Source organism: Peromyscus californicus, unplaced genomic scaffold, assembly GCF_007827085.1.
Source record: "Peromyscus californicus insignis strain IS unplaced genomic scaffold, ASM782708v3 Scaffold_22__1_contigs__length_63687245, whole genome shotgun sequence".
Taxonomy (NCBI): domain Eukaryota; kingdom Metazoa; phylum Chordata; class Mammalia; order Rodentia; family Cricetidae; genus Peromyscus; species Peromyscus californicus.
Genome location: NW_026294525.1, coordinates 54,677,943 through 54,906,994, shown reverse-complemented (window position 1 = coordinate 54,906,994; position 229,052 = coordinate 54,677,943). Strand labels below are relative to the sequence as shown.

Here is a 229,052-nt window from a genome sequence, read left to right as displayed (position 1 = left end):
CTCATAATTCTGTTTCCTGTTGTGTTAAACATTTATTCCAATCACAGCTTGTCAGTGGCCAATAGAATTCTGAAACCACGAATGCAAAGAACAGGCTATTGTGGTCCTTTCCAGACCTAGGAACAGCTTGGGGGTGGCTGTTTCAGCAAAGGAAGCCTGGCTCCAGTGAAGACTAGCCTGCTCATTCTGCTGATGAATTAGCTGTATTATCATGCCAGAAACAAAACAACAATCTGGGGATGATTTCTATAAAACTTGATATTTCATCCAAATGTGATTAACAGAGCCAAGGATTTCTGCCCTTGCTACTGTGAAAGAACTCGGAGCCACAGGCTGAGTTAATCAGGGCTAATTTTTTGTTCGCCTTTGCCGAGCACTGCAATTGATTTTCCTTCCTTTCTGGATATCAGTGTTTGAGAGAATCATAAATAAGCCTCTTGTTTTTCCAGTCAGAAGATTTTTTTTTTTTTTTTTTTTTTTTTTTGGTGAGATTCAGATGATGGAGTCTGCCGGGGCAGAAGTTCATCTGGGGTTGCAGACTTCTCAGGAGAACTACCCAAACTTTTGTAATGAAATACAGATTAGATGGCTACTGATCTTCAAGCTGCCAGGTGACAGGCCAGGTGCAGTAAACACAAGCTCGTCTTTAAAGCCTGGGAATCCATGGAGAAGCGTGGCTAGACCTGCACAGGGCATCAGCATGAGCCTGGTTCAATGGTCTGCCTTTAGGTTGTGCTGGAGGCTATACCTAGTCACTAGAGACTGCCTGTATGTCAATTCCCCATCAAACAACCTCATAGCACAAAGTATGCTCAACAAATGATGGCCATTGCTACTAGCTGCTTACGTCTCAAATCCTTCAGATGGTAATGAAGACGATACACCCAATTGGGAGAAATGCTGAGAATTTATCTCATTTCAATTAGTGATAATTCAAACTGTTAGCACCCTGACCAGTTTTCTTCATAATTTAGACTGCCTTATTCATGCATACTTAGATTGAAAATGGTGAGACGGTGCAGTGGGTAAAGGTGCTTTTCACAAAGCCAGACAATCCAAGTTTGACCCCAGGAACCACATGGTGGAAGAGAAGAACTCACGCTTGCAACTCGTCCTCTGGCCTGGATGCATGTGCTGTGGCGCGCACACACACACACACACACACACACACACACACACACACACACACACACACACACAGGCAGTGTTTTTATAAAATAATTAAAAAATAAATAAAACCACATATTGCATCTGAGACAGCTGGTCTCCAGGAAGCTTTCTGAACGCGTGAGGATCCGGTGACAGGGCTGTGAGTCAGAAGATGGCGAACAACTCGGTGTTTGGGTACAGAGTATGATTTCTGTTTCAGACTCCCTAGGCATTCAGACCCCGGGTTCTTCACCAGCCAGGGTTTGAGATGCAAGGAGCAGGCACGGTCACTGACTGTCCTGACTCTCTGTTAGAGTCTGGTGGAGCCAGTATTAAAGACGGATTGAAAAGAGACAGTGGAGCCGGGGGAGGGAGAAGAGAGTCACGGGCGTGTGTGAATATGACCAAAGCACATTGTGCATATATGGAAAGGTCATAATAAAAACCACCCTTTTGTACAACTAAAATACGTTTAAAAAATGATGAGTCATTTAGATACCAAAATATAATCCAGGGCAGCAGCCACAGATGCGGGCTGTTTGAGCCCCTGAGTGGAATTCCACTGAATGGAGTGCCAAGAAACCCTGGAAATCAACCCTTCCCGCCTGGGCTTCTTTATGTGGGAGACAGAGACGGGAGCAGTAACTGCTCACAACGTCCTGGGAAGATCAATGTCTTTATAACAGGGGCCTGCTGACAGCCCTGCCCAGGCTATTAGGAGCAGCGGTGACTGCTGATACTTTGATGTGTGGGAAACAGTCTAGGTTTTGGTTGTTTGTCTCTTGTTTGTGATACATTTACTTTGTAAATTTGGTCCTAACAGGTCTGAGTAAGCACCTTTTATCTTTTTTTTTTTTAACTTTCCACTTCAAAGAGATTTCTAGAGAAGGAAAGAGGTATTTCTAAATCAAGACTATAAATATTAAATTATTTATCTTTGGGAGCAATGTATCCTGATTCACATAGCTTTTTTTTTTAACGAGTTCTAGAAAGAGTTTCATAAACCACTAAGATTGTAAGATTTAAAGTACACTCTTACCCAGGGGAATTGGTTCTGATCATGGATCTAAACTCAGCATCTAAGAGAAAAAATTAAAGATAGTTAAATTGCCCTGGAAAGTTACAGTTCAGGAGAGCTGTTTTCTATCAAGCCCACTAAAGCCACTTCCTCTCCTGCCTGGATATCCTATCTTGTCTAGTGAACACCCATTAAAGTCTCTGGTTTTCATTGGAGGACCTTTGTATAAAAAATAAATACGACATAAATCCAGCACTTAAAAAAAAAAAACAAAAAACAGACCCAGCATTTCACTTACTACCCACAATGGCCTTATTATGGGTTCTTGCTATCCACGAATGATGGGAACAAAGCAACAGAGTGTTGATCTCGGTTCTCTGGATGCCAAAGCCCTTATTTTCTCTTCACGTGTTTCCTCCACTTAGATCCACTATGACACAGCATTGAGGGACCCAGACTGCCCCTTGCCTGAGACTCTTCAGTGCCTCTCAGAGGAAAGTGAATTTAGAGTACCTCCCCTTCAATAAATGTGAAGGCATTGGAGACAGGCCAGTGAAGACCAAGAAGCCAGTTGAAGATGCCTGGGGGGAATATTTAGAGAGGGAGAGGACATTATTGCCTCTGCTGGAGCTTAAAGCCATAAATAAGTGATGGTGAGTAGTCCGGAAGAATCAGTCATCCTTAAAGATGGAGCTGGGCAGATGCCCTCGAGATACTTTATATCTTACAGTTCTAGGAACCCACCCTGCCATCACTAATGTGGCACAGTGAGAGACCTGCACCATCCGCAGATCCTCAGAATGCCTCTGTAAGGGGAAACAGCCATGACTGCTGGACTCAACTTAAGATGCGGAAAGGAAACTCAAGGAGATGATTCACAGGAAGTGACTGTCAATGAGTGGGCAGCTCCAGAGGACCAGCTTATATATCAGTTTCCCCTGTGTGACATCATCGGGAGAGGACACCACTTACTGTGTATGAAAACGCTCAAGTCTATCACCTGGCCAGAAGGAGGGCGATCACTTAGTGACTCCCAACTGGTAGGTTGGTGTGATCTGAGGGAAAGACTGTCCAGTGTGCTGATGGCTGGTGTCACCTACCTGTGGCAATCTGAGTAGCCTACCTCCTCTCTACAGAGAAGTTTCTCAGAGTAGCTGGTCCACACTAAAGACAAGGTCCTCTACTTACCTTGTTCTTGTTAAAGAGTCTTTGGTTTAGTTGCTTTTTAAAAATCACAGTGCAATATATAAAAGAGAAAATGCGAGATAAACATCATGTCTACTAAAAAAAATCATACGTTCATTATATATATTCTTTTAAAAATATATGTTTAAGGATTTTGTGGGATGTGTGAGTGTGTGTGTGGGGGGGATGCCTGCAGAGGCCAGAAGAGGTGTCAGATCCCTTGGAGTTGAGTCCCCTCATGTGGGTGCTAGGAACTAAGTTCTTCAGCAAGAGCAGCAAGCACTCTCCTCTCCTAAGCCATCTCTCCGGCCCATATATATATCACTACAAAATTCCCACATGTGTGAACCATAGTAACGATGATGATGGTGGCACAGCTTATGTCCCAGACACTGCAGGGACTTAATTTGCATCATGTCACTGAACAGTCGGAGAGAGAAACGCTATACCTTCAAGGAGTCACAGACTTTCTTCTCTTTCCTTTAAAAAACCTAAAACATGGAATGATACTTAACACCTAAATTATCTGAATTATATAGTCTCAGAGTTAGGGCTGACATTAAACCCTGTGGAAAAGTAGTGAAGATTAACTCTAGTGATCAGCCCCTAGTTTGCGCTAGTCTCAAAATTTGATAATGGAGGCCACACCAGGCCCAAGGTAGAATGGATAGCGCCATCACAGGACTAGTGAGAGCCTCGCCTTGGCTACTCCTGGTCTACTGACTCACAGTGAGAACTTCCTGGGGCAGCTCTGTGGCAGCAGGCTCCTGGTTATTAAAGATGATGCAGACACAAACACTTCACTGAGATTTTTGAAAGCATAATTTTTAAAAGGCGAACGTGTCTGAAAAATAAAAGTTTCTTTTAACTGCAGTTTTTAACAGAATTTTGTTTAAAATATAGTGTAATATTGAACAATAATCAATAAAAAATTGTGAAATCCATATGGAAAATCCATATGTTTCCATCTTCATGATTTCTCTTCACCTAATTGGTATATTTTTCAATTTTCTAGAAACTTTACATTTCTTGATTATCACTAACTTCCCATTAATTCTCCTCTCTGAACACAGATAATTTATGATTTAAAAGTCCTTCAAGGGTACTGAATTTACAAATGTACTTTCTATCAGAAACATTAGCAATAGTTCTTACTAAAAAGGCTTACTGTTATGAGCTATGTTTGCATATTTTTTTGTCTTCATTGTATCCCATTTCCAACTTCTCTGTAAGACAGAAAATGAGATATAGGGAGATTTTTCTGTCCCACCAGCCAGCTCCCAAATAACTACACAGAGACTTTTTATTAATTATGAAAGCTCAGCTGATAGCTTAGGCTTGTTTCTAATTAGCTCTTATAACTTAAACTAACCCATTTCTAGTAATTTATGTGCCGCCCCGAGGCTCATTCACCTCATCTGCATATTGTCCATGCTGACTGTTCTGTGTTCCAACATCTCCTTGCGACCTTGCCCTTCTTCTTCCCAGCATTCTCTCTGCCCCGAGAATCCTGCCTAGCTATTGTCCATTCAGCTTTTTCGTAAACCAATGTGAGTGACACATATTCACAGTGTCCAAAATGGTTATTCCACAACAATGAGACACTTTGTGTTCACTCTTCCCCTGTGTAGAAATAGCTGTATCGTCACTTAGGAATTGGGTTTGAATGTGTGAGATGTCCGATAGATCTAGGACTAATCTGCTCTCCTTCAAGTCCATTTTCCTTGCACTTGTGTTTTATGATGAGCTTCCAAACACGTGCTAGTAGAAGGCTAATGCAATGGCAGAGTGACACTCAGGGTTTGGGGGAAAGCACATTTTCCTGCGAGCCAAGGCAAGAGACCCCCAAATCTTCCCGGGTCTCACGAATAGTGGAGTCACCTCTCAGAGGGCCTCAGAGACAGCCTGTCGTTGAGGTTTTGCTGTGGAGCACAGGGAAGCCTCTTCACAAATACTGGCTGACTAGGATCTTTTATAGTGAGCCTCTGCATTTTTTTCTAAGAACTTCTTTGATGTAAGTTAAAGAAAAGCTTGTTCCATGGTAGTTCTTTCTCCACTTATTTTTTGTTTTCTGAAAGAACGATTAGTTAATATGGCATAAGCGTTAAGACTGTGTCCAAGTTGCAGCTACTTAGGTAATCCTCTTAATAAGATGGCACAAAGTGTGTTTTTCGGGTGGTTACAACACTATGTAAAAAGAGTTTAAGGGGCTGGTCAGAGTGCTCTGTGATTAAGAATACTTGTTGCTGTTGCAGAGGACCAGGGTTCGAACCCCAGCACCCATATGGCAGCTCACAACAAGCTATAATTCTAATTCCAGGGGATCCAATAACCTTTTCTGACCTCAATGCCCACCAGGCACACATGTGGTGCTCATATATACACGCAAGCAAACACTCAAACAAATAAAATAAATAAATCTACAAAAATTAAAATGTGTTTGAATGTGCACTCACAAAACATTTTCACACCACAGTTTAAATGCACCATCAGTGAACTTCTGAATAAATTTCTTTATGGTTATGCTTCACTCATAGTGTACTTTGTATTGACAATTAAAAGTTTCTTTATTTTACATCAATTTTATATTTGCTCAGGTAGAATAAGAACCTTTCATATTCAATTTTTGTTGGCATTCTCAAAGACTAGTGTTATCTGCCACCCATTCTCCCCACAATGATATTGTCTAGTGGTAACTATTTATATCAATCCATTGTATTTACCATTTTAAGAAAGAACTATTATTCAGCCGTATACTGAATTTCTTGAACTTTGGTCTCATTTAGCTCAAAATTTATGTAAAATGAATGATTGCATAATTGTGATGTAAAAATATAGGTATATGTGGGGATTTACCAGGCAACTCCACATAGTTAAAAAGGAGGTTTATTTTGGGATAACTTACACAGTAAAGGGGTTGGTTACAGGATCAGGGAGATGTGAGGTGCAGTCCAGCAGGGTTCTCTGGAGAACTTTGACTCCATCTGCCATCCAGCATCCAGGATCACCAGGAACCAAGAGACCTGGCACGTCCGGATCTCAGGTCTTAAGGGCTCCTGTCTCTGCTCCGCCCCAGCGGCAGGTCATAGGTAGGCATGGCAGTTACCAGAAGCCTCACTAGGGGTAGTACTTTCAGCTCAAATCCCCACATTACACATATACCTATATTTTTACATCACAATTATGCAATCATTCATTTTACATAAATTTTGAGCTAAATAAGACCAAAGTTCAAGAAATTCGGTATACAGCTGAATAATGGCACCCACTACACACGTGCTAGCTCAAGTTCTCTAACTTAAACCTGTTTCCACTTGCATCAGGTAGCATGAGGCTATAAGAAGGGATGAAGCGTGAATGAACATTCTGGAACTCACTGGGATGCTCCGAAGTTCTGGGTCCATCTTTCAGCAATCATCTTAAGATGGATGTTGAAAAGCAGTAAAATTCAAAACCAATCATAGGCACATAAAATCCCCTACAACCCTGAACTCTTCAATCTCCTATACATTTGAATGCCTCTACGATGCCCTAGCCAACTCCCAGCGCTGTGCCTGCTGTTAAAGGGAAAAGCTAAGGGCTGCGGGAGCGAGAGAGAGAGAGAGGAGAAGACGTCTTCCCTTGGGTGTGACTTCCCATGAGAGCTGGGAGTTCTCAGTCCTCTCAAAGGGCAGGATGAGATGAAACAATCTCAAAAAGCAGTGGGAGGCCCTGGAGAGATGGCTCAGTGGTTAACAGCACTGGCTGCTCTTCCAGAGGACAGGGGTTCAATTCCCAGCACCCACACGATAGCTCACAACCATCTGTAACTCAAATTCCAGGGTATCAGATACTGTCCCTGACCCCTGTCTACACCAGGAACAAATGCAGTGCACAGATATACATACAGGCATAGCATCCATAAAGACAAAAAATAATGAAGTGTTCTTAAAGGCAGTGGGAGACGAATGATGGGGAGGGGCAGCCAAAAGAACAGTGTAGAAACAAAACACAAAACATGCTTCAGAGAGCAGCAGGAATGACTGGGTTCCCAGCTGCTGCTGGGGACAGACAAGCAGGCCCCTGTCCTGCACTGCAATCCTGAGCTGGAGACAGGCAAGCAAGCCACTCTCCTGCACTGCAATCCTGAGCTGGAGACAGGCAAGCGGGCTGCTCTCCTGCCCTGCAATCCTGAGCTATCCTTGCCATGATGCTGCACTTGGTAGTATACTTGGCATTTACATGGAAAATGGTCAGCTTCTAAAACAAAAGTGAAAAATTAAGGGAAAGGACAAAGGTGTTGTGAAATATTATTTTAAGATGTGTTACACCTGCTTATACTGTGGAACATTTGTTTAATGCTGCAAAGATGGGTTGCATTCTTTTATGTTGCATTTGTTTAACTCTGTGAAGCTGTGTTACTTTGTCTAAAACACCTGATTGGTCTAATAAAGAGCTGAAAAGTTAATAGTGAGGCAGGAGAAAGGATAGGCAGGGCTGGCAGGCAGAAAGAATAACTAGAAGGAGAAGAAGAGAGAAGAGAGAGGAATGAGAAAAGGAGGAGGACTCCAGGAATGAGCCATCCAGCCACACAGCCAGCCACACAGCCAGCCACACAGCCAGCCACACAGCCAGCCACACAGCCAGCCACACAGCCAGCCACAGAAATAAGAGTGAAAGTAAGATTACAGAAGTAAGAAAAGGAATAAACTCAGAGGCAAAAGGTAGATGGGATAATTTAAGTTAGAAAAGCTGGCAAGAAACAAGGCAAGCTAAGGCTGGGCATTATTAAGAATAAGCCTCCATGTGTTTATTTGGGAGCTGGGTGGCAAGCCCCCCAAAAAACAAAGAGTAATGAGTAAAAACAACCAACAACACAAAGGATAGTGAGGTGAGCAAAAGTCAACCCTGAGGAGTATATTTGCCTAAGTACAAGATTCATAAACTGAAAACGATGGAACAATGCAGAAAGAAATTACAAATGACCCAAAGAAGCGGGAAGCCACCATGTTCGTTCTCGTGTTGGAAGACTCACTATCATGAAGGTGCCGTCCCTGGGTGGGCGGGTCTGGGCTGTATGAGAAAGCTAGCACAACGTGAGCCTGGGAGCAGCCAGAAGTAGTGTCTCTTCATGATCTCTGCTTCAGTTCCTGCCTTGGCTTCCCCAGATGACAGACTGTAACCTACTACCCAAATAAACCCTCCACCACCGACCACAAAAAAAAGATGACGACATTACCAAATCATAATCCAACAACATAATCAAAACCCAACAGCCATTTGGCAGAGATGAAAAACAAAAGAGAAAACACAGAATGGTGAGGCTCACAACCGTTGATTTCTAACATTACAAAACAAACAAAAACACCCGTAATCAAAACAGTGTGGTACTGCCGTAAAGATCCACATCTGGATCAACAGATGCAGTAAGACTGAACGTCCCGATTCATCACTGACTCCAATAAAAGTACCCGACAACTCGGGAAGAACAGGGTATTCAAACACAACACTGGGACCACTGAGTACGCCTTAGGAGAGTGAAAGTGGCTTGCGACCTCACAAAAACTGAGGAAAGAGGCGGGCTGTTGCTTACTTGTGGAGCACCTTCCAGTGTGTGCACGGCTCTCAGTTCAGTCCTTAGCACCATCAAAAACAAAATTAATGTAGACCAATACCTGAGCATAAAGGTTGAAACCACAAGCCTCCAAACTCTTAAAACAAAACATATGGGTAAGTCTTTATTACATTAGACTCTATAACAAATTCTTAGACATGACTCAAAAGAATAAAAGAAAAGAGCATGGAAAAAAACCTAGATAAATCAGATTCCAGTGAAATGTAAAACTTCCACGTATCTAACAACACTAAAGAAAATGAAAACATGACACAGAATGAAGAAAATACTTGAAAATAAAGATAACCTGGTGTCCAAACTATGTAAAGATATCTTCCCACCCTCCACGAGACCGGGTTTCCCTGTGTAGCCCTGGCTGTCCTGGAACTCACTCTGTAGACCAGGCTGGCCTCAAACTCAGAGATCTGCCTGCCTCCGCCTCTTGAGTGCAGGAATTGAAGGTGTGTGCCACCGCTGCCAGCACGTAAAGATAGATATCTTACAACCCAACAATAATAAACAACAAATGAAAATCCAGCAGAGGGCTTGAACAGTCATTTCTGCAGAGGAAACGTACAAAATCCCAATTTAGCATATGAAAGCTTATCATATAATGGTTAATTACAGAGATGCAAATCATAACACCACCCATTCATATCTGAGAGGACAGCTTTCATGCTTTTAAAGGAGACTATAATAAGTGAGGTCAGGGATGCAGACAAATTAGAACTCTGCGGGACTGCTGGTGGAGTGTGAAACGGTAAGCGGCGATAGAACAGACTGTGTGTCCAAAACAGTCAAGCATAGGTCTCCACTCCCACAACCATTCCCTTCCTAAGTATCTACTCCAAAGCACTGAACACTGGTATTCAATAAAAGTAGGTGTGTTCAAATGTTCACTAAGTGGACTAACAGAGTTTGAGCCACCTATGAAATGGAATGTTACTCAGCTATAATAAATGAGTGAGGTTTTAGAGGTTCATGACAGTGAAAGGAACCGATACACAGTGGCACATACCGTATGAGCCCTTTATATGAAATGTTCAGAAGATTAGTGGTTGCCAGGGTCCGGGAGAGGGGGAAATAGGGAAACGAAGGCTTCAGGGCACAAAATCCCCCTCTATGGAGATTGAAAGTCTCACCACTACATAGTGGTGGTGTTTGCACTAGTGGTTGTACCAATGTGTTATTCATGTCACAATCACCACGTGGTTTGGTCACCCGAACAAAATAAAAACTTCATAGGGGCAAAAATGCACGTGGCAATTACTTTTAAATGCATATTTGCCTATTGTTTGAGCTCATGTGGCATTTGTGTTTTAATTTTCTTTTATGATGATCTATATCCTTTATCTGTTTGTTTGTTTTTTAACCTTTTTACCCACGAATAAACACTGCCCTTTCTCTGTCCTGTACTCTTACATATCCCACTCCCCTCTGGTGATTTATCTTCTCTTTGGCGGGATGCAGCGTGGTGATAAGGTGAACAGTCGCTTTTCGTGCTGGTGCTCGGCTCCATCACTCTCTCTCTCTCTACCTCGGATGACCTGGCGTCTGGGCCGAAGGTCGGTACCCTGAGCGCGTCTTTGCCAACTTAGGGCCTCGCGAGTCCTCCACGCCGGTGGCGCCCGCTCTGCCCGCGTGCCTCGGAGCGCGCGCCCGAGCCCGTCCCCGCCGCTAGGAGCGGCTTCGATCGGCTGCGCCCCGCACGGGCAGGCGCGGGAGGACGCGTCCGGGACCCAGGCGCGGGCGGGCCGACCGGCAGCGAGGCGTGCCCGGGTCGGGCTCGGGCTTCGGGCCCTCAGGGCCGCCGGACCCTGCGCGCTCCGCCGGAAAGTTCTACGGGCGCCATCGGGAGCGGCGCGAGGCTGGGGAAGGTAAGCCGAGAGGTGGATTACGAGCGGCCGCCAGGCAACTTTGCGGGGCTGCGGGGAACGGGGAGAGGGAAAGATCCCCGGTGCGCGTCCCCTCTACGCGTGCCCTGGAGCCGGGTGCGCGCCCCGCAGCTCGCAGCTCCCGCCGGGGTCCGCAGGGGAGCGAGCGGTCCGCCCCTCAAGCCGCCAGCCCCGCGCTCCAGGTCACTCGCGGGGCCCTAGACACCTGGCGCCCAAAGACAGAGATTTCGGGGGGGAAAAGCCGATCCCGGGGTCCTGGCAGGCGAGGGTTTCATCGTGGGCGAGTCGTGGCCCGCCGCACTTGACTTTCCCCGGACTAAAGGCCCGACTGGAGTCTGTGCAGTTAGTGTCGGGGGCAGCTGGGCTCTGACCTGATCTCTGTACTTGAAGATCCCTTTGCCAGAGAAAGAAGGAAATTTATAAGCCCCAGATGTCCTTTCCAAGGTCGGTTACAGCGGCTTAGTTTTGAGAGACTTTATTTTAGGAAAAGAGCAAAGGCACTGTATCAAAATGCAGTGCAAGGATCGAGGAGGAAAGTTTTAGCCAGGTAACATTTGGAAAAAGTAAAAAAAAAAAAATCTTTTAGTAAGTACTGAGAAGATAAAATTTAATGAATTACTGAAAGTAGATGTAGAACCCTACGTTTAAAGGAATACTGAATCAAAACAAAACAAAACTACCCACTCCCGGGTGTTTCTTCTGTGTACTAAGTTCTTTTGAATTGCGCGCCTGCAGAGTTCAATTAAACTTCATGACAACCTTGAAAAACATTGGTGTTGGATTTAGTGGCTCTTTTGCTCCCTGTTCGTTTTTTAATTCTAAAGCCTGTCGCATGAAAACACTCATTCTGTGCCAGGACAGTAACTTGGCGCTGTCCTCTGTAGAAGCAACAAAAAAAAAAGCAAACCAGAGCTACAGAAGCAAGAAATTGGATCTCAGCTTCCCCATCTGCAAAATAAAGGGTTGATTAGTCGATTCCATCTCCCAAAAATCTGAGTGTGGTCTTCAAGAGTTTGGTAAACAAATCCAAATTGAAATCTACAGTAAGGTATTATTTGTTGTCAAAACTTTACAGTTAAATGAGAGGCATTTGCTAGTTAAACTTATTAATCCAATTAGTCTCTCAAAATAGCTGAATCATTGTGTGGCCTGTGCTTGAGAACTGTTTCAGCCTGTGCTACTGAATACAAAGAAGTCTCGAGAACCAGAGATCCCAGAGTGCACATTGCCAGACTAGCAAGGCAGACAACCACAGCGTCTGTGCCTGCTCCTTCTGAAAGCCGGCAGTGCAGACCAGGAGCGTTAGGAAGCGTTTGCCACAGTGCAGGACTAGTAAGCAACAAAGCAGGAAACTTCCAAACTGCTTTGGAAAATGTCTGTGATGGGTATGCAAGCCTGCAAACTGCAATTGAGGTAGCTTTTTTATAACTATACTGGTCAGCTAAGGGTTGTGAGTGATACAGAGTTTGACTTTACCTCTGGAATAAAGGAGCATATTGAGTCACTAATTACATTTTTTAAATGAAAGGGACTTCTTTTCCCCTTTTACAGAAAATGTATTAAAGTAAAAGTTATTATCAAGAGTTGACAGGTTAAATCACCCGCAATATAACTATGTCGGCTCCTCCCCCAGGGCGGAGATTCCAGGATTAATTCACACAGCCCTACAATGACTGCTGACTTCTCACTTTATGTTCTTCAAGGGGCTGTCACACTGCAAGTGGCCAGGATAGGACTACCAAGGAATGGGGTGTGATGAGTGACCCCCCCCCCCCCCCAGCGTATATACGAGAGTCCCTGGGACCTGTGTGCAGATACTCTGAAATCCAAACGGAAGAGTTAATTTTGTCAGGTTGACTGCAACGAGAAAGGGCAGGCAAAAGCTCACCTCTGCGCATGTCGGTGATGGCATGCTGGATGTCCCTGAGGCAGCTGGGTCTTGAGGCTCTGACCTGATGAATTGATGAGCTCATCCCTGGATGGGCTCACTGTTGGCATTATTGGGAGGTGGTGAATGGTAGGCCATGGGCCTAGTGGGAGGAAGCATCACTGGTGGTGTGTCCTTAGCGGCTGTGTCGTGTCCTGGCCTCTTCCTGTATTCTCCTTCCTTTGCACACTCCTCACCAGGACACAAACTGCTTTGCTGGGCCTCCCTCGTGGCCTAACACTTCTGAAACATGAACCTGATACATTGTTTCTCCTTCAGGTTGTTCTCTCAGGTTATTTCCGTCACAGCTACATAGAAGGGGCGGAAACACTTCTGAAATTTGAAATCCTTGTAGTCTTGAGCATTCTAGACAAGGGACCCCGGATTGTAGGAATACTTGGATGGTAGAACCGCTGCTGCTTGGGGAGGCTGCTGCTTGAGATCTGACACCCACACTCAGCAGGACAATCATCTGTCCCATGGCCTGTCTTCCTCTGAAGAAGGTGTTTGTCGCAGATGGAAGGAAATGCAGGCTAAATAATGAATTCAGTGTTGCTTTTTCACAACTTGGTTATGGAGATCTTGGTATTTGTTGCATCTGGGTAATGGCTATGTGGGGTCCTGGGTTTGATACATCTGTTTACTCTGTTTTCCCTTCCAGTGCTGGGAACCTAACCCAGGGCCTTTCACATTCTAGGCAAGCTCTCTACCACCTCAGCCCCTATTTTATCTGTATAAAATTATTCGTCCAGGAGCTGGAGCGTTAACTAGCTCAGTTAGTTGAGCTCCCGCCATGTACGGATGAGGACTTGAGCTCAGGTCCCCAGTCTGTGAAGGGACCGTCTGTAGCCCTACAGTGAGCACTAGTGGGGACAGGCAGGTCCCCGAGCTTCCTGGGCAGCCCAGGGTGAGCTCCAGGTCCAGTGTCAGATCATGTTTTAAAAGCTAGGGTGGAGAACCGTGGAGAAAGACAGCTGCTAAGGGACTCTGATCTCTACGTGCATACACACGTATGCACACTTAGAAAAACACATGCATATATACATACATACATTAAACACATAACACAAAACTTAAAAATTATTTATCAAAAAATTGAATTTGAAAAAATGAGGTATTTACTAACTGAGCATTTCATTTCAAATTATAAAGGGATTTAAAAATGTATTTCAGGTATTTGAATGTAGATTAGCATTCCTTATATACAGGGAATCTGCAGTCAGGGAAGGTATCAGAGTAAAAGCCCCTAGTGATCTTCAGTGTTTGTGGACTTAATGATGGAAAGATCTAAAGAAAATATGATAGCGTTGACTTTTTTTTTTCAGTTCTGATTGCTATGTTAATGCATTTTACTATCTTTAAAATCTTTTAAATTATTTTTATATTTCATATAGTGTATGAGTATTTCGCCTGCATGTATGTATGTGAACCACATGCAAGATTGGTGCCCATGGAGGTCAGAAAAGCACATCAGGTCCTCTGGAACTGAAGTTGTGAACCACCATGTGGGTGCTGCGAACCGAACCTGGGTCCTCTGAAAGAGCAGCAAGTGCTCTTAACTGCTGAGCCATCCCTTCAGGCCCTGAGTTTATTTTAATGTAAAATCACCTTACAGTTTTCTACATTATATAAAGAATAGAGAGTGCGGCTACTGCATCATAAAAGGGAAGGAAAGGTGTCCTGTCATGTGGGAGTCTGCATCGTTACATGGAGTGAAAGCTATCCTCTGAGTCTTTCTGTGCATTTATACAAATTGCATTCATAGAAGATAGAAACACTTTTAATTTAAAAAACAGTGTTTTTAAACAAACATGAGGCCACTAGTCTGATTCCTGATGCCATGCTTTGATTGTATTATAACAAACACAGCCTAACATCATAGTCAGTCAAATGGAAACCTAATTTACAAGAATGATTTCTGTAACAAATAGCCAGGTTTCAACCAGTCACAAGCAGCTGAGTTTCAGCCATCCATAGGCAGCCAGCTCACACCTCCATGAAAACGGCAGAGGCCTCACTGGAGCCAGGATGGAGAGTTTTTGTTTTGTTTCCCTGTTGGGCGTTTTAAAGGTTTATGGCTGAGTCTTGGCGGAGTCCTCTGAGTCCCTTCTGTTTTCAGTGCTGCCAGATTGACTGAGTCTCTGCCTTACCTCTGTCAACTTGTCTAAAATTATCCTTCTGGTAAGATAATAATAGAGGTGCTTTGAATGAAAATGGCCCCCATAGGTCCCTAGGGAGTGGCACTATTAGGAGGTGTGGCCTTGTTGGAGGAAGTGTGTCATTGGGGTGGGCTTTGAGATTTCAGCAGCTCAAACCAGGCCCAGTGTCTCTCTTTTCCTGCTGCCTGAAGATCCAGATGTAGAACTCTCAGCTTCTCTCCAACACCATGTCTGCCTGTGTGCTGCCATGCTCTCCACTGTGATAATGTACCAAACCTCTGAACTGTAAGCCAGCTCCAGTTAAATGTTTTCCTTTATAAGAGTTGTTGTGGTCGTGGTGTCTCTTCACAACAATAGAACACTAAGATATGCTTTTCTTAAAAGTGATATTTCAGCAGAAGAAAAGACTAGTATTTTAGAATTTGACATCAGTATTGAGGTGGGCATGGTTAGTTGTATATACCTATAATCGCAGGACCTAAGAGGCAGAAGAGGATCATGAATTTGAGGCCACATTGAGCTATAGAGCAAAGCAAAGGGGGTGAGGGAGAGGAGAAGAAAGCAGGAAAGGGAGATGGATGTTTCAATGTCCGGAGTGGTAACAGGTCCTTCCCAGTTGAAAAGAAAACACATCTCCAGAGCAGACTGTGTGTGTGGCTCCCTGCTATTAGAAAGCAAGTTATTATGTGCTGGAAGTCCAAAGTCAGCACCCCAGTTTCCCCCAATGCAACTGACCTGCCTTTTCCGCCTAGAGTCCTGGTGTTTCTTCTCTATTCTTGAGGTTGAGTAGTTCAGCTGGACTATGTCATGGTTAATACCTGTATTAGTTCCTCACGGAACTTGTTGTGTTCTCTTTATTGGAATAATTTACTGTTCTTAATCTTGGGTGGTCTTATCATTATTAATATATTTCCCTGCATTTTGTAATTCTTTACTTTAGACATCAGTAAGTCTTACAGTATCTTAACTTTGCCTTCCATATCAGTTACACTGTTTAATTTTTTCTTGTTCTCTTCTATGTTCACTATGATCGTCTGAATGATTTAAAAATGTAACTCATTAAGAAGTGAAAATGAAGCACGGCCGAAACAGTTGGTCTGGAGAGATGGTTCAGTGGGTAAAGCATATTGCCAAGCATGATGATCTGAGTTCGGTCCCAGGTATCAGGCCAGGGTTGGAAGGAGAGAACTGACTGCTCAGATTGTTCTCTGACCTCACACACTCCTGCAGCACGTGCATCAAACCCCAAACAAAGTGTAATGTAAAAGCTGCAACAATAGGTCATAAATGAGGATGTTAGGATGCTGACATGGCCAAGTCACTTCTTTGTTTGGTACCGCGGAAAACAGCTGCCTCTCCCTCTTTCCCACAGTGTTCTTACATCTGTGAAGACTCTGGCATAGAGTTCCTCATCTCAGATGTCAGTTGTATAGTCTCCACTCAGGAGAGGATGATGTAAAACTCAAGGTCCAATGTCTGTATGTTATGTTGTGTTGTTTATTATGTTTGTTATGTTGTGTTTGTTATGTTTGTTATGTTATGTTATATTATGTTATAATTGTTCTGGAAACCACACTATGTGAGTAATGGTGCCCTTCTTCTGTTACAAAAGGAAATTGGGTTTCTGTAGAAAAAGGAAATAAAATACTTTAAACCTTTTAGATTTTATCTTATAGAATCTAAGCTTTGTTTCTGTCCTTTGTGTTCATTTTAAAGTTGAAATGCAATCTTAGCAACTAACCACAGCATTAACTAGTGGGTCTGTCTTTGGCCAGTTCTTGGTCACATAGGGCAAGGAGGGGTTAGTATGAAAATTCCGATTTCTTTGTCAAAGTCATTCTTGCCAAAGAAATTCTTCTTGGGAAATAAGAAAGCTAATTATAAAAAGATGTAAATTTAGCCATTCTGGTCTGGACTCACCCGACCTGATAGGGCCCTGTGCAGCTCTGAGCTGTGAGGCGGTAGACTGGCCAAGTCTAGCCTTCGGCGTTACTCCTTTTCAGTATTATCTCTTGACAGGCTTTATAAAAATATCACTTCACTAGCATTTCAGTGTCAGTGGAGTTCTCACAGAGTCTGGATTTCTGGCTGCTTTTGATCAAACAGTGATATGCCAGCACTAGGTTCCCTCACAGCTGTCAGCTGGAGCTAAGGAGGGTGCCCTGTGGATGTGGTGTGTGCAGGCCAAGGGCTCTCCTCACATTCGCAGATTCACTCATGTACATTGGCTGTACAGTTGCTGAAGAAACCAGTGAGTATATCCCCTGATGAGTATACATATTAATCCTCATTTCTTTTTCTTTTTTTTTCCATTTTTCTTTATTAAGAAATTTTCTACTCACTCCACATACCACCCACAGACCCCCCCTCCTCCCTCCTCCCACCCCCCAGCCCTCTCTCCCAAGCCACACCACATCCCCATACTCCCAAATCAAGGTCTCCCATGGGGAGTCATCAGAGCCTGGCACACTGAGCCTAGGCAGGTCCAAGGCCCTTCCCACTGCACCAAGGCTGTGCAAGGCGTCACACCACAGGCACTGGATTCCCAGAAGCCTACCCATGCACAAAGGACAGATCCCGATCCCCCTGCCTGCATGCCCCCCAAACAGTTCGAGCCAAACAACCATCTTCCGTATCCATAGGGCCTGATCCAGTCCCATGAGGGCTCCACAGCCACCAGTCCACAGTTCATGGGTTTCCACTAGTGTGCCCGGTCATCTCTACACATCCTCCCATCATGATATCAATATCCGTTGCCTGCAGAATCCCTCCTCTCTCCTAGCAATTGGATTCCCAGAGCTCAGCCTGGTGCCTGGCCATGGATCTCTGCATCTACCTCCATCAGTCACTGGACAAAGGCTCTATGATGACAGCTAGATTATTGGCTAGACCTGTCACCAGAGTAGACCAGTCCAGGCACCCTCTGGACCACTGCCAGCAGACCAAGGTGGGGTCAAACTTGTGAATTCCTGAGAGCCTCCCCAGCACCCTGCCTCTTCCTATTCCTCATCTATCATGGTATCTTCCTCCCTGCCCTCCCACTCTGTCCCTGTTACAGCTCGACCCTCCCATTTCCCTATGTTCTCATCCCCTACTCCTTGCCCTCTGCCACCCCCCCACACCCAGTCCACTCATGTAGATATCATCTACTTCTCCTTGGCAGAGTCATCCATGTGTCTCTCCTAGGGTCTTTCCCTGTTAGCTAGCCTCTCTGGAGTTGTGGTTTGAAGTCTGGCCATCCCTCCCCTCACATCTAGTATCTACCTATGAGTGAGTACATACTATGTTTGTCCTTCTGAGTCTGGGTTACCTCACTCAAGATGATATTTTCTAGTAACATCCATTTGCCTGCAAATTTCATGATATCGTTGTTTTTTACTGCTGAGTAGTACTCCATTGTGTATATGTGCCATATTTTCTTTATCCATTCTTTTTTTTTTTCTTTTTTGGTTTTTCGAGACAGGGTTTCTCTGTGTAGCTTTGCGCCTTTCCTGGATCTCGCGCTGTAGACCAGGCTGGCCTCGAACTCACAGAGATCCGCCTGCCTCTGCCTCCTGAGTGCTGGGATTAAAGGCGTGCGCCACCACCGTCCGGCTATCCATTCTTCTGTTGAGGGGCATCTAGGTTGTTTCCAGGTTCTGGCTATTACAAATAATGCTGCTATGAGCATAGTTGAGCATGTGTCCTTGTGGTAAGATTGAGCTATATGCCCAAGAGTGGTATAGCTGGGTCTTGAGGAAGACTTATTCCCAATTTTCTGAGAAACCGCCATACTGATTTCCAGAGTGGCTATACAAATTTGCATTCCCACCAACAGTGGAAGAGTGTTCCCCTTTCTCCACATCCTCTCCAACGTAAGCTGTCTTCAGTGTTTTTGACCTTAACCATTCTGACAGGTGTTAAGATGGTATCTCAGAGTTGTTTTGATTTGCATTTCCCTGATGACTAAGGATGTTGAGCAATTCCTTAAATGCCTTTCAGCCATTTGAGATTCTTCTGTTGAGAATTCTCTGTTAAGCTCTGTAGCCCATTTTTTAATTGGATCGTTCAGTATTTCGAAGTCTAGCTTTTTGAGTTCTTTATACATTTTGGAGATCAGCCCTCTGTCAGATGTGGGGTTGGTGAAGATCTTTTCCCATTCTGTAGGCTGTCGTTTTGTCTTATTGACCATGTCCTTTGCTCTACAAAAGCTTCTCAGTTTCAGGTGGTCCCATTTATTAATTGTCGCTCACAGTGTCTGTGCTACTGGTGCTATATTTAGGAAGTGGTCTCCTGTGCCAATGCGTTCCAGATTACTTCCTACTTTCTGTTCTATCAAGTTCAGTGTAACTGGATTTATGTTGAGGTCTTTGATCCACTTGGACTTGAGTTTTGTGCATGGCGACAAATATGGATATATTTGCAATCCTCTGCATGTTGACATCCAGTTATGCCAGCACCATTTGTTGAAGATGCTTTCTTTTTTCCATGGTACAGTTTTGGCTTCTTTGTCGAAAATCCTATGTTCATAGGTGTGTGGATTAATTTCAGGGTCTTCAATTCGATTCCATTGGTTCACGTGTCAGTTTTTATGCCAGTACCAAGCTGTTTTTATTACAATAACTCTATGGTAGAGCTTGAGGTCAGGGATCATGATGCCTCCAGAGGTTGCTTTATTATACAGGATTCTTTTAGCTATCCTAGGTTTTTTGTTTTTCCATATAAAGTTAAATGTTGTTCTTTCCAAGTCTGTGAAGAATTGTGTTGGGATTTTGATGGAGATTGCATTGAATCTGTAGATTGCTTTTGGTAAGATTATCATTTTTACTATGCTAATCCTACCTATCCATGAGCATGGAAAGAACTCCCATGCTCATGGATAGGTAGAATCATTTCTTTTTTTCAATCATTTTTATTGAAAATAATTTTTCATATAATATATTCTGACCACTGTTTCCCTTACCCCATCCCCTTCCAGCTCCTCCCCACTTTCTCACCCACCCAAAGTCACACACCCATTTCTTTCTCTCTCTTATTAGAATACAAACAGGCATCTAAAATAATAATAATAAATCAAGATAAGGTAAAATAAAGACAAACCAGAATAGGACAAAATGAACAAACAGGAAAAAAAAAGAGCCAAAGAAAAAAAACACAAGAAACATATAAGGACATGGAGACACACAGTCACACACAGAAAACCCATAGAAATAAAATCAGAAGCCATGATATATAAGCAGAAGATCTGTAAGAACAAAATAAATGTCCAAACAAAGTATCATGAGACAAAGAAAACAACTCCAAAAATACCGAGTTCATGCTGGCCATATGCTGCTGAGCATGGGGTCCCTTAAGTGTGGGTTGTGTACCCTGTGAGACTGCACTCGGGAAAACTGACCAGTCCTCAATTCAAGGAGCCCACTGAGGCCCAGAGAAAAGACTTGACAGAGTGGGGGCTAGTGCCCAGGTCCTTTTGTATCTAGATCTCCTGTGCCCTGCTGCCCGCCGTTGATTACAACCTTAGACTCACTAAGAAAAAGGGAGAGGATGTAATTTTCATATAAATGTCAGCCAACACCAGGAATTGGTTTTTGTGTAACCAAAAAGTCTAATAAAAGAAATACTTGACTATTAAGTACTAATATTCATCTGAAATTTTGTGGAGGAGATGGGGTGATGGTTCGGGGGTAAACTGTTGTCACAACGTGAGAACCAATTTTAGATGCCCAGCACTCACAGAGAAAGCTGGGCTCAGTTATGTGTCTCTGCAATCCTGGTGCTGATGAACTGGAGAAGGGTGGATCACTGAATCCCAGTGACCAGCCAGTCAAGTTGAATTAGTGAGCTATAGGGCCAGTGAGAGACCCTGTCTCAAAAAATAAGGTGGGCCAGTGTGGTGTGCATGTCTTTAATTCTAGCACTCTGGAGAAAGAAGCAGGAAGATCTCTGAGTTTGAGGCCAGCCTGGTCTATAAGGGGAGTTCCAGGACACCCATGGGTACATAGTGAGGCTCCATCACAAACAAACAAAATAAAGGGGCTGGGAGATGGCTTAGCGGTTAAGAATACTTGTTCTCGCAGAGGTCCCAGACTGGATTCCTAACTCACGTGGCAGCTCGCAAGCACCCACAACTGCAGTTCCAGGGGACCCAACATCTTCCTGCCTCCTTGGGCACCAGGCACATGTGAGCAAAACACTCATACACGTAAAATAAAATGAATAGAAAGAAGGTGACGAGCAGTTGCAGAAGACCCCCAGTGTCAGCTCTGGCCTCATGTGCACATTCACACACACAAATACACATGAGCACATATAACATACATACTGTGCACACACATACACCAAGAGAAAAAGAGGAAAATCAACTCATTTGCTGACCCGTTATACGTCAGCAACATAAGTTTAAATTAATAGAAGATTTATGTTTTATTTATTCTGGCTGATATTTAACTAAGAAAAATACCCTTTCTAAGTTGGATGAGGTTCAGCAACAGTCACATTCATCTGGCCCAGAGTCTAACGCCCCTCAATAACTCTAATTTGAAAGTTAATTTCAGAAAATGTGGTAGAAGGACTGTGATTCTGTAAAATTGGGGAAGAGTTACAGGAATAAGGGTCATGTATTCCCCCTACCCATCATGCCCAACTGTTGGCTACTGATGAATTCCAGGAGGGGGGGTCACTGAGTTCCATTGTGTACCTCCTTGGGGACTTACCAGACTCCAATGATCCTTCCAAACAGGTGGCCTTGGTTAAACTCGGTAATCACAAAACCAAACCAAAAGTCATGAATGTTGGAAAGGGACTGGGGCGGAGGGGGGCATGCTAATAAGGATGAGAGGGAGATAAGAGAGTGTGGGGGAGAGAGTAAGCAGAATGCACTATATATACTGGATGATGTTGTCACAGAAGAAACAATTTAAAAGTTTGTTTTTAAATATTAAAAAAAGATTGTGGAACTGGGGCCTTAAAACATTGTTTAAACCTACAGATTTATCATAGAAAGTATTTTGAGTAGTCATTAAATATTCATCGTAATATGTGAGGCATTGTCAACATGGCGAGGAAGGTGGGCATGCTGCTGACATATTTTCATAGACCAGATTAATAAAAGGATAATAGTGCTGGTTATTGTTTAATTGTTTAATAAATACTTTAATGAAATAGTGAATTTTTCAGTTTTGTATAACTTGTCTCTAAACTTGAGTCTGTGAGCAAAGGAGAGTCTTTACGATAGTATTTCTCTCAGGCATAACTTACGTGGTTGCTGTGGAGGGGGAGCGGGGGAAGATGATGATGATGACACAGTGTGGTTTAGCCCTGCGAAGCTTACCTGCCTGTGCTGTGCACACATTGTATTCCTCCATCACAGGCCCTGTCTTTCTAAAGGCAGTGGTCACTTAAAAATCAGTATGTAAAGATTGACTCTAGAAGAGTCTCAAGGATTACTTGTACACATCTCATTTTAATTATGTAAATGGCCCTGTAATTTAGAAACTAGGTCTATATAGTGTCAACATTTGAATTTCAGCAAAATGCCAGCTTCCTGGGGGAAGGAATTTGAATTATTGCATATATCGATTTACTGGTTATTTGAGAGTTAATGCTAGGATGCCTGTTTTGAACATATGCCTTGTTCAAATACAACTGACATGTTAAGGAACAACTTGAGCACATTCAACCCTCCTGCTTCCTTGTGGATGATTTATTACACAAGAAAGTGCTGGTGAATGCATTAGGCAGTGACCGGGTGACCTCAGCTATGGAGGGACACACAAAACACCAACACACACATCAAATATGCACCAGCTGCTCTGACTTAGTCACACATGGCCCTCTGATGTCAGGGTTTGCTGTCCTTTCACATGTATGACGTTTCCTGTATGAAAACATGTTCACCTGACATTCCAAACATACCCAGACAGCTCAGTTGAAAAGTGGCAAATAGAGTTTGCTAATGGAAAGCCTTCGTATTGGAGAGAAGCTGGAAATAACGAAGCACTTTTGAAGAGTCCAGGTACTAGGTGGCATCCCTTGAGGAAAAAGGGAACGGATGAATAATGCACTTTGCCAGTCATCAGAGCGGCCCAGAGAAAAGTCTGTGGCGGGGTAAAATGCAAGTCAGATAAGAGGCTTAAAGAAGTCCAGGCGGAGAGAGCGTGGGGCACACGGTGAAGAGAGAGCACTAGCCATTTACAGACACCTTCAAAGGAGGCTGTTGCTTGCTACAGGGGCTCTCTGATCATTAGCCATGGCTGCTTTGAGGTTGCCAAATGCTGTTGGACCAAACCAAAAAGAATTCCCAGCCGGGACCTAGAAGTCAGTTGAGGAAAACTGCGCATTGGATCAAAAATGATGTCTGACGAGACAGGTACTAATCTAAATGTATGCTTCCCTGGCCTACATCTTAAAGCAAAAAAGATCCTTCCAGGACTCGTGGGAGATGGGAAATGGGTTCCTTCCAGCCGTCTTCCCTCAGTAACCCCTCCCGTGCATGCTACTTCCTGCCCCTCCAAGTATTTGTTTTTTATGCCATTTCTTTTAGAGTTTGGGGGCAGAGTGGTCTCACTACTTACTGGGCAGGTTGAAGGTCTTTTAACAGTTAAAGCCCTATTTGTGTATTTTTAGCCGTATTACATATATAAAATGGTGCCATTATTTTTATTAAATTCCTATCCTTTTACAAAGGCCTGGTGAAGGTTTGGGGTGTTGCATCTCTAACTCCATTCCCCTCCCATTGGTTCAGGTTGCAGTTTTGCATGGTACAATGATTTTTTTTTTTAGGATCACGTATGTTGTGTTGTAGCAGAACTGACTCTAGTTGGCTAAAAGTAGACTAGCAGTGTCTTGCCATTAGAGAAAGGTGACTCCTAGCATTTCCTATACTAAAGGAGTCCATTTATGACCAACGCCAAAAATGACTCCTCTGACCCAGGGGTATGATGTACATATTCAGCTAGAAAAAGAAAAGATTATAGCCAACCAGCTGATCTCCTCAAAGCTATCAAAAAAAGCAAATTCATCTGGTCTGTAGAGGTCACTGGGAGCAAGAAGAAATGTGTGTGTGTGGAGGAGAGAAATTTATAGTTTAGAAAATAGGCTGTCTAATGATCCAGCTTCTCTCCCTTCACCAGGAGTTGCCCTATGGCAAAACAGCTATGTGGCATGAGCAGGAAAGGGAAGCGTTCCCATCTGCAGGGTGTAGGGAGCCACAAGAGACAGCTGCTGTGAGTCAGGCACACAGCACAGTGAGGAAGGAGATCAAACCAAGTGGGCTTTTGTTGTGTTTTTTAGTTAATTAGTAGACTGAATAACCGAACTTTTTTTTAAATTACCAACTGTTTGGCCTATGGCTTAGACTCATTACTAACTAGCTCTTACAATGTAACTCAACCCATTCCTGTTAATCTATGTTTTGCCACATGGCTTCGTGGCCTTACCGATTCTCTCACATCTTGTGTCTCCTGGCGGCGTCTTGGAGTGTCTCCTCTGACCCTGCCTTTTTTCTCTCTCTGTCTCTCGAATAACTGAACTGTTGAGGTCCACCCTCTCATCCTTTGTGGCTCAAAAACCGTGGTTTCCTAACCAGACATTTAAAGGGCTCGAATCTAACCCTGAAGGGCACAAACAGTAATGCTTTGGATTTATCAAGACCAAGGACACAGAATGAGACGATCCATGGAGAGCTGTGTCGGGCAGGAGAAGAGACATCTGTGTAGGGTTGACTCAGGGCTCCATGGGTTGCACATCCTGAGGGAATCTGTTCACACTCTCACCTCAGCTTTCTCATATATGAAATGGTAACAACAAAACTATCTACTTCAAGAAATCTTTTAGAGATTAATTAGTATACTATTTTAAGATCCTTAAGTTCCTAACACACAGTGAGTGCTTAATAAATGAAACATGCTGTCAATAGCACATAAGGGCAGAGAAGGGCACTGGATCCTGCATTAATTTCTCATTGGTCATCTAGTTTCATAATAATCAATTGTTTGGAGTCATAAATGTTGAAGAATTACGGAGTTGTTTGTTTTGTATTCTGATAGGCCAGATTTTGAGTGTTGGTCTCTGAGTGTGTATTGAACATCAAGTATTTTTACCTTACCTAAATGGATGAGCTTTACAAAAAACTGACTGAACTGAAAGCCATTCAGGAATTCAAGTCTTGAGTGGTATATGCATATCACAAGGTTGGTAAATGTGTATATATATATATATATATATATATATATATATATATATATATATCTCAACTGTTCTGGAAGTTGCCTGAGTATTCAACAATGCAGGGGCCTTCTGGCTCTCTGAAAAGTGCTCTCTTTCATTTCTAGGGTCTCAGTGCCTCATTTTCCAGATGCTTTGGAGAAATATATATATATGTATGTGTGTATATGTATGTATGTATGTATGTATGTATGTGTATATACATCATGCTAGATTGTTTTCTATTAACTTGCCACAAGCTAGTCATCTAAGAGGAGGGAACTTTAATTAAAAAATGACTCCATAAGATTCAGCTGTAGGGCATTTTCTTAATTAGTTATTGATGAGGGAGGGCCCAGCCCATGGTGGGTGGTGCCATCCTTAGACTGGTGGCCCTGAGTTTTTATAAGAAAGCAGGATGGACAAGCCATGTGGAGCAAGCCAGTAAGCAGCACCCCTCCGTGGCCTCTGCATCAGCTCCTTTCTCCAGGTGCATGCCCTGCTAGAATTCCTGACTTCCTTTGATGATGAACTGTGATGTGGAAGTGTAAGCTGAATAAACCCTTTCCTCCCCAGCCTGGTGTGTGTGTGTGTGTGTGTGTGTGTGTGTGTGTGTGTGTGTGTGTGTGTGTGTGTACATACATATAAACAAAACCATAAGCTTACTGTCTTAAACACACACTTATTATCTCAGTTTCTGTGGGTCAGGAGTTCAGGATGCTCAGCCCATGGCCTCACAGATCTGCAGTTCATAGGGCAAACACATTTCATTTCTCATTTGCAGTTTGCAGTCTTTCAAACTGTCAAGTAATTGGAGGATTTTGTTTCTCAGTGACTATAGGACTAAGGTCTTAATTACCTTACATGTTGTCTTCTTGGTTCAGGTCTTCTTTTATCTCATAGAGACCACTTGTCTTAGGGTTTTTATTGCTGTGAAGAGACACCATGACCATCGCAACTCTTATAAGTAAAAACATTTAATTGAGATGGCTCACTTACAGTTTCAGAGGTTCAGTCCTTTAGCATCATGATGGGGAGCATGGCAGCATGCAGCCAGATGTGGTGCTGGAGCTGAGAGTCTTATACCTTGACTCAGAGGCAACAGGAAGTCCACTGGCTGTCACACCGAGGGAAGCTTGAGCAAAAGAGACCTCAGATCCCACCCCCACAGTGACACACTTCCTCCAACAAGGCCACACCTAATAGTGCCACTCCCTTAGGGGGCCATTTTCTTTCCAGCCACCACACCACTTGCAGTTCCTTTCCTTAGAGACTTCTCAGGTAGATCACAGCCTGGATGTTGCCTTTCTCTGGTTCTGCAGAAGCACAGCTCTGACCCGCACCCCCTCCTAAATCCTCTAATCACGTCCCATATAACTTAACAGTCACAAGAGTGACCGTTTCTCCATCATTTCCCATAGGATGTTGTCTAAGTATGGGACATTTATCTCATCCCATTCACTCTGCTTCTCAACCTCCACAAGTGGGAATTACATAGAAGATTTACATAGTGGACCTACATAGAGCACATGCAGGGATGGGGAGGCGGAATACTGAGGATTTATATAGTGGAGCTATATAGCGCACACACACAGGGATGGGGAGGCGGAATACTGAGGAATACCTCTGAAGTGTGTGATAAAATGCGAGGGCAGTCATGGCTCAGATACTCAGGGATGCTGCCAACTGTGACAAAGGGGTCAGAGAAGGTATGGTGTTCTCGAGGGTCCTCCACACTGTTTAGTAAGGAAGATCAAAGGCACAGTCCAGCCTGCAGAAGAGCAGGACTTAAAGAGTCTCCTCCATGCCCTAAGTGAGAGCCGTCACTGATGTGAACCCTCTGGAACTCAGAAGGGCACAGAGATGTCTGATTTCAGTATATTCATGCACTTGGTGAAGTATCATCAGAAGATGGGATGAAAGGATTAAGTCAAGTAATATAATTACTTGGACGACTGAAACTCTCCTAATATAAAAGGAAAAATTATGTTTCCCTAGGTAGATTAGAGGGCCTGTGGCTGCAGGGTTGGCCATTCCTGTGGGCAGAAACTAGATGGTGACATGAATTCTTTGAGTAGATTGCCTGTGGTGCATGAATATTGTAGCCAATATCTTCTACATTTGTGTCAACTCTCTGTTCACAATCTTGGATAATTCTTGCATATTTATATGCTAATGCATTCATTATACATATGCACTGTTCCCCAGCATCTTGCCAAGTCTATCTATCCCCTCTTCTTACTTGAGAGATTCCCTACCAACATTGTTCAAAAGAAATGCAAAGCAAGAAAAACCATCATACACATAAGATGAAAGAAATAAAAAATTTAAAGACCACAAAAAAGCCACAACTTAGAAATTGCCTGTCAGTTTACTTACTACAAAATCTCCACAAGTCTTAAGCTCTTTTAGAATGATCAGTGTGAGAAGAAAAAACAAAAAAAAACAAAAAAATCCCTCCTTTCCTAAGCAAAGAAGCGAAATGCAAACACTTGTGTTAGCTTTCTTTTACTGTGACAGGTATGTGTCCAACTTACAAAGAGGGGTCTTTATTCACCAGTATGGAGAGTTCAATCTAACCTTCTTTTTTATTTTTATTTATTTATTTTTTTTGATGGGGGAGGTGCTGGGTATGGTGGCTCATGCCTTTAATCTCGGCACTCCAGAGGCATAGGCAGGAAGAGCTATGTGAGTTTGAGGTCAGGCTGGTCTACACAGTCAGGTCAGGTCCAGGCCAGCCAGAACGACAAAATGAGACCCTGTCTTGTTTAAAAAAGATTTATTTTATTTATGTCTGTGCTCATGTGTGTGTGTGTGTGTGTGTGTGTATCTCTGTGAGTGTGTGGATGAACATGTGTGTGTCTGAAGGAGCACCTGTGAAGACCGAAAGAGCTTATGAGATCCCTCGATCTGCAGTTACAGGCATTTGCATGCTGCCCAATGTCTTAGGGTTTTTCTTGCTGTGAAGAGACACCATGACCATGGCAACTTTATAAAGAAAACATTTAATTGAGGTGGCTCGCTTACAGTTGCAGAAGTTCAGTCCATTATCCTCATGGAGGGGAGCATGTTGGCTTGCAGGTACATGTAGTGCTGGTTACATCTTGGCTTTTAGGCAACAGGAAGTCTACTGAGATACTGGGTGGTATTATGAGCATAGGAAACCTCAAAGCCCACAGTGACATACTTCCTCCAACAAGGCCATACCCACTCCAACAAAGCCACACCTCCTAATAGTGCCACTCCTTATGAGATTATGAGGGTCAATTACATTCAAACTACCACACCCAATGTAGGCTCCAGGATGTTAACCATGGGCCTGTGGTAGTTTGGATGAGAGTGGCCCCCATAGTCTTTTATGTTTGAAAACTTGGTCTCCAATTGGTGGAACTGTTGGGGAAGGATTAGGAAGTATGGCCTTGTTGGAGGAGGTGTATTTCAAAAGCTGTTCCAGTCACCTGTCTCTGCTTCCTGATGTGAACTCTCAGCTACTGCTCTAGCACCACACCTGCCTGCTTGCTGCTGTGCTCACCACCATGGCGGGCATGGACTCCAACCCTCAGGAAATGTGAGCCTGCCCCACGGTAAACATTTTCTTTTATGAGTTGCCTTGGCCATGGTGTGTTATCATGACAATAGAAAAGTAACCGACATAGCCCTCATGATTGAGTAACAAGCAGTCTGAACTGTTGAATCATCTCTTTAGCACCAGTCTGTTGCTGTTGGGTCTGTGGTGAAGCAGCATGGTAGGAGGTGTGTGCTAAAGCAAAGCAAAAAAAAAAAAAAGAAAGAAAGGAAGTGCCGGCATACTAATGTCTCTTTCTAGGGCATGCCCCCGATGACTGGGAACTTCTAAGTAGTCCCACCTCTTGAAGTTCCAACCACCACCCTAGCAGTACCAAGCTGGGGACTTGGCCTTTGTGAGGACATTTCAGCACCAAATTGTAGCAGCAGAGAGGGAGAGTATGTGCCTTGGTTTAAAATCCTAAGCTTGTTCTCTGAAGAATGTTCTGGTTCGATCTCCTTTCCCTTAGATTAACCGTAGATGTGTAATGTGTAAACAATTACACACCAAAAGTTTGTGAAAATAACCCTCAGCTGCAGCACACGACAGGCCTATTAACAGCCTTTGAAGTTGGCCCAAACCCAAACCTGGTGAGATCTTGAGTCTTGAGTCAGCTCTGCAAGTCAGCGCTACATTTTGACCAGTGTCTGGAATGATCTCATTACACATTACACCGAGTCACTTGTTTTAGATTACAGACTCATAATATGTTGCTCAATTCCTTGACTTATCAACGGAAAACAAGGTTAAAATCGCACAGTACTTCTGATGAGTGGAAATGTACACTGGCTAGCCCAGTCGCCATCCCCAGTAGTCCTCCCACAGAGACACAGCTAGGGGCCAGAGCGCAGCACCCAGTAGGCAACATGGTGGCGCAGCAAGTGTCCTCCTGGAGTGACCAAGCTGAGGTCATCCAGATAAGCAAGGGTAATTCAGATGTCAGTCATCAAACAGTAGGGGTCTAAGAATCACCTGGGGAGCTTGCTAGAAGGCAGTCTGTTGGCCAATGAGGGGACAGAGTCAGGCAGTTTAGCTGCCAAGGTGACTCTGATAGGAGTGATTTGGGAAGACTGCTAGGAAATACTGAACTAAGAGAGAAAACTGTTCCTGGCTTCCAGAGAGGGGCTCTCTGCCCGCTGGAAAGAAGGGTGGGTTAGCTGTGGGTCCACGGGATGAACGAGGGGCCAGAACACAGGGCAGACGGTAACAGCAAAGAGACCACCGTGGCAGAACCAACCAACTTTGCACTTATAATTAGAGATGGAGAGTAGACAATGTATTCCTGTCTTCAGTTGGAGTCCTCTAGGGAAAGATGGGTTTAGAAACTACACTAGTCCCAGTGGCCAAACTCTATAAAATACAAGCAATAAGTACAGTGGTGCTGTCTCTATATTATTTTAATTATAATATGTGTAGGGAAACAGATTTCTTCATTTGAACCATGTACTATTTATTTATTAACCATTTAAAACACTATGCACTGACGTGTATGTAATGTACTCTGACCATATGTGATGGTTTGAATAGGAATGGCCTCCTTTGACTCATGTGTTTGATTACTTGGTCCATAGGGAGTTGCACTATTAGGAGGTGTGGCCTTGTTGAAGGAAGTACGTCACTGTGGGCGTGGGCTTTGAGGTCTCATACATGCTCAAGCTACACCCAGTGTCACAGTTCTCTTCTTGTTGCCTGCGGATCAAGATACAGAACTCTCAGCTCCTTCTCCAGCACCATGCCTGCCTGTATGCCAACATGACAATAATGTACTAAACCTTGGAAACTGTAAGCCGGCCCCAATTAAATGTTTTCTTTTATAAGAGTTGCTGTGGTCATGGTGTCTCTTCACAGCAACAGAAACTCTAACAAGACACCATATTTATCCCCTACTACCCTTTCTTATCCTCCCATAGTGAACCCCTCCTTCCCAATAAGTTCTCTTGTGTTCATGTGTATGTCTCTGTGTATGTGCCTATGTGTGCGTGTGCGTGTGCATGTGTGTGTGTGTGTGTGTGTGTGTGTGTGTGTGTGTGTTTAATTGGGGTTGATTGTATATGGGTGGAGGGTTGTTTGCTATAACATAGACAGCTTAACTTACTAGTGGCTACATCACTGACAAAATGATCAGCTGCCAATGCTACTCACTTAGGAGTGGGCCCTCAAGAGTTGCGTTCCTAGCCCATGATGAAATGTTTACGGGCCCAGTTTTGTGCAGCTAACCACAGCTACAGTGATTTCATGAGAGCAAAGGCCATGCCTAGAAGACAAAATTTCTCAGCACTATTCTCCAGCTCTTACATTCCACAGTGTTCCATGAGCCTTGTGTGTATGGGGGGTGGGTGGGGGTGGCTAGGTGTCCCATTTAGGGCTGAGCACTCAACAGTCACTAATTCTCAGCACTCTGGTTCTCTTTGCATTAACCACTGCCCACTGTGAGAACAAGCTTCCTTGACCAAGGCTGAGAGCCTTAATCCATGGATATAAACATAATATTTAGAAGGCAGCTTGATAATATGTCCACTTAGTAAAGCAACAGTTGTAGGTTTTCTTCTAGGTTTGTGTGTTTGCAGAAACTGGGAAGCTAGACGGGGGTGCGGGGGCGGGGGGCGGGCTTGGTTTGGGCAACAGTAGAATACATGCAATGTGAAGGTAGACAAGAATACGAATGGCGGAAAGGTCTAAGTGGAGATAAGAGAGAGGGAGTTATATTATACTATCCCAGAGGGCCTAGAAGGGACACTACCAGTGGCACAGGAATGAATCTAGATACACTGAGTTCTTTAGTCCATTCACTTTATTCTTCTAAGCCAATTCTATCTACACAGTTTCAGTCCTGTCCTCACATTCAGCTCCTCTCTGTGCCCAGTTTTCCTGTCCTCATAGTTTTAGTAAACTCTTATGCTTGTAATCTGATCTTCCTCCTCTGTCCCTTTGTCCTCCATCTATATCCTTTCTGGCTCTTTACCCCTGGCCCTGATAAACTCTACAAGAGATCCTCTGTCTTCCTCTCCTCTCTCTGGTCTTGTGGTTCTGTGTCCGATTTTTCACTCCAGTCCTTAGTGCACCTGGGTATGTAAAATGCACTATTGTCCTCAGTCAGTCTCTCTGTCATGCCCCTAGGCATGGAGTAAGGGGATGGTCTGAGCTTCATTTACACAAGAAACAAAGCTATGCATCTCCAGCCAGCTTGTCTCCTAGGCTCAGCAGGGGAGTTAGTTACCTAGAAGTTCAGCAGGTCTGAGGAGCTTGTCTATTTGCCAAATGATCTGGGAATATTTGGGCACACAAGAATTTCATAGCAGAAGACAGCTGAAATATTAAAAGCTGGATAACACCAAGCATTCATAAGTGGCTTGCCTTTTGACAGACCCTTGGCCAGTCAAAGTATAGCTTTAATACACAGCTGAATCTCTATAATATATTCTTGCGGCCCACAAGAAGGGAGTGGGTGTAGGTCAGCCAAAACTAATGTATGAGAAAGAAATATAGAAACATAGTACTTTGTAGGCTAATGAAAATATATAATTTAAGAAAAGCAAGGGCTAGAGAAAAGACTCAGTGGGCAAAGCATTTATATGCAAGTATGAGGATTGAGTTTCTATCCCCAAAACTCAACTCATGCAAAGCCAGATGCGTCTGTGTGTATCTGTAAAGCCAAGGCTCCTACGGTGGAGTGGGAGGTAGAGACAGAATTCCCAGGAGCTCACAGGCCAGCTAGGGGAATGCTAGTGTATGCTTCAGAGAGCAACAATGGGACTCTGTTTCACACAAGGAAGTGAGGACCAAGCTCTGAGGTTGACCCTGACTTCCACACCTGTGCAGTGGTGCATACACACACACACATACACACACATGCACGCACACATACATACATGCACGCACACACACACATACACACACATACACACGCGCACGCACGTGCACACACACATACACACATGCACGAGTGTGCGCGAACACACACGCATACACACATGCACACATGTACGCACACACACATACACACACGCACTCACGTGCGCACACACATACACACATGCACAAGTGTGTGCGCACATACACACACACATGCACGCACACATACACACATGCGTGCACACACACATACACACACGCACGCATGTGCACACACACACATACACACATGCATGAGTGTGCACGAGCACACACGCACGCACGTGCACACACACACATACACACACGCACAATTGTGTGCGCACATACACACACACATGCACGCACACATACATACATGCACACACAAACACACACACACACACACAGTGAGAACAGAAATACCCTGCATGGGTGGATAATTCTGTTCCTGAAACTGCATGCTATTAAAGGAATATCCTAGAGCTATACGTGACCAATCTTTCTGAGTTGTTGACCAGGGAGCCCCCAGGAGCCCCCAAAACAATATGGGCTATTACCATTGCTCTAGGCTGTGCCCCAGGCCTCGATAACAAGACCCTCGTGCTGAAGATGCCATACACTGTTGTTTCCGAACACAGAAAACTTAAGCGAAACTGAGCTGGAAGCTTCCTCCCTGCCGGCTAGCTTTCATGCTGCTGGAAGGGACTATGCAGGCTGCCGGGGCAGAAGAGTCATCGGTTGTCTTAGCCAGTTGGCAACACTGCAAGGTCAATACTGACCTGCCAAGCCTAATGTGCCCACTGGTACAATAGTGGCCTTGCAGTCATGGGGGTAAGTGGCTGCTTTCTGATTAGATTTGAGATCTGCTTAATGGGAGGGAATTCATGCCTAGAACTGCAAACCAGGTCAAAAGCCCATGGGCCGGGAGGTCATAAACAGACCCTGGGGGCGGGGGAGGGCCTGCGGGGGGGGGGGGGGGCGGGTAGATACTACTGGTTGTTTATTGGCTATTTATTTTTTAGACCAGGTCCCACTGGGTAGGTAGCCTAGGTTAGGCTGGCCTCTAATTCAGCCTCCTGAGTGTTGGGATTTCTGGAGTGGCCACCTTACCCAGTTTCTGGTGCCACTTTAAGTAGAAAGAATAGGTGGTGTTTCCCCTGCTTGCTGGTGATTAAATGCTCCTAGGCTCCCATGGAGAACAGGAGGCAGAGTAAGAGCTGTGGCTTCTACGTCCCAGTGATGTGTGGTGGAAGCAGATTAGTGCAGCAGAGAATAAGGGTAACGTTTAAGCAGTTTGACCTTCAACAACTTATTTACCTTCTCTGAATTTCAAATTTCTCATCAGTAAACTTGACATAACATTACCTGCCTCACAGGGCTGTTCAGTGAGATAGTTTTTAAAATCTGCCTGGCACATAGGTACTCATCAGTAAGTATACCATCTCGAGGATAAGTAGGAAAAAAAAAAAAGCTCAAGAAAATGAGAACTTAGCATATGGAACCCATACTGAAGTTGGGATCTGATTTTAATTAATGAGTTGAATATTGGAATTTTTAACTTGTGGGTTGCTTGGCAACCCAAACTAACTCAATAGCCTGGCATCATACCAGTTGTTGTCTTAATCAAAGCAGTAATTAAATATTCTTAAGCTCAAGGTTGTAGGCCAAGGATTCCCCTGTGAATTTGGCGTTGGTCCAGCTGCTTTGGGAAAAAAGAAAAGATTCCCCAACTCCTCAGTGTATTTGTGCTGAAGTATCTCTGAGGTTGGGCTCTTTCCTGCGTCTGAGTCTCTAGAGCACCCAGAAGGTATTTCAACATCCCAGGTTAGGGAGGAATAGCCCAGCATATTCAACCAACACCCACTGAGTGCCAGGGCTCAGGAACACGGTAACATCCATCTCTTGCCCTCCTGCCCTTTAGAATTTCAGAGCCTAGGGGAAGAACCAGTCAGCGTTAAATAATACAGCAAATGGTTTCATGAGTGGCTGGCTGTGTCTCCAGAAGTAGACTGTTTTGAACTGAGCAGTACAAGCAGATAGAGAGGCTCTTAAACATCCATTGAGAGCTGTTTTTAGTTTCCTGGCAAACCTGTTGCCCAACATTTTCACATTACCTGATCCAAAGCTTTGAGTCCTGGCCAGAGTGAAACTGGGTAGAGGGGTACCTGGGCATCCATGCTGCAGGATGTGACTAACTACCCTTTCACCGGCAGCCAGGGACTTGAACAGCCTGTGCCCAGCTCCTCAGGGATTTCACCAAACTGTGAAATCCCTGCTCCCCAGGACTCCACCAGGCTGTGCCCAGCTCCCCATGACTCTACCAGGCAGTACCCAGCTTCCCATGTTTGGCATAATGACTTAGATTCTGCCTCCCTTGGGCAGTGAGATAATAAATGTGACTGCTCTAAGCAGCTAAGTACAGTTCTGGGCTAATCTTCATCAGTGTGCCACCAGAGGTGTGCTGCCTGCCTCTGAGTACGCTTTTATCATCTTATGCATCTTATTCCTTCATAATTCACAGTCTTAAAGATTTAGGAGGAAAACTGGATAAACTTGGAGTGCTGTGTTAGTTTGCTAGACTTTGTCTCCATTTGTAGCTCAGTGGGCAAGATCGGTTACTGCTGGGGGAAGATGTTCATGGTGCTGCATGGGCATCTCAGCAGATATTTACAAACAAAAATGCCAAGGCCTGAGGGTCTATGAGGCAGGCAGCTGGTGGATGAATCATGTTCAGCCCTCAGAGCGATCGTGACACATGGCAGAGGCCCTTTCCTGCCCATCACCTGCTCCTGTCAGTTCTTCCTCTTCTAATAAAGTACATCTGTTGTGGTGACTGAATACAAACACACCAAGCTGGGTGTGGAGTAATTCAATCAGGGCAAGTCCACATGCTTGGCGGTACTGTGTCCAGGATGGAGAGAAGACCTGGTAGCAACTTGAGTGTAACAGAAGTAGGCCGGAAGCACAGTTCCTCCTAAAACCGTCCTGGATCACACTTCTGGAGCATAGAGGCCCCAACATACCCTCCAAATCAAGCATTTTAAGGGGACGATTCCCCTGTGCTCCCTTCTGAATCATTGTAAACGTTTTATGTGGCCTTTCTCTTAGCAGTATCATCTTAACATTTCACTGAGGATTATAAATTTTTAAGGGAGTTCAAACCAAAGTTCAGAGACCTACTAGCAATTCTTTTCATATTGGTTTTTGTGGCTGTGTTGGGTATCCTGAAGAATTGATTGGTTAAAATGCCCCAGTTTTGAAAGTAAAACAGCAGGAGTGACATTTGCAGGCTGGTATTTGCAGTTCTCACTCATCCTTGCATTTTTAAGAGCCGTTCTTTGTTATGAGAGTCTAGTAGTATAGAATTTTGTGTGTTGTTTTTTTGAGAGCAGAAAGTGAGCATGCTCAGAATGCTAGTCTGCTTGAATTGTGTGTCTCACAGATTGACTGGAATTAGGGATCTGCAAGATGTTTGAAACGTCTTTTAAAACAAGTAAACATCACAGTAGCACTCTAAGTTGCATAACTAAGCCTTTTGTCCCTTCCCTCCTCTTCCCTTTCCTCTTTCTGATTCATCTGGCAGGGCTCTTATTACTTGAGAAAAGGTTCACGAATGAGGAGCCTTCATTTCAGTCTCTGCTTCTGTGAGTGATGACCTGTGCCTTCCCACTCAGTATGACATGTTCACTTCTGTGTGTGGAGTTTTATTTTTTTTTTTTGAGACACTGCTGTGATACATGGTACTTTAACAGGTGTCCTGGAAGACAGTAAATACAGCATCCACATTCAAGGTCTTTGCATGTTAGTGTTCTTTACATCTCAACCTAAAGAACACTTCACAGTGAAACCATTAGTGGTGAGGAAGTGGTGTGGGGAAAAATGTATTGACCCTGGACCTCTGCCATCATGCCCAGTTGTAGATCAATTTCTAAACAGTCTTATTAAATAAGAAACACAGGGCCAAATACAGAGGTAATAGCCAAAGAGATCAGAGAATTAGCAAAGAGCCATGACTACCTTATCTTACCACCTCGATGCTGTCACTTCCCCAGAGGAGTTTCTTCCTGTCTAACTTGTGTTTTTATTGCCTTCCTGTTCTGCCTTCTCATTGGCTCTAAGCCCAGCCACATGACTTCCTTGTCACTGCCTGTCTATACAGACCTCCAGGTCTCTATGGTTGATACTGGGATTAAAGGCTCGTGTCACCACGCTTGGCTGTGTCCTTGACCACACAGAGACTCTGCTTGCCATGTAATCAGATTAAGGGCGTGTGCTACCACTGCCTGATTCCTGTTTATGGCTGTGTGCCCTCTGATCTCCAGGCAAACTTTATTTATTAACATACAAATAAAATCACATTTCAGCACAATTAAAATATCATCACACCCAGCATTTTTACCACATTGTGGCAGGGTCCTGTGCTGTTGTATTCTTCGGGAGAGGCGGCCAAGTAGGCGCAGAGTCAACGTCACAGACTCTGGGAGAATTCTGAAACAACAAGCTCGGTTTATTCAGGAAAAGGCAAGCCTTATATACCCTCCACTTCATCCTGGGGGAAGGTCTGATGAATATGCATCTGCTGGTATGACATGGCTGCCTCTCATTGGTCCAACTCAGCTCCAGATTATGTCTCAGCTGCTGTTGCTGAGGCCCTTAGGCAGACCCAGGTTGGCTCTCAGAAAGTATCTTATTACTGGTTTGGGCCACCTGACCCTCAGGCCTGTTAGGGATGAGTCATCCCACACCACATGGTTGAAAGAGTAGAGAATATATGCGCAGAGGTGCAGAGCCAATAATATTGTTGACCATCTGGTAAATATTTAAGTAACAGGAATTAATAAGTATGTTTATTTATATGGATTTGATATTAACCTGAACCACTGATATAGAAAATTATGCTATACTATACTATATAATTTCTTAAATTATCTGAATCTAACTTATTAAACATTTTCACAGACTATTATGTATTACGTAAGATCTGTCTCCTGGCCATGTGTTTCCTGATTTATTTAAGGTCCTTATAAAGTCAAGTTTAAACCTTCTTCCATGAAAGACCATGTGACTGGATCCAGCACATGGGCACTGGTGCTGAAGCCCTGCTCTGCTTTGACCATTGTGTAGCTTGGGTATATTCCTGGCTCCTCTGAGCCCCCATTTTCATCTATAAAGTGTAAAAATACTGTAGCATCAGACAGTGTCCCTCAAGAGAGGAGGAGCTTGGAAGGTCCACGGGTTCATCATAATTACATGGAGAACTTGTTCAAAATACACATCCCTGGGAACTGCCCTTAGTGATCCTTATTTCATATATGTAATATGGGGACAGTCTGTGGCTCTCCATTCTTAGTCATCATGTCATGTGATTCTGAGTTACACTGTACCACTGCTGTAGAGACGAGCAGACTTTAAAGGATTCAGTTACCCTGTGTCCTGGTTTTCTCTCTGTTGCTGTGACTGAAACTAATTTGGGGACGAAAGGGTTGATTGCATCTTACAGATCAGTGTCTGTCATTGAGGGGAGTCAGGTCCGGAGCTCACGGCAGGAATCGGGAGGCAGGAGCTGAAGCAGAGACCATGGAGGAACGTGGTACTGACTTGCTCTCCATGACTTACTGAGTTTGCTTTCTCATATACCTTCAGACCAGCAGCCCAGGGCTGGCACCATCCACGGTGGGCGGGGCCCTTCTGCATCAATCATTAACCAAGAAAATGCCCCACAAATTTGCCTTCCACAGTCTGAGGGAGGCAGTTACTCAACTGAGGTTCCTTCTCAGGTGACTCTAGTTTGTGTCAAAAATTAACCTGCACACCCTGAAAAAGAAATAGCTAGCCAGGGCCGGAGAGGTGGCCCAGTGGTTAAGAGTACTGTCTGTTCAATTCTCAGTACCCACATGGGAGTTCACAACTGTCTGCAATTCCAGTCACATGGATATAGATGCAGGCAAAACACCAATGCACATGAAAGAAAAATACATGAATAAAAAAAGAAATAGCTAACTAATTCTAGTAAATATGCTTTTATTAGAATTTTAATTAATATTTGTGCCTGAAACATCCTGATTTCATAACAATAGGAAGTCAATTTGCATAAGCAGTGCTGTTGATTCATTAAGTAAAGCACAATTCATTCTTTTTGCTGAATTAGATCCTCTGTCCCTTTTCTCTTACACAGGAAATAGCACAGTCTTTGAGGACTCGGCCTAAATCGGGAGCCCAGATGAGCTTAAAGACACTGGTGCTGAATCTGTAGATTTTCGGCTCCATGCCCACTAAGCCCCTGGTCATGCCAGCTCCGGCGTGCCCTGGCCCGTGAGGAGTGAGCAGCAGTGGGTGATGGGAAAGTGAAGGACTCCGGTGCTGGCTTCAGTGCATCTAAAGTAGACTGATAAAGGAAGCTGATGGTCCAGCCATGGAAAAGAACTCAAGTTTGTGGAAGAGCCTGGTGGGTGAACACCCAGTCTGCACAGCCTGGAAGGAGGAGGCGGAAGGCGCCATCTACCAACTCGCCAGTATCTTGTTTGTAGTAGGTTTTATGGGCGGCAGTGGGTTCTTCGGGCTCCTGTACGTCTTCAGCTTGCTGGGTCTGGGGTTCCTGTGCTCCGCAGTCTGGGCATGGGTAGACGTCTGCGCTGCTGACATATTCTCCTGGAATTTTGTGCTGTTTGTCATCTGCTTCATGCAGTTTATTCACATTGCCTATCAAGTTCACAGCATCACGTTTGCCCGAGAGTTCCAGGTGCTGTACAGCTCCCTTTTCAAGCCCCTCGGGATCCCTGTGCCCGTCTTCAGAACAATCGCTCTGAGCTCTGAAGTGGTTTCTCTGGAAAAGGAGCACTGTTATGCCATGCAAGGCAAAACCTCCATTGACAGACTCTCCATGCTTGTGTCGGGAAGGTTTGTACCCTCGGCTGCCTGTCTCTCCCCTGAGGAGTTGTCCTTGTTTGTATTTTCCATCTTGGTGCAGCATAGGCCTGGGTGGCACTTAGCAGCCTGAGACTTGGAGAAATCTTTGAGACAGGAATCATAGGTGTGGACATTTAGAAGACAGGGTATTGTTTACTTGAATCAGGAAATAATCTGGAGTCTTACTCTTTCCTCTTAGAAAAAAAGTCCCCAGGTCTTAAAATGATGCATGAATTCAGTTCTGTGGATTCAGTACCTGCATTGTAGCTAGTCACTGGATGTCAAGGAGGAGGAGGCAGCTTGAATGGACACAACCTTCATTGGTACACAAAGGATTTTAGGTAGACTCTTCTGGCATTCTGTTTCATGCCTGGGAACTTCTAATTTTATATTATCAAATTTATTTAGTAAATTCTGTCATTTGCCCCCCTCGTGTGAAGTAGGAGTGAGGACTTCATGAGTATGTGTACGTATGTATAGACTCTAAACTTGGAGCAGTTTGAGGGGGCAAACACTAATATGTTTTTTATGGAATTGATAAGATTAAACCTGTAACTCACAGAGCTGCGTGTAGCAGATCTCCACCGTGCTCTTAAATGCCCTCCCACATAATCAGAAAATCTGACTGAGTATATTCAAGTCTTGTGCCAAAGCACAATATACACATGGACTGGACTCACCTCATCCATGTGTAACCTGATGACGTTTTGGCAAATTTCACTGACTGCTATTCCAGATGTTTAAGGGAGGAGTATCCGTGCACAAATCTCATAGGGTAACTAAGGTAGTACATGAATTCAATATTTTGTTCTTCAAAATTCAACAGGGAAGAAGTCACCAGAGGCCGGAAGGATATTCCCCCACAACACACCCCCAAATGTGTTCATACTTCCTTCTCCCTCACAGAAGATGTTCTTGTGTCTTGCTAGGATCAGAGTGACAGTTGATGGCGAATTCCTGCATTACATCCTCCCCTTTCAGTTCCTGGATTCTCCGGAGTGGGATTCACTGAGACCCACAGAGGAAGGCATTTTTCAGGTAAGGGCCAAACAGGCTGCATGGTTAACACCCCAGTCTTCTGAACAGATGAATCTCAGTCCTGAAGCAGCAGGCATACCAACAGAGCAGCACACAGTGCAGCTTTAATTTATATTTGACTTTGGGATGCAGTTTGTTTCATGCATGCTTCCCAGTTCTGAGTCCTGCTGACTGACGTTGCGGTCACAGAGAGAACAGGGCCAGACGTGGCAGGAAGGAGTCAGTGAATTCTCTCTGGACTTCCTGTGCTGAGCCTCCCATCTGGGGGTTAATATGGAATAACTAAGATCTGACTTTGAACACTGTTGGCGGGTGTGATAGTTTAGAAAACGCCAAGAGAAGAAACTGCACTTACTACAAAAGAAATGGATTTTGAAATTCAAGATGCCGATGGGCTTCAGTTTTCTCTAAACTTGCTGTCACTTCTGGCCGTCATGTAGAGGTGGTGTGAGACAGTCATTTCAGTTGGTTCCATTTATTATGCTATTCTGTTTTCTATAAGTCAAAACACACATGTGTATGCAAATTCATGTAAATGTGCAAAGGTGGTATTTGTAAATTCCATATTGTAGTAATTAAACCAAGTTAGGGTTAAATGCCCGCAATCTTCATATTTAGGTGTCTTTCTCTGCTATCAGCCAGCTTTACTCTTTCATTTTCTTTTTTTTTTCTACAATGTTCCGCCTGCCTGTATGCCTGCAGGCCAGAAGAGGGCACCAGACCTCATTACTGATGGTTGTGAGCCACCATGTGGTTGCTGGGAATTGAACTCAGGACCTCTGGAAGAGCAGCCAGTGCTCTTAACCTCTAAGCTATCTCTCCAGCCCCCTACTCTTTCATTTTAATATCAAGTAGCTTTGCAAAATGCAAGACATAATCAAGAGGAGCACTGAGATTAGATAAGTAAATTATGTTGTTTATTTTATTATTTAGTATCTTAAGCTTTTACAATATTTTTAACATAAGAGGATAACAAGAAATTCAGTTAAAATTTGGGGCAGAAGAATGTGATTGAAGGAGCTGGAGAGATGGCTCAGTGGTTAAGAGCACTGGCTGCTCTTGCAGAGACATGGGTTCAGTTCCCATGCCACCCACATGGCAGCTGGTACCACCTGTAACTCCAGTTCCAGGGTATCTGGCACCCTCTTCTGGCCTCTGTGGGCACTGCACACATGTGGTGTACATACATACATGGAGGCCAAACACTCAAACACACAAAAATAAATCTTTAATAACTGTGTTTGAATTTCTTGCTTCCTAGTTTGTTTTATGTGTCTTCGTGTTTTTAGGTGACCCTCACAGCAGAAACCGATTGTCGGTATGTGTCTTGGAGGAGAAAAAAATTGTACCTGCTCTTCGCGCAGCACCGCTACATCTCCCGCCTCTTTTCCATCTTGATTGGCAGTGACATTGCAGATAAACTCTATGCCTTGAACGACAGGGTATATACAGGGAAAAAACATCACTATGACATTCGGTTACCCAACTACTATCAAATGTCAAGTCCAGACTTGTCCAGATCACCCCTGACGGAACAGTTTCGGAATTCCAGACAACACTGTAACCAATGACATCACAACCTGAAGCTGTATGACGACTATGAAACAGACTTCATCATTCCCCGGACAAGTCAGCACACTGATATTTTTATAACTTAAATTCAGAGTCTAGATGCCATTGCCAGCTGTTTGATTCAATTTAACTTCTGCTTTGCAAATAAAACTCACAAATTTTCCTGTATTCCTTGCTGTTATGATGGGATAGGAAGATGAATAATGACAGGCAGCTTGCCCTTTTTCTGCATCAGAACTGGGAGAATGTAATTTCGCATTCTCCAGTATTTTCTCAAACATGCTGTCTTGTGCTGTTAGCCCAGGAGAAGCAGTTAGCAAATGATCTCAACATGCGAGCAGGTTGCTACCGTCCACAGACCCATTTCTAGAATCTGCTTTTTTTTTTTTTTTTTTGCGACAATCTTTGACAAATGTAAGTTCCACTGTTGGTGTGGGAAGCAGTTATTTCTTTTACATGTGAAGCTCTTTGATGTGACTAAAAAGTAGAATAAATATGAGAAATGATAACACGCCGATTTGAAGGCTGCTTTCTTGCTACAAACAAGTCCCGTGCTTACGCTTTACAGTGACCATTAAAAGAGGCGACTCTTAGAAAGCAAAATTGCACATGAGTCGCTGAGTGAAAAGAACACCCACAAACAGATGGCAGAGTGCATGTCCTTTGAGCTCCGTGTGCTCAGCTGCTGAGCCAGCCATTTGCCTTTGGGGGAGGCAGGGTGGGGCGGTCACAGTGAGTTCTCAGCTCTGGAAGAAGCGCTTGAGAAAGAGATCCTTAGGTGCAGATCGGATCCCTATCTTTGGAAAACTGGCTTTCTGAAGCTCGTATGCAGTGGTCCTCCATAGAAAGATCTGTTACAGATTTGACAAACAGTCCTTGTGCCTTGCTTGTGGCTCTGGGTTACAAGCTGGGCCCTAATGATAGCTGTATCCGGTGACAGAAGAGATTCATCCCTCACAGAGCTTATATCCTGGGGGCAAGAGAGAAGATAAACCAGAAAGCTTCTGGACACCTAGTGATGGGGTCGGGTCAGGGGAAACCAGAGGAAGCAGATGGGGGAGGGCTGCTATGTTAGGGTGGCAAGGGAAGGTCTCGCAGGAAGGCGATGCTTACTGAAGACCTGGAGGAGAGAGCCTTCTATTGCAGACGCCGAGGAAGGGTAGCACATGCAGGCTCCTAGGCAGAGCATGGCTGGCCAGGTCAGGGCCCGTGGGAAAGCCGGCATGGCTACAGCAGAATGAGCACAAAGAAGAGAAGGTAACTGTAGGAAGGGTGGGTGGGGACGATCAGTCATGGGTGTTGTTTGCGCTAAGGCACTGCTCCTTGTGGCTGGTCGCGGCCTGCGGCGGCCATGCCAGCGGAGGAGCGTGCTGATTGAAAGAATCACAGCCATGGTTACCTTTTTAGAGCTTTATTGGGGGGGCAGAGAGAGGGGGGGGAGAAGGGGGCCGACGGGAGGAAGGAGCGGGAAGGAGAGGGGCGCACAGAGGGCCCACCTGCTTTTTTAGGCTGGGACGCCATTGAAGGCTGACGACGTAATTAAGGACCGAATCCTTACATCCCAGACTTTCACTTATTATAAAAAAAAAACAACAAAAAAAAACAGGTAGATGAGACTAGGGGTGCCGTTCCTCACAAAAACTGCTTCCAGCTGACTTTTGGACGTTGGTTGGCTCTGGGGGGAATGGAGAAGGGGAGTTTTCCGAGGTAGACAGGCGTTGTGGGATGCTGCCTGTCATCCGTTTGCTCTGGAGACATGTGTCCCTCTTGGCTGTGGCTGGGAACTTTCTGTTTGACAAGATGCTGGTGACACAGAAAAAAAACTTAGAAAGATAAAATAATCATTATTATTTTTGGAGTTGGCATTTATCTGAGGTAGATCTGGCCTGTCCCTATGGATTTTGAAACATGTTAAGCTTTATCAGAGACAGATTATTTTAAAGCACCTGTTTCCTTTACTAGTTCAGCATCTAGGAGACAGGTGATCAATTGTTAAAAGCATCTTATAGTAATAGATGTTTATATTAAAGTCTTCTTGTAGTGCCCAGATGCTTTTGGGTCTGTTACAGTTTAGCTGTTACAGTTTCTTACTTGATGATCTTTGGACTCCAGTTCTGTCCTTACAATAGGGACTTGGACTTGTGTTCAGCAGTACTGTGGGGTTTGAAACAGAACAGTGATGTGTTCTGCTCTGTGATCACCTGATGGCCTGCTGAGGACAGGGAATATCAGGAGTGAGAGTCAGATGCCCCTGAACCCTGAATCTGAGTCTGAACTCAAGGGACCGGTCTTGGCTAGAGATACAGCTCTGAGATGCTTAGCAGTTGATGGTATCTGAACTCACCAGTAGGTGCCAAGTGAGAGTGGATCAGGACAAAAGTGGCGCCAGGATCTTACCTGTGAGGATTTCCTTAGTGAAGAGGGTAGGGACGTCAGCAGAGGGCATGGAGGAGCAGCTGGTGAAGCACCAAGGGAGCACGAAGTTCCAGAGCCAAGTGAAGACATTGGCCCACAGACCCATTTCTAGAATCCGTTTTTTTTGTTTGTGTGTGTGACAATCTCTGACAAATGTAAGTTCCATTGTTGGGTGTGGGAAGCAGTTATTTCTTTTACATGTGAAGCTCTTTGATGTGACTAAAAAGTAGAATAAATGTAAGAAATGATAACAAGCCAATTTGAAGGCTACTTTCTTGCTACAAACAAGTCCCGAGTTTTAATTTTAAAATTTCATCCCTGCTAATGTCTCACCTGGTGTTACATTGTCAGTTGGTCTTAACATCTGAAAGACACAGAGACCCGACTTCCCCCAGAGCCACTGTGAGGAAGGAACAATGAAGCGTCTTTAATGTGCTTGAGAGGTTGCACAGTAGGAGGTCTGGAATAAACCAGTGAACTGAGCAAGGAGGAAGGATGCTGAGGACTTCACCAGCAACACTGTGGTAGAGTGGTAACAGATAAGAGCTGCGTGAAAATGGACCAAAGAGGAGTGGGAGGCAAGACACAAGAAGAGCAGAAACAGACAGGCTCTCCAGGCACTTCTGATCTGAAGAGAAACTGAAATGGTCAGTCACCTGAGCAAGAAGTGGGGTTACCAAAGAGATGGTTATCGCTGATGAAGACATGAGAACACGGCACCTAATGGAAATGGCATGATCTCCAAGTGGGGTGTACTGCTTGAGTGCTGCTCTTGAGTGGGTGAGTGAGGAAGGGGTCCAGAGTCCTTAGACAGGACTGCAGCCGTCACAGACAGACACGAGGCAGAGTTGATGGAGCACAGCTACCGGCAAGCGGGATAGGTGGTACAGGCCTGACATTCTGCTCCCTCAGACACCTCCAACGTAAAGCCAGGACGGGGCTGGGGAGAAGTTCGCCAAGTGCATCTGCTGGAAACGGGATGGCAGAGCAAGGTCTGTGTCACCCGTGGGAATGAGCCGTTGGATAGTGCAAGTCCAGCATGAACTAAGGACAGCACAGGATGCTCTCCTCCCGGGCCACACGTGGCCACAGCAGTTCTTAAGCAAACAGACAGTCAGACACTGTGGCCGCCATCTTCTGAGGTAATCACACCTTCACCATAGCTCTGGGAGAAGTCCGGGTCTCTGTGTCCTTAAGACGTGGTTGCAGTTAAGCAACAAATTCCCGCCTTACATTAATCCCAGGTGATAATGTAATACCTTGGGTTACCCCAGGTAATAATTTAGCAGGAATTAACTATCAGCTAGCCTTCTAACTATGAAAGTCACTGAGAACAAAACCACAACGATCAGATCACACAGCAGGAAGAGAATGAGATAGCTTATAGATGAGTTTTCCAGAAATCTGTTTTTAAGAAAGGACACAAATGCAAGGGGATGGGGGGTCTTAGAGGGAGAGAGGGACAGTACAGGGACCCCCGCCACCTCCACTGTCACGGAGGGTTGTACCAACCCTTGTACTGACACATGTGCTGTGATCCAACACATTTGTTTGTTTACAGGTTTTCTAACCCGGTAAAAAGTAGAAGCAAAAGACTCCATGGTGACCCCTGTAGCTGGAGTTTTCTCCAGTCCTGCCCAGCACCACGGACCCCACAACCACTTACAAAACAATCACTCAGAAACTTATATTAAACTGCTCGGCCATTAGCTCAGGCCTACCATTGTCTAGCTCTTACACTTAACGCAGCCCATTTCTGTTAATCTATATGTCGCCACGTGTTCCGTGGCTTTACCTGTTGCCTTTACATGCTGCTCCCTGGACGGCAGCTGGTGTCTCCTCTTGCCTTCCACCTCCCAGCCTCTCTTCTCTGTTTGTCCCCCCTATCCCATACTTCCTGCCTGGCTACTGGCCAATCAGTGTTTTATTTATCAGTCAACCATAGCAACATATATTCACAACATACAGGACATCCCACAGCAACCCCCCTTGTAACTACACTGTGTGTCTAATAGGAAATGTCTAGAAAACAATATTGTACTATCTCAAAATATTCTGATCAGCGCAGATGTAAAGCAGAAATGGGATCTTAGAAACTAGAGAAGTCCCCATGAACTGCCGCCCTGTGGTGCACAGAGAATTTAATTTCTATTAAAACTGGGCGTATTTTCACCTCTGTCTCCCATTGCTTGCAGTGAGAGGAGAGACACAGGGTGTGCTCCTGGGTTAAAGAGCTGTGGGTAGAAGACCTGCGTGTTTGAAGATAAATGGAGCCCTTCTTCAAAAAGCAAGAAGAATTTCAAATCAACAGAGCGCACTAAACAAGTTCGGGGCTTGCAAGCTGGAGACCCTCTGTAGTCACCCATGTCACATGCTCAGAAAGCCGGTGCTTGCCAAGGGTTGAGCCCGACTTTAAAGAATTGGGGTGACTGCCTTAAGATTTTTCTGTCCTTCGTTTTGTGGCCAAGAGGGACTCTGAAGGGCAGTGAGAGGAAAAAGGAGAGCTGGTGACACTAATGGGCCCATAACCACCCACACCGCGCTCGCCAGTGGAGCTCCGAGGCTGCAGATCCATCTCACAGGCCTACTTCACTCCCATTCCCTCAGAGCTATTCCCTGGAACTGATCTGACCCTTGTGCCCCGACTCCATAGCCTTGGGAACTTGCTCCCAAGATTACTCTACTGTGAAGAACAGCAGCTGCATCTCTGAGCATTGGTGCATTGTAGAAATATTCTCCCCTCTTCAATGGTGGAGCGAAGGGAAGTTTGTGTGCTGTCCTCAGGATGAGCCCAGGGTGTGCCAGGCTTACATCGCACACACCCAGAAGGGCAGAACCGAAAAAGAAGCGCCCCTCATATGTCCCCCCTTTTCTCTCAATCTGTGTTGAACCTTCTCTTGTGGTGGCTTATTCCCATAATCCCAGCACTTGAGAAACCAAGGGAGAAGAAGTGTAAGCCTGAGGCCAGCCTGGGCTACATGGTGAATTTCAAGCTAGCCTGGGCTATGGAATGAGCTCTTGCCTACAAAACAACAACAACAACAACACACACACACACATCACACACATACACACACATATCACACACCCATACACACATACACACACACATATACACACACATCACACATACACGCACACATCACACATCTCACACACACACACATACACACATACACACACACACACACACACACACACACACACACACACACACACACACAGGGGTTGGAGAAAGAGCCAGCACTACTTGGGAATATAGCTCAGTGTTTGCCTAGCAAAGTCCTAAATTCAATCTCCGGTTCAAAACAAGCAAACAACAACAAGTCTCCTGGCTTAGCTAGAAAAGCCACAGGACAAACAAAACGCTACAAAAGAGGAGGGACATGAGGAGTTTGGTTTGACCAGGACATACATCGTCATGTGAGACTAGACAGTGTCTTCTAATGGGCTCCATGTTTCCACAGACTGTGAGTTGTTTAAAATATGAACCTTCAGGCGGGTATAGTGGTGCAGGCCCTTGTTTCCATCATTCAGGAAGCAGAGGCAGAGGCAGGCAGAGCTCCATGAGTTTGAGGCCAGCCTGGTCTACATAACAAGTTCCAGGCCAGCCAGGGCTACACAGAGAAACCCTGTTTAAAAAACAAAGACAACAACAACAAAAACCCTCCAGAGATGAAGTTCAAAATCAATACTGTTTTTATAAAAGATAGTTTTAGTATATTCTAAGTCCAATCGATTCTATTTTTCATTCTACTAAAATGTTATACATGTGTAAGCACAAATAAGTATAGAGTTAATGTGATAGACCAAAAGCACATAGTTATGAAACAATGCAGCAAGATTGAAGCATTAATAAATTTTTATCTTCTACCATACCACTACCATTTTAATGACAGCCTGCATATTTGTATATATATCATCACAATCCGAGGATAATTTGAAGTTTTATTACCACAGTAACTTTGATTACCTTAAAAGCCTACTATCTATATTAAAGACTGACAGAGAATATCAGCAAAAGTACATGTAATTCCATTTCCTTGCTCCTTAGAAGACTCCCATTTTATGTGTAGAGGTCAGAGGCTGCCTGTCGGCAAATGATAGCAGTCGAGCCTAGTTCTTCTAGGCCTCCACTCTCCACAGTTTCCCTGACTTAGAGAGCATCAAAATGTCCCCAATCTGAATTGAAGAAAAAGTCAATGCCAAAATGCTAATTACACATCTTCTGAATTTGTCAGTGATTGCCGAGGAACGTTAGTCAACCAGGCGCCTTTCTCCTAAATCAGCAGCCTGGCTAGCTCCAGCTCAAATCGGTCTGCAAGTAAAATGCATAATCACAGAGAACACTACAGAGTTGGCCAGAATGAAAGAGCATGGCCAAGTTCTGTAAATTTGGGTGGTCCGTTTTCACTTCAGATATTTCCACAGCTCATGTGCGGTGTGTTTTCTAAGAAACCTCCCTCTTCTCACACATCAGCCTTGCGTGCCACCCATCACTCCCCTCGTAGAGAAAAATTCATTCAGTGTTTCTCATGGTTCTCTTTCCTTCCTCTTCTCTGGAGTAACACTTCATGCTCAATACAATTTTGTATGCTGGAGCTTTTTCAAATAGAAGCTGGTGAGGGCTACAAGACACAGCAGGTATTTTCAGTGTGTCACAAGGGGTTTCCAAGGAACAGGATGTTACAGAGATGGAGCTGTTTCCCTTGAGGCAAAAGTTCAGCCAATGCACAGGCTTCACATCTGCTCCTGAGAAAGGAACCTCCCTTGATTTCCTCCCTGAGCCTCAGGGGAGCGGTACCTGGCACATGACAGCAGCTTTGCCAACTATCTGTCTCACAGAAGGAAAGCAATTGTACCTGCTCTTGCATCAAACCCTTCCCCAATCAGATCTCAACTAAGCAGTACCACCGGCAGCTTCATCATTAAGTAAAATGGAAGGCCCGTGAAAATGTCATTTACACACACCTTCCCCCTCACGAATACTGTTTGAACAATATTTATTCTGAATGCGGAGCCCTGAAGCAGTTCCTGCATTTCGAGGTAGAAAACCTGAATACTGATTTGCTAAGAGATGTTTTGTGCTGGAAATACTAAAAAATAAACGTAGGCACATTAAAATTTTTGAAGAGTATTTGAGCAACTCCAGACCATAAGCAGTCCAGCACTTCCCTGGGGTTGGGGCTGAGGGAGGTGGAAGAGACAAATGGAAAGAATACAGGATTTGAGTGGTAAGTCCCTACTAGCTGTCAGCTGGTGGTTTCTGGCTGCACTGTGTACAGTGGCCTTTGATTTGCCACTAAGGAACTCAGGATCCTGGCATGCTCTCTGCCTAATGGCCTCCCAATTAATGTCTTCAAACAGAAACAGGCAATGGAGAATTATGCAAATTCTTCTGTTTTAAATGATAATTAGTGTAATTGCTTGTTGTATTTTTCCCTAAAAAATAAACAGTTTAGGGAACTCCTCTGACTTCACATTAAACCAGTTTCTATGCTGTTTCACTTATAAGCAAATTGTTCTGGCAAAAACTTACCCCTAATCTCGTGTCTGGTACAGAACAAATGCTCACTAAATTCTTATTTTAAAAAGTGAACTGAGAAGACTCTAATCCAGCATGTGCCATGGGCAAGCGCCTTTCCCCTAACCTGCCAATGACCTCATTCCGCAGTGATCTCACACTCTCTCCCCAGTGAGGGCAGAAAACATTTTATCCTGTTACTTGAAAGAAGTTCCCAGCCAGGTGGTGGTGCATGCCTTTGATTCCAGCACTTGTGAGGCAGAGGTAGAGTGTCTAAGTTCGAGGTCAGCCTGGTCTACAAAGTGAGTTCCAGAATAGCCAGGACTACACAGAGAAACCCTGTCTCGAAAAACCAAAAAAGGAAAAAAGAAAGAAAGAAAAGAAGCATCCAATTTCAACAATCGTTCGTAAGGAATCCTGTTTTTGTTTTCTCCTTTGATGAAGGTGTTCAGGACTGTTTATCTGTCCCTAGTTCCCCTTGGATCTGGTTTCTGGTCATCTGGACTGGAGCCCTGGGAGTGTGGCATATGGCCCAGCTGTTGGCTCTGACATGCAGAGGTCTGCATTCTTCCTCCTCCGAGGACTGACCTTAGGCATTTCCTACCAAATGACCACTCTGGGTGAATTAATGAATTATGAATAAATGAATGGGTTCTGGAGGAATCTCGGGTTATCACCTTTATCCCTTCACTGTTCCTTCCTCCTTGCACACCTTTCTCAAATTGTTCCTGCTCTGCCATTAGTCACCTAGACTGGGGAGGGGGGGGTGGGGGGGGTGGGGGGGTGGGGGGGGGTGGGGGGGTGGGGGGGTGGGGGGGGGGTGGCGGCAAGGAAGGTGGAACTGGAGAATACATGGGTGGGCAGAGGACTGGGATGTCGCTGTCAACAGGCAGGCACCATAATTCTAATAAAATGACCCAATGTGGAAGGACATTAAATGCCATTCGTTATTTATTCCTTGTATCAGAAAATAGTATGACTGTATCATCAACAAGTTGAATGGAAGAACATAAAGAGGCCATTCCACCATCGTAAGCCTTTCTATTGACATATTGGGTTTTTTTTTCTATTTTTCTCATTCATAATAATTTAAGTTTTCAAACATAATTTTTTAAAAACTATGTGCTATTTCTTCAATGGAAAAATGTGTATTATTTCTCCTGTTGCAAGTACACTCAATTTTTCAACCGCCTGACATTGTCCCAATTGTATATGAACCACACACTGGGCACACTAGATCTGAAAGTTAAACTAGACATGGCCCCTGGCCTCCAGTAACTTACGGCTTAGAAGAGACACTGGAACCCAAATCTGTAAAAGTAGCGAGTGGTTGAGGCCATGAGACACAGACAAACTGTTCTGGGGCAACAAATATCGCAATGTCACATCCAAAAAGTTGAGAAACACTTTAGGATGTAGGCATAGGCAAGAACTTTTTGAAAAGGACTCCAATTATTCAAGAAATAATTCCAAGAACTGACCAATGGGACTTTGTGGATGAAAAGGCTTCTGCTCAGTAAAATGGAAAGACAGGGTATGGAATTAGGGATGGAGGTGTATTTACCATCTTCACATCGAATGGGATTAATATCTGGAATCATAAAGAACTCCAAAAATTAAACACCAAAAATAAAAATATTAATAAAGAGGAAAATGAACAGTCCTGAAAGGAAAATACAAATGACCAATAAACATCTGAACAATGTTCAATATCCCTAGGCGCTCGGGAGAGGCACATGGAGACGACGCTGATTCCATCTCACCCCAGTCTGACGGTGACAATCAATCAAGGAAACCATGACAACAAACGCTGAATGGGGCTGTGATACAGGACCGAGACACACTGCTGGCGGGAACCTGAACTGTGCACCCACGGAAGTCCCAGGACCGAGACTCACTGCTGGCAGGAACCTGAACTGTGCACCCACGGAAGTCCCGGGACCAAGACACACTGCTGGCGGGGATGTGAACTGTGCACCCACGGAAGTCCCGGGACCGAGACACACTGCTGGCGGGAACCTGAACTGTGCACCCCAAGGAAGTCCCAGGACCGAGACACACTGCTGGCAGGAACCTGAACTGTGCACCCACGGAAGTCCCAGGACCGAGACACACTGCTGGCGGGAACCTGAACTGTGCACCCACGGAAGTCCCAGGACCGAGACACACTGCTGGCAGGAACCTGAACTGTGCACCCACGGAAGTCCCGGGACCAAGACACACTGCTGGCGGGGATGTGAACTGTGCACCCACGGAAGTCCGTGTGGCGGGATTACCACATGATCCAGCTATACCACTCCTGGAATTGGAGTGCGCACAGCACAGAAATACTTACACATCCATGTTTACTGCTGCACTGTTCACAACAGCCGAGACACGGAACCAGCCAAGATGCTAATCAGTGCATGAATGGATAAAGAAAATGTAATTCATAGAGACAAAGGTATTTTATTCCACCACAAATAAGAATGAAACTATGTCACTTGTGGGAAAATGGGTAGAACTGGAGACCATCGTGTTAGTGGAGTGAGCCAGACCCAGAAAGACAAATGTTACAAAGTCTCACATATACACAATATAGATTCAAATTATAAGTGAGCCAGACCCAGAAAGACAAATGTTACAAAGTCTCACATATACACAATATAGATTCAAATATAAGTATATATATGAGGTGAAAAGGTGGGAGGGGCTATTGTGGGTGTTTTAGTTACTGCTGGATTGCTGTGAGGAGACACCATGATGAAGGCCACATAGAAGAACGCATTTAATTGAGGGCTGGCTTACACTTGCAGAGGGTGAGCCCATTATCATCACGGCAGGGAGCACGGCAGCGGACAGGGGCTGGAGCAGTAGCTGAGAGCTCATGTCGGATCTACAAGCAGCAGGCAGAGAGACAGAGACAGAGACTGGGCCAGGCACGGGCTTTTGAACCTCAGAGCCCACCCCACACCTCCTCCAGTCCTAATCCGTCCTAAACAGTCCACCAACCGGGAACAAAACACTCAAATACATGAGCCTATGGCGCCATTCCCATTGAAACCGCTGCAAAGGGGCAAGACGGGGTATAAAGTGAGGGGGACATGACGCTTTTTTCTTATTCATAATCTACATTCAAACACACATGTGTGTACCTGTATGACATGAAGGCAGAAGTGGGTCTGCCAGAGGGGAAGGGGAAGGGAAAGAAGGAGAAGGAGAGCATGGCTGGTAGAGAGGCACAAATATATGCACATGTGCATATGGAATTAAAATGTCATAAGGAAATCCATTTTGTATGTTAACTAAAAGTTCTAAGATGTTAAAATATTAAAAGGATAACAAGTGGAAGACACATGTCGACATGCTGAGTCATTAGTAACGTAAGCTCTGATGCCAAGTGGTTATCAGCCGTGTTTTCTACTGAGTTTTCCCATTCCCTAGCCCCATTTTCTAGGCATCCGAAGTGTTATTCATTAAACCAAGTCATTTAAAAACGTCAAAACATCTGTGGGATTTCCTGGCATATTTAAATGCTCTGCTGCTTTCAGATGCCAGTTTCTTAGCTCATAATGTATTCATACGCTTCTTGTGAGATAGAGTAAGTAGTGTAGCCGACAGAGAGAAGAGCTTTAAAACTCACACTCGCAAGTGCCCAAGAACAGCTTCGTTTGGGGTTAGAAACTTTCCCTATATTGCCTTCCCACACTCTAAACAGACTCAATCACTCTCAGAGTTCCCGTGCAAACATTTTTATTCTTCTGTGGAAGTGCATGAGCTTCTCTGTAGTTTTCAAGCAAAATGTCATCGTAACCATTTGTGCAGCTCTAAATTGGGCCAAATATGTTTGATCTGAGATTAAAGAAATGTTTCATCGTATTTGCCGTTTTTTAATGCTAAATGATAAAACTGCTGGTATGTGGCTCATAAATATTTTATCAGGCTTTATATATGCATTAGGCTTGAGAGGTGTCTTATTTTCATGAATTTATTACAACAATTTAAGTAGTAATAATAATAAAAATTTGCATTTAAATAATTCATTTCCCTCGGGAACTGCAGTGCTCCGGCCCATCAGTCAGTGCTGGATGGTAGCTCTGTCACCTCCACCATTTCCCATCCTTCCGATGTGCTGCTTTGGGATTTGTTTCTAGCCTTACGTCAATTACTTGGCTGGCTATTATCAGGCTTCACATTTGCCTCCAAAATCATCTTCTGGGATAATTAATTCATGAGACAGGATGATATTATACAATAGAAGCCATATGTTTCAAAGTCCTGCCTTCACCAGACACAGATTAAGTCCTGAGTGTGGGTTCACTTCCAATTAAATACTTACCAATCCATCAAGTAAAGAATTGTTACTAAGAATTTCAAAGAAGTATTTTTCTACAATTAACTATTTTCTTTATTTCTAACAACTAAATACCTCATGTTCTTCATGAACATAATGTTTAACTGTTGGGTAAGAACAGTATCCTTAAAAGTGTCCTCCTAAGGGATTAAATGATTGCTTAATCTCTGTTCTGAAAGTACAGGTGCTTGAGATTCATCAGATGGCCAAATGGCTTAAGGGTGTGTGTGTGCGTGTGCGTGTGCGTGTGCGTGTGCGTGTGCGTGTGCGTGTGCGTGTGCGTGTGCGTGTGCGTGTGCGTGTGTGTGTGTGTGTGTGTGTGTGTGTCCACGATTCCCTAGGACCCAGAGGAAGAGAATGAAAGACATAGAGGTTGTCACTGGTTTGTCTGGACCTTTGCACCTGTCCTTCTGGGAGTGTGTTAAGTGCCTGGCCCTCAGAGAAACTTTGTTTTTAAGATCTAACCCATCCCCCTGCCTCCGTGCCTTAGTCTTCTTTGGGAGTCGAATGCAGTTCATAGCCACTTCCCTGATCTTCCTTTTAAAACTTTAAAAAGGAGGGATTCTGTTCTGCCTGATTCCTTAGGATGAATTCCTTTCTTCTGAAATCACTTCCTAAAGGGTACGAAGTCCTATCCAATGCTTCAACAGTTTTTTTGCTATTGATATTTAAAACCAATAACTCACAACTATCCCTTCTGTTTTTGAAGGAAATGATGTGAGTACAGTGATAGGGATTATCATCCCTCTTATGACATTTTAGTTACTGTTACTGCCACACACCACAAGACGGTGAATTACTGTAACTCTGACCAGGTTCTAAAAATCTGTACCGTTGTATATTTTATGAGTTTGTCTTTGAGCCTGTATCTGATTTCTGGCTAATCCAAGGAAATCCCAAACCACTGGAAATTTTAGAATGCACCGAAGTCTTGCAGTTTGTAAGAAGTGTCGTTTGGCATATCTGTGTACCCTATATCCTGCCTGTCTAAGACAGGCACACAGGTGGAGGATGCAATGCCCAGCAGCTAGTTCATGTGTTCACTGGGCAGTTTAGTTCCTCAGACGAGGGAATTTTGACCACTGTGAAGTGGGCAGGAGAGGGATTGGATAGATCATTTGTCAAACAAAACCTAGATGTTAGGCATCTTAAAAAACAGTCTCTGAAGTTCAAATAATCTAGTTAATCATGTGCTCCTTCCCCCAGGTTTTCCAGACAACTGAAGTTCAAATTTTAAAATTATATTTTACTTATTAAATATAAAACCACTGCTCAAATCCAGCTGCTAATTTCAAAGCCCCAAATCTCAGTTGCCTTCATAATTCATCATCCTTTAAGTTTCTCAGATGCTTTTTAAACATTTAGTGTGTGCCATGTGTCTTCAGAGGTGACGTCTCTCAGCAAAGCTGTCTAACTCAGCTTTCTTACGGGGTTCTCCATGAATGTAATATTAGAAATATACTTGGCCATCAACTTGGCCATTTTTAGACTTTAGGGATTGGATCACAATAGCATGAACATTTATACCCTTTGCTTTAAGACGTTGTTTCCTGTCTCTATGCTATTTGGTCATGTTGAACAAATCCACCAAAGAGTCCATTTGAAAAGCAGAAGACACACTTATTGGATGGCTAAAATGCAAATGACAGGTGATAACAAACTAGCAAAGCAGTGAAGCAACATAAACAACCATTCCCTACCAGTGGGATAGCCAAGTGGTGCAGCCATTTTGGAAGACAGTTTGGCAGTTTCTTACCAAAGAATCTATGGTGTTACTCATATGGGCTTAAAACACATTCATATAAAAATTTACAAATGAAGCAGGGCATAGTGGTCCACGCCTTTAATTCCAACACTCGGGAGGCAGAGGCAGGAGGAGCTCTGTGAGTTTAGGGCAGCCTGATCTAGAGAGTGAGTTCCAGGACAGCAAGGGCTACATGGAGAGATAGAGAGACTCTGTCTCAAAGCCACCCCCTGAAGAAAAATTACACATGAATGTTTATCCATAGACACATCATCAAAAACAGGAAGAAACCAAAATGCCTTTAAAATGATGAGTAGATAAACAAGCTGTGGTTCAGTCACATGATGGAATATTATTCTGTGATAAAAAGAAGTGCACCATCAACACCCCTAAAACATGTGGACTATACAACCAGTACCACACAACTATAAAGTATCAAAAGAGACTACTATGAAAAATTATATACCGAAAACTGGATAGCAAAGGAAAACAAATTCCTAGAAACCAAGGCTGAAGGAACAGGAAACCTGAAGTGAGCACTGTGAGTAAGGAGACTGACTCAGTACCGAGACGGTGCCCAGCAGCAGCAAGAATGGCAGGAGGAAGCAGCATGGAGCCAGCGCCAAGCTGAGATGAGGAAGGGTACCCTAGGTTTCACCATTGAGGCCAGGACTGTGGCCTCTGCCCTGGCCCCTCCAGAGCCCTGCAGCTGGCAGGCTAGAGCCGGCCAATCAGAAAAGGGGCAGATCCTGCAAACGCTCCCACCTTCTCTCTTTTCTTGATACATCTCTGGGACATGTCCAAAGATGCCACGGCCAATCAAGTTTAAACTAATGTAACCATTGTTTGCTTAGCCAATCGTACTTGCGGGAGATGACCTAACTGTCCTTGGAATTCCCCTGGCTGGGCTTAAAAGGAGCCCGTGAGCTTCTCACAGGGTCACTGCCATTTTGTTGTGTGGCTGATCCCCACATGCTGGAATTTGTTCCTGAGAAATAAATGCTCCTGAGGATTGCATGTATGAGTGGTAGTCTTTGTGGAGTGATCTGTGGACCCTAGCATAACAATAACAATACTTCCATGCTCTTGATAAAATACTCTAAGTCAAGGACCTGCCGTCCTCTTGCAGCCTCTCTGATGGGTACCTCCACTTTTTTTTCTTCTTCAAGACAGGGTTTCTCTGTGTAGTTTGGGTGCCTGTCCTGGAACTCATTCTGTAGCCCAGGCTGGCCTCGAACTCACAGAGATCCGCTGGCTCTGCCTCCCGAGTGCTGGGATTAAAGGCGTGCGCCGCCGCCGCTGCCACCGCTGCCACCACCACATCCACTTTTTTTTTTTTAAGAAAGCATTTTTTTAAAGACTTATTTCATTATTATATATACAGTGTTCTGTCTGCATGCCAGAAGAGAGCACCAGATCTCATTACAGATGGTTGTGAGCCACCATGTGGTTGCTGGGAATTGAACTCAGGACCTCTGGAAGAGCAGCCAGTGCTCTTAACCTCTGAGCCATCTCTCCAGGCCCCCCCCACTTTGTTTTTTTTTTTAATGAAGTTCCTTTTCGCCACTTTGAAGAAGAAATCTTCCAATACAGAAAAGCAGAGGACAGATGACCTCCTTTGTGAAGTCTCTCAAATGCCTGAAGAATTTGCACCAATTCCTCTTGAACATTCCCTAAAAACTGAAGGGAGAACATTTCTAAACTCATCTTACAAGTTCTGTATCACCTAATACCAAAGCTAGATAAGAAAAAAAAACCTGGGCCTGGAGAGATGGGCCGTGTTGTCAGCACTTGCTGCTCTTGTAGCAACCTGGGTTCTGTTCCTAGCTCCCAAGCACCTACAACTCCAGGTCCAGGGAAGCTGGCCCTTTCCTCACCAATGTGAGCTCTTACACACACACACATATATAAAAATAAAATAAATGTTAACAAAGAGATTATTGACAACTATCTTTAGACATAGACCCGAGTAAAAAAAAAATTAGTTATACATTAAAATGATCATATACATGATCAAGTGAGAGTTGTCCTTGGAAGGCAGCAAGGATGGCATAATATGAAAATTGGCTAATGTGATATCCCACATTGACAGCAAAAAAACAAAACAAACAAAAACCATCATTTTAATAGATGTGGGAACAATTTGCTAAAATTTTGCATTCTTTCATGATCAATACTCAAAAAATTGAAAAAACTCAAAACTCAAAAATTTTTCAAGAAATTGAAAAAATGTATTCAATACAAAGGTCCATATACCACAAACTTATAGGTAATAACACAGCCAATGGTAAAATGCTGGATGCTTTTCTCCTAAGGTCAGAAATTAGACAAGAGTTCCCACTTTCAACACTGGAGAACTGGAACCAAGCAGAGGAATCAGATAGACAGACAGAAGAAAAGAAAGGATTCCAAATTAGAAAAAAAGGAGTAAAATTGTGTCTGTCTATAGAGGTCATGATCTTAGAGAAAACTTGAAAGATGCTATTAAAATGATTAAAATTAATAAAAATATTTAAGAGTTGCAGCATATAAAATGAACATATAAAAATCATCTGTATTTTGACATAATAGACCGCCTGAAAACTTAAAACAGCAAATTCATTTACAATAACATCAAATTTAATAGAACACTTTGCAATAAATTTAAATCAAGGAAACCCACATGCAATGGAAAGGTGTTCCACGTCCACAGACTGGAAGTGCCTCATTCAGTCACCACCAGGGAAGCTGCCTCCTGCAGGATGAGAACAAATACAGAGACCCACGGCCACATGTTATGTAGAGAACAAGAGATTTTGGAACACTTGGGCCAAAATGGGAGATCTCCATCAAATCCCTCCCCAAAGAACTCAGGGAACACCTGGGAAGAGGAGGCAAAAAGAGTGTAAGAGCCAGAGGGGATGGAGGACCCCAGGAGAACAAGGTCCTCTGTATCGACATGAGCAAATTCACGTGAACCCAGGGACCGAGGCAGCATGCTCAGGGCCTATGTGGGTCTCTACCAGGTCCTCTGTACGTACACTATGGCTTTAAGTTTAGTGTTTTGATGAGACTGCTGAGTGTGTGAAGGAGGGGGTCTCTGAGTCCTGCGCCTTCTCTTGTGCTCTTTTCCTTCTGTTGGTTTGCCTTGGCCAACTTAATGTGATGGTTTTTGTTTTATCCTATTATATTTTATTTTGCCATATTTTTTAAATGAATGAATGAAAACCTAGGCACTAGGGTAAAGGTTAACAACTGAACTGCCATTATACTCGCTGGGAGAGGGAAAATCAGTTTTCTCAATGGAGTGACGCTGAGTATATTAACCTAGGATGTCAGTCATATAATGGACTCCATAGGTTTCTGTGTGCTTTTGTTTGGTTATAGCTTGTTGGTGTTTTGCTTTGCTTTTTGGATGATGTTTTATTTTTTCTTGGTTTGGGCATTTTGTTGTTGTTTTGGGTTTTTGTTTTTTTGAGAAAGAATTTAAAATTGTGTGGGTAGGAAGAGGGAGAAGATCTGGAAGGACTTGGAGAAGAATATGATCTAAATAAATTTAAAGTTGTGTTAAATCATAAAAATATAAGAAGTCCATACTACCTGTTTTAGTTAGGGTTTCTATTGCTGTGAAGAGACACCAAGACCACAGCCATTCTTATAACGGAAACATTTAATTGAGGTGGCTTACAGTTAATAGACAGGTTTACTCCATTTTTGTCATGGCGGCATGCAGGCAGACATGGTGCTGGAGAAGGAGCTGAGAGTCAATACATTTTGATCTGTAGGTAAGAGGAAGTGATCTGTGTCACTGGGTGTAGCTTGAGCATAGGAGACCTCAAAGCCCAACCCCACAGTGATGCACTTCCTCCAACAAGACCACACCTCCTCCAACAAGGCCACACCTCCTCCAACAAGGCCACACCTCCTCCAACAAGACCACACCTCCTCCAACAAGGCCACACCTCCTCCAACAAGACCACACCTCCTCCAACAAGGCCACACCTCCTAATAGAAGTGCCACTCCCTATGAGCTTATGGGGCCAATTACATTCAAACTACCACCCTGCCCAAAGTATAGTATCAATTTAAATGAATTTATACCAGAATTCCAACAGCAGTTTTTACAGAAGTAGACAAAAACATTGAAAATGTGTAGAGAACCACAGAAATCCCCCAATAGTCCTGAGAAAGAATAAAGCCTCTTGCTTGAGGATTTCAAATTATGTTACAAAGCAACAGTACTCAAACCTATTTGACTAGCATAAAGCAGACATATAGACAGCCGAACACGACAGAACTTGTGTGTACACGGCCAGCTCACATCTGCCAATAGCATCAAAAATGGTAGGAGCTGGAGAGATGAGTCAGTGGTTAAGAGCACTGCCTGCTCTTGCAGAGGACCCAGCTCCCAGCACCTACATGGTAACACACAACTGTCTGTAACTCAGTTCCAGGAGATAGGATGCCTTCTTCTGGCCTCCAAGGATACCAGGCACACACATGGTGACTTGTCATACATGTACTCAAAACACCCACTTAAAATAATGATAAATAATAAAGAGGCAAATAACGTTTTAAAAGATATATATGATGGCAGACTGTGGTAGAGTGCACATGCCTATCAGCCTAGCACTGAGGAGCAAACAGGAGGGGCAGAAGTTCAAGGTCACCCTCAGCTGCCTAATGACTCCAAGGCCAACCTAGGCTACACGAGAGTGTGTTTTAAAAACATAAAACAAAAAAGAGAGGTGGAAGCCAAAAGTATTTCCACAGCCAGGGCTTTACATCTAAGTTCTTATTTTGAATTTTGTAGTTAGCATTTGTGTATCTTTAATTGAAATGCAGTAAGATAGGCTAAATTATGACTTAAATCCTGAGGTAGGTTGTCCTGAGGGGATGAGGTTTGTTTTGTTTTGTTTCAACCTTCTGTTTCTTAGAATGCAGAGTGAAAGCAGAGATTCCTGGAACTCGGGTCATGTCATCACAGTTCAGTGCTCTTCATAAAGTATGCAGTCCACATGAGCGGAACACTGAAGGACCCCATCGGATGGTACAAGTGAGTGGAACACTGAAGGACCCCTGTCCAATGGTACAAGTGAGTGGAACACTGAAGGACCCTTGTTCCATGGTACAAGTGAGCAGAACACTGAAGGGCCCCTATCCCCGTCCGACAGCACAAGTGAGTGGCCTGTCACAGGCGGTTCTCTGAGAACCACAAAAGCCATTACGTAGATCTTTTAATAATTTTCAATTATAAAAGCAGCACATGATTATTGTGGGAAATTTGGCAGAAGCAAATGCAGAACGAGGCGAGGCCTAGTCAGGAAAAGAGGCTGACAGGGAAACAGCACAGGGGAGGAGGGAGAAAACAACCCATCCATCAGCTCCCGCTCTGACCTGGGGAGCATGCCCGACACTGTCCTGACACATTGGCGCCACCTGCCCCTTTCCACTTCCTGCTTGACATCTTTGTGCAGGAGGCACTGTAGCTAAAGGGACGGAATGGTAGAAGTTGTGTCCAAGAGTACAGCTCTGGAATCGGACTGCCTGTCCCATCCTGGCTCAGCGTCTCTGAGATGTGTAACTGTAAGTAGTTCACTCAGCCTGTAACTGCAATTTCCTATCTATAAAAAAATAGATGTAAGAATAGAAAATTGCTTATTATAGTGACTGGCCCAAAGTATAGTCTGTATCAGGAGTCAGTGTACTTCTTCTGTAGAGTCAAATAATATCTAGGTCTTGTCACTACTGTTCAATACTGTTGTTAAAGTACAAAAAAGGCCATCAAAATTCACATGACCGTCTTCCAATAAAATTTTATATACTGAATTTGAATTTCATAGAATTTTCACAGATCATTAAATGTTTTCTGTCAGGGACCAAACATGAACCATGGAAAAGTACTAGCTAGGCCAGGGAACAAGCCACAGGCCCTAAACCAGATGCCCCCAAAGATAAAGAACAGGTCAGGTAGGTCAGGTAGCATAGCAACAGAACAATGGGCCTTGACCAGTGACCTTACCAAGTAGCACAACACCCTGCAGCATCACGACTTGCACGTCTCCCTTCACCTGCACGTATGGCACATCGTGCACCCCTTCCCTCCTTCCTGACCCCTCCCCCTCCCATGCTATATAAGCCTTGCTGAGGAGAATAAAATTTGCAGCTTGATCAGAACCCTGTCTTGCTGTCTTCTTTTGTGTCTCCCGTCCCTTTCATTCTCTCCCGTAGGTGGGTCGCCCCCGTTGACACCCTGTGACCGTCCAATAAAATTTTATATACTGAGTTTGAATTTCATAGAATTTTCACAGATCATTAAATGTTTTCAGATCCTTTTTCAACCTTTGAAAAACAACAACAAAATATATTAGCTTATAGGCCTTAAAAAAAATTGTGGGCTGGGCCTCTGGGCCATTGTCTGCTAACCACTGCCCTGTATATTCAGTAGGCATTACTATGATATCTGCAATGCCTGTCTGCACATGTTCATGCTTGTGTGGTATGCTCACTGATGTGCATGCACACACAAGGCAGTGAAGGCCTGAGGTTGATCTCAGGAATCTCCCTCGAAGCTAACACCCATTAGCCTCTGAGTGGAGGGTACCTGTATACACATGGTGCACACACCAAAACATGCATACACACACACACACACACACACACACACACACACACACACACACACACAGAGATAAAAATAATAAATCTTTTAAAATAGAGGGAGCAAACCCAGGGCTTCCCCCGTATGACTCGTCTCACTTGATGGCTTGCTCCGGAGAGCCCCATCTCTGTCTTCTGATGGTGGAATTGAGGGGGCACCTTCCTAGGATTGCCTGGGTTCTAGGGATCACAACTTGGGCTTTCTCACTTGCACAGCAAGCTCTTTAATGTCCAAGCCATCATTTCCCTGTAGCAGCCTTTCTTGGACCACTAGCCCCCAAATCACGACACGGAAACTTACAATTAATTATGAATGATCAGCCTTAGCTTAGGCTTGTTTCTAGCCTAATTTTGCTTTTCTTAACTTAAATTAATCCATTTCTATTCATCTATGTGCTGCCCTGAGGCACGTTTGCCTCATCTACGTACTGTCCCTCCTGCTTTTCCTGCTTCTTCTGTGTCTGGCTGGCTGGCTGGCTGGGCCCTGGCTGGCTCTGCTTTTCTCTCTGCCTGCCAGCCCTGCCTACTCCTCCTCTGCCTAGCTATTGGACATTCAGCTTTTTATTAGACCAATCAGGTGCCTTAGGCAGGCAAGGTGAAACAGCAACACATCTTTACATAGTTAAACAAATATTCTATTCCACAGCATTTCCCCCGTCCTATGGACTATTTTTAATAACCATCTAGAATAAGACTGGTTGTTCTAAATTTATTCACTCTTCTGTGGTTAGAATGTAGGCTATTTCCAGTTCTCACACCAGGAACCATCGTCCAACGAACAGCCATACAGTGAAGTAAGTCTTTGGACATGGAAGTTGACACCCATACCGTAATCGTATGTAACCGTGGCAGCCAAAATGGCACACACAACACCTAGAAGCTAACAGACTGAACAAGTAGCATCAAAAACTAATTTCAGACAACTTAAAGGAAATTCAACAGACAATACATATTCATATGCACAGAATTTACATTGGTAACATTCTAAGACCTTTGCAAGTGTGATGAAATTTAGTCCTCAGTACAACCCTGGAGACATGGTATACAGTTAGTAAAGTCCTAGCTGCATAAACTTGAGAACAGGAGTTCAACCCCTTAAACCCGTGTTAAAAAAAGCCCAGTGTCACCAGGCGGTGGTGGCACACGCCCCAGCATGTTGGAGACAGAAGCAGGCGGATCTCTACATAGCGAGTTCCAGGACAGCCAGGGCTACAGAGAGAAAACCTGTCTCAAAAAAAGGCGGGTGATGGTGACATCCGCCTTTAATCCCAGGACTGAGGAGGCAGAGAAAGGCGGATCTCTGAGTTCGAGGCCAGCCTGATCTACAGAGTGAGCTCCAGGGCAGCCAGGGCTACACAGAAAAACAAACAAACAACAACAACAACAACAAAAACAGAAACACCATAAACAAGCAAAACCCGCATGTGGTGGTGGCCCCAGGCAGGTTCCTTGAGGCTCAGTGGCCAGCCAGATTAGCCCAATAAGAGTCCTCCTGGCCAATGAAAGACCATGTATCAAAAGGCAAGGCTGATGGTCCCTAGGGAATGACGATATAGGGTTGACCTTCGGCCTCCACAGGCTCTGGCACATGCACTCATGGAGAGGAAGAGGGAAGAGAGTGGAAGGGTAGGAATGGGGATGAGGGGGTGAGGTTGGAGGTGAGGGGACCGGGAGAGGGAGAGATGACGGCCAGTTCAGCTTGCAGCTGGAGGAAGGAGGAAACCTCCCCTGCGGCCCTGCCTTCCACCTTGTTTGAGACCTAGTTTTCCTCTGGTGCTGCTGGGGATTCCCCCTGTCCCCATGGGAACGCCGGGATAACAGATTCCAGGCGATTTCATCCTGCTTTGCGGAACTGAAAACTCAGGCTGTCACGATGGTAAGCGCTTTACTCCTGAGCCATCTCTTCTTAAAAGTTCAGTAAGGCTGGGATCAAGCCAGGCCACCAACAGAGGCCCTTGGGGAACGCTCCAGAGCCATCTAGAGCAGACTTTACTCTGGAACAGCGGGCTGCACCTCTCAATTAGGGAACCCGGACAACGTGCACCTCGGGGTACTCTACAATGCACCTTCACACAGCGGTGGTCTGTTTTGTACTCTGATCACTCACGACCTCGTTCTCAAATAACCGGTGCGAATTCTGTCACACAGTGGACACGTGGTGGGAAACGGATGCCCATTTTAACCTTCCTATTCGTCCTAGAACCTCCACCCCACCGACTTTTCATTTACTGTCGTCTTTCTGCATTTCTTACCCAGAACCGTTGACCAGCATAAATACTGATCGGAGTATACGTCCATATCCCATTTTTTCCATTTCTGGTCTCAAATCTAAGGGGCACACTCAAACGCCGCTTGGCCCACGAGAGAGGCCCCGCCTCACCTCGGGCGTCTGCATTTCGGACAAGCAAGCACTTGAGCGCGCTTCTTTGATATCCAGCCCAGTGGCTGGAGGGGAGGTCCCTGGGGACCCCGCGTCCCGCTGGGCGGCCGGGTGCCGCGGCGCAACAGCTCTCCGAGCCTCGGGCGGCTCTCCGCGGGCGGGAACCAGGGTCTGCCCGCCCCACCCCGTCCCCTGCCCGCCCCTGCCGGGGGGCGATCCGCGGGCGCGCCTCCCGACTCATGCCCAAACAAGGCAGCGCGGGAGCCGGGCGCGCGCACGCGGCGGGCCGGGGCGGCGGGTCCGCGGGGCGCGGGGCTCCGCCCGCGGGGGCAACCTCCGGCGGGCGGCGGCGCGTGCGCCGTGCGCCCCAGCTGGCCGCCGCGATGCCTATTTTAGTCAAAGCGGCCGCGAGCGGGGAGCTGGCCGGGGCCCGCGCCGCCCGGGGACCCTCCGCGAGCCCGTCGAGCCGCCGCTCCCCGCCGCTCCCCGCCGCCGTCGCAAACTCGGCGCGCGCCGCCCGCGCCCGGCCCCGGGACACGCCAGGTAAGGGCGCCGAGCGCCGGCTCACCGCGGGCAAAGTTGAGCCCCGAGCGGCCGAGCAACTTGCCGCGCGCCGCACTCGGCGCCGGCGCCGTCCTTGCAGCCGCCCTTCGCCCGCCCGCGCCCGGGGGGCCCTCGGCGGGACAGCGCAGGGGCGCGGAGCTGGGGACGCTGACACTCTTCCGAGAGCGAGGTGAGCGGGTCCCCGGGTGGGGTGCCGAGGGCCGGGGGCCACGGGTCCTCGCCACCGGCCCGCACCCTCGTTCCCAAGCCGGACTGAGCCCGTAAACCCGAAGGGAAGACCCGGCCACGCCACGCCGCTGGCCGCCCGAGGTGCGCGGAGACTCGGTGACAGTCACAGTGAACTGTTTGCACGGCTCTTTACTCACTGCTGTTCACCGTCATTTTTGTGATTTGGTCAGGGTTTAAAGTTAGCTTTCTCATTTAGCATTTTAGAACCGCAGACGCCTATTTGAAAACCCAATAGATGGGCACGATTTTACTACAGTAAGGAACTAGACTCTAGGGATCTGATGAGAAAGATGATGTTTTGATTCAGTAACAATGAATCTGACAGTTCACCCATCTGACCTTCTTCATTCATTCCCTGTATAAGGGCAGACCAGTGTAGGCCATTTAAACCCATTACGTAGTGATTGAGCCCAAGCCCGTTGGATTAATCATTGAATATAAAAAACTAACTGATTTTTAAAGACAGTAAACACTTTTATGGCTGTATTTCATAAGAAGACACTTTTATATGTGTATTTATATACCTGCAGCTGCGTCTATAATTTGTATACCTTTAATAAAGTGTAGCACATCAAAATATGTTTTACAGTAATCCTACGTTTGAACCTGGCTGTTGGGCTGGTGAGGAAGCTCACCGGCCGGTAAGGCACTAGCAGGCAAGCCTGACCGCATGCCTTGTCTCCTCAGGACCCACGTGGTGAAGGGGAGATTCCAGCAAGCTGTCCTTTGGCTTGTACGCCCACCCACCCCCCAGAAATAATAAACACATGCAATACATTTTAATGGTTTTTAATATTGTCTGGCTTTGAGGCGGATTATAGTTTCCTCATCAATTTACTTTGGCCAGAAATGTAAACTAACGCCACTTTTAGAACTTCCAAGAGCCTGAAAGTGAACTAAGACCATGTAGTGCAGCGTCTCTGTTCCAAGGGAAAACAGGTTGAGGAGGGAGGCTCCCCGATGGCTTGTGGGACCGACTCTGACTCAGCCTCAGGAAAGTATGAGTGAAATGGTTTTTTGTCCGCGTTGTGTTTCAATCTTATCCCATTCAGGTCTTCCTCGGTGACAGTATCGATGGAGGCCTTGGAAGGGTATAGATCCATATGTACCACCCCTGCCTCCCACAGGCATTGTGTAGCTATAGCAAGCAGGAGGCACTCACACTTCCAGGTTCTTGGAACCAGTCCCCCATCGTAATAAGCTTAGATTTTTATTAAGACTGTTGGAAAGTAGTTGAATTCTCATTTTTTTTTTACAGAAAAATCAATATTTAAGTCAACTTATTATTTGTGAACTGTTTGGAGTGGGTATGTAACTCTCTTGTCATCATGTTTAAAGCAAATGTCACAAAAGTAAACTTCCACTTACTTACTTCATTCATATTTATAAATTTGTTTGTCATCTTACGATATACAGAATTTATCCTCATATACTTACTTGTCTAGCATTCTTTCAAGATGTCCAAACCACACCTATTATTATACCACTTAAAATCTTTACTATGTTAAAAATGTAAATTTCTCTATTTTGAAAGATGTATATATTTCTAAATTAAATTTAAAGATATTTTTGGTCTTCATTTAACTTTAAAAATGAAATAGATTAATTCATGTCTTCTGTAAACCTACATAGTTTTTGCCAAGGACCAAATTTGTGTAATTAATAATGAAGGGTGTTTTGTGTGTGTGTGTGTGTGTGTGTGTGTGTGTGTGTGTGTGTGTGTGTATGTGTGTGTGTGTGTGTGTGTGTACATGTGGAGCAGGGACCAAGAATAGATAATAATGGACAGAACAGAGTGATACTTTGTATTGTTTTATATAAGTGTGTGTAAAATGTATATTAGTTGAAATATAAATGTGCGTAAAATGTATATTACTTGAAATGGATTTGCTGTGGTGCTTAATATTAAATACCCAAATATATTCATGAACCTTCCTACATACAAATTGTACACTTACTACTTTCTAATTTGTGAGATGCTATCAACTAGAATTATTTGAGGAATGAAAATAGAGACTTAAGTTGGAGAATAAAAGAAACTTTGAATGCTATTTAAGTTCTTTATATGTGTGTATATGCTAGTAAAGTATATGATTATGTACTATGTGCACATATTATGATAGGTATGTGCAATGATTTAACAGCTTTTAAGTAATAAATATAAGGGTGTTCATTTTTAAAAGGTTTAGAAAACCAGGGTTTTTTTTTTTTTTTTTGGTTGTTGTTTTTGTTTTACAGTTTTTTTCCAGTGCTTGGATTCCGTCTCCAGTGTGAATGGTTTGAAGATTGTGCTAACCCGGTGTAAATGTTGTGACCTATGAATGTAGGTGTTAGTTTCTCATACTTGCTGATTCTTACCCTCTTCAAGTATGTGTGTGTTCATTTCTAAACACACTGAACTCTCTGAGATGTTTCATTTCAACATAAGGCAAACGGGAGATCATTATGACAGGCACAGAAAAGGTCATTCTTTGTGACAGGGCTGGAGTTTGAACCTATGTACTTGATAAGTATTGGAAAACTGTTGACTAGCATGTAATTTGTAAAAATAATTTTGGCATATTACCTGTCATAGGTATGATAAGATGAACTTTCCATTTATGACTGATTGTGTTTTTGTCTTTATAGGACTTTTCAACATGAATTACACAGAGTCCAGCCCATTGGCAGAATCAACTCTAGCAGGTTTTAACTCTGAGTTGGGAAGCGTCACACCTGTGCCTTCCAATGAGACCACTTGTGAGAACTGGAGAGAGGTCCATCATCTGGTGTTCCATGTAGCAAACATTTGTTTAGCAGTTGGTTTGGTGATTCCAACCACTCTTCGCCTCCACATGATCCTTCTTAGAGGGATGTTGTCTATAGGTGAGGCACCCTGGGCTCAGATAACACTGTGCAGCTGGTGTCGAGTAGACTTGGCATTGGGAGCTTAGAGTGTCCTTTCCAGGTGTATAGCGTAGAAGAACCGTAAGCCTGTGTTAACCGCTCAGCAGTCTGTCTCCCAGCTTAGCACATAGGTCTCCACACAGCCATCGTCTCCCTTCCTTAACTGTGTAAGTGGTGTACGCTTTTCTAGACTGTGCAGGTTCTGTATGTCAGAAAGTCTATTCATGTGCCAGCATGTGGCTGTCAGAGCCAGACCGTGTGATTCCAGCCCTAATTCCACACCTTGCTAACTGTGTAACTTGAGCAAATGATTTTAATTTACTGTCACTCCAGTTTCCCCTTGTATCAGAGAAAGATAAAAATAAAGCTACCTTCTGGGGTTACTGTGAGGATTGAGTAAACGTGTGTTAGCATAGTGCCTGGCACAGAGCGGCCATGTTGTCTCTGCCATTATGGTTTGAAGAGACACTTGCTGTAGCCAGTGAAGGGATATGAGAGCAAAATCAGTTCCCATTTACAATAAACCAAGTGTACCATTCATATAGCATGTATGTAATATGGACATTTTTGACCCTATTAACTGATTGGGTATGTTTATTCACATCAAAATATTGAAACAATAGTTACTGTTTTATCCAGTGATTATTGACAAATTCTGTGATTCCTCCCCTCGAGTCTCCATTTATTTACGTGTGTTTCTGACCCTTGTAATATATCAGACAGATTAAGGAAGGCAGTCTCCACCCTTGTGAAAACAGATGGGCAGTCACAGTGTGGGGTGTCAGCTGGGCACTGCAGGCCTGTACCCCGTTGCTCAGGGCAGACAGGAGACAGGCTCAGTGCTGATGCAAGGCAAGGTCCCGCATTATGGCACGATAGCTCTGGGGAAATGACCAGGTTTCTCTTAAGTGTGAGCATGGAGTAACCTGGTGAAGGGCACAGGAGAGGAGAAGTTATAGCATAGCACAAAGGAAGACTAGCTTTTTGTCCTGAATGTACAGTGACGATAAGAGACAGAAAGGCTAGCTAGGCATCAGCTTTTGGGATTTCTGGAGCTGTGTGGCGTTTGCTAAGGTAGGGACTGCAGAGGCAGGTTGTTGGATGGAGGGAACCCGTGATCCAAATTATAAATCTTTTTTTTTTTTTTTTTGGTTTTTCGAGACAGGGTTTCTCTGTGTAGCTTTGCGCCTTTCCTGGAACTCGCTTTGGAGACCAGGCTGGCCTCGAACTCACAGAGATCCGCCTGCCTCTGCCTCCCGAGTGCTGGGATTAAAGGCGTGCGCCACCACCGCCCGGCTCCAAATTATAAATCTTAAGACAGGGGTTCTGGAGGTACAGTGTACCAGAATGCGTCTTTTAGCCCGGCACTTTCATCTACACATAAGGAGACTGAGGAGGTAGAGGGAAGAGACTTATTCAGATGTTCCACTGTGATGAAGTCCAGCATTTGCACGTCTGATTCTAAATGTGAAAAATTAGCTCTCATATGCACGTGAATCTATAAATCCATATCTTAGTGATCATTTTAAACTAGAACTATATTATATGCTTACATTCCCCTATAAAATTAGAAAATAAGGATATTTTCTATAAGGAAGAAGACCATTTGATGAATGGATAATCACCAAGTAGAAATTCGGGTCACTAAAAAGTTTCAGGAAGGCGTTTGCTCTTGGCTGGGATTTCACTCATTTGGTACAGTATTACCTCGGCTACGTGAAGCCCTGGGTGAGGTCCCCAGCACCTCATCAACTAGGCACTGTAGAGCATGCTGCCACTCAGGAGGTTGGATCAGAAGCTCAGTGACAACCTCAGCCACACTAGGGCTCAGCGCTGGCCTGAGCTACATGAGACCTTGTCTCAAAACAGCAAAGTAAATAAAGTATTTGAGTTCACCACTGATCACGAAAAAAACAAAATAAAATGCAGTATGTAATTCCTTAACTGATAATGAGGTTTAAAAAAAAACCTGGGGGGTGGGAGGGAATAGAGTCTCGCTCTATAGACCAGGCTGGCCTTAAACTCACAAAAGGATGCACCTGCCTCTGCCTCCCAAGTACGGGATTAAAGGTGTGGGCCACTGTGCCTGGATAGGAGTTTCAGACTTTATAGTATTGAAAGTGCAGTACTGATGTTTCCAGCTCGTAGGTTTGCGAGTTTGTAGGAACCTTTTGGAACACGTTTCTTCAGTGGTATCCAAATGTGGCATTCATTCCCTTCCTCACCTTCAGCCCCAGCTTAAGTAAACAGCCACAAATGGAGAATTCTTTCATATATGAGGTTGCCTTTGTTATTTACCAAGAATTGTACCCTCAAATGGGCGTGGCGGTGCATGCCTGTAACCCCAGTGTATAGGGGGACTGAGGCAGAAAGATACAGAGTTAAGGATAGCCTGGTCTACAAAGGGAGACACTGTCTCAAATGAAAATCTAGGGCTGGGGGTGTACCCAGTTGATAGAGTACTGTCTCCAATTCCCACACTCCCGGGTGGGGTCCTGCAGAAAGAAATGGAGTGAAGGAACAATGGCACCCAAAGATGGTGTGTGTGTGTGTGTGTGTGTGTGTGTGTGTGTGTGTGTGTGTGTGTGGTGGTGGTGGATGGGTATGGTGTGGTCTGGTGTGTGAGGGGGGATGGATGGATGGGTGTGGTCTGGTGTGTGTGTGAGGGGGGGATGGATGGGTGTGGTGTGGTCTGGTGTGGGGGGGATGGATAGGTGTGGTGTGATCTGGTGTGTGTGTGGGGGGTATGGGTGTGGTGTGGTCTGGTGTGTGTGTGTGGGGGGGATGGATGGGTGTGGTGTGGTCTGGTGTGTGTGTGAGGGGGGAATGGATGGGTGTGATGTGGTCTGGTGTGTGTCGGGGGATGGATGGGTGTGGAGTGGTCTGGTGTGTGTGTGTGGATGGATGGGTGTGGAGTGGTCTGGTGTGTGTGGGGGGATGGATGGGTGTGATGTGGTCTGGTGTGTATGTGGGGGGATGGGTGTGGTGTGGTCGGGTGTGGGGGGGATGGATGGGTGTGGTGTGGTCTGGTGTGTGTGTGGATGGATGGGTGTGGAGTGGTCTGGTGTGTGTGGGGGGGATGGATGGGTGTGGTGTGGTCTGGTGTGTGTGTGTGGGGGGATGGATGTGGTGTGGTCGGGTATGGGGGGATAGATGGGTGTGGTATGGTCTGGTGTCTGTGTTGGGGGGGATGGATGGGTGTGGTGTGGTCGGGTGTGGGGGGAATCTTTTTAGTAATAAACCAGAATGGAAATGTGGTATTCAGCTTACTATTTCTAGATATATTTGGTTCTAGGCAGAGCAGGATTATAGTAAGCTCTTGACTGAATCTGTTTTAAGTGTCTAACACCTGCTTCTGTTACTCAACAGGGTGTACCCTTTATGTAGTCTGGGCCACTCTCTACCGATGTGCCTTGGATATAATGATCTGGAACTCGGTGTTCTTGGGTATCAATATTTTGCATCTTTCATATCTTTTGTACAAGAAAAGACCGGTAATTACTAAAATTTTTTAATGAGAAAGTAACTTTAAATATGAAAGCTTTTTAAAAGTACTTCATTTAGACTTGCAAGTGAGCATCTTAGTCCCTCTCAAATATTCTGACTATTGAGCTTTCTATGTAAATGCCTGAGAGAAACGCGTTTGAAATCTGTGAAATTTGTTTAACAAATGAATTTTCCGAACTTTGACTTGCTAGAGCATGAACACATGACTAATACTGTCTTTTTTTAGGCATATTATGTGATTATTTCCTGGTCTGCTGATACTCAGTTATCACTTGGAAATATCTTCGCTTAATTATAAAATTACTGATAAGCAACTTCCATTTCATACTAATGATTTGCAGATAGTTCATTCTATTTTCATAGTATAATGGCTATTATCTTTCTTGAGTTTAAAATATTCATGTGAAGAAATCAGCACTTTTGGTGGATATTCACCAGAATATCAATACTTAACATTTTTATTTTTAACACTGGCTTCTCTTACAACATCTTCTTAATACCTAAACCAAAAATAGAGCAAGCCTGCTCACACCCCTGTGATCCCAGCACTTATGGAGTAGGGGGAGTGACAGTTCAAGGCCAGCCTGCTCTACATAGTGAGTGACAGTTCAAGGCCAGCCTGCTCTACATAGTGAGTGACAGTTCAAGGCTAGCCTGCTCTACATAGTGAGTGACAGTTCAAGGCTAGCCTGCTCTACATAGTGAGTTTGAAGTTAGCTTGGAGCTGTGAATGAGGTTCCATCTTAAAAACAAAACAACATCAGCAACCAAACATAACCTCCAAGAACATAAAAAAAACAAAGTAGAAGGCAGCTGGGTTCACAGAAATCACTCCATACGTGGTCACTGACTGTCCTAAGGACAAGCATTCAGTCACCCAAGGCTGTAATGCTCATCTTAGCTCTGATTTTAATGTAGAAAACTATTAGAAAATAGGACATTTCACACAGAAATACAGGTGATATACATGTGGGTACTCCACTACTCCATAACCTCCTCACACACAGCCGCTCAGTTTGGGTTGCTTGTATGTATTGGTCTGTATTTTCCTGGGTTAGGCTGTGTGATGAATGAGATCTCAGTAATGCAGAACAGCAGTGGCCTTTCTTCTCACCCACCTTACCTGTTGACTGGCATCACTGAGTCTATCTTATGTTTCCGGGTCTCTGCTAAAGCAGCAAGTTCTTTTGGGACTGTGCATTCTTACGGCAGAGGGGACCATACAAAAGCTGGAAAACATCCATCTGCTCAAGGGTCTGGAAGTGGTGTGTGGCTCAGAGCACTGGATGCTCTTGCAGAGGACCTGGGTTTAGTTCCCAGCACCCACAACCATCTATAACTCAATTCCAAGGGACCTAATGCCCTCTTCTAGTCTTCATGGGCACTGATTGCACATATTGCAGACCAAATACCCATACATAAAATTAAAAATCAAAGCCGGGCGGTGGTGGCGCACACCTTTAATCCCAGCACTCGGGAGGCAGAGGCAGGCGAATCTCTGTGAGTTCGAGGCCAGCCTGGTCTACAGAGCGAGATCCAGGAAAGGCGCAAAGCTACACAGAGAAACCCTGTCTCGAAAAACCAAAAAAAAAAAAAAAAAAAAATTAAAAATCAAACAAAAAGCCATTTCTGTAAAAAAAAAAAAAAAAAATCTGTGTCTCTTCTGCTTACTGTTTCATTGGCCAAAGCCAGTGGCCTGGCCAAGCCTGCTGATGTTGGAATTAGGGCAAAGTAATTCTCTTACGGGACAGCAAACAATTGGAGGCAATAGTGTAGTGTAACACACTAACCGTTGTAGCCCTGTGTACACTGAAGATGCTCGGAGAAACTTTTGACAAACAGATGCTTCCAAAGAAGAGAATTCAGGCAGCCTCACGAAGAAACTGAGTCTTGAGCTGAGGTGTAGAGGAAAGACGGGGCATGGATGTGTGTGACTAGACTGTGACAGGTCCTGTGTTCATCACTGTGCCACAGTAGATATTGTGTGGGCTGGATGGGACAGATTTGTGAGGAAATCATGCTGGATGCTCACTACTAGAGCTGTGGAGTAGAGGAGGTAGAACTGTAATAATGAGGATGACAGTTCTCAGATATTAGAGCCTTTTCTGGAAACCCAAGTTCACAGTCCCTGAGTCACTGACGTGATTGAAGCACCAGAAAGAACATCTCACATCTAGGGCTGTTGTTTGGTTTGGTTTGGTTTTTTTCTCTGTCACTTAAATAAATAAAGATGATTCTTCATCAGAATGAAATGGGGACAGACCAGAGTGACATCAGGTAGAAGCAGCTTTTGTGCTCGGACTCTGTGGGTTTCATCGTGTTTCATTGAGCTTTCACTGAGACAGAGTTCATTCACAGTGCAGTACAATTTTCCATGCACCCAATTATGGTGGCTTCCAGACGCTGCATGCCCTGGGCCTGAGAGACTCTGAGAAGGGGTGATTACGACAGTCACCGAACTGCTGTCCGTAGCCAGTCTTAGTCATCAGAGGGATCTCAGTGCTACGAAGCTTAGGCTGGGATGAGACCACCATGCCAGAGCTCTACCCTTTTTTCTTCCTTTGCTTAGGAATATGTAAATATGAGGTAGTGATTGCAGCCATGAGTGTTGGCTTTCCTGCCTCGATGCATTAAATAATTACATGGAGATAAAATGCTTAATGCATATTTTGTGAATTTGTTTTTCCATTCTCACTGTCATAATTAAAAGTTAAGGTAATTTCTTCTTTTGAAACAAACGTGTTATGGACTGCTGCTAAGGTTAGGAAGGTATGTGTTTTGACAGAATCCAAAAACTCAGACGTTGCTTCAGGATCAGTAGAAAGGTGGACCATTAGAGTCCTCTCAGCCTTCCCGATAGAGTATAAATTACACCACTACTAACTCTCTAAGACCCCACTGACCGCATACAGCAAGCCACCGGTGTGTACCATAGATTTGTTTATTCTTATGTCTATATCCCGCCCTCAAGAGTCCAGGACCTCAACATCACTGTCTTTCAGGTCAAGATCGAAAAGGAGCTGGGTGGTGTCTACCACCGATTGTTTGAACCACTCCGTGTCCCTCCTGATTTATTCAGAAGGTTAACTGGACAGTTTTGTATGATCCAGACCTTGAAAAAGGGCCAGACGTACGCCACAGAGGATAAAACCTCAGTTGATGATCGTCTTAGTATTCTCCTAAAGGGGAGGTGAGTGTTACATGGAAATAGGAACCCCCAGGTTGCCTTCCATCTTTTATAACCTCTAGGAAGGAGTGCAACACGGAGATGTTGCCAGCCAATGGAGGAAGCAGTGGCTGTGTGTTGGTGAAAGTAATTTTGCAACTGAAATTTGGGCTGCTGTGGAAGTGTGTGCCAAAGCTAGGTAGACACCGTGGTCCTGAATCGTATTGATACCAAAATTTTCTACAGTGAATACTTTGCTAACCATGTTTACTTTTGCTTGAAGTTAATGAGTCAAAATTGAAGTAGGTTCAAATTAAATTCACGAAGCTTATGCATATGGCAGAGGTGGTCTGTTTTTTGAGTAGCACAGACTATATGGAGGATCTGAATGGAGAGTCTCGGATGTTGCATGGGTGTAATTGTTACTGTGCTCACTCGGTGGTGGTTTTGGGTGAGGTCTCAGACTCCTGGGCTCATGTGACTCTGTATCTTCAGCCTCCTAAGTTACTGGATCTGCGGACGTGTGTCACTGGGCCTGCCTTGAAACGTGTTGTTAACAGCCTCCCTTCCCCTCGGAAGTCTGTAATGTAGAAATTACATGTTCGTTCCCACTGCACGAGTGACTGTAATGGTAGCGTGGTCTGCACTAGTGATGTATGCTGGTGCTTTTCTCAGGTCGTTTTTAAATATATTTGTGCCTCTGGAAGTGCTTTAAGTTGTGTCCATTACTTGTAGAATATTTAAAATAGTGCAGATACACTACTGTACTGTTTCAGTGATAAAAAGAATGATTTTGCTTTTGTGAAGTGCTGTATGTTTGTTAACGTTTTGACTTGTGTTAACAGAATGAAGGTCTCCTATCGAGGACATTTTCTGCATAACATCTACCCCTGTGCCTTTATCGATTCCCCAGAATTCAGATCAACCCAGATGCACAAAGGGGAAAAGTTCCAGGTAGGATTTGGTTTCGAAGGTTAAAACTTTTTTGTATCTCACTCAAATCCAGTGAAATGGAAAAGTCACCATGATTTCTTTTTAAAAAAGGAGATGCCCACAGTAGTGTGCACAGTATAATTCAATAAAACAAAACAGCAACAGCTCCTACCTTTCAACGGTGTTTGTGCGCGCACAACTGGAGGTGGACAGTGCTTGTGTGCGCACACAGCTGGAGGTGGCCATTGCTTGTGAGAGCACAGCTGGAGGTGGACAGTGCTTGTGTGCGCACAACTGGAGGTGGGACAGTACTTGTGTGCACACAACTGTAAGAGGGACAGTGCTTGTGTGCGCACAACTGGAGGTGGGACAGTACTTGTGTGACACAACTGTAAGAGGGACAGTGCTTGTGAGAGCACAACTGGAGGTGGGACAGTGCTTGTGTGAGCACAACTGGAGGTGGGACAGTGCTTGTGTGCGCACAGCTGGAGGTGGGACAGTGCTTGTGTGAGCACAACTGGAGGTGGGACAGTGCTTGTGTGAGCACAGCTGGAGGTGGGACAGTGCTTGTGTGCACACAACTGGAGGTGGACAGTGCTTGTGTGCACACAACTGGAGGTGGACAGTGCTTGTGTGCACACAACTGGAGGTGGACAGTGCTTGTGAGAGCACAACTGGAGGTGGGACAGTGCTTGTGAGAGCACAGCTGGAGGTGGGACAGTGCTTGTGTGAGCACAACTGGAGGTGGACAGTGCTTGTGCGCACACAACTGGAGGTGGGACAGTGCTTGTGAGAGCACAACTGGAGGACAGTGCTTGTGTGCACACAACTGGAGGTGGACAGTGCTTGTGTGCACACAACTGGAGGTGGACAGTGCTTGTGTGCACACAATTGGAGGTGGACAGTGCTTGTGAGAGCACAACTGGAGGTGGGACAGTGCTTGTGAGAGCACAGCTGGAGGTGGGACAGTTCTTGTGTGCACACAACTGGAGGTGGACAGTGCTTGTGCGCACACAACTGGAGGTGGGACAGTGCTTGTGTGCGCACAGCTGGAGGTGGGACAGTGCTTGTGTGCACACAACTGGAGGTGGGACAGTGCTTGTGTGCACACAACTGGAGGTGGACAGTGCTTGTGTGCACACAACTGGAGGTGGGACAGTGCTTGTGTGCACACAATTGGAGGTGGACAGTGCTTGTGAGAGCACAACTGGAGGTGGGACAGTGCTTGTGTGAGCACAACTGGAGGTGGACAGTGCTTGTGCGCACACAACTGGAGGTGGGACAGTGCTTGTGTGTGCACAGCTGGAGGTGGGACAGTGCTTGTGTGCACACAACTGGAGGTGGGACAGTGCTTGTGTGCACACAACTGGAGGAGGACAGTGCTTGTGTGCACACAACTGGAGGTGGACAGTGCTTGTGAGAGCACAACTGGAGGTGGGACAGTGCTTGTGTGCACACAACTGGAGGTGGGACAGTGCTTGTGTGCACATAACTGGAAGTGGCCAGTGCTTGTGAGAGCACAACTGGAGGTGGGACAGTGGTTGTGTGCACACAACTGGAGGTGGGACAGTGCTTGTGTGCGCACAACTGGAGGTGGACAGTACTTGTGTGCACACAACTGGAGGTGGGACAGTGCTTGTGTGCACACAACTGGAGGTGGGACAGTGCTTGTGTGCACACAACTGGAGGAGGACAGTGCTTGTGTGAGCACAACTGGAGGTGGACAGTGCTTGTGAGAGCACAACTGGAGGTGGGACAGTGCTTGTGTGCACACAACTGGAGGTGGGACAGTGCTTGTGTGCGCACAACTGGAGGTGGACAGTACTTGTGTGCACACAACTGGAGGTGGGACAGTGCTTGTGTGCACACAACTGGAGGTGGGACAGTGCTTGTGTGCACACAACTGGAGGAGGACAGTGCTTGTGTGAGCACAACTGGAGGTGGACAGTGCTTGTGCGCACACAACTGGAGGTGGACAGTGCTTGTGAGAGCACAACTGGAGGTGGGACAGTGCTTGTGTGCACACAACTGGAGGTGGACAGTACTTGTGTGCGCACAACTGGAGATGGGACAGTGCTTGTACGCACACAACTGGAGGTGGACAGTGCTTGTGAGAGCACAACTGGAGGTGGACAGTGCTTGTGTGCACACAACTGGAGGTGGACAGTGCTTGTGTGCACACAACTGGAGGTGGAGGTCTGGAAAGCCGTGTCCTGATCTAGCCGTGACACTAACACCATTATTTCTGGGGTGTGAGTTTGCTTGCTGTTTCATTTTTCAAAACTGGTCACTTAAATTTCTTAATATTTCCACTAAAAACTTATTGTTTGGGGGTCTAGGTAAGAGTGCAGGCTGTTCTTCAAGAGGACCTGGGTTTGTTCCCAGCACCCACTGGCCACTCACAATCATCTGTGACTCCAGTCCCTGAGGGTCCACGCCCCCTTCTGGCATTTGTGAATTCACGTAAAATAACAATACATGCAGTCTTTTTAAAAAATCAGCTTTATTATGAGAATGATTATGTCATTTGTAGATAATTCATGTTCCTAAACACATCCTTGATTAACTCCATTAGTTAAACAGAAACCTGGCTTTACTCCCGAGAACTTACTGAAAAACACCCCTCCGATCACTTCATTCTTTTGCAGTTAGTGACCGTGTTTAAAGGCAAAGAGGAAATTCCTCTCAGGATCAGCAGTTCAGACGTTGACTACTCAGCTTAGTTCTTCTCCATTGTATGGCAGCTGTCCGGGTTGTTCCCAAGTCCCCGGGCCGTCTGTTGTATTTGCTGTTCTTAGGAGCGCAGCCAAGAACACAGCTCTCTGGGTAAATAGCAGTGAGGAGATATTCTGGGCACAGGGTTGCTTTGGTACAGTGCATATTGAATGAGAAATAGCACTGAAGAGGATGTCATCACCGAAGAAAGAGGACCTGCCACCGTCCCTTGCTGCAGAGTCTTCTGGGCTCGGTTTGGGGTGCCCTTCAACTCGAGCTGCCACAGGCTGGACGTGAAGGGAAAGTGCAGTTCCCTCTACCTCATTCGAATGTCAGCCCTGTCTTGCTGCCACTCTGCTCGCATAAAAGGCCTGGGTAACTGTGGAGTTTGTTAAAGTTGGGCACATTTGCCAGAAGTACTCGTTTAAGCTCACTGACTGTGGGGATTTCAGTGAGAATGGCTTGCATAGGTGCATGTGTTTGAATGCTTGGTCCCCACTTAGGGGAACTGTTTGGGAAGGATTGGGAGGTGTGGCTTGTTGGAGGTGTGTCACTAGGAGTGGGCTTTGAGGTCTCAGAAGCCCAGGCCAGGCCCAGAGTCTCTCTCTCTCTCTCTCTCTCTCTCTCTGCCTGCTGCTTGTGGATCAGGGTGTACAGCTCTCAGCTGCTGCTCCAGTCCCATGGCCTGTCTGCTCCCTGCCATGATGATAATGGACTAAGCCGCTGAAACTAAACAAGCCCCCAATTAAGTGCTCTCTAATATAAGAGTTGTCTTGGGCATGGCAATAGAACACTGACTTAAGACACTGATGATGCAGTTCTGTTCTGTGCTGGTCATGTTTGACATATAGGAAAAGAAAGCTGGTGTGTGTCCAGCTGTTCTGACCTTGGTACTGTGGGGGGTCGTCTGTGTCCCAGGGTGTCTGCTTCTATTTGAGCAGTGTGTTTAACCACCATCACCCGTGAGCCAGAACAGGATGGGCTCACAGGACCACGTCTGTCTCCTCTTTCTGCTGACCTCCTTATAGTTGCTTGGTCCACCGCGGTCTGTTACACTCTTTCCTCTCTGTGGGAGCAGGTGGTTTTATGTAACAACTCAGTCTCTTTATTATCCTGAAGAGAAGAGTCAGTTTGGGGTGGAAACTAAACTTTTGTTCCAGAAGGAGTAATCCCCAAGGACCAGGTGTAGAAGTATGTACTCACTTTCCGCTGGACTCTAAGTTACATTTGTAATTAAGCTAGCAAAAATGTTACCTCCACTGGCAACAGTTTCCCTTCTTCTTGGGGACTGAGTTTTAGAAGTTTAGAATTGTTCTTAACTGATGCGAAGATTCCAAGAACATGATGAAAACTGCAGTACCCTAGCTGGATGAAGGATGTGGATTCATCCTTGATCACTCCAGCCAGCTTTCTTTGGCACAGGGGATGGTATTTTGTGAGTTCGTGGTATTTTGCAATTGCCAGTGGACAAAAAAACGACACAACCGTCGAGTCTGTGCCAACCACAGAGCCAACTTCATCAGAATAAACCCAGGGAGATTGTGCTTTGACTGTTTACAAAGCATTTCTGTTGGCAGATACTCAGTGAAAAGTAGTTGTTTATGTGTGTTCTTGTAGCTGTACATCAGAGGGCCGTGAATATGGCCTCTTTCTGAAGCACATTCACATCCTTCCCTAGGAGGCATTCTGTTACGGACTTATATCCATTGGATTACCTTGTTTGTTTGAGTCAGGGTTTCGTGGAGCCCAGACTGGCCTTGAACTCTGTGTAGCCAAGGATCTCCATGGACTTTGGATCTTCCTGCCTCTACCTCTTGGGTGTTGGGATTATGCAGTGTGGGTATCAAACCCAGGCTTCTTGCATGTTAGGCAAGTACTCTCCCACAGAGCTACACCCTCAACCCTTTTTATTTTTTGTTTGTTTGTTGACACAGCATCTTACTATGTAGCCCAAGCTGGCCTTGAGCTCATTGTGTAGTCCAGGTTGGCTCCAACCAGTGATAGTCCTCTTGCCTCAGCATTGCAAGTGCTGGTATTCTAGGCATGTGCCACCACTCAGACTATTATTTCTGTAGATTCGTTCTGTGGTCAGGGTGCTGATTGAACAGTAGTAGAAAAGAGAAGACCGGCAAGGCAGCATAGATCATCACATGGTAAACACTGTCGTAATTGAAGGGCTACAGGCAGACTGGTGATGCCAGAATCGTCCCGAAACTCACTGTCCTTAGTGCCTGCTGTTGTGGGACTTGCAAATCAGGCTGTCACTTAACAGCCGTTGACAGGGTCTTCAGTGTCATTGTTATAAAAGTAGCAGTAGTGTTTTGTGTTTGGGTTTCTCTTTATTGAGTGATCATTTCTGATAAACATTTTTCTTTTGATTCTGTCTCGGGCTGCTGCTTCCCACGGTCAGTCACATGGCATGGTGCTGTGAAACCTGAAAGTCAGTCTGAGGGAGAGGTCTTAGAAGTGCATGTCCCTGCTCTTGTGAAATAAACGAGCATTAAATTTTAACCGGTATTTAAAGAAAACAGCACCTTCGGACTGGAGAGATGGCGCTGAGGTTAAAAGCAATTTCTAATACCCACATGGCAGCTCATGGTGGTCAGTAGCTCAAGTTCCATAGATCTGACACCCTCTCTGGCTTCCACGGCACCAGGCACAGTGGTGCGCAGACATACATACAGGCAAGACAGCCATATTCTTAAAATAAGGATCATGTGTGCAGGTGTGCATCTCTGTGTGTGTGTGCTTAGAGGCCCCATTGTGCACTTCTCTGCCATTCTGCCTTGTTCCTGGAGTTCAGGATCTCCCACTTAACCTGGAGCTAGCCTGGTGGCCAACAAGCCCCAATGATCCTCCTGTTTCTGCCCTCCATAGTGCTGGGGTTACCAGCATCTGGGGCCACACCCAGCTTTTTATGTGGACGTTGGGATTTGAACTCTGTTTTTAGGCTTACATGGCAAGCACTCCTACCACTGATCACTCCTCCACCTCCCCCATCTCCCTTTCTTAGATAGCATCTTACTGTGGATCTCAGCCTGGCCTGGCACTCACTGTATATGTAGCCCAGGCTGGCTCCAAACTTGCTATCCTGCTTTAGCTGCTTGAGTGCTAGGATTCCAGGCATAGGATACCATGCCTGGCCCCTCTTGGCTCTTGTCTTTTTAAGAGGTTTTTATGCGGGTATGGCTGTGTCTGTGTATGCACGTGCACAATGTGAGGACCCCTGGCGGTCAGGAGGGCATCACACACCCCAAAACTGAAGTCACAGATGCGGGTCATGGGAACTGAACCCAGGTCCTTTCGAAGCACAGCGGGCCTTCTTAAGCGTTAAGCCATCTCTTCAGCCCTGGATCTCGTCTTTCTTATTGGCTGTCCTACCTTCAGTGTCATGGGTGGTATTTGGCAGGAAGTGCGTTCGTCATAGTGTATACCGATGAAGAGTGTCACATGGTGTTTTGTGGACTCAAAATCTGCATTTCTTAAATCCAGATGTTCTTCGTTTTCACAAAGCCTCTTCTGATGTAATAAATGCAAACTTTATTTTTCTGGGAGCATTGGCCCACTTTTGGAAGTAACTAATTAATCTAATTTTCCAAAGCGCCAACTTCAGCCTGTTGGTATGAGGGAACCAGGAAGCTGGGGGTTTTCATTTTGGTTTTTTTTTTCTCTTGGTAGACATAAATCCTCCTTTGACTTCTGAAAAGGAAGCTCTTTTGGAACTATTTGTTCTGAGGCCCAGATAAGACTTCATGTCAGTTTAGCTAGCTTTTACCAATCTCCAGCTGGGACAAGCACTGGTCTAGTGCTGAGGATGTGAACTGGACTTTACTGACGCCAGTGTCTGCTTCTGCCAACTACTTCTTGTGAGTGTGGGCTGACCACCACTCTGTGATGAAGCCAGGCACTGGACCTGAAGACACCTGGTCTCTTCCGTCAGTGTGCTCCGGAGTCCGCACGTGTGTGTCGGGGATGAGTTGGGCCCTTAGGATATGAGTGTCATCATGAGGGAAGTGATAGCATTCTGAGTGTTGAAGGGCAGTTGCCTGGTAGGAGGGGCTTCTGGATTCTGAGCCCTGATAGCATGGAGAAGGGGATGGGAGGGTCGCTTGAGCTCTAGCGCTGTGACAGTGAGCACCCCTGAGGACAGAGAAGGGGATGGGAGAGTCGCTTGAGCTCTGGCGCCATGACAGTGAGCACCCCTGAGCACGGAGAAGGGGATGGGAGGGTCGCTTGAGCACTGGCGCCGTGACGGTGACCACCCCTGAGCACGGAGAAGGGGATGGGAGGGTCGCTTGAGCTCTAGCACTGTGATGGTGACCACCCCTGAGCACGGAGAAGGGGATGGGAGGGTCGCTTGAGCTCTGGCGCCGTGACGGTGACCACCCCTGCTTTCCCGTGCTGCACTGCTTACATGGGAGGGTGTGGTGTCTCAGCGCTGGGCTAGTCTGAGCTCCTAGCTCAGTAGGCTACCTTGGAACTAGCCTTGAAACCCACGGCAGAAGGTCGCTCACCAGCTGCCCTCATCAGCAGCTGACCCGAGCCTTTGAGTCTTTCTCAGTGTATGTGTATTTATGAGTCATCTGGGTGAAAGGTGTTCCTAGGAAATTTGCTTTACAGGTCTAATCTTAGGTGCTGGTGGTGTAGCTCAATGATGGGCAGCTCAGTGTAGAACATTTCCGGGTTTGAGTCCCAGAACCAGACACACATGCATTCACACACCCTCTCTTTCTCTCCTGAGTTCATTTGCATGAAGGTCTATCTTTAAACTTCATTGTAAACAACAATGGGTAAAGACATATTTTACCATAATTAGTATTTCCCATTGCAACATCCACAGCGGTATTGACATGGTGGCCGTTCTTTCTTCCTGAGACCACACAAACCAAAGCAGTAAAACTCAGAGAAGTTGCCTGGATTTAGTCTACTGATTTTGTGTCTTTAAAAATAATTCTATACAGTGTGTTAGGTTATAACTAATTTAATAAATATATCTATGATTGTGTCTGCTTCTTCCACAGGTCACCATTGTTGCAGATGATAACTGCAGGTTTTTATGCTGGTCAAGAGAAAGACTGACTTACTTTCTGGAGTCAGAGCCTTTTCTGTACGAAATTTTTAGATATCTTATAGGAAAAGACATAACAAATAAACTCTACTCACTGAATGATCCTACCTTAAATGATAAAGTAAGTGCCTTTCTGATTCTTTTGGTTAAATAGATATGTGTGTTTTCCTGAATTTTCGTTAAGTATTCAAAACTTCAGAGGGGATATTTGTAATAGAGAGACTCTTTAGCAAGTCCTTTCTTGAAGGCAAGGAAGTATGTTATAATTATTGCCATTGCCGTAGCTTGGCCTGACTGTTAAGGACCTCATTTATGGGATGGAGTACTGTCCTTCCCAGAAGTCTGTTGTGTGGATGAAGGAGGATGGGAGGGAGTGGGCATGGAGAAGGCGTGCCAAGGCAGGACTGTAAGAAGTCAGACTAAGAGTTGGCATTTGGCCTTGGTGCCCTCTGCGTCTCCCAGGAATCCAGAGACCAGCGAAGATGGACTTCCAGAGCTCTAGGCAGCATAGTTTTCTGCATTTGTTTAGAAGGAAATTAAAACAATTGCAGATGAGAACTTTTAAAACATTCTCCTGTGACCGGACTGCCTGCCGGGGGCACTGGATACGGTGTTCCTCTTAGGTTCCCCTGTCCAGGTACTTCCCACTGTAAGTTAGGCCTGGGGCAGAGGCAGAGCCAGAGAGTGCTTGCCTGTTATGCATGAGACCTTGGGTTTGATCCCTAACACTGCAAAAGAGAAACAGTTGTGCTTACTATTTCAGATTACTGAGTAGAGTATTCATATTTATAATTTTAGAATAATGTATTTAAAGGGACAGCTAGTAATAACCACAGCAGACATTTCTAGAGCACTTACTACCTTTTCGTTTTAGCACTAACTTAGATCCCCTTACAGGGGATGTCTGAGTCACCGCTGTAAACCTCAGGCATCTGCTAACTTTGCTTTGCAGAAAGTTAAGAAGCTGGAGCCGCAGATGAGCCTGTGCACACAGATCACCATGCTGGAGATGAGGAACAGCATCACCAGCTCCAGTGACGGCGAGGACGGCCTCCACCACTTTCTGCGGAGCTCCTCCAGCACGTCTTCTCTCCGTGAGTCCCCTCAACACTGATAGATGTCACCAGAAGCGGATACATTACTTTGCAAGTCACTACTTGGTAGCCTAGAGGAGTTACTGCCCCTGTGTTTGATGTAGTCCAAAGTCCAGCTTCAGCGCCCTTGTTTCTGCTTCTGGAACTGTTCACTTACATTCTGGCCCACTGGCATGGTGTGCAAGGGTCCGTGGGCTTGGGTGGCTGCTTGGCATTGTGGTTCTCATGGTTTGGGCTCTAGTGAAAGACAGATGTAGCAGTGTGGGAGTTTATGAGCAGCCAACTGCTGGCTGCTCATCCCAGTGTGCCCCTGAGACTTACAGAGTGAGCAGGCAGCAGGGTGTTCTTGAAGATGGCCACTCAGCACCCATGGGAGTTACGTCCACACACCACTAACAAGTAAGTTCTCAGGATTCTCCTGTGTGGTTTATACCATTATAAACGACATAAGTCACACAGATGTTCAAAGTTACTAAAATGAAAGAGACTAAATTATTTTTAAGAATTCATTGATTGAAATTGAAGAATCAGTTTGAAAGTAGGAGAGCTTTGGATGAGTTAATATGAAACTGCATAAAAGCAGGCGGATTTTACATGAGCTGGATTAACATTCTAAATATTGCACAGTGAGAAGAGGTTGAAATTTACAAGCCACAATAATTGGCATCTGGGAGAAGCAGAATTTCACCTCTTCCCTTCTAGGGTTTTCTTCTGGGTTGGCCTGAGAACAAAATTGACACCAGACAGATTAACAAGAAAAAACATGCACATGAATCATAGAAATGTCAGGTGGCATGGGAAGACCCAAAGAAGCAGGTAGATGCTTATATGTACCAATTGGAACAGAGACAGGGAGGGTGGTCAAGCAGCCGAGTCAGGGGAAGAGTTCAACATATTTACATGAGGTTTGCACAGAATCCTGACCCAACGTCCTGTCCTTGATAAAGACTGCTGCTTCCTTCTAATGTAGGGAGGGCCTCTTTTTCCTGAGACCTCCTCTGCTCGTCAGAAACGGGAGAAAACACAGAGGGAGCTGTTTAAGGTGTTCTTAACTCAAAACAGTCAGTATGCTATGCACACACAGCTTCGACTCCTTTAGATAGAAGCTTCCAAACCAAAGTCTAGATAGACATGTGCCGCAGACCTGAAGGGGACTTCAAGGGTAGCACACATGAGAAATTAAAGATGGCTGTGTTTTATTCCAGTGCAGCTTGATTTAGAGTGTCAAATGAGACTCTTGAGAGGCTGGGCGTTGCTGGTGCCAGGCCCTCCCTATGCCAGGACCTGGCCAGGGAGAGCACTTGTAGGGCAGGTGCCATGGCTGTGGCAGGGGGAAAACCTCAGTACCACAGGTACTCTGTGAGTCCTGAAGCTCCAGAGTGACAGGTGTGTGTCCCCGTGACAGGGGATCCCACTTAGCCTGTACCAACCCTGTTGGCAGGTCATAGCATCCTCCTGCTGTGCTGAAGGCCGGTGAGAGTGGGAGACCAGGTACTGTGACGGTGTCCTGATCTAGCTCAGTTAACTTTACAGATGCGGAAGTTGGCAGTGTTCAGTGCTTGGCTTGCCTTGGTTCCGTAGCCGTGGGTGCTGGGATCCAGATTTAGGGATCCACCCTAACTATAAAACCCACACTTGTTAGGTCAAACTGATCCTCAGCAAAGGGTACTACCCCATAGGCATAGAAGCTAATGGTTACAGCGCCAGGTCTTTGAAAAGATAAAGGGGATGGGATTTGTTGGAGGCCAACTGCCATGGAGACAGGACATAATCTCAGCTGTCGCCTGACTTGGCAAAGGGATTTAAGCAACTGGGCTAAGGCAAGATGGAGAGCTCGTGATCGTCACTCTAAGTCTTGATGGGATGGTTGGCCCATGGAGGCCAGGTCAGGTAAGCCTGCAGATTATTCAGAGTGTTGGCCAGGCCTTGAGTCTAACCAGAGTGAAGCCATGTTCCTCCCTCTCTGCTTCCCAGAAACTTGGTTCTGTTGGACTATCCTTGTCAGGTCTGTCCCAGTGTCCTGATAAATAGTGTGGATAGCTTTCAGAGACAGGGAAGTTGCCATTTTCAAACAGGCTCAGTTTGAAATGATTTCTTGTGCTTTGTGATTGGTGGATCTGAGCCAGCCAGAGCAGTTACTGTGCCCACCAACAGGTGTGTGTGTCTGGTCTCTTAGTTTGTGGGCTCCCTGCTCCGTCTCTGTTAAACATTTTTGTACTTACTGAATATTCATCCCTTTCTTACATTCTTTTTTGAGATGGGGTCTCAGGTATCCCAGGCTGGCCTTGAACCTCTTCCTCCTGCCTCTACCTCCCATGCCTTCCAAGTTCTGGTGTTATAGATGAGTGCCACCCCACCTGATTTTCTACAATGCTAGGGATAAACTCAGAGCTTCGTGGATGTCAGGGGAACCCAGTACCAACTACTTCCCAACCCTAGGTCACTGATTTTTAAATATTCCTGTGGACCACTTGGCATCATGGGACAGCTTCTGATACAGCAGTGCAGCTTGGGAGGTCACAGTTTAACACATTCCCAGGTGACACCTATGTGGTTATCCTGCAGACAGGTTGATGGAGAGGCTGTGGCCTCCCTGGGTTCTGGGATTCTGCTACTCCTGTCACGTGGGAGTAGTTGCGATGGTCTTGTAGGTCTTGTCTGATATAATACTTCGGGCAGCACTGTGGGGACATTCTTTCTAAAGGCCTTGCCAGGATGCTGTGGAACGCTGCAGCATCACACACCAGAAACTCAGTTCACAAAAAGGTGAAGAGAAACTCTGAGTGAACTGTGTGAATGAAATTACTGACGCTCTCACATCTTACCTGGTGCTCTCTACACACGTACATGTCACGATGCCAGATTCCCAGCAGGATCTGTACTCTGTCGCAAAGGTTCCGTATCCTGCTTCAGACCGTCACTTCAGGGGAAAAGGCGTTGCAATTGCCCGGGGAAGTTCAGTCCTGTGGTAGCTCATATGACTGTCCTGTTACCTCATTTGCCGTGTTTCAAGAGTTCATGTGTAATGGTGAGATGGAAGAGAGGGTCAAGCTAGCCGGCGTGTGTGAGTGGACGTAATGCGGTCACATCTGTGTGAACTGGCTCCCCTCCGCTGCCCGGTCAGCGTTGCTTCATCGTAAGGGGAGCTTGCCATCCTGTCTTCTCACTGCAGCTCCCTGACAGTGACGTCCGAGACGCTCCGTCTCTCTCTTGTCTCACAGGTTGATTGTATCTGGCAGTTCTGCCACTGGTAAGCATGGCCAAGCGTAGACATTGCCATGGCAACAAGAGAGTCCGTTATATCTCCTCGAAAGTTGCAGGATTTTGTTTTCACTTAATTGGGATTAAATAATAGTTGCTTGGTGTCTCTGCTTTTCAAGTCATGAGATAATTTGGATTAATATCATCAGTTGGGATTCATCTTTGAATGAGTTTGTCGGTTTAAACCATTTTTCCTGAAATAGGATTAATATTTATGGTGGTATTAGGATAGTTTGAAATAAGAGGTTTCTTACTGAGGAAAAGCCTTCACTCTGTGTCAGGGTGTTGCCACAGGCAGTGCAGTCCACGGGTGAGCTGTGCCGACGTGCTTGGTTCGCACTGGTTAGTATTCTAGTCTGCAGAGAGAGGCCACAGGCCAGTCACAGCAGGCTCCTCTCAGGTGGCTTGTGAATTTGTTACCTGGGCAGACACAAAGGCCAGTGTAGCATTCTCAGTTTCAAGGCTGGCTTCATGAAATAACCTGTTCAACTCAATTTGTTTCATGCCCACTAAGAACAAGAGCAGCCTTATAAACAGGGGCTTTGTGACTCACAGAGAAATAGCAGATGTGGCCAGACAGAGGCACCTGGAGGAAGAGCTGGATGGGCAGGTGTGGAGGAGCAGTGCCCCATTTTGTAGACAGGAAGGTGCAGCTTGGGGAGGGTGAGTCAGCTCACCATGGTCTCCTGTCGCGTCTCATCCCTCAGTCACCTGATCAGCCTGATTGCAAACTTCCGTGGGAGCCTCCACCTGCTGTATCAGCTGACATATTCTGACCATTTCTTTGTCCATCGCTGTTTGATCCCCACAGCACTCTGGGAAAGTGTGCATTGGCACTTTAGAATGGAGACATGTGATAGTTACCTCTCTGCTTGATTCTCAGCCAGCCCGGGCTGTGGTGAGCCCCATGGCCCTGTCCTCCTCAGTCCAGTGGCTGGCTACTGTCCCCACACAGGATTTTCTCTACTTGTGGGATGACAATAATAGGATTTCAGATGGCTAGGCACATTTATCTTTTTAATGAGAACGTTTAAAAGTGTGATGAGGAGATGTTTCCGTTGGTGAAATGCCTACGGTGCGGACATTAGGACCTGAGTTTGGACCTCAACACAAAAAAAAAAAAACCCTTGCATTGGCAACATGCATTAGTAACCCTGGAGAGGAAATCTTATGATAGAAAGTTGATCTCATTCAGTTTTATTTTAGCTCTCTACCCAAATGACAGTTGTTCAAAGTGCTCGATAACGTGCAGTTACTTATCGATTTATTCATTTAAACCCTCGTCTAGTGTAATCTGGCTCACTGCTAACTCCCCTTTCTCCTTCTGCTCAGCTCGGTAATGTCATTAATTTTTACTCTTTGGTGTTCATCTTTGGAACATCAAGTGATACATTCCAACTTCCCTTTCCTTCTTTCTCTACATGTTTAAAAACATGCAGACATTGGCATCTGTGCCTTTTGTGGTTTGAACATGAAATGTCTCCCAGAGGTTCAAGTGTTGGAGCACGTGGTCCCTAGCTGGTGCTCAGGTGTGGAAGTTTGCAGAACCTGTAAGACCTAGTACCTTACTGGAGGAGGTGTGAAGTTGGAGGTAAGCCCTGAGACTCTATACAGAACCTGTAAGAGCTAGTGCCTCACTGGAGGAGGTGTGAAGTTGGAGGTAGGCCCTGAGACTCTATACAGAACCTGTAAGAGCTAGTGCCTCACTGGAGGAGGTGTGAAGTTGGAGTGTAGCTGGAAGTTTTTCTGTGTCCCACCTGGTCCGCAGCCACTCAGACCCAAGTAAACACACAGAGGCTTATATTAATTAAAACAGCTCGGCCATTAGCTCAGGCTTACTACTGACTAGCTCTTCAATTTAAACTCAGTCCATTTCTGTTAATCTATATGTCACCACATGTTCCATGGCTTTACCTGTGTGCCGTTACATGCTGCTCCCTAGACGGTGGGCTGGCATCTCCTAACTCAGCCTTTCTCTTCCCAGAATTCTCCTTGTCTGCTTATCCTGCCTATACTTCCTGCCTGGCTACTGACCAGTCAGGGTTTTATTAAACCAGTGTATAAAAGCATTATACCACAGCATTTCCCCTTTTCTGTTTAATTAAAAAAGGAAGGTTTTAACTTTAACATAGTAAAATTACATATGACAAAATAGTTATCAAGCAAGAATTATAGTTATGATATTTAGTCTATTTGTATTTGGCAAAAATCAAAGAAGATATCCTATCTATCCTATATTTGTGAATCCAAGGTTTCATATCTACCTTATCTCCTATCAAAACCAAGGAAAACCATAATTATAACTATCTAGTCTTCAACTACATCAAAGTCCTCAGAAGGATACAATATTATCTGAGTAAACAGGAAGTGCATTGTAAGCAACTTCCAAAATTCTAGAATGATGGAGCAGCTGCCTGCCTGGACAGTCATCCAAAGTTCTTCTGCAGTGTTGGGGCATCCATCTTCAGCCCACAGGCCTAGAGTCTCTTAAGTCATTTCTCTCTGTGTCCTGTAGAATGTCTGGAAGTTTCTTCTGTGAAGCAGGAACCTGAAGGACCATTTTGCCTTGCAGAGTTCAGTGGTCACCTTCCTATGGTCTCACATGTCCAGTCAATACAACATTTTGTCAAGCAGTCCAGGCAAGAGCAGTTTCTTGCCCAAATGGCCGTTTTTGACAAGAAGAAGATAAACTCCATATAGAGTGTCTTCAATGCCCATTCTTCTCTTTGAAGTAAATCAGTGCTGCCAGGAGCAGACATGTCTCATTGTTCAGAAAGTATTGTTTTTAAAACATTTTAAATGCCATATTCTGTAGGTTTTTGAAGTGTTTGAAGATTACCTACCTAATTGAATTATATCTATACATCTATATCTATACATATATATCTAATTGAATTATATCTATGTATATCTAGAAAACTTAAGATGACTATAGGTTTTACTATCATATACTAATTATTAGTCTGTATTTTTTAATTATCCATTACAATTTAAATGAGCTGCATAAACATATCTTAAACAAGAGTAGAAATATGCATGCAGTATAACAAAATTAACTTTAATTTTAATTTAATTTAACTTTGTATCAATAAACTAAAATCTATACCAATGTAAAACATTTTAAACAAGTTGCTCTTTAAAAGTATGTTCAACAATCCACCCTTTTATCCTATCATATCTATATCCTATATTTCCATATCATATCCCCCTTTCTTCTTTTAGAAAGATATTGACTATGACCAATAACAATTCGTAACTAACAACCTAACCAAAGACATCCATAATCCATTTTTTGGGAATGTGGGTGTAGTTTTCTAGGCTATTTCCTGCTGATAAAGGGTGCTATATTCTTATGGGGATCCTGAGAAAATTAAGAATTATGGTCAAGTTCTGTCTGAAATAGTCTGTGAGGCTGCATTGTCTGTACCAGTTGCCTTGAAACCATTCTGGATCAGGCCCTCTGAATGGGTGAGACAGTTGTTTGGCTTGATCTGTTTGGGAGGCATCCAGGCAGTGGTACCGGGTCCTGTGCTCATTGCATGAGTTGGCTGTTTGAAACCTGGGGCCTATGCAGGATTGTTCGGCTCGGCCTGGGAGGAGGGGACTGGACCTACCTGGACTGAGTCTACCAGGTTGATCTCAGTCTGTGGGGAAGGCTTTGCCCTGGAGGAGATGGGAATGGGGGGGGCTGGGGGGAAGGTGAGGGGGACGGGAGGGGGGAGAACAAGGGAATCCGTGGCTGATATGTAGAACTGAATTGTATTGCAAAATAAAAATAAAATTAAAATACATGCAGATTGAAAATAGAAAAAAAAAAATCCCAAACAAAGAGAACACAATCCAGATTCTCTGTGTAATATGCAAGACTTTATTTTTTAAAACTATTTCTTTATGTAACGTCTGTTCCTTTTCCTTTCTCTTCCAAGCCTATGTACATTTTTTACACATACCATAAACCATTTAGGGGTTTATTTCATCTGAATCTGACTTACTGTGGATCTGTTGCTTTAAACTGTAGAATGACTAGGACTGAAATGGCAGATTTGGCTGCTGGCTCTGGCTCTGGCTCTGCCCACCTCAGCTTTCCAACATGGTGGAACTACATTTACAGCCAGCTCTGGGAACCAAGCTCACCACCGACTCTGGGAGGCAGTGGGTCCATGTCTCTATCAAAGCAGCGTGTAGCCCAGAAACCTCTTTTTTTTTTTTTTTCTTAAGTACCAAAATCTGTATCCACCACACACCGTGTTGCACAGGTTGCAGAAACCTCTGTGTAACTCGGCAGGAATCCATCATGCTGTAGCTCCAGCCCGCATGCTATGAACCCACCACAGCCAGGGGACACATCACTGTACCTAGGCCCACCATGAGTGACATGAACTAGGAAGGTGCTCTTAGCTACATTTATAATCCCTTCTTAAGCTCTCTCATATTTTAGGTGGAAACTCTTGCCACCATGTGTGGGTGCCATTTGGAGCTGGTAGTTTTCCTGTGTCCCGCCTGGTCCACAGCCGCTCAGACCCAAGTAAACACACAGAGGCTTACTACTGACTAGCTCTTACATTTAAACTCAGCCCATTTCTGTTAATCTATATGTCGCCACATGTTCCGTGGCTTTACCTGTGTGCTGTTACGTGCTGCTCCCTAGACAGTGGACTGGTGTCTCCTGACTCCGTGTCTCCTGACTCCAGCTTTCCTCTTCCCAGAATTCTCCTTGTCTGCTTATCCTGCCTGGCTACTGTCCAATCTACTGGTTTTATTAAACCAATGTACAAAAGCATTATCCCACAGCATTGGAGGTAGGCCCTGACACTCTACAGGACCTGTAAGAGCTAGCGCCTCACTGGAGGAGGTGTGGAGTTGGAGGTAGGCCCTGAGACTCTAGCTCAGTCCTTTTGTCTGTCTTCTCTCTGCTTCCTGACTTGGGAAGCAGCCGACCAGCAGTCTCATGTTCCTGCCACTGGGCCATCTGCTCCACAGTGGACTATGTCTCTTCTTAAGCAGGAGCCCAAACAAGTGTCTCCTCAGTTTGCTTTTGTTATGTGTTTCCTCATGGCTTTCCTCACTGCAACCCTTCCTGGTCCTCCAGGCAGGTGGGTGTGGTTCTCGCTTTACTGAGACTCTCACAGTAGTTGCATGTTCTCTTTGATAACGACATCCACCCCGCTTTGGAACATTGACAATATGACTGATGCAGAACCTGATACATTTATTACTTTGGAGTTTGGATCATGATTGTTAAAAGACACTGTTCCTAATATTAAATACAAATGTATTGTTTTCCTTTTGTACATAACATAAAAGTTATCCTATAAGCTTTAAAACATCTGGATTGTTTATTTGTTTTTTGTTTGTTTTTTGAGACATGGTTTTTATGTAGATGATGGAGTTGACCTCTTGATCTACCTCGACCTCTCAAGTGTTGACATTGCAGATGTGTGTTATCCAAGATTTATTTTTGATTGACATGTAACAGCTGTCCATGTTTATGGGCAGTGTGATGTTTTGATACATTTGTACAATGGGTAACAGCTTTTACCATAAGTCAGCAGTTCTCAACCTGTGGGTCACAACACGACCCCTCTGGGTTCATATCAGATATTCACATTATGATTCATAACAGTAGCAAAATTACAGTTATGAAGTAACAACGAAATAATGTTATGGTTGGGGGTCAGCACCACATAAGGAACTGCATTAAAGGGTCGCAGCATCAGGAAGGTTGAGAACACTGCCTTCAGTAGTTACCTTGTGTTTGTGTTAAGAACTTCAGAATCCTCTCTTCTGGCTACTTGGAAATATGCAGTATGTAGTAACTGTAGTTACTGTCCTGTGCAGGAGCATCAGAAGCTCGCTCTTCCTGCCTCTCTGCTCCTGCCATGCTCCAGCTCACACGGCACGTCGACTCTGAAGGAATTGTGTTGCTTTGCTTTCTGTGAGGGTGTTAGCAAGGATGTGAGGGTCAGAGCCTGAGCCCCGGAAGTAACAAGCTGGGCTCACATCCCTGTCCTCCAGGCCAGTTAGAGACAGTACTGAAAAGCAGAGAAGATGTCTTCAGTGTGGCCACACTGGGAAGAGGAGTGACGTGGGCAAGGACACACAGCCCTCAGAGCCGAGCCAGCTGATAGGACGTTTAGGGTTAAAGAGAGGCCAAGAAGTATGCATGGCTATCAGCCCAGGTCAGAGCGTGTCATAATCATCATCAGTGTTCACTCTAGTTCCTCCTGCAGGATGGTCTGACAAATTGTCAAATGTGCGAAATCTCCTTTTTCTGGCTAGCAGGCCACAGCCTTTTCCTTTTCCCAGCATGCAATCTCTGGGGAGAAGTCCACTTTCTCAGAGTCCGTTGTCTCCATGGTCTGTCAGCCAAAGGGAAGGGCACAAGTGTCTCTTGAGAAGCTCCTCCTCCAGCCTGACGGTGATAGAGGAAACGCACACGAGTCTCCGGTGCCTTTCAGCTTCTCCATCATCTGTCCTGTGGGAACTGCTTCTCGAAGCCTCTGGGAGGGAGTCGTGTCTGATGTGGCAGTTCTGTGACGTTTATCCTCATCCCCACCTTTTCCTCCTGTAATTCCCGCTCTCCTCAGTTAGCCAGCTCCTTGTCCTTTCTCTCAGAGACCGTGTCACAGAGCCTGTCTCCAGCTTCCTCTAGGCCAGGTTGTGTTTGGAGCTGTGACAGGGCTGCCATCCTCGAGCCTGTCTTCTCTGCCCTCCTGGATTGGCCTGTTGTCTCCTCCCCAGCTTTCTCCTCATAGGCAGAAAGAGGTTCTAGGATTCCTGCTGTTCACCCCAGGTGCCATGCAGCTGGGGACCTGACTGCCCATCCAGCTGGTCAGGGAATAACCTGAGAAGGACCCTTTGGGCCACAGGAAATTTTCCTGAGAGCCACCAGCCTGTAACTGTCCTAGCTACTACCCCCTAGTCTTGGCTTTAGTTCCCTGGTGTTGGTGTTGAATCGTTTTAGGGAGAATTGGGTGTAAAGGCAACAACCCCATTTAGGTATTATCGCCCAGAAAGCTTCAATTCAAACTCAGTTTCCTCAATCAAGAAAAATGAGGTCAGGCTGAGGATATACCTCAGTGGTAGAGCACTTGTCTAGCATCAGACCTTGGTTTTGATCCCCAGCCTAAGAAGGAAAGGAGAGAAGGAAGAGGGACAGAGAAGGTGGGGGAAGTGGAGGAGGAGAAAGAAAAAGAAGCAGTGCCTATAAATAATGGAGGCAGGAAATGGATGACAATTCTTACAAAAAAGACTTTAAGTCCCTCCTCATCACTATTCATCAAAAGTTGTATAATCTAATTAAAATCCTAACCCCTGTAAACTTTTCTAATTACTTGACTTGCTAAAGCAGTTAGCCAGATGGTTAGACATAATAATACTTTGAAAAGAACGGAGGAGGGGGGCGGGGGGAGTTGTGAGAGTCTACAGGGAAAGGAAAACAACCGAGAACGTCATCGGAGGGATGACGAAAACGTTGTGCCTTAAAATTGCTGTTTCTCAAGCCAGGAGAATTCACGAGACAGACTTCCCATCGCAGAGTGTAACGTGCTGGCAGCTCAGACTTAAGGCGGCTTCCTCAAGCCGGGCAGCAGGCATGACCTTCACTCTGGATCTAAAAACAGCTAATCATCTGTTTACCCTCGTCCTAGGAGAGGCCCTCAGGCCCTGGTGTAATTATAAGCTCACAGAAATAGAAATGAACTTAATAGGCACGGAGTTCTGACTAATGGAATTTCCCTCACTGACTATTCCCTCTGCGGTACATGAGTTTTGACGACCACATCTGATCCCTCCAGTCCATGGGTTAAAAGGCCCCCGTGGTTCTAACAGTAGACTTTTGGAAGACAGAAAAGGGTCTGTGGAGGGCCAAGCCTATCTCCACAGCATGTGTCTATTTGTAGAGCAGGCAAGGCCCTATAGGGACCCATTGGGACCTCACAGTGTGCTCTGATCCGTTGACAGGCAGTGGCCACAGTCTCAGCGGCTCTGCTGAGTGATGTTACGTCACTCTGATGTCTGGCACAAATGGAGGTTCCCCGGTTGCAGACAGGGTGTGACTGGGCCCCAGTCTTCCGAATTTGCTGCTGGAGTGCAGCCCAGTTCTCTCCTGTCGCCTGAGCATCTGGGAACCAGGGGTCCAGCTCCGAAGCAAGAGTGCTCCTCTAGCTACACCTGCTCATGAACTGGGTGTTTATGGGAAAGGCTGTGGAATTCTGGTGACAGGGATCTTTTGCCGCTGGGTGTAACGTGAAGGTAACTTCTTAACAGTTTTATGCCCTGTCTGGGATGCAGTTCAGTTGGAGACTATTTATTTTATAGACTTTTTATAAGAAACTGCTAACTAGTAGCGATAGCCTAGCAAATTAAATGGTAATTTTTGTTTGTTTGTTTGTTTGTTTTTCAAGACAGGGTTTCTCTGTGTAGCTTTGTGCCTTTCCTGGAACTCACTTGGTAGCCCAGGCTGGCCTCGAACTCACAGAGATCTGCCTGCCTCTCTGCCTCCCGAGTGCTGGGATTAAAGGCGTGTGCCACCACCGCCCGGCAAAAGGTAATTTTAACTAATAGTAAAAATAATAATAATAATAATGATCTCTTCCTGACCATAATACATAGTTAAGCTCTCTGTCTCCCAACTATGATTGTAGTTTAAATAAGAAAGTGCAAGGATCTGTTTTCTAGAAATTTAATGGCTATGGAAGAATTACTTGCCCTCCCCTACCCCAGTCCCCGATTTGGAATAGACAAGTATTGTAGAGATGTCCTGAACCTCAGAGTACCGTCCTTGAAGGATACAGATACTATAAAAAGCACTTGAGCGAGGATAAGCCCCATTTCTCCCTCAGCTCCTCATACTTTCACATGTATATAAGGCAGACAGGACTTCCGGGTAAATGCTTGGGGACGCTTCAGTGTGTAGGATTAATGCAGAACTGGGCAAGCTGGTAGGAGAATGTATTATGGCTCAACTTCCTTGAAATGTGTGATACTCCCTTACGTTTTTTGCCTGTACACCAAAGTGGTTCTAGATTCAAGGGGCAAGGAAATAATTTACAGCTGTGTGATAGTGGGATCGAGTCTTCCCCTAGCCTGGAGTTCTCCCAGTGGATCTGAGTCCATCTAGGGACCAGGTGACCTCCTTACTCTTCAAAGCCAGCCTTCTTGCAAGTGTTGACAGTGGTAGATTTTTAGGCCAGGCCAGGTGACCCCATCAGACTGCTGACTGTGACAGTCTTTGAGCCTCCGCAGCATGGGAAGCCTGGGCTAACTGGAATGGTTGCCAGGACTGGGTGTGGCTGTGATTCCTAGCCAAGAGTCAGGCAGCCAGGAGCCACTGGGCAGTTGCTGGCGGCAATAATTGGCTCGTTCCTCTCCTTTGCTTGTCTGCCCTGGAGGAGACAAAGACAGGGAAGCGGCATTGCTGGAGGGCTGAGCCACGAGAGCTCCCAAACCTGGCCACAAAACTCGGGGGACAAGTCCATCGCCGCTCTCAGCGCTGAACCCCGCCAGGCTGTCAGGGCGCCTCCTTGGTCCTCCTACGATGTCTGTCCAAAGGCTCCCTCCCTGGTGAGGAGTGGAGTCCTGAGCTGCTCCCCCTTGTGTCCGTCAGTTGTCTGAGGATGAGGTAGAAACTCTAGTGTGGTGATGTCCCATCATCCTGAAGGGTGGTTTGAGATCCTGAGGAACAGAGAAGTTCGATTCTCTGTGTGTGTGTATGGGGTCCGGTTGGCTGATCACATCCTCAGCACGTGTTCTAGGCTGACCTTGCACTGACTGCAATCCTCTGCCTCAGCCTCCCAGGTGCTGGAATTTCAGGCATGCATCACCCAACACCAACCCCGTCCAGGCACTTGTTTTGGGCTGAGAAGACAGGAGAGCTTTAATAGTTGATGGTACTAAGCAGACAGAGTTCTTGGCCATGTGCTGAGCAGTGTCCCATCAGTCTTCCCGCAGCCGTGGGGGTGAGGCCTAAGCACCCAGATGTGAGGGGGAGGCCTAAGCACCCAGATGTGATGGGCGAGGCCCTAAGCACCCAGCAGCGAGGGACAAGGTTCTAAGCACCCGGCTGCAAAGCTACACCCTGTTCCCTACCACCAGTACGACACAGGCTCCATATGTAGTGATCGAGACTGAAGACTTAAGAATGTTTTTAGAGCTGGGATGAGCTCGATCGAGTCCGGTTTCCCAGCACTGGACCCACTAATTTGGAGGAAGGCTCTGGTACCCCCCCACCGGGGCTGGCCTTGACTGGGAGTCAGTGTGGTGACCGTGTCTCCCACAGCTCCAGCCTGTCTTCTGACAGTTTCTGCGGAGCGCGGCAGGGCAGGGCACCGCCAGACACGTAAGTAATTGTGAGGTGGTGGGTGCAGCTCTCAGCATTGCTTGTTCTCCAGTGAGGAAGGGGCTCACATCACCCCAAGGTGTGATGCAGAACGGAGATGGACATGGTGGAAGGAATTGGGGGGATCCGACTGGTTAAGTTTCAAACAAACGCCTGAGGTGTCCGTTTAACACGTCACAACAGACCTGGCGGCCAGGTTCTCCCAGCATCCCCCAGTCCCTACAGTCACAGGGAATGGCTGGCATAGCCCGCCCCCTACTCTGAGCTCTCCATGGGGGTGGAGGTCTGGGCTGCCCTTCCCCAGCTGCCCCTTTTTATATAATCCAGACATTTCGGCTGCCCGGACCTTTGGGACCTTTGGCCTCCTGGCTGCTGTACGTGGTTCCCATCTCTCCACATGGCCCAGCTCAGTCTGGCCATGTCCACACTGGACTCTCCCAGACGTCCCTGTCCCCGCCTCTACCTATGCTGTCCCTTTTATCTACAATAAACTTTCTTCTCCATCATCCCTAGGAGCAGTCATGTCCCTTCCTTTCCTTTTTATTTCTTTTTTTCACTGAATACTGAGGAATTGTACAAAGAATGGGTAGAAATTTGACAGAGGTGGGCATTCCAGATAGAAAAGCAAGGAGAGAGAGAAAGGCCGGGCTGGATTTGGAAAGCAGTGAGTTCCCAGGGACTTAGGAACACCTGAGAGCCCCGGGTGTTGCCCACTCCTCATCCTTTTAATGCTACACAGTAAGTATTGCAACTGTTTTTTCCAGGAAGATACCATGGGGACAGACTAAAACTCTTTCCCAGAAGGGCTGAAAGTTCTTGGAAGGTGTTCCTTGACCATTCCCAGTTATATTGGAGCATTGGAAGTTACGTTTTTTTTTTCTGTCTAAAAAGATAACAGATACTGGGTTGAATAGTTGAGAGACTCATCCCATTTGGGCTCTAATGTAGAGCCCAGTCTCATGGACCAGAGACTATCATCCCTGGTTTGATAAATGGCCTTGAAAACTACAGATCAATTAGCCCCACTTCTTCTACCCAGATGAACTGGGTGTGTTTGTTACGCGCCTCTGCAGCCATGGCTGGACGTCGTGTGGTATTGATTGGGTAATGCTCTTAGGCATGCTGTCCTCAGGGTTTTATGAGATTGTGAATTCTCAGCCGGAGTGAATATTTTATGAGATTCAATCATAACTAGAGGCTATGATAGAAGCCACGGCCAAGGCAGTTGATATTGAGAAACACAATCTGCTGTTTGAGCACAAACCCCATTTCTGGTGAGGCGGTGATGGGTTTTGGTAATTGTTTTCCCTTAGACCACTGACCTCCAAAGGCTGAATCGATTAGTGTTCTCACAAACATGAACAAGGTGATTATTCTATTTCCCATACTGATCTAAGAACTTAGAAACTGCATACGCCTCCTAAGAGCTTACCAGGTAGGCACCATCCTTACTGGTCCTGTTTCACAGGGAAGGAAACAGGCAGGAAGACGTGAAGTGCCCTGCCCAGGCACACAGCCGGAGGGCAGCGCAGTGGGAACTCAGACCCTGGAAGTGTTTCCCCAGCTTGTCCAGTGTTGGCCATTGTATGCACGACCTCTGTCGTTTATGGAGCTGTCTGTTGTGACTGAGCGCAGAGCACCTTACTGCCCTCCACTCAGAGCAGCCTGAGGCACGCCTGCCATCCTCCTCCTCCTTCCTCACCCCAGCTGGGCGGCTTGCTGTTCCTGCCTCTCTGGTCAGCAAGTGTCAGTGACCTTGTGTAACTTCTGTGTGGCCAGTCTGCTTCACAGCTGAGATCGTCTGTGTGCCTTTGTTAACCAAGCATTCAGTGTTGTGTGTCGTCCATTGTTCTTCCCCAACACAGCTCAGCAGTAGCTGACTGAATGCCACCAGCGCTGTGGCTAGGCATAAAGGGATGCACAGGTGTAGGGGAGGGCGAGGCAGGTACCGACTCATTTACATACAGGCTAGATCTTGACCTTGAATGCAGTGATGAGAAGAAGGGATTTCAGGCTTATGTTGTTAAGGTGAACAGGTCATCACACATCTTAAAGTCTACTTTATAAAAACTCACTTTTAGGGCCAGCCAGATGTCTCAGCAGGTTAAGGCACTTTCTCCAATCTTGACAACCCGAGTCCAAAATCTAGGACCCATGGGAGGGTCCTAGGAGAGAGAACCAACTCTTGAAGGTTGTCCTCAGACTTCCACTCAAGCCATGGCACAAATGCACACACACACACACACACACACACACACACACACACACACACACACACACACGCACACACACCTACAAGCATACACAATACATGCTGTCCTTGTCAGGCACGAGGTCATTAGGGTGAGCGTACCGTGAGCTTTGGGTGAATGAGTGGGTGAACGAATTGTCTCTGGTCGGCTAGCATCTGCAGACCCTCAGATGCCCTCCCCCGCTGTATTTCCCCCACTTTGCTCTTCCAGTCCGAGCTTTCTCTCTCACTTCAGGCCTGGAAGTAGCTGGACCTGTGGTGGCAGGAAACGTACTTTTAGGTTCAAGTCTGTAGTTTGGAAACTGAACTTGTTCTTAGGGAAGGAAATATGAGTTAAAGCAACTTTCCAAGGCCAGTATTAATTAGATGGAGTCACATCAAGGATACTACTGTGGAGCATGTATGCGGAGGCAGACCTTGGAGCATTGCCCCGGGAAGTCTGCACATTTGTGAGGCTCATGTTGCTCAAACACATGCAGCAGGGTCTGTTCAGGTCTGTTCTCTGGACTGAGAGTCTCACTCTCGACTTAGCTGCTCAGTGGACCACTCCATTGAGACACGCAGGGTGCTGCGTTCCCAGAACGAGCGCTGCGTCCCCACGTGCTTTGGTCTCCAGGTGTGGGGCACCATGTGCATTCAGCAGTTTGCTCTTTGTGCTTCCTTACAGCTGTGTCCTCCCCGCAGCATCGAGCCTCTGCCAAGATGAAGCCGATAGAGGAAGGGGCAGAAGACGACGATGAGGTCTTTGTGCAGGTGTCCGCAGATACACTTAAATCCCATCGGTTGCACTGATGAGCATTTAAGTGACCAAGATGGGAGCTTCCTGAGGAGAAGTACCTCGCTCTGCTGTGACTTTGAGGTGGTTTGCTTCTGTCCTGCCAGATGGGAAGTGAGGAAGGGCCGTGGTCAGGAGGTGTGTGCTGCTTGTCCTGGCAGTCAGCTCCTTAAGTTAGCTGAGCCTTTCTGACTAGGCCGTGCTCTATTTTGAGATACGTATTTTCTCAGTAGATATATTAATATTCTTTTAACTAATCTTATAGCTGTCAACACAAATGCCTTTTCACTTATTTTTCTAAGTGTGGCTCTTTTTTTCTCACGTGCATTTTTTTCTCTGTCATGGTAATTTAGAACGAGTTGTTCTTTTGATCATTTTAACAATGTAAGTCGAAATTGAGGCTGACATGACATTAAAAATTTTACCTTTGGTTCAGTTGACTTTTTCATGACAAATTTTAGAGAAAGTTTGATTTGTCTGCTTCTGTTTCCTGCCCCGAGACCAGAAGTGCCCCCCACTAGGTAATCCTCCTTGTTGGGTTGCAGGTTGGTTGGTAGTGACCACCCTCATCCCTGCCATTGTCAGCGACTCTGAAGCCTGGACCTGCAGTGGTAGTGAATGTGAGCATTTCTGAGCTCAGGGCCGATGTGGAGCTAAACTCAGCTCTCTGCCTTGTAGTCTGGAGCCATCTTGACCACATGCTCAGCTGTGAGGACGGGAGGGAGATGGGCTGAGCAAGGGCTGGGGTTAGAGGAAGTGAGGGGGATAGGCTAGGGTCACTAAAAATCAGCTTTGCCCTTCAGTCTGTTTCTGTGACCCCATATTGCTCCTCTAGAAGCAGATGTACTGAGCCAGACACAGTGGCTCACACCTGCAATGCCAACACTTGGGAGGCTGAGGCAGGAGGACAGAGAATTTGAGGTCCCCTAGTGAGACTTTGTCTCAAAACAACAATATTTTTTAAGGGCCAAATAGTTCCAGAGCTGTGGTGCCCGACAACCAGGGGACACTTTCTCCATTAGCACATGAGAGATGTGATAGTGTGGATCTCAGTTTCCATGAAACTACTTAGCTGGCCCGCACATAAGGCTGGCTTACCGTCACTCCGGAAATGACACCCCCTGAGGAGACAGGACTATCAGGTTCCACTGTGGCCACAGTCTGCATGTGTGGTGACTCCACAGACTTTGCAACCCCAGATGGTAGAACAGGTAACCTCCACCGATCGGCTTGGATCTAGTTGAGGTGTCTGGAGTGCTGGCAGTGGAGCCGTTTGAAAAGCACACTGTTAAAAGTGGGTCATTTAGACTCATTTACTCTTCTCGTGAAAACGTGGGCGTATCAGTGTCACTGGTAACAAAGATCATAATCTCATGGTGAGGAATCTTCAGAGAGCCACTTAGTCTGAGTAAGAAACTTGAAACTATGTTTAAAGCCGTACCTCCAAGGAAGACAAAGAGCCTTGAGAACAGGAGCCCAAAGCCATTGAATAGCCCTCCCATGTAGGCTTGACTGCAGGGGAGCAGAGAAGAGAAGAGAAAAGGAGTTCTAAGTGTTAGGTCTGTGGACAACTTTAGATTCCTTTACACAGGTGAGCAAGTGTATTTTTGTACAAAGCATAAATTAATAGATTAAAGGATGTTTGTACCAGTCTCCAAAAAGATGCTTCCTCTGATGTTAGAATTCAGTCAGCTCTGAGATCAATGTTCAGAAAATGCTCTGCAGAAATTAGTCTTATCTATATCCCTGATCTATGTTTAAATGTTGTATGACCCTAATATAATATTTATACCAAAATGTATTTGTCATTTAGAATATTTTGAAAGCCCTCAAAACATTTATATTTATAAAACAGCACAGATATACTACAGATCTGCAGTTAAATTTCTCTATCTTATATTAGTCATAATGGGTGCTATGCTACCTTCTAGTGCTTTCTGAAGCCCTGATTCTCCCTGTCACCCTGTTACACGCTAACCGTTGGGCACCATTTGTCTTCGGCTACTCTCCCTGTGTCAGAGGCTCTCTGGGGTGACTACTCCCTGTGTGTCAGAGGCTCTCTGGTGTCTGAAGAGTTGGTGTTTTTTTGTTTTTTCTTTTTTTAACTCCAACATCAGTCTCTGCCTCCTGATCCCATTAGGGCCCTAAACACACATTTGGATACTGGAACCGTCTTTAGGAAAAGCTGGTGGGACCTGCATACTTCTGTGTTTCCAGTGTACTCAGGTTGAGGCACGCCCTCCAGGAAAGGTTCCGTGCTAGGTGGTGGCTCTCAGCCTCCCAGTCCGCCCTTAGGGCTTGGCCTCCCCACAGATCCCTGGGGTGCCGCTCCAAGGGTGCAGTTTTGATTTGAATCCATTTGTTTTCATTTCTACAACTGCTCTGTGGAGACCTTTGACCCTGCTGTGCTTGTTTCCTTTGCCTTCCCTGGTTCCCTACTTTCCTGTCACCAAACCAGAGTGATGGAGCTCCCCCCTCCTCCGCTCCATCTCCAGGGTCAACAGCTCTGTGCTTCAGCTCTCCACCCATAGGACAGCAGCCGGCAGCAGCCATGCTTTTATTATCACAGCCCCTCATAATACCTGGGGGATTACGACATAGTGTAGGTGTTGTAATGTAAGGAAACTGATGGTAAGTGCCATTTATGGGTTTTCTGTTAAACTTGCGAGCTAGTTTTGAGATGAAGCATTTCATGAATGCTTTATGCAGACATGTTACAGGAAGCTTCAGGTGCCATTTATTTTAACATTCATTTTATATTGAAGGTGTATGTCTGAGTATAGTGTTATTGTTCAAATTAACTTCATACATTGCCATTTGATCCAATAAATTTTTTTCTTAGAAAAAAATGTGTGTATTTTCTGTTCCATGCCTCTTATGCTCAAGAGCAGGGTTTGGCCTAGTTAACTCCTTAGCCCCTCTGCTAAGGAGCCCTGAGAGGTAGTGCTATTGGGTTGGTTTTGTTTTATGAAGTGACCCAGGTCTGCTGTCTTCACTCTGGCCAGGATAAGAGGATGTTGCAAGGCATGTCAACAGTTGACTGGATACAACCCCAAAGCCTTTGCACTTTCTCTTCCGGGACAGAGATTCACATCTGAGCATCCCTTCTAGTTTCAAAAGGTCTGACAGTTCAGAGGTCTCCTGAAAGAGTCAGAGGCCCCTGCACCTGCCCTGAGACTGAGGACATTTTGTTCTTAGAAACCCACAATTTATTTCACCATGTCTCCAAGGTTTTTTAAAAGTTGATTTTATTATATGAGTGTTGGTCTGCATGTGTGCACCATGTGCATGCCTGGTGCCCACAGAGGACAGAAAAGGGTATTAAATCCCCTGGAACTGAGTGAGTTACAGACAGTTCTGAACCCTGTGGATACAGAGAACTGGACCCGGGTCCTCTGCAAGAGCAGCCAGTGCTCTTAACTACTGGGTCATTTCTCCAGCCCCAGGTTTATTCTTAGCAAAATAATAAATATCTTAATTCTCTACTCTGCCATCTCCTGTATCAGAACAAGCCTAGGCTCATGCAGTTAACGTCAGTGCTGCTGTCAAAGTGTAGGGAGCAGATTAAGTACTGAGTGAATGTATATTGTTGACATTCACATAGTCTTGTCAGGAACCCCAGTGCTTCAGGCCCATGGAAATTTGCAAAGCTTTCCCTGGTGCAAGTACAAGTGTTTACAAAGGATTGACCAGTGTATATAGCAACTGTCAGCCACAGCTTCCTCCTGGATGACTGCAGCCTGACACTGTTTCCCTATAGACACCTCCTGAGGAGACTATAAAGCTGCCTCCTCCCTGTTCACTGTGTACCACAGACCTGCTCCCTGTTCACTGTGTACCACAGACCTGCTCCCTGTTCACTGTGTACCACAGACCTGCTCCCTGTTCACTGTGTACCGCAGACCTGCTCCCTGTTCCCTCTGTACCACAGACCTGCTCCCTGTTCACTGTGTACCGCAGACCTGCTCCCTGTTCACTATGTACCACAGACCTGCTCCTCGTTCAGCTGACTACAGTAAACCCACTTCCTTTATTCAAATATATAAAATAAACTAGCTAACCTCCAAGCTTGCTGCTGCTGTGTCTCCATCAGAGCACACGGGAAACACAACCCTCAGTTCCTCTGTCCATGTCTGTGTGTCTGTCCTTCATTGTCATCCAGTCAGGCCAGTCCCTGAGCCTTGCAGGTCCTGGCATCAAAGTAATTGGAAAATTTGCAAGCTGAGATAAAAACTGTTCTGATAGAGCCTGCAGAAAAAAGCTAATGGTTTCTTTTAATTATTTATTTTTGTGTGTACATGTACATACCTGGTGCCTGCAGAGAGGTCAGAAGAGGATGTCAGGTCCCCTGGGACTGGAATTACAGTTGTGAGCTGCCCATGTGCTTGCTGGGGATTGAACCCAGGTCCTCTGGGAAAGCAGTCAGTGCTTTTAACGTCAAGCCATCTTTCCAGTCAGTTACCCAAAGCTGATATTGTTAACACAGCCATCAAGGCCCTTCCTACATCTAGTTTCTTCTACCCTACGCCTAGGCCAGAGCACATTGGCCGTCCACTGTCCGCCATGCCTGCGTTTCCCCTCCAGTGGGCTCGTCACAGTAAGCAGTTACATCTCTGCCGCCATTTGTGTCCCCTGTGAAGTCCAGTGTGCTCTTGCTTGTTACCCTTTGCCGTCAGGGATTCACGCACACCATGACTGGTTGTAGTTGGCATCCGTGTCTATGGAGTAAGCCAATCTTGAATGTGGTGGTGCATGCCCTTAATCCTAATACTTGGGAGGCAGAGGCAAGTCTGATCTACAGTGGGTTCCCAAACCAAGCAGCTACATAGTGAGACCCTGTCTCAGTTTTTCTAAAGTGGAGGAAATTATGTCTCTATTGAACATGTGAAGGCTTTCCCATATTTCATCAGACCCCCGACACAGTGGAATGGCTTTTTACACAGCATTTGCTTTGTGCTAGGCATTCTAAGTCATATAATGCTGCGTAAAGTATGTGGCAGATTACAGAGTTTTGGTGGGTTTTTTTCCTGTTTTATGTAGGAACATTTTGAACATTTTCTGGGGTTCTAGAACAAAATTTTGCCAGATAATAAGGAGAAAATGTCATGGACAAGTTTATTAGTAATATGAAATATTTCTATATTCAAATGGTAGCTGAGGTGATATAAAGAATCACTTTGGAGAGTGTGGTAAGTGCGCCCTCTGCTGGTGGCACTGCGGTACAGCGTGGCCTCCGGTCAGAACGTGCATCTCCAGACACCCACTCTCCCTCCTTCCCTTTCTTTCTCTCTTTCCTTTTTCCCTCACCCCCACTCCCTTTCCTCCTACCCTCATCTTTTTCTTTTGAGACAGGTTTTGCTAGTCACCCCAGGCTGGCCTTCAGCCTCCTGCCTCAGCTTCCTGAGTGCTTGGATTTAAGGCATACACCACCACACACAGCCTTTCTACAGTTTCTTAAAAGTCAAAACTTTTTAGTTAAAAGAAATTATTATTATTATTATTATTATTATTATTATTATTTGATTTTTCGAGACAGGGTTTCTCTGTGTAGCTTTGCGCCTTTCCTGGAACTCACTTTGGAGACCAGGCTGACCTCGAACTCACAGGGATCCGCCTGCCTCTGCCTCCCGAGTGCTGGGATTAAAGGCGTGCGCCACCACCGCCCGGCAAAATAAATTATTTTAAAATGTACTTTTATCTGTATGATCTGTTGCACGTGTGCACTGTGTTAATATTTTAAATTATTTTTATAACAATTTTTATTTATTTTGTGTGCTGAGGAGTGCAACTGCCCACATGTGGAGGTCAGAGGACAACCTGTGTGAGTCAGTTCTCTTTCCACCATGTGAGGCCCGAGCTGAGCCATCTCATGGCCTGAGATATACAGCCTAAATGGTTACCTCCAGGCACCCTACTGTGGGACAGTGTAGCAGAATTCCTCATGCTATCTAAATACCACTGACCAACTTCTGTCCATCCCCCACTCCGCAGGCACTTTTACACTTCCAGAGACCTACTGTCAATGGACTGCATTGAGATACACTTTTCTGTGTGGCATGGTTTAGGTCATATACCATACTCCCTCCAGAAAAGCTTCATGCCGGATGGTAGTGGCTCACGCTTTTAATCCCAGCAATCAGGACAATCAGGAGGCACAGGCAGAGGTCAGCCTGGTCTACAAGAGTGAGTTCCAGGATAGCTAGGGCTAAGCAGAGAAACTGTGTCTCAAAAAACCAAATGAAGAAAAAAGAAAAAAGCTTCACGGGGAATGGGTTCCACTTGGGAATAATTACTAATTGCAAACAGTGTGGGTTACTAGTGTGTGCTTCTGAGAAACGGGATCTCTAAGGATTGTGAATGTGGCTCATAGGCTATTGCTTGTTTGCTTTTGTTCTATGGTGAGGCAGGGGACTGGAGGGAGGCTCTAGGAACTTGCAATGGATAATGTATCAAGCATATATGCTCAGGTTTCAGCCTTCAGATAGGCCTGGCTTCCTTGATTTCTGTTAGCGCTTGACGCGCGAGTCCATGTAGACTGACCGTTCGCACAGTGCACCAGAAGCGCAGAGCAGCACAGACTGTGAACACAGCCTCTGCGCTCACAGGACCCAGGCTTCTGGTCTTCCCGCTAGACAACCAACATTAATTACAGGAGCGTGTTGGCCTGCCCATTTTATCAAATTCTTCTGTCACATACACATCACATCATCGTATTTGCCCTAGAGTAGCTCCCCGGAGAGGACAGACAGGGTGGCCATGCTTTTCTACATCAGCTGAGAGGTGCCACAGTCTGGTCGCACATTTCTAATAAAAGTTCAGACTGTGCAGAGCACTTACTTTTTGGTCATGTCTGGAGAACTTCATTCAGACACCAGTTACTCATTTCTAGGAATCAACACACACAGATTCTGATAGTTCCCTCTGTCCGCCCTCCCACTCCACATGCTGGCTACTTCACCCAGAGGTGAGAAGCCCCTCCACCCTCCTGTGAAACTGGCCCCGTGTGACACAGCTGCTCTCGTGCCCTCCTGCCTTCCCTCACAGGCCTGCTGGGGACTGAGGCAGAAGGTCCTGACCTGTGAAAAGGAAGCAAAGGGCGTTTTCTCTTGCTGTGGGGCTGCCCTCTTTCTTTTGTTCTTAGAGCCACTGGAGTTCCAGTGCACAGTGAGGATTTGGAAGAGACATCCGTATTCAGGATAGCAAAGCACACAGGCCCAGTGAGCTTGTAGCCAACAGCTCAGCAACGAACGGCGAGGCAAACTGTGATGAGGAAACACATGGGATGCAGCAACTTACCGTTGCCACATTCAGTAGTTCTCTTTCATCTAATTTTCCCATAATGAAATAAAAGTGAAAAAAAAAGCAAGGCCAGAAGAGGGCCTGGGGTGCAGGTGGTTGTGAGCCTTGACGTGGTGCTGAGACTCGAACTTGAGTCCTCTTAAAGAGCAGCCCGCGATCTTAGCCACTGAACCATCTTTCCAGCCCCAATCTTGAAAACTCTCAATGCTTGTTTTCTAGTGATTCCATTGTATTTATTTTTCTTTGTACTCCCATTTCAAATAAACGCTTGTGCTGCTCTTCCAAGCTTCTGCTAGGTGGTTTCATGTACACTGCGCCGTTCAATTTTCCCTAGCATCCGGATCCATCCTACCGACCCATCTTCCTGTGCACTTAACCTTCTTGTTTCTAGCCTGTTAACCTCATCTGCTGAATGATCTTCAGACATTGTAAGTTTGGTATCATTTCTCTTGTGTTTATTCCTCAGTGTAATTCTTATTTATTTTAATGTATCCTATTCCTATTTATGTGTATGTAGGGGTGGTGCCTGCAGAGGCCAGAAAAGGCTATCGAATCCCTTGGAGCTAGAGTACAGATGGTTGTGAGTCACCTGACCTGGGTGCTGGAAACCAGAGTCCTCTGGAAAAGCAGCAAGTGCTCCTGACCGCTGGGCCATCTTTCCAGTTCTTCTAAGACTTTTTGTTTGCTGTTTGTTTGTTTGTTTGTTTGTTTGAGACAGGGTTTCTCTGTGTAACAGTCCTGGCTGTCTTGGAGCTCGCTTTGTAGACCAGGCTGGTCTTAAACTCACAGAGACTCACCTGCCTCTGCCTCCCAAATGCTGGGATTAAAGGCACATGCCACCACCACCTGGCTTAGTTCTTCTAAGTCTTAAGATTTAGTCACTGGCTTAAAAAAAACCATCTATACGGGATGAGGGAGATAGCTCAGAGGTGACCTGAGTGATGGGGAGAACAAACTCCTGTGCCTCCCATGTGTGTATCCTGGCACCCCCTCCCTGTATAATAAATGCAGTCATTTTAAAAAAGAATCGCTATGAAGATTTTGGGAGCTTTCTTCCCTAGAAGCCTCCTTCTCTGTGGTTTGTCTTTCAAATGTGCTCTTGTGGCAGGCAGCCCTGAATTCCTTATTCCTCTACTTCCTCTTCGGTCCGCTATTCCCAAAGCACCTGGAGAATAGGAAGTGCTCTGAGGGAGCTAACAAAGGGGGCGCTGGATCAGGAGATGTCCTCACGCCCCTGGTCACACCAGCTGCCTCCAGTGCAGGCACCCAGTGAGCCAGCCGCCAGGTACACAGTTGATTTTCTCACTCACTACCTAGATGTGAACTGCTCAACTGTGGTTTTGGTCTTTTTTACAATATTTCTTGTCTGGTATTCCCCTTCCTCCAAATGTACCTGACAGTGCTCAACTTCAAACGAAATGTACATTCATCAAAAGTGGTATTTCTGAACAATTTGTTTAAATTTTATGTGTATGGGTGTTTTGCCTGGTTGTGTGCCTGGTACCTGTAGAGGCCAAAAGAGATTAGGATGCACTGGAGCTGGAAATGGCTTAGTGGTTAAGAGCACTGGCTGCTCCTGTGGAAGACCTAGGTGTGGTTCCCAGCACCCATGTGGTGGCTCACAGCCCATCTAGAACTCCAGTTCCAGGGCATCCAGTGCCCTCTTATGTCTCCCGAGGGTGCCAGGCACAAACAAGGTAAGCATACATACTATAAGCAAAACACTCATACACATAAATAAAAACAGCATTTTTTAAAAGTATATATAAAATGGTTGTGAGACATCATGTGAATTCTGGGAATCAAACCCAGGTCCTCTGGAGAGTAGTCAGTGTTCTTCACTGTTGAGCCGTCCACCTCTCCAGTCCCTTGAACAAATTTTATCTGAACAACAAAACAAGGTATGACAAATGTTGAAGAAAAACTCCAAACTACATCTAATGCCAAGTAAATGTCAAATGTCAAGCTCCAAACTTTGTCTAATGTACGTATGTAGAACCCCAGAGGTGAGTATACGTGTACATCTGTAGATATGTAAAACCCCATGTGTGTGTATACATGCACATCTGTAGATATGTAGACCCTCATGTGTGTATACATGCACATCTGTAGATAAGTAGACCCTCATGTGTGTATACATGCACATCTGTAGATATGTAGACCCTCATGTGTGTGTACATGCACATCTGTAGATATGTAAAACCCCATGTGTGTGTATACATGCACATCTGTAGATATGTAGACCCTCATGTGTGTGTATACATGCACATCTGTAGATATGTAGACCCTCGTGTGTGTATACATGCACATCTGTAGATATGTAGACCCCCCATGTGTGTATACATGCACATCTGTAGATATGTAGACCCTCATGTGTGTATACATGCACATCTGTAGATATGTAGACCCTCGTGTGTGTATACATGCACACCTAACATAAGAAAATTAACAAAACTGTTAATTGGTTATTCTAGATCATAGAAGTTTTTCACATTTTAAAACCAATAAAAGTACTAATAGTTATTTGCATGTAATGGTATTATATATTTTATTTCATATTTTTCTTTTTTAATAATTATTTTTACGTAAGGTTGTTGTTGTTTTTTTTTTTCCTTCAGTATGTGTATGTGTACCTTGTTTGTACCTAGCACTCACAGAGGACCGAGGAGGGCACTTGATCCCCTGGAACTGGAGTTAACAGATGGTTGTAAGCCACCATGTAGGTGCTGGAAACTAAACTCAGGTCAGTGCTCTTAACTACTGAGCTGTCTTTCCATCACCTATATTCTTTTTCAAAAAACATTTTTCAGATTTTCTAAAATACAATACTACATTTTTAAACAAAAACCTTTGTACAACAGAAAGTTCTTCATGGCCTAAGAAGTGTTATTCTGTCCACTGATCATGAGCACAGGAGTGGCTTCAACTATGGAGCTTTAATAGTTACTTCCAATGGGTAAGGTTCAATTAATCAACAAAACAGAAAACCATGGGCGGAGGGCAGGTTCACTGGTCCTGAATGAGCCTGAGTACTGCTCCTGCAGAGAACCTGAGCTGTTGCCAGCATCCACGTCAGGAGGCTCACAACCCCTGTAACTCCAGCTCCAAGGGATCCAACGCCTCTGATCTCCATGCATACCCACAAACACATAATTTAAAAGATGTCTTTATAAATATAAATAATGCAGGGGTCATAGAACAACAATAAATCATAATAAAAGTCAACCATCCAGGAATCGAGTGGAAAATGAGTTTAATTGTGAGACTGGGCAGTGTACAGAACAGTTTCACCCATTGATTTTGACAGTGCATCACCACTGCACACATCTGGTCAATTGACACTAACACTGGAAATGTCTGGTTCTAGTTTCTTCCTTCCAAATCCTTCATAATTAGGAAAAACCTGTTAAGAAAATTTTAAAATGATTTTTCCAAAAGGTTTTTATAAGCTTCATGACATTCTTTCTGACCACACAAAGGATGTGTCTTAATTAACAAGTTTGTACAATCTCACTTGGCTTGATGATAATACTGGACAATCCTGATGAAGACAAGCTCCAAAAGAAAAACCTTCCATGTTACCACCACTAGCAGACCACGCTGAAACCTTTAACTCATTCCCACCTTGGCGTAAATACCTCCTAAAGGGCCTCTATCCATTTACTTAATTTCCCAATCATAGAAATCAACACAGAGTATCTTCAAACCCATCATAAATGCCAACATTGTATCTTTTATTTTCTATCATGTAATTTTAAACCTCAAGACATCGACAGCTAACAGAGTAAGACATTCAGCATGAAAAGACAGTACTATGCTCAAGTCTGCAGATGAGTTCATCGAGGTGAAGGAATGCAGTGTACCACTCTAATATCAACTCCTCTTTTGTTCTTTGTAACGACAGCTCAAGTGTATTTCTAAAATGTTTCACTTGTAAACAACAAGAATCAAAATGGACTATGAGGCAATCAACTACAAATAATTTTAAAATACTAGATAAAACACTGTATTAAAGACATATAGAAATCAGGGTTCACTTTGGTCTTTATATGGCTAGAGTTGTTAACACCACAAAACCACACACACACTAATTAAAGCCAGCTTGGTGGTAGGTGCCTGTGGCTGATAAACACTGACTGACGAGGTAGTCCACACCATCCTTTTCAAGCTGGGAACTGACAAGGGGTAAGCCACAGGCATATTAAATATTGGAATACTTTCTTACAGTACAGTACATTGCTCCAAGCATAAAGATCCACAATGAGCCATAGGTCACCCTATCACGCTAATGAACAACTAGGTCACAACTCACACAGGCACATCTTGAAGAGGCTGTTGACAGTATGTAAGACAGAACTGGATGCTTTCAACAAGTTGTTCTTTTTCTAAAACAAATAAATCTCATTAAGACATCTAGAAAAGTAAAGTCGGCACAGCTGCACTTGCACATAGTTTCCTGGATCTTATACCAAAGGTGAAATTACATATATATTTTAAGATAAACATTTCTTAGAGAGAACAGATAAATTAATTTAAATTAACTTTAAGACCTAATGAGATCCCCACATCCTGGCTAATTCATCTTACAGTGAATGTTACACAGTCTATTAACACTTGGGGGCTTCTATTCACACACTACATACAGCCAGCGGCAACTCAGGCCTGCACTGGTGCAGAATCAATCTGAGCCGGAGTACAAAAATAATTGGCAATAAAAACATCCTATATTTGGGAGGTGGACTGATGCTAATAATGTGATGTCTTTATCTTTTCCTTTAGATTGCACACTAAAATTTCCACGTTATAAGCAGATAAAAATCTTCCCAAATCTTTCATTTGTAAAAATACATCCAAAGAATAGAAATGCAAGTATAAAAATGTCTCCACTATGACCTGCTGTGTAGAGAATGAGTAGTTCACAGGCTAAAAGGCTGGTAGTGCACCATTTTTAGAAATTACATTTGTGTTGACATGACAGGGGGTCAAAAGGTGGCTCAATTCATAGACCATCGCTGCACTGTTAGGAACCCCTGAAAAAATGGTGCTCCCCAGACCCTTCCCTCCTGGCTGGCAGTGGCCCTGCCCTCTTCGTTCCCTCCACGGCAGCTGGTGCTGGTTGGTTATGTGCCTGGGGCTTGGAGGCTGCAGTGTGCTTCGCCACCAAGACAGCAAAGATACAAGTGGAGGGGGTAGGAGTCTTTATTCACTTGTCAGCAAATTACAAACACCACGTTTGCTTCTGTTAGCCCTCCTGCCCCCACCTCTGGGCAACAGAGCTATTGTCAAGATTATTTCTGTGTGGTTTTGCTTAGGATAAAGAGTGCCTATACTTCCTTAAACTCAATACATGATAACTTTAAGGAAATGCTTGGAGACTTTGCTATCTAACATGAGAAGTCCTATTATTCAAAGGCATTTTCCAGAAACATGCAGTTGTAAATGCCTATCTATGCTACAGATTAAAAGTGTCTGTACCAGAGAATTACCAGCAGCCTACAAGGCTGCAACAGCATCAAGGTGTGCTATGTAGGAGCTAGGAGGTAGCCATGTGCTGTAAACGGAATGTTTCACTCATGTGAATGAGCAAAGTGCTCATATCAGTGGATTCACATCTGCAAGGAGTGGAAGAGTTTTGCTTTACAAGGTTTTTCACATGAAATAAAAACAGGAGGACCAACATCTGATATTCAGAATTATGATCAATGTCAAACTCAGAGGTAGTTACCAACAAGTACATGTACGTACATAAAGACCTAATTTATTTGGCTTGTTTTGAGTAAGCAGGACTATAGACTAGTCTGTAAAAAAACAATAAAAACATTATATTGTAGGTTCCCTGAGCAAAATTCTTTGTCCTGAGCATGTAATAATGACAATATATTCATATAAAAAATAAACCCCAACTTTTAATCATAAGATAGGTTTGGTATGTGCTCTTAGTAATTCCGTCTGGTCAGATGCCGAAAAATGTCAACTGCACCCATAAGGTCCATAGTCAAGTGTTTCAGAATTTTCTATTTTCATTTTTAAAAATGATCTCAGCTCTGAATTTTTATATGTAAACAGAATGTCCAATTTTCAAGTCCATAGTTTCCTATTTCTATAGTCAAGGAACTTTGGTTTGAACTTTCAAAGTGACCTATCATATTTTGCTTGTACAACTGTTACTTTGTTCATTATATTTGGGTGACACTTTGATTTGTCTACATAATTTAAATAAGCTTGAAATCCTCACGTAAGGCAAGGCAGTACTTCTCTATGGCTACATCACATTCAATATCGTCAACAGTAAGCTCTGCATTACAGCACAATGATACATCAATAAAACACTATGGAAATTCTCATAAATACTGTCAAAAGAGTCAAGCTAACCTGGAAAAGACTGGCATACAGGAGGAAGGAATTCCTCAGTAGAATGCATCTCATTTGAGTCATGATGCTTTCTTGTTTGATTATCTGAGCTTATACCAACAGGCCCATATAAAACTATATTTATTGCCAAAATTATTCACTGCAATTCCTTGGTACCTTCTTGGAGATGTTTCAAAAGTTTGCTCTTCACATTTAGAACCAGGCTAACTCTATTTTTTTTTTAACATGATGGAAAACAGACCTATATTACGATCAGTCCCTAGCCAATCTGTTAGCAAACTGAGACTTCATCTGAGAAGATTACTAGTAGCCCTGAATGCTCATCCTGAATCCCTAACTTAGGTTACTTCATCTTCTACATTCAAGGTAACTGCCATCAGTGTTATAACATAAAGTATTCCTAGCCACATGGCAGGGAGGGATTTGGTAACTGCTCCCAGCTCATCATGCTAGCTGCCTGCCACCAAACACTGTTCTTTTAGTATCAATCCTGGGCTGTATCTGTTGGGCAATTGTGAGCATCTACTTACTTTTCACTCTAAGCCCCACTATTTTATTCATTTTTATGGTGCTATTGTTTGTTTTAGAAACATGTCTGAGGACTCTATGGGGGGAATAAAAACAGTCACCAAACTATACCCAAATATTTAGTTTTCCTCGAAGGCTTCAGTAGCAAGTAAGGAGACCTTCCCGTTCTAAGTGATGGTTCAGAAGCTGCTTAGTCAAAGAAGGCTTCTGTTGCCATGGTCCCTTAAACACCTCAGAAACATGTAAAAGAGCTGGTACCAAAACACCACTGAAAAGGATCATACCATGATATTTATACATTACCTTCCCCTTCATTTTTCTTAATAGGCATGTAAGTTACAATCAAAACAAAAAGCAGTGAAATATCAGCCCAGAAACTTCACATTCATTGTCTTTTCTGGAGTTGTTACGTAGCTAAAAATTAAAAGCTTACGGCAGTCAGAGGCATTAAAGTTAGGTTACCACCTTCGAACAGGAGAAGGCAGAAAATAACAATAGCAAAACACTCCATCAGCACCAGGACACAATGATGAATCCAGACTCTGGAGGCATCGAGTATCCCCAAAACCTTTAGTACCATTTGACTGGCAGTCTGGGATCTGAAACATGCTTTGGTTCACATGAAAGGTAACCATCAGGAGGTTATTTTTAGGTAATATAAAAGAAGTAGTATTTAGGAAAAATTCCAAGGGTTAATTCTGAAACCACCTCAAATGTTTCACATGGACTTTCAATGCTTGGAGATGCTCAATTATCTGAGGGAGAGTATGTGCTTATATCTCCATACATACATGTATAAAGACAGGCACATACATACATGTCTGTATGTGTATATGTATATATGTATATGCCTGCGTTCCTATGTGAAATCCTCACACACACGTACAGCCTCAAGTCTCCCCTCTCACTTGTGCACATACTATATGTAGTATCTCAGTTCTATAAAACATGACACCCTGCTTCAATGTCATTTGCTTAAGAGTGATTTGTCTGATTAAAAAATCCACAGTTCCTCAACAGTAGTTAAAATGGCGGTCAGCTGCTCTCTGGAATACTATTCCGTGTGCTTGCGTGAGGTAGACTTCCCAACCGGGTGAAGAAAACGCTGACAAGTATTAAGTTTTTTTCCGTTTTTGAATCGAAGGCCCCTTTTTGTTTTGCTCTTCTGGTGCCACAAAGGCCTTCGCAGAAGACGCTTCTTGGGGTGACCAGCCTGACAGCTCTGCCGTCTCTGACCTGGCCTCCTGAGCAAAGGGTGGTGTGCAGCCACGCCCTCCTCCCCCTTCCCTCGGTGAAGCAGAGGTGCACGGCTGGCACTCTGCCTCCTGTCTCCCCTGGGAACCGGGGGGCAGCTGGGCGACGATTCTGTGTGGGCAGTTGGCCACCATGTGCATGATGCTCTGACAGTAATGGCACTTCTTTGGCTGCGGAGGTAGACTACATTCTTTAGCATGATGGTCAAGGCCACCACAGTTGTAGCATCTGCAAAGAAATAGGAGAGAAACATCTTAAAAGTAGGTAGAGTGTATAACTAATGAAAAAAACCAGTGATTATTAAAACAATTTACAGAGATATCAATTTTAATTACAGAAGTTCAAAAGCTGTCAATGAGATCAGTTTATTTTAATGTGACTTCTTTATATGTACTATTTACACTGTTTATACTGATTGCTTCGAGGATTACCATCACCAAAATGCTCCAGCCACTTTATAAATTAGTTGTGTGAAACACAATAACCAGCAAAAAAAAAAAAAAAAAAAAAAAAGACACCCAAACACGGTATTTCCATAAAGAAATGAGTCACTCAAATGTCATGGGCTATCGTGAGAGAACAGTTTAACCCACTAGATGGCAGTCAACAATAAACCAAAACTCCACCAGCTGGCTTCAAAATTGAGTACAAAATATAGCTGTTCGTCATGGTAGGACTAAACTTGCTCAACATTTAGGAAAATTGTAGCCTGAATTGAGTTTTAGGACTTAAAGACTTCAGTGTTTATTAGTTTATCGACAGAAGCTAATAGAACTGAGATACATTTTTGCCGTTATATAAAATTTTGCAGGAAATTTGATACCTACGCTGTCTAATAAAATAAAAACAAATACAAAACTGGTATCTAATGAATCACTCAGTGTGAGGCAAGACAGTGAGAGTCCAAACCACAGCAATGCTGCAAAGAAGTCTCCGAGGATGGAGACCAAATCAGTTTGCTCTGATGCTGTTGGCGACTGGAAAAGTTGCCTTTTTCTCCTATAGAAAGTAGCTTTCCCTATGAGTAAACGTTCCTAACTTGAAGTAAGCATAAACCTCGTTCTTACTTGTTATTTGTATGTGAAAAATAAAAAGGAATTATCAAAAAATGGAGGCACTAAGGAAGCACTCGTATTTTAAAGTTTTGATCTAAGTCTTAAAGATAGAATTTGCTCATTGACTTGTTTCCAAATCAACTGTTTTGAGAAGTTTTTATATTAAATTACTTTCCAAGTACACTTATAATTCCATAATTCTCATTATAAAGCATATTATAAATCAGTGTTTTTTAAAAAATGAGAGCAAAATATGTGACAGACGTAAAAAGTAATTTAAGACCATATGACAACAAAAAATATAACTAATTATTTGTATGTTTGAGAACACCAAGCTTAGTAACTTATTTTACATTTCAAAGACAAATTAATTATTAGTAGCATAACAAGCACTGCATGTAGACACTAAGTATTTTATTTTCTAGAATCAGCTATAAATTAGCAGAAGGTTAACCATCCTCTGCTTCTCCATTTGTCAATTAGTGTTTGTTTGTTTGTTTAATGTATATGTATGCTATATAAGTATGTATGACTTTATGCCAGAAAAGGGCATCAGATCTCACTATAGATGGTTGTGAGCCACCATGTGGGTGCTGGGAATTGAACTTACGACCTCTGGAAGAGCAGCCAGTGCTCTTAACTGCTGAGCCAACTCTTCAACTACCTGTCAATATTATCTTACAGAACAGATAGGATGGGATTCTATTCTTTGTAGTAATCAATAGGCATTTATTTATCTTAATAAACTACCTCATATTTTCAAAAGTAAAGAGAAAAGTCAAGAAATAAAGTGTTCCAGTTACTTGCAGCTCAAAGTAATTTACACAACATAGTAAATTAGCAAGCACATTCAGATACAAGTACCCCACACATGACCTGAGAGGATAAAAGGAAATGATGAAAATTACCAGCCAAAGCCTGAAATTCAGGCCTCAAAACAGACTGGAAAATATCACCTATGAATATGACCACATCACTTACTCAACTGCTTTCCCACATACTTTTCTTCTATAATGAGTAGAAAAATTCTTAAATTAAAATTGTCTTTTGCCCACCTGTAAGATATCTTTTTTTTTTTCATTATATTCATGTCCTGAGGTCAAAGTACAGCTAGGAGTTCCTTTTCAAAGACAGAAAATAGAAGGCAGACTCCAGGAACAGAGCTGTTTCTCCTGCATGCACAGCAGCTTCAGTCATTGGATATGCACTTCCTTCTTCAATTCAGGGAGCCATTCTGCTCACTCACTGAACAAGGGCCTGGGTGTTTACAGATCTATGTTTACAGATGGAGTCTTAGATCATCATGTTTTGTGTGCCTGATTGTAAAAGATACTTTAAAGAAAGACACACAATTTTAGTTTCCCTGCATTTCAATGTGCATATTTACCTGTTGGACTTCTCAGGTATGTGTTAACATTAGACCCACTACCTTCCACACTGGATGATGAGCATGCACTGTTTGTGTGTGTAGCCTTAAAAGGGGGAAGCAGTATTTATTTCCCTCTTCTATTTAAGCAACAGCAATTGCTTTTACTAAGGACACAGATCACAGCCCATTATGAAACCCATCCATCCCAAGGGAATGACATAAAAATGTTAATGTTCAGCTGCATTTCAGCTCATAGATGATACCATAGCCACACATGTGAAACATGCTATACGTGGGTCTAGACCTCTTTGTTCACACTTTATACTTCTCCAGATCAGTTTGTTTTTGTTAATCAGAATGGATTTTATATTACGATGTGGGTATCAAAATAGTTAGTATATCACACACAGCTGCAGACCTAACACACACAGGACATAAAGTGTCATGATCAAGGACTACACAAAGAAAACTAGTCACACTGCTGCAGATTCCAACAGCCTGGTCTGAAAATTAAAACGATCTGTCTGTCTAGCATGCAGGAGACCTTGGAACAGATCCTCAGCAGTGTTTAAAAAAATAAACCAAATAAATCATCTCTGTTCAGTATGCTATAAAATGCTGAGCCAATGGCACCAAGTAGACTTTCTTATACACTAAAAACAAAGGTTAACAAAAAACGTCCAATTTAACTTTAGAACATTAAGTCCTTTGTGGAATCATTTGATAGATACTTTAACTCCAATGAGGCAGCACACATTCTATAAGTATTACTTACTATAATTTAGAAGATTTTAAAGATAGAAGATTAATAACAGTCAATATTTTTAAGACTACCAAATTAAGATTAAAATTTCTAATTGAGAATTCCATTAGGAGATGGAACAGAAGCCCTAAGATGGCTTAAACAAACAAAAATTTCACAGATCTCTTAAGCCTTTCAAAATATTTATTCCACTGCATTATGAAATAAGCAATTGTATATGTACATATATGTGTTGAAAGCATATCCAAACTTCTGTTATTTCTGTTTTTAAAAAATGAAAACTTTGATTTGGGAATCAGAATTTAGATGTAACTATTACTCTTAAGAAATTTATTTTAATCAAATAAATGAATAAGTAAATTGTATTTTTTTCTTTTAGAAAAGATTAATTTACCGGGCTGGAGAGAGAGGTCAGTGGTTAAGAGCATGTACTGCTCTTACAGAGGATACAAGTTCAGGTCCCCATGTTTGGGGGCTCACAACCTCTGTGACTCTAGCTCCAGAAGGATGGGACACTTGTGGCCTCTACTGGCAGCTGAACTCACTTGCATAGACACATACATACATACATACATACGTAAGTACACATATACATACATACATACATACCTAAAAATAAAATCTTCAAAAAGACTTGTATTTATGTGTATTTATGTGTGCCTGTATTAGTTTATGTGCACCATGTGTGTGTGCAGGTGCCCACAAAGGCCAAAGATGTTAGATCCACTGGAACCAGAGTTGCAGGCAGTCCTGAGCCACTTAATGTGAGTGCTGAGAACAAAACCCAGGTCCTCTAAAAGGTCAGCAAGTGATCTTAACTGCTAAGCCATCTCCAGCCCAATAAATTGTACTTCCAAGTATCAGGCATAATGATTAGAGCTGAGCTAAACTGGGAGTATTACATTAAAATGCTCTTTTGTAAACAACACTTCAATAACTATAAAGTCTTTGTTAGTTGTATGTTTTCCCTTGGCTCCAAAAGTGATTTTTTAAAAAATCAGGGAGTAGTTATACTATAGACACCCAGGTGACTGTCTAAGAATATTATGGAGAAACCATGTTGGAATGGCTCCCAGTGTTTGGAAATGATAAGGATTTACAAAGAAATTCAAATCCCTGTCTGAGCTGTTATCAGGGAGCACGGGCAGAGTGCAGCAGAAGAGGAAGGGCAAAGTCTGGAGAAAAAGAGGGATAGGAAAGGCATAATAAACTCCGAAAATGGAAGGTGAGAAGAAGCAATACAATCTCTAAACGAGAGGCCATGGGGACTTAAAGTCAGACTGGAAAGCACTGCAGAAAGCCCTCTAAAGGGCTTTACATTGTGCGATTTTGATTCCAGTTAATATAATAAGATCCAGAAACAGGGCAGAGGGTGAGCACACACAAGGTCCTGAATTCAATTCTCAACAAGCATGCACACGCACACACACACTCACACACACACACACACACACACACACACAGAGACAGAGACACAGAGAGAGATGGAGAGAGAGAGAGATGGAGAGAGAGAGATATGATACTAATATTTCAAAGATCAATAGTTTTCTGTCTAATACGTTGGAACATGATTCTGAATTCCATTATCAGTTAATCAAGCCAGCATGGTAGTGGTGAGGAATGGACGGGTTGAAGCATTTGTCAGAGAAGCCAAGAGAGCTGAGAAGTAAAAGCCTGGGGGGGAGCTTTTGTTGGGAGCACTTTCAGAAGCCCACCGTGTACCAACACCCTCTGGCTCCTAAGTTGCTGTCCAGGGGTTCACTTGTTCTCTACAGGATCTGTCTCCAAATGTTCAAAAAGAGTCATGAAATTTTAGTAAACTACACAACCAGAGAGGCCCTTTATCAGTACACTTATTTTCTAACTTCTCTCAAACAACCCGTAATAAAATTGCTTTTACATTTCATTAGTTTTTATATTCAAATTTCTTTTTAATTTTTCATTTTATGTATATGAGTGTTTTGCCTGCATACATGCCTATATCACATGTATGCTTGGTGTCCAAAGAGGCCAGAATAGAACATCAGATCCCCTGAAACTAGAGTTACAGATAGTTGACAGCCTCCATGTGGCTGCTAGAATCAGACCCAGGTCCTCTCAAAGACCAGCAAGCACTCAACGTGAGCCATCTCTCCAGTCCATATCCAAATTTCTAACACTGCATGCTAATTAAATAAAACATTCTGACAAAGTTCATTTTTAATTTCCAAAAATATCAGTGGTGGTAAAGCTTCCTAGAGAACAAATGCACATTTAATACCAGAAAAAATTTCATTAGTATCTTAGAAATACTGTTATCAGTATCCACCTCCTCTATTACTTATTTAATGTGTGTGTGTGTGTGTGTGTGTGTGTGTGTGTGTGTGTGTGTGTGTGTGTGTTTATATGTGCACAAATAACTGCAGAGGCAAGAAGAGCCTTTGGAGTCCGTGATGTTGATAAATGAACTTGAATTCTCCGCAAGAGTAACTGGTGCTCTAATCAGCTCAGTCATCTCTCCAGCCCTTCATCTATTATTTTAACACACACACACACACACACACACACACACACACACACACACACACACACACACGAACGCACACACGCACAAAGCCGGGTAGTGGTGGTGCACACCTTTAATCCCAGCACTTGGGAGACAGAGGTAGGCAGATCTCTATGAGTTCAAGGCCAGCCTGGTCTACAAAGCTAGTTCCAGGACAGCCAGATGGCTATACAGAGGAACTCTGTCTCAAAAAACCAAAAACATAAAAAAAAGAAGAAAAGTAAAAGAAAGACATAATTTGAGGCTGGTGTGTAGATGACTTGGCAGAGTGTTTGCCTCGTATGCACAAAGTCCTGGGTTCAGTCTCTAGCACCGAATAAAACCAACAAATTGAGTGTAGTGGTGACCACCTACAGTCCCAATACTCAGGAAGTAGAAGCAGGAGGATCAAGAATTCAAGGTCATCCTTGGCTATATAATCAATAGCCTGAGCCACAAAAGTCTCTGTCTACTGTCCTCCATACCCATGAAAAAGAAATCTACATAGAGCAGGGCTAACCACACTATTAACAGAATTAAAATGATCATAATAGATATATTAATGGTTATATTCTATATTGAGAACTTACTATGTTTCTGATATGGTACTAGAATTTTTTAAAATATTGTTTAATAAAACCTGATTTCCATAAATATTTATATTGCATTGAGAAAAATTAAGACTTATGAGTTTGCCTACAAGGAAATTTTAATTGAAAATAACAAATTTTACTTCACTTTTATTATATAAAAATGTTGATTCAAACCATATTGATTACTTATATTGAATTTGAAATACCAAATTGCACACATCACATCACACCACACATACACACACACACACACTATTTGAAGCTGACCTTCCCTGAGATATGGGCTTCTCACTATGCTACACACACAGACTCACAGACACACACCATTTGAAGCAGACCTTCCCGGGGATATGGGCTTCTCTCTATGCTTTTTTCTACAAAATGAAAGGCTAGGTTTCAGTCTAGCCCAGACTTTTCCCTAACAAGGGCAGGTTTTATTTCATATTTTAATATTCATATTTTGACAAATTTTGCCATTTGCAAGAGAGCTTTTCCATTCACTTTAATCACATATTTAAGACTGTACATCAAGTAGCAAGGCGTGATGGCTCACTCCTTTAATCCCAGCACTCCTGAGGCTGAGGCAGGTTGATCTCTGTGAGTTCGAGGCCAGCCTGGTCTACAGAGTGAGTTCCAGGACAGCCAGGGCTGTTACAGAGAAACCCTGTCTTGTGGCTAGTGGTTGGAGACTGTCAGTCAGTCAGAAGTCTAGGTGGATGGGCTATAACTGGGGCTGTTAGACTGACTCAGCAGTTCCGGTCAGAAGCAAGAAGTCAGACGTCATGGTGTGATGTCTGAAGGAGCTGCAACTAGACTCTGATGGCTAATGGGAATATAAATTGCTAGGACTGTTACACAGAGAAACCTTGTCTCAAAAAACAAAAACAAACAAATTGCATGCGAACCAATAAAATATACTCACCTTTATGGTTCAAAGACACTATATATGATTACATAATTTTATACATCTTTAAACGCACAGCAAAGCTGATGAAGGGTAAATGATTAGCAAATAGCAAGGCAGCGCTTCATTCCTCCATAAGACATTTTAGTTCCTTTTCAAAATAACCAAAGAATCAATATGCTATTTGTATAATGAAAAAAGCAATTATAATTATAGAGATTTATTTCTAATCTATAATACAGTAATGCTGTCATGCCACTGGGAATGATAGTGACAGTCAAATTATAGGCTATAGATAAACTTTCACTATTACTTCCAGTGTATGACAGTCTACTGTAGAAGAGTAGTCCTAAAATCTTGGAAGCACTTTTTAAAATATTAACTTCTGGGTACAGACAGATCAAGTCAGAATCTTTGCCCATCCAGGCATCAGTGCTCTGTGTCTCAAAGCTTTCCAGCAGTTACCTGAGTCCTAAGTCTCTACACCGGCAGTCTTAACAAGGGACACTGTTAATGAATGTCCAAGACACTGTTTCAACAGGTCACTGAGGCCTCATGAAGGAAAGGAGAGATGGGAGAAAAAGGAAAGGAAGAAAGGCAGGAATGAGAGAAGTACTTGTAACTTGTTTCTTTCATGGAACATGAAAATGACTCCGTTTCTTGTTGTGGTAGCTGAAAAGCTTTCGATTTCTCACCATCACAGATCTTGGCTTACTGGGGAAGGAAAATACTATATAAAACTCCTGAGTTTAACTTTAGAACTGGCTTTTCTGTTCTGAGGCCATTATGCCATTACAAGTACATGAATCAGTAACAGGTTCAAAGTGTGGGTACTTGTGTCATCAAAATGGAGAGAGCTTAACCTTCCTTAGTCAACCGCTGCTTCCCTGAACCTCACCTTCACTACAATGAGCATCTTCTGACCTTAGTAAGATTTCCCATAGCAACTCTTCACCTGCTATCCTCAGTTGCCTAAATACAATCTCGAAATGCATATACATTTGTTAGGTATATGTACTGGTCACTTTTTGTTGCTGTGATAAAACACCTTGACCAAAGTGATTTGTGGGAGGAAGAATTTACTTTGCTTTATGGTTCCAGAGGGAGAGTGTACAATGTTGAGGGAAACATGGCAGTAGGAGGCTCAATTAGGAAACGGAAGATCGCATTTCTCTCTATAGTATGTTAGCAGAGAGAATGAACTGGATGTGGGATAAGGCTATGAACTCTCAAAGTACACTCCCCACCTGCCCATAACATACCTCCTCTAGTAAGGTTGCAGCTCCTAAAGGTTCCATAAGCTCCACCAATAGTGCTAACACATTGAGGGTCAAGTGTCAAATTCCTGAGCTTATGGAGGTCATTGATCATTCATATCACTACAGTTTATAAATAGTATTGCAAATTTGGTTGGTTTTTAATAGAAAATTTATTTTCCATATTATTTAAAAAATGATCTTCCTCTAATATTTAAGCTGCATGTTTTCTAAAAAAAAGATTATCCTTAGGTAACAAAAACCTATTCTTAATTTCTCTTCTTAGGCCACTCGATTAGATTCTCGGCATTTTCAAAATACAAGTGAACCTCCAACAATATAACTGCCAATCAGCTCTTTTTAGTGCACAATAAAACACAGGTGTTTGGATGGATCTGTCTCCTAGTTCTGGATGGCAGGGACACAAAATGGAACTTGAAAATAAAACTTCTGGAAGAATAAATTAATTTGCTATTTTCTAATCTCCATTTCAGACTATTTAAACTAAGGTGGGGTTTGTAAGAAGTTCAAAGGGGAGTTTCTTACCTGTCAACTACTAAACTCTTTTATTAGTCGGTTATATGATGAGGAATTATCTCTACCTCTTACTGGTTAGTGGGTTCAACTATTTATAATACTCATTCAATCACTTCCTAAAAGAAAGAGTACTTAAAAATATACACTGTGTGCAAAACTTTACACTAGACTCCAATGACAGGCAGGTATGGTGATAATTAGCTGGATAATAAAATTCACATGTTTATGTTGTCACCTTATTTAATGTCTTCTATCTTTTGAACCGCCTCAGGTTTATTAGTGTTTTGGTTCTGATTAATGATGTGGTCTGGCTTGTAACAGCAACTAAAAATGTACCAAAGTACCTTGGAAGCCAGCTAAAACACACCCACAGCTCTTCTCAAAAGCCTTTCATCATCTTATAAAGACAACAGGATGAAGGAAAAAGAGGGACAGACAAGACAAATGGCAGTCAGGTCACTGCAAAGAAGAGATGGGAAATGTAGCAGGAGGTTTAAAAGAGAAGAGAAGGGGAGAGCCACCAGGGGGCGCGGGGTGCAGTGCTCAAGGGAGCCTTTTTGTGTCAGCATAATTCACGCAGGGAGTGTTATAAACCAGGTACTTTGGGGTTTATCTCATTAAATTGAAAAGCACTTGGTAGATTCTACAGCAACTGCTGTTCATTTGTTCAGAGTTATCTATTTTATATCATACTGGAAGAGGAAAACAATGAATTCTAGGTCACAAGTTACATCTTTATGTGAAATAAATGTTATCTTTCTTGGGTGAAAAACAGTATCTCAGACAACTACTCTGTTCCTGCTAATGGAAAAGGCTGGTATGTTTGGGTTTTTTTTACCCCTAAAGGAAAGATGTACTCAAACACAGATAACTTAACGCGTTCCACTTTCTTGGAAGTAAAAGCAGCTTGTTATGAAATAGGGCCAAGTCCCACCCACAGTGGCCCTGCTGCCAGTCCCAGACAATGAAGAAATGCAGAGGGAGTGTCCAGGTCACAAGTGGCTTCCGCTCACGCCCTCGCAGACGCCTTTCTGCAGCAGCAGTGGCACCACTACTCAAATGACAACCCCGCCCGCATTCTGGCGGGAGGCTTTTAGTTTGCCTTTTATTATTTGGTCACATGTATCTCTAGAAACAAAGTTTCTTATGTACGGGAAGAACATAGGCTTAACTTACCTCAAAATGGTTAGAATAGGAGGTAGATGCTTGGATAGATGAATATGAGAGTAATGTATAACTACTGATAATGTTTGCTCACTTATTTGTTTCGGTAGCTTGGCTGGAAATGTAAAATCTAGAAGTGCTTCTCATGGGACCATCCAAGTCTCCAGGGTCAGAGATGTGGTATGGCTCTGCTGAAAGGACACAGTTCCCCCAAAACTGTGCCAACTTTTATAATTGTTTCTCTTGCTTGTAAGTTTTGGTGTGACTACACTAAAATTTTCTCCAATGAGCAGTGAAATTTATTTTAATAGTAAGTACTGGCCTGGATGCCAATCACGAGAGCACATACATAGGATTGAGGAGGCAGAGGCAGGAGGATATATTCCATGAGTTCTAGGCCACTCTGGTCCAAATAGTGAGTTTTAGGCAAGCCAGGGCTACACAGTGAGAACCTGTTTCACAAAAGTTTACAAAATAAATAAATAAAAACAGTAGACTGGAGCACAAGAAATATTAAAAGTAGGAGTTTCATCATTACTTGATAAAGGAATAATTTATAATCTACCAAGTAGATGTAGACATTAAACAATGTATGGAAGAACTTAAATAACACAATAAAAATACCCTAAAACCATTAGGTATATAAAACAAGAATTTCAGAAGTGACCAGGTCACACACATGTACATGCCTCTTTGTTAAAACAGAAGCAGACAGCATGAAATTTCAGAGGAAAGAACACTATACAGAGGTCACAAGTCAAGTTTGGCGGTATGACTTCATTAACTATGCAGCTTGTCTGCAAGTCAATGGCCGAGCAGGCAAATGAAAAGCTGTCCTTCTGGGACCAGCCAATAGTGTATGCTGTGTTATGCAGAACTTTGGCATCACAATGATAGAGCTACTTTTTTTATACAAATAACAATGTTGATAGGAACTGAGTTTTTAAGAAAATAATATTAATGCTTCCTCCCTTATTGTTAAATTTTATTACTGAATTTGTAAGGACATTTATAAGTTCATTTTAACGTTTTTTTACATAAGCAAAATTCATATATAATAGAGGGTTAGCATTCTTAGGAGTATATTGTATGCTGTGATTTATCTAAAAATGTGCCCTTGGGAACAACTTATGTGTGAGACTAAAGAAACTTCTGCCAAACCATATCCTGTCTTAATAACTATGTTGGAATCAGAAGAGTTAAAAATTTGGGCTAGAGAGATGGCTCAAAGGTTAAGAATGCTTCCTGCTCTTCCAGAGTTCCTTAGTTTGGTTCCAAGCACCCCAAATCTGGCAGCTCTCAACTGCCTTTAACTCCAGCTTTAGAGGATCCAATATCTTTTGACCTCTGCTGGCATCTGCACTCACAGGGGCACCCCTCCATATACACATAAATAAAAAACAAACAAAAACAAACTCTTTGGAAAAAAGAAAAGACAAAAATTAAGACTGTTTGTGCTTAAATCACTAAGGATAGGCTTCTACTGATGAGTGAGTTTCATCTTCCACTCCAGTCCAGTTACTGCCTAAGAAAATGGCATGGAAGAGATGAGAAGAAAATAACCGGTCCTAGTTCTCTGGTCAAATTGGTTCTCTGTGACTGACTGATATTATCCCTTGCCAAGAATCAGCATTCTACAATTGCTCACCATGCAGGCAGGTGGAAATCAAGCAAGTTCACTTGCTGTAATGTTCAGATAACCTCTGGAAAATGGGATATTTTCTCCTATGTAGGTCTCATCTTGAAAATTAAGAGCTGAAGATGAAGTCATGAACCTTTCCTTGCCCACAGGACTTCTCTTTCTTGATTTTGCAGGGATGCTTTATACCAGGAAGGTATACATGGGACTAAGCTTGATAAAGCTAAACATCACTGCAATCTTTTCTTTGACTATTACTCACTTAAAGAAGTGGGTCTCAGGGCTTGAATACTGGCTCAGCAGGTAAGGACACTTGTTAGTCCAGTGGAAGACCTGGGTTCCATTCCCAGCACCTACACCAGGTGGCTCATAACACTTGTAACTCCAGTTCCACTGCTCTACCACCCTTTTCTGGCCTCTGCAGGCACTAGCATATGACGCACATACACACATGCAAGCACACACAAATAAACCTTTAAAGAACCATGTCTCACTATTTGATCCTGTGAAGAAATGGTCACGGATATAAGGAAAAATGGCTTTTTAATGAGGACAGTTCCCCAGAGATCAGAATGAGTTGAGTTTTGTTGTTGTTTTTGTTATTCTTAGTTTGTCTTTTTGTGTTTTGTTTTTAAGACAGAGTTTTTTTGTTTTGCTGTGCATTCCTGGCTGTCCTGGAACTTGCTTTGTAGACCAGGCTGACCTCGAACTCATAGAGATCTGCCTGCCCCTGCTGCCTCCGCCTCTTGAGCACTGGAATTAAAGGCATATGCCACCACACCCAGTTAGAATGAGGTTTTTGCTGCAATCATCTTATGGATTTTGCTGAAGGAAGAAACAAAGTCACTATATACATTTTGTTAATCTTGTAGTTGTAATAAAAGAAAGTAAACTTCTTAACATAATAAAAGTGATATTTATTTCATCTAACAAATAAAAATATGATAGCTATAATAGTTACAATACCTAGATTACAGAAGCAATATGGTTGTTCAAAAAGAGGTCATAGATAAAGAAAATGTATTATGTATACATGATGGCATTTTTTCAAACATGAAAATGGATGTAACTAAAAATAACCATAATCATATTAAGTGAGTTAAAACAGCCCCAGAAAAACTAATATTTTATGTTTTCTCTCATTAGTGGTTTTTGCATTTTACACGGATACAGAAAACCATGTATGTACATATGACAACAGAAGCAGAAGTGAGCGTGTTTAGGGATTAGTGGAGGGAGGAGGAAAAGTGGTAGGAGGATAATATGGGGACATCTGAACACTGTACAATGGACGCCTTCGTGGAAGTGGCCTCATGTAACACAGTATCACGTACTATTTACATACACAGTGAAATTTTTAAAAAACTGTGATAGCTAGAGTGTGATGATTGAAAAATAAATGCCCCCATGGTTTGAGCATTTGGACACTTGGTCTCTGGTTGGTGGTGCTATTTGGGGAAGTTTAGGGGGTTCAGCCTGGCTGGAGGATGCATGTCAACTGGGGGCAGGCTCTGAGGGTAAAATGTCTCTCCACTTTGTGCTTGTGGCCCAAAATGTGAGCCTCAGTTTCCCACCCCACCAGCGAGTCTGCCACCTGCTGTCCTGCCATCTCCACCGTCATGGACTCTAACCCTCTGGAACTCTAAGCCCACATCAACGCTTCCTTCTAGAAATCGTCTTGGTCATGGTGTCTTACCACATGTATTCAGGTGACTACAGAGGTTGAGACAGGAGGATGGATGGTGATTAAAACAAGATAAGGCACAAGTAACTTTACATACGAGCACAGTAAGAAACCAACCAACCAACCAACCTCAAATGGTAACGTGTCAATCCTTTACCACAATGAATGTGAACTTCTCTTCACACAGTTAAGTTTTATAATCTGAATGAATGTCATGTACAAGGGAAAAGCTGTGCTTCACTTGAAAGCTGGTCTAGTCTAGGTCTAAAGCACATACCTCTAGATTACCTGGTTCTGATTCCATAAAGTCTATCTTCTATCTCTTTATATGACTTGATAACTACCACAACATTGAACTGCTTCTCTATGCAGAGGCAAATTCTACCTTGGCAAGTGGGAGTTCAGTTGATTCCCCTTTCTTCCTGCTAGTGTTACATATTCACGTCAGTACTCCTAGTCCCCAATTGCAGCTTGTTTGGATTCTCCTTTGAACCAGTTATAACAACTGCCCAGGTCTCAATTAATTGGGTTAAATAAAATAATTAATTCTTACTCCTTTGGTATCTGTATAATTCATGCTACTACTGTTTTTAAATTATCTCTTACTATACAATAATCATGCACCATGGGAGCTACTAGAGAGAACAAACTCCCATACGTTGACTTCTAACCTCCACATGTGTATGCTGTAAATAAATGAATAAATAAATATATTTCTTTTAAAACGTGGAGGAGAAAAGAAAGACATGAATGTGTGTAAATTACAGTTTTATGGGCAAGGATTATATTTCCTCCTTTTTTGTCTTAACTTCTAGAATGCTTTATTATACTGGTTTTCTTTTCATCTCACTGATATTTTATTTTCCCAGATAGAAAACTTAAGTTTATCTATCGTCTCCCTTTTGAAAATTTACTACATCTCCTTCATACTACCTCTTGTAGAATCTTCAGGTCGACCACTGACAATTTCTTCACTTTCCCTCCACTTTTGATATAGTGCGTTTATTCAAGATCATCTGACCACCTCACTTTCAAATCTCTTTTTTCTAAACATTTCCTTTATGTACACGTGTACGTGTTTGTGTGGCTGTATGCCATGCATGAGAACATTCAGGGAGGCCAGAAAGGGCTTGGATCTCCTGGAGCTGGAGTTACAGAAGATTGTAAGTACCTGGCATGGTGTTTGGAACTGAACAGACCCTCTAAAGAGTAGGAAGTGCTATCAACTGCTAAGCCATCATATCTCTCTCTCTCTCTCTCTCTCTCTCTCTCTCTCTCTCTCTCTCTCTCTCTCTCTCTGTGTGTGTGTGCGTGTGTGTGTGTGTGTGTGTGTGTGTGTGTGTGTGTGTGTGTGTGTGTGTGTATGAGTGCATGTGTCTTCGGAAGCCAGAGGCCTTGAATTCCCCCCTGGAGCTGGAGCTACATGAGGTTGTCAGCTGCCTAACAGGTATGTTGGGAACCAAACTCTACAAGAGCAGTAAGTGCTCTTAACTGCTGAGACATCTCTCCAGCACCTCAAATCTCTTCTAGTATTAATTGATGTTCTTTAAAAGTTCATTTCTTCAATATTTCATTCATATTGTTTTCTAGTACAGTAACTGATTGGCTCAAGGAAAAAGGAAATGTATTATTAAAATATTTTCTATATGTCAGCCTTCAAAAATATAATGGGAATGCCTTGTTTACTCTAGGTCAACTCTTCTAGTCCAACAAGCAGCCTTCTCTGCTGTTTGTTCATCTGGATTCTGCTCTGGCCTTTATGTCATGTGGTGAAGTATATCTACCATCCCACCAGGTCTATTCAGTACACAATTACTGGTTAACACACTACTATTATTTTAGATAGTATAATTGAGGCAACTAAAAAATTACTTTCTAAATAAATCACTTTTCGGGGGCTGGAGAGATGGCTCAGAGGTTAAGAGCACTGACAGCTCTTCCAGAGGTCCTGAGTTCAATTCCCAGCAACCACATGGTGGCTCACAACCATCTGTAACGAGATCTGGTGCCCTCTTCTGGCCTGCAGTCATACATGCTGTATACTTAATAAATAAATAAACGTTAAAAAAATAAATAAATCACTTTTCATTTTTACTGTAACAACCACAAGAAAATAAGTGTGTGGTTGTGGAGATGGTTGGATAGCACGTGTCTGCTGCACAGGCATGGGGGCCTGAGCCTGGATCCCAGCATCCAGGTGACAGGCAGAGTTAAGAAATTAAAACTGAACCATAAATAGTGCAAACCATACACAGTATCAAAGTTACTCTCCAGAGTTCCAAAGAAAGAGAGACTAGGGCCGGGGACACAGCTCAGTCAATAAAGTACTCACCATGCAAGTATCAGCACCTAGGTTCAGTTCCCAGAAACCATATAAAAGGGCAGGCGAGGTGGTGTGTGCTTGAAGGCAGAGCCAGGGAGATCCCTAGGGACCACAGCTGGCCAGCCGACTTAGCCCACATGGCCAATCCTAGATCACTGAGAACACCTGACTCAGTAAGAAGGTGCTTGAGAGAGGGCACTTTAGAGTGACCTCTCACTTCCACACACATGCAGAAACACATGTACTCCCTAAACACCACACACACACACACACACACACACACACACACACACACACACACACACACACCACGCACACGAGCGAGGGGGCAGGGCATGAATAGGTAATTAATTCACAGAAAGAGAAAAAGGGCACAAGTATTTTTAAAGTATCTACCTACAATAATAAACATACAAATTAACAAAACAGTTGTGGGAAAAGAATAAGCAATGGATTAAATTTTCTTTAGAGTAAATAACATATTCTGAGCAACTACATCGCTGCAAGCAACTAGAAGTACTGGATAAAATACTTCCTCGTGATGCTGGTGATGCAGCAGACACATCAGGAAACAAGCAGACCCTGAGCTACAGAGCTGGACCTGTGATATCACCGGCAGTACAAGGACACCTGACAATGAGAGCTGCTGTGCAGAGAGAGATGGAAGAGAGGTCTTCTGTACCTAGTGCAGTGTGGGAGGAAAGCAGGTGACTCCTCTAGGAATGATGACCACAAGCCAGACTATGACAATGGTTCTCAACCTGGGGGCTGCAACCCCTTGGCAGTTCAATGATCCTTTCATAGAGGTGGCCTAAGACCATTGATACTTACATTATGATTCATAACAGTAGCAAAATTACAGTTATGAAGTAGCAATGAAATAACTTCAAGGTTTAGGGGTCACCACAACATGAGGAACTGTATTAAAGGGTTCCAGCACTAGGAAGGTTGAGAACTGCTGCTTATGGGGTCACAGCATCAGTGGGATTATGACTCGAGCTAAGTATTTCAGCATTGCTCCCAGTTAAGTGGGCTGCAGTACATGACAGAGTGAACACAAATTCTTCCCAGAGAAAATGTACTTTTAATCTAGGAGTTCTTTGTAGATAAATGTTGTAGAATCATGATTTTCTTATTTTTTTTAAAGATGAAAGAAAAGAAAATAGGAGTACTATGGACCTCAGCAGAATCAGACCCAAATACTTCAAATATTGTGTTAGTCATATTCAGTCTATATAACAAGTCACCTCTTGGTCTTTTGGCGAAAATCAAGCACAGACAACATAATAAATGTATTCTTATGTATTTACAGATATATTCTTAACATTATCAAACTAACATCTTCTTTTATAATGTGCTTATTCCTATCTGGAATTTAAAATAATATAGCCTATACAAATTTCCTGAAACATAAATTTCTGGTCATGCACCCATTTTCTCCAGGAAATTATTTTTTTACACTCACAGAACATTCACCAACTTTATTGTAGGTGAGAGCTCTGCTACAACTCTGGGAATAAAAAGTAAAATCACAACATAGGGCCTTGGCCCTGAAGGGGCCTGAGTTTTGGGAAGGAGAACACAGAGCCCTGATATCCCACAAAAGGTACAGAATGGTCTAGGCCTGATCACAGGCAGCTGCCACCACAGAGCAGAGACTGCTCTGGTACCATCTACACAACAGCCTGGCAAACAGCCATGCCACCCAAACAAGGGAAACACTGCAGCAGCAGGCAGGTCCACGGCATGGAGGAGGAGGCTAGGACTCCTCCCAGGACTTTCTTGTGCCAGCAGCAAAGAGTGCTGGAGTACGTGGGGGAGAAGGCTGGGTGAGGCTGGGGATCCTCCAGTGCTGCTTTCTGGAGCTGTAGCCCCCCCAGGCTGGGGTAGAAATGTTTTGGTTAGAGATGCAGCTGCCTGAGTCACCATGCTTTCAGTAACCTGACAGGTTTTCCAAGCAAGACTCCATTTCTTTGGTTTGTTGCAGTGTGCCATGGGGTATGAACAGATGTCTCCTTTGTGTCTCGGGAAAAGCAATGCACCAGATCTATTACCCCTAACATACAAAAAAAGCTTAGGTAATTTGTAGCAAAATAATGCCTATCAACTTCAAACGAGCTACACTTTGTATGTGTAGCATCCAAGTGATCACTATGTTGTCATGTGACAGATAAATGTGTCACACAGATTAAATTCCACCATATACTGACATATACTTGGTATCATGATATGAAAAGACCAGTAAGTCCATAATCTTTAATAGACAGCAAACAAATCAGAAAACAGATCCAGCAAAAGAAACAAAAACAAAACTCCAAGAGACTATATAGAAATTCTTTCAGGAAATGGAATCATAGCAATAATGAAAAGAACCTGAAGTCTAAAATAAATAATCTCTACATGTCATTATAAAATACAGGTTATATTTTTATATGACAAAAATTAAGGGGGGTTCCGTGGACTTCTGTTATAAACTTACTGTCACTAGACATATTCTCCTGTAGTATGTAACTCTGAACTGGAAAAGATATGGAAGGCAATTGTTCACAGTCACAGGACAGAGAAATGGGCAGCAAAGAGTTGGGATGCTTGATAGAATGGAATTATAGACCACTAGCTTCTGCCCAGGTAGCCTTTTGGACCAAGGAGCCTAAAAATGTAGCTCAAGTACCATAACCTTGGTGTCCCCGAGCTGAAGAGGCAGTGCAGTGGAGCAATTTCCTCTGTAGTGAGAACATTCTCTTCTGGAGGGAGGAGGGGACTCATAATACTCACTGGAACCCCCTCCCCAAAGCTATATAATCCGTAAACAATGAGTGGGGAGAAGAGACTGCCCGTCAAAGCTGCCTACAGCTGGGCAGGAAACCTGGGATACAGCTTTCCGGGGATATCAGCTATGTTGCTGTGAGCTTTTTGGTGATCTTACTGTCTGTGAGTGAACCATGCTCTGGGTAAATAATCCCTCATCCAAGTTCCCATAAGTGAACCCAATAAACTCTGGTCCATCAAGCTAAACTTGGGGTAGGACAGTATGCTTGATCTGCCATTGGTGCTCAATTAGGGATGGATGAATAGACATTTATTCACATCTCCTCAGGAAGAATCACACACAGGGTACAGACAGATTTGAACTCAGGGTTCCTGAAGCAGTAGAATTTATAAACCAGGTTCCTGGAGACAAGAGCTATATGCAAAGGCATCTCCCACCTCAATGTACACACACTTCTGATTGAGAGCTTTGCAAAGTATAGCAAGAAAGGCTTTATTATTCGTAGAGAGATAAACAAAGCTATCTGAGGTCAGACAATAGTGAGAAATACTGACTAGCCAGAGCATATAAAAACCACACTAAAATTTAAATCCAGAAACATGGAAAGTTATTTAATCATAGTAAACTTTCACCTTAGGGGAGAAGGACCATATTTTAAAGAAAGGAAGAAGTATTCTCCAGGACCCTGCAACATACCCAATATATATACTTTTGATGTAGGTTTATATATATATATTAACCTACATCAAAAGTAATGCCAGTAAAATAAAAATTCAGTAATACCACTGCATACAAAACAAAACTCAATACCCTATAAAGATAAAATAACTCATACAGTCTACAACCTATCAGTTCAACACTTTTCATAGAACCACAAATTACTAGGCATGAAAAGCATGAAAAAGAAACCCATATTCAAAGGAGGAAGGCATTCAAGACCTCAAATTTTGTAAAGAGAAAAAAAAAAACCCTCAAGACAGCTATTATGGGGTTAGGGAGAAACGTGGTGCTAGGGAAATTCCCAGAAATCCACAAGGATAGCCCCAGCTACAACTCCTAGCAATAGTGGAGAGGGTGCCTGAATGGGCCTTCCCTTGTAATCAGATTGGTAACTACCCCAACTGTCATCACAAAGCCTTCATCAAGTGACTGATGGAAGCAGATGCAGAGATCCACAGCTAGGCATGGGGCCAAGCACCTGGAATCAAATCGAAGAGAAGGAGCAGGGGGCTCAAGATCACAATGGGGAAACCCACAGAGACAGCTAACCCAAGCTAGTGGGAACTCTCAGACTCTGGATGAATGGCAGGGGACCGAACCAGGCCTTCTGAATGTGGGTAACAGCTGCATTGCTTGGTCTGCTTGTGGGGCTCCTGGCAGTGGGACTTGGAGTTATCCCTGGTACATGAACTGGCTTTTTGGAGCTCACTCCCTGTGGTGGGACACCATGCTCAGCCTTGATGCAGGGCGCCTCAACTTGATGTGCCAGACTTTGCTGAATCCCCATGGGAGGACTTACCCTCTCTGAGGGATGGGGGGTGGGAGGGAGGATTGGGGGGGAGAAAGAGAAGGGAAGGGGGGAACTATAGTTGGTATGTAAAATGAAAAAATTTTTTAAATAAAATTATATAAATAAATAAATAAATAAAATATTTGTGTCGGGAGCTGGAGAGATGGTGGCTCACAACCATCTGTAATGAGATCTGGTGCCCTCTTCTGGCCTGCAGTCATACATGCTGTATACATAATAAATAAGTAAGTAAGTAAGTAAATAAATAAATAAGTAAGTAAGTAAATAAATAAATAAAAATAATAAATCTTTAAAACAATAATTTATGGCACCTTTATTCAGTATAATACATTACTCAAAAGCATCAACAAACCAAATACCTATCAACAGATAAACTAAGATACAAATTCTTAAGGAACATTAAAATAAAAATTATCTACATAGCTTTTACTGCTACGACAAATATCTGAGAACAACTGAAGTGAAGAAAGACTTATTTCCCTCACCATTTAAGAGGCTTCAGGCTGTTATTGGATGGCTCCATTGCTCTTAGGCCCATGGTAAGGTAGGAACATCACGGGAACATGGGCATGATGGATAAAGTTGCTGGTCAATGACAACCACAAAGCAGAGAAGACAAGAATAATGTGGATAAAGACAGTCTTCAAAAGCACATTCTAGTGACCCACTTCCTCCAATTAGGTACCAGCTCCCTAAAGCCCATCAAGTCATGAAGGCATCTATGGATCACTCCACTGATGAATTTAGTGCCCTCCTGAGCCAGGAGCCCTGAAATGCACAATAGCTGGTGTGGGAGTCCACAAGTGACTCAGTTTCCCAGCTTGAATGTGAAGCCTATTTTGAGTCAATAGAGTTCAGGTTTGCTTGCTCCAGAGCTGTGAGAAAGTCCTGATTAGCCCAATGAGTCTCCCTGAAAGGCGGTGAGAAAGTCCTGATTAGCCCATGGGAAGGAACACACTATCTAGCTAGATGCAGGCTGCTGATGCCAGCGGGAGGTACATTGAGATAGAAAATGAAACTGCCTGCTCCTTGACTCAAGGACGGGATAGACAGTGGTTGAATGCCTGTGTTATGCATTGTTCTACTTCTGTCCTTCAAGACTGTATATAAGCTGGCTGCGAAATAAACTCGGGGCTGTCCAGAATTGACTGACAGTCTTCTCAACTCTTTTCTGTGTTCTTCATTGTCTCTACAACCCGCACACCTCCACCCAGATACCAGTCAACTGTTGGCAGGCTCCGACAAGCTGAGAACCAAGCAGTCCACATATGACCTCTGATGGGGGACATTTCATAAACAAACTGTAACAGATACAGAACTAATCTTAAATTAGAACTAAGACATGCACAACAGACTCAACATCCTACTCGACAAGTACTTGCTCAGCCATGTTCATTGCTGCTCCATTCACAATAGCTAGGAAATGGAAAAAAACCTAAACGTCCTTCAACTAAAGAATGGATAATGGAAAATGTGATACATATGTACTATGAAATAATATTCAGCTGCAAAGAAAAGTGAAATTATGAAATTTACAGGTAAACAGATGGAAAGGGAAAAGATCATATTGATTGAGATAATGCAGACCCAGAAAGACAAACATTTGATGTTTCCTCTTATTGGTGGTTCCTAGCTCTAAATCTTCAAATGTGATTATGTAACCTGGAATGACCAAAGAAACCAGGAAAGTAAAAGGAGAACATGGTGGGGGCAGCTCTAGAGAAGGGAATAACAGGATACAGGTAATAGAAAGTAGGAAATAAGAAAAGGAGGGGGCTTTCACTGTGGAGGGAAGGGTGTGAGTTCAATGTAGTATAAACACACACACACACACACACACACACACACACACACACACACACACACACACACACACACCACAAGTGAAGTTAAAGCACCTGACTGAAATACTGCTCTCAAGAACCATAGACTAGCTATTTAAAGCACCAGTATCACGAGTTCAAAACTCTCTTTTGAGCCACTGGCCAGGGGAGTCCAAGAGACTCCCCAAACAATATAGGCTATTGCTGTTGTCCAAGAGGTTGAAGGTAAGTCCCTTTTGCTAAAGACAACATGCACTTCTGGCACAGGCCTCAGAGGGTCTGAGCTGGACCTAACACAAGGGCACACAAGTTCATAAAAGAAACACTACTACAACAAAAATCACATATTGATGCTAATATAGTGGTGAGACAAAAACCAAACAGAGAAATGGTGGAACTAAATAATGTCATAAATCAAACACAACTAACAGACATCCACAGAACATTCCACCCAAGCACTAAAGAACATAATTCCTTCTTGGCAGCCCATTGAACATTCTCCAAAATTGACTATGTGTTAGGACATAGTTGCTCTATGTCTCAACAGACATTAAAAAAGAAAAAAGAAAGAAAAAAAAAGCCTACTATAGTAGAAGCTTCTTAAAATATATACATATGTCAAAGAAATCTATATCACTAAGTAACAGGTGAGATAAAGCCAAAACTAGACATCTATCGGTACCCAATGAAACCCCAGTGCCAGGAATGGCACACATCTAACTGAGCTGTTGACTGAAGGGGCCCCTTGAAAATCCCCCCAAAATCCAGGCTATTGTCAAAGCTATTGGTTGCTCTCTGGAAAATGATGGTAAGGCCTCTTGCTGAGGACACCACCTACACATCTCACTGAACACAGAGAAGTCAAGCTGGTGTCAAGTAGCCTATACGCCTACTGAGGAGTGTTCATGGTATCCTGCCTTAATCCATGGTTTTCTGACTGGATGCAGGGTGTTGTTCCATTCTGTATTTCTTTTTATTTTTTAATTTTTTAAATGCAAACGAAATAATTTTTGTAAATAAGAACACTATGGTGTAGTATAATCCCCACTAGCAAGGCATAATACAATCATTTTATTTAAATAGACACTGCTGAGAAATGGCTAAGGCAGAGAAAGGTCAACACTAGCCCAGCTACACACACTTTTATCTACAGAGATAATGTTCTTACAAGGAACACTGGTGCAACTGTGGCACAGAGTTGTGAGAGGAACCAACTCTCGGATTGGATTCACGGCCCACTCCATAAGACGGAACCCATGCCTGACACTGCTTGGGTGGCCAGGAACCTGAGACTCAATAAGTCATGAATCTAGGGGAAAACCAAATGCTACTCTGCTAAAGAAACACACAAAAAAAAAATCACCCCAATGATATATTGCCATGCCCATAGAACAGAGCATCACTCAACACTCAACAGAGAAGCTTCTTCTAGCAGGAGATGGTGATTAACAGAGAGATCTACAACTAGACAATATGCAGAGAAAGACTCTGGAACACTCAGCCCTAAATAGGATGTCATTATGAAACCCCTCCCCACAAGGCTCAGGGAACTGTACAGAAGAAGAGGAGTAAAGATTGTAAGAGCTAGAGGTCATGGATGACTTCAAGGAGGCAGTGTCTTCCAGACACAACAGGATTGATACACATATGAACCTAGAGACCATGACAGTACACACAAGACCTGCACACGTTCAAATCAGACAAAATCCCAGCACTGAGAAGAAGTAGACACAATTTCCCACCCCAGAAGCTTGTTGCAATAGATACTTGCTGGGAAAGGGAGATTCAGTTGTTTCCAATCAAGTGTCACACTAACCACACCCTAGGGCAGTTCCAGACCCAAGAGTAGTTGGCCAACACCAAATGAACTCCATGGTATGTTTTGTTGTGTGTATGCTACTTGTTTTGGCTTAATGGTTTTCTTTATTTTAGACTGTCAACTTTTATTTTCATTTTGGAGTATTTTTGCTGTTGTTTTCCCTGTTTCTTCCTCTCTCTCTCTCTCTCTCTCTCTCTCTCTCTCTCTCTCTCTCTCTCTTGTTGAGAGAAAGGAAGAGCATGAAGTTGAATGGGTAAGGAGGTGGTAAGGATCTGGAAGTAGTTGGAGGAAGGAAAAGAATATTAAAGTGTATATATAGTGTATAAAATTTTTAAATGAAAATTTAAGAGATTTTTAAAATGTAAGATGCAGCTGTAAGTTGTTTAAATGAGACACATAAAACATAAAGACATAAAAAAAAATCTGAAAAGAAAAACACAAGAAGTAATCATCAATTTGTGCTTCTCATACCAGGTTCATATGCTGAGTCCCAATCCTGGTGTGACTTCTTTGTAGAGAGGCCACTTAACACACATGTCTGATACAACAGTTACTTAAAGAACACTAAGGCTGTATGTGTTCAGAGAGAAGCATGAGAGACTATGAACAAAGCAGAGGGAAGCAAGTCATGGACCCACATCAAGGAGACTCAGCCTGCCTGGATGTCCAGTGTCCACAACTGCGAGAAAACAAACTTCTGTTGTAGAACAAGGACTAGGAGGAGACCAGCATTTTTCTTTTGATTAAATATTCTTGTATTATTTCTGTAATAATAAAGATATCTTTGGATAAACAAACTGAAAGAGAGAAAAGGAACCAAATAGTCTATTCCAATATATGAGAAAAAACAAATTTTAAGTCAATAAGTCAATTTTTATGTATACTTAAAAAAAAACTGTAATAATAAGAACTTGATGGTTCCCAAATTTCTATCTCCAGCCCTTTCCTGTACCTTGAACTTCAGAAAAGCTTAGTCAAATGCAGATTTGACATCTCTAACATCCCTTATGCCTCTGGACTTCATACTCTTTAACTAGAGTCCTTATGATTCTACAATCCTGACCACTTCCATCCAAATCTCAGTAGGTTGCACCATCTTTTACTCAAACTGCATTATAATAAATTGCACTACCTGGCTCATAATACACACACGGACATACAGACACACACAGACACAGACATACACACACACACACACACACACACACACACACACACACACACTCACACACATTAAAGTAAAATCTGAGAAAACAAAACAAAAATCCATGCATCTCCATGCAGACTGTGCTTGCTCTTCCAAAGAACAGGGGCGGTGTGCAGAGAGAGGCTGGCATCCTTTGCTCCTCTGTCCTGAAGATCTCCCTAAGCAGGTTATAGCTTCCTCACAGTGGCCTCACAATTGCAAAGAACAAATCTTCCAAATACAGCTCCAAATTCAGTCTCCAAGTTCCAAATACCGTCCCAGGAGAGCCAAAAGCCAGCTCTGCGTTCCTACTAACAATGGAAAAACAGGCTAGTGAGGTGGCTCAGCGGGAAGGACACTGACAACCTGAGTTCAATTCCCTGAACACACTTATTAGAGGGAGAGCTGACTCCTGCAAGTTGTTCTCTGGTCTCCATATACATGCCCTGGTACAGATGCCTACTCACATACACAGACTTAAAAATAATACCATCTTTTTAAATAGAAAGGACACAATGAAAAACCAATAATCCACAGAACAAGGTAAATCAGAGGGAGAATGCTGTGTGTTTTTAGAAAACATGGTTTCGATTGGCATAGAGAGAAGAAAGAAGACACAAACACCGTAAGGCAATTTCTAAAGGCACACTGAAGTGAGCGCACCCAACAGACAACACGATGAAGAAGAATGTGGAATGAAGGAAGTGGTGTGCTGACAAACCCCTGGGTATCTCCCATCTGGTGATAACCTGTGGGCTAGATTCTTTGAGAAGGCTGTTTATGTGTGTGATAAAAACCTACTCCAATCAATTCTGTCTTTTTGAGAATCATGCCTACTATGTTTTTGATGCTTAGGGTCTGCATGGGGCTACTGAGACTCTCCAGCATAGAGACAAGTGACTTATATTTAACAAACCGGAGCAGGAAATTGTAGTCTAGATCAATAAAAATCAATCCTGGGCTTCTGTGAGAACTGCTGGGAATTATATCCCTCTTAATGCTGTGATTGAGCACTCACATGCTCATGTGCCTGAGACCACTTTCATTCCTGGAATCACTAATTATTTGACTCAAAAGCTTCATCCTGCATTCTTAAATCAAGGGGTCCAATGTCAGTCTCTCAAAGTTATATGGAGAATTTGCTGGGAAACACCAAGGCCCCAGGGTAAGGCTGGGGAAGCCTGGGGATGTGCATTTCCCCTTTTCTCTCAAAAGATTTTATTCATTCTCTCTCTGTCTCTCTGTCTCTCTGTCTCTCTCTCCCCCCTTCCCCCTCTCCCGTGAATGTGAGTGAGTGTGTTTGTGTGTGTGTGTGTGCACGTGCAAGTGCAAGAGTACAAGTGCCTGAAGAGGTCAGAAGCATCATATAACCTAGAGATGAAGTTACAGGCAGATTATGAGTCAATGTGAGTACTAAACATAGAATTTAAGTCCTCTGGAAAAGAAATGCACTCTTAACCATGGAGCCTCCTCTACAGTGCTCCCCTTCTTTTTCTGAGACAAGGTTTCACTAGGTTTTCTAGACTGGCCTCAAATTCACAGTTCAGCTTCCCTAGTGCCGCACCAACAGCTCTCACAGGAGAATGGGCTTTCTACTAAGATTCTGAATGCTGCTGCTGCTCCATAAACCATACTTCCTCAGCATGTCAGATAAAGTTCTTCACTTCCCCTTATTTTCTAGCAATATTCATATTAGTACTGCTGAACTGTGTATCAGTTTCATTAAGGTTATTATCAGCACCTCTATTTCTCTCTTATGGATGGTTCCAGGTTAAAGCCAAGAGAAAACTTATGGAAGATTTAAAAGGGAAATTGCAGATGCTATTACTCTTAGAGGAATCACATGGTCAGGCGTGGAAACAGACTGACACATTTAATAGGTTCCAGCTGTTTTCTCTCTTTCTCTGGTATTCTGTGCATAGACGGTCTCCCAACTATTAGATCTGCTAGCCTACAGAGACCTGTGCAAGTCCTTATCAACCATCCCCAGAGGTGACAACCAGAGGCAGCGGTTTGCAGGATCTTTTCTAGGGACCACTGTCAGCTTCCCTCACTAGTGGGAAGTACTTCACTTTCTGGCTCCCAGAAAACTGAGTCTGTCTAGCACTTCACATCATCTCCAAGAAGAAACACCACCTTTTACATACACACTGTCTCAGTGGAAGAAACACCACCTTGTACATACACACTGTCTCAGTGTTTTGTTTGCCTTTTGGCTAGGCAACAAGTAATTACACGTACATACTTAATTTATCTTACTAGAATTTTGAAATTTTGAACAGAAAATTGAGCAGAATTACATTGAATTTATAATTATTGGGAAATTAGCTTCTTTAAAATATTGAGTTTTAAGAATACAACTCAGGGGTAAAATGCTTACCAAGATTCAATTCCCAGCACACACATAGACACAGATGCACGCAAGTACACACACACACACACACACACACACACACAAACACGAGAAAGAGAGAGAACAAAGAAAGAAGAGAAAAAGAAAAAATGAGTCTTGGGCAAGAAACATAGTTCATGGGTGGAGTCATTATTCACTATGGACCATATTTTGGTGTTCAATTTAATCCCAAGTACCAAAAAAATTATTTGTTCATTTTTTAAAAATAATAAAATAGAATAGAATAAAAAACAAAAACTAACACATCAGAACAGGACAGAACAAACAAACAGAAAGGAAAGAGCCCACGAAAAGGCACGACAGATGCAGAGATCAACTCATTTGCATGCTCAGAATTCCATAAAAACACAAAACTGGGAACTGCAATATACATGCAAAGGACCTGTAAGGTACAAAAAGAGAAAAAATATTTATATATTTATATTTTAATTTTATTTCTATTATGTTTTTATAAAATATATTTATATTTTGGTATATTTATATTATCTATATATTATATTATCTATGTTATAGGTCTACATACATAACAAAATAATGTTATAAAATGTTTTAAAAGCCCTGACATAACATTATAAGACAAGGCAGAGTGAGAGAGACTGTGGAACACTCAAAACTAAAGGGGACGGTACCATCGCACCCCTCCCCTCGGGCTTAGGGAACAGCAGAAGAGGAAACGGAAAGAACGTGAGTCAGAGGAGACGAGGACACTAGGAAAACAGGGTCCTCGAAACCAACATGGTTAAACATGAGCTTTAGCTCATGAACTCAGACACTGAGGCAGCATGCACAGGGCCTGTGTGGGTTGCACCACATGAGGTCCTAAAGCTGAAAGGAGAAGGGGACACATGTCACCAGGACTCAGGAGCTAGATCCAATTGATAACCACATGCAAATGAAAATGTACTTTCCACACGGGAGTCTCACTGAGGAAACAAACTACTCTTACGGGTTGTCTGCATGCCCAGCAGTAGACAACCAACAGAAAACTCACTCAACAGCATCATTTTACAGAGAAGGGGTGGAAAAACAACGAATCTTGGTGTTCAGGAACAAGGTCTGCTCCCATATCTAATGTACCTTTATCACTTTCTTCACAAAGTCCTTCAGTTCTATCAGATTCACTTTTTTAGGTACAGTTTGAATTCCAATTGCAAAATGGACCATTTTCCTAGGGGCGAGTAACTGAATCCAGGACCTCACACCTGTTACACGTTTATTTGACCCCTGAGCTATGTCCCAGGACCCTGAATGAACATTTTTGTTTTAAAGAAAGTAAGAATTCTAATAGTAAGTTCTTGGGATATGGAATATGCCCTTAAATTCCTTATATTAAGATGTTCTTAGTTTAATTTGTGTGTTGAATTTATAATAGAACAATCTTTCACAAAGATGGCTATGTAATTCAACTTTCCTCAGTATAATATTCTCAGAAAACAGACTTCAATTTCTATGGATTTCCAGCTGTGAAGGAGAGAAAGCAGGTTACAAATGTTGCAATGACTACATTTTTAGAGAACTTGTACAAAGACTTTTTTCTCATTTTTAGAGATCCTGAGCTGTGTGTATGTGTGTGCACATGTGCCACAGAGGACAACCTCTTGTGTCAGTCCCTGCCTTCCACCTTGCTTAAAACGGTAGTACCCAGGCTAGCTATCCTGAGGATTCTCAAGTCCCCACCTCTCTGTCTCACTGTAGGAGTACTGGAGCTCTACTGTGCAAGCATCATGTGGGTTCTACAGATCCAACCCTACCCACTAAGCCTTCTCCACAGCCCCCAATTCTAAGCATTTTTCTATATCCTAATGGTCTTTTGCTCTTAAAAGCAAGGTAGATGTCTGATTTTTTCCCCTTACTAACCCAGTTTAAAGTAACAACCAGTGAAGACTTAACAAAGAACTTCAAAATGAATATTCTTCAACTCTTCCTTGACTTTTTTGAGACTTAAGATGATCAGAAGAACATTTTTTTCTCTCTTGGATTTTTTTTCAGATTTAATATTTGTTCTTTGCTCACATTAACTGTACCAACAATTTATACATGCATCTGTATTCATGTGCAAGTGTGGAAAGATAGGAATGTGTGTTGAGGCCACCAGACAAGCATTTTTCTGTGTGTGCAGGTGTGCGTGTGTGCAGGGGCATGTGTACCACAGCACATGTGTGGAGGTCAGAGGACAACTTTGTGGGATTAGGTTTTCTCCTTCTACCACATGGTTCTGGCACTCAAACTCAGGCTGTCAGATTTGTCAGTAAGTACCGTTACTCACTGAGTCATGTTAACACCCCAGTGACAACTTGCAGAGCTGGTTTTTACCTGGTATCCTGTTGAATCAGGGTCTCTCCTGCTTCTGCTGCCACACTCTGTACTCCAGGACAACCATCTCTGCTATTCTCCTGTCTCTGCCTCCCAGGTGCTGGGATTACAGACGCACACCACAGCATCTGGCTTTTTACTTAAGTCCCAGAGATCAAACTCGAGCACGAGGCTTGCGTGGCCAGTGCTTTTTACCTGTTGCCTCAACTCTGCAGCCCCCACCTTGTTTTCAGGGTTTCTCACTAGTCTAGAACTCCCCAAGGAGGCCAGGACACCAGCTGGCTAGTGAGTCCTAGGCATTGATTTGCCTGTCTCTAACTCTCTGGAATTTTAAACACATAGCCACACACAATTTCATAGGTTAGTTCTGGGAATCAAACTCACGTCCTCAGATTTACAAGACGAGTGCTCTGCTGACTAAGCTTTCTGCCTAGCCCTCAAAGTACCAATATTTTAAAAATCTGACATGTAACAATGCATTTTTCTAAAAAAAGGAATTATGTGGAAATTTACTAATCATAAATCTGATTTTACAAAAAGCAGTCTGTTTTATCTAATTACTATTTCTGAAAAGTATATGAAGATATTTTATGTTTTGTGTTATATGTTATTAATTTAAAATTATCTTATTATAGCAACAAAAATAACATTTTCTTTGAGAGTAATTCATGTTCTTAATCTATTTAACCGAACTGAAAATGTTAAGTTCTAGTATAAATGAGGAAGAATCTTTGAGAGGACTTCAGTTTCATGAGAACAGAACTAGCTTTGTCTCTCATTAATGGAGCTTTAGCTATTCCCTTGTGTTTCTAGAAGTTAAAATATAAGACTACTATTTCAGTGGAGGGACTTAAGAGCATAAATATGGAAACTTTGTTAATTAATATTAAACTTGGCCACACATTATATTCTGTTCTCACAGGAACAAACTGAATACCACAATGATGAAATATGATATAAAAGAATTTATGATTAAATTGAAAACATTTAAACAATGTCATAATGCAATTTTAAAAACATATGTAAGGCTGGTCCAGTGGGAATAGGTTATCATCCGAGTGGTAAAAAAGTACATAATTAATATTAGAGGCTAACTAGATTTCCTTTTTTGCAAGGATCTCACAGTTTAAAATATCCATCTCTCACTAGACCTTTACCCTGAAATCATGCAGTCCATATTATACTTGCAATTAGAGTTGCTTTCAATTTTTTTCCCTTAAGAGACTTTATGCATTTATGACACTTGAAATAAACAATGATCAGAAAATGAACCCAAAATTCTTTTACTTGCCACTTGGCATCCAACCATTCCTGTTAGACATCTGGGGAGACCTACACAGCACCACGATGAAGCTCAGCCCCACACAGTGTCTGGCAGAGGGTGATGAGAATGGCACATTGTCTGCTTGGTCTGAACAGAGGTCACAGCAGGGAAAGCATCTGCTAAGATAATGTGAATGGAGGAAACAACTATAATTGCCTCATTAAAAGACCTCTGGCCAAATAATCACAAGAAGAAAGGACTAGGAAAACCACCCCAAAATTAGGTCTATAATACGGAAAATGGGGGAGGGGCAGAATTTTTAAAAGCGCAGAGAGAGAGAGAGGGGGGGGGGGGAGGGGCTTGGGTAAACTGTTGGTTTCACTAACTTCCTTAGGTGCTACCTACATAAATGAACAAAAACTTAGACGCAACAATTCAGTTCTCCGGAGAGCTGTAGTCCTTAGCAGTTGTTGGAAAGTAAGGATGCAGACTCACAACAACCCAGGACACAAACATGCACTGGAGTGCTGTGTGGCGCTTCCAACAAAGGGCCAACATGGGAACTGGAAAGGCATGCCTACTAGTCTAAATTCTGGAATTTCTGTATGAAAAGCGTGTAACTAGAAAGCTTAGGAAAGATTGCTTTAAGAAGCAGGATGTAAAACTTTAACCAGCAAAGTGTCAAAAAGACAAAGCAGAAGAAAAGACTCAACTGTCTCCACCTGGTCAATGCTTTTCTTCTTTCTATCTTCACCTTTTAAAAATTCTACTTTTCTTGCAATTCAACAGTGTGTACCTAGTGCTATAGTTTGATCACTTCAAATTAGGAGACAGTAGAAGCATTTGCATTTTATTCAACATTATTAATAAGTATTTCATAGTAAATATTAGGAAATGTTTTTTCAAAATAAATAAGTATCCAAACTGGTTCACAGATTAAAATGTAATGACACTGAGACAAATTATTTTGCATTTCCTGATATTTTGGGTTAAGCTGTATGAACGTAATCTATATCATACAATTAAAATGTATTAATGATATAACAGTACCCTAAAGTTAAACTTTTTTCTGAATCCAACAGACACAGTAAAATGAGCTTGTTACACCCCTAAGCCAGGTTTAAAATAAGCAAGCATGTGATGACTTTGATGCTCTGCACCCAAAATGTGCTGGCTAATTTTTCCATTCCATTTACCATTCCAATCTTTAAACTGCCTTAATCTCCTGCCCTCAGATGTTGATCTTGTAAGAATAGGGGTCATAGGTCAGGACAGACAGACCTCAAAGGCTCTGGCCTATCAATTCATGCCTGAAAGATTTCTCTGCCACAATAGGAACCTACTAAACAGCAAATTCCTAAATCTAATCACACAAGTATCAGGGTGAAACATTTATTGGAATTTGTCGATTTACATCTTTTCAAATACCTCTGGCACCTAAATAGCATTTTAATTTTCTTTTGGAAATAGGTTCTGAGATATAGTAAACATGAAAATAATACCACTTACAGACTTCTTAAAGTCAAACAACAAACTCTAAGCATGCCTTATTATTTTCAGGAATGCTATTAAGATTTCAAAAGACACATCACCAGATTTCCGGGGTAAGGGAAGGCCTACCAGTACCCAATTTGTAGCGCTCCTGTTCTAAGAGTGAACAAGGGCATCATGCAAATATTTTCCATGGGATAAATAGAACATACAACTCTTCATTAAGCAATGTCTGCCAATTTTTCTAACCCTGAATCTCTTCTAAAACTTTCTTACAAATTTAAAATAATTTGAGCCCACCAAATCACAGTTTTGTAAAAATTAACTATCATACATCTCATGTAAAAACCAGGGTCGTGTGTGTGTGTGTGTGTGTGTGTGTGTGTGTGTGACTCTGAGTTGAGTTTAAACCAGATACCATATAATTAGATTCTATTTATACTCACCCTGGTCTTCTTGACCATAAAGACAGCATATCACAATGTGTCATTTTAATACTGGACTACCAGGAATGCCAAACTCAGAATCAGTGTAAATAAAAACCATTTAATTGTACCAAATAAAGGAATTCCCTGAATTTCCACTCAAAAACAAAAACCCTTTGCAATTAATATTCTTTAGAAACAAAATACTACTTTAAGTTATATAGAAGATGAAAAAAGTACTAACATGCTGATATGGATTAAAAAATCAAATATTGAACCAAAATAATTGGAAGCACTGGAATATTCTCTCAGTTACTTTTAAAAATCTAAATTATTTCTTATGAATTCAAGGCACAGCTGTTAGAAAAGGCTTCCATTATCATCCAGTGTGTGGTGGGTCAGGAGATGGGAGAACAAAGACAACAGTCACTCCACTGGGTGGAGACAGAGCTACAAGAGGAAAGAGAGAAACTGTGAACAGAGAAGTCCTAGAACCAGACAGTATACCCCAGATCCATCTTCTGTATGTGAATTCACTACAGATGTCCTGAAAAGTTACATGTACTTCATTTACTAATTATTTAGTATCAAGTCATTTTATCTGTACAAAGATTTCTAGACCATTAGTCTCACGCAAGTCTGTTTAGTCATTCCAAACATCTGCAAGTATAAACTAAAATTTCATAATGAAATAGTTAATTCCACAATGTAATTTGACAATATTAATTCGTGTAAATATAATGGCAGTCAAAATTATCATTTTATTAGTTTACTACAAATTTAACTGTTAAAATTTACTTTTTGTTTTCATCGTAAACTGTGTTCTTTGGAGAAAGGTACCAAGACTAAGCTTTAAGAAAAAAATCATAAGGTCTCCAATTTCTCATTAGCCACCTTCATTTTTTTTTTTTTTTTGGTTTTTCGAGACAGGGTTTCTCTGTGTAGCTTTGCGCCTTTCCTGGAACTCACTTGGTAGTCCAGGCTGGCCTCGAACTCACAGAGATCCGCCTGGCTCTGCCTCCCGAGTGCTGGGATTAAAGGCGTGCGCCACCACCGCCCGGCCCACCTTCATTTTATAATGAGGAAAACTATAAGGGGTTTTGTCTCCTTACTCTTCTGAAGATGAACATAAAACAAACTAAACAGTAAAAACAAAATTATTTCATCTCAAATTGTAAGAAATCTTTTCTAACATGGAAGATTTAACCATACAGAATGAACATTCTTCATTTCAACAGACAATATTTCAACAGTTCATATGATTCATAAATTAAAATAAATCAATCTAAATGTTAAACTAACTATAAAGCTAACTCTAATTGGATCATTAAGTAAATGCAAAACATCTAACTATAATAAGAATTCTCTTTTTTATTTTGTTTTGTCGAGACAGGATTTTTTCATGTCACTCTGGCTATCCTGGAACTTTCTCCAGGCTGTAGACGAGGCTGGCTTCAAATTCAGAGATCACTTGTCTCTGCCTCCCACGTGCTGATTTTAGAGAGGGAGGCCACCATGTCCACCTTTTAAGCAAAGGATTCTTTTTTTTGTTTTGTTTTGTTTTTTTCGAGACAGGGTTTCTCCATGTAGTTTTGGTGCCTGTCCTGGATCTTGTTCTGTAGCCCAGGCTGGCCTTAAACTCACAGAGATCGACCTGGCTCTGCCTCCCGAGTGCTGGGATTAAAGGCGTGTGCCACCACCGCCCAGCAGCAAAGGATTCTTAAACATGACATCAAACAAAGGTTAGTTAAACTGTCCTCATCAAAATAAAAAGTTTTACACTACAAGATTATCTACAAGAGAGGAAAACAGACTATAGAATAAAAGAAAATATTTAGAAAAAGTTTATCTGGCAAATGTCCTGTATCATAATGTATATTAAAAGCTCTCAGAGTAACAAGAAAATAAACATCTCAGTTTAAAAAAAAAAAAGGCAAAGATAACCAGTTTGCCAGAGGATAAAGTCAGCAGCGTCAAAATGCCTTGGACAATGTTCAGCATCAGCAGCCATAACCACAACAATACACCCTAATTACAACCATGACCACCACATATACGGGCTTATGTTCAGTTGAAAACATCAATTACTGGCAAACATGCATAGCAGGTGGTTTGCACACTGCTGACAGAATTACAGAAGAATGTGACTCCTCTGCAAAACCAAGGTAAGCACGGACCCACAACCACAGTATATTACAGCTGTTCCACTCCAAAACCCAAGACTAATGTGCATAAAAACTCATACTTGAGTCTTTGTACAATCTGTTCATAACTGCCACAACTGGAAAATACCCAAATCCCTCAACAGATGAATTAGATAGACACTGCTATAGCCTAATAATGGAATATTACCCAACAATATAAAAGAATGAACTACTGACACATTCAACATTGCGGATAAATTTCAAAAGCATGATGATGGAAGAAAAATAAAACATTTCAAAAGGTTATGAAACAAATCTGATCATATGCCAGCCACAAAAGCAAAAACAGTCATAATATGAAAGCACACATTACTGGTCGCCAAGGTTATATAGACAGGAGCGGGTAGCTATAAAAGGCGGTGAGCAGCTATAAAAGGCGGTGAGCAGTTGTTTGTCGACTGTAATTGCCTGATCTGAATAAATCCTAATGGTGAGAGGAGCAATGTATGCATGTGAGCATTCACAGAACTGTGCATAAAAATATAAATTGTTATGACAGTTTGATAAATAAAATAAAATCAATATTCCAATCAAGCAAAACATACAAAAAGGTACCAGTGTTAATTTTTCTCTTAAAAAGAATTAACTGGAAGTCTGCCTTTTTCAAGCTTCAGTAAACCAAATCAACTACTGACTGTCATTTTTTAACTATCCAGCATTAAGACCAAGGCCTTGCACATAACAGGGCAAGAGCTTCCCCATGAACCCATATCCCCAGCCCTACCACCATTACTTTCCGTTTTGCAAACTCTAGGTTCAAAGGAGGCTCACACCAGTACAAATCTCCACATGTGCTCTCCTCCTGCTTGCACTGCTTGTACGCTAGGAGTTCTGTGCCAAGTCTTTGAAACTTCAATCTAACCACACTCTTTCTGTCTACCTTTACATCTAAAGGCACCAGAAGAATGAGAGGTATGAGTTTTGAAACACTGGGATGAATCTAGATTGTAGTCTGTATTTGTGTACTAGTCCCTTAAAGGTAGATTGAGGTTATTCATCTTCAGCAAGGCTGTCATGGGAGTCATATTGTGCAGTATTCTATCAGATGCCATATACTTTAAGTATTCCCATTACTGATCATTTTTATCTTTGACCATGTGACCAAGATGTTATCGGACAGACTTCTCTATTTATTTACTTTTGTAATTAGTAAGCATTTTGTTGGAAGAGATGCCTTAAGACTGTAAGTAATCCACTCCTCATCACACTGGAAAATTTTCATTTATTTCTATGTCAGAGCCATTGGTTTCCTCTCCAGGATTGATAATCTATAGAGCTGTTATTGACTTAAGTACTCAAATTTCCATCCTACCAACACCTCCTAGCCAGCTTCTACACCTGTTTGACAGGCCCCTATCATTTTTTAGATACTGCTCATCATCTAACTCCATTTTCATGTAGGCTAATTATAGTCAGACCTCAGAACTGTGCTTTCAATTTCATCTTTAACCCAAAGAGTCACTGCGGCCATGGCCTCCTCTCTCCTGCAGGCTGACTCCTCCTTTCCTATTAAACCACCTCCCATCAACACATACCCATTCTGTTATTTCTTTTTTTTTTTTTTTTTTTGGTTTTTCGAGACAGGGTTTCTCTGTGTAGCTTTGCGCCTTTCCTGGAACTCACTTGGTAGCCCAGGCTGGCCTCGAACTCACAGAGATCCGCCTGGCTCTGCCTCCCGAGTGCTGGGATTAAAGGCGTGCGCCACCACCGCCCGACTCATTCTGTTATTTCTTAACCTTTACAAAATGCCCCCATACTGCATTTGCTGCTTCTGCTTCCTCTCCTGTCCTTTTCTGCTGAACAAGACACACAAGCTTTCATTTCCACCAGTCTGCAGAGCTGTTCTTGTTATGTCCAGTAGTCACTTCTGTGTTGCTAAGCAGCTGGTGTCTCGGTGCTCATCATAATCATTATCATCAGCATCTCTGAACAGTCTTCCAAGACAAAACCCTTCTAGATGGTCTCCCACTCTCTTTAACTGCTCCTTCTAAGCACTAGAATGATCCAGGGCTCATTCCTCTTTCCACTATGGGTATAAATATCATTTCACTGAATACTGCTGAACTTTTACCTTCAGCCCTAGAACTCGTATCATGTACCTTTCCACTTAATTCGTAACCCTCCTGCATATTCATCATGCCCCAAGCCAAGCTGTCCATGTGTTGCTCCTTCTGCAGTTTTTCCCATCTTGGCAACTGGTCCCTCCATCTTTCTTGTTGCCCAGGCCAAACAAACCTTGGAATCATCCTGGACTCTTCTTCTCTCACAGTCCACATCTGATCCATCAGTAAATCCTGCCGTCTCCACCTTCAAAACATATAGGAATTTCGCTCACCATTTCTATGTCTACCACCCCAATCCAAACCACCACAGGAATAGCATCCCTTATTGATTTCTCAGCTTCCACTTTTGCTTCTTCAAATTAGCTGAAGTAACAGCTGTCAGAAGGTACTTTAAGGAATGTTACAACTTAGATCTAAATGCTCTGAAGAGCTTATGTTAAAGGCTTGGCCCCTGGGCAGCGGTGTTCAGAAGTAGGACCTTTGGGAAGTGGTTCACTTTAATAACATCAATGGGTTCACAGCTTAACAGGAAACTGGATTTAAGAAGATGGGGCTTAGTTGGCAAAAAGAGATTACTGAGGATGTACCTTTGAGGCCTCTGCCAACTCTCTCTCCTTTCCAATAGTCATGAAGTGAGCAAAATAAATTTCTCCTTTTTAAAGTTAATTTTCTCAAGTATTTTGTCATAGCAACAGAAAGTCAACTGGCATAAAAAGGTACACTAGATTATGAGATTATGTTGCTTTTTAAACTCATTCTAATGATGTTCCATTTTTCTTTTATAGTCAGAGTTCACACTGCTGCAGTCAAATGTTACAAAAGACAAAAGCCACTGAGGTCCGTAGCTGTGTAACTAAAAAGACTACATAATATTCAGAAAACTATCTCACTTTTGTTGTTATTCTCTGCTCTAGTTATTCTGGACAGCAGTTTAGAACCAGGTTCCAAAACCTTTCAGAACATAATCTTTGGTCCAGATTTTCAATAGTACATATTTATTCTAAAGATATAATCAGACAATATTTCAAAAATGTACACATAAGAATTGATAAAATGGTGCTGATTTCAAAGCACAGAAAACAGACTCAATAGCCCTAACAGCATTGCTTGTAAATTTTGGCAGATTCATATAGTGAGAATGTATGTAGCTATTAATTAATGACATATAAGAGATGGTTTAAAAAAACAACAAAAAGACAGTATATAGTTTATGACTTCTGCCTGCATTTGGGATTTCAAGTGACTTTCCCAGTTTTTTAATGTTTGAATTTTCAAAGTGTGAGTTGTCATTTTAAAAACAGACAAAGCAGTAAGCACACTCTCTTTGGAAAAAGCATGTGGTGAATCAGAAAACTGTACACAGAGAGAGGCATTTCTTCTGAGAGAACCTGAGCTCCTCCTCTGGTCTTCCAACAGGCTGGGGAATGGTAATCACAACACTGTCCCACACTTCATGCTAACTGGGCCTCAGCACTCTGAAGAGAGTCCAAACTGCAAGACAAGACTGTCTTCTTGACCCGGTCTCTTCAGCTACAGTGATGCCATTTTCTTTCGGCTAGGCTCCATAAAATCCATACACAAAACGGTAAGAAACTTTTACAAATATTTCCCAAATATAACACACTCACAAGTCAGCCGCACATTACCTGTCTCCCTTTGGTTTTCTCTTCTGCAGGGCCTTCCCTTTGGGTCTTCTTTCACTTCCTAAGCAGGGGCTCCCACCTGGTCCTGTTACCCGTATTGACTCAAGGCCTTTGGGGGATTTTTTAAATGTAAATTCCACTGGCTCTCCTTCTTTTAAGCTTCTAAATCCTTCCATGAATAGTTTGCTCTGTAAAGAGTAGGGGAAAGAGAGATATCATGATTATCACTGCTTTATAAGTTATCTGAATAATTTTAAGATTATCAAAGCAAGAAATTCTGTTACCCATTACAAATGTATAGGTTTTGTTTTATTTTATTGAAGTTTGATAAACCTTACAATGCTGGCAGTTAAAAGCCTATACCATTTGGTAAAAAGCAATTTAGTGATACAGAAATGTAAATGTACACATTCTTCTCCCATCCAGTCTACCACAAAGGTTCTAGTATAAAGCCAAAGCGATACCACCATCCTGACCTGAGATCAGGCCCCAGGACCATGTGCAAAAGGAGAGAACTGACTCCAAGCTGTCCTCTGACCTCCACATGAGCATCATAATCACACACACACACACACACACACACACACACACACACACACACACACGCAATAAATAAGTGCAATAACACTTTTAAAAAGAAGATCTTACTATATATAAACAGTATTTATTTTTTTAAGCAACTACAGCAGTGTCTGGTAAAAGAAATTATATCAGCCTTAAGAACATTTTAATCCCATTGATTAAACAAATTCTACTAGAACTATATAATATAATATTATCAAGATTATCTTTATTAAGATTTTTATTTAGCTCTGGACAGGTAGTTTTTCTGTTACTGCCTTACCCACTGCTCTCTTTGTAGTATGTTAAATAACGTCTTTTTTCCTTTAAAAAAATAAAGGTACTTAGTGCTACATGTATTGATGTAGGAAGACAAACATGTGATATTGTTGTGCCTAAAAAAGAATAAAGAACATGTGCCTACCATAATGCCATCAACAGTTTTTCTTTTATTTTTTGAGATTACACTCATTTCCCCTTCCCTTTCCTCCATCCCAGCCCTCTTTGTTATCCTTCAAATTCATGGCCTCTTTCTTCATTCATTGCTATTACAGTCAATAATGTTATATTTAGTGATACATATTTATACAAAAATCACTAATACAACCTGCCCAGTCTGTATAATGTTGCTCATATGAATATTTTCAGGGACAACCATTTGGTATTGGGTAGGAAATACAATTTTTAAAGACTCATATTTATTTCTGTAGCGATGGAGTACAGACAGAGCAAAACACTAAATCATAGAGTCATGAATCACTTTCTCTACTCTGTTGTAAGCACAAAGTTTTCTATGATACTTTATTGTGTTTCAGGAAGATTTTCTACTAGAACAATTGACTTTTATAACTTATAGCTATTATTTTAAAATTTTTTCTCAATGACAAAATCATAACCTGGATTTCAAACATTCCTTCACTCTTTTAATATTACTTTTTCTGTCAAGGTGAATATGCTGATTCAAAATGTACTAGGATAATTAAATCACTAGTTTTTTATTTACCTGTCTGGATTCCTTTTTGTGTATTTTGCAAATCCAACTTGGAAGACCTCATAGTTTGCAAGGATTTTTCTGATCTAATGTGGAAGATCTCAAAGTGTGTAAGGACTTTTCTGATCTAACATGGAAGACTCTGCCATTTGTAAACACTTTTCTGCATTGTATGGCAAAAGAAGAAGCAGTTACTGTCTTTTCTGATGATGTATAAACTCAGGCACTTTGTTCTTAGTAACAGCAGACCTGAAAAACAGATTGTGAATGAAGGGTTTGTGCTCCTGTGAATGTGTAAAATGTTGTTTCTCCTTGGAACAGCCACCTTATCATATTAGTATCAGAATCTTGGAACAGTCACCTTATCATATTATTATCAGAATCGTCCTCCCCTTCCCAACTCTCTCCAGGATAAAAATCTTAATGTTGCTTAATCCAGCAATGTCCTGATTTAGTTTATCAGAGGCCAGAAAACCATGACTTCAAGTTCACAACCCTAAAACCATCTATCTGCTAGGTTTTAGACCTGTTTTGCATCCTGCCCCCAGGAATTCACAGCTCCCAAGTTGGAAACCAGTGAGCAGTTGCTGGGGGCTGGGCCTGCTAGCAGGACCCCAGGTCAACTGGACTCAGGCTTTCTAGAGACTGTGAATTGCAGTCTCTCTGTATTCCCACCATGATGCTGTCTACCCACTAGACCTTTTCCGCAGGCAGAAACAGTGCCCCCAGTACCTGAGTACCTGACTTTGAACATCCTGAACTACGAACTACATAAGCCTCTTTTATGTATAAAATTTGTCTTCATTACAGTAACAGTAAACTGGCTGCTAGATACAGTAGTCCCCTAGTTTGCTTCCCACAGTTTCCATTACCAAAGGGAACAGTAGCTAGAAAATACTAAATGAAAACATTCAGAAATAAGTGATAAGCTTAAGATGTAAATCAATTTGAGTAGTGGGATGAAATTTCTGGCATCCCACCCTATTGCAAAGAGGATGAATCATCTCTTCAGTATCCTGTGTTCCTACTTCCTACTGATCATTAGTGAGCAGTCATAACGTTCATCAGATCCACCTGACCCCCCCAACTGAAATGGCCCCTAAGGAAAACAGTAATGTTGACGATGCAGTTATGCTGGAATGATGCTCTAGAGTACTTTAAGTTAAAAGGCGAAAGGCAATGACTTAATAAGGGAATAAGAATACCCACAAGCTGAGGTTGTAGAGAGTGACAATGAAGCAAATCTATCCACGGCACTGCTGAAAGGAAAGGGAATTCATTGTTCCTTCTCAAACTGCAGAAGTTAGGGCCACAAAGCATAGTGCTTAGTGAGGAAGAAAGGGACATTCGTAAATGACTTAAATAAGGAAACACAGTGTATAGAGGGTTTGGTCCAGTGTTTCCCCTGCATCCTCCTCCAGCACCCAATGGACATCTTAGAATATATATTCCACATAAAAAAAGGAAACTAATTATAAGTAGCCTAAATAATTACATGGGATGCATAATGATATTACTTCAAAATTTAGTACAAAGGGAGACTATTCATTGTGAAAATAACATGTACAATAAAAGAAAAAAAGACTGTTTCTGGTACAGGTCATGTGACAGTGAAATTTTTCAGGTTGAAGTCTGAATTTGACAGACCTTTTCTGCTGTCTGGTGGAACATGGGGAGGGAAAGAGATCATGACTAAATCATCTCTGTTAAAGCCATCTGAACAATTCTAGAGCAGCTTTTCTTTCCTCCCTTCCCCCTAAATCAAGCTCACTTACTGTAAATCAGGAGAAGTGGAGTTAAAAGTTGACTATCGACTACAGAACTAAGGAACAGCTGTTTAAGCCACAGCTCTCCTAAGTTCACACTTCGTTTCTGTAACAAGCGAAGTCTACAGTACATTGGTGTACTTTTACCAACTTAATGATTGTATTCTTCATTAAGATAGGCATAGTTTTCAGTTTACACTCAGGCCTAAGGATCCCCAGATCCAACCGGGTGGCAAGAGAGAAGAGACTGCCACCAAGCTGTCCTCTGAACACCATATGGCAGGCCCACATACTACACACACACACTATAAAATTCTAAAACAAAGTTTTTTTAATCACCATGTCTTTGTAATTAAAGAGAACTCTTAGCAAATATACTGTTTAAATATCAAAATAACTCAAATATAAATGGTAAAGATTTGCTGAAAGGGAGAACTATATTATTTTATGTCAAAATCAACCTTTAACCCTGATTTACTAATTTTTATGAATGGCTCCATTGTTTTAGATATATATTGTTACTGATCTTGTGCATATTTAAGTCATAACCTCTCTTTCATTTGTCACATCCATCTCACTGGATTGCCATTCCTCTTTCAGTCCCAGTATCTTCTACTAGAATAAGTATAATAGTTTCTTCAGAGCTCATGCAGCACTGAGTCCCCTCTCTGATGCCCTTGAATGCTGTCTCTCAATTAACTCCACCTTTTAGTCTCAACTCAGAGTTTTACTGCCTTCTTAGACTGTAGGTTAAGAGCACTTACTACTCCTGCAGAGGACCCAAATTCAGTTCCCAGCACCTATATAGCAGCTCACAACCCTCTGCAACTCCAGTCCTAGGGGATCCAACACCATTTGGTCAGCACTGCATGTACATGGTATACTTACATGCATGTGGCAAAACACCCATACACATAAAATAAAAGTAAATATTTATTATTTCAGATAAAAAGAGGGAAATGTGGAGATATATTGTGTACCCTAATAAACTTGCCAGAGGATCAAAGGACAGCGCTAGCCACTTGATAGAGGTCAGGCAGTGGTGGCACACACCCTTCCACTGGAAGTAATACGTAAACAATTTCCTCAGTCTATAGTTTATTATTACATGGATGACATTTTACTAGCTAATTCAAATGTAGATACTTTAGAAACAATATTTGAAGAAGTAAATAAAATTTTGCCTTGTTGGGGATTACAAATTGCTCCTGAAAAGATGCAAAGGAGATTCTATTAATTATTTGGGATATAAAATAGGTCTACAAAAAATTAGACCCCTAAAGGTCCAAATAAGGAGAGATCGATTATGGTGTCCAACTTTCAAAGATTATTAGGAAACATTTTCAATCTACTGACCACTATTGGGGCAAAAAACGATGAACTCAGTAATTTGTTCAAAACCTTAGAGGGTGACAAGGACTTTAATAGTCCAAGAGAATTATCAGCTGAAGCTGAGAGAGAATTGGCTTTGGTGGAAAAGAAAATACAGGATGTACATGTGGATTGTGTGGATCCAAAGATTGATTGCATTTTGGTTATTCTACCCTCTAAGCATTTTTCTACAGGAATTTTAATGCAGAGGGAAGATATTACATTGGGATGGATATTACTACCAAATAAACAAAATTAAAAAGTAAAAAATTAAAAACTTATGTGGAAAAGATCTGAGTAGATTTTAAAAGGAAAACTCAGACTTCATCAATTAGCAGGAATAGACCCAGCAGAAATTGTCATACCTTTAACTAATGATGAAATTGACAAATTATGGACAGTAAGTGAACCTTGGCAAAGATCTTGCAGTAAGTTTTTGGGAGAGATTAACAGCAAACAGCCCAAAAGCAATAGAATTGAACTTATAAAGAGAGCTGATTGGATCCTGCCTCAAATTGTACAGGAAACAGCAATATCTGGATTCCTTACATTTTATACAGATGCAAACCAAAAGGGAAAGTCAGGTTACAAATCAGAAAATTTAAATAAAGTGGTTCAAAGTCCTTATAATTCTGTCCAAAAATTGGAATTATATGCCATTCTGATGGTATTAATGGATTTTTCGGAAACTCTCAACATAGTTACTGACTCTCAGTATGCTGAAGAATGGTCTTACATATTGAGACTACAGAATTTATCCTTGAAGAGTGAGAATTAACTTCATTATTTATTCAATTACAAAAAATAATCAGGAATAGGAAGCATCCCTTATATATAACTCACATCTGATCCCATATGAGTCTGCCAGGTCCTCAAGCAAAAGATAATGATGAGATTGATAAAGAAATGTGCTGGAGGCCTCAGAATTTCATAAAACAAACAACAAACAAACATGTCAATAGCAAAGTTTTAAAAAAGGATTTTTCCATAACCTGGCAACAAGCCAAGGAAATTATATGGAAATGTCCTACTTGTTCTTTTTACAGTGCACTACCAGCAAGATGTAACCCAAAGGGTACTCAGAGGAAAAAAATCTAGCAGATGGATGTGTTTCACTTTGCAGAATTTGGAAAATTGAAATATGTACACCACACCATTGATACCTATTCAGGATTTCAATGGGCAACTGCTCTCAGTTCTGAAAATGCTGATTCTGTAATCACGCATTTGCCAGAAGTTATGGCCATCATGGGGATACCTGCAAAAATTAAAACTGACAATGCTCCATCATATGTCTCTGTTAAAATGAAACAGTTTTTTGCTTATTACAATATAAAGCATATTACAGGTATACCACATAATCCTACAGGTCAAGCAGTTATAGAAAGATCAAACAGAACTCTAAAGGATATGCTAAATAAACACAAAGGGATAACAAAAGCCCCCAGAAAGAGATTACATAATGCTCTATTAACTTTGAATTTTCTCAATGCTAATAAGAAAGGAACAACAGCTGCAGGGAGATGCTGGATAACAGAAAAAACTACAGAATTAAATCAGCCTGTATACTTTAAAGATGTGCTGACCTCAGAATGGAAAACAGGGTATGTATTATGCTGGGGACGAGATTTTGTTTCTACAGGGGAAGAAAAGCTATGGATACCATCAAAATTGATAAAAGTTCAATTTGAACAAGAAAGACTTCTAATTAGAAGAGGTGATAGTTCATCAACCAGCATGACCATTCAGTTTAAACTAACTTATACCACTAACAAATGCTTTTCATTTGATCAGATATAACTTGCCAAAAAAGAATCTCCCCAAAGTTAGGGTTAGGGAAGGTCTTTGTTTTTGTCTTTCAGGAGAATGAAGGCTAAGGTATCTGAAGAACACTGGACAAATAAGAAATATGAAGAAAAAGGATAAGTCATCCAGAAAAAATGTCCCAAGAAAAAGAGTAAATTGATCTATTGGTATATCACATATCTAACAGGGTAAAATTTCATAAGTCTTTCTAAATGTTTGCTTCTGCTCTTCTCTACAGACACATAATGCAAATGGTCTTCATGTAGTCCCAGTTCAATTAAAAATTAAAGCTGGCTTTGGAGTTGGAGCATGGCTCTCTCCTTCTCTAAACCTAAGCATGCTTGTTAAAAGGAAAATCCAAAATCTGTTTCATGTCAAAAGAGCCACCTGACATGGGACAGAAGAAAAATCAAAATTAAGGGACTATTCTATTGCCACTAATCTCATAATTCTTTGGTTTTCTTTTGACTCTTTAAAACTTTTCTTAAGGTATGAATTTTATATCAAAATTTATAATACACACACACACACACACACACACACACACACACACACACACATATATATATATATATATATATACTTTTAAGACTTTTGTCATATATTAATGGCCATATAGAGTACTAACTAATTCTAGAGAAAAGGCTTCATCCAGCATCCTGTACATGACTTTGGGTTTGAGTCTCTATCAGTTTTCTGCACTGAACCATGACCACGCCTAAAAACGACTTTGAAGTCTCCAAAAAGATGATGGGGCCCCACAATGACGATTTAATCAGGACGATGATAATACCACTGAGCTGACAAACACCACTCAAAGATTGGCTTTGGACTACAAACTGCTCAGGACAATTTCAAGAGATGGCTAGCTGAGATGATCCAGATTCACAGACCCCTCATTTAAGGACTTGAGACAAGCCCTGCATTTTCCCATTATGCAGAGACTGAACAACAAATGATACAGCTATCTCTTCCAGGATTTGACAATTAACCCCAAATTTTTCTTTTCAGGATCCCCTAAAAATGCATTTGTCCCCAGACAGCAGGAAGTAATTTTAAGAACACGACGCCCACATTCCCAAGAGGTGGGGTTGGTGATTTTTGGTCACTCAATGGATTATGGATAATTATCATTGTTTGGGATGGTTGGTTACAAGTTTTTATTGTTAATGGTCAGGATAAAGGCTAAGCAAAGGAGATTAGATTTAGGGTTCTTGTTTGAAAAAAAAGAAAATACAAGAAAAAAAGAGGACATAGATATGACAAAAGGTAGATTATTGAATCTACTCAGAAAAAAAGAGAATATGGATATGATAAGATAAAAAGGCAGATTATTGAATCTATTTTTAGGAAGCAACTAATAGTTTTAAATATTTTACATTAGATTGGATTCTTGTATATTATATACAATTTTTGTATATTGATACAAATTTGAGATTAATTTTGTTAGAAAATACTCTACATATATTTCTAATCTTGTTCAAGGTATTATACCTATACAGCTCACTTAACAATGTAATGCAAATTGCTAGTCCTTAAAAGTTATTATCAACTAATTAGGATATAAAGAAATGCAAATGGGGCTGGAGAGATGGCTCAGAGGTTAAGAGTGCTGACTGCCCTTCCAAAGGTCCTGAGTTCAATTCCCAGCAACCGCATGGTGGCTCACAGTCATCTGTAATGAGATCTGGTGCCCTCTTCTGGCCTGCAGTCATACATGCTGTATACATAATAAATAAATAAATCTTAAAAAAAAAGAAATGCAAGTTAGTATTTAGTCACCTATTACAATTGAACATGTAGTCAGGTTAGGTATGTTTTAAAGGTCAAACAGACATTTTAGATCGACAGGTCATCTTCAAACATTTCAGAGATCTACAGAATATGGCATCTAAGATATTTTAATAACATAGCCTCTTTTCTTTCATGAAAATGAGACATATCTGCTCCTGGTAACACCAATCTTCAGAGAAGATGATGGGCATTGAAGAAATTCCTTATAGTTTACTTTCTTTGTGGCAAAAGTTAGCCACTGGGCAAGAAAGTGCCCTTACATTGATTGTTGACAGTATGCTGTCCAAATGGACAAGCAAGACACAAAAAAAAGCATTGCCGAACTTTGCCAAGACAAGGTAGGAAAGCCCTTTAGAAAATCCTGCTTCACAGATGAGTCTGTCAGATATACTAGACCTGTAGGCCAAAGATGGATGCCCCAATATTGCAGAGGAACCTTGAGTGACTGTCCAGGCAGCCAGCTGTTTCTGTCATTTCTCACATTTTTTGGAAGTCACTTGTTTGCTTACTCAGTTAATATTATTTCCTTCTCAGTTCTCTGAGGGAGTTGAAGACTAGGTAGTAATAGTTTTCCTTGTTAAGAAAATCAGAAAAGAAACTTACTACAGAAGTGTAAAGTGTGCAAGTTTGAAAGACATCAAAAGATAGTTTTCAGTTGGTAATAAAAGTTATGATAGAGAGTGAATTAGGCATAACATTTTGTACTCACCAAAATAGAATAAACAATGGAGTATTTTTTCTGAATCTGTCAAATGTTAATGGACAGGACATTATTAATGTAATTCTTGGCATGTATTTATTGTACTTATTGGATATGGTTTTTCTTGTATTAGTTATAGCCTTCTTTTATTATTTTAGACAAAAGGGGGAAATGTGGTAATGTATTGTGTACCCTAATAAACTTGCCTGAGGATCAGCCACTAGATTAGACATAGAGGTCAGGCAGTGGTGGCACACATCTTTAATCCCAGCACTTGAGATCTCATGCCTTTGCTTGGGAAGCACACTCGCCTTTAATCCCAGGAAGTAATATGGCAGGGCAGAGAAAGGTATATAAGATGTGAGGAAATGGGAACTCTTTCTCTTTAGACTGAGGATTTTGTAGAGGTAAGAACTAGTGGCTGGCTGTTCTGCTTCTCTGATCTTTCAGCTTTCACCCTGATATCTGGCTCTGGGTTTTTTTTTTTTAAGTCCATCTAAGATATGAACAAATAAATCTTTATAAAAATATAGTGTAACAATTTTTAAATCTATACATAAGAGTTATATAAGGCAAAAGTTTTAGTGTTTGTGCTTACGTTTTCATCTATACCATTTCTTTGATAAAACAAAAAATACTTTATGTAAGAGAGAACCACAACTATTGAGTGAATAAATGAACAAAGGAATGAAGATAATTTAGAACAAAATGCTAACCTGCGTATAAGAAAAATTTCATGTGTACAAGGGGCACATTAACTGTCAGTTTGCATATCAGTTAGCCTAGCCTGCACCATTAATTTGCATTCCTTTTCTTCCAATCAAGGTTGTTGTTTTTCTTTTTCTCCTGCTTCTTTTGGTCCAATTTTTAATTTTTAAATTACATTTATTTATTTGTGTGTATGCATGTGTAAAATGTGGGCACATGCATAAAAGTTCTCATGACGCTGTTCAAGGACAACTTGCTTGTTGGAAATTGGTTCTCTCCTTCCACCATGTGGGTTCTGGGCATAGAGATCAAGTTATCAGGCTACATGGCAAGCACCTTTACCCACCTAGAATATGGGCTTCCAATTTATGCTTGCAATGGGCTCAATATATGCTTGAGACAGACGGGACAGAATCAGGCTGGTTGGAACAAAAGGAAAAAAAGGCAATAAAAACTAGAGGCATCTTTTTTTTCTCTTTGAGGAAAGACTTCAAGAGCCCCAAAGTTTGATATGATGAATGTCAGAACCCCAAAGTCTGATATGATGAATGTCAGAGTTCTTGTTAGAAACCAATAAAAACTAGAGGCATCTTTTTTTCTCTTTGAGGAAAGACTTCAAGAGCCCCAAAGTTTGATATGATGAATGTCAGAGTTCTTGTTAGAAGCACAGACAAATTTTTCTTGGGAAAAAAGGTTTACATGTATATACACACATTCTCCAAAGTGAAAGACAATTCTTGGAAAACTACCCTTCTGGCTTCCCATAAAGTAAGTTAATTCACGTTTACAGTTTAAGGATGCATATTGTGAATGAACCTGGTTTTAACTATGTTTCCATCAAGAGCAATTTCTCTCATTTGCCCCCACACAAGAATTTTACTAGCATAAGTATACTGAATATTTATTTTTCTACAATGGCTCTTTGAGGAACTATAAACCTAATAAAATAGACTGTTTTACCCACATAAAAACCAGTTTTCACCCCTTATAATATTACCTCACTTAGAATATGTGAACAATCAAAAAGGTGCAATAAAGAAAACAATGGAACAGAATGCTGACCCAAACTCTAATCCCAGCATTGGGAGGCTGAGGCAGGAGGATCCTAAGTTCAAAGCAAGCATAGGACACAGAATGAGTTCCAAGTCAACTTGAGCTACATAACAACAAGCCCAAAATAGAGCAAAATTAAACAAAAAAAAAAAAAAGGATGAATTAAAAAGGAATTTAATAAATACAGAATCCAGATAGTGGTGGTGTGCACTATCAATCCCAGTACTTGCAAAGTAGAAAAAGGAAGATCAGGAAGGAGTTCAAGGTCATCCTCAGAAACAATATATTCCAGGCCAGCCAGGACAAGTAAAATCAATTTATATATACTCACTTAATTTTCTGCTTACCCCATTTTGGGTTAACTTTTCCTTACATTCTGAAATAATTCAAGGGTTAGAGGGAAAAAGGCAGACAGATCAGAAGTTCAACATCTTCCTCATCAGCCTAGAATATATAAGACTGGAAAGAAAGAAAAATAGAAAGGAAAGGGAAAGAAAACACAAGCCACAAAAAATAGGAATCAAGGTGGGTTTATCACCACCAATCCTACATTAAAAAGTATAGCAAAACATGATGGATTTTTTTAAAAATACCAGTAAACTCAACAACTTAGAAGAAATGATCAGATCTTTGAAGAGTAAGACAATGTGACAAGGTTTTATGGTTTTCATCTATGGTCCCTGGCTCATGATCCCTATAGCCATTGTTATCTCCTGTGTGATCAGAATGATATTGGGGTGTTTGAGGCCTTAGAACCCCAAATCTCTTCCCCTCTGACCTTCTCCTGTGACCTGTTGCCTTATTTTCCACAGGGAAGATCAGAGAGATTTAAAACATTCTACTCTCTATTTGCCTTGGAGCTTCCAGCCATTAAGAAAGTCTCTGACCTATCATGTCTAGCAGTAGTTCACAGGATGTCCATCCAGAAATGGCCCTATCTCCCCAAAGGAGGGAAACTGTTAAGAATCTGAATTGGTAGGTTTTCTCATTGTAGTCTGGAAACTTTATTACATCCTTTGGTCCAGTAATATTCTGTACCATTGCCCATTATTCAATTATGTTTATGCAATACAGTCCTCATAAAAACTCAAAAGAATGGGCAGGGTTTGAAAGAGCTGAACACATGGAAACGTACAAAATGTTAAACAAGAACTGATGTTTTCGACTTTCTAAACTTAACACAAGATGAAACAGAAAATCAAAATTGAAGTACAGTTCAATAAAAACTACCAGCAACCTACAACAGAAGGAAACATCCCCAAGACACTAAAGGAACTCTCTGAAAACTCAACAGCGACTCAGACTTAAAAATGAAGGACCGCACACCTGTCTTGAGCGGGGATGAGGCAGCAGTGCCCACTCTCCCTTCTCTCTGCAGCCATGTGCTCTGACTTTACAACAACAACAAAAATGGCAGCAATATTAGAAAGGAAGGCAACTTGTCTCTATTTTATACATAATATGACTGTGTAGAATATCCCATGGAAGCTGCAAAGCAACTACTAAGAATTAATAAATAACTCAGCAGGTATGATGAATCAAGATAAATACACAAAAATCTACTGAAGTTTATACACTAACAAATTTAAATTTTTTTTCTTTTTTTAAATAAATTTCTAATACTATGTACACAGAAGAGGGTACCAGATCTCATTACAGATGGTTGTGAGCCACCATATGGGTGCTGGGAATTGAACTCAGGACCTCTGGAAGAACAGTCAGTGCTTTTAACCTCTGAGCCATCTCTCCAGTCCCAAATTTAAAATTTTTTAATGAGCCATTTCTATCAAAACTGCAAAATAATCTAGAAAGTATTATATCAAAGATGTCTTACAGTAAAAGAAATAATAATAACAGTGCTACAGCAGAACTAACAACTTAAGAAGATACACGGTAGAATGAATTAGAAACAGTATTATCATTTGCCAGGCATGGTGGCATATGCCTGTAATCTCAGCACTCAGGTAACTGAGCCAGGAAGGATGAAGTTAGAGGTCAGTCTGGCATACAAGTAAGTTACAGGGCAGCCAAGCCTACACAAGGAGACCCTTTCTCAAAACAACAACAACAAAATACTCTACCTAATGCTTGTTAATATATATATACAACAATATTAAGCTGTTAACTGTCATTAGTTTGAACTATAAAATACCAACTCAGAAGAAAAGAAAAAATTCCTAGATAGCTTACCAAAGAAATAGAAAACCTAACAGACCAATAACAAATAATGAAAATGATTCAACAATAAGAAGTCTCCCATTAGAGGAAACTTTAAAACCAAATGATTCCAATGCTACCTCTATCAAATATTTTAAAAAAGAAGAACCAATACCAATTTGTCTTAACATACTCTACAAAGTGTGGCTACCCTGATACCCAAACCAAACAAAAATACAATTTAAAAAGGATGCTACTAGCCAATATCCTTGATGAACACAGATGTAAAATCTGCAAACCAAACAAGCATACAATTTAAAAAAGGAGCCACTAGCCAATATCCTTAATGAATACAGATGTAAAAATCTGCAACAAAATTCTAGCAAAACAAACTGACCAACACATTATAAAGACTCACCACAATAAAGCAAAATTCAACACTGCTGTGGGATGTTCTGTATACTGTGAATGTGTTGCTCTGTTTAGTTGATAAATAAAACGCTGATTGGCCAGTAGCCAGGCAGGAACTATAGGCAGGATAAACAAAGAGAATTCTGGGAAGTGGAAGGCTGAGTCAGTAGATGCCAGCCTGCTGTCCAGGGAACAACATGTAACGGCACACAGGTAAAGCCACAGAACACGTGGCAACATATAGATTAACAGAAATGGACTGAGTTTAAATGTAAGAGCTAGTCAGTGGTAGGCCTAGCTAATGGCTGAACACTTTTAAGTAATATAAGCTTCTGAGTGATTATTTTATAAGCAGCTGTGGGGTCCGTGGGGTTGGGCAGGACCAGAGAAAACTTCAGCTATAAACACTAGTATGCAAGAAGGGCTCAACATAGCCAAATCAATAAACACAATGGACCATATCAACAGAATAGAAGAAAAAAAAACCAATCTTCTAAATAAAATGCAGAAAAGGCAACAGACAAAATTCAACATGGTAAGAACAAAACTATAGATGAAACATACTTAAACACAGTAAAAGTCATTTCTAATAAGCAAACAGTTAACATTACACCAAACTGGGAAAAGCTGAACATGTCCTCAGTAAGAAACAGAAGAAGATCAGGACATCCGCTTTCACCACTTTGATTAAATACTGAGAGTCCTAGCCAGAACAGTTCAACAAGAGAACAAAAAGTCAGAAGGAAGAGAAAGTGAAATCATCACTTTTTGATGATGACATGATCTTACATATGAAAATCTCCAAAGAAAGAGTCTATGAAAAACATTTCATAAGAATACTAAATGAACAAAGTTGTAAGACATGAACATGAAAATCGGTGCTGCTGCATGCCAACAGCAAATTATTTAATGTATAGACAGACAAAGCTCAAATAAAAATATAATATCCAAGAACAAAGTGGCGAAAAAGCTCTATAAAATTATAAGGCACTGAAAAAGAAACTAAAGATGATACACAAATTATGGAGAGATACTCATTTTCACAGATTAGAAGAAATAATAGCATTAAAATGTCCATATTGACAAAAAATGACCTATACATTTGATAGGATTTCTATCAAAATATCAATGACATTTTTAATAATGTCTTTAATTATTTTGAGAAAATTATACCATGTTTTGGTCATATTCTTTCCCCTCCCTCAACTCATTCCAGGCCCTCCCCTACTTCCCTACCCACCCAACTTGATGCTCTTTCTGTTAGGCATCCAGTTCGTGCTGGGACCTGCTCTGGAGTGTGACTGATATAGCATGTCACTTCATTGAAAAAATAAAATAAAATAAAATAAAAAAATAAAAACCTGATTTCCCCTCTCACAACAGCTAGCAGTTATGATCAGCCTCCTGGCTAGGGAAGGGATTTTGTCTATCTTGAGCATATGCAGATCCTAAACATTGCATGGAACCACAAAAAACTCCAAGTAGCTAAACCATTCTTATCAAAACAACAGGATAGAAGACATTACGCTACCAGACTTCAAAATATAATAATACAAATGTGTAACAATCAAAACCGACAGGAATGGGCATGACCAAAACCGGAAAAGAACAGAGATCATAGAAGGAAACAAACACATGTACAGTCAATTGTTTTTTTCAAAATGATACTGAGAATGAACACTGAAACAGAAGTCTATTTTTTAGACTTATTTATGTGTATGAATGTCTTGCTTATATGCATGTATGTGCACCATGTGCCCACAGAAGTCAGAAGAAGGTGTTGGCTTCCCTGGAACTGGAGTTACAAAAGGTTGTGTGCCACCATGTGGACACAGGTAATTGAACTCAGGTTTTTCAGTTAATCATACAGGGAAATTGATAGTTCATATTACCTAGTAAAAGACACTTATTAAAAATCAAGTAGAGAATATGTTGCCTCATTTATTTCAAGTTTTAAAAGGGGGGAACTGACTTGTGGGTTTAATTTTTAAAAAAAAAAAATGGTAAAAGCAGGCATGGTGGTGCATGTTTCTAATCCCAAAAGCAGAGATAGGTGGATCTCTGTGAGTTTGGGGCCAGTCTGATCTACATAGTGAGTTCTAGGATGGCCAGGGCTACATAGTGAGACCCTGTCTCAAAAAGTAAATAAATAAATAATTTTTTTAAAAAGAAAGAAAGGAAGGAAGGAACAAATGAATTAAAAAAGGAAGAAAGGAATGAAGGGAAAAAAGAACAGTTACTTGAAAGAGAAAAATAAAAAGAAGTTGTTTCCTATAGAGATAGTCCAGTGACAGGTTAACTTCAAGTGGAACATGAGGATCTTTTTGGATTGACACTGATGTTCAATGTCTATGTGGTTCTCTCTTCTCTGATAAGTTCAACTTGTGTCAAGTTGACATAAAAATAGCCAACACAAGGGCCAAACCCAAGGCCACAAACATGTTAGGGTTATGTTCATTCCTAAAAGCTATTTGAAAAAGAAAATCCATTACAGCATATTATAATTATGCTGTGAAGAATATTTCTGCAGCTAAAATAAGTAAATATGAAATGTTACTTTAAAAAAGATATTTTAAATATATATATGTATATATATGTATATATTCTGTGTGTGTGTGTGTGTATGCACTCACATGGCTGAAGGTGTCCAAAGGCCAGAGGTATGAGACACCCCTTTAGCTGGAGTTACAGATGGTTGTGAATGGCCCAACATGGATATGGGGAACTGAGCTCAGGTCCTCCACAAGAGCTATAGAGCCATCTCTCCAGCCCCTTAAATGTTTACTTAGCCAAAACTTTTGCCCTTTGTGCTTGCTTGGGGTGACTATTAGAAGAGATGGCCTTTTGCAGTAGGAAACCTGCTGATTATATGGAAGATAAAGTAAAAGGCAATATGACAGCAAATTTCAAAAGCAGTACCTACAGAATGTACACTTGGTGGCAGGACAGGAAAGGCAGTGAGGCTGAGGAGTGAAAGGGTAGAGAAGTGCTCTTCCTTGGTGGTGGTTGGTTTGGTTTGGGTTTTATATGTGTGAGTGCTTTTCAGCATGTATGTATGTACACCTGTACATGCTTGGCACCAAAGAGATCAGAGGGTGCCAAACCCCTGAAACTAGAGGGTAGAGTTACAGATGGTTTGAGCCTCTACATGGATGCTAGAAACCATGGGGTCCTCTGCAGGAGCTGCTAGTGTTCTTAATCACAGAGACAGCTTTCTGGCCCCTTTGCCTTGTTTTTGTCCATGCTTTGAAGAACTATTTGATGTTTAAATAATTATTTGCACAGCCAGGCACAGTGGCACATACCTTTAATCCCAGTACTTGGGAGGCAGAGGCAGGTGGATGTCTGTGAGTTCGAAGCCAGCCAGCTCCAAATAGTGAGTTACAGGACAGCCAGAGCTACAAAGTGAGACCCCGTCTAGGAAAGAACAAATTGTAAAATTAATTTAACATTAAAACCAAAGCAATGGTGAGAGATCCCTAAATACATGGTCTCTACAGCCTCTTCATCTATTTACTCCTCTGCCCTTGGTAAAGTGACCTTTGTTCTCAAATCTCCACCTAGGAGAATGTTCTCACTAGGATCAACCCAGTGAGATCTTTAATCTTCAGCCTACTCATGTGGAGTTTGGCTTTTTGTTGTTTTTTGTTTGTTTTGTTTTGATTTTTGAGACAGAGTTTCAAATAACTTGTAGCCCTGGCTGTCCTGGAATGTGCTCTGTAGACCAGGCTGGCCTCAAACTCAGACATCTGCCTGCCTCTGCCTCCCAAGTGCTGGGATTAAAGGTGTGCACCACTGCCAGGTGGATATGGTATTCTTATTCTCTGCTTCAAAGCCCTTAAAATCATGTAGCACCATCAGGCCTAATTTTCCTTGTTGTGCATGTGGTCATTCCCCTTTGCTATAGCCACACACTTGTGAAATTATCAGTGTGCAAATGTTCCATGCTGTCTTCAATAGACATATTTTATATATTTAAATATCTATGTACATTATATTTCTTGGTTTCATATACTACTTATATGATAACATCCATCACAGCATATCCAGCTCATACTTCTCTGCTGAGCTCTCCTTTATACATTCAACCACAGACTTCCACACTGACTTTGTTACTAGATCTAATTATTAAGAAAGCTCATACCCGGCCGGGCGGTGGTGGCGCACGCCTTTCATCCCAGCACTCGGGAGGCAGAGCCAGGCGGATCTCTGTGAGTTCGAGGCCAGCCTGGGCTACCAAGTGAGTTCCAGGAAAGGCGCAAAGCTACACAGAGAAACCCTGTCTCGAAAAACCAAAAAAAAAAAAAAAAAAAAAAAAAAAGAAAGCTCATACCCTCACTATTACCAGCTAACATATCGACTGCTCACTGTATGTCCTGGTTACTTTTTTATCAGCTTAACATAAGCTAGAGTTATTTGGGAAAAGGTACTTCAATTGAGAAAATGCCTCTATCAGATGGCCTGTAGGCAAGTCTCCAGGGCATTTTCTTTTTTATTATTATTTTCAATACATTTTAAAATTAAAACATTTTTTAATTTTACTAACCCATCCCATCCTTCTTCCTCTTGAAATCATGGCCTCTTTTCTTTAATTTTATACACTTAACTACAAAATAAAACAACTTGCAAATAAGTAAAAACAATACATATATCAAAATTAATTCAAAGTCTATACAATTAACTTCCATACAATTAAAAATAGGCTTTGGAGTTTGTTTTTCTGTTTTGTTTTGTTTTGAGACAGATTATTACTAGATAACCCTGGCAGGACTGGAATTCACTTTGTAGACCAACCTGGCTTTGTACTTAGGAATATCCACCTGCCTCTATCTCCCAAGTGCTGGGGTTAAAAGCATGCTCCACTACATCCACCTAGAATAGGCATACAGAACAGAAGCTGTGACACTTCACATTAAATTTTACACTTTCAGTATCAAATATATTTCATGAACTTGATCACCACCAACAACAAAAAATCCCTAACAGAATTAGAACTAGAAAACAACTAGCTTTATGTCCTCTCTCATAACTCATGCCCATTACCTGTATTCAGTCCTTACTTATCTCCTTATATTTAGCCTTTCTTGATCTTTTTCTTCATGTTATACTATACCTACATATAATTTGTTTATATAAATTATTGGCTAGATTCTACATATTAGAGAACATTTATTTTCTTTTCAGCTTGTGTGACCTCGCCTAATATTATATATTCTAAGTCCATCCATTTTCCTGCAAAATTTTAACTTCATTTTTCTTTTGGAGTGAGGAGTATTTATTCTTGTATACATATCAAATTAAGACACTATATATTAAAATTCCCATGTAATATTTCACAGGCTTAGAAAAAGTAACCTAAGATTTCATGTAGAATCACAAAAAAAGCAATCCTAAGGAGTAATAACAATGTTAGAGATACCCAACCTCAAACTAGACTATAGAGCAATAGTGACAAAGAAAGCCTGGGACAGGTGGAAGGACAGACAGGAAGACCAATGGAACAGAACCGAGGACCCGGAAATAAAACGGCAAGGCTATGCCTAGTTAATTTTTGATAAAGGATACAAACATAATTTGGAAACAAAATAGTCTGTTCAATAAATGGTGCAAAACTGGACTTCTACCTGCAGAAAAATGAAGTTAGATTCTTACTTTTCACCTTGTACAAAAATCAATTAATGGATCAAAGACCTTAATTTAAAAACAGAAACTTCGGGGCTGGAGAGATGGCTCAGCGGTTAAGAGCACTGTGCTGTTCTTCCAGAGGTGCTGAGTTCAATTCCCAGCAACCACATGGTGGCTCACAACCATCTGAAATGAGATTTGGCGCCCTCTTCTGGCCTGCAAGCATGCATGTAGGCAGAACAATGTATACATAATAAATAATAAATCTTTAAAAAAAAAACAAAAAAAAAAAACAAAAAAAACAGAAACTTCTAGAAGAAAACACGAGGCTATCCTTCAAGATGTTTGGAGTAGGCAAGAATTTTTTAAAGAGCATCAGCAGCACAGGCGCCAACCCCAAGTATCAACAGGTGAGACTACACGGAAATAAGAAACAATCAACAGAGTTCACAGCCCACACAATGGGAGGAGACTTTACCAGCTAGCTATACTTCTGGGAAGGGGCTTAAATTGAACTTACAAAGAAATAAAATTGCCAATCAACAAATAGGCAAAAAACTAAGTAGGCAGTTTTCAAATTAGGGAGCACAGACAGATTTTTTTTTTAAGTGTTCAATATCCCTAGTTATCAGGAAAATGCACATTAAAACTACTTTAAGATACTAATCACTCAAATCAGAATGGCTACCATCAACAAAACTGACAACTATCGGAGACATGGAGAAAGAGAAACCCTTATCCACTGCTGGTGGGAGTGCAAGTTAATACAGAAATTGTGGAAATCAGTTTGGAGAGTTCTCAAAAAATTAAACAGAACTACCATATGATGGAGCTATTTCACTCCTGGGCATATATCCAGAGAACCACACACTCTACCAAAGAGAGGGGGAGGGGAGGAGAGAGAGGTGCACCCTTGTGTTTATTGCTGCTTTATTCACTATAGCAAGTAATTGGGATTAACCTAGTTGTCCATCAACAGATGAATAGTGAACACTTGGTGTGTGTATGTATATATAATGCATACACATATATACATACGCTGGAATACTACTATTTTGTTTATGGGTGTTTTGTCTGCATGTACATATAGGTACCACATGCATGCCTCATACTCACAGGCCAGAAAAAGGTGTACGATCTCCTGAAGTTACAGACCAGTGTATGCTGCCATGTTGTATAGGGAAGATCAGCCAGTGCTTTTTATGAGCTATCCCTCTAGCCCTATATTTCCTTACTTGTTACTGTTACACATACAGACACACAGACACACCCCTGTTCAGTCTGTTTAGTGTTACTTGTACGTATGTGATTTGCGGTCTGACCACTTAGTATTTGATAACCATGAGGGCTCCTCCCTGGGGAAGACTCCTTCTCCTGATTTCAGCAGCACTGTTTAGTTGCTTATAGTTCTTTGCCCATGGGTGCGGCAGGGGGAGGAGATTTCCCCCTTCATTTTTAGCTTGTCTATTGGTGGTGTATTTCTTCAGGTCTTGCTTAGACACCCATATTTTTGCCATAACATGGACGAAGCTTCACAGTCATTTTTAGGAGATACAACCTCACAGTAAAGTCCCTGCTCCCCTAGCTCTTACAACCCTTCTGCTTCCTCTTCCATCAGCCTTACGTGCAGGAGTTGTGCTGTGAATCTATCAATTAGGGCTGAGCACCCACGATAACTTGTTCTGTACATTTTGACTAGTTTAGATTTTTTATAATGCTCCCCTTTTTTTCTGCAAAAAGAAGGTTCTCTGTTAAGAAGTGAGAGGTACAGTTACATGTGGTTAAAGATATTTAGAACTCAGTTGAGCATGTAATGGTTTAATAAAGTGGCAGCAGTAAGTTCTCCTATAACTTCCATGACCTCACTAACCCTGGGTGACTGGCTGGTAGGGCATTTTCTTACTTGCTGATGGTCTACTGTGGGCTGTGCCATTCCTGATACTGGGATATATAAGAAAGCAAACTGAGCAGGCCAGGGGGAGTAAGCCAGTAAACAGCACCCGCCATAGATTCTGCTCCTGCCTCAATTCTGCCCTGATTTCCCTTCAAGACTGATTTTCTAAGTCTATCAGAATATCCCCTTCAGTAGCTCCCACACCTTGGACACTTAGGGAAGCATGCTTCCCTGTACTTACCTTTCCTTGTCCTCTATAACCATTCTTTCATGTGGGAACTTTGCTAATATCCCTTCCTTTCTCTTGCACGTTGTCCCTTCCCCCTAGAGTACTGTTTTCTGTCATCCATCAAACCTAAACAATAGTTTAGGTTTGCACTACCTGTTACTGAAACAAAAACTAGGCACAGAAATCATTAGTCTATGAATGCAACTCAGACTTCTCCCAGCTTTCTCACAGAGATGTGAGTAGAACAGTATATGGGCAGTTCAACAGTAGTCAGTTACCACAATAAATAAATCAACCACAAACATCATGGACAGGAGGAAGTCTGGATTAGGATGTATTACCAAAAGATTCTACTTTCCAGTATAAAAACTTGACCTGTGTGCATTCCAAAGACAAATGACTTCAACAGACTCCACAGGTAAAGCAGGAAGACACGGGACAAGCAGGCAGAAGTGCAGCAGTAGCTGCTTTAAGAACACTTAGTAACTCAAGGCTAGGGCTGCCCACCCAGGAGATCTACACATGCTAACAGTGGACATCTGGTCAACTTCGATCATTGCTCTTGGAGGAGAGAGAAGGGAGAAAAGCAAGGTGTGATTCTGAATGAGAATGCCTCCCACAAGGTCACGTTAGAATACGTGGTCCCCAACTGTCGGAATTGTTTGCGAAGGATAAGGAGGCATGCCCCTGATGAAAGAGGTGTGTCCCTAGGGGTGGGCTTTGAGCTTTTAAAAGCCTCTTAATATAGTCACTGTGTCCTCTGCTTCCTATTTTGTGGATCAAGATGCTCGCTCTCAGCTGCTGCTCCATCCCCATGCCTGCCAGCTATCGTGCTACCCACCACGATAGTAATAGACAAGCCTTCAAGAGCTGTAAGTTCCAAATAAACCCCTGCCTTCTGTAAGCTGACTTGGTCATGATGGTTCATCACAGCAACAAAAAAATAACTGAAACAGGAGAGGGGAGGAGAGAAGGAGGCCATTAAGAAATTTCCAATATTAAATTTCCAATATTGAACATGACAGCATGAAGAGCGCTACAGAAGACAGAACAAGGAAAGAATAAGTCGCCCCTTATGTACTTTAGGCAATACTTCACAATGAAAATTTGAAAATTAATATTCAATAGGTAATTCCCTTGAAAAACTACAACTTACAAATAAACAGAAAATCTAAATAATGCTGTATCTAGTTAAAAATTGGGCCACTAATTAAAAACCTTCCGAGAAAGAAAGCAAGCTCACCAGGAGGTAGTGGTAGTACATGCCTTTAATTTCAGCACTCAGGAGGCAGAGGCAGGCTGAGTCTCTGTGTTTGAGACCAGGCTGCTCTACAGAGCAAGTTACAGGCCAGCCAGGGCTACACAGAGAATCCCTGTTTCAAAAACAGGGCGAGTGGATGGGAGAGGTACACTCCAGGCCATGTACCATGTGAGTCCTTCCAACCCAAGGACAAAACAATTATTCAAAGGATTCCTTCAAGAATCAGAAAAAGCATTCCAACAAATCCGGGTTTTACCTTGGTATCAAAGTTGACACAAAAAAGAAAATAAGTAACACAATATATATTACAAACATGGGTATAAAAATTCTAAGCAGAATATTGGCAAATTAGTTACAGTGATACATGAGAATAGATCATAACCACTTGCAATTATTCAGTGAAAGAAAGTTATACATTCAGAAACCAGCCCAATTGTAATAAGAGGAACATTTATTAAAACAGTAATGAGATATACTGTGATCTCTGTAAATACAGAAAGGCATTTAAAATTATTTGCTCATAAAAACTACTGGCAAACTATGAATAAAAGGGAAATGCCATAACTTGACAACTATTTTAAAAAAACCTATGGCAGAAATTACCCAGTGCTGATAGCCAATGTTTTATTTATTTATCAATATCTTCACTATTTAGCATATAGTTAAATCAGTAACTTAAAAATTAAGAGTATTATAAACATCTAACTAATTTTAATAATATATTTTTCCTTTGTAAAGGAAAGAGACTACTTAAGGCATCCAGAAGATCTAGGTGACCCAGGTGATGGTGAGTCTAGAAAACTCCGGCCAGCCTCTGAGCATCATAAAAGGTATGAGGATCACTGGGGTCTGACGCACTGTGGTGGAAAGGGAAGCTGGGGTTTGGTCAGAGTAGGTTAACAAACAAAAGCAGCTGAGAAAAATAGGGGAAATACTTGGTTTCATTAGCAGTTTCTTGGACCCAGCTATAGCCAGTGACACTACCCCAGATATAGAACAGGACAGAGTCAACGACAGTCTCAGGGATCCTAAGTGTCCATCTGTCCTTTCTTCTTTTCTCCCTCCCTCTCTTTCTCTTCTGCCCACCAAACACTTCTCTATAAATGCTTATTCTCGGCTTCTTGACCAGTAAGCGCTGCACCAAGTATCACACTAGCGTTGTTCTGGATATCACTTCCTCTGTTCAACTTTTAAGCTGAAAATGTTACAAACTATTGAATTTGTTATCTACTTTTTATTCTACAATTAAAGAAAATGGTGATTTAAAATACAAACACTTGTACACAAATGATTGTAATTTTAGTTACTTGTGTATCATTAAATTTTCAAAGGTGTGCTGAGAACAAGAGACTATAGAGTCCTCGGCCCCAAATCAGACATGCCTAACTTCCCCTAAGGCTCAGGACCTTTGCAGAAGAAAGGTGTAAAGACTCTAAGAACCAGGTCGTGGATAACCTCCTGGAAACAGTTTCCCAGACACAACAGGACATGTGTACACACGAGTAACAGCAGTTGTGACGGCACGCACAATGCAGAGGGTAGGAAGGGCAACATGTAATCCCACCATTGGCCAAGGAGCTGTTAGCATCTGGATAGCTGCTGCAGCAGCAGCAAGAGTCAGTTTTGTTTTGTTTTGCTGATGACACAGGACAGCAGTCCCCAATCCCAAGCCTAGCTGCAATACACAACTGGACTCAATGGAGAAAGCAGGGAAAAGAAAAGAAGCAGTCATCTAAAGTAGGAGGGCAGCGGCGGCGGAAAAACTAAGAGGTGGTAAGAGCAGTTTAAGGGGGTGAAAATGTTCAAAACACATAGGATGAATTTCCTCGAAGAACTTGAAATTTTTAATTAAAGCTATGAGGGACTTCTGTGTCCAAGGATTCTCAATAGTTCCCTTCTCTAAAACAAAATTTTAAGTTGATTTAGGGGCTTGGAGAGACGGCTCAGTGGTTAAGAGTGCTTGTTGCTCTTGCAGAAGAACCAACTTCAGTTCCAGGACCTACATTGGGCTACTCATGACAACCTGCAACTTGAATAAGTCTAAGGGATATTCTGGCATCTTCTGGCCTTCTCAGGTACCTGCACATGTGTGCACATACACATACATACCCACATACATATAAATGAAAATGAAATACATCTTTTAAAAGAGCAATTTGGCAAATATCCAAAAATTAAACCTACTTTTAAATTTTAGTGATATAAAGTAGACAGCACACAATTAACAGGGAATGATAAATATGCAAAACTATTTATGTAAATCTCATGTGTTACACTGATTCTCATCAGATGCTTTTCAAATTTTTCTATCCCCAACTCTACTGATAAGCAAGTAATGATTCTCCCATGAACGTTTAATGGCATATTTGATACTAATGACAAAAGTAAAATAACAAAACTGAAGGCATGTCAGAATTTTATTTGCTTGAGAATGTTCCACACAGTTTCTTTGCTGAAGTGGATATAGGTTTTGAATAATGTAAAATTATTCTCTATATTTTTGTGCTACTTAGAGACTGGAGAGATGGCTCAGTGGTTAAGAACACTCTTAAGACTGCTCTTCCAGAGGATTCAGGGTCAATTCCCAGCACCCCAGTGGTGGATCACAACTGTCTGTGATTTGAGTTTCAGGGGTCCAATGCCCTCTTCTGGCCTCCTCAGGCAGGACATGTACATGATGCACAGACATACACGTAGACAAACACTAATACACATAAAAATATATAAAATATAAAAATTAAATGTATGCTATTTATAATGCATGGGCTGTCGACAATATACATTATTAAATTTAGTCTGCAACAGTGACTTTCTAAGTATTTAGACAATGAACACAACATTGCATCAAGCCATGATTTGTAGTGCATTACAATCATGGCCAGTGTTAACAATGGGATGTCATTAGATACCACTCCATAGTGATAAACTGTAGATGTAGAGAAAAAACTTCTTAGACTAAAAAAGACAAGCTGAAAAATAGAAAAACATAGAAGTCTGTTTAGAATAAAGCTTGTATAATATACAAGCTTTAACAAGAAAATGAGAAATAGTTAAGTCTAACTATTTTTATACTAGGTTTGATAAAAAGTAAAAAGCTGTGAAAACCAATTATAGGAAAAGGGGAATTCAGTCAAATACAGTAATCTAGGAAAACTCAGCAAGGGCTATTTTGATGCTTTTCACTGTATTTTAATTGACTGGCCTTTATTGATTTGCAATAGTACTTTACATAGTCTTGTTGTTCCATAAATTTTCTTTCTTCTTCAGAAACTGTCTTTTTAATCCCAGGCTGCCTTTGAACTTGCAGTCCTCCCCACTCAGCCTTCCGAGTGCTGGGGTCACAGAGGTAGTCTGCAATACTCACCAACTCTGGTATATATCTCTTTGGTTCTGGATTTTTAAAAATTATTTACTTATTATATATGCATGTAATCATGCATTATTGTGTGCATACTCATGCCACAGCTCACATGGGGAGGTCAAAGGACAACTGTGTACAGCTGATTCCCTCCTTCCACCTGTGTGTAAGTTTCAGGGATCAAACTCACATTACCACACTTGCATAGCAAGTACCTTTACCACTAAGTGTCTCTCTAGCCCTTTGATTTTAATTTTTGAGTCAGGGTCTCACCTCATAGCCCAGACTGTTCTGTTCTAGCAGAAACTGGCTTTAAACTTGCAACAATCATGTTTCTAAAAGGAACAACTCATCTCCAGTTTTTCTGGAGATCTTTGTACTCTTCTCTGGCAGCACAATTCTCTTTCAAGCATGTTGGAATTACTTTCCTTGGTTTTATCTGGAAAGTAAATAAGAATTACAAAAAAAATTGTTTATTTGAAAAGGTAATAGCTTTATAAACCGAATTATGCAAGTATTCAAATTAGCTAGGACCACTAAGCATACATGACTTACAATGAAATAGTTTTTCATTCTCTGCATGAGACTAACTAAAAGCCAAAGTTAAAGTTTATAACAAAAGGGTAAGGTAAGAGGGCCAGAAGCTGGGCATATGCAAGCTAAGAAACTCTGGGAAAATGACAGAATTTCAGGTTAGTGATCGTTTGTTAAAAGAAGCTTCTCCACGAAAGAGAAATTGATTAATCAGAGAATCTGACAAGGATCACAGGAACCTGGTCAATTCCTCTTAGCAGGCAGCACCAGTGTTAAAAGACTTGAAAGCAGAAAGACACCGATTATCAATTTCCTACAGAAGCTCTTTATAGCAGGAAGAGGGAACAGGGGTGTCATCAAGCATGGGAGGGGATGTTGGGGGGTTGGGGCTGAGGGTATGAAAGGAAGAAATGGTAAATAGCAGTTTCAGAAGAGATGGGAAATGACAGCACGGAGCAAACAACGCTGGGCTATGCTTACAATGCGGATGCTCTACCCTCCCCACTGTGTGACGCCATAGTTTACTAGGAAAATAACTGCTCCAGAGCCTGCTGCTCTATCCAGCCTCAAGCCTATCTGGCATTATCTCAGGAATGGGCCAAATCCACAGGAGGAAAGGAAATACATAGCATAAAACACATAGCAAAAAATTGACAGATTTTATCATGCATTTGAATATATGGGAAGAACAAAATTAAGAATCATAGGTTATAGATTGCTCCTAGGGGCTGTGTTAAGAAAATAAACATCTAAATGGACGGCATTATGAAAAGATCAGTCCAGTCCATGTGCAGAGCGGGAAACATCAGTGTGTAGTAGAGAAGATACAAGTCTAACAGGTAACGAATACACATGGATAGGATGAACGCATCATGAATTAATCACTGTGGTAAAGGGAAGATTTAAAAATAGTATAAAGGTGGTTTCCTTTAATATTAAGGAAATCATTCAACAGATTTTGAAATTCTATATTGCAGGGCACATTATAAAATACACTTACAATTTACATTCAGACCAGCATAGGATCTTTCAGCCATGGGAAAGATTATATATATCTGTGTATCTTTGAAACCAATTTAGGTTTATTTACCAATTTATTAGTAGGGATAGAATAAAGCAGATAAAATTAAGAATCACAAGAGTGAAAGGTCCGTTATTCTGTTAAAAATAGAGTAAGTGGCCGCCGCCTTCAGACGAGCCAGAAACATTTAAGTCTCATCCCCACCCCTGTATCACAACAGTCACAAAGAGAACGCCATGTGCTTAGACACCACCAGCAACATGCGCCAGCCCAAAACACAAATTTCCAACTTTTTTCATCAAATTTAAGTGTGTAGGTGTGGTGAGATTGTACCATCTGCTATTAAATTTAAGTGTGTAGGTGTGGTGAGATTGTACCATCTGCTATTAAGTCTTGGCTCAGCCATTCCTTCACCACACACACCTCTGTTTTATCAACTGCAGCACATACACATTTTTATAATTGAAAGAAAGATAGGATATCTTTTATTCCCCTTTTAAGGCACTGGACTAGAAACCCAAAGTATACTTGCTCTGATTATTCACAACCCTATAAAATGGATATTGCTATCTAATTTCCATCGATAGGAGAACTTAGGTAAGGTAATATGGTAAAATTCAAGCAACTAGTAAACACAAGTCTGACTTCAAATCCAGGATCTCAAAGTCTATAATCTCCACTGTTACATTTATGTTACATCATAGCTTCCCAGTGAAAATTCTACTTACAAACACTATTGAACATCTACCTAGATGCTCTCTGGTTTTACAAGTAGTACTAAAAAAACAGGTGCTTGCTTGAACATGATAGTTCACACCTTTAATTCCATAACTCGGGAGGCAGAGGCAGGTGGATCTCTGTGACTTTAAGGCCAGCCTGGTCTACAGAGCGAGATCCAGGACAGCCAGGGCTGATACACAGAGAAACCCTGTCTCAAAAATTGAAAAAGAAAGAAAGAAAGAGAGAGAGACAGAGAGAAAGATAGATTCTTCACCTCGAATAAACTGCAGATAATTTAGACTTAGTAAACAATAATAATGCTACTTGGTAAACAATAATAATGCTAACACAGAAGCCACCAATTTTCATGTTTAAAAAAAAAAAAAAAAAGAACAGAAATCAACATGTCCTGAATGGAAAGTTTTTTCTCTATTACTCAGTGCATAATTAAAATGAACATGCTAGAGAAATGCTAAAAGGAAATCAAATAGCAGGTTTTCTTAAGTAAGAGTCCACACATTTCTATGAGATATCAGTCTAGCTGGCTTCCCAAAATGTACATCGTTAATCCAGAGAAAGGCAAGGATAGCGTAGAAGGGTTCCTAACGTGGTTTTTATTGGTTCAAGAAACTTTTGAGAAACTGGGCATGATGAAACATAACTGTAATCCCAATATTCGGGAGGACTGAGTTTAAGGCCAACCTGGGCTAAACAGCAAGCCTCTGTCACAAAACAAAACAAACAACAGCAACAAAGGCCCTAACCAGAACAATGAGAGCAATGTTCTGAGTAGGAATTACAAGAAAACACACACATCTGCCTATTTCAGAACATAAAACTTGATGTGACAATTCCCACTTAAAAGCCTGAAATGTAGGGGTCAAAGAGAACAGACAGCTCTTGAATAGGACCTGAATTCAGTTCCCTAAATCTATGTTCTTTGCTCACAAATAACTCTAACTCCAGGGATCAAATGTCTCTGGCCTCTGTGGCTCCTGTACTCACATCACATACTCAGACATAAACACATACACACATAATTCAATATATGAAAGCTAAAATTTAGGCCAGATGTGGTAGCACATTCCTATAATCTCGGGACATGGATAGGTCAGGTCTGAGAATGTAGAGGAAGGAAGATTACTACTTCTAGACCAGCCTGGGCTACAGAGCAAACCATGTCTCACACAGAAACAGACTGAGTAGGTTCTATTTAGGAATCTGTGTGTATATCCATATCCATTTAAGCATGCAAAAACAAAGGAAAGAAGGAGGCCATGCGCTGGGCGGTGGTGGCGCACGCCTTTAATCTCAGAACTCAGGAGCCAGAGGCAGCTAGATGGATCTCTATGAGTTCAAGGCCAGCCTGGTCTACAAAAAGAGTTCCATGACAGACAGGGCTACACAAAGAAACCCTATCTAGAACCCCTCCCCCCCAAAAAAAGAAAAAGAAAGGCAGAGGCCATGAATTTGAATGAAAGAGCAAAGAGGGATATATGGAAAGATTTGGAGGGAGGAAAGAGAAAGGAGAAATGTGACTAGAATCTCAAAAAATAGAAAATAAAAAAATTTTTTAAAGAATGTAAGAAAATTTCAACATTAAAATCCCACTTCCCAATCCTCTGATGTATATGAAAAAAAAAAATCTTGTCATTGTTTTTATTTAAAGAATAGTCTTTAAACAATACATTCAGGGTTGGAGAGATGGCTCAATGGTTAAGGGTACTGACTGTTCTTCCAGGGGACCCAGGTTCAATTCCCAGCAACCACTTGGCAGCTCACAACTGTCTGTAACTCCAGTCCCAGGGAACCCCACACCCATGGCAAGACACCAATACACATAAAATAAATAAAAAAATTAAATTTAAAACAAATAAATTTTATTAAAAGATAATACTTTCTAAAATACAAAAAGAGAAACAGAAACAGTCAACTATGTAAAAAAGAAACAAGAAAACAAAACACGAGGAAGTTACAACAAATGACACAATATTTACAGAGTTTTGAGTTTGTAAGAAGAAAGCGTGAAGTTCCAGACAAATAAATATCCTGAAGAAAGGGCCCAGCTCATGCCCCAGCTTGTGCTGGCTCCGAAGGAGAGGAATGACTCATTCAGGAATAAACTGGGGGCTGACGTAGTACTGCTTGGTACAAACAGAAGACGTAGGTCACAAGATGGCTGATCTTATTTCAACAATAAAAGCAATTTAAATAAAAACTATGGGGGAGGAGCATTGCATAAACTGAGAACATGACCCATGACCACTCCAAGGCAGGGTGATGGGAAGGTTTTTATTGTAGATATGAGGGAGAGTACAGCCAGAGGCATCTGGAAAAGTCCAGAGCAGAGAGGAAGTAATGGGCTGAACAAGGTCAGCAGACTGGACAGGACCACGAGAGGAACTGGGGGAGAGAAGGAGGGAGGAAGACAGACAGAATGAGGGCAAAGGAGACTACAAGAGAAGGGTAAGAGAGAGAGCCAAGAGAGGAAGACAAAAAAGGAGAGCATAGCCAAAACCCCAGGGTGAGGGAGAGTCTGAGCCAGAGAAGTTTGGGTACAGAGAATGGGAGAAGACCTAGACACCTGTGACAATGAAGGCGCCTGCAGGCCAGCATGCACTCTGGTACAATAACAGGCACCACAGATAGCCATCTGTCCCTTCTGACAGCAATAAGGAAATATCTCCTTTGGTAGAGGGGAACCAGCGCCAGAATTTGGGCAAGTGGAGTTTCCTTTGGACCTGACAAGCACATAAAGCAAAAGACTGAATGAGAGTACAAACAGCGTGGCTGTCTAAGTCTAGATTTTATTCAAGACACAAATGGCCAACGATGCTTTGGGAACAACGAATTCTTTACAGAAATTCACACACAGCAAATACTCATAGAGTAAAGGCCCAGAAGGAGAAGAAAGCTGTCTGCTCACAAACTAGCCTCCATTGCTTAAACACCATTTTCCACCATGCCCTTACACCCACCCAGCCTGAGCTGCCCTGGACACACACTGGCCCTCTTAGAGGATTTCCCACCCTCACACCATGGCACACTAACAATGTAGAATCCTCTTCCAGAGACACATCCTAGAAATTTCATCAATCATCTCAAAAAGATTACCTTCCCTTGTAAAATAGCCTTCCCTGCTACTAAGAATGCAGGCAATCATGACGTAATGCTTAGGCTGAAGATAGGGACTAGCTACTACCAACTTACAGAACTTAATACTTTGTAAAGCTAATCTTCAAAAGGCCTCTACTCAAAACTCTTTCCTTTGCTTGTTTTCTCTTTTTCTTCATCCCTCATCACAAATATTATGCCCCAAAAAAAGCTTTCTTGCTGAGTATTCTGGCACATGTCTTTAATCCCAGTACTCAGGAGGCAGAGTTCAAAGCCAGCCTGATCTCTACAATGAGTTCCATGCCAGCCAGAGCTGTAGCGAGCCTCTGTCTCAACAAACAAACAAAGAACAACAACAAAAAGTCTTTCTTAGCAAAGACCAGTTTAGGTCCCTCGCCATCCTATTCTCAGAGGATGATTTTTCTTCATCAAGCTATAGCAGTTTTAATTTTATTTTATTGTGACTGAATTATCTGCCTCTCTGTTCTTGGCGATCCATAAGAAACTACAGGAGAGGGACGAATGAGCGTGCGTGCGTGCGTGCGTGCGTGCGTGCGTGCAGGAGGTCAACATCAAATGTCTTCCTCCGTAGCTCTCTACCCTGTTTTGAAATAGTCGTCAAATCCAGAACTCAGAGGCAGCGAGATGCTGGCAGGGAGCTCTTGGGGTCTGCGCCTCTCCCAGCCCCCTGATGGCATTACCGGTGCACACGCCACAGTTGACTTTTTCTGCTGGGGTAGGGATCCAAAATCAGACCTTCAAGCATAGCCAACATTTTATCCATCTCCCCAGTTCCCTCCCTGCTTTGTGCTCACAACTGAACCTCCAAACCTGGCACAAAAGGAGCACATTAACATAAAATTAAAACTGCTAAATGTGATGAGAATCCAGAGATGTAAGAGCTTTGATCTGAAATCATACCACTGACCCAATTGTGTAAAATTAGGCAACCAGCAATTCTATGATTACTTTCTTTATTGGCAAAAATGGATAATAATTACAACTATGCTTCAGAGTTGAAAAACTTTATTAATGATAAAATACATGGTACTTGTATACCTAAGCTCTCTATAAAAGTTACATGGCTCACTGTTATCCTATTGCTCATCAGTCACATCAAGATTATCAACATTACTCCAATACGGGCTGGATGTAGCTTAAGGGTGTCAACTGACAGAACAGATGTGAGATCAGGTTACACATGTGGTTTGGGGTGGTTAGTTAGGAAGCACTTACTGTTTGGTGGCAAAGTGGGGTCTACGCCTAGAGATCAATAGTTGTAACAATTTAGTGTTAACAAGCAGCAAAAATGAGCCTCAGGTTATCAAGGACACAGGCAAGTGGGCCTCTGTGAGCTCAAGGCAAGCCTAGTGTACATAACAAGTTCCTGACCAACCTTAGCCGCGAATGAGACCCCATCTTCAAACAAAAGCCAGGACACAGGTGATGGGTGGCCCCTGCTGCCAAGCCTGACATCCTGAGTTGAAAACCCAGGATCAACATGGTGGAAGACAAAGAACCAGGTCAACAAGAACAGCAGCTCTAACTTCCTGAAAGTCGTTCTCTGGCCTCCACACAGCTGCTGTGGCACAAGCACACCTATAAAATGCCCACAGACAAAAAAAAAAAAAATTTAAATAGCGAAGATTACACGTACAGTTATGACCTTTACATTACCTTAAATCTACTTAGCTATCTGTTACTTTTATTTGCCTACAAGCAGATACTTTAAATTTTTAAAAGTTTTAGCAGCTGCACAGACTGTTCAGGATGAACACCTTCCTCACGTCAGCTCACGACCCTGTCTCCTGTTTCTCTGGTGACACTAGAAAGGTAAACATCAGCCTTTCCAGTCCTTACGTGGGGGAATGCCATGGGCCTGGGGAGACATGAGAATCAGATTAGAAGACAGCACGCGATGGTCTCCTCCTAAGAGACTCCCGCTGGGCCCGTCAATTGCCTGGACAGGAGTCTACTCCCCTTGGGAAAGGCGGTTTACCTGAAAACACGCTACGGAGAGGGAGGCGCAGTTACCCCTTCTGAGAAAGTGGACTTACGTTCCCCCCTGCTTGCAACTCCCGGCAAAGCTTCCACCAGGCACTTCAGAGCCTACCCACCCTTCTGACTCAAAAACATCTAGCTTTCTCTTTCGCTTCTTTGTATCTTTTTCTTTTGAATAAGGTCATGCTTCCCCTGATTCTTTGGACTTTCTCACTCTTCTCTGAAGCTCTCCTTCACCTTCCATCTTGTGGCTACTTGATGACCTCCATTACTGAACCTGCCTCATTTCTAGGACCCTGAAACAAAAGGCATAGCTTTCTCTCTTCCGTTATCCATTCCCCTTTTCCTGGCAGCTGTCAAGATTTACAGCTTGCCCGCCCTGTTGTTTTTCTCTCAAATTCTAATAAAATTGTCCTCAGATTTTCAAGTCAGTTTCTAAATTCTTTATTAACAAGACTAAGAACCAAAACAAGAGAGAAAAATCCCAATTTCCTTGGTAACAAAGTAAGTATTATGTAACCACTTATTTTTCATATATAAATTATGACATCTAAAATCTTGTTTCAGCTAATTGTAAGATTACAGGATCATAGGATCATACTGCTTAAATCTTCAAACTACTGTACACAAGGACAACAGACCTAACCAAACGTATATGGCCGTGTGTGAGAAGACATGCTTAGCAGAAACATCTCCAGCACAACAGGAGAAGCAAGGGCCTTTCAGAAGTCTTACACCATGGTCATCAGTGTGTGTCATAAACAGTCTCTCTAAGGAAGCAGTCCATCCATATCTGTGTATTGTAAGTCTATGGTTTCAAAGCCTTCCTGATAAAAACATGCTAAACCCAGCAACATTATCTTGAGAGGTCCAATGACAAGGGTACAGAGTAAAGCATTCACTGTCTCTTTCCTTTGAGAATTTAGGAAATAGCAGAGGATAAAAATTTTAAAAGTACCTGATTATCCAATGAACTTATTTAGAACAAACTCTTCTCTTTAATGTTAAGGAAATCACTGACCATGACCCTTAAAAAAGAAACCAAATGTTTAACTAAACTTAAAAGGGAAGAAAGAAGGACCAGATTTGAGTTCACAGGGCTTAAAAATAAAAAATAGATTCCTTTTTTCCCAACAGCAATAAGAAATTATATCAAAAATAAATTATAAATCCCAGCAATCAGGAGACGGATCTCTGTGAGTTCGAGGCCAGCCTGGTCTACATACAGAGTTCCAGGATAGCTAAGGCTACCCAGAGAAACCCTGTCTCGAAAAACCAATAAACAAATAAGTAAGTAAGTCAGTCAATTCTACATTACTTTAGAATTCTACGTTTCTCATCACCTGCTGTTAACCCCTTCTCTAAGGAACGGCACACACGTGCTGAAGACACACACTTCCAGCGGAGAGACTGCTTTTTCCCAGTCTCTCTTAGAGTCGGGACCTCAGGCTTCCTTCTTAAAATGGATTAAGAGTGGGGAAAAGAGAAGACTAAGAAATACATCACTCAAGGCTGTAATGACTCCTGATGGCAGATCACATCATAATGATAGAGTGAAGAACAATTGGGAAACAGAAAATGAATTAATAATTTGGATAATTCCTTTAATCTACAATTTAAAACTGAAAAATAAATTAAAATAATCAATTATTCTGTTTAAAATCTACTCTGAACCCTTGTAAAGGCCCCACTTTTTTTTTAGCACCCACATCACATAGCTTGCAACCATTTATAATTCCAGTTCGACAGGCTCATTGGAGCCTTTGGTTTCGGCAGGCTCTTTACATGCATGTGGAGCATATAAATTCATGCAGGCACAAACACATACAACCCATAACTTTATTTTAAACCATTAAATTCTACTCTGAAAACATTATTCCATTATGAGATTTCGAATATATATTTAACATTGAATCTCACAAATTCTGAATTATATGCAGGAACACAATGGTGTGATATTGACCAGAAGAAGAAAGAACGGAAATGCAGTCATCACCTAACAAAACAATCTCCCAAACATCCCTTACGATGAATTCTCCATCGTAAAACCATGTATTATCTTGGCGCACTCACCCACTTGGGGAAAGATAAAAAGTAAGAAATTCCAAGATTCCTGAATGTCCCCATCAGCTGAAACCTGGAGTTCAGTCCTTTCTATAGCAGCCAGTTCAGTTCAAGGACCTGTTTCATATGACAGTCCAACTCAGAGCCCGCCTCTACCAAACACAGCATAGTCACTCATTCTCATCGTCATATTCATATACTTTGCCCCATATACCTCGCTCCTTCACTAAGCCCTTTTCAACAGCACTAAACAGAAAACGCTAACTTCCTTTTTTAAGACTGGTTTTGTGTGTCCTCAGATCCACTAGAACTGGAGTTATCAGGTGGCTGTGAGCCACCCAACACGGGCGCTCGGGACTGAATGCAGCCCCCCAAAACTAATTGTTTTTCAATATTAAAATTAAAAAAAAAATCCAACCCATTGTGGCTGAAAAGACAGCTCAGAGGTTAAGAGCATTTGCTGCTCTTTCAGAGAACCAGAGTTCAGGGTCATCTCTAATGCCGGTTCCAGAGGATATGACACCGTCTTCTGGCCTCCAAGGGCACTGCATGCAAATGGTACAAACATCCAGCAAGCAAAATACCTCTACACCTGAAATAAACATAAATAAATCTAAAAAAAAAAAAAAAAAAAAACCAAAGGAATGTAATTATATGAAGATATAATTAATAAAAACTGAAACATTGTTAAAGTCCACCAAAAAAACTGATCATTTTTGTGTGAATTATAATATGGACAGAATCATGGAATAACTAGTGCATTCATTACAAACTTTACCCCAGATCCTACTTTTTTAAAAAACCTGATAATCCAGTTATTAGCAGACACTTAAATACCTTTCTGTGTAACATAACAACCTTTCATTTAATTTTTAAGGTGGTTTTTATCTTACATCACAAAACATAAGATTATTTTCTTTCTTTCCTCTTTATCCTAATACCACACACAAAAAAATCATATTTAAAAGTCTAGTTAACTAAGTTATGGACTGTAACAAAATCACACAATCCAACATAATTGCCTTTTAACATCTACAAGTCTATGAAAATGTTAGGAAAATTTTTTATGTAACAATAGTCTAGAATATTTTATTGAGATGAAATACTTTAAACAAAAATGCACATTCAACTTTAAATTATATCATTCTTGGAAATCTTTTTTTTTTTTTTTTGGTTTTTCGAGACAGGGTTTCTCTGTGTAGCTTTGCGCCTTTCCTGGAACTCACTTGGTAGCCCAGGCTGGCCTCGAACTCACAGAGATCCACCTGGCTCTGCCTCCCAAGTGCTGGGATTAAAGGCGTGCACCACCACCGCCCGGCCATTCTTGGAAATCTTTAAAAGTACCCACTTACATAGAAATATCAAAGAGAAATACATTTTAAAAATCAATCAAAGGTACTGAAGAGATGGCTCAGATGATTAAGAGCATGGGCCTCTCTTCGAAAGGACCCTGGTTCAATTCCCATCACCCACACAGCAACTCACAACTGTCTGTAACTCAAGTTCCAGTAGATGTGACTCTCTCACACAGACATACACACAGGCCAAATACCAACACACATAAAAATTAAATGAATTGATAATTTAAAAAAAACTGATTAAAAAAAAAAAAAAGAAATTACTGTTTCACAGCCAGGCAGTGGTGGTACATGCCTTTATTCTCAGCACTCAGGAGAGAGAGGCAGGTGGATCTCTGAGTTTGAGGCCAGCCTGGTCTACAAAGTGAGTTCCAGGAGAGCCAGGGCTACAAAGAAAAACCCTGTCTCGAAGAGACAAAAAAAAACCAAAACAGGAAATTATCGTTTTACAAATTTCATTTATTATTTGGTGATAGTGATACTGTTTAAAATACAAATCAAGTATCTGAACTCTAAATACAAACCAAAACAGCTTCAAAGTCTAAATATTGAATGGCTTTCAGTAAGCCCCCACATTAGGACTGGCAGGTATTCTCTTTTAACTCCAAAATCAAAAGATGGTTGAAATGATGTATTTTCTCAAACCCTGGCTACGCTGTCTCACAGTGATGAAAAGAGTAAGAAGCACAGACACGGCTAATACATTTGAATGTTTGTGTCGAGTGGTCATTTTTTTTTCATTTATCTTCTTATATTTTAAGTTCTGAGAAATTAGTTACAATTTAGAAACCTCAAGTAATGCCAAAAGATAACTGACAGAAAAGTGGATATGCTAATACCAATTAAAAAGTATTATTTTAGGGCTCAAGAAGATCGCTCAGCAGGTAAAGATCCTTGCCACAGAAGCCTGGCTGAGTTTGATCCCCAGGAATCTACATAAATGTGGAAGAAGAAAACAGAGTCAAATTCGTTCTCTGCCCTCCACACACACTGGCTCACCCACGCACACTTCACACACACACACAAAATGATGATAAATATTTTTAAGTGTTTTTTTATGATTCTGTTCAATAATAAATATTTTGGCCTCCTAAAAAGGTATAAATCAATATAAATATCAGGTAGATTAAGAGGCACATTTCAATAAACATTTCCTATCAACTTAAAACCCTGACACCTCATTCATTCTGAGATTCACTTCAGCACAATCAGTGACTGGATAAAGAAGAAATCATTAAACTTAAGCAATCAAAGAGAAAGAAAAGCTTTCTTGTTTTTCTGCAGGAAGAAACAAAAGCTTGGTATTAACTCAAGGCCAATGGATGGGGCCTACAAGCTAGAAAGCTGTAAGGATTGAGGTTGCAAGTAGTCCACTAAAAGCTTTGAAAGCACAAAAAATGAACACAACAAGCACTGACATGAAATAGCAAGTATCTAACATAAATTCTGCAGTCCATGCAATGTTGATGCTTCTGTTGGAGTAAAATCGTCTAACTGTGGTTCCCGGCACAGACACACACCCATCCCCCACCGCACACAGCCACTTCACAAACCTCTTGAGTAAATAGGAGTATCCAATGTCCAGGGTGATGGGTGGTCCTGAGGTCTGGAACCAGAGCTGTATACTTTTAGGGGATACTAAGATAAGAACCAAGTGTTTTGTGTTTGTTTAAATCTGAGTCTAGATGTGAAATCTTTGCACCATTATTGGCACAGTTCATAAACTCATTGACCAGGTAAAGTTGAAAGTCAGGATAAATTAAAAACATCACAAAAATCTTTTGGGACTTTTTATAATCCAAATTAACTAATTCAATTTTCTTAGAAGTTGTCACTACATTTCAAAGGTGCAAATATCCTACAACATGTTTTTACTGCCAACAGGAGTTACTTACATAAAATTATATAAATCACATAAACTGCAACTCAATGGAACAAGACAGCAAAATTAATTCACATGATATCACAATCAAGCATCAACTACTATTTAATACTAAAGGCCTTCTAAAAATCCAACAGAAAGAATGGGTTTTATGTTTGTTTTTACTTTATTTTTCCTAGAACAGAAAGCAGGATTTACAAGTAACCGTAAGAAAAGATAAGTAAAGAATAGCCCGACAGAGGCTTCTCTGACTCAATCAAGAGGGTCTGCAACCTGAGCCAAAGGGCGCAAATTCCTCCTCACCATTCAAACCTTCAATGGTGTGAGGGAGGAAACAGCTAAAAGGGAGAAATGTGCAAATTCCTAGATTTAGTAGCCAACTAAGTTCTTTTCACCAAATACCTAATAAAAATAAAGTCAACACTATGAATAAAGTTTGGCTGTAGTTTTAACCAATTCTAAAAAAAGAAATTTTTTTTTAAACAATGAAAAAGACTCATTCACTTTAACACTCACGATTTCCAGTGAACTAACCACGTCAGGTGTATGTCTGTAAGATTGGATCTAATTAAGGTAAAGTAGTTGCGGAAAAGCATAATTACTTTCAAGCACCAGTTTTTCTATATTGCATTGAAAGTATACTTAGGAAAAAGCTTATGTAAACTTTTTATCACTGGCCTAAGTATTTAAAGTGATAGATACAACTATGCTGCCACACCTTCGTTACTGACTGACCTAAAGAAAAGTCATTTGATGTATGTTAAGATGAAAGAATTTAGGCATTGTAGGATCTATAAACATCCTAGTCATTATTGTTAATAATTGAAGGAATTCATTGCTAAGTGAAGGAAAGAAAAGTCTGGCCAAAGTAAAAGCCATTTGAAATTTTACATGAAATCTTTATGTCCTGTAACACAAACTATAAATATAAATAAAAATCTTAGAGTGATTAGAAAATTAATGGTATTTTAAAATAGAGTACAACTTTAAGATTAACAAAAGTCACAGATTTATGCTAAATTTGATATTTAAAAGAAAAATGTCATAATAAAACACTTAGAAGACAACTGGTAAAAACAAGGTATATTATTAGTGCCAAAATAAATAGGCAAGAGCAAGTTTCTCTGCATGAAATCTAAAAACTACACTTTAGAAGACTATTAAGAACAGTGTATTTAACTCAATATTTTTTTAAGAGTGTGTGTGTGTGTGTGTGTGTGTGTGTGTGTACTTGATTCCATGTGCCTGGAGTCCAAATCCATCAGAGCTCCTGAAACTGTAAGAAGTTGTGAGCTGCCATGTGGGTGCTAGGAACGAATCTGAGTCCTCTGGAAGATCAACAAGTGCTCCTAACCACTGAGATATCTCATCTCTCCAGTCCATGAATCTAGCTTAAAAAAAAATTTTTTAAGGTTTACTTTTTTGTTGTTGCTTTTGAAGCAGAGTTTTACTATGTAACCCAGGCTAGCGTGGAACTCACTATGTACTCAGGATGGTCAGAAACTCATTATGTATCCAAGGCAGGGCTGGAAGTTGGTGATCTTTCTGCCTCAGCTTTGCAAGTGCTGGGATTACAGGCATGAATTAATATGCTGGTCCTAAGATTTGTTTTCTATCAGTTATTCCCAAATAAAATTAGTAGAGTCCTTTTTTTTAAAGATAGTTTTATTATTTTTTAATTATGTATATGTGTAAGTGTGTACAGGTGCTCATGTAGGCCAACATCATCAGATCCCTTAGAGCTGGAGTTAGAGGTAGCTGCCTGATGTGGGTGCTGGGAATTGAACTCAGCTCCTCTGAAAGTGCAGTGCATGCTCTAAACCACCGAGCCATCTCTCCAGCCCGAGGACCTGGAGAGATGACTCAGCGGTTAAGAGCCTTTTAATCTGACTTTGTAAATAACAAAATGAACAGTAAACAAGAAAAAATAAACTCTTCCTTTTATGAGAAATAATTTAAAATGTTATTGAAAAGTGTGCCAAATGTATGTGTGTGAATGTAGTAAGTATGTGTGGAGTATGTGTGAACATGTGGAGGCCAGAAAAGGATCTGAGGTGTCCTGCTATGTCAATGACCCCCTTATTAGGGATGGAGTCTTTCTCTGAACCTGGAGCTAGGCTGGTGGCCAGTAAGCCTCAGTGTGATACTCTACTTCCCACAGCACTGTGCTTACAAGTGCACAGGACCTTGCCTGGCTTTTTAAGTATGTGCTGGGATCAGAACTCAGGTCCTTATGCTTGCATCTACTAACCCTCCTCTCCAGCCCCAAAGTATGCCAAAACTTTAGATAGATAGATAGATAGATAGATAGATAGATAGATAGATAGATAGATAGATAGATAGGAAGAAAGAAGGGAGGGAGGGAGGGAGGGAGGGAAGGAAGGAAGGAAGGAAGTCAGGGAGCAGAATCCTCTAATATATCACTCAACAGTGAGTGCTTTACATTTAATGACTAGCAAAGATTATGGAAACAGAAAAACTAAAGAACCACAATTTTTTAGCGTTCTATTCACTGTAGTACTGCTATGAATTGACACCATGACCAAAGCAACTCATAAAAAATAGAGCATTTAACTAGAGGCTTGCTTACAGGTCAGAGGTTTAGTTCACTATCATCGTGGTGGGCAACATGGAAAACACATGGCTCTGGGGAGACACATCCTGATCCGAGGGCTGAGAAAGAGAGACAGTGGCCTGGGCATGGGCTTTGGAAACCGCAAAGCTGACCCCCAGTGACACACTTCCTCCAGCAAGACCACACCTCCTGATCCTTCAAATCCTTTCAAATCATGCCACTCCCTGAGTACTAAGCATTCAAATATCTGAGCCTGTGGGGCTATTCTTATTCAAACTACCACACAGAGTACTCATTTTCTTAAAATAAATATGTATCTGTGACAAGGAAACACAATCTTCTTAATTCAGTATGAATAAGCCTAATCATAACCTGAGTCATGTTAATGAGGTAAGCCATGAGTTTATACTGTATGGAAAAGAATTATAAGTCAGTTAAGAGTAAATTCAGTCCCAGCACTCGGGAGGCAGAGACAGGCGGATCTCTGTGAGTTCGAGGCCAGCCTAGTCTCCAAAGCGAGTTCCAGGAAAGGCGCAAAGTTACACAGAAAAACCCTGTCTTGAAAAACCAAAAAAAAAAAAAAAAAAAAATGAGTAAATTTAGTAAAATACATACAAACTGATCTCTCCTTCCCTCATGTGATGGTAATTTACTAAAGAAAAATACCTACAAAAAAAAGGAAGTCAATATGGACTTTATTTGACAAAGGATACTGAAATATATATATATATAGTCTTACATGAGACAGGTTAAAGGAACCTGGCCAGTCAGCCAGTTAAGACAACATAGAGAGGGCTAGAGAGATGGGTCAGAGGTTGAGAACAGTGACTGCTCTTCCAGAGGACCTGGGTTCAATTCCCAGTACCCACATGGCAGCTCACAACTGTCTGTAACTCCAGGATCCAACATCCTCACACAGACATACATGCAGGCAAAACACCAATGCACATAAAATAAAAACAAATAAGTTATTAAAAAAAAAAAAGACACCAGAGATGAATAATTGGTCAGTTGAAGAGTCCAGTGACTATAAATGGGCAAAAGAGGACTCCCTGAAATGATGTCTATGTTCCACACTATGAGGAGAGTAGTGGTCATACAGTTTGTCAAAGCTCATTTAAACATGTGTATGTGGAAGGGATCCATAAATGTTAGTGAATATATAAACTGTGGTACAAAAACAGTGATGAAACAAAAATATAAAACTCATGACATAAGTGTAATGTCTTTTGAAAAACATAGTGTTCAAATAAAGATTAAAACTATAATCTGCTATTGTTTAAAAGCTTTAAATTACTTTCATAGATATGATGTCATCTTCAATGGAATTAACCTTGCCTCTCTAAAATAGGAGATTGTACCAACCATGTTGTAATCATGTGAGCACTGAAGCTACTAGAGTGACTGACCAAAAGATTGAAGACCACCATGTGGCACCCAAGACTCCCAAACCCACAGATTCTCCCTCACTAACACCACACAATAAACAATAAATGCTGAGTCCTTTTCATTTGCCAAACTATTAAGTCTTTCATATATGATAACATTGAATCTGCACAATATCCCTATACAAAGTATTACATTGGTGTCCCAAATTATCTTATATTGACAAATAACTTCCTTCCTACCCAAATATCCATTAAACTAAGACTAAATATTGGTTTATTTAATCAGAGTCTATATCATTCTATTAGTCTATGTTCTTGTCACACACATAATTAAATAATTAACAGCACACTGAAAAATAATCTCAATACACACACCTAAAAACCAGGTAAAAATCCCACAGAACAACAAATTATTAAAACAAAAGTATCTACATGTCAAGTTGTTTCCAAACCTCAGTTTCCACCCTGATACTTCCAACAGTTCATACACATTTTGGATAAGGCCTCACTCTGTTGCCTAGCTAGGCTTGAACATCTAGGTCCCAGTGATCTTCCTACCTTAGCCTCTCAAGCTGCTAGGACTATAGGTGTGCTATATATGAAATAATATTACTTATCAGAAAACTGCTATACATTAAACAATATTAATTATTGTAAAACTATGATTAAAAATTTTAAAGTTCACTGTAATAAAAATTAAGCTATCGATATTATGCAACATATTTTACCAAATTTTAAAGAATGTTTAAAGAAGACCAATTTGGAAGCTGGAGAGATGGCTCTTCACACCTTTGACCCCTAAGAATAGGATCAACAGGCATGAATCTCCATGCTCTGCAAAAGACTTGTTTTTACCTACTATATTGAATATTGACTAAGAAGTGTTTAAATTTTCATGAAATTCAAAAGCTCAGAGGTAACTGAAAGGCATATTAGATATCACTAGATAAAGTGGGTTGTTACCTATTTAGTTTTTCTTAATGTTTTTGAACAGTCATTTAAAAGGCATGCACAAGGCTCTGGGCTCATTAAAAGGGGAAAGAACAGGAGAAGGGAGATCGGAAAGGCAGGGAGCAGAGTGGGAAATGTAAGAAATGCAGGTACATTTTAAACAGGTACCCAACTTACTTCTCAATTAAAATGAAATGCAGGTACATTTTAAACAGGTACCCAACTTACTTCTCAATTAAAATGAAATGCAGGTACATTTTAAACAGGTACCCAATTTACTTCTCAATTTAAAATGAGAATGACTAATGGCCAATTTTTTTAATTTTAAGTAGATTTCAAAATCAAAAAGGAAATAATATTCAGTGTCTTTCATGTTACATTAAAAATTTGCCAAATGTTGCTTTAAATGCCTTTAAACAACAATACAGCTCTAAAGGATTGTAGCTGATCCAATTTTCTGAATTGGTAAACTAAGAAAATTTAAGTTAAAGTTTTGGGAAAAGTTTTGAAAGTTTTGGAAACTTCCTTTTTTCTTTTTTTTGACAGTTTCACTATGTAGTCCAGGCTGGCATCAAGCTTAAGATCACTCTTTCTCAGTTCTGGGAACACAAGCCACCACATCCAGTGAAATGTTTTTAAAACTGGATTAGGGGCTAACACTGTGGTAGAGTTTGCTTAGTGTGCCCAAGGGCCAGGGTTTGATCTTCACATCAGGAGGGGAAAGAGGCATGTTAAACAGCCTTGAAAACAATAATCACATATATTCAGCATGTGAAAAATATAATTATGCCAATGTATGTATGACAAAAATTAAATGTGATTCATTAGCAACATAATATTAGGAAAAGGCCCTGAAATAAGAAAACACTGAAGTAAATGTCTTCATATATTATTAAGATCAACTATGTTTATTTGTTTTGAGATCTCACTCTACATTGTTGACTGGGGTCAAATTCAGAGATCCTCTTGTTTCTGAGATCAAAGGTGTGTGTCATCCTGTCAGGTTTAAATATTTTTAATCTTTTCAAATGTTTGAGGTTTTTAAAAATATGTAGTTATTTGTTTTTATTTATGTGTGCATGCAAAATACACAGAGGCCAGGAGGCCAGAGAGAATGTCTGATTCCTGAAGCTGCAGTCAAAAATGGGCTGTAAGCTACCCAACGTGGGCACTGATAACTGAACACGAACAGCAAGTTCTTTTATCATCTGAGCATTCTCTCCAACAGTTTAATATTAAAATACAATGTTGACTAACTTGGGCACAGCACTTAAATGTTTCATGTGTTTAAATATCAGTCATTTCTAAATAGCTAATAGAACGTAATAACACTTTTTGTTACTATTTTTTTTTCTGTTTCCTTGTTTGTTTTGGACAGGCTGTAGCACACGCCAGCTATCTGACATTAAACCCCTGATGCCCCGGCTTCCACTCCCCTGGAACTGGGATTTCAGGCAAGCATGAGTACACTCAGCCATAATTACTTTTAATTCTTCAATTTCCATTAGTGAGGTGTTTCCTAAGCCAAGTAATAAGAGGAACATGAACCATAAGAAACTTCTGTAATGTTGGCGCATGCCTTTAATCCCAGCACTCATAAAATGTGTTACTGAACATCATCAATGATTCATTATTAACATGAGTCAGAATACATACATCGATTTTCTTTTCTTTTCTTTTTCTTTTTTTTTTTGATTTTTTCGAGACAGGGTTTCTCCGTGTAGTTTTGGTGCCTGTCCTGGATCTCACTCGGTAGACCAGACTGGCCTTGAACTCACAGAGATCTGCCTGACTCTGCCTCCAGAATGCTAGGATTAAAGGCGTGCGCCACCACTGCCCGCCCTCATAGGTCGGTTTTCTAGCCATAAAAACATAATCACTTAAAACACGTTCAGAGTAGAAATCACATGAAGATGTCATTTTAAACCACCAATGGTCATTACCTATCAACAGTTGAATCTCACTCCTTTTACCTATGTTATCTAAAGACAGGGGAAGCACACCCCTATGTACATGTCCAACTTCAGGATTTAGATATCACAAGAACTACAAGTTTAATTACATTAATGTCAACAGATTTTAAATATAATCATATACCTAATTTACAGAGCTACCTACAAAATTTACTACAAAGAACTGCCTATCAAAACAACTCAATTGCTATGAAATAAAGAGAATATGCAGTTCTTTGTAGGAAATATCTTTAAGAAATAAAAAATTCTTGGGTCCCTTGGCATCAATTTTAAAGATTAAGGACCCTTAAAACCATTTATTTTGATTCCTCAAATACGTACAATTAAAAATGTGCTCGGAATACTATGGTACACGTACTTTAGGGTACAAACAAATCCAGCAAGATGGAGCATCAGGAAGCCAAGGACACTGAGCTCAACACCTTCAAGGTAGAGTGAGAGAGTCAACTCCACAGAGTTGTCCTCTGATCTCCACAACAGCACTTCAACACACACATACACACATCACCCCAGACACACAAATAATAATAAACTATCATAAAAAGTCAACCTGACATAAATACTTCACAGACACTGGTCTAGCTGAACATTTAAAATTTCTAATTATGATTTACACATATTCTTACATAGCAAACTAGTATAAAATATAATGAAGGAAATTTAACCTAAAAAATTGACATGCATTTTAAAAACGTTTATATAGTAAAGTTAATAGCTAGATTAAAAAGCATTTTTAAAGTGTTATATAATAGTCCGGAGTCACAACCTGACTGTACAAGGATGTTCACAGTTCCCTAAGTACTTCATTCACAACCATCTAACTTTTACTTTGTCTGACTAAAATCAGCAGGAATTCTGCCTTCTTCAATGTAAAACTTCACATAATGCATACTTTATTTGTCAATCTCCATTTTAAAAGCTAAGAGTCTTCATTTAAACACTGTGCTTTCACGTGTAAAGAGGTATATGAGGGGAATACTAAAAAGCAATGTTTATACCATAGAAACTGCAATAGAATTTGAAGTTTCCCAGCAATACATTTTCAATTCAATGTACACAAAAATGTTCATCTCATATGTAGTAAATAGTTTAAAGTAGATACTTCATAGGTCTAAGTGCTCACACTGCTTAATAAAATGGCTAGTATTTAAATATATTTCTATTTCTTTTTAAAATATATTTTAAAACCCAAACAAATAAAACCAAATTATAACAAGGTGTGATCAAGCAAAGAAAAAAGTGCTATTTTTTCATTTATCATCTATAAAACAAATTTATGACATCGTAAAGAACAATTTAACAACTTAAAAAAGGTTGAAAGGGGAAGAAGAGCCCAAGAAAATAATTTATCAATTTTAGTTATTCAATCTAAGAAATTTTCAAAAAGAAAAAATACATCAGAATATGTAATATAAACTTAATAGGCTCTACCCAGGCACCTATTTACTATTTAAATTGTTCCATTTCACAGAGTATGCCTATCCTTCCACTGTGGCCAGCCAGGCCTTTGGGAATGGAGAAGACAAATCCCAGAGCAAAGGCAGTCAGTCAAAGCACCAGAGCACAACAGGTTGAACAGCATGGTCTCCTAGGCTCCGCCTGGCTACAGCTGTATTTAAAATGAATGGTCTTCCATGGGGAGGGAGTGCGGGTACAAACGTTACCAAGAACAAATAACACAGTATCAAACTTTTAGCAGAGGAACTTCAGTATTTCAGACATGGATCCATTCCAGTCAACACGCAATGTACAATTCATTCAATTCCTTTTAACTTAGATAATAAACCACATAAACCTCTTTCCTCATCAGCCTTTCTGTCCATGACCTCAGCAGAGAATTTTTATTTCCTTTACTTGCAAACTGTAAACTCTTCTCAACTCTGAAACAATAGTTAATAGAAATGAATTTACAAGAAAAAGGTATTTATTGTTTCCTGAGGAAATTTTTTTAATGGGAAACAATGATCTTCCCTTTGGTATTTAAGCATTCTAAAAAACTATAGTGCAATTGTAGAAATTTACCATGTAACCAACTATCAGGTTTTAAACAGCCTTTGGCTACTTTTTTTTTCTTTTTTTAAGTTCAGTCTCTTTAAAGAGACAGTATTCCTGGATCAATAACCTAAGAGGGAACAGTTCTTAAAGGAGTGGTTATCAAGAATCTTTTCTGGCATTTCTTTAAATCCACTCTTTATTATCGATTTTCTATTTCATTTTACTATAAAACCAAATTATTTTGACATAAGCCTGCAAGTGACTATAGATGTTAAACAGTACAGGTGGTACTGTCATTAGAGGTATCTAAACAGAGAGTACCTATACTTTCTTACGACAAGCAAATTGTTTGGCTTTTTAAAAACTTTCAAGGATCCACGGGTGCCTCTTCTTGCATTTCCCATTCATTCATGAGGCACAGGCAATATGAAGTCAATAATACTGGATGCTAGATTTCATTGTCCAATGAAGGGAAGGTTTATTAAATAACATCAACTCAAGCCCAATCAGCGAAATATCAGACTCTACTTCCTATTTAGAAAAACATATCCTAGAAGGAATTTGTACACATGCCCTAAAAACTGGACATTCGCCTGATTTTAACTAATATTTTCATTTTTCAATATACTTAGTGCATTTTTTATATTAATTAACATTATTACAGACCAACTCCCACACATGGAACCAGGCAAAGAGGGGATTAAGAAGTCTGGCTTACTTGGTGTACAAATACATCCACTGGGATATCCAAGGGGTTTCCCTCTCGGTTTATCATGGAGATGAATCCGAATCCCATGCGCACATTGAACCACTTACAGTGGCCAGTTCCGTGCAGAACCTGGGATTCCTCTTCGGCCAGCTCAGGCAGCTTTTCTGGCTCTTCACCTTTGCTTGCCCCGCCTGACATGGAATAGGACAAAAAGTCGGTTAGCCTGCATTTCTACATTGTGCTCAACGGAAAAAAAAAAATATTTTTTCTGCTTGTGGGAAGAGGAAGAGAAGCTAGAAAACAAAAAGTTGGTAAATATTTTCCTTCTTTAAAAAATATCTAAAACGAAAAGGGTTAAAAGCAAAGCCAGGGAGAGGAAGCCACAGCGCTGCATCGCTCACACCAGCTTCCACGTTTCTGCACATCCGCATACTTTTTCATGTATCTCCATTGCTCCGTAACATTCTACAGTTACAGCCTGTGACACTCCACTCACATATTGCTGACCTAATACTATTCCAATTTACATAGAGTAATTTTCCAGCGAGACTGGCTTTTCTAGCAAGCAGGAAGAGAAAAGAGAAATGCTGAGGAGGGCTGGCTACTGGTCAATGCACATGCGGCAGACGGGAATCCCGGGTTATTTGCAATGTGCATTCATTCCCCTCCCCCTAACTTTCAATTAAAGTTAGGGTAGAATGGGGGAGGGGGCAGGTGTATAAAAGTTTTCTTGGTCTCACTAACTGAAACTACGCGTAATCACACGCACACAATTCAAACAATAGCCCCCTGAAAGCTTTTCAAGTTGTGAATCGGTGTGGGCGGTACAAAACATTTTGGAGATCTGTAACAATAGGTTTTTGCCGAAGCCCCATGGCACTATGAGGGGGTGGGGAAGTAATGCCCAGTTATTAGGGTAAAGGGGGACAGGCGAGAAGGGGTGAGAAACTGGGTAGTGGGGAGAAGCTGGGGAGAAAAGAAGAAAGAAATCACAGTAAAACAATAGAAAAGAAAATTAACCTTCGGCCATGTTGCCCCACCGGCCCTCAGCTTCAAACTCGAGAGATGAAAACTTTCCCTTTGGACCGGAGTGATCTTCAGCATCCGTCTAACATCTTGATTTTGTGCGATCACAAATTTAGTTCGCATGGTCTAATGTGCTTTCCTTCTTTTGATTTTTTTTTCTCTTCTCTCTCCAGTTTCTGGCCCCCTGAGCACACGTGACTTTGTCAATTACATGCTTTCTTGCTACTAATTTCACCTCGGATCCTTAAGGGGCTGGCAAGAGGAAGAGATAACCAATCGCCATTTCATCTGTGCTGACATCAAAATAATTTATGAATGAACACGGAAAACTCAAACATGTTATCTTAAAGACAATTTGGGACGCTTCTTTATGATTAATCAGAATGCTAATTTTGTACTGTTTAAACACAACGAAGGGTCCTTGTGAATTGCTGGTTTAGAAAAGCGACAGTCGGTATTTGTGCACACGCGTGCTCCACACACAAGCCTCTCTAATCTCATAGGGGGAGCCATTTAAATAAAGCAACTGACGTTATGATTCCCCACACACACACCCCACAGGCAATCTGCTATTCCATAGCACCAAACCACCTTAGGGACGTTAATTTAATATTTAATTCGTGGAGGAAAATATGTAATTCCTAAGCCCAAATTTTAATTTAATTAACCACTAACTTCAGATATTGGTAACATAAACCTACCAAAAGGCAAAAACACTCCTAATTCCAATCTGAAATTTTTTCAAATTTAAAATAAAATCCTACTGGGAAAAAAATCGCTACTAATTTCCTATCAAATAATGCTGCTCATTTCAGAATATTTTTGAGAGGTATAGTAAGAAATTGTACTTCACAGGTTTCTCCGCCATCTCTTTCCGGGGGAGGAGATGTGATTAATGACTTCCTAAATAACAGCCCAGTTTTCCAGTCTAACATAGAGTGAACCTCAATCAGTGGTGATTGTTCCCCAAGAGCAGGAGACTCAGGGCGGAGGGGGAGGGGAGAGGCGTGAGGAGGTGAAGAGAATGCGGGAGAGGCTACCGTAGAAGAAAAAAGCCTGCACGGCTGGCGTAGGGAGAAGGCACATGGGGAAAGGTAAATCGGTGTAAGATTAACTGGACCCTGACATCTTACAAGTCTACAGCCAGCAAGCAGAACGGTCAAATAAACGAAACTATAACGAGGTGGGCTCCTCCGTCCCTTCTTGTTGGCCCCCCTGCATCAAAACACTTTTTGCTTTTCAAACTGGATTTATCGTGTTTATAACAGTATTAGCCACCTTATTGAATACTTAAAAATATTACATATTATATATTAACTAGAAATGCCTCATTTCTTCAAAATATAAAATGTTACCCTGTTTTGAAACATTATAAGGCTTCCACCAGTCTTGTGCTGCCCCATCCCCCATTTTCTTAAACAAGCAGTTTACAGAAAAACTGTAGATACCACTTCCCTTCTTCAAAGCTACCAGCTGACCCTCCCCCACCATGCCAACACCCCCTCACCCCATCTCTCCAAAGCAAGCCCACATTCTAACAGTGCTTCACACAAACTAAAATGTTGGGATTATGAAAAATCCAAGTACACCTATTAAAATCCCTTCTCATACTGAAAAACTAAAAACAAATTTAAACTAATTGGCTTAGATCTGAAAATAATCAGTGCATAAAGAAATTATTTTCAGCTGTTAGTGATAAATGGTGTCAATCAAAACTGATCAATTTGGAAAGATTTTTTTTTTCATCTGTTTCTTTCTTTTATTGTTCTCTGGAAGGAGGCAAGCTTTTATTTATTTTGAGAAGGATAACAATGTGCCAGCTGGTGGAGAGAAAAAAAAAAAACTAAAAATCCAAACAATTTTCCAAGTGTAACAAGTCCCACATTCTGAAGAGGTTGTTTGCTAAAGCATTTACTAAACTCTATTTTAATAACAGAAATGGATTACTACCAAAGTTGTTACAATATATAATTCTGAATGTATTTTTTGTAATTTAAGGAATTACTTTAAAAAAAATCTACTATCAAATAACCTGAATATATATTCATGTAAATTGGGATAGTGCAAAAGTATCATAAAATTAACAGGCTTGTAAATTTTGGGTTGTTTATGGTAAATTACATTTTATCTACAAGTCTGTTTTATTTGTAAGGGTTTACTAGTAAGAATCAAACAACAATAAGTGGATTCTGAGTCCTTGCCTTCTTAAATTTGACAAATTTCAGATATATTGAAAGTGTGTATAAAGTAGGGACAGCACTGCTGAACTACATTGGATAGTTCAGTTGTGGGGATTCACAGTTGTGCCTGGTTAGCGGCCTCCAGGATTCAAAGCATTAAGGTAGGGTTCACCAGACTGGTCACTGGTGTCAGAGGTTATCAATCCATTCATTTCCTGAGAGGGACATCAGCCTTTCAAGTTATGTAGAAGGCTTTTCCAACTGGGAGCCCTGAGAAAATCTCTAAAACTCATTCACAAAGAATTTAAGGCACAACCATTTACACACCTTGGGGGTGGGGATAAGAGGGGGAAAGAGAGGGAAGAGAAGGCTGGAAAGAAGCAGGAAGGAAGCTGGGAAGGGGGAGAAAAGGAGGAGACACACAATCTCATCAACTCAGGACTATGGCACTGTCTTTTAAGTAGATTATTCTTGCCTGCCCCTTCCCCAAATCTTTTGAGCCTTTTTATAAACTGACCATAAGCTCTTAAGGCTCAGAATGCTTCTTTCACATAAAATGGTTCTTATGAGTCTCCTACAATGCTTTTCAATTTGTCACCTTCTCAAGTCTTCTGGTTTTAATTTTTTTCTCATTTCCTACTTGTTTTTAGTGCCAGGAAGACCTGCGTTTGACTAAAATGCATGTTTTAAACCTTCAAAAGCCAAATGTTGCACAGCTTGATTTATCATAGCTCTTCCAAAATGTCTTTAAAATTAGCTCAAGTCCTACACTGACTCCTCAACTCAACACAGGAGGGAGGAGATGAAAAGCAATCTATCATGGGTCCTTTGGTTATCACACTTGGGTTTTCCCTTTTAAAGGTGGTACACATTTTCTCATTTGAACCACTCCCCAACACCACAACGCAAGGACCTCCATCCTTGCTCACTGTTAGTCCCTGTGTGACTTCTATTAAAGCACGAACAGTGCTTTGGTTGTTTTGAAAACTGTGAGGGGCTGTGGCACAGCTGGGACTCTGTCTTGTTCTCTAGCAGGTAAGGAGAGGTCTCCAGCCCTAGCTCAGCAGCTAGCACCTTTCTGTGCGGCTCCTGCCCCCAGGGTTCCCAAGCCCGACTCCAGAACCAGCCCATCTGCCCTTTCCTTCTTCTTCTTCCAGCAACCTGCTCACCACCTTTCATTCTCCTACCCCTTTACTCTTTATGCCTTATTCCACCAACTTCCCTCGAGAAATCCAGTCTTCCAAAGAAAGCTGCTGCTGTCTTACGAAGGCACTTTTAAACATTTGTCACTGTGCTCTTCAAAACAAACAGAATCCTTATCTTCACCACTAGGACAAACATTAGCCCCAATCTAGACTTTTTACTTAATTTACGCACTTATCGTTTATAATTTGACCTCTTTATCTATGAGATGCCAGAACATTGTAAATCTAGGCAAGGTCCAGCGGAGACTCAAGAGAAACTCCTTGACAAGTGACTGCTCCCGCCCTGCCCCCACCGGCCACGCTTAAAACGAGCAAACTGCGAAGCTTGCAGTTGGGAGCTGGCAAGCAGCGAACACACACATCCGCAGCGCCTTTCTCATTTGGAAAGCGGAGGGCGGGAGGGACTCCAGGCCTGTGGATTTGGGGAACCCATCTGTTCCGCGTGATCTTTCCCGGGCAGCTTGGGCAAAGGCTATCGACCTGCCCGTCTCGGAAAATCGATCCGATTCCACCCACTCCCTGCATTTCTGCGAAGTGGATTTAAACAGGGAGGCAGAGGAAACCAGCCCCGACTGAGCCTGTCAGCAGAGGCACCCCAGAACCCGAGGGTGTTTGTTTTTGTTTCCAAGAGCAAAATTCCGGTCTCATTCCGTTTTTTCTTTTCTTTTCTTTTTTTTTTTTAAACTGGAAAACAAAAATGCAATTTTTCTTTTTAGAGTTACTCACAGTTGTCAAAAATCTCTTAAAATTTTTCTTAAATGCCCTTTGAACTATAGTGCTTGGGGACTATTGTAGAAACAGAGGAACTCGTTACCACAAATCTTAAGATTTTTTTTGTTCAAATTACTTTTATATTTCAAAAACAAGGTATCTTTAAAGGTTTTTGTCAGGTACTTTTGCTGTAAAACAAAATTTAGAACAATAAAATTCATAAACAGGGCATTATTTTAAAGCATATTTTATAAAATGTTATTTTGAAAAACTAGCAAAATTCCATTATAGTAACATTTTTCTCTTTCCATAAAAAAGAAATAAAAATTGAGTATTGCTTTCGTTGCATTTTCTAAGCTATGTTCAACACTTCCCTGAACTATGTTAGTTAAAATGGTAACTTTGTGAACAATCCTCTAGTAATAAATAAGCTTTCCATAATTATTCAGAATAGCACAAAAGAACTTTAATTTGAAAAAATGATAGGCACTATTTTCCACGTGTTTTACTTGTACATGTATGCTTCAGAATTCAAAGACCATTTTACAGTAAATAGAAATGTCTGAGTCCATAAGATGAAAAACTCAATGTACACATATGCATTCTCCCTCACCTAAAATCATTTACAGATTAATTATTTAAAATCTCATCTCACAAAAACAAATAATCAGCTGAAAAGAGTGTGGTCTACCTCTTAGGGCTATTTCAATATTTCCTCTGAAGGGTTCACCTAGCACAGCAGACACAGGAAGCTGGAGAAAGGGAGGAGTAAAAGATAAGAGGAGAGGGCGGTGGGACGCAAATCCTGGAGAAAACCGTCCAGTCCCACCGAGCTGGCAGCCGCTGGTCACTCACTACATAGCTGGGGCTTCAGTTCCCCACCAACAGCGGGAAGTCGGGGTCCCACTGACGGTCAAGCCTGTCTGTTACAGCCCAGCCAAAGAACAATCTCCCTTCATCTCCAACTCCCTTTTCATCAAGAGGAAACAGACAAGAAACTTTATTGCAGTCATTTAACACACTGGTGTGAACAGTTTTTCCAAACAGAAAAATGCCAGTTTACCTCCAGAAAAACTCCACAATCAATGGTAAGAAGAAAGGAAATGATATATCCAACATTTTGTAGCAAATTTTAATAGTGTTCTTTTTCATGAAACTCACTTAGAGCATCATCAACATGTTAAGTTTTATTCCACAAAAGCAGTGTTTGCAAAAGGCAGCATTGACTATGGCTTCTCCATTAAATATCTGATCTTTTCTTTCTCTGGTTATACAATCCTGATTAGTAAACTTAATAATAAGATCATTTTATTATGAATCATTATGAATTTTGTGAGTGCCTTCAGAGATACACTAATCTAGGACTCAGTCAGAGCCAGGTGTGGAGCACACACATTTTCACCCCAGCACTCATAGCAGAGACATTTCTGTGTGCTCCAGGTCAGCCTCGTCTACTAGGCAAGTTTCAGGCCAGGCAGGGCCACATAGTAAGACCCTTCCTCAAAAACAAGACAGGTTTTTAATTCATTAGGGAAAATGCCAGAGTACCATACTATTACCAAAAAAGAGTATTACTGAAAAAAAATAATATAAGAAAATAAAATTCCATATCTTAAATCTGGGTTTAACTTCAACCAATTCCATTTTACAATAGGATAATAAGCAGATTGTTGTTATTATTATGAATATTCATTATTCAGAATAATAATAATATTATTATTAATATTATTATTATTATGGTAGTTATACGTAAAGAGCAAAATAAATGAAGCTCCCTGGATTAATGAAATGAAACTTCCTCAGAAAGTCCACTTTACATACAACGAATTATTTGAAAACACTACCATAGCTGAACTTCAATTCAACAGATATTTGTTAGCACCTATTGGGAATCACAGAAAAGAATAAGCAATGGACTTGTCTCCATTAGTGTTTAAGTATGTTATCTGTCTTGCTCAAGTTATGGAGAAAAAAATCCCCAAACCAAACACTGTCAAACAGAAGGTAGGTAAACAGAACATGCCACCCACACAGCTGGGGTAAGAAGAACAGTTGAAAGATGGAATATTCTGGGTAGGGTATACAGGATATGATGCCAATTTTGCCCAAGTGGAAAAATCCTTAGGGTTGGTCAAGCCCTCTCAAACTCCTCCACTGATCGTTCAAGGCACTAGGTTAAATAAAACATTTAACTTAAAAACAAACTAACCTGGGGCTGACGAAACCTGGTTGAATGACCTCATCGTCTTCTGAAGTACCTAAAATCAGAGAGCTCAAGTCAGTACTACAGTAGCCACCTATTCTGCGTCTGCAACTTAACGACTCATTAGAAAAGAATAAATGACGGTATTTTGACTTTGTGAGCTCACCTACAAACTGGTCTTTACAAAATCACCTAGCTGACTTAGATAACCACTTGCCATAAACTTATCTGTAAACATCTATCAAGGGACACTGGCTTAAAAAAATAAAACAAGAACATTCAGTTGCAATAATCACAATTTAATTAACGTAGCTTTAAATTTTCTGTCTGTTTGGTTTTGGTTTTCTGAAACAGGGTTTCCCTGACCATCCTGACATTCTCTTTGTAGACCAGGCTGACATCAAACTCGGAGAGATCCGCCTGCCTTTGCCTCTCAGGTGCTGGGATTAAAGATGTAAGCACTCACAATTATTCAGTTAAAAATCTACCTAAGCTACAATACCATGCTTCTTGATAAATTTGACTATCTATTTAGATATATTTAGGAGATAATCATAAATTAATCATGTTCCGAAACTAATTATAACCCTACACCACTGACTACTAGATCTGCTGTCACATGCAAACACTGTTTTTCCTAATTTTTTGAGACAGGGTCTCAACTATGTAGCCCAGGATAGCCTTAAACACAGAGCAATCTTTTTACCTCAGTCTCTAAAATCCTAGGATTACAGGCAAATTCTGGGATTATAGGCATGACCCACTGTGCCTAGCTTCAAATACTTTTGGGTGGGTGCAACAAGGTCTCTATAGCCCCAGCTGTCTTTGCCCTTGTAGACTAGGCTGTGCTTGTACTCAGAGATCTGTCTGCCTCTGGAGTATTGGGTGCCAACACACCCAGCTTTCAAATACATTTTAAAGATAAAATTACTTGAATAGCAATATACTTTAATAATTAACTATATTTAAAGACATCAAATACATATTAACCCAAAATTTTTCATTTTAAAAATCTAAGTATTAAGTCAAGTGTGGTGGCACACACCGTTAATCGCAGTACTCCAGATGCAGAGGCAGGCAGATCTGAGTTCGAGACCAGCCTGGTCTGTAGAACAATTTCTAAGACAGCCAGGGCTACACAGAGAAACCCTGCCTTGAAAAACCAATGGATAGATACACAGATAGACGGACGAATGGATAGATGAAAATAAAAATCTAAGTGTTGATGTTTCTAGCATAGTTGTTAACATACGCTACAACACAATGAAATTTGTAATGAACAGGCCACACAAGGAACAGCACTCAGAAGAGAAAACCCTGTTGGCCACTGAGTTGGCATTTAGTTACTAAAGTCTGAACAACAGATTGGTTTGAACATGCATCTAGTCACCTAATACATTCAATGTTTGTCTTCCCTTAACTAAGTTTTAGACTCTGTATCTGCTATATATTCACAGACAGACAGACACACAAACAGACACACAGACACACACACACACACACACACACACACACCTTATTAGGTGCAAATAATTTAGCTGCAATCTAATGTTTTCTCAAAAGGTAAGAAGGCTTTCCCAGGTAGTGAGTCCCACTGTGTTGACTCTGGGTTTTTTTTATTCATTTATTCATTCATTCATTTTGTGTGTATGTGTGTGTGGTTTTTGTTTTTTTAAAGAACAAGCCAAATAACATTTGAAAATAAAAAAAGAACACAAACAAAAAGCACATGAACTTCTGTACATTAACTCCTTTAGTTATCCTGTGTTTACAACAAAAATAAGATGACAGGCTGTAACTTTAGCAAACTTCAGTAAATATTATTCAAATAAGCTCTCTTTTACATATCCCAAGTCTTTGTTTTGCTCAGCTGAGTTATATGTATTATCTCGGTAAAACCTTGGCTTACACTTTTGACAACCACAGTCTATACTTAGTCCCTCTATCTGTTTATTCTCATAAAAAAGTTCAAATAAGCATATTTTAACAATGTGCAAATATAATGAATGAGGTTAATTTTTTTAAACTTTCCAATAATTTGGAGAAATTATAAATGTCAGGTTTAATAAAGTCAAAATCATTATCACAGAACTGGCTAGATACTGTTCTTTAATTCAGGAGTTGTAACAATAGCCAGGCACTCAGGATGCTGACCTGGGAGGACCTTGATTTGGATTTCGAGGCCAGCACGAACAAGACCATATTTTTCTTTTTATGTGTGTGTCTGCATGTAGGTAAGCACATTTGCATGCAGGGTCCCAGAGTGGCAGAAGATGGCGTCAGGCTCCTGGAGCTGGGGTTACAGGCGGTTATGAACTGCCAGACACGAGTGAGAGCGAGACGGAGACGGAGACGGAGACAGAGAGAGAGAGAGAGACGGAGAGAGACAGAGCACCAGAGCACCAGGTACGGTACCCAGTGCCTTCATCTCAGCACTCAGAACGTGGAGGCAAGGAGATCTCTGTAAATTCAAGGCCAGCCTGGTCTACACAGCCAGCTTCAGGCCAGTCAAGGTTACATTTGAGACTCTGTGTCAAAAACAAATTTTCCCTCCCTCCCTCCCTCCCTCCCTCCCTCCCTCTCTCTCTCTCTCTCTCTCTCTCTCTCTCTCTCTCTTTCTTTCTTTCCCTAAGATTGGGTTTCTCTGTGTAGCCCTGGCCATCCTGGAACTCGCTCTGTAGACCAGGCTGGTCTTGAACTCACAGAGATCTGCCTGCCTTTGCCTTATGAGTGCTGGAATTAAAGATGTGTGCCACCACTGCCTGGCTCAAAAATTCTTCATTATAAAGGGAAGATCCAGATTTCAAAGTATCCAAGAAGGGGGGGAAAAGCCAAGCAATTTGAATAATACTCAGATATTTCAATTATCAACTGAATTTCATAATAATTTTCAATTATACAAACTCATGTAAGATATTTTGGATTATTAGGTTCTTACATTAGCATTCTTTTCAACAGAAAAATAAAATGGAATTATTACACAAAATTCATATATTTGACTAATGCTTAGATCTTGTTTGTCTGCTGTACTAGAACCAGAACCTTGAAAAAGGCACTGCATGAACCTACACACTCACAGAGGTTTATATGTCTTCAATTTTTCTATTTTCCTTTCTTTCCTTTGGTTTTTGAAGACAGGACATCACTCTGTAGTTCAGGCTAGCTCCAAACTTGCTATTCTCTTGACTCAGCCAGTCTGCTGGGATTACAAATATGTCATACCATTTTTCCAAATTAAAAGTTAGTAAATAGGGGACTGGAGAGATAGCTCAGTGGTAAAGAGCCGTGGCTGCTCTTCCAGAGGATCCGGGGTTCAACTCCCAGCACCCGTATGGCAACTCAGAACTGTGTGTAACTCAAGTTTCAGGGGACCCAAAACTTCCCATGGCAAAATACTAATGCACATTAAAAAACAAAAGTTAGTAAATAGAATTAAGTTTAAAAATGGATTATAATCAATCCATATACTATTTACTTAATGACTACTGTTGGAATTAGATAGGTAAATGTTATATGCAATTATTTAAAATTTATTTCCAGCAGGGCGGTGGTGACACATGCCTTTAATCCCAGCAACTGGGAGGCAGAGGCATGTGGATCTCTGAGTTGAAGGCCAGCCTGGGCTACAGAGCAAGTTCCAGGAAAGCCAGGGCAACAACCTGTCTTGAAAAATCAAAACTAAATAAATAAAATGCATTTTCAACAGAAAATAAGTATTTAAATGTATACATATATTAGTAGTACAAAAAACAGTACTTATATTTTATATATGGGCATTTTTATTTAATATTATTCCGGTTTTCCTAAAATACTTCATGTAACACTCATTAATTTTTATTAAAATTAAATTAAAACCCAAATCTTGGAATTTATTTCTCTGCCGTTTCACTGGACTACACTCTGTTCATCATTTAGAGCTCCACCTGCAGCTCTTCTTCACACTTTTTACCAAGTACAATGCTTCTACCGTGTAATGACGGTTTGTAATTTACTGGAATAGCCTTGTGAAAAGACATTCTTTCTCCCAACTTCACTGGGTTCTATGGCAGCAGAGATTGTAGTATAGTTAGATCATTATGATTATCCTGTATTTATTTTTTCTTTTTTTTTTTTTTTTTTTTTTTGGTTTTTCGAGACAGGGTTTCTCTGTAGCCATGGCTTGGCTAGCTGGCCTAGAACTTACTCTGTAGACCAGGCTAACCTCAAACTCATTGAGATCTGCTTGCCTTGCCTTCCAAATGATGGGATTAAAGGCACGTCCCACCACTACCCAGCTTTGAAACGTATTTTAAAAAATAATTCCTGTGGCCAGGTGGCAGTGGCCCCATGCTTTTAATCCCAGCTCTCGGGAGACAGAGGCAGTTAGATTTCTATGAGTTCGAGGCCAGCCTGGTCTACAGAGCTAGTTCCAGAACAGCCACAGCTACCCAAAGAAACCCTGTCTCAAAAAACTGAAAAAAGAAAAAGAATTCTCTAGGCTTTTATGACAGGAAAAAAAAATCTTATCATAAGAAAGTGAATTGATTATTGAGTACTGAACCTATAAAGTACATATATAATTTCAATTTTAGTTTGTTTCATATATAGGGCCTGAGAACGTAGCTTAGATGGTAGACTTTGCCGAGCATGGATGAGCTCCTGAGTTCAATCCAGAGCATGATATACACACAGATACAGACAGACACACACACATATATGCACGAACACACATCACTTGTAAGCAACTACCTTACTTACAATCACTATGTATTACAAATATTCCTAAACTTTATGTTTTTCCTTGAAGTATAGAAAAATATTTATATGTTAAAATCCACTATGGTAATTAACTGCATAGGAAAATGATTCTTACTTTGAATTAAGTCATTCATTCAAGCGCTGACAAACTGTTAAGCCTATAAAACTGAGTAATGAATTTAAAAAATACTAGTATATAACATAGTATTCTTAATTTTGTTTGTAACTTTTATTTCTAATATCAATAAAAGGGAAGCTAGCTTTATGTCAGCAAAAAGCAATTTAGCAATCAAGAATAATATTCACCATAGAAGGATTATTCCACAATTCCCCAACCTTTTTAGAGATATTAGATATTTTTAATTATCGGTACTGACTAAACTGATATAAAGATAATGACTTAATAAATATTCAACCTACAGCTTACAGCAAAAATCAGCCTATTTACAATACATCTTCAATTTACTATATCAAATACATTTCTGGAAAGCAAAATAGACAACAATGTACAATGTATTCTTTTTTTTTTTCTTTTTTGGTTTTTTGAGACAGGGTTTCCCTGTGTAACAGCCCTGGCCTGGCTGGCCTGGGAACTAGCTCTGTAGACCAGGCTGGCCTGGAACTCACAGAGATCCGTCTGCCTAAATAAAGCACAATACTTACTTACACTAACAATAACTTAAAATATAACATACACATATAAGCAAAATATTAGATGTACAATGATTAATTTTATCTTAAACTATGCTTTAAAAATGTTTGATAAAATCATATTGTAATTATTTGTTACAAATTTTGTTAGCTGACTAAATTCAAATCTTACCTAAAATCAGAATAAATTACCTTGTAACTCAACTAAATATCCTACTATAATTTTAGCAATAACTGGACAAATTATTTATGTTGTATCTCAATCATACAAAGGTAAAGACTTTAAATAACTTTGTAAAAATGAAACACAAATACATGCAATTTTACAGTTTAAAAAAATCTTAGGTTACTGAAATTTTAAGATGAGAATGTTATGAAACATTAAAAATTAAGATAAGAACAGAGAAGCCAGGCATGGTGGCCCATGCCTTTAATCCTAGCACTTAGGAGGCAGAGGCAGGTGGATTCTCAGTTCGAGGCCAACCTGGTCTACAAAGGGAGTTCCAGGACAGCCAGAACTGTTACACAGAGAAACCCTGTCTCAAACCCGCCCCCCCACAAAAAAAAAAAAGAAAAAAAAGAATTTTATGTTAGGTTGGAAAAAAAAATCAGTCAAAAATTAATTATTGCCAGGCGGCAGTGGCGCATGCCTTTAATCCCAGCAATCGGGAGGCAGAGCCAGGTGGATCTCTGTGAGATCAAGGCCAGCCTGGTCTACAGAGCAAGAGCAAGATCCAGGACAGGCACCAAAACAATACAGAGAAACCCTGTCTCGAAAAACCAAAAAAAAAAAAAAAAAAAAAAAAATATTATTTTTTTTTTATGTACAAAGTATCCAAGTTAACTTATAACACATTATAAGAGGGCAATATTCATAATATTGCTGAATTAGAAAGATTAATTTAACTTTTTAGTCAGTTTGCAATATGAAATTTTACTGGTTTCATGTCTACCAACTCTTCATATGCTCTAAATAAATAATTTATTCTAGAAAATAAAAACTTCAGTCAACCAGCATACTGTCAGGACTATGTGAAGGTAAAGATCATGGAACAAATGTTAACTGCTAAACACAACTCTTTAAATTTAAACAATACAGTTGAGTTACAATACAAATAAGATATAGCATAATGGTTTTTCTAATGCAAATGTTTACTTTCTAACAGATGAAATAATAGTTTCATATAACTAAATTCAGTCACATTGAAGAGTAGAAAAATTGGCAAAATTTGTTGTAGATCAAAGATTAAAATCAAACAGTGGCAAACTTTCCATCTTTATAAAGCTAACCACAAGATTTTTAAAGGCCCCAGCATAACTTTAAAATAGCTTCTTATGGAGTAAATGAAGTGATTCCAAGTAAAACCGAAAGGTTCTACTTAATTACAATGTTAACAACATTTTATTTGACATATTTTTAGTTTTAATACACATTGTTAATGCTTAAATTTTTATATTGCCAGAGACAGAATTAAACAAATACCTTTTAGCACATTCCAAATAGTTTGAATACACATCTTTAAAAACATTCTAATATAACAAAAACAATGCTTGCAATTACGAGACTGACAATGACCTGATGTAATAATGTCATGTTATATAAAAATCAATAGCATTTTACTTAAGAGGGTGAAACAAGGACTATTTTTTTTTCATTTATAGATTTCTTTTCTAAAATTTTAAATCTACTCAAAAATATTTTTAACCCTCACATGTAGTCTAAAATATTGTAATTGAAATGTTTTCAAAGAATTTAAGCCACTGTTGCATAAAGGGATTATCTGAAAAACAAAAAAGCAGCATTGCAGCTCTGGCATTCATTAACATGGAGAAACAAAACAAAACAAACAACAACAAAAACAACAGCATAAACATAGATTTGAAATATCTGAACAATTTGAGCCACATTCTTCCATCATTGGAACTAGTCATTCAACACTAGATCTTCTTTCTATATAAGTAAGCTTTTGTTCAAACATGGAAAAAAAAACCTACAAATTGAATTGCTTAAAAAGAGCTCCATGCCCTTTGTCCTGGTTTGTCACCTCTGGCCCTTAATCTGATGATCCTGCATATCAATCCATTCTATTTTTAGAAACTAATGTCAAAGTTCTATACTTAAAATAGGACTTCTCTTGCTAAAACAGTCAGTGTGTTCATGAACACACTCCTCTTTGGATACTTTCTACAGTCCACTCCCTCTGACTGTTTACATAGTTTCCTCTGTCACACAATGCATCCATCACTGTAAGCTCTCACACCCTGATGCTTGTCAAACAACAGAAAATTAATTTCTTCAAAGTGCTAATTTAAGACTATTTCAAAATTTCTATCCTTTTGGAAACTGCCCATACTACTATTTTTAAGTAGAATTTATTTCACATGTAGTTTATAATTTGGTGTTTGGTAACTACACATTTTGATACTGATTTTGATGGTGTTAAAATGTAAACCTCAATCAAAACTTGTAAATAAAAATTCATTCATATATAATCTTGCACTTCCATCAACTAAAATCACAATTTTTTAGCTAATTCACTGGCTTATTTCTGTAACAGGAAGTAGCAGCTTTCAAATGAGAAAACCTCTAGCTTTGATCTTATTGAGTTCACACATATTACTCAAAATCAATGCTGAACAGTAAATTAATATACTTTGGGGATAACATTTCTTTATCACATCTTCTGCATGAGTACAATACAACTGGGTGAAAAATTAATTAAATGAAATTGCACATAAAAGACACACAGACTAAGCTCTACTTAAATCTCCATACAGTTTCTGTGTACAGTTTTCAGTTAGACTGAGTAGGGACAACATGGCTGTCCTGATTCAGCACTGTGGTCAGCGACTTGGTGGAGCCGTCCTGCCAGAGAATTCAGCGTACCATTAAGCATGTACATGGTAAATTCTCAAGCCAATGTAATCCTATAAATCATATTTCCAGATCTGTATGAACAAATCAATTCTAAGTATCTGGATATAAATAATTTCCATTGTTCTGCTGGGCAAGCTAGACATTCTTGTTTACCTTGGAATTCATCAAAAACAATGATTGTTTATAAAGAAAATACATTACTTATGAAGGGCAAGAAAGTCAGGACTGGTTCTAAAGCATTTAAATACAACATCTTTAACCATCTTTAACCATTTGGCAATTTAAAAAAAAAGAAATTTTAAATTGACAAAATAAGCCTTTGCCTAATGAAATATTTTAATGTTCCTTTCATGATCAGTAGCTTTAATTACTTCTAAGTTGACAATCTCCATATTCTTATTTTTCTTTTATCATAATCAACTATAAATTATGATGTTTATAAATCATCTCCTGGTCAGAGCTTGGGAAAATGTGGTATCACTTCAATTATTTTAAAGACACCAGTCCCTGTACCTAAAGAATGCCATGGACAGATCTTTTATTTGGGAGCACATTTTCTCCTCTAGGAATTGTAAAGTATTATACCAATGTGTTACAATGACAAGATCAGATACTAATCATTATTAAGGTTTCAAACGGATAAGACACACCTACCTCTTCTTTCATTAGGACAACACAAAAATAAAACTTTCTACCCACTGTATTTACTCAAAATTTGGTGGGTTTGGGAACTTACATGTGCAACACCCTTTAAAATGAGTCATTCTGAAAACGAAGCACAAGTGTTTCAAATCTCAGTCTGCTTCATTTACAAAGACCCCAGCCCAGTAAACTTTTTGTGTATTGAATTCGTGTTTAATTTCACAACAAATTTTCATTCTTTCTCAAAGAAATTTGGTCACAGAACATATATAAAAATATACCCCTCTATTATTTGAAAAGGGCAAATGGTAATATAATCACCAGATCATATAGTTTCAAATCTATTGCAAAGTATATATAAACAGATCGTTCGTATCAGCAATGTGCACTAAATATATTTAATTCCTTAAACACTTAAGCTATTTTATTATCAAAATACAATCAGCTGATCCTACTTGCAAATTTGCAAGGTCTAAAATTCCTTACTCATGGGAATCTTCCCCTTCCTCTTGTGCTGGAAAAAAAGCCCGTGGCAGTTTAATTCCTAAAGGTCTTTCAGAAACCAGGCACATTAGACTTCAGTAGTTCCCACACATAAAGATAAGTCAATTTAATATTTAATAAAAAAATAAGTATTTCTTTGAGAACTGTCCTCAAGATGAACAAGGATCATATTACTAATTTAAATGGAGAAATGATTGTTACATCATATTCTTTTGTTAACTTAGACTAATTCAGGTCCACTATCAAATCTACTCAAATGCACAATAGGAAGATGTCATCTCATAAATTTACAAAAAGTGGCACACATTTCCAATAACTCAATTTTAATTCTAAAAGGTTTCTTTGAAAGATGTGATAAAATCGTGGTATTTTATAATTTACTGGTGGGCTTTAAATTTTTATTTTAAAAGGCTGTTTTCCATTATTGTTCAACTAAATGTTAATCTGCACACATAAGAAAATAAAAGATAACTTTCTGATCAGTGAAAAAAATAACTTTTTGTTTTTCAGCAATACTGTAAAATGTTTTGTATCATTGTAATACTATGTCTCCTTCACTCCCACAGTATTTTTGACCAAGAAATAAGAGCTACAATAAACGAGGATCACGATGTATTCCTCTCCTGCGTTTACAATTCTAAGCATAAAAATCTTTACAGGAGAAACTATGTCTGTGAACAGTAATATTACACGACAACCTTAAAAACCTTCATATGAAAAGTCATAGAAAGGAACTCAAAGAAAGGCTGGCACCTAAGATTTCACCCAGGAAACAATCCAAAATGGCGGACTTACTATTACTTACATTTAAGATATTTGCGCAATAAGGGAACTAAATACATATTGCAAGCTGTTACTCGGAAATTCTCAGTATTTATCAACGTTCAATTTAAAAAAAAAAAAAAAGTTTTCGGACTCCAAATCCTCATAGAGAGGCCGCAGCCCGTTCGCGCTGCTGCATTTCTTCCCGCGCTTTATCCTTCCTCCGACACGGCCGACCTCCGTTTGTCTCGGCTCTCTTCAAACCCTGAAATCTACCGCATGAACCGATGCCACCCAAGCCCGCGCGGCGCGGCCGGCTCCCCGACGCCGCCGCCGCCGCCGCCGCCGCCGGCACAAAGCGGCCGGGTGCGCGGCGAGCGCGAGGGGCGGCTGCGGTCGCCCCCTGGCGGGCAGCCCGCATCCCCGGCGCCCGCACCGCCGCGCGGGCGAGCCAGCCAGCGAGCCAGCCAGCGAGCCAGCCAGCGAGCCAGCGTGCGAGCCGTGAGACCCCCGCGCCGCCCGCTCCGAGCCCGCCCGAGCCGCGGACGGCGAGCCTGGGCGGCTGCGCTGCCCACAGCACCGCGCCCACCCGCGCGCCGAGCGGGGCCTCGGAGGTGTGAACCCGGAAGTACATGGGCCGCCCGCTCGCCCGCTCGCCCGCCCGCCCAAGACGCGGGCGGGCGGGAGGGCTGCGGGGCTCCCTCCCGCGCGCGGCCACTCGTGGCGGGCCCCGTCACGGCCGCCGCGCCCTGCCGCGCCGCCCTCCCCGCGCTCGCGCCTCCGCGCCCGGGCTGCGCTCGACGTCGCTCACGTGCCCAGGCCCGCGCCCGCGCGCACCCCCCGCCCCGCGCCCCGCGCCCGCGCGCACCCGCGCCCGCGCGGCCGGCCGCTCACCTCCGCGGCCTCATGGTCGCGCCGCCCCGGAGCCTGTCACTTCCTGAGGGAGCCCGCACATGGCGAGCCGCAGGGCACGCGGGGTCCCCCGGGGGGAGGTAGCGGGGCGGTGGGGGTGTGCCGGGCGGCGGGAGCCGAGCCCTGCGCCAGGCGGAGGCTCGCACACACACCTGCCCGCCGCCGCTCCCCGGGCCGCGTCATTGGCTGCCCGCGCCGAGCGCGCGAGATTGAACCTTCCATTCATTCCCTGGCCGGGCGCGCGCGCCGCCGCCGCCGCCGCCGCCGCCGCCGCCGCCGCCGCCGCGAGGGGACCCGCCCCCTCCCCCTTTCCCCCCCGCGCGCGCGCCCCCGGCCGCGGGCGCGCGCCTCCCTCCTCGCCCGCCTGCCCGCCGGGGCGCGTCCCCGAGGCCTGCCTGTGGGCGCGCACGGGCCGCGGCCCCGCCTTCCTCCTGGCGTCGGTCGCGCGCCCCGCGGCTGGCACGGAGCACGCGCGATGGCGGCGGCGGCGGCGGCGCCCCCCGCAGCCCCGCGCTCACTCGGGGCCGGGGACGACGGAGCGGGGCTGGGTGGCGGCGGCGGCGGCGGCGAGGGATGCAGGGCCGCCGGGAGAAAGCGCGTGTGGCTCCCGCGAGCCGCGGGGACCTGGCGTCCGCCGTGCCCGATAAAATGTGTGTTCGACCCCCAAGTCGGTAGACTTCCTGATGGCCCGGTGGGACGCCGTAACGTCCGTGGCCCGAAATGAGGCTGTGCGTGTGTCTGTGTGTGCGCGTGTGCGTGTGCGGTCCCGGTGTAGCTCCCACGTTAGTTCTGGTGATTTCGTAGTTCTTTATGTCGTCCCGTTTTCTCGCTGTGGTGGTCAGCGGCTGCAAAAACCAGCTCTTCAGCCTTGTGAATGGACTGTTTGTTGGTGGGAATTGATTTAAAAAATTTTTTAAAAAGCGATTAAATGTTTCAACAAATAAAAGCAGGTTTGCTCAGAACTAAAAGTACAGGGTATAAAAGCAAGCATAAATTGTAGGTGGAGGCCAACTAGCTGCATTATCTCACTTAAACGGCAAATCGTCCAGCCACCGCTAGGTCAAGAGGACCATGTTCTCGGGATTTCTGGACTGGGATTCAGAACCCAGTTCAGCTGTCCGCAGCGCTGCCTTCTAGGAAAGGGCGTTTCTGCCTGAAAGGGGGTGAGATAAATCAGAAAGCTGATCAGAATCCAAGTCCCATTGTGATTCCCCCAAGCATTAGCCAACTGACGGCTCCTTTGAACTCATACCCAAGATGGCTGCCCGCCTCTCCATTGAGTCGGAGGGGGATGCGATTTACCTTAAAGATGCTTCCTCGTTGGCAAATACATAAAGTATTTCTTTCATAATTTACTGAGCAGTGCAGAGGATTCTTTTTCCTTAACCGTGTGTGTGTGTGTGTGTGTGTGTGTGCGGTCCTTAGACCATGTGAGTACCAGAAATCCAACTCTGGGGATGAGAGTTGGCCGAAAGCACCATCATCCTCAGAGCTATCTCACCTGCCTGAAAGGATTCTTTTAGATACTTAAAAATCACTGTATCAATAATTGCAGATGGTCTGCTATAATGCTACCTACCTTGCAGTAGGACCTTAAATATAATTTAGAAGAAAGGGTGCAGACATTAATTACTAAAAGTGGAAAACAAAGCTATTATATATTACCGTATGAAATGTGACATGCTGACTTAGCATCACAGTAATCTTCATTTATGTGTGGTGTCTACAAATTATATATATATATATATATATATATATATATAGAGAGAGAGAGAGAGAGAGAGAGAGAGAGAAATTTGTTTTTAAATAACTTTTAAAGTATAACACTTTCAGTATAATTTAGGTGTGTTAGATATGTATGTAATATCTATTTAGTCCTAAGAGGATTCTGACATGAACCAAAAAAACATTAAAATGTAACCCAGAGTTGACATCTTAAGCAGTCAACAAGTCATCATTTTTTTTATCTCAAATTAAATCATGGCATCACACAGCCAAAACAGAAGTGAAAACTGAACAGTTAAAATTTTAAGGTATTATTTCATGTTGGGTATGAGGAAATGATGATAGACTTACTAACAAATACTTTAACAATACCAAAGTAGATTAAAAAAAAATGTAGGAAGGCAGGACTCTGACGATTTCTTTCTAAAAAATGAATATTTCTCATTGGAGTCCTGGTGATAATGTGCTTTGATCATAGAATGACATCTAAGAATCGTTCCCAAAGATTGTTGACAGGCTCTCTCTTAGCCTTAGTATTGCATACCTACAACAGTTTATATACGAGTGCAAAAGAAAAATATGTTTAAGTTACAGATTCACTTGGACTACATGAAAAACAAGCAAATAAACCTCAAACCTCAGCAAGACATCTAGGCACCAGAAAATGCAGCGTGTTACATCTCTCCTGCCCTTAACTTTCTATGACTGGCAAACAGAGAATCCCAGACAACGTGTCATTTTACTAATGAATTACAAGTGTGCTTTAATGTTGAAAAGCTAGACTTTTTACATGTTTTTCCTCCTCTAAACAGTTTTAAAAGGAGGGTTTATGGATAATACTTTGTAGGTTGAGACTGCCATACAAAGTGCTGCAAACAAGGTTGCTGAAACAACAGAGATCTATTGCTGTCTCACAGCCGTGGAAGCTAGCTGTCTGGAATAAAGGTGCACGCCGATGAGTTCTCTGGGAGGGCTGTGAAGAGGGCTCCATTCCCAGCCTCTCCTAGCTTGCTGCAGGTGTTCTTGGCTTGCAAATAGCTTTTTCTGCTGTCACCACATCGACTCTCTGAACATGTCTGTCTCTGTTGTCTGTATTTCCCCTTTCAATACAGACACCAGCATGTTAGAGATAAGGTACCATACAGTTACTAGGATTAAGACTGCAACACATTTTGACACAACAAAATGCAGCCTATCACAAACACTGTTGTTATAATGGGATGGTTTTGCTTCTTAGTTTAAAAGTGAGCCTCTTTTCTACAAAGAGCTGATTATATTCGTATAGATTGTTTCCCATTTATCATAGTAAAAGGAGGAACTCAAACCACAGAAGCTTTTTTTAAATCTATGTAACTATCAACTAATATAAGTGACCCTATTGTCAAACTTATAAGTTAAAAGCTATACACACTGTAAGGTTTTTGGTTACTGTTCCTGCAGGTATGAAAGAGGAAAAATGAAGAATTGGCAAGACATTTAACCGTCATAAGAATTACTATAAACTTGTGTTTACTTATGGAACTGGCAAAAATCTTAAAGCAGTCGTACATTAGTTCAGTGGATATAAAATCTCCTGTGTCCTAGTAGGAAAGAAGAGAGAATATTTAAGTATAAGAAGCTGAACACTAGACGGGGCATGGTGTCACATGCCTTTAATCCCAGCACTCTGGAGGCAGAGGCAGGTAAATCTCTGTGAGTTACATGGAGAAACCCTGTCTCAAAAACAAAAATTAAAATGAAAAGGAAGCCAAATACCATACATCATATTACTACTTTTGTAGGAAGAAAGTAGAGACAATGAGAATATGCATATATATTTATATCTGCATATAAAAACACTCAGAAAGATACCTAAGAAAGTAACAGAGTGTATGTTGGGATGAGAGCCGGAAATCAGAGTAGATGGGTATAGGAGTGGGAACAATATATGCTTATTACATAGTTTTGATTTTTTAAAAATGATCAATTTTTTGTAAAAGTAACAAAGTATGATGAATGATTAGTGCTACTTCTATGGAAAATGTTTTGCATATGTAAGTTACTTTTCTATTGCAGTGATAAGATAGCATGACCAAAGTAAGAAGGAAGGGTTGATTTGGGCTTATGGTTTTAGAGAAATAAGAGTCCACTGTGGTGGGGAGCCAGTGGGCAGGGCAGCTGGACCAGCAAGGTGAGAGCTCACATCTCGACCAGAAAGCAAGCAGCAGAGAGTAAACTGGGAATGATGCCTGACTTTGAAATCTCAAAGCCCACTCTCTGTGACCTCTTCTCTCCAGCAAGGCCATACCTCCTGAACCTACCCAGAGCCAGCAACTGGGGACCGAGTCTTCAAACATCTGGACCTATGGGGAACATTAACATTTAAACAAACACAGTGTGTATATATGATATGTGTGCATGTGCATATCCATGTTCACAAGTGTGTATTATATACATGCACGTGTGCACATGAATGTGGAGCCCTGAAATTGAGGCTGGATATCTTCCTCAATCACAACAGCATCTCTTGATAAACCTGGAGCTCACAGCTGCAATCTACTGGAGATATCCAGCTTGCCCGTAAGATCTGGCTTCTGCCCCGTGAGTCCTGGTTACAGGCAGTCTGGCGCGCCCACTGGCTTTTTATGTAGGTTTGAGGATCGGAACTCTTGTCGTCAACACGTGTGCAACAAGCACTCTATCCACTGAGCCATCTTCCCCAGTTTTGGGAGGTGTTTTCTTTAATCATATATTTCGAAAACTTGCTTTTTGGTTTTGTTTGGTTTTACAGACAGTGTCTCACTCTGTAGCCCAGGCTGGCTCTTTGGGCCATTTGGTCATAGTGTTTTATCACTGCAACAGAAAAGCTACTCACCATGTAGCTCTGGACGGCCTTAATTTTGTGGCAATCCTTCTCCCTCTACTTTCCCAACAGGGGAAAAAAGCCAGGCACGGTGCATGTGTTTATGGGGAAACAAGCGGATGCCTGGGGCTCTCTGGCCAGCCAGACCAGTCTGCTTGAAGAGCTCCAGGCCAGGGAGAACGTATCCAAATGGACGAAATGTAGACAGTGCTACTGAGGTGACCTGCTCTCGTTAAGTTTTTGCTACTGTGATAAAACACTAAAAGAGTCCCTTTGGCTTGCAGGCTAGCCCATCATCAAGGGAAACCAAGTCAGAAGCTCCAGGAAGGAACCTGAAGCAGGGACTGAAGCAGAGACCCTGAAGGAACGCTGCTTCCTGGCTGTCTTTCTTACACAGTCCAAGCCCACCTGCCTGTGGATGGTTCCTCCCACAGTGGGCTAGCCCCTCCCACATCAATCAGCCTATCTGATGGAGGCAATTCTCAGCTTAGATTCCCTCCTCCCAGGTACTGAATCAAGTTGACAAAACCCAAGCAGCACACTACCCAAGGCCACTCTTTGGCTTCCGCGTATACACAGATACCTGCATGTACAAATGCACTTTACACACTTGAATGCTCAACAACACACAATTTAAAACAATTACATGGCTGCCTGCGATACTGTGTACCTGTGAACCCAGCACTCAGGAGGCTGAGGCAGGGGGAATCAAGATTTGAGGGCCAGTCTGGGTTACAGAAAGAATCTCAAAACAAAGCAACACAAAACATGGTTCATGGTACCGTATGGTAGTTAGCTGGAAATAGTGAAGCCTCCTTTGAACAGTTAGTTTGGTCAAGTAAGCTAAGCAAGGAAAAGAGACTATTTCACAGAAAGGATATTACTATAGTTCATAGTGTTACATAGACTGACAGCCACCCCTAAAACTCAAATTTCTTTTTAAAATAGTGTTTTAAAGAGGCTGCCTGCAGATCTTCCCTTCTTCCTCTGTTCCCCCAGATGCAATCCCCCAGACTCATCACAGCTCTGCAGCAGAACACCTGGGCTACCTTCCCTGCCTGCTGCTGTCCCATCTCCTCTGGATCCCACAGATCTTTCCCTTCTAAGCTCACTCCTCCTCATGCATTGCTTTGCCCCAGCCCCAGCTCTAGCAGGCACCCCTGCTAACCCAAGGGCCACTCCTCCCAGGGCAACAAGTGGACTGAATGTGGACCTACACCTCTCCTTCTGCTCCTCCAGATCCAATCCCCCAGCTTCGTCCCCAGGTCAGCAGCAGAAAACCTGCTGCGGTCTCCCTTTCCTCTCTGACTCCATCCGCAATGGATCAAAAGATCTTCACTTCCAACCTTCCTTCCCCCCAACTCATCCCAGTATCCCAGCCCCCAGCACCAGCAGGCATTCCCTGTGAACACACCAGCTGCACAGGCTAGGAAAACAGGTAAGCTAACTGAAGACCTTCACCACTCCCTCCTCTCCTCCAAACTTAGTCTCCCATCCTCATCCCTATCTCTGCAGAACACCTGCTGCAGCCTTCCTTTCCCCGTGCCCACACCTTCTGTAGACTCCACAGACCTTCTCCCCCAATCTCCTTCCCCCCACTTGTTACTATATCCCAGCCTCCAACTCCAGCATGCACTCTCTGCTAATCTCCAGACCACTCCCGCCAGGGAAGCAGGTAGGTTGTATATAGATAGTCCCTCTTCTTCTCTTCCTCTACATCCAATCCCCAGTCTAATCCCTGGTGCTATAGCAGATTTTCTGTGGTGACCCCTCTTTACAATATCCCCCCATTTCAAAGACATGAAATAAGCAGATCCCGGTTGAACACTCCGTCCTCCTCCCTCCTGTGAACCCCTCAGACCCTCAGCTTATTCCCATTCCTAAGTGTCAGCTCCAAATACCCAGAAACACATTTTACCTGGAACCCCCAGTGGCCACAACTATCAAGTTCAAAGAAATTTTCCTACCGGGCAGAACGCAGCCAAAAAGCACACAGCACACTCCACAA

General features: G+C 42.0%; 3 protein-coding genes across 17 annotated transcripts; 2 read left to right on the top strand and 1 right to left on the bottom strand.

Moving 5' to 3' along the window:
* The first annotated feature begins 10,648 nt into the window (after positions 1-10,648).
* On the top strand, positions 10,649-42,576 carry Popdc3 (popeye domain containing 3). The gene is made up of 4 exons (XM_052751409.1): positions 10,649-10,822; positions 38,725-39,446; positions 40,385-40,493; positions 41,783-42,576. The coding sequence occupies exons 2-4, from the start codon at positions 38,962-38,964 to the stop codon at positions 42,062-42,064; spliced, it is 876 nt and encodes a 291-aa protein (XP_052607369.1). The 5' UTR covers positions 10,649-10,822; positions 38,725-38,961; the 3' UTR covers positions 42,065-42,576.
* A 22,949-nt stretch (positions 42,577-65,525) lies between these two features.
* On the top strand, positions 65,526-102,322 carry Bves (blood vessel epicardial substance). Of its 9 annotated transcripts, none has more exons than XM_052751401.1 (10): positions 65,553-65,643; positions 67,151-67,199; positions 68,131-68,215; positions 68,521-68,757; positions 72,148-72,272; positions 75,288-75,475; positions 76,297-76,405; positions 84,121-84,288; positions 85,120-85,261; positions 101,780-102,322. In XM_052751401.1, the coding sequence occupies exons 4-10, from the start codon at positions 68,532-68,534 to the stop codon at positions 101,902-101,904; spliced, it is 1,083 nt and encodes a 360-aa protein (XP_052607361.1). In that variant the 5' UTR covers positions 65,553-65,643; positions 67,151-67,199; positions 68,131-68,215; positions 68,521-68,531; the 3' UTR covers positions 101,905-102,322. The 9 variants fall into 9 exon arrangements, with proteins under 9 accessions (XP_052607360.1, XP_052607362.1, XP_052607366.1 ...); XM_052751404.1 differs by lacking the exon at positions 65,553-65,643 and adding an exon at positions 65,685-65,833; XM_052751402.1 differs by lacking the exon at positions 67,151-67,199 and having other exon boundaries at positions 65,540-65,643.
* Positions 102,323-112,422: 10,100 nt separating this feature from the next.
* Positions 112,423-222,681, bottom strand: Lin28b (lin-28 homolog B). 7 transcript variants are annotated; one of them, XM_052751398.1, is made up of 7 exons: positions 221,609-221,907; positions 211,398-211,446; positions 205,087-209,940; positions 204,076-204,257; positions 156,100-156,284; positions 154,626-154,697; positions 112,423-117,568 (listed from the first exon to the last, which is right to left on the bottom strand). In XM_052751398.1, exons 3-7 carry the CDS (start codon positions 205,094-205,096, stop codon positions 117,202-117,204), a joined length of 816 nt encoding a protein of 271 aa, XP_052607358.1. In that variant the 5' UTR covers positions 205,097-209,940; positions 211,398-211,446; positions 221,609-221,907; the 3' UTR covers positions 112,423-117,201. The 7 variants fall into 7 exon arrangements, with proteins under 7 accessions (XP_052607358.1, XP_052607359.1, XP_052607354.1 ...); XM_052751399.1 differs by having other exon boundaries at positions 205,087-205,344; XM_052751394.1 differs by lacking the exons at positions 205,087-209,940; positions 221,609-221,907 and adding an exon at positions 222,460-222,681.
* Between the last annotated feature and the right edge of the window lie 6,371 nt (positions 222,682-229,052).

Excerpts from the sequence above, each read along its gene's own strand:
- Lin28b (XM_052751394.1), bottom strand. The coding sequence starts at position 211,431 with ATGAGGTCATTCAACCAGGTTTCGTCAGCCCCAG. Across the intron at positions 204,258-211,397 it reads CCAGGTTTCGTCAGCCCCAG|GCGGGGCAAGCAAAGGTGAA; the intron begins GTTAGTTTGTTT and ends ATTCCATGTCAG. Across the intron at positions 117,569-154,625 it reads GAGTCCAGGATGATTCCAAG|ATGCTACAACTGTGGTGGCC; the intron begins GTTTGTTTGGCC and ends ATTTCTTTGCAG.
- Bves (XM_052751400.1), top strand. The coding sequence starts at position 68,532 with ATGAATTACACAGAGTCCAGCCCATTGGCAGAATCAACTCTAGCAGGT. Across the intron at positions 72,273-75,287 it reads TTTTGTACAAGAAAAGACCG|GTCAAGATCGAAAAGGAGCT; the intron begins GTAATTACTAAA and ends ACTGTCTTTCAG. Across the intron at positions 75,476-76,296 it reads AGTATTCTCCTAAAGGGGAG|AATGAAGGTCTCCTATCGAG; the intron begins GTGAGTGTTACA and ends TTGTGTTAACAG.
- Popdc3 (XM_052751409.1), top strand. The coding sequence starts at position 38,962 with ATGGAAAAGAACTCAAGTTTGTGGAAGAGCCTGGTGGGTGAACACCCA. Across the intron at positions 39,447-40,384 it reads TCCATGCTTGTGTCGGGAAG|GATCAGAGTGACAGTTGATG; the intron begins GTTTGTACCCTC and ends GTGTCTTGCTAG. Across the intron at positions 40,494-41,782 it reads CAGAGGAAGGCATTTTTCAG|GTGACCCTCACAGCAGAAAC; the intron begins GTAAGGGCCAAA and ends TCGTGTTTTTAG.